General features: G+C 40.5%; 5 protein-coding genes across 9 annotated transcripts in view; 2 read left to right on the top strand and 3 right to left on the bottom strand.

The window, feature by feature from the left end:
- The window catches only part of LOC134224400 (antigen 5 like allergen Cul n 1-like), a 9,112-nt gene extending 4,209 nt beyond the window's left edge, over positions 1–4,903 (bottom strand). The window contains exon 1 of the mRNA XM_062703723.1: positions 4,747–4,903. Within this exon, the coding sequence (XP_062559707.1) occupies positions 4,747–4,765 (19 nt within the window). The 5' untranslated portion in view covers positions 4,766–4,903. The remainder of the gene's footprint in view (positions 1–4,746) is intronic.
- A 42,119-nt stretch (positions 4,904–47,022) lies between these two features.
- On the bottom strand, positions 47,023–48,277 carry LOC134227667 (antigen 5 like allergen Cul n 1-like). The gene is made up of 2 exons (XM_062709328.1): positions 47,971–48,277; positions 47,023–47,906 (listed from the first exon to the last, which is right to left on the bottom strand). The coding sequence occupies exons 1-2, from the start codon at positions 48,250–48,252 to the stop codon at positions 47,433–47,435; spliced, it is 756 nt and encodes a 251-aa protein (XP_062565312.1). The 5' UTR covers positions 48,253–48,277; the 3' UTR covers positions 47,023–47,432.
- Positions 48,278–64,676: 16,399 nt separating this feature from the next.
- Positions 64,677–65,614, top strand: LOC134219148 (venom allergen 5-like). The gene is made up of 2 exons (XM_062697843.1): positions 64,677–64,993; positions 65,057–65,614. Exons 1-2 carry the CDS (start codon positions 64,715–64,717, stop codon positions 65,528–65,530), a joined length of 753 nt encoding a protein of 250 aa, XP_062553827.1. The 5' UTR covers positions 64,677–64,714; the 3' UTR covers positions 65,531–65,614.
- Positions 65,615–83,358: 17,744 nt separating this feature from the next.
- Positions 83,359–84,063, top strand: LOC134219718 (uncharacterized). The gene is made up of 2 exons (XM_062698553.1): positions 83,359–83,660; positions 83,724–84,063. The coding sequence occupies exons 1-2, from the start codon at positions 83,455–83,457 to the stop codon at positions 83,977–83,979; spliced, it is 462 nt and encodes a 153-aa protein (XP_062554537.1). The 5' UTR covers positions 83,359–83,454; the 3' UTR covers positions 83,980–84,063.
- A 1,510-nt stretch (positions 84,064–85,573) lies between these two features.
- LOC134224399 (band 7 protein AGAP004871-like) lies at positions 85,574–276,189 on the bottom strand. 5 transcript variants are annotated; one of them, XM_062703718.1, is made up of 5 exons: positions 275,442–276,189; positions 223,875–223,907; positions 86,756–86,906; positions 86,325–86,690; positions 85,574–86,266 (listed from the first exon to the last, which is right to left on the bottom strand). In XM_062703718.1, exons 1-5 carry the CDS (start codon positions 275,689–275,691, stop codon positions 85,921–85,923), a joined length of 1,146 nt encoding a protein of 381 aa, XP_062559702.1. In that variant the 5' UTR covers positions 275,692–276,189; the 3' UTR covers positions 85,574–85,920. The 5 variants fall into 5 exon arrangements, with proteins under 5 accessions (XP_062559702.1, XP_062559704.1, XP_062559703.1 ...); XM_062703720.1 differs by lacking the exon at positions 223,875–223,907 and having other exon boundaries at positions 275,442–276,188; XM_062703719.1 differs by lacking the exons at positions 223,875–223,907; positions 275,442–276,189 and adding an exon at positions 202,802–203,231.
- Positions 276,190–288,358: the final 12,169 nt, after the last annotated feature.

The following is a 288,358-nucleotide window of genomic DNA, read 5'->3' as shown; positions in this document are numbered from 1 at the left end:
TGCCACACAGTACTTCATAACTTTGACACCTTCTTTTTCATGTGTTCTGAGTATCGTAAAATTTGGTAACTTGCAACAGTTTGACTTGATCCCTTTTAGATGCATTTTTTGAGGCTGTCCGTATTTTTTTAAATCTAGACATCAAGGCTATCAAACTTTAGAGTGAAATCAGTATTAAGTTTCATTTCAAATTTCCGACCATCATTCGTGTTTTTGCCTTTCTCGTATACAAAGTATTTTAATTTCCAATTAAATAAAATACTTATGTTGCTGCCAATGAATTATATGCAATGAATCTAGTACTGAACGTGTATACAAAAATTAAAATATTATTTCAAGCTACATGCTCAAACAGTTCTTAGTTAATTTGTTCATAAAAAATATGGATGAAAATCGTGCCTCGCCCTGACGAGTAGTACTCAAAGCAAAAAACTTCGACAATTCACAAGAATAAGTATTTTATGAACAAAACTGCATATGAAAAGTTGTATGAACAACCAAACTTCGAAAAATGTAAATGTTAGGTAGAATCAAATTAGTTTTGTTCTAGCCCATTTTTTAGTATTGATACTTTAGACAAATGATAGGGTAAATGGTGTATTTTGGACATCTGAATATATTTTGGACTTTTGGCTATATTTTGCGTGTTTTCTACTTACCTTTCGTTAATTAACTAGGAATCATGTGTCTGGTTTGCCTCGTTTATAATCACATTTTGAACCATATTTATGTAACAAAATAAATAAAATATAGCCAAAAGTCCAAAATATATTCTGATGTCCAAAATACCATCGTTACCCTAGTTATGTGACGGTGAGTTATTTTTTGGATATACACCCGTTTTTTTCTGCAGGACAGTTTGTATGTTTTTACCCTCCTAAAGATTTTTTGGTGACCAATGTACTGATACAAATGTCAACATTTCATCTTAATTTTAAGATACCCATTTGGATTTAAAGTTGCTGCCTCAATATGAGGACAGCCAAACAAAAATTTGGCGAAAAAAAGCAAATAAATGAAAAAAAAAATCTCAGGCCGTTTTTTTTTTCGTAAATTTGACAGATTTGCACAACTAAAATCGTTCATGAATACGAACAGCAAGTCGGAAAATCTGCGTGTTTTGTAGGTAAAATATTTTTAAATATCAGAGAACACCTTTCTTCTTTTATCAAAGCAAGTTCTTGTACAGGGACCAATTCCCCTACCCATCCCACATTTTTAAATTCGATTTGCGACAACATTCCAGAAAGTCGATTGTTTATTAGCCTAAGGTCCTAAGGCCCCTATCCACCGGGATGGGGTTGCCATGTTAGATATAGCTTCCGGGGAGTAGCATTTCTCATTCAGCCGCTGGATGCCAGAACAGACGCTGTTGGAACCGCACCTCCTTAGTGAACAGATGCTCAATCACTCGGGTCAGATTTGTTTAGAGTCCCACCACATCCTGAGAAGACCCAACAGGAGCACTCTCTCACAACGGTTACCCTTGCAGAATACAATACTTAAGCAACTGCACGCGGAATACCTAGGAATGCACAAAATGAAACCCGTCGCGAGAAGTTGTGCTTATAATCAAAATATTGATGCCGACAAGAGCTCCAGTAATGGCTATTCTATCGTCGTGGCTAATCAAGTTTAATGTCGGTATTTTCTAGTAATAGTTGATAAGGGTAGCTCACTATTAAACCCTCGGAGCGTTTACCTACGATGAAGCAGAAGTTGTAATACTTAAGGACGGATCCCCACCTACTTTTACGGGCATATCGCCACATCTATTAGGGGCCCCATATGCGCTACGACACGTTGTACAACATTGCCTCCTCCTCCAGGAAATTCGGTTTGGTTTTAGTAAATTTGGAGCGTCTGGGAACAAGTTATACGGCTGTTTGACATTCCAACCATGTAAGTTACCGCAGCTTATATGTGACCGAATTCGTAGCCATTATCTGTGACAAGCTAGAAATGATTGAGTTTGTGGGGAGGGTTGACAAACGATTTACGAAATCAACCAAAATGCAAATGTTACAAATATGCGATCATGGGCAGTATAGGGCACAGAAGAAACTTCCATAATCAGCAAAATATCTGCTTTTGGTTATGATGAACAAAACCTGGCGGCGTGACTGGTCTTTTCTGGATACATGGCGACGTAGCTACGTGGCTTCGATTCCTTACAATAACGTTCTCGCATCTTAAGTCATGGAGAAAAAATGTAGATAGGCGGAAGTCTGGGTTTCCGAAAACGTTTAATTTTTTTTTTCAGACTAAGGCTGGAGTCCCCGAGCACACATGTTACACATAGATCGCAGTAACTTTTATGTGACCAGAATCAGTCACAATTAAGTTGTTGCAACCATATTCGCTTGATTTGAGGGCGGCCTGTGTAGCACATAAGACTCTTCGCCATTCAGATCGGTCCATGGCTGCACGTCACCAACCACGCAGTCTGCGGAGGGTCCGAAATACGTCGTCCACCTGATCGATCCACCTTGCCCGCTGCGCACCTCGCCTTCTTGTCCCCGTCGGATCATTGTCGATAACCATTTTCACCGGATTAATGTCTGACATTCTGGCTACTTGCCCGGCCACCGCAGTCTTCCGATTTTCGCGGTGTGAACGATGGATAGTTCTCCCAACAGCTGATACAACTCGTGGCTAATTCGCCTCCTCCACGTACCATCCGCCATCTGCACCGCATCATAGATGGTACGCAGTACTTTCCTAACGAAAACTCCAAGTGCACGTTGGTCCTCGTCGGAGCATCGTCTAGGTCTCGTATCCATAGAGGTCTAATGAGCGTCCGAAAATGTGTGAATACCTATTTTGCTAGCCTGGGATATGTTCTTCAGAACGTCTTCGAGCATGCCGAACTACTTAGATATTTCGAAGGCGTTCAACAACCTGGACGTCCTTAATGCTAAAGAAACTTAGCGAGCGGGAACTCTCCAGGCTCATCCTCGCCTTCATTTGGAACTTCCGCCTTCAGAACCCTGATAGGCTGCAAAAAATCCAGACCCTTATTAAAAGAGTAGAAAGCGCCCCAATGGTTGGTCTCAGTGGTCGGTAATCCTTTCTGGTCGCCACTCAATACCACACTTTTTAATCACTTCACACTATCACTTAAAGTGTTCGTTTCATTATTCTTCACTGCCGGACATTCTCCTCCGGAACTGTATTGAAATCCTGATCTTGGCTCCGTAATGTTTCACGGCAAATGAGCTTCCCAAATAAACAAAAGGTCAAACAACATATCTCGCGCTTAGCTTCATAGGGGCGTAACTGTCTAGATCGATTTCTCTTCGTCGATGTTTTCTTTTTATTATTGTATCGAATTGCGCTAGTTTGTCGATGATTTAATGGTTTGGTGTGATAAAGGATGAATGTATCTTGTACCAGAATTAATAATCACGGTTGTAGCTTTCGAAACAATTGAGTTATTAACAAAATATAAAATCGATTAAGAGAAATCGATCAATACAGTTACGCCCCTATTACATCGAACTCCAAATGGAATTTGGCCTGATTTTCAATCGAACTCGTAATCTCTGGACAAGCAATCCTACGCCCTTGCCCGGCTGTAGAACATTACACAGAAACCAGATTACACAATTAAAAAGTCACACCTAGTTACCTAATGTCCACGGTACCTTCACTTCCGCTGTCCAAAGCCTTCGGGATCGGAAATTTAAAGACTTTTGTTATAAACTTGGAGTTCATTGAATTTTAAATATAATTCTGAGGGTCATCCGAGTCTCTCTATAGTTCCAGACTTTATTTCAATATTATTTATAGCTTATCAAATTTATTTAAGATCTAATATATTTTTATTTTTTCAAACCCAAGTTACAAAACTTCTAAATTAGATCCCCATAAAATTACGCGATACAATCGAAACTTCTAGTTCATGTTCATGGATGTAAAAATTAGAAAACAAAAGACTTCAAGCATCTGTCATAGTTTTCAGAGCAGTGTTGAAGAAGACGACAGTCGAACACTTGTGTAAGACGGAAGTTACATATTATCAATAATTATTCGTGCTTTCTCGGAAGTCTGCACATAAAATGAAACGAAAAAAATCGTTGTTGAAATTTTGAAAGCTTGAAACACATTTTCAATGTATTGGCATATTGGCACAATATCTGGAGCTAGTTATTATTATCATCAGTGGGAGCATTAAAATTACTACATTCAATGGCATAAAGCACTACTAGGTCTAATCATTTTAGAATTTCTTCACTGTTTATTCTTCTTTATTTGAATTAAACTTCGTGAAAGTAATGCAGCAGTCATTGAAAAAAGAAAGAAAGAAGATCATTTGTTTTCTATTGAAAATTTATTTTTGAAACGATCGTGCAGCCTTTTAGTTTAAATTGATTGTAGGAGAAATACTAAAATATATCAAACACGCGACATTTTTTTCAAGAAAAACATCTAATAAATATTTTATTTTGAACTAATTCAATACTATTGAAGGTAAACAAGGATCACAAATTTTATTCAAAATGTATTTGGTATCAAATTGTTAAGAAAATTATTTTGAGCTTTTTAGTGGAATGTCTTCACTTGTCATAAGACGAGTTTGTACAATCCCATTTAATTCCACCACTTAATTGTATCTTGACAGATACGTATTTCGACCTCAACAGTAAGGTCGTCTTCAGTGTCTCGTACTTGACTCGACTTCAGTCGAAAAAAAGAATCACTGTACTGCTTGAAGCTCAAAAAAAAAAAAAATAATTCGCTTACTTTTGGCCACTCCGAACATTTTGGCCGGTTGAACACCTCTCACACTGAACACACTTGTTTATCCGAAAACAAAACGAGATCCAAGAAGCACTGTCCCACTTCGGGACGCCCACACCGAACAAGTTACCTGCCCTACCAGTACGCATCTTATTTTATAGGGCGCAAAGTAGCCTCCTTCAAAGGAACTCCCGCTGATGGATGGTGCGATACGCTATCTTAATTTTTTTTCTCCCCATACAATATGAACAATTATACACTGCTCCGCCCAATGCAAATAGGCCCAGCGGATGTGCCTCATCGATGGTCAATTAGTACCACCCGCAACCCCTTTCCAACCATCCATCATCAGTTCAGTATTCAATATCACTCGATTAAAACATGTTCGTCGTCTATGTTCGACATGCTGTTCCGAGTGTGCGATTCTGAACTAGATGCGTGATCTGGAGCAGATTCTCCCACGCTGCGAAGCCCCACTTAAATCGCGGTGGGCCGGGTGTGGGGTGAGAAAATCGGTGCCCCTGCGGCGCTTGACGAGGTTTTGCGTGTGATCGTGAGTGTGATGATCGTTATGATTGCGCGCATCGAACAATTGTTTTTCGAGTGAAGATTGATTCAAAGATAACGCTCTGAATCCTCTAAATACTATATGTAGAATCGGTGTGAAAATTTGATTAGGTTCGCTTGAAACAGTGAAAATAGTGGAAATCAAACTGGTTAACTCCAGATCGTTTGTAGTTGCAGTGTTTTCGATTTGTTCGGGGTCTGGGTATACCAAATGGACTCGATGTCGATTATGGATTGATGATGATTTTATAAATCAGATTTTAATCTATGCTATTGTACATTGTTTATCTATAGTGGCTTATTGTAATTAGATCTGTTTGGCATTGATTTATATTTTGAATAATTAATTGACTATTGTACAATATAATTATAACCAATTAACAAAATTCTTACATAAATATTGTGGAATAATATTTGAACAAAAAAAAAATATCGAGAATATCTTATCAAATTTGAACATAAGTTCTCACTACAATATAGATAGCTATTTATGGTTTGAACTCAATATTGGTTATAAAACTGAGGTCCCTAGTGAACCTATGTACACGAACTAATCAACAATTCACATTATTTACTTGATCCTCTTCCTATGAAAGACCAATTGTGTCTCCTTCGCCCTCCGTATTACCTACACTCAAGCGATGGTAAAAACCAGGCACAAAAGATCATCGTCTTGTCTTAATCCCCTTAATAAAGCTTTTAAAAGGACAACGAAAGCGTTGATGAAATTTGAACTAGAGGAAATCTTGTACAGAAGAGTGTGACAATGTGTTGGCGTATTTTGTTTAAATAGGTACGGAACGATATACTGAACGGTGGAAGCTGGGGAATATGATACCGATCCCAAACGATAAGGATGCAAAAAAGATATTTTAGTTACTAGATAAAGATTGTCGCTGTCTTCGCTGTCCGGAACATCTTTTGCTGGCGAGGATAGGGGAGCTAAATGTCAAAGAAGGAAAATCCATACGATTTGACAGGTATGTACCACACATGTTTCGGACAGCAGAACAAAGGGAACCGAAGCGACAATCTTTATCTAGTAACTAAAATATCTTTTGGATGCAATGAATCTTTAAAATTTTCGTTACAGTATACTTTAACAAATTATATTATTGAAGAGATTATGATTATCCATAATGTAGGCAATTAACTTTGTCCAGCTGGTTTAACTTTGAAAGTAGGTAGGGACACGGCAGGTATTTCCGTCCATCGTCATAGGGGCTAAAACCAACGAAAGCAACGTACATTTGCTAGAACTCCACTATAGCAGAACGTTTCTCCTGGGCTTACGATTTGGTACGTATGAGTTGTACAAAAAAGCGTCTCTTTTATTGGTTTTCGAGACTATGACGAACAGACGAGAATATCTGCAGTGTCCCTACCAGTTAGGTGTACTGAATGTGGTATTCTTCCGTTTTGTTTCCAATTTCTATCTACCAAAAATATAGGCAATTTTTTCGGGAAAAATAAACATAACACATTATATGATAATCAGTAGTTCTATCTATGTCCAGGATAATGATGTCCGCAAATCCGAGGTGGATTGCGAAGGATTAATTGAATCCAGAAAATCTTCCCATGAGACTCGCTTTGCTTCCCCATATTATCGCTCTGCAGTCCCGATGCTTTTCTTTGTAGATTTGGAGGAGATTCGGCCGGCCAGGATGGGACGACGGGAGCCTCCCTAGTGCCCTGAGGGCTTTGCGACGTGCTTTGACTGCTCGACGGTCAGTCCACCAGCGAAGGGATCTGCGACCGGGTTTGTTGCTGGTTCTCGGAATTGACTGAGAGGCGGAAAGCAACATTGCCTCCGTGAATGCCGCTATGTCAGTTGGGGGATGCTTCTCCAGTTCGGCAGATTTGTCTCCCAGTCTCCCAGTTTGTTCCCAGTCTCCTTTCTCATACTTCCACTGAGAGCGACGGGTCACTTCGCCTGGGGGAAGGTTGGCACTGATTGGCACTGTTGCTTCCGTGTAGGTCGCTTCCTGCTGTCCACTTGAAAACGGGAACAAAGGATCGACTGACAGCGGTGAAGTCAATTATCGTGTGAGAGTGTCCGTTGAAGAAGGTTGGAGTCCCGTCGTTCGTTCTAGATCCGTTTCCCCGATGAAGCTATTCATTGTTGTCCCCCTAGCGTAGGTCCGTTCGCCTTCCCAGCAGAGATAGTGTGCGTTGAAGTCGCCAAGCACCATGTACCATGCTCCGCAGGGAAGGTATTAATTAATAACCGGAATGTTTATGGTGCCTTTTACACGGATGCCGACAATGGGCAAGTCAGAGTCGATTTCGAAGATATCGAAGGGGTCCATTTGGTGAACTCTGACGGAAGTTACGGCCAACTTTAGTTGTCCACTTATACATACTTCGCTCTTGATGTTCTGTCCATTGCTTCGACGGACGCCTTGTTGCTGTCTTGTAGCGCTATTACCCATGGCGAGCTGGCATGGGTCAGTAGCCCTAGGTTCGCCAAGTTGTTCCAAAAACCATTCAGATTCCATTGCAGGCAGAAATTTGTTGGTTTCGGCTGCGCTGTAGTAGGAAAAGCGGATGGGGTGGACAATGAGCGGTCAACTCTTTCCTGGATCGGAGTGCTACGGTTAGCCATGGTGGAACTTACGACCTAAGTCCGGGCTGCCCAAGCTCACTGGAACTGGTGCTGCTTGTCCTCTGGGATAGACCGGATGGAAAGAATGGTTCTGCGAATGGTGATAATCGACTGGAGTGGCACGAACAAGGCGACTTACTACTCGTGACCTATACCGTTGGTTGACCGATGGCAGGCAAAATATGATTTCTTGAAGAGGACGCGACTCCTATTCCTGGTATAGGATCTAGTACGTCTGTGAGGAAATGGTCGTAAACCATCGCGTTTACAAGCGCTGATGCCGGTAAAACGTAAGGTGGCGGCGTTCTTCCTTCAGGATTGCGACGATGTTGTAAACTTGTGTGTAATATTGACGATTCACGTCAAATATTGTATACTTTCAGGCTATATCCTGCGAGGATTTTTCTCTCTGTGTGATTTTAGTCCTACAGTTTTATAACATCAAATTGCAGATTATTTAGAAAACCTGAACGAGTGCGTCATTAAATCCCATTTCTAACAGTTAGTCTCAAAATTTTTAAAATGCACAATAACTCAAATGTGCAGCCCAAGCGGGTTGTACGCAAAGATGCACAGCAAATAATTTTGAAAATTCAACGACGTGTAAAATTGCAGGTCATCCCATCAAACGAATTAATATTTGATATTCAATTAAATTTAATTGAATTTTACAAGCAAGCACCGTTTAAATTCATTCCGATTTAAAAGAATAGTGAGATCGATTGAATGTTACGTTTATTTGCATGCTCCAAATATGTGCATGAAAATACATTCAAAATCACAACATATTTTTATCTGTGTGACGTAGGACTACGTAGCTATACGAAATGGATGGTATTTGCCATAATAATTTGTGCCTCTTTATTAACATTGAGCAAACTGCTCGGAGGTCAACTGAATCAAGAAGGCGAATAGTTGCTCCCAGTTGGATGGACTTTGAGTCTCTAACCATGGAATTAACATGACTCATCGGCCGCTGAAGCCTCTCGACTGGCTTTAAGTAGAGGATATCACAATCCTAGAAGACAACATCCCAAAAATGTCCGAAATAAAGAAGAAATAATGAAACCATGAAACCAAACGCAAACATATTTATTTGTAACGTTTAGTTTTGGCCCGCAATGGGAACGTACGTGGTGAAATGAGGAGAACTTCAAGAATTAATTACACATAGTTCTTTTCAGGGCTTGAACTATTTATCCAAGAAGAGGTATTGGCGTCTTCATCGATTTGGCTGTCATCGGCGAAAAGTGAAATTTTTGGCAAGATTATTTGGTTTTGTTTCTGTTAGTCATTGGAATTGAAATTAGTTTTTTTTTTCGAGCCACCATTTTATACAAAAGAAGGTCAATTCGAGATAAATTTTCTTCAAAGTGCAAAACATAATTGTTTTGCGACGGCAGAAAGCTACTTTTCGGTAGCAGAATCACAAGTGCTCGATGGAAGGGATCATGCAATAAATTTGTTTGAATGGATGGAATCACTCACAGCCACTAAGCTACCACGCCAAAAGCCGATGCCACCAAAACAAACCATTTTTGCAATCAGCCCTGAGAAGAACCAATTTTCTTTTGCATTGTCTTTCCAATTACTAACTGTATTCAAATGCTTTCCGGAATCTTGCGTTGAAATTGTCCGACAGCCACTCGATGATTTTTCGCTAAGCCTCCATCATTTGAACGACGTTCGCCGGTGGGTGGTTGCTGTAGATAGTTTCCATTGAGATGGCGTCTTCATCGATTTTATACAAAAGCCACCATTTTATACAAAAGAAGGTTGATCCGACTATCCAAAATAAACTTTCTCAAAGTGCAAAACTTTAATCGTAACTAGTGTGATAGCGCGTTGGAGGGAGATGATGCAATAAATTTGAATGGATGGAATCACTAACAGCAACCAAGCTACCACGCCAAACCGAATGCCGAATGCCGAATGCCACCGAAACAGTACATTTTTGCAATTACCTCTTTCTTTCCATAAAATGCTGGTCCTGAGAAGAACCAACTTTTTTTTCCCAATGCGCCTTTCCAATAACTACCCTAGCAGCACAATTCACGTTGATTTGGTTGAAATAACTCATATATGACCAAATTTAGTCGTATATGAGTATAATAGACTGATTTACAACATGAGTGTTGCTCGGGTAACTGTCTCCAAACGCATGTCAGCGCCTTGCGTTGAAACTGTCCGACCACCACTCGATGATTTTCCGCTAAGCCTCCCGAATTTGGAATAAATTTTCGGCATTGCCTTCATCCGCTGCACCGAATGTCGCTCTTTGTGGAATCCCGATCAAAATGGCTCGCGCGCGCCGGACAGCAGTTTTCTTGTATTCAATAAATTAAGCCCGTTAGCCCCGCCCCTTTGTGATCTGAATGGGTATAAATATAATGTGCACTCATAACGATTAATGAAGGGGCGGGGCTAATGGAATTACTTCATTAGAGTAGAGTGGGGCAAGAGTACGCACTTAGTTTTCAATCGATCATGTGGCCCTTATGAAGCAAGCTTCTGCATATCAAATCAATGTTGACGATTCGTATACTCTTCCTTTATGTTACCCAGTGGGAAAAATATTGAAATTATTGAAATTCGTTTTAGTAGAACCCTTATTGCAAGATACGTGAAAAGCGCACTCTTACCCCACCGCACAATGGGGAAATCCGATTTCAAAGGTGGAAAAAATTGATAACTTTCATCACGAACAACTTACAGAAGAGATCAAGAGCTTATTCGAAAGGGAATTTTGCAAAGAATTCAGTGAGTGATGTTTCATGGACGTGGAACGCTTCTGTATGTAGTTATTGAGCTCGTTTTGCCCTAATGCCCCATATATCGCGAGTTTCCAAACTATTTGTCATTTTATCATTAAGACATTGTTCTAAAATTGTGTTTATCTCTTCACTGTGGATCCATACAAGGGCACTAAATATATTTTGTTGGTAAAAGTTGGAAATTTAAGGGATTTTGGGGTCAAATAAGCATCAAAGTGCATTTTATGTGCAATTTTCATGTATTCTGTAAAAAATAGTAATATTTACAGATAAGTGTTGATATTATTGTCCCAAACTGTTGAACAGAAGTTGACAAATGTTTGCTGAACGAAAATTAATGAAATAAATCGTTTTACAAATGTTTTATTTGGTTATTTGTTGAGTAAAAAACGATTTTTAAAAACTTTTGAATAGCACCGATGCCAAACATTTCCAAACCATACCCGATAGCACTACTAGACAAAAATAGTCATATGTTATGAGTCTTGATGTGATCATAGATAGGAGGTGATGGAAGATACTCTTTTTTCTTACCTTTTTGCCTAAATTTCACTATAAAATAATATAGCTCAATGATTTCGAGCAAGGAAATGATGTAGTAATGTTAATTTAGTCGATATTTTCCAATGATATAATGAAAATAAAAAATAATCATATAATTCATTAAAAATATTGAATTATAGGGGATTTAGGGGTCATACAGCTCATTACGCGTAATTTTTTATTCAAAATGGGATAACATTTTTCACAGACGACGCACATAGATGATTAAGGGCTTATTCGAAAGGGAGTTATCCAAGAAATTCAGTTTGAGATGTTTTTTAGACGTGAAACATTTATGTATGTAGTTATTAGGCTCGTTTTGCCCCAATGTCCCATACATCACAGTTTATCATATTTTTCGTGCTTTTATCTCGCAAGTATTGTACTGAAGATGTGTTCTCCTCTTCATTATAGATTCATACATAGCACTATACATAATTTGTTGGAAAAAAAATTAAGGAGGGATTTGGGGTCAAATAATCATCAAACTGCATCTATGTGAATTTTTCATGTATTCTGTAAAAAATAATAATACCCAAGAAATCATTTGCACTATATTACATCAAATGATCATTTAGGGTTAATATACGTGGTTTAAAAACATGTAAGTATTGAAGTAGCTCTAAATATGGTCAATTTTGGCGAAATCTACAGCATCAATGTTACTCCATCATTTCTTAACCCAGAATCATTGAGCTATATTATTTTATAAGGGGAATTTGGGTGAAACGTCATTAGAAAAGAATATTTCCTATTTACTCCTATCTATTGTCACATCGACTAACATATTTACTCTTATCTAGTTGTGCAAACGGGTATGGTTTGGGAATGATTGGCACCGGCACTTTTCAGCAGCATTTAAAAAATCGTGTTTTACCCAATAAATCACAAAACAAAACACTTGCGACACTAACTTCATTAGTTATTGTTTCGCAAACATTTATTAATATCTGTAGAACATTTTGGGAGAATAATAATAATTTTATTATTTTTTACAGAATACATGAAAAGTTCACGTAAAGTGCAATTCAATATTTATTTGACCCCAAAATCCCTTAAATTTCCAACTTTTACCAACAAAATATGTATAGTGCTATATGGATCTATAATGAAGAGGAGAACACATCTTTAGTACAATACTTGAAGATAAAAGCACGAAAAATATGATAAACTGTGATGTATGCGACATTGGGGCAAAACGAGCTTAATAACAGAAGTGTCTCACGTCTATAAAACATTTCTCACTGAATTTCTTGGAAAAATACCTTTCGAATAAGCCCTTAATCTTCTATGTGTGTCGTCTGTGAAAAATGTTATCCTTTTTTGAATAAAAAATTACATTAAATGAACGGTATGACCCCTAAATCCCCTATAATTCAATATTTTTAATGAATTATATGATTATTTGTTATTTTCATTATATCATTGGAAAATATCGACTAAATTAACATTACTACATCATTTCCTTGCTCGATATCATTAGGCTATGTTATTTTATAGGGGAATTTGGGCAAAAAGGTAAGAAAAAAGAGTATCTCCCATCACCTCCTATCTATGATCACATCAAGACTCATAACATATGACTATTCTTGACTAGTAGTGCTATCGGGTATGGTTTGGAAATGTTTGGCATCGGTGCTATTCAAAAGTTTTTAAAAATCGTTTTTTACTCAACAAATAACCAAATAAAACATTTGTGAAACGATTTATTTCATTAATTTTCGTTCAGCAAACATTTGTCAATATCTGTTAAACACTTTGGGACAATAATATCAAAACTTATCTGTAAATATTACTATTTTTTACAGAATACATGAAAATTGCACATAAAATGCACTTTGATGCTTATTTGACCCCAAAATCCCTTAAATTTCCAACTTTTACCAACAAAATATATTTAGTGCCCTTCTATGGATCCACAGTGAAGAGATAAACACAATTTTAGAACAATGTCTTAAAGATAAAATGACAAATAGTTTGAAAACTCGCGATATATGGGGCATTAGGGCAAAACGAGCTCAATAACTACATACAGAAGCGTTCCACGTCCATGAAACAGCACTCACTGAATTCTTTGCAAAATTCCCTTTCGAATAAGCTCTTAATCTCTTCTGTAAGTTGTTCGTAGAGAAAGTTATCAATTTTTTCCACCTTTGAAATCGGATTTCCCCATTGTGCACCGGTGGGGTAAAAGTGCGCATCGGGTGGGGTAAGAGTACGCATTTATCCAATAATGTGCTTTGAGTATATATTAACACAAATAAGAGTTAATAACATTTAATTGATGTTTAATGAGAATATATTAGGGAATGTTTAAAGATTACGTAACTCTTAAAGGGGGAGGGGGTCCAAAAATGTGCACTTTCATACGAAAAACCATTGTTTTTTTATATATGCAAAAAACTACAGAGATAAAAATATATATCAGGTTTCGCGTGGCGTATACAAAGGCATTTTCCTTAAAGAAAGTCCACCAATCTCGTAACGTAAAATTTGGCTATTTCATCGACCCCCCCCTTATCTTATACTATTTGTATGAATCCTCTAAAAATTATATGGATCGTCACACATCTCACAATTTATGAATGTTTCTTTTGATTAAATGAAATTATCATTTAGATGAAATTGTGTTTTCGTGCTATGTTTAGGTGTACAACAAGTCCTAATACAATTTCATTATTTCGCTTCAGTGCTTTGTTCGCTAAGTCCTTTCTAACACCGAATTACTTCAACTTATCCTAAAAACTTGTGATAATTTCGAATTCTGTCCCTTTTTCTTAGTTTCATATGCGTACTCTTGCCCCACCGGTTCCTGCGTACTTTTACCCCACAGTCCCAAAAAATATTCAAGTAATGGTTTTGACTTCTTGGAAAACCAACCGGATTGGTGTTCTATACCATAAAGTACTCTATACAATAGGTTATCGAAATGGTATAATGTTCACCTGATTGAACGTATATATGGTTATGAAATACTAGTTGCGGAAACCCAATTATTTTTAGCAAAATGACCAAAAAGTTATCTAACTCCATATCTCCCTTGTTGTTTATTCAAATCGTTTACAATTACACATGATAATAGTTGGCCAGAATACCTGTCAAACTGATGCAGTGTTGCTAGTTTATCTTTTTTTATTACTTCAAAAAATCGAAAACGTACTCTTACCCCACGCGCACTCTTGCCCCACTCTACTCTAGATATAAGAAAGCTGCTTTTCGGCGTGCGCGAACCATTTTGATCGGGATGCCGCAGACACCGGACCGTTTGGAGAATGACAAATTCTAAGAATCCTATGAAATTTCACACAAGATTCTGAATTTTGTTATGAGATGTTGGTTATCTAAGATGCGTCTTGTTGCGAAGAATTACAACAGAAATTTGACTCAAGACGAAGCTTCTTCATATTACCAAACATTATCTCTTGGCATCTGTCTGTCCGAGCGACGTTCACCGATGGATGGTTGCTGTAGATAGTTTCCACTGAGGTGGCGTCTTCATTGATTTTATACAAAGCCACCATTTTATACAAAAGAAGGTTGATCCGACTATCCGAAATAAACTTTCTCCAAAGTGCAAAACTCAATCGTAAATAGCGAATTTGATAGCGCGTCGGAGGGAGATGATGCAGTAAATTTGACTGGAAGCTACCACGCCAAACCTGGTGTCACCGAAACAATCCATTTTCGCAATTAACTCTCTTTCCATAAAATGTTGGTCCTGAAAAGAATCAATTTTCTTTTCCCAATGCACCTTTCAACTAACTGACACCACAATTTGTAATAAATTTTCAGCTTCGGCACTGGTGGTGCGGTATCGCAACAGCGTTTTTTATAGTCAACCCTTTCTCTATATGAAATGCTGGTTCGTTGAGGTTGAATGATCTGCAGCAACACATCGAGTACCACCACCAATGCGATGGATTTCCGTTGACAGTGTTACCAGCGCCTCCGTGATTATGTGTCCACTCCGGTGCGATCGCTTTGATGCGTCCGCTCTGTGAGAAATCTTGTTCAAACTGAGGATTAGACCCAAACCCGCAAGTGATTGATTTTTGATGTTTGTGCTAGTGATGCATGTACGTTACCTATTTCCAAACTGTTTATCAATTATCGATAATAAAAAGATGAAAATTAGTATTTTCCTATACAGTCAAACCTCCATGAGCCGATGTTATATGACTCGATATCAACTCATGGAAGCAAATTATGCTATATTAAAAAATAATGTATGGTTAACAGTGATGGTCCCTTGAAACAGCTTTCCAAAGAAATTCTCTTTCACATCTCGATATTTCTATGAGTCGATGGTCCCTTCAATATCGACTCATGGAGGTTTGACTGTAAATACAAGAAGCGTTGACCCATCCTTGTTCGAATGGTTCAAAAAAATTGAAAATACATCGAGAAACGGCTGAGGTATTAAAGTTTAAAGTCTATCATATTTTCGTGACGGTCCCCGAATTTCGCAATCATAAAGTGTACCACAATATAGAAAAGACAGACGTAGTCCTACGTCAAAAAAAGGGTGGGTCATTTTTTAAAAAATGTGTATATTTTATTTTTATTTTGCGGAATATTGACATACAGTGTTTTACGAAATTGTAGTGCAGCTTTTTCCAATCAACTTTGCTATAAACATTTTTTATGTAGCTCTTAAACTCATTTGTTTAGAGCAATTTTACTTACTAGTATTATGGTGTCCCTCAAAAAACAAATCCGACACAATACACAAACAAACAAACTCAAAAAACAACATGTATCTTAGGTTGGGAACCGCTGTTCTAAGCAATAATGAAAAAAAAAACATCTCGGAGGGAATTCTGCAAAAATCTCCGAAGAAAATCAGGCAACAGTTTTGAGGAGGAATTTCCGTGAAAATATTAAAAATTCTTTCAGACATTACTCTGAAAAAAGCAATTTCTTTTAAAATTCCTTCGAAAGTTCATTCTTTGATTCTTCCATGATCTTATGTAAAATAAAAGTAAGGTTTGTATATAGGAGTTCTTCTTGGAATTCATTCAAAAATTTTATCCAGGACTTCTTCCCGTGATTCATTCTGACGTAAATGTCTTAGCAGTTTCACAGTTAGTTACTCTTACCATTCCCCCAAGTTTTGCGGCTGAGAGTCTCCAGTCTTCGTTAATTCCTCTAGGGATTCTTCCTCCTTCTTCACGGAAACTCAGCAGTTTCTCCTAAGTTTATGTCATGAGTTTTGGTTGGAATTCCAATAGGAATAATACAGGGAATGTCTAGAGAAATTTCTGGAGAACCCCATAAGCAACTCCTGGATAAATCTCATAAGGAACTCCTAGGGAAATCCAAAGAAGAACTCCTACAGGAATTCTACAAATGCTTCTGGAGGAAGTGGTGAATTATCCAAGAGAAACTCCTGGAAAAACCGCAGAAAAAATTCGTCAAAGACAGTCAAGTAAAACTTTTGCTTCAATTCCATGAAGAGTTACTACAGGAATAGCAGTAAAAACTACTCGGGAAAATTCAGGAAATAAATTCTGGGATTTAAAAAAACATGGGGATTCATGGCAAGGGGGAACATTGTACATAACGTTTGATAGAAAAAATATACACCTGAGATTTTTGGACACAATGCACAATATAAGCTAAGCTTTCCTTCGATGTATTAATATTCAAAATCGGTGGTTGCCAACCAGACGAAAAAATAGTTTTCAAAACGAAATCCAAGATGGCAGCCAAATTCAATAGGGCTGCTTCTATTTTTATTATTGAAAATTGAGGATACACTCTTCCTCTTTCCAACGATATGCTGATCTCTAAGATCGGTTGAGAAATGTTGGAGTTGTGACAGTGTTGGCGAGTCAAAAATTGACAAAAATCGAGGGGTCTATTAAAATGATTTCGTGTATAACTAACGAGGGATTCATCTTTCTGAAGAATTTAACTCGGATCCTTAATATACTCGCCAAAAGCTTTCGAATGAATATAAATTTAGGTATTTTTAAGAAACTCGTGCAAATAGTGGCCCGGTCTCAGCGAGAATTACTCATATATGTCATTTCTTCAGTAGTTTATATGATTTTCTCGTGACGAAGGATCATGGCTTAGAACACTTTACTTAGTATTCGTGAGATTCTTTACACACGCATGTCAGCGTGACTGAAAAGATAGGCCAAACGTTTGCAATTGCCAACACTGTTTTGCTTTGGTCGGATCGTTGTTTCCGTTTAATTAAAATGAGAAAGTTCACTTTACCAATATGAAACGCAACAAAACTGTGATTACAATAGCCGAAAAGCTACGTTATCATACAGGATTTGGATGAGTGGGATGCAAACCAGCGATATCATGGTGAAATACGTGCTTCAGACGAGCAAAGTATGTTAAGAGAAGGCTGCTCCAGCTCAAGGATTCTTAGGTAATTTTTTTTATATAATTATGTAACCTACTTATTTTAATACTAGTGTTTTTGTTTCTATTAGCTAAACGGAAACGTTTCAAAATGCCTCGATATCCTAAGGTAGACGAAGCCCTCTTCATATGGTTTCTGCAGAAACGCCAACATCATGTGCCGGTGAGTCAGGAAATGTTGCAAGCACAAGCAAAGATTTTTTTCAACAAAATTGAGGGTGAAGGAGATTTTGAGAGTCATGGATATACTGAAACATTTATCCAAAAACAAGGAATTCGTTTGCCAATATGGATGGAACATTAAAGCATTCCTTAATGCTGATTGGCAAATCTTAAAATCCGAGAGCGATAAAGCATGTTGAACAACTTCCTGTTTCCTGCAATTTCTGTTTAAGAAGTGGTTTTAGACGAATTTGTACCACTAATTACCAGATTTTTTGAAGCGTCAAATCTTCCTGTCACTGCCGTGTTGGTTCTAGACAATTTCTCTGCCCATTTTAATGGGGGACAATTGGGTTTTTTAGTTTTGAAAAACATGTTAATGTTTTTCATTCATTCGATAGAACACCTTCCTCTGAGCTACAACACATTTTTTTCACACTCATAAACTATAAATTTGATGTTTAAAGCCCATTTTAAAAGTTTCTGGAAATTTGACTGCTTGACAGTTGGCTCACAGGTTGACAGCTCGGTTCATAGTAAAATCAAGTTAGGGGTGTTCAATACGAGAAATTATTAGGTTTTTCGAAATTGATTATAAAAACAGTTCCCGTGCACCAAAACTCATGAAATTTTGGATTTAGGCTCAGTTTTTATAATAGATTTAGGATATATAATAAGAGATGTTGGGACGATCAGGCGAGTTTCATGAGAATGTTAAGAACATCAACATCAAGGACGCAATTTTCTGGGTGGCTCAGGCATGGGATTGTGTTTCAGGTGAATCAATTAGGAAGTCGTGGAACATGCTTTACGTGGCTCAAGAAATTTCCTGGAAAATTCTTGAACCACGGAATGAGGAAGACCAAGCCAACAATTTCAAGTACCTGAAGAACGACGATCTTTCGGAGGGCGTTCTCAACCCTGATAAAGATTGCAACTCATACAATGGTAATGATTCGACGTTGCCGACAATCGCGGAAGATGCAAGTTTCACTGATGAATCTGCCCACGAACTAGGTCTTAATGTCAAAGATGAAAGTGCATTGCCTTCTCATGAGACAGCCATAAACGGAGTTGAAGTGGTTTTGAGTTACGTAGAAGGAAATAGATGGTCTCTTGAAACGAAGTTTCGTTTGCGCCAAATGCGGATTGACATTTTTAAAAAGTTGCCAGTGATAAATTGTAATGATTATTTTTAACTTATCCGAACGTTCTATTGAATTACACGTACAAACTCTGAATATAACCAACGGTGTCTTTTTTTATTCAAATGAAAACCCCAAACATGCGACTGAAATTGCCATCAATGGAGCAATTTTGACAGATAGTTTTTCCAAAAGTGGTGTTGTGGTGAGCTGATAATCGATTTAAAAGACAGAAAATTAAAACAATTTAAAAAAGCTATATTTTACACCATTGAAATAGGTGTGTTCCTTGAATGTTTTGTTTCCATGAAACGTAATCATATCAGGGGCTGTCCACAAACCACGTAGACCGAAATTTCACCTTTTCAAACCCCCCCGTCCCCCCTAGTAGACTTTCGTAGACTTTTCTGAAACCCCTCCCCCTCCCCTTGAAGTCTACGTAGACTTTCCAAATTTTACAAAACATCATATGTGATTGGAAAAATATGGAAATCAACCACATTTCAAGTAATTCAGCTATTCAGATCCATTTCCATGTGAACATTACAATAAAACTCGAATTTCAAACAAAACTAAATCAAACTGAACAAAATCCAACAAAACAAAAATAATTTTGAAAGGAAATCAAATTTAATCCTCTGTCCATAGCTCCGGAAATCAAATTTCAAAGCCAAGTAATTTAATTTCTGTTGCATTCGATTTCTCCTAGAGGTGTGCGCCACCATCGCCGACACTTTTGCATCGGCGCGCCACTGCTTAAAATCTGTCACGCATCTGTCCTATAATTTTGAACGCTGGTTCAAATTTGTAAAAACCGAAGAATTTTCAGAATTTCGAGAAATTTAGAGTTGATATTCCGAGAATGTCAAATTTACATTCCAATAATTTTTGCGTGGAAATTTCGTAAAAGTTTCCCAATTGCTAACCTTGAAAGCTTCCAGGTAATACTCCAAATAGCTCTCCGTGATAATTCCGATGCTTTTCTTAAAAATTTCATGCAATATAACGCTGAATAATCGTCTGTTGAAATCCCAAGAATATTCTTCCAAATTTCAAAAGTTTCCCCATTAAAAAACCGAGTATTTCTCCGTCAAATTGTAGAATTATTTCCCGAAGTAATTTTAAGTTTAAACGGACATTCCGATATATTTCCTGTTGAAATTTAGAAATTGTTTTCCTACTCTATTTTTTAAATTCATCTCGCAATTTTTTTCTTGCAAAGAATTTTCTGAATAATATTCGGTGGAAATTATGGAGAATTTTTGCTAATTTCTCGTAAAAAATCGAATAAATTTTCATGAAAATTACAAAGCTTTTTTACAAAAACTGCAAACAATATTTGTTGTGAAAACTCAAACAGATTTTGGTGGGGAATTCAAATAATTTCTCGTGGAAGTTTTCAACAATTTATTTAGAAATTCCGGAGATTTTCCATCGATAATTCCAAAGAATTTGCATTAGAACTGCCGAAAAAATTTACGAAATATTATCCATGGGAATGTCGAAGAATTTCCGAAATTAAGAAAAAATTTCCGGGAACTTCCCAGAAAATCTCCAGTGGATATGTTAAAGGTTTTCTCACGGAAGACAAAGAGAACTTCTACAGTCAACTCAATGCCGTCGTAGATAGAATTCCGAAGGGTGATATCAAGATCTGTTTGGGCGACTTCAATGCGAAGATCGGATCCGACAACTCGAACCATGAGCGCATTATGGGACGCCATGGTCTCGGAGAAATGAGCGAAAACGGAGAGCTGTTCGCAGAATTTTGTGGTAATAACGACATGGTGATCGGGGGATCGCTCTTCCCTCATCGACCGGTTCACAAGGTCACGTGGGTCTCCCGTGACGGCTTTACAGAAAATCAAATCGACCACATCTGCATCAGCCGAAAATGGAAACGGAGCCTTCTTGATGTACGGAATAAACGTAGTGCCGATATCGCGTCTGATCATCACCTCCTCATCGGCGAAATACGCCTGCGCATTGCGCGGATTCGTCGGCAGGAGGAAAGAGTTGGACGACGATTCAACACACGCCGACTGGAAGATGCCACGGTGAAACGGTCCTTCGTTGAAGAACTGGAAACGCGTGCTGCAGATATTCCGGAAGGTGGCAGCGTGGAAGACCAATGGACCGCCATCAAGAATGCCTTCATCGCCACCAGCGAGAACAATCTGGGCGAACTACGCACCCAGAGAAAACAATGGATCACCGATGAGACCTGGAGGAAGATAGAGGAGCGAAGAGAAGCCAAAGCCGCGATAGAGCGATCGAAAACCAGAGGAGCCAAAGTCTTAGCCCGTCAACGATACACGGCTCTTGAGAAGGAAGTAAAACGCTCATGTCAACGGGACAAGCGAGCGTGGGCAGACTCTCTGGCCGACGAAGGAGAGAGAGCCGCCGCAACCGGGGACATTCGCCTCCTCTACGATATCTCACGACGCTTAAGCGGGGCGAAGATGAATGCAACGATGCCTGTGAAAGACGCGAATGATCAGTTATTGACCGACCCAACTGACCAGCTGAAATGCTGGTTCGAGCACTTCGAACAACTTTTTCAAGTGCCAACCAGGCCATCACCACCTCGGCATGATCTGCCTAGGATCCGACGTATAACACGTGTCAATACCGAAGCTCCATCACTGCTAGAGATTCAAACAGCCATCCAAAGCATGAAATCGAATAAAGCCCCAGGGGTCGACCGCATATCAGCCGAGATGCTCAAAGCTGACCCCATGACATCCGCTCAACTACTGCATCGTTTATTTCGTAATATCTGGGACACCGCAACTTTCCCGGTCGACTGGATGCAAGGTATCTTAGTGAAGGTGCCCAAAAAGGGTGACCTGACTGTATGCGATAACTGGCGAGGCATTATGTTGCTGTTTACCGTTCTCACAGTTCCGTGCAAAATTATCCTAGCCCGGATTCAGGAGAAGATCGATGCGACTGTCCGGATTCCGTGCCGGAAGATCCTGTGTGGACTATATTGTCACGCTCCGCATCACTGTGGAGCAGGTCAACGAATTCCAAGAGTCCCTTTACTTGGTATTCATTGACTACGAAAAAGCTTTCGACCGTCTCAATCACGAGAATATGTGGGGCGTCCTGAGACGCAAGGGGGTTCCTGAGAAAATCATCGGCCTCATCGAAGCACAGTACGAGGCCTTTTCGTGTAGAGTGCTGCACAATGGGGTCCTGCCCGACCCTATCCGGGTCGTAGCTGGTGTGAGGCAAGGATGTATTCTATCACCGTTACTGTTCCTTATCGTAATCGATGAGATTCTGGTAGATGCGATTGACCGTGAACCAAACCGCGGGCTGTTATGGCAGCCTATAACCATGGAGCACCTAAACGACTTCGAATTGGCGGATGACGTTGCACTACTCGCGCAACGGCGCTCTGATATGCAGAGTAAGCTCAACGACCTTGCCGATCGCTCCTCCTCGGCAGGTTTAGTCATCAACGTCAACAAAACCAAATCGTTGGATGTAAACACGGTGACTCCTTCCAGTTTCACAGTAGCCGGGCAACCAGTGGAGAATGTTGAAAGCTTCCAATATCTTGGTAGCCAAATGGCGTCAGACGGCGGTACCAAGATCGACATAGGCGCACGGATCAAGAAAGCAAGGGCTGCCTTTGCGAGTTTAAGAAATATCTGGAAAAACAGGCAGATAAGTGAACGCACCAAAATACGAATTTTCAACTCTAACGTGAAATCTGTGCTGTTATACGCTAGCGAAACATGGTGTGTATCAGTGAAGAACACTCAACGGCTGCAGGTGTTCATTAACAGATGCCTGCGGTATATAATTCGGGCCTGGTGGCCTCACAACTGGATCTCAAACAACGAGCTTCATCGTCGTTGTCACCAGAGGCCGATAACAACAGAAATTCAGGATCGGAAGTGGGGCTGGGTCGGCCACACTCTACGCAGGGCGGAAACGAAATCTGTAAGCAAGCATTAGACTGGAACCCAGCGGGACATCGCAGCAGAGGCAGACCCAGAGGCTCATGGCGGAGAAGCCTCAATAAAGAAATAAAAGAAGTCGACCGAAATCTAACCTGGCAACAGGTTAAAGCGATAGCCGGGCATCGCTCAGGATGGAGATCTTTCAAGTCGGCCCTTTGCACCACCGGAGGTGTACAGGATCCATAAGTAAGTAAGTTTTCTCACGGAAATTTCGGAGAATCCCCTTTACAAGTTCTAAAGAATATCTTTTGGGTATTCCAAAGACTTTTTCTTGGATGTTCCAAAATGTTTTTTTTTGTAAATTCAAAAAAAAATCCGTTGAAGTACGACATAATTTAATTTCCATTGTTTCCAAAGAAGTGTCTGCCGACAATAAGAAAAATCTAGTAGAATCTGCAATAAAATCCAAGTGAAGATTTTGAAATTTTTTCGAATGTTTTTATAGAATACTTTGGAGAATTTTCCTGCTCAATACAGAAGAATTTCCTGGTGAAATCCATGACTTTTACTTCGGTGAAATTCATTACAATTTTATGGAGAAAAAAAACGGAAAATCCTAAAAAAAATCAAACGAGTGAACTTCGCACAAAGCTGCTGTATAAATCGTTAAAAAAAAGTCTACGTAGACTTTTAGTAAACCCCCCGTCCCCCTTCGTAGACTATCGTAGACTTTTTCAAAACACCTCCCCCCCCCCTCAAGAGCCTATGTGGTTTATGGACAGCCCCTACGAATCATAGCTAGAGAAATTCATCAATTACGTCACGGAAAATAGAAGTCTACTACCTACCAACCAGTCTCCAACGATCACTTTTGGAAGGAACATACAAAATTATGTACTTACGATATATTGTCGGAGCTCAGCTAAACCGCACCAAGCGGCTTTTCGACTGACTTGTGATATTTTGTTCGTACAAGGATAACGGAAATAGATTCATAATAATTCGAGCATACATTTGCAGTAGGATATCCTCAATTATGAGATTGAGGAATATCCGATAAGATTTGCGACCAAATAAATCTAAACCGTCTAAGACGAATTAAGTACTGTCCATTTAATTCCACCAGTTAATTTTCGTTATCTTTGCAGATACGTATTTCGACCACAACTGTGTGGTCGTCTTCAGTGTCTTGTACTTGACTCGACTTTGTACAAGTACAAGTACAGAAGTACAATACACTGAAGACGACCACACAGTTGTGGTCGAAATACGTATCTGCAAAGCTAACGAAAATTAACTGGTGGAATTAAATGGACAGTACTTAATTCGTCTTAGACGGTTTAATACATTCCACTAAACGAGCTTAATATATTTTCCAAATAAATCTGATAAACGAAAGTTTGAGCAGAAAAATGGGTAATTTTTCGTTGGCGCTTGGTGTGATTTGGCTGAACCCCGACCAATAATGGATCCTTAAAAACCATTACCTTTTTCAAAAGTGACGTGATTTATGAATGGTGTATATTTTTCCAATACAACGTTTGATAAAAATTAGCTTATGATGAATTACATGTTATAAAAATTCAGGGTTGGGATGGTTCATTTCGACTGTATTTTTTAAAAAATGTGATCTTAGATGGCTAAACAAAAACAAAACAAAAGACGGCGTTTTTCTGCTTCGATAGTACGTACACTAACCGAACGCCGGTGTACGTACTATTGAGGTATGACTGCAGTCTGCAAAATCAAAGGAAACACGCCGTTTGACCTGATGTTCCAATTCCTGTTAACCCTTATGCGGCCGACGGGGTACCCGTGTTCCTTTTTCAAATTCAAGTGGTGATATTTCAATGAATTTTTATAGCTGAAAGCTGAAACTCGGTGACATCTAACAACTCCATAAAATGTAGCATCTGTGAGAAAATCACGTTGATACAGTGAGGAGGGACGTGGGGAGGGGCATCTGATTTTTTTTACCACGTGGATGGCCGACAGGGTACCCGTGTTCCCATAAATTGATATTTTCATAACTTTAACAATTTTCAACCGATTTAGATAATTTTGACAGTTTTGGAAACAGAAACTCATATACTTTTTGCTCATTGTCAAGGTTTACAGCTTTTGTCCATGGTTATACAAGAAATCTTTGAAGTAAGGCTTAAGAGTCTACACACGTAACCGAAGGACTATCAACCAGTTTCAAATATATTACATGCTCATTGCGCTTCTTAGAATAGTCGGTGTTCACAGTATATATTATGGGTCTCCAAAAACCCCTGGAGTAAGGCCTAAGTCATCCAAAAAATCCCTGGAATAAGATTTTATGGTCTGCTAACGTAACCAAAGGTCTATCGTGTAAATTCAAAAACGGTACATGCTCTTTATGGTGCTTAGCATATAATGCTTTCACAGTATATGTTCCGGGTCATCCAATGACCTTTTCTTAAAACATGTTTGCATTCCAAGTAGTTCTTGTTGCTGTCATTGATTCCAGGTAGTCTACGAAATCCATACAGTCAAGGTCTTCGGATCAATCTCCGTAATGGAGGCAGTTAACGAAGAATAAACAAGTTGCGTGACCTCTTCTTGGTATATGTTTGTATTCTAAGTGGTTCTTGTTGTAATAGTGGGCTTCAGGTAGTCTACGAACTCCATACAGTCAAGATCTGTGGATCAACCTCAGTAACGGAGGTAGTTATTGAAGAATAAACAAGTTGTGTGACCCCTTCTTGGTATTTGTTTGTATTCCAAGTAATTCTTGTTGTTGTCATTGGTTCCAGGTAGTCTACAAACTCCATAAATTCAAGGTCTGTGGATCAACCTCCGTAATAGAGGCAGTTAATGAAGAATAAACAAGTTGTGTGACCCCTTCTTGATATATATCTGTTTTTCATGTAGTTCTTGTTGTTGTCGTGAGATCCAGGTAGTCTACGAACTCCATACAGTCTAGGTATTCGGATCAATCTCCGTGATGGAGGCAGTTATCGGAGAATAAACAAGTTGCATGACCCCTTCTTGGTATATGTTTGTATTAGAACTACGGTTGTTGTCGTGGGCTCTAGGTAGTCTACGAACTTCATAGATTCAAGGTCGGTGGATCAACCTCCGTAATGGAGGCAGTTATTAAAGAATAAACATGTTTTGTGACCCCTCCTTGGCATATGTTTGTTGTGCATGTAGTTCTTGTTGTTGTCGTGAGTTCCAGGTAGTCTACAAACTCCATACAGTCAAGATCTTCGGATCAATCTCCGTAATGGAGGCAGTTATCAAAGAATAAACAAGTTGCGTGACCCCTTCTGGGTATATGTGTGTATTCCAAGTAGTTCTTGTTGTTGTCGAGGACTCCAGGTAGTCTACGAACTCCATAGAGTCAAGGTCTGGGGATCGACCTTGGTAACAGAGGCAGCGTTTGAAGAATAAACAAGTTGTGTGACCCCTACTTGATATATGTTTGTATTCCAAGTAGTTCTTGTTGTTGTCGTTGGCTCCAGGTAGTTTACGAACTCCATAGATTCAAGGTCGGTGGATCAATCTCCGTAATGGAGGCAGTTATTGAAGAATAAACAAGTTGTGTGACCCCTTCTTGGTATATGTTTGTATTTCACGTAGTTCTTGTTGTTGTCGTGAGTTCCAGGTAGCTACGAACTCCATACATTCAAGATCTTCGGATCTATCTCCGTAATGGAGGCAGTTAACGAAGAATAAACAAGTTGCGTGAGCCCTTCTTGGTATATGTGTGTATTCCAAGTAGTTCTTGTTGTTGTCGAGGACTCCAGGTAGTGTACGAACTCCATAGAGTCAAGGTATGGGGTTCGACCTTGGTAATGGAGGCAGTTATTGAAGAATAAACAAGTTGTATGTGTTTGTATTCTAAGTAGTTCTTGTTGTCATTGGTTCCAGGTAGTCTACGAACTCCATACAATCAAGGTCTTCGGATCAATCTCCGTGATGGAAGCAGTTATCGGAGAATAAACAAGTTGCATGACCCCTTCTTGGTGTATGTTTGTATTCCAAGTAGTTCTGGTTGTTGTCGTGGGCTCCAGGTAGTCTACGAACTCCATAGATTCAAGGTCTGTGGATCAACCTCCGTAATGGAGGCAGTTATTGAATAATAAACAAGTTGTGTGACCCCTTCTTGATATATGTTAGTATTCCATGTAGTTCTTGTTGTTGTCGTGAGTTCTAGGAAGTCTACGAACTCCATACAGTCAAGATCTTCGGATCAATCTCCGTAATGGAGGCAGTTATCGAAGAATAAACAAGTAGCGTGACCCTTTCTTGGTATATGTTTGTATTCCAAGTAGTTCTTGTTGTTGTCGTGGGCTCCAGGTAGTCTACGAACTTCATAGAGTCAAGGTGGATCAACCTCCGTAACGGATGCAGTTATTGAAGAACAACTGGGAGGGACGGAAGGTAGCGGTTTTCCTCCAATACCTTTTCCGAACTTAATTTATCACATGTTGTGCATATGCATAATCAGTTTCAAACATAGTAATTAATTTCCATTCCGGGTGGCTCAATACCCGGAACATAGGCAATTAACTTTGAATGTACTGAACTCGAAAGGTGATCTCTATTCGCTTATGTGGTCGGGTTGGTATCTGACGACCAACTGGCACAATTTCACACAACCCTACTTCATCGAGCGCCGTTGGTGATGAAGCAAGTGTGTAGGAGCCAGATAATACTAAATACTCATCCTACTTGGTTGGCATTGTACAAAACACATAGAGAGAGTTAGTTCTGAGAATGTATTGCGAGAGTTCGGCTACATGCCCGGTGCTGTGAATTTGGTTTCATCAGTACCCGCTAAGCTGCGGAAGACGACGGAGGTCCTTCGTAGCTTAGTAGGGAAAACACCTGTCTAGCGTACTGGTTTCGTGGGATCAAAGCCCACCGAAGGTCTGTAGATCAATCTCCGTAATGGAGGCAGTTTTCGAAGAATAAACAAGCTCTGTGACCCCATCTTGGTATATGTTTGTATTCCAAGTAGTTCTTGTTGTTGTCTTGAGCTCCAGATAGTCTATGAAATAGAGTCAAGGTCGGTGGATCAACCTCTTTAATGGAGGCAGTTATTTGAAAATAAACAAGTTGTAAGACCCCTTCTTGGTATATGTTTGTATTTTAAGTAGTTATTTTCATTGTCGTGGCTCCGTAATGAAGGCAAGGTAAAATACGTGAATGGAATCCGTATTTTTTTTGCCGAAGAGACTTACAAACTTATTAACAGGTACTCATAAATGATTCATACTAAGCTACAGGCAGTGAAAGTTATTTCATGAAAATCTTTATTGTTTGCGGCAAATTGGGTCGAAAACGTGATAAAATCGGGATAGGCAAAATCAGGGGTAGACAAAATCTGGGAGTGACAAAATCGGGTCAACCAAATCTGAGTGAATGTACGCATTCCTAGTACAGTAGCCGTTCGATAACTGCAAAATGTTTACTTTTCAGTTATCGAATGCCGTTCGATAACTGCAACGCACTCTAGACGTCAAACGGTTGTCAATCGACGTCAGATGCAATAAAAGTGCATCTAAATGTACAGCGCAATGCAGCTGTCATTGAGTCTGACATCGGTTTGAAGTTTAGCGGTCCGATAACTGTAAAACTGTTGCAACTATCGAATTGTAGTTAAAAAGCATTGCAGTTAAATGACTTGCAGTTATCGAACGTCTGCTGTAGTTTTTGTTTTTACCATGGTACTAGGTAGTCTATGAACTCCATATAGGAATGATCTGCAGATCAACCCACGAACGAAAGGCTATTGGTATATGTTTGCACTTCAAGTAGATCAAGTTGTTGTCATTAGCTCTGGTCAGTTATTGAAGAATAAACAAGATGTGAAACCTCATCTTGATATACTAGCATTCCAAGTAGTTATTGTTGTCTTGTTGTTGTTGATTCCAGGTAATATACAAACTTCATTCATATCACTAATATGAAGCTGTCTATTCTTTGGAAATGCAAAATGTAAATAAATTGGAACGATACAACTTCACGCCGAGAACGTGAGGGAAAAAACGGGCTAATATCGCAAAGATCATGTACCATATTAAAATTAGATTAAGGACACTCCTCACGGAATCCAAGTTTTAAAGTGCTCGCGTTTTCGGGGGCACACCAATCGATACGGAGGCGGCGCACAACTGTCATTTTTGTTTATTTAGCTTTGCTGCGTCGCAGTATGCGTGAAATAATAAAAATGACAGTTGTGCGTTGCTTCCGTATCGAGTGGTGTGCCCCCGAAAACGCGAGCACTTTGAAACTTGGATTCCGTAAGGAGTGACCTTAAAGACCCTCTAGATATTCGTGTAAGCCTAGAAGTCTTACTCCATATGGCATATGCCATGAACGCATTTTATTCATGGACCCCAAAGGCATGTACCGAATTTGAAACAGGCTGATATATCTCTGGTGTAGATCCTAATGCCTTACATCAGGGTTTTCTTGGATGACCATGAACATTTGAAACCCAACCTGAAATGGGTGCATTCTATTCTACGTACCATAAAAGGCATGTATAACTATTCAAATAGGCCGAAAGAACTCTGGTTATGCGTGAAGTTCTTGAGGATTGTTCAAGTGTTCTCTTGGATACCCATGAACATATGCAATGAAAGCGGTATATTCTATGTACCACAAAGGGCATATGCCACTTTTGAAACAATCCGAAAGGTATCTGGTTACGTATGAAGATCCTGAGGCCTATTCTAGCATTTTCTTGGAAGACCATAAACATATGCAATGGACGTATTCTATTCTATGTACCACAAAGGGCATGTACCACTTTTGAAACAAGCCAAAAGATCTCTGGGTACCCATGCATATTTAAAGGCCTATTCCAGGGTTTTCTTGGATGACCATAAACCTATGCCATGGACGCAATCTATTCTATGTACCACAAAGGGCATGTAACACTTTTGAAAAAATCTGAAAGATCTTTGGTTACGCGTGTAGATCTTAAGGCCTTTTCCAGGATTTTCTTGGATGACCATGAACATATGCAATGAAGGCGCCAGAGGACTTATCCGAGAGATTTCTTCGATAGCGCAGAACATATGTAGTGATCACATTTGATTTCAAGATGCGCAAAGAGCATGTACCACTTTTGAGACAAGTCCATTGACCCATGGTTACGAGTATAGACCTTAAGGCCTTATTCCAGAGATTTCTTGGATGACTCGGAACATATACTGTGAACGCATTCTATGCTAAGTACCACAAAGAGCATGTACCGTATTTGAATTCGCATAATAGGCCTTTGGTTACGCGAGTAGATCTTTAGGCTTTACTCCAGAGATTTCTCGGATGACTAAGACCTCATTTCAGGGATTTTTGCATTACCCGAAGCATATACTGTGAACACCTTCAATTCTAAGAAGCGCAAAGAGCTTGTAGCATATTTGAAACTGGTTGAATGGCCTTTGGTTACGCGTGTAGACTCTTAAGCCTTACTTTAAAGATTTATTGTATAACCATGGGCATAAGCTGTAAACCTTGACAATAGGCAAAAAGTATATAAGGGTTAAATGATACGACAAAAATATTACTATCGAGATCTAGCATCACAAATAAAAAATATTCAACCTAGCAACAGCGAATTGATTGCTGCCAGTTATGATTCCAGTAGATAAACCATTTACATACTACTCTACTAATGTTCCAGGAAACAAACAGCCTGCGCCAGTGATTAAATCGACATTTTCACATTTGAACAAATTACAATGTGGCATATTTGCATACAACAAGCACCTATGTATGTGCTGTAATTTGTGCGTGAAGCGATTCAGATTACAGAAAAATGAAAAAGGGATGCAGAAGTGCAGGAGAAAAGCAATATTAATTTGAATTAATCGCTATCATTGTTCTCGTTGTTTTAAATGAGTGATTCGGGGAACACATGGAGAACGAAAAAAGGCATAATGAATCCATCTAAAGCCTTTTTCTTGGTTCGCAACCTTATCCACATTGCACATTAAATGTGAAAGGTGTGTCTTAAGAATGAATAGTGGCTAGCTATCCTATATTTTAAATATTTGTGCGGTATGTCGATCTTGATCTGATAAGGGCATAAACGAGACATGTGAAATTCGGGTTTTAAATGACTATCTTACTTTTCAGTGTGACCTTATTACATGAGAAAGGCAAAAATGATATTTATTCAAGTTGCGGTCGATTGTATGTGATAGATTTAATTACCGCGTTCGGTGTGCTGATGGGTGATGCGTGTGAAGGAACACGGGCGGTTTTTTTGTACGAGTTCACTGATGCCAATATTGATGTGATGCTTGTAGCTCAATCAGGCCCTTAGGAGCGGGTGGCGTTTGGTTTCAATAGCAGAATAATTTAATTGATGCATATAATTCCAGTGAGTGCATTTTTTATTACTATGTCGATTATGACGGCTTCGGATTATTAAGTTAGGCTTATTGTAATGAGTGTAATTAAATACAGATGCGCTATGCGATTTCCACAAATAGCTAATAGGATTTAGCACGCTGAAATATTTTCAACTGTATTAGTTATATGCATGTGAAGTAGATCGTTTTTTACTATAATTGAAACTGTAATAAATTAAAAGTCATTTCGCTATAAAATAAGCGAATTAAGCATGATTCATTTTTCTTTACAGAGTTTGAATCTTATCCATAGTTTCAATTTTTGCTTAACAAATAATGCGAGGCGTGGTTGCACTGGGTTATTTTGAGGAAGTCAGGGATTCCAACGGACCCAACCGCGGTTGAAAGTGTTATAGCGTCTATCGGCCTACCAACTAATATTCAGCGCATTTCGTGTTTATCTTGCAAATGATGGAGGGAAAGAAAGCCTTTGGTGAGCGCAGGATTCGGTATGAAGAAAAAGCAAGAATAGGTGGGATCAGAAAAATCAGCAAGAGAGAGTAGATCGGGCTGCGGAATGCTATGCTGCTGGCAGACTCGGAAGCAGAGTGTACATTAGTCGGAGGTCCGCATTATAAAATCAAGTCAGCAGGGAACAGGTTCAGTCATAGCTTAGCTAGTGTACACCAGTGGTACAGGAAGTCAGTCTGCATCATCCGTGAATATTGTGTCTGACTTCCTGGTCACTAAGCACAATCGCACCTTTTCCCTACTGGCTTGACCTGACAATACGAACCTCCGATTGCAGCATAGCAGTCCGTAGCCTGAGCTCATCGCGAAGCCCCATTAATCAACTGTTCCCGAATCTCTTCAAGCAAAAATCGAACCTCATCGCCAATTCCATCACTTGAGCTGGCAGTCATCGGAACGTCGGTAGTCGCAAATTTATCTTATTTCCAACCGAAATGTAGGTCCATGGTCTGTCGGTGTTGAATGTGATAATATCAGCTGTATTCTTCGTGGAACGACCCTACTAATTTGTCACTTTACGGGGAACGCTGTCAAATTCTCGGATTTAAACTCTCGAACGATGACGTTCAATCGCGCAATTCGTGAGTTTCGCGCTATATTCGTTGCAAAAGTGCTGAAAGAAGAAATTGATGCCCCGACTATTCTCGCCGACATCAACATCTACGCTCCGGAGAGGACACTACGACGTCGAGATTTCCCTCATCTAACAAATAAACGAATTCTCTACAACAGTCCTCCGGTAGACCATTCGAGGGAATCAGAATATAATATAATGAATATATTGCGGAGATCGTGTGGTTAGCCGTGTTCACGCCTGAGCAAGAACAAAGCAATACCTGCTCAAGTGATCACTGATGACGCTGCTGCACATTGGCATTATTACGCATGGCAAGAAAAATTTGGAACCCTGGAAAACCCAAAGCGCCTCCAATGCTAGATTTTCGATGTTTTGTTTATATTCTTAATTATGACATTCTTTAGAAATATGCTTTACTGATATGCTTTGAAATTTTGTTTATCTCAGGGGTCAGAGAAGTACTGCGATTTGGGGTGGGATTTTACTGCGGGCTCTGGTAACCTTTTGCAAGGTGTTCTGTTTGTATCTGCCAACTAGTTTAACTAAAGCGATAGCGATTCGCTCAAAACCAGGCTTAGAACGCACTAGTCCAAATCATGGTATTTGGAGGGTCTCTTAACCGAGCCGACACGAAGACCTTCGGGTGAAATGGAAGGTCAGCCATCGACCATGACTTCAACGATCAATTTGAATTTGATCGATTGCGCGTTTCACAACTAGAGGCGCTAGCGTCGTAATCCTTCGAGTTTGACATTTCACTCCAGCGCCTGCTGGTGACAATGTCATATGAAACATTGTTTTGTGCAACATGCTGGCAAGATGGTGGTAGAGGAGTTGGGCGATGAGTTTTACTGAAAAATGTTCAAACTGTTACGTCTGTTTGTCTGAGGTGTAAGCGTTTTGAGACGTGTAACTGTATGAAAGCATTCTTCCAAATTTGCTATGAAGTTAAAATTTTGTAAAATATTGCATTGATTAGCTTCCCTAAGTAACTGAACCACTGATAATCAATATCAAACATCATTAAGGCTCTATAAACCGTAATCAATCCGGTAATGACGATGATTTTATTCGAATCCGCACTAATACTAATAAAGTTTTGAACTAAATTCAACATTTTGGGGCTTTTTACGGACTTACCCTCCATCATAATATATTCATGGCATTTCCATATTAATTTTCCACTTACCAAAACTAGCAATTACTGAGGAACTGCTGGAAAAACGCTGAAAACTGCGTTTTTCCTAGGCCGATATTCTTATGTTCATCGAACGCATACTAACGTTCGAACGTTCGAATCAAACACATACACACTCACTTGATTTTTCACTTGATTGTTTTCCCATTGTTTCCTTGATTTTATTACTCCTAAAACATATTCACTAACTGAGGTTCACATTTTTTCTTCAACCTTGACTACCAATTAATTCACTTCACGCCCAAAAACTGTCGAAAACTGCTTTCCAAAAATCGAAGTGAGAGACAAATTTGACGACCGTATTGTGAATGCAATAAAATGCGGAAGACTCAAATTCACTAGCGCAATAAGTGAAATGGTGAGTACAAAATCTACGCGATGCAACTTCATTCAATCCGAACAATACAACGTATACGCCAGCCAACACGCAAACAAAGGTGTGCATACAAAAGAAAATAATCATCTCTTCTCCGTTGCCAGATTTGTTTATTGGAAAAAGTCATTGCTGTTTGTCGGATTGAACAAATATACCAGAAATAAATATTTAAACATGTTATGTATGCTTCTGTTAAATTCCAAGTGGTGAATAAAAATTTTTAAACCGATAAATACCCATATATTTGATACACCGTGAACATGTGTTATGATATAGAATAAACGTTTCGTCAAGTCTGGCAACATTATGCATCAGCTGGCATATTTTTAACACCCCATTTCCACCCACCCCAGTTGTAAACAAAATTTATCTATCGCTGCTGCACTTTTCCGTACCAATTGCCTCACTATTACAAACAAGCGATACAGTCATTAATTTTCAAAACATTGTGATGGAGTCTTGAGCCTTAAAGAAATAAACTGCGGTAAAATTGATATTGATGTGAAGGTTTTTGTAATACATTGGTGTCTCAAGGGATCAATCGATTGCATTTTGGATAAGTTTACACCTAGGCAGAGAACTGATAATTTATCTATCCATGTTTATGGGCACGCCATTCAAGTGATTGGTTTGCATGACAGTTGATTTGTTTTAATAATTTGAGCTCAATTCAACGCACACTATGCATGATTTGTTCTATGCGGGGATTGCCCTCTGCGCGTTATTTCCGCAGAGCTATCCAAATTTTTCTTTTTCTCCGTAATACCATCAAACAACAGCAAGGGCGTATTCGAGTTTAACTTCAAGGAACTTTCTAGAAGATTAATTATCGAATGAGTTAGTGTTAATTTGTATATCATCCGAATAAATAGTGACAGTGTTCCAGTTTTCATTTACTGAAGGCAACCAGTTGTCCCTCCAGGAATAAACCTCATTGTAGTACAGTCCGTGAAGTAATACAGTGATCGTTCGCTAATTGGGGAACGACCACACCCCAACTAGCGAATGCCGTTCGCTAATTGGGGCATTTTCACAAGCGTCATTGTTGTTTACTTTTTGCATTGAACAGAGGAAAATTTTACGCGCCACAAAATATCGATCCCGCCAAACACGAATACAAAACGTCAACGCGTTTTTAACATCACATTCTGACGTTTAGCAGCTTTTTAATTGGGGTTCACCCCAATTAGCGAACCCCCAACTAAAAAGCGCCCCAAATAGAAAAAACCCAATTCGCGAACGTTCAGTGGAAGACCTACTCAAGACCTGAAGCTACCGTCTAGTACCCACCAGGAGCCTGGAGAAGGCTCTAACAGGCCAGAAATCCTGATTCATGTTATTGTCTGTTTTTTCTCTGCAGAAGCAAACTGTCAAAATCTGTACGGTTAATTTGCAGACTCCCTGTACACCTAGGATGATCAACGGAACGTGTACCAAACAGCCTTATGGGAACCCCTAAGCCATCCATCACAGACGAGCTTCTGCATTCATCAGATCCTGGTGTTGAAGGTACGAGCACAGAGAAACAGACGTCTCACTTAGAACAAAATACAATCAAAATCATCGTCACAGAAACATTGTCGCCCAATGCTAAAATAATTGTGTTTGGTCAAGCGGCAACCAGATGGCGGTAGTGCGCAAACGTCAAACACAAGCAAAATCGATGGAAGCGCCATCGGTGGCCGATTGACCACCTACAAAACTTTAAGGTGAAGGTGGGTTGAGTACCAAAACAAAGCTTTGAAAGTATTGGTACAATAAAAACTGTCATATACTGTAGTAGTATTGGTGTCGTATTTATAAAAAAAAACAAAGAATAGTAGTAGGGTGTAGGGTGGTTCAAAAAACGACCCAGCTCCACCACGCTCACTCGATTCCGTCCCATGCTCCGAGTGTCCTCCAAAAACCGATTTGAACAAAAACTGGTTGAACACTAGCCGGTTCAAGTTTGTATGAAAACTAGTATGAGAAACTAAACTTTTCATTACACTGGCTACAGCGCCTTCCCTCCAAACGCTGGCGAAAAGAGAATCCACATAGCTTAAAGCAACATTCCGGAGACTTCACTGAACGAGCACCGCACCGCAGGAAAGATCCTTAGATTATGTAACGTAAAAATAAGCCTAATTATCATGCTAAAGATTCGCAACTTCGATTAAAATCGACTCCCAACCATTGAAATCACCATTCAATGTCCACTGTCTATGGAATTAAAGCTCTTGAATATTTCATCCAGTCATATGGTCTCCCCCTCGCCAGCGCCCAATGACGGAGTGCCACAATCAAAATAATGTAAAATTCAACCTCGCCATATCAACTGTCATACAAACCCGAAACGACCTGTGCACGGTAAGCCTCTATTCAAACCAACCCAAACCATCGGATGACACCCAAATTATGAATCATAATCGACTGAGCGCGGCGGAGCAAAATCATTTTTTGAACCACCCTATGCATTAGTTTGCTGCTACCGCTGCCGGTGTTTACATTCGCTCCGTGGTCAGTTTTTAATCGTTTTTTCGGGCAAAAATAGCAGTTTATATTAGATTTTCGGTTCAAACTAGTGACTTATATCAAAAAGTGATGTTTAATTTGCATTCTATCAACATTTCGGGCTGCTCATGTGCGGAGAAGTGAGTAAAAACTTGATTTTTCTATGCCCTTTGAGAAGAAGTGAAGTGCAGTGATAAGCCCACCGAATCACGAACGACTATTAAATTGGCACGAAACTGCTGATTTACGATAAAATTCGAGCCGAAATTCAAAGGACTCTTTGAAGAAACATGTTAATTATCACGGGAAGTGAATAAATATGCTGTGGACAGGTTAGTAATTTGAATATTATACTTTCGTTCGATGCTGTTCGATGCATTCGAATGTTGGAGGGAGAGGAGTGCGGGAGGTGCGGGGTTGACCCGTGGAAGGTCCGGTGCCATATTGACTGCCATCGTGGAACTCCTCCAACTATGTCCTTAAATCAACCGTTAAAAAGGTGAACGATGCAACATGTGTTGAATGAGACGTCTGTTTATCTTTGGTACGAGGATGTGGTGTTTCAATAGCAGTACACTCGATTCTTTTTTTTACACGGGGGATGCGTTCCGTGTAAAAAAAGTTTTGAGTTCAAAATTTGAAAATCCGTGTAAAAAAAGTTTTATGATTTCTCGACGAATCATGCAAAATGGAGCAACTTTGCAAAATTTTTGTATGGGATTTTTTTTTACACGGCCGTGCAAAAAAAAATCAGTGTTAAAACAAAATCGGGTGTATCTAAGCGACTAGATTGCTGCTTGGACACTGCTTTTATTAGTACATCAGTTGAGCAACTTTGCGTCAGGATTACAGCACCCAATCGTACGATTAGTATCGGTGCAATTTATCTTCCTCCAAATAGTAAACATGACATTGTGTAGATCGATAATTACATCAATTATAAAAGCCGGGTGAACAAAACTGTTTAGTTATAAGATAGGTTAAATAAGGAGATAAGTACAGTCTGTACGCTGTAGTATCGAAGACGGTGATAAATAAATATATAAATTCGATCGGTGCAGTGTTTTCCGGATCAAACAATAACGACTTGGCACTCCTGTTTAGTGACTATAATTAAGCGGGACTGGTTTGGACTAATGATGAGAGTCCATCAATTGACTATTTGCGATCCCATATGCCGACACAATGCTGTGCTCTGCTGGACGGCTTCGATCTGCATCGTTTGGCGCAAATTAATGCGGTGTTGAACTGCAACTCTCAACTACTACTTACTACTACTTACTTTTGGTGAATGAAGTTTCACTTTCAAACAGCACAGTATCCGAGGCTCCCGATGATAGGACTCGATGCTGATCAACCGGCTTGACGATTGACGATCCTGTAGCGCTGAAAAGCGTTGAAAATGAAAGAAAAGCTTACTTAATAGTTAGATTCTTATACAATATTTGTATAAGAATCTAGCATTTTCACATATGCCAAGTTCTTTTACAGGTTTTGGTTGATTCTTATACAGAATTGTTTTTAAAATCTAACAACCGCCTGTAGGGTGTACTGCCTTAGTTTCTCAAGTGGAGGCGACACTCATTAACACTCCGAACGATTCAGTCGATTTGGAAATATTCCAACACTGGAATCCTGATGGTATCCAGCCGTGTATTTTAAAGTAATGTTCTGCTAAGTTAATCTTGTGGCTGTCAAAGATCTTCAACCACTCCCTGTGTCAAAGCACATTCCCTGAACGTTGTAAATGTTCTCTCATGTTCTCTGTGTACATAAAAGGTGACAAACAAGGCGAAGAAAACTACAGAGGCATCACATCTTTGTGTGTGTTCAGACGGTCGGATTTTAAACGAAACCGTTTTTGTGAATCAACCTTTAAAAGGGTGATCAAACTGAGGAAGTTTAATTTGATTTAAATTTACAGGATTCAAAAATATGAGCGTTTTTCTTGGCGTTTTTTTGTATAATTTCTACTCACAATTTTAGTTTGTTTTTTCTCTTTTGACTTCCGTCTCAATCGTCCTTTTTGACCTTTTCTATTAATTGATATAACTCTTCATTTCTTTTCTTTTGTCTATTTTTAGCGTGTTTCGTATTTTACCTGTCTGTCCTACTCGTTTATATGTCGTTCGGCTAATTGTCGTCTTACTCTTCCGTGGGCTGTCCGTAATAGTTCGAGCACCACTGTATTGTCGTCCGGCAGCTGTTTATAATGTTCAAATTTCACTATGTGTTTATTTGCATTTCGACCTATTTACAGTGTAAGTTATTGTGATCTGCTGACTAAACTCCATCTAATTCACTTCAGCCACTAATACTGTCTTTATTCATATTATATCTCCAACTCTACCCTCACAATAAATTCCTACGATTCGCTATCAATCAATCTTCAACGTATATGTTTCTCCCTCGCTTTTCAATTTCATCACTCACTCTCACCATCATATCAGCTGTGAACTGACATTTACCTAATCAGCCAAATGTTGGTTGTGACGCGGCTGCGAATAGGCAGGGTTGCCAGAACAGTGTGTTTGTGCAAAAATTTTAGAAATAATTATGAATGACGCACTGTTTGCTGCCTGTAAATCGATTACTGTTACGATGGCCCTACGCCGTCGGATGCTGGACGCCTGGTTCACCCTACCCCTTGAGTTGGGGCGGGTTTTGGGGGTTAACCACAGCCTCCACGTTGTGCACACGCGGTACGGGTATCCATGGGGGATTCAGACTGGGTTTAGACGGACGCACTTAAAACGGGTGCTATAACTCGCGGGTTCTTAATCGGCGGGCCTTTAAACGCACGTTGCCCACAATTGTTGTGTTATTCACGTGAGTTCTTTTGGGACAACCTCAGGCTCACTCGATCACACGCGGTCCGGAGGGCGGATAACTTTTACTTGTTCGTTCTTTAAAACCGGAGTAGCTACGATACGATACTAGAGCTTCACGGAAGTCCCAGACACGAACCGACACCCCAGAATAGTACTTTCGGGGAATTAGACGGTCGGTTTTGTATCACCGAAAACAACGTCTGATTTACTGATTTTTTCTCTCGCGGGAATCGAATTCTTCTATAGAAAGCCACGACACAAGAAAACGACCTCGATCATCACATCCGAGTAGGAAGCCGGACTCGTCTCCTCTTTCACTTCTCTTCTGGTGCCAGATATCACGTCAAGGGGCTTTAACCATTGCGAAATGTCGACGGCGTGTCGATGGGCAGATTTAATAATAATAAATCTATCTCCTATTACAAAATAGTTTTCTTCTAAATTTACTATGGAACATTGGAAATGTAACAGATTCTACACTACCCTTAAAGGTCTCGTTCCGTTTGTATCGTTGTGCCTACGTAATATGGAACTAGGAGCCCAAGTGGATGCAGTCCATACATATCTGAAAGCTGCTTTCGATCGGGTTGATCACGGTATACTGCCAGCATAACTGAAAAAGCTAGGCGTCTCTCCAAATCTGGTTCGGTTCGTATCTCAAAAATCGCAAACTTTGTGAAAACATTAGGTCGGCACAATCCTAATATTTCAAATACTGCTCGGGGGTAGGAATTTTGGGCCACTGTTGTTCTCAATTTTGTAGACCGACATTGGGTTCGTCTTTCCATCTGGATGCCGAGTGTTTTATGCCGACAATGTCACCTTACCGATTGTTTGCTGCTACAGCATTTCATCAACGATTTCAGCGAATAGAAAGCACTGCATTGCTCACTAGTTCGATCTATTGTCGAATTTGGCTCAGTTATTTGGAGTTTGAATATTAAGACTGGAAACCGTGCAAAAGAAATTTTTTTCGCCATGCCCTACGCCATCTTCCTATGAACAATGCTGTTAACCTGTTAAGGCGGTCTTATGAACAGTGATGCCAACTGCTGGGATTAGACACTCTGGAGCATACAGGATCAATAGCTTAGGCTGTTTTTGTAGCTGAAACTCTTATTGGGGAAAACTATTCTCCTGAAATCCTTGCTGTTCTTCAAATGTATGCACCGGAACGAACACTACGGACGAGAAATTTCCTGTACCTTCCACCACGTGTAGCAAATTATGTGCTGTACGATCCTGTTCGGTACGCTACAATGAGTCCTACAGCGCTTTCGACTTCAACTGTTTGTTACGTGTTATGGGTTGAGTTTCTGATAGAACTTGCGTGTTTATTGAGAACGGCACAGCTCTTCCACTCTGTTTCTTTCAGGCGGCATTTCTTCTCCTGAAAAAGACGGGTCTGCTGTCTCCGTTTCCGTGCACTGCATTCCACGTTCTACTGGGTCCCTGGCAGCAGCGCAACCGCCCGCTCGGCGTTCTTCTCCGCAGAATCTGTTTTGAACTCTTCCTTGAACCAATCGTTCCGTCGACTTCGTCCCACATACCCAACGTTGTTCTCCACTGCGTCGATAATGACTGCTTTATTTAATTGTATTCCAGCAGTCCTCGTAAGAGCTTACCCTCTTCCGGCAACGCTGCCTCGAGCTGCGCTTAGAATGGGTTCTTATTATTATCAGTGCTTTCGGAGTGTGGGCTATGGATTTTAATCATACTAAAGTTGAAGAACCGGCCTTTAACCCTCAACCTGCTCATTCTCTTATCGGTCAGCAACAACCCAATCACGCGCTTTTGTATATCGCTCACCACTATAAAAGCTGTTCCCAGCTCGTGTATGAAATCGAAGCACATCGGCGAGTATCATGGGGAACAAACGCTGGATCAGATTTGCATCCCAGGAGAGGTGCAAAGCACCAGACCACCCTCCCCTTAACAATCAGCATACGACCATAGTTTTGTTGGTTACGCGATCTTCCCTAAGGTTGCTCGTATCCCGGCCGAGTAGGGATAGGAGTTGCTGGGTAAGAGGCTAAGGACCGCGAGATGGGATCTATTTTATGCCTACGCGTTATACGCGTTACCCAGATTATATCCTTTGAAGTGCACACTTAATTCTAATTGCCGGGCTCGGTAAACCAATTACCGATTTCTCAACAGCTGAGCTCTCGGTAGCTACCTCGGTAATCGAATTCATTTACCGAGGCCTCGGTTCAGCATTAACGATAGTGAAGTGTCAAAAATTACCGAGAAGATTTGTAATAGTAACTGATCACTCGGTAAAAAAATACGGATGAATCTGTAAAAATATTACCGACTTGTGTAATCAAAAGAACCGATTCAAATGTAATTTTCCGCCTGTCTTTTTGATAATAATTAAACACATGCAATCTCAGCTCTAAATAATTTTTAGGGTTTATTTTGAAGTCAGATTGTATAGAATAAGTGATGAAATATGTTGTGGATTCTGTATTTCCAAGCAGCACTAGCGCTATGCCCTCACGCTCCGGAAAGCTGCCACGAAAATAGCGATGCCCAACGATGCCCCCGAGGCATGCCCAGCAATTGTCTGAAAATTTCATATAAATTTGTAAAATAGACTTTATTAGGAAAAAGTTTACTGGAAAATAGTAACCATATAGTATATACCTACAGTTATCGAACCAGATCCAAATAAATTGTCACAAATGTTACAGCGAGCGTTATAGGAAAACTTTTCGATTTGAAAATGGAAGAAGTACTATGATCTATGAACTAACAAATATGGCGTCACGTCAGATGGGCGGTAACTGAGCGATCGGTATTTATTTTACCGTACACCCAGTTTATCATATTACTATTACTGAGTGATCGGTATGATTTCATGTCAAGTGGCAAACATTTTCAGAGAACCGAATTGATCGGTAAATTATAATACCGATGTTCAGTTCTTTATTTAATTCTACTGAGACATCGTTAATAATTTTCACGGATGTCAGTAGATTATTCACAATCAACCGGTCTCTCGGTTTAAAATCGAATTTACCGAACAATATCAGTAAAAATTATTACCGAGGTGCAATTTCGCATTTAAGTGTGTGGTGGGGGATCATAGTCAGCATTGGCACGAGCTGACGTTTTCGTTTTCTGCTGCAGTGAAATGTTAAAACTTTTTTTTTCGAAACCAGACACCGGCCAGTCTCTCTACTGTTGGTGGATCTTCCACAAGGACACACAATTCTGGCATATATGAGAGCGGAACACGACCAGAAATTTGTGCACCGAGGTCGGTGAGGTCAGCAACTCCAGAGCCCATTAACTCATGAAACCTCATCGGCGTTGCGCCTGGGCAGCAAGAGGGATCTGAAAGCGTGCAGGAGTGCAGCAGGATGTTCGAGTCATTCTTGCAGGATGTTCGAGTTATTCATTCAGGTGACATGGATGCGATGTATCAAGCATATTACTCGATTGGAGACAACATGAAGAGTTGAAGAAAGCATCTCACTCGTCTCGGACATTCGCATTGAGGCTTGGTGAGAGAATTCCATTGTATATTTTTTTTTATTGTATACCAAATTTAATTGAAACTATATACTAAAACCATCAGGGCACCCAATTGAAGCGATTTGGATAGGAAGAGTGGAATCGCCAACTTCCTATTGTTAACATCTCGTGGATAAAGGGCGGGCTCTTCTTCCCATCTATTGGGTCAATCTGGGTAACGAGGGCTAGATTATGTTATTGTATGTACGAACTTTCTTCTGGAAGGAGATTCTCTATTCATCCCGTGGATTCGCATAAGTGTCTTTGCTTATGGAACCACCCCACCCATTTTTGGCCCTTCATACAGGAGTTTGATGAAATACATACAATAGTATAATCATGATCAAATCGTTTGTCAGATATGGCCAGTGCTATCGGCAGGTGCCTTGCTACAATAGATGGTAGTATCATCATCATCATCATCACGCGTTATGCTACGTACACACCAGTCAAGCGGTTTGACGAACATTGACTCCGCCGCCCAGAAAACGCTTCGGTTGCTGCTTTGTTTGAACGTGTGTGAAGTTGTTCGAACAACCATTTGACAGTTGGCGGCTCGGTTGGAAAAAATTAAAACGGTTTGATTTTGGTTTGAGTTGTCGGGGGTGGAGTCAAGGTTCGCCGAACGTGTTTGATCATTTGTAGTGAAGTTGTACAAATCCCCATATATTTTTTGATGGTTGGTGCTCAAGTTGGCGCTTCGGTCGTTCGTGTGTGATATTGTTGGTCGAATAAATTGATTGTTCGTGCCGCTGTTGGTTAAACATGATGGATGTTTGAATAAACGAGAGGTGGAGTCAATGTTGGTCAAACTGCTTGACCGTGTGTACGTTCCATTATACGCGTTACCCAGCATTTGCCGTGTCGAGAGGTGAGTTGATTCACACGTACGTCACCAACCCCCATTTTACGACAAAACTCAAAATTCAAAACCCCGTAGCTCAGCCGATTTCCAACGGTTTCGATTTCGACCGAATTGGCCACTCTCCGCATGCTTCCCGGGCATGGTTCCCTTGGGGAAATGGCCAATTTTCGTTCCATCTTGGAATCTGCCTTGCAGTACGTCAAACTTTATAATTTTGCAAAACAAGTACACTGGAGTCCATTTCGGAGATTCTCGATCGAATTGGCCACCTCCCGGGTATTTCCAGGTAGTGCTGTGGGCTGATTGAAATTTTACTGGCGGTGGCGTGATAGATCATTTTCAGCCAGCAGCGGCGGCGTGGATCGGCGTGAACCAGTTTCAAGCGCCAAAATTTCTTCAGATGTACCCCAGGAATTCCTCCGGAAGTTCCTCCAGGAATTCCTCCGGAAGTTCCTCCAGGAATTCCTCCGGAAGTTCCTCCAGGAATTCCTCCGGAAGTTCCTCCAGGAATTGCTCCGGAAGTTCCTCCAGGAATTGCTCCGGAAGTTCCTCCAGGAGTTCCTCCGGAAGTTCCTCCAGGAATTCCTCCGGAAGTTCCTCCAGGAATTCCTCCGGAAGTTCCTCCAGGAATTCCTCCATTCCTCCAGGAATTCCTCCGGAAGTTCCTCCAGGAATTCCTCCGGAAGTTCCTCCAGGAATTCCTCCGGAAGTTCCTCCAGGAATTCCTCCGGAAGTTCCTCCAGGCACTCCTCCGGCAGTCCCTCCCGGAATTCCTCACGAAGTTCCTCCAGGAATTCCTCCGGAAGTCCCTCCAGGAATTCCTCCGGAAGTTCCTCCAGGAATTCCTCCGGAAGTTCCTCCAGGAATTCCTCCGGAAGTTCCTCCAGGAATTCCTCCGGAAGTTCCTCCAGGAATTCCTCCGGAAGTTCCTCCAGGAATTCCTCCGGAAGGTCCTCCGGGAATTCCTCGGGAAGTTCCTCCAGGAATTCCTCCGGAAGTTCCTCCAGGAATTCCTCCGGAAGTTCCTCCAGGAATTGCTCCGGAAGTTCCTCCAGGAATTGCTCCGGAAAGTCCTCCAGGAACTGCTCCGGAAGTTCCTCCAGGAATTCCTCTGAAGCTCCTCCAGGAATTCCTCCGGAAGTTCCTCCAGGAATTCCTCCGGAAGTTCCTCCAGGAATTCCTCCGGAAGTTCCTCCAGGAATTCCTCCGGAAGTTCCTCCAGGAATTCCTCCGGAAGTTCCTCCAGGAATTCCTCCGGAAGTTCCTTCAGGAATTCCTCCGGAAGTTCCTTCAGGAATTCCTCCGGAAGTTCCTTCAGGAATTCCTCCGGAAGTTCCTTCAGGAATTACTCCAGAAGTTCCTCCAGGAATTCCTCCGGAAGTTCCTCCAGGAGTTCCTCCAAGAATTCCTCCGGAAGTTCCTCCAGGAATTACTCCGGAAGTTCCTCCAGGAATTACTCCGGAAGTTCCTCCAGGAATTACTCCGGAAGTTCCTCCAAGAATTAGCATAGCAAAGCATAGTTTCGGTGTACTTCGTAGATTGGACACTAGTGACAATCATGAAGTTTGACATGTCGCAAGATGGATTTCGAAACCGATCTGCAAGTGACCATTTTTTCCGGGAGGGAGGTAACCCCAGTACTCCCCGGAATATATCCGAAACCATGTTCATTGCACGAAAATTGGTTCTTAAAACTATAGGAATTTTGTGATCGATTCCAAAAGATTGCTTGGATATCCGTTGGAAATTGGCTGAGCTACGTGGTTTTGAATTTTGAGTTTTGTGGTAAAATGGGGGTTGGATACGTACGTGTTAACGTGACGTGCAATGAGCATGAGCATTATGACAGCACAATTCGTAGTTGCTACTCCGTGATTGACTAGAACTTGCGAAATTGTACAGAGAACACAATAAATGAGGCTTGGGATTAGCTACCCATTCTCAATGTACATGTTTCGGGTGCTCAAATATCTAAAGTCAATAACTGCGCCGGCCACGTCCTAACGATCATATAGGAAGGGAAGGATTGTTAGTCCGACTCTCGTTGCTACTTGAGACCGAGTATAGCTCTGCATCCCCACGATTGTCATGAGTAGGATATGGTTTTAGTTACAAAGGATAATTTATCTGGATTCCCTTCGGTAAGTGATGCGATCTATGTGATGGGAAATAACACTTACTCGCTGTCTCGCCACGAGAAAAATGTTAAACCATGCACGCCCGGTGGTATATGAAAACGGAGGAGAAACGTTTTGGACGACCGAACGGACGCGCAGTATTCTGTACTTACTTGCCCGATAGCTACTGCAAACAATTCAAGATCGCACTTGTTTCGACCGGAGCAAAGCGCTATACATGCGCATGAGCCACCGAATATGAAATAAATATTTTATTATTTTTCCGTCGACTGAAACACGCACTGCACTTACTTGCTCGATGGCTGCAAACTCGCTTACCGGAGTAATATGACTGGACAAGGAACAAACTTTCACTTTCTGTTTGTCATAAGACGAGTTTCGTACAATCCCATTTAATTCCACCACTTAATTGTACCTTGACAGATACATGTTTCGACCTCAACAGTAAGGTAATCTTCAGTGTCTCGTACTTGACTCGACTTACGAGACACTGAAGACGACCTTACTGTTGAGGTCGAATTACGAATCTGTCAAGGTACAACAAAACTCGTCTTATGACAAGTGAAGACATTCCACTAACAAGCTCAAAATAATTTTCTTAACAATTTCTCTTTCTGATTTATTTACTCACCCGCACAAAGCAAAACTAAATTTCAACGACCGGCCGATCCACTTACTGGAGAAACACCATGAGTTGATTAACGTGACGTGCAATGACGAAAAACGAAGCCGAGCTGCAGTTAGATAAGCGCCCCGGACCTTCGGACAATGTGCTCAGTACCGCCCATTGAATCGTCAATCGGATAGCCAGCATAGGTGACAGCGGGGCAGCGTGGTAAAACTACGATATGGAACAAAGATACATATTGATAGTAGCGCACAAAAAAGTGTATTCTGTACGATTTCGTTTGATGTACACCCGATTCTTTTTTACACGGAATTTTAAAAAGGCTATTTTCTCGAAATCGCACTGATTTTTTTACGCGGATTTATTTTTACATGGAACGCATCCCCCATATTAACAAAGACCCGATATTTTTTGCACGACTTTTTTACACAGTTTCTCAAAATAACACGGATTTGTTTCACACGACACGCACCCCTCGTGTAAGAAAATAATTGGGTGTATTCGCCTTACATTCCGTCCGAGTTAACATAAAAATATGAATTCCCGACCAACACAGGGTCAGATCTGCTAGGTTAATATAAATTGTAGCTTGAAACTGTTGCTAAAGTCATACAAAAGTTATCGAGACGTGCCCTCCCATCATCCTGCCCGAAACACGTACTATATACAAAAAACTGCTTTTGGTCAAAATTGTTTATTTATGTCTTCCATCACCATCATTTTTATTTAACCTTCCGCCATAATTCCGAAATTTTCAGTGTCAAAAAATTTCATTTTATGCCATTTGACTGATTTTTCAGTAGTAATTTACAATAGATGAACAATATATGAATAAAAACAAAACATTACTCAAAATTCAAAATCTGCAGAGTGAGGGCCAAAGTTTTTGCTTCGTGACATTCTGGGAAATGTTGCTCTTTTTTCGCACATTTTTTTCCTTTTTGGTAATATTTTGTTAGATAAGGCAACGCTTTGTTCAAGCGTTACAGATTCATCAATAACTATTGATTAAGAATGACTTCTGGAAAAATCTTGACAAATTAGTCAAATGACATGAAATAAGATTGTTTACCCCTGCGTTCCATCGTTCAAGCCACAACAACTGGCTCGTCCTTATTGCACATTCCATCGTATTGACTATCGCATCCACTGGTGCATTCCGAGCATGGCTTTCCGTGCTTGTAAACCGTGGTTCCGATCATGTTGGTGTACGAATAGTTACAGATGAGCAACACCCACAGGTTATCGGTTTGCTTGTACTGAACCATCGCGCACCCAACTCGGCTGGCGTTGGCCCTGACCAGCATCGTGAAGTGCAGCGCCTTGTATTTGCCCCACAGCTTCTTAATCAGCTTAGGACCGGCGAAATGGCGCTCGTCCCACCACTCTTTGACCAGCGTCTTGATCGTATCCTTCACATCGTACGTGTCACCACTCGTTGCCCAGGAAGCGATGTTTTGTCCGGAGTTCGGGTACTTCTTGGTGTTGTGGCACTGGTCATGCTCGAACTCGCATCGATTGGCGTTCAGCTCAGCCAGGTAAGCAAGATCATCGTCCCATGCCTGAATTGGATCGGAACGGCATTCGTCAGACAGCAAATAAACTTCAAATTAAGCAAATACTCACCATCGTGACCATGTTGGTAGCCGACGGTAGCCATTTGAGCTCCTTCTTGGCCACCTGGTTGCGGTAGTTGTTGTGCTCGTCCAAAATCAACTTTTTCAGCTCATCGGTCAGCTCGATTTTCTTGCCCTCGTTACAGTCCGGGGAAAGTTCATTTTTGGCATTGCAACCAATGTGCTGTACACCCGGATCACAAAGGGATGTGTCGCAGTAATCCTCTTGGGCGAGGGTCACTGCTTGGAGGGCAGCCAACAAAACGGAGTACGCGATCACTCGTCCGAACATCTTCGATCACTGAATATTGCAGCAAAACATTTGACCTCGTACCAGATCACCAGCATTTTATAGGCGGTTTCAATCGCTGATAAGTTACATATGGGTGGTGATTATGGCCTGATCCTTGATTAGAGCCATATCGTTCATCTTCAGGACCGGTGTAGCACTGAGGCGCCTGAAGGGTAATTGGGATAATGATCGCAACAAGCTCAATTATTGGGGGTAATTTTAGCGGGTGGATCAATTGAACTGTTATAAAGTTTGTACTCGAAACAGGCGTTGCTGTGAGCGATATTCAAAAGTACACAATACTGCACTCGATCGTTAAGAAGTGTATAATTATGTTCAAAACGAGTGCTTTTATGACCGATTGTTTTGTATATAATCTCTCATGATACAAGTTTCATGTTTTCAAAGCAATTGAACTTTTTCTTCCACATCATGAGCTAAGACTTATAAATATATCAAATACTTAACAAATTTGCGTTATTGATCTGCACAAATTCCCTCGAAACTGAAAAATATTACGACCGAATTATAATCAAAAAGGAGTAATGGGTTTCACCTTTATCTCGCAATAAGTGACATTAAAAGTGAACTTCTAAAAAATACATACAGAATATTTGTGTATACACAGTAAAAAATAAAAAGTAATATCACATCAGATTTGATGCACATCATCGCCGTCGTAAATATGATGTTATATTACATCTGAATGACGTAATAAAAAGTTGATGTACTTGATATTTCGCCTTCAAATAAAAACAATGTAATTCATTTTCGATGTAATATTTTCGATGTAGCTGAAAAAACGACGTAAAACCGGTCAGGATAAATCCCGCTTTCAGTAGCGGCGTTGGAGGAATTCGGATTTTCTTCTTTCATGCTTGAAAATGTATTTTCAGATGCAACATTTCAAATTTTATTTATTTAAGACGTATTTTATTGTATCCACAAATACTTATACAATATTGACCTGATTTAGTCACTCCCCGATTATGTTTATCCACGATTCCATCAAATCCCGATCAAGATGAATACATACAAACAGTTGTTTCAATGTGATGTAAGAAACTTGGTTTCGATTTAATCATGTTTTCGACCCGATATTGTCCTCCAGAAATTCTTCCAGCAATTCCTCCAGAAATTCTTCCAGCAACTCCCCCGGAAGTTCTTCCAGCAATTCCTCCGGAAGTTCTTCCAGCAATTTCTCCGGGAATTCCTCCAGCAATTCCTTCGGAAGTTCTTCCAGCAATTCCACCGGAAGTACTTTCAGCAAATCCTCCGAAAGTTCCTCCAGCAATTCCTCCAGATGCTCCTCCGGGAATTCCTCCGGAAGTTCCTTTAATAATTTCTCCGGAAGTTCCTTTAGTAATTCCTTCGGAAGTTCCTCTGGGAATTCCTCCGGAAGTTCCTCTGGGAATACCTCCGGAAGTTCCTCTGGGAATTCCACCGGATGTTCCTCTGGGAATTCCTCCTTAAGTTCCTCTGGGAATTCCTCCAGAAGTTCCTCTGAGAATTCCTACGGAAGTTCCTCTGGGAATTCCTCCGGAAATTCTTCTGGGAATTCTTCCAGAAGTTCCTCTGTGAATTCCTCCGGAAGTTCCTCTGGGAATTTCTCCGGAAGTTCCTCTGGGAATTCCTCTGGAAGTTCCTCTGGGCAGGGTTGCTGTGGCTCTTCTTCGCGAGTGGTTATCTTTGCCTCTTCGCGAGTCATCATTCGGCCACATTCGTTTTTCCAACGACTCGCTGCGAATGGTATTCGAATCGGCGAATGATTAGACCATCGAGTGAACAAAAACATCAAAAGGAATGAACTCAAATACTTGCCACTCGATGGTTGTTCGGATCTTCTTTCTGCTGTTCATTCGTGTGCCTCATAGAGACGGCGATTGTTATTCGCAAAGTCGAAGTCATAATGGACAACAGCATGCTTACGCATATGCACACCCGTACGATGGCTATATGCGCCTAAGCTGTTTAACGTTCGTTGTGATTTAAATGATGTTTGAATGCTTATGTTAAGTTTCAATAAACATATGAATAATTATAATGATAAGCATTGAATAATTATTGATTAATTCAGTTGACTTTAATTGTACTGTAATTGTTTCCCCATTTTACATTTTACAGATTGAATGAAGGTGTTAAAACGATTAATTTGTTTACAAGTCAAGCAATTTTCCAAATCTTAGCTCTCGTCGTTGTACTTTGATTTCGCTAGTAGGGTATCTGTTCCTATATCAATAACAATAAGGCAATGCGCATATGAAATGCATTTATTTTTCACCCAATAATCAAGAAACATGAGAATAATTATGCTCGGCTCACGTCATTTTTAATCGAAAACAATTTGGTAACTTCAAAAATGAAATTGTTATCATATTATAGAAGTATTTAGCTAAAAAACATCATCACCGCCATGTACCTATTACAATAACATTCAAAAATAGTTAATCCTATGCTTGTACCTATATCAATAATACTGTTTCCAACATAAAATACGCACACTATTACTCGTGTGTATACGTAACGATATGATTGCAGTGATGCCGAATTCTTCATGTTTTGTATTTGAGTTGAAATATAATTACAAAATTGCAGTTTTTGTTGTAATTTTTCAACTTATCAGTTTAATTTTATGTTTGTCATAGATTATCTTTTCGATATACCTTATTTTACAAACATAAGAGTTGAATTTCACAGTGATAGTTCATTCAAGCATTTTTGAAATAAAAATCTAGGTCGGCAACCCTTGAGAGTACTGCAAGCCATGTAAACAGTTTGGAATACGGACACGGATAATTTAGACGATGTTCGAAATAAACCTATATCAAACTATAGGAAATCGCGTTGGTTTTTCAAATATAATTATATTTAAAGTGAAAATGTGATGTGCTTTATGTGTTGTGAAGTGAATTTTGAAAGGATACGTTTGCTTTAGCTTCAAATTGAGTGGAAAACAACGACGCGAAAACAGATGAATCTGCTAGTAGCAATCGAGCAGTGCATCAAACCAACAGCTCAGAGGTAGGAAAATGAAAATAAATGTGTTTTATAATTTTGTTTTTAATAATTTGAGTCCTGTAAACTAATGCATTACTCAAACGGAATTTTAAATAATATTCCAAACATTAAAGAATGTGTTCCATCCATTATTGTGTACATACGATGTGAGAAAAAGTAATTAAACTGATTTTTTATTTGGTTTATCGACGGTTGGGATTAATATACGGGCTGTTATTAATATGGGAACAGATACCCTACCTTGTGTCAACAAATTCGAAGCCGAATCGGACAAATTGGGTAAAATGTCGCGTGAATTTGGTGGACGTAACATATGGTTAGAATTCTGTCAAACCGCATCAAGCGGTTATTTTAATGACTTGAGATATTTAGTTTATAAAACGGAAACCGAATTTTATTAATATCAATACGTACATGCGTACATTTGTTGTAGCATTCCTCATTTAGGGGTTAACGAATATCCGATGTGATTTGTGATGAATTGAATCTCGTGCATGAAAACTTGAGCAAAAAATTTGCTACTTTTGATGCGTATTAGCAGAATCCCGGCCATGTATAAGTAGTACAAACAATTTTTGGCGCAACGACCTATGGTCCGCTGATTTTTTCCCTGTTTGGTACATTTTCCACTGCGACCAATTGATAACCTACTGTGGCAGTCCCCGTTTTAATGTGTATGCTTTGCAATGTGTCATGTCACTATGAACTTGTGATTTCCATAGCTGATTGATTGTAGACATTATCCCAGTAACGTATAACATATTTTATGAAATGTATTGCCTAGTTTAGAGAAGTCATCCATACATCTGATGGTTGCATCAATCCTTTATCGATAAATTCCTTTTTTATTTGAAAAGTGCTTCACAGGTACAAAATAATTGTTCCGAATCTTCCATGTCCGTTTCACAAAAACGACAGGTATCATCTAAAACTTTACATGTTGTTTGAAATAATATTTGTTTGGGCAGTATCCTGTTAATAAACAGCAGAAGTTGTTAAATCTTTTTTAGATATGCTTAGATGATGTGATGTTAACATAATGTTAGATGAGTAACAGTTAACATAAACTTTTTAGATTATCCTACTGTTATTGTTTTTCTCAGATTTCATCAATCACATTTTTTCTAGTTTTTCAGTTCCATTTCAAGGGTACATTTTGAGGCCCACAAAATGTATCTCGTAAGGCACGAATAAAAAGTATGATAAAAGAAGTAAGAAAACAAGTAAATTAACTTGTCATAAGACTAGTTTATACTATGCTATCCCATTTAATTCCACCACTTGATCAAGTGGTGGAATTAAATGGGATGGTACAAACTCGTCTTATGATAAGTGAAGACATCCCACTAAAAAAAATCCAAATAATATTTTGGAAAAAACTTGGTGAATTTTGTGAGGAAGTTCCTCGAACTTTTCCCGTAAAATTCTAAAGATTCTCTCGTTAATGTCTTGAAAATATTAAAAACATGCAAAAAAAAACTTGAAAAAAATGGAATGGATTTAATAAAAAATAGGCGTAGCCGTCGGTCAAAATAGCTTTCGGCGTGACGCTGAAAACGCAGCCGCCGCCAACAATTTTCGTACCGGCGCACATCTCTATACAGGGGAACTGTTCCGTTTTCCGTCTCACTGAATATATATTCATCTCATCGCAAAACAGAGAAATACAGCACTAATCTTGTCGCTTTTTTTTTCGAACATGCGTGCTCACTGCTGAAAATCACAAAAATAAAAAAAATCAAAATCCTTTTCACTGCTTTGTTTTTGATGGGATGGAAACGGGAGCTATGAGATGAAGTGCCGAACCGTTCACCTATATAAATAATTCTAAATTTAAAAATTAATTTTTCCTCCAAGATCAAAAATTTTGTAGACGGTATCTTTGTAAATCTCATGAATAGCAATTCCTCGCTTCTTGACCGAAAACCTTGAGAAAGAACCCTCTAATGACTTATTCTGGTGCAGAATGTGAAATTTTCCCTTCTACAAGTTCCCCGGAAACAATCCGTAGGTCCAGAAAGTGGACAAAGTCGTCAATAATACATTTTATAATCATACCTCGCTTCCTGATAGTAAACCATGAAAATAGATCCATCGTATGACTAGTTTTGGCGCTAAATCCAAAAAAAAACCCTTCTACAGGTAATCTATAGGTCCCGGAAGCGGTCAGAGTCGTAGATGGTCAATTTTATATTCGTACCTCGCTTCCGGATCGAAAACCATGAGGAACGGGTCGTCAAATGACTAGCTAAGCCTGAAATGTCCCCTCCTACAAGTTTCCCGGGGACAATCCGTAGGTCCCGGAAGCGGTCAAAATGGTCAGTGGTCGATTTTATGTTCATTCCTCGCTTCCTGATAGAAAACCATGAAAAACGAACCAACGAAGGCCAGTTTTGGGGTTAAAACTGAAATGTCCCTTCTACAGGTTCCCCGGGGCACCCCAGCAACTTCAGGATCCGTCTGGTTGGTTTTTCATTCTTGACGTATCAGAGGACTTCTGGAATGTAATCATGATGGAAGATCGGTGAAAAAGCTTGATTCAAATGAAATTTGTGGCCTTGTCCCTTTTGAAACTCCCCATCGGCACTGATTCTAAACAAATGACCATATCTCACTTGATTCTAGTCCGATTTCGAATTTCAACATATGCTTCCAATCAGAAACAGTCCTACTTTATTTGTGGTTACTAATATTATTTTGTTTTTAACCACAACTTATCCTAATATCCACCACAAATTTACGGTTCTGAACCTACCTTAGAAAAACCCGGAAAATCTCCGGAATCCGATGGCGATGATCAGTTCCATGAACATATGGTGAAACTACATTAAATTTCTAGTTCAAACATCCCTGAATTATCAAAAATCGGATAATAATTGACATAGTTACAAAACATCTAATTATGCCTAAAATTTGCCTATCCCAGTTATTTGGACATCCCCTGTACTAATGCTGCCAACAATTGAATTCCAAATTTCAAATATTTTCTCATACACTATAGTGCCGTATGCGGTTGAATTCCTAATTGAATTAAATCCATCGTATATTTGCTTTTACCACCAAAACATTTTTTTAGAAGACGGCAGCATTCTAAATCTCACAGTGTGCGAGATATCTCACCCAAAAAGTAATTCATCATACACTAGTGCCACCCAACGGGTGAATTCCTAAATAAACTTGTTTCATGTTGACTTTACCAACGGAACCACTTTGTTGAAGATGGCAACTCTCTTATGACCACAAATTGCGCAATAGCTAACCCTACAAGTGATTCCTCATACTTTAGCGCAGCACAGCTGATAAATTCCACAACTGCTTTAATATTGAGTATTACCACTCGAACAACTTTGAATTAAGACGCTAACTTTCTAAATCTCACAGATTTCGAGATATCTCACCTAAAAAATAATTGCGCATATACTAGCGCCTCCAAGTGGATGAATACCAAACTAAACTTAATTCTATCATGAAGGTTCTTACCTTCCGAAAAACTTCGTTAGACATGCCAATTTTCCAAATCTTATAAATTTAGGGACCATAGATTCATGGTGGTAAAAAATTTCAACTATCACTCCGTATCATCGGATTCCCGGAGGCTGCCTTAGTAAATTGTTCCGTGGTCACCTAATTATGGCCAAAAAAGACCGAACATCATTTTGTTGGCTGCAAGGTAAGTGATTTGAGGAATACATGTTGGACTTTGATGTAGAATGGCATTAAAATCCACATGTATTATACAAATTTCAACACAGTGCGTGCTCGAGTGCTAATAGCTGTGGAAATGCTGAATCAATACTAAATTTATAAGCAGGCTAAGTTACAGTTAGATTGTAGAGCCATTAAAGAAAAAGAAGAAGGCTTGTTAGAATTTCGACACAATTTTACCTATCTGAACTGAGCTTATTTGTCTGTCTACAATTTGTATATTTAGTAAATTGATTGATTTGCGATTTGGGCGTAACGTAATCAACCATTGTTTTACGGGTTTCGTAGAATGCAAGCGTTTTTATCCAAAACTAATTCCCTTACCTTACAGAGTAAAGCTTATTCAGTTAGACACATACCGTAGTTTTCGCAGGAAATGATTGCTATAACAGGAATTCGCCAAACAAAATAAGTTACGCCCGAATCGCAAATCGGTCCCAACTTGTTTTATTATAGAAAAATTACCGAAATTAAGTATTAAAAATATCTCTCTAGCTTATTATTCAGCATGTATTCTATACAGCTATGAATTTCACAGCTAGACAATCTATCAACGTTGAAGCTTATATGCAGCTTGTCGTTGGTTGTACTGAACCATAATTTTATCGAGAACAGTCCTAGTTTTATGAACGTGTATTTATCGAAAAATGCGCTTTACTTTGCGCTTTACTTTTTAGCATCTTATTAAGGTAATTCCACATGTCTACATTGCCACATCATTTCACATGTGGCGCTTATATTCAAATACATTTGATTAATTGCAATTAAGATGGTGTAACGTAACGTGCCGCGCAAATCCTAAAATTCATGTTAACATTCTTGATCACAAAATTCGCATTAAACGCGACCCTGAATAATGTCGTTTGTCATGCCATGACATGTGGACGAGTTTCTGAAAAAACGCACCAAGCGCCAACGAAAATTGCCCATTTTCTGCCCAAGCTTCCGTTTAGCAGGTTTAATTAATTGCAAATTGTATCGAATATCCCTCAACTCCGTAACTGAGGATATTCTGCAACAAATATACGCATGGATTTGGATTAATATGAAATGATGTTCTTTTTTCCTGACAAAATCCCGACCATGTTACGTCATATAAATGTTTAATAAAAACGCTATGTCTTAATATATCGATTACATTCTGAAACCTACCTTTTACATACATATTGTAACTCTATCCGACAATACTAGCGTGAAATAAGCAAAATGTAAATATGAATTGTTAAGCTAGAAAATGTGTACATCATGTCTCAGTCTCAGATAGTCTTTGCCACCTATGCGATGCTTGCATTCGATGCGAGTAGAATTATGATTCTTCGCGAAGAGCAAGCCGCACGTCAAACAGCATACGCATCTTCGGGCGAACCAAAGTCAGTAGACAGTCGCAAAGGAAATCGAAAAAATGAAGAATGAACCACACCAACGTTCGTTTTCTGCATTCATTCGCCTGCTGAGGAATAGAACACAAGAAAGGCAAAATGAATTCTTCGCTACTCGCTGCTACTCGACCGAGTGGAATTCGTTTTACTTTTGCGATTTTTTCGCTCTTCAACAACACTGCCTCTGGGAATTCCTCCGGAAGTTCCTCTGGGAATTCCTCCGGAAGTTCCTCTGGGAATTCCTCCGGAAGTTCCTCTGGGAATTCCTCCGGAAGTTCCTCTGGGAATTCCTCCGGAAGTTCCTCTGGGAATTCCTCCGGAAGTTCCTCTGGGAATTCCTCCGGAAGTTCCTCTGGGAATTCCTCCGGAAGTTCCTCTGGGAATTCCTCCGGAAGTTCCTCTGGAAATTCCTCTGGAAGTTCCTCTGGGAATTCCTCCGGAAGTTCCTCTGGGAATTCCTCCGGAAGTTCCTCTGGGAATTCCTCCGGAAGTTCCTCTGGGAATTCCTCCGGAAGTTCCTCTGGGAATTCCTCCGGAAGTTCCTCTGGAAATTCCTCCGGAAGTTCCTCTGGAAATTCCTCCGGAAGTTCCTCTGGGAATTCCTCCGGAAGTTCCTCTGGGAATTCCTCCGGAAGTTCCTCTGGGAATTCCTCCGGAAGTTCCTCTGGGAATTCCTCCAGGAGTTCCTCTGGGAATTCTTCCAGCAGTTCCTCTGCGAATTCATCCAGAAGTTCCTCTTGGAATTCCTCCGGAAGTTCGCCTGAGAATTCCTCTGGAAGTTCCTCTGGGAATTCCTCCGGATGTTCCTCTGGGAATTCCTCCTTAAGTTCCTCTGGGAATTCCTCCAGAAGTTCCTCTGGGAATTCCTCCGGAAGTTCCTCTGGGAATTCCTCCGGAAGTTCCTCTGGGAATTCCTCCGGAAGTTCCTCTGGGAATTCCTCCAGAAGTTCCTCTGAGAATTCCTCCGGAAGTTCCTCTGGGAATTCTTCCGGAAGTTCCTCTGGGAATTCCTCCGAAAGTTCCTCTGGGAATTCCTCCGGAAATTCCCTCTGGGAATTCTTCCGGAAGTTCCTCTGGGAATTCCTCCGGAAGTTCCTCTGAGAATTCCTCCGGAAATTCCCTCTGGGAATTCTTCCGGAAGTTCCTCTGGGAATTCCTCCGGAAGTTCCTCTGGGAGTTCCTCCCGAAGTTCCCCTGAGAGTTCCTGCGGAAGTTCCTCTGGGAATTCTTTCGGAAGCTCCTCTGGGAATTCCTCCGGAAGTTCCTCTGAGAATTCCTCCGGAAATTCCTCTGGGAATTCCTCCGGAAGTTCCTCTGGGAATTCCTCCGGAAGTTCCTCTGAGAATTCCTCCGGAAATTCCCTCTGGGAATTCTTCCGGAAGTTCCTCTGGGAATTCCTCCGGAAGTTCCTCTGGGAATTCCTCCGTAAGTTCCTCTGGGAATTCCTCCGGAAGTTCCTCTGGGAATTCCTCCCGAAGTTTCTCTGGGAATTCCTCCCGAAGTTCCTCCGGAAGTTCCTTCAGGAATTCCACCGGAAGATCCTTCAGGAATTCCTCCAGAAGTTCCTTCATAAATTCCTCCAGAAGTTCCTCCAGGAATTCCTCCAGAAGTTGCTCCAGAAGTTCTTCAGGGAATTCCTCCAGGAACTCCTTCGAAAGTTTCACCAAGAATTCCTCCAGGAGTACCTTCAGAAGTACCTCCGGAAGTTTCTTCGGAAGTTACTTCGACAGTTCCTTCAGGAATTCCTCATGAAGTTCCTCCAAACATTCTTCCGGAAGTTCCTCCAGGAATTCCTCCGGAAGTTCCTCCAAAAGTTCCTCCTGTAGTTCCTCCAATAATTCCTCAGGAATTCCTTCGGAATTTCGTACAGGAATTTCTTTGGAAGTTTCTCAAGGAATTCCCTCGGGTGTTGCTCATGAAATTCTTCCGAAAGTTCTTTCAAAAATTCCTCCGAAAATTGTTCCAAGAATTCCTCACGGAGTTCTCTCTCTTCGGAAGTTCCTCCAGAAATTCCTATGGAAATTCCGCCGGAAGTTACTCCCTAAGTTCCTCCGGGAATTTTTCCGGAAGTTTTTTCTATGAATTCCTAGAGAAACTGTCGGAAAAGTTCCTGGAGGAATATTGGGAGGAGTTCCTAAAGGAATATCCGATGTAATGTTTGGAGGAATTCCTGGAGGAATATTCGGAAGTATTCCTGGAGGAATATTGCGAGAAATTTCTGGAGTAATATCCGGAGAGATTTCTAAAGGAATATACGGACAAATTCTTGAAAGAATATCTGGACGAATTCCTGCAGGAATATTCGGTGGAATTCCAGCAGGAATATTCGGAAGAATTCCTGCTGGAATATCCGGAGGAGTACGATTTTCTGAAGGAATACCCGAAGTAATGTTTGGAGGAATTCTTGGTGGAATATTCGGAAGAAATCCTGGACGAATTTCTAGAGGAATATCCGGAGAAATTCGTGAAGGAATATTTGGAAGAATTCCTGGAAGAATATCCGAAGGAATTCCTGAAGGTACATTCGGCAGAATTCCTGGAAAAAGAGTTCGTGGAGGAAAATCCGGACGACTTCCTGAAGGAATATCTAAAGTTCTGTCCAAATATTTTACTAGGAATTCGTCCAGACATTCCTCTTGATTTTTTTTCCGGATATTCCTCCAGGAATTCATCAGGATATTTCACCAGAAATTTTAATGGATATACCTCCAGGAATTCTTCCGAATATTTTTCCAGCAATTCTTCCGAATATATCTTTTAGACATTCCTTCGGATATTCCTCCAGTTATTCCTGCAGAAATGCGTTCAGGATTTCTTCTGGATATTCCTCCAGGAATTCCTCCAAACAATACTTCGGATATTCCTACAGGAAATCGTACGGATATTCCTCCAGGAACTCCTCCGGATATTCCTGCAGGAATTCTTCCGAATATTCCTCTAAGAATTCGTCCAGATATTCTTTCAGAATTGTCTGCGGATATTCCTCCAGGAATTCGTCCAGATATTCTTTCAAGAATTTGTCCAGATATTCCTCTAGGAATTTCACCAAATATTCCTCCAGGAACTCCACCGGATGTTACTCCAGAAACTCCTCTGAATATTTCCGAAGGTACTTCTGGAACAATTTTTTATAAAACTTTTGGAAGAGTTCCTGGAGGAACTACCGGAGGAATTCCTGGAGGAACTTCTGGATGAATTCCTGGAGGAACTTCCGGATGAATACCTGGAAGAACTTCCGGAGGAATTCCGGGAGGAACTGCTGGAGGGATTTTCGAAGGAACTGCTGAAGGAATTTCCGGAGGAACTTCCGGAGCATTTTCTAAAGGAAGTTCCGCAGCATTTTCTAAAGGAGTTTCCGGAGAAATTCACAAATGAACTTCTGGAAGAATTCCTGGAAGAACTTCAGCAGGAATTCTTTAATGTATTTCCGGAAGAATACCTGGAGAAACTTAAGGAGGAAATCCTGGAAGATCTTGAAAAGGAGTTCTAGACAAGGGTGTTATCGATCGTTTAGTAATTTGCGTTCGATATTTTAGTAGTTTTTCAATAACTCATTCCAGAGGCTGAATTTCAACAAGTGTTGTAAGGTGGACTTCTAAGGCGAAGATTTTTCTACAACTCTACCTAACAGGTGGATGTTCGAATTCCACTATTGCAGAAGTTGAGGCGCTAGTTGCAGTAACTTATACTAAAGGATAGAAACATTTCAACAATCATTTAATATGAGTTACTGCAACTAGCGCTTTAGCTCCGTTATTAGTGAAATTCAAGCGATGATAAACGTTACAGTTATAGATAAGTTATAGATAAACCTTTGCACTAGAAGTCCACCATACAACACACTTGAAATTTAGTCTCTGGAATGAGTTATTGAAAAACTACTAAATGATCGAACGCAAATTACTAAACGTTCGTGAAAATTCGGAAGAATTCCTATCTAGAGGATGGGAATATCCAGAGGAAAATCCTGCAATGATATCCAGAGATATTCTTGGAAATATTTAATATTTTGAAATTTTGAAATGTTAAAAATTTGAAATTTTTGAATTTTGAAATTTTGAATTTCGAAATTTTAAAAGTTTGAAATTTTGAAATTTTAAAATTATGAGATAGGGTAGAATACGGCATTGGCAGGGTGCGACAGATGTTGGCACCCTCAACAATATTTGCGTTTTCCAGCAAACATACACTATTTATGAACATAATTTTGATTCAATCACACAATTTCAAGTCTAAGCTTTCATTTGAATAAGTTGTTTGTATAATAGTAGCAAGATTTGATGAGTTAATCACCGAAATAAATTTGCACTTACGAAATCCTTGCCATTATTGCATCGCCAAAGAAAGCAACGCACGAAAAGCAAACTGTTACTTACTTTTTTGGATCGCCTGTTTCTCCTCTTTATTGCGTATGACACGACAATGTAAGTACGTAAACTACTTTTTACACTTTATCACCACTTGATTATCACCACAAAGAGCAAATTTATGCAATATTTGCTCTATGTTTCACTAAATAAAATCGGGACTGTTCGTTTTCTTTGACAGCAGCACACTTCGGAATAGAGCGAGAGAATGTGTTTGTGAGCATATCAAACACACGCTAAAAAGATACCACGCACAATTCTATGTGATTTGATTTTAGCAAAACTACGAACAAAATATCCGGCGTTGCATTTATTTTAAAAAAGTGTTAAAATACAAATGCTTCTATTCAGATTTTTACGCAGACCATGAATTATATCAAAAGTGATAGCAACACCGTAGTATTTTAACCCTTATGTGGCTGACAGGACCGTTTTCCTTTTGCATCTTCAATACTTTCCAAGTTCATAAAAAAAAATCATAACCATTCCCGTTCCTACATAGCCATATCTCTCCTACAGCCTACATCAACCATAAATAATTGCCTACTTTTAGGGTATTATCTATATTCAACTGTGAAACGTAGTGTAAGAATGGGGTGGCTCCAGCGGCTAGATAGGACAGTGCTGCCCATTATTCAACATAATATTATGAAGACTCGCGAGGTGGAATATATTGTTAATATACTATACTACCAGAACCGACGAGCTTCGTTTCACCTAAAATTGATTAATTATATATTTTTTACATTATTTAAAAGACGGTTAAGTATTCGAAATTAGCAAATTTTCGATTAAAGCAGAAATTTGTACTTTATTTGTATGGGAGTCCCCGTTCCAGAAGAGGAGGGGTCTAATACCATCATAAGAATCTTCATCGTTCCCAGAAACCTCTACATGCAAATGTTCAAGCCGTTCCCTAGTCTATAAGGTCAGACAGACAAAAATTCATTCTTATGTGTATAGATTTGGTTTCACGTAGTTTACGTCGAGCGGTCGTGTCTTATACACAACCTCCATGATTTTTTTAATGAAACAAACATATCATGTAGGGACCGCAAAGAGCAAGTTGTATATTTGAAACTGGTTGATAGACTTTTGCTTACGCGTGTAGACTCTAAGGCATTACAGAAGACAAAAAATGTAAATCTTGGCAGCGGACAAAAAGCATATAAGTTTCCTTCTCCAAAATGGCCAACTTTATTCAAATAGGTTGAAAATGGTAAAAGTTATGAAAATGTCAATATCTGGGTACACGGGTACCCTATCTGCCATTCACGTCTGTTTTTTGTTGGCCGCATAAGGGTTAAATTTGTTTTACAATGTGTTTAAATGCTTTTGCCTATCTGTCTACATGACATAAAATTGATGCCAAGGCTAAAAATTCATGTTTTGTTTTAATCCAGTTTTGATAAACAATAAAGTTTGTTCCAAAATTGAGTGACGCGAGATGAGCGTGCGGCCGATTAATATGAATGAATTTTACTACTGAAGGATATAAACAACCAGCATTTGGCACCAATACATTACCAGTTTTCTACTTCCATGGCTAGTTGCTAAAGGGAGCAAATTCATTGCTGATAATAGAAATTGCTATGCCAATAGAAGAAATGTTGACCTGTTACTTTATATTAAATTTACTGAGTTTGTGGTAAAAGCTGTTATATTAAGTGAACACCAATCATCGAAGAAAGAGCATACAAATGTATACCAGTACAGTTTAGCCTGTGTTTTAGTGTAATTATTCATTATTTTTATCATTCAATTTGGCGAATGTCTTAGACTGCCAAGAATAGGTATTTTCCCCTATTAAAATTTTGAAATTTAAAAATTTTGAAATCTTGAAATTTTGAAATTTTGACGTTTTGAAATTTTGAAATTTTGAAATTCTGGAGGAATTCCCGAAGGAGCTTCCGGAAGAAGAATTTCCGGAGGAACTCTCGGAGGAACTGGCGGAGGAATTTCCGGAGCAACTTCCGGAGCATTTCCTATAGCAACTTCCGGAGAAATAGCTGAATGAACTTCCGGAGGAATACCTGGAGGAACTTCAGGAGGAACTTCATGAGGCATTTCCGGATAAACCTGAGGAAATATTTTGAAGAGTTGAAATTTTTAAAATTTTGAAACTTTGAAATTCTCATTCGATTTTTATAGTTTTCTTTCAAAGTACTGAATTCGAAATGAATATATTTAGCGAACAGCCCTGCAATACATTTTGAATACAGCCCTGGATAAACAATTATTTACCTCGACCAAATAACAATCGATTCTGTTTGGCCCAATCTTTACCTGCTGAATCAAGATTCGCGATTGTCACTTCCCGGAAACGCCAGGACATGTAGGTACACTTTCTATAAGCAATCGGAGGTGGCACCATTTCCCCATTGTTTTGGTTCGCTAAAAAATCAACCAACAACCAGGAACGCTTTTCCTGGATTGTCCTTAGGGCGCTCAGGAGATTTCGTTCGTGGTACAATTCCTGCAATGAGATTGTAGGATTGTATAGGCACAAACCGATAGTGGAAGAAAATGATCGCCAATTGAAAACTTACCTCCGATTCAATCGAATTAAAATATTCCTGTTCCCGCTCCTCGATTTTCGTTGGAAAAACTGTATCTGCGACGGATGGTCACAACAGTTCACCATAATTATGATTATATTTAATTCTCGCACAGAGCACTATTTTTTCACTGAATTTTCATGGTAAAATATCAATAAACCGGGTATTTGAAATGTTTTCACCGAACAAGCAAAAATTCAACATGGCTGGCTGTCAGTTTGTTTCAGACTGGGCTTGAGCATAATTGCAGCATCGTTAAGTAATTTTACATCGTTTTTACGTAATATACCACATAAATAGGTAATATGATGATAAGAAAATTATTTTGAGCTTTTTAGTGGAATGTTTTCACCTGTCATAAGACGAGTTTAAACAATCCCATTGAATTCCACCACTTAATTGTATCCTGACAGATACGTATTTCGACCTCAACAGTAAGGCCGTCTTCAGTGTCTTGTACTTGACTCGACTTAGTTAAGTGGTGGAATTCAATGGGATTGTTTAAACTCGTCTTATGACAGGAGGTAATATGATGTTTCATATACAACCGGCACGATGTGCATCATTTTATGTGTAATAAAATAACGATTTACGAAGGTAACTTTACGTACTTTAATCGTAACAAGTAAAATATTTTGTCCGTCACATATTACGTTCACGTGAAAATACATCAAATTGACTTTTACATATACTTTTCAAGTACGTTTAACAAAGTTACGTTACGGCATATTAATATTTTTTTTGTGTATACATTATTTTAATGTAACACAACTTCCATGCACCTTTGGTGTAATTTATTATAATCATGGAATTCAAGATATTATTGAAATTGAAATTGCAAAAATGAGGATGCGTTTCGAAACTTGTCAAACATATAATTTTGGAACTATTTAATTAATTTAATTTAGTTCATGGATTAGAAGAGATAATCCATGCGAAAAACGATAGTATAGAATTTAAAATCACAAATTTTTGCACATTTACATTTCATCAAAAATTATAATTAACTATGCGCATAGATTTATTCACTTAAGATTTAATGAAGATGGTAAAAAAGTGAGAATAAACAAAAGTATACAATTGAATTGTTTGGATTGATTTATTCGTACCCCTAAAGGCACACATTAGTTTCAACAATTTCTTAGTCACATTGATCAACCAAAAAAAGCATCAACAATGGGCTATAACAGTAATCAAATCTCACGATTTAATGCTTCCCAACCATCGACCATATGGCACGTGCATTTATTTATGGTGGAACCCGTAATCATCCCCTGATTACTCCGAATGATAGAATCACTGCGAACTAATTCGAGCTCAATAAACCGTATGCATTATCGCAAGGATCTACTCAGTCCTAACCAAGCAATTTTCCTATAAATCACGAGTTCACCCAAAACGTTGCCACACAAGTCCCGAAATCCACCCTAAAAAGATGTCCGGTAAAGTTCTACTTGCTGCTTCGATCGTCCTGCTGGTTGCGGTCTGCAACGCTCAGGAGGATTATTGCGATTCTGCGTTGTGCGATCCGGGAGTGCAGAACATTGGGTGCAACGCCAAGAACGAGCTGTCCCCGGACTGTAACGAGGGCAAAAAGATCGACCTAACGGATGAGTTCAAAACGGTGATCCTGGAGGAGCACAACAACTATCGCAACCAGGTGGCTAAGGGACAACTCAACTGGTTACCTTCGGCATCGAATATGGTGACGATGGTGAGTAAAAACAATTAAATTTTTGCTGTTTAACTTATTGACGAATTTGTTACCGACAAATAGGACTGGGACGATGATTTGGCCTACCTGGCGGAGTTGAACGCCAATCGTTGCGAGTTTGAACATGACAAGTGCCACAACACCAAAAAGTACCCGAACTCCGGACAGAACATTGCTTCGTGGGGAACAACCGGCGATTCGTACGATGTGAAGGACACACTCAAAGTCATGGTCCAGGAGTGGTGGGATGAGCGTCACTTTGCCAACCCGAAGTTGATCAAGAAGCTGTGGGGCAAGTACAAGGCGCTGCACTTCACGATGCTGGTGAGGGCAAACGCTAGCCGAGTTGGATGCGGTATGGTTCAGTACAAGAAGGACGAATATCTGTGGGTTCAGCTGATTTGCAACTATTCGTACACCAACATGATCGGAACCTCCGTCTACAAGGATGGAAAGCCGTGCGCGGATTGCAAGTCGGGATGCGACAGCAAGTACGACGGCATGTGCAACAAGGATGAGGCAGTTGATGTGGCATAAGGCCATAAGTCAATGGTTCCATTATACAACTTTGATTTTGAAGAAAAATAAATGGTGATGGGCTTAAGACACATTGTTTTACTTTGTGAAACCAAATCAACAAACAGCTGCAGAATATATTTGAATCATTTGTTTGAGAAACTGCATAAGTCCATTTTACACTATTTCGAGAAAACAACAAAAAACTGTTTTTTAACAAACTTGCACCGAATCTTTCGATTTCTTCGATACAGATCAATAGTTTTTGGCAAAACTCAACGCCCTGGGGCACTTTCAGTGCAAAAAATGTAAGCAGTACTCCACAATTGCTCTTCAAAGTACGTGGACATACGTAGTTTCTCAAACAAACGAAATTTTTTCATATATTCCTGAACAAAAATTTTTTTCGTATTTTTTGCCAGAATATGTATTTTTGGACGAGGATTCAGAATATATAAAAATCTCATTTTGGCCAAAAATGTTACATATGCAGTTTCTCAAACAAACGGTTCATTTTATGTGGAGCCTTGAACCACAGACAAACAGAAGTAACAGTTAGAACCATTTCCTGAAAATTTCATCACCCAGTTACTTTATCACCATCTCGCGTTCAAGTTGCACGAAGTGCTGATTAGTTTGACGATGTCAGTAGAATGCGCTAGTGTGAGATGTCTAATCTTAAGGTTACACATTTAAATCGAGATTTCTGCCTCGGTAATATTTTTTACCGATTTTGCCCGGTAATCATGAATTTTAACCGAGAGATCGGTTAATTTTGAAGAATTTACTGATGCTTGTAATATATTATACCGACTTCTCAGCAATGTAATACAGTTTACAGGGTTTTTATAAATAAAATAACCGAGTTGCTCTGTTTAATAAAATCTGTTTATAAATGTCAAAAAAAAATACCGAGCAATCAGTAAAACGAATGTGCTTTGCTGAGCTGACGGTAATACTTTTACCGAGGTCAGGTCCCAGTAGACGCATGCATGACGCCATATTGTGTATTATTTTTTTTCGGATTTTAAATCGTAGTTTGTGCGCATATTTAGATGTCCAGCCAAAAAAAGTTTTTGCTGGTGGATAATCCGGTAAGTATCGAAGCGAGTTCGGTCGCTTTAATATATAAAATAAAATATAAAATATATTAAACCTTTACTTGAATTTTAGGAAGTTTGCTGCATCGTTGAAGTTGTTTCGTCCCCGTAACGAGGATAAAAGAAATCAATATGTTGCTGCTCATCGCCAACACGCAGTCTACGGAAGGTATCGAACTGATCTTCCACCTGCTCGATTCACATTACCCGATGCGCACCATTGTACCCATTGGATCAAGTATCGAATGCAATGAAAAGGAACGGTGATGGTAACGGTAGGGTTTTTGCAAGAAAGGCACATCTAATCATGCCGTTACAGTCGCCGTTCCGTTCTATACGAGGTTATATATAAGGGAACATCTAGAATCATTCCCACCGACTTAGTCGGTTTTGTTTAAAACACTGCGGAAATAACTTTTTTTTTAAATAAACATATTTCCGAACGAAAAAGCTTTTCTTTTATTTTTTTCTTATCCATGAAATACCAAAAATGCAAAGTTACATTTTGCTCGGTAATAGGGGTTCCATTTTTCCCGGGAATCAACTTCCCGGGAAACGGGAAATAAAATGTTAACTTCCCGGGATCCCGGGAAATAAAACAATTATGCGAAACTCAAAATCATTACTTGAAATAATAACTTAGGATAAAAATATATATATTCTCGACCTAAGGGGATTGATATTTACTATAAATTAGTTGTTGAAAAGTCTGTGAATTTTCTCTACTAAAGTTCGAAAGGCGTTACCTCTTTCTGCAAAACGTCATCACGAGCATCAAATGGCAAATTTTCAACATCTGCTTTCGTTCAAGAGTAAGATCTGCTGTTTACAGATGAGCTCCGCTTTGTGCTACATTTCCTCAATGTTTGTATTCTTCCTTGATATGGAGGAGAAGACGGCTTTGACAGGATATGTTCTGTTATTATCATAAGGTTCCTAGGGAAGATCCATTAATTACGTAACGCAAAAATTGGGCATTTTCAACCCCCCCCTCCCCCCTATGTCACACTTTTTGTATGAAACGTCTGAAAATTTTGTATGGATCGTCACACTTTGGCCAACCCCCCCTCCCCCCTCAAAGCGTTACGTAATTTGTGGACGCTCCCCTAACATCAACCATTATGGTACTCGTCCGTATATTATCTTAATTCAAACAATATTCTGGTCAAATTTGATTTATAATACGAACCTTGATAAGACACTTGTGCACATTTCGTCTTTGAATAAATGAAAATATTTTCAAAAATGAAATGTTCTTTTCGAAAGCAAAAAAATACTTTCGGACGAACGTTTTATGGTCTTACCTTACAAATCCTTACTATCAATATTAAATGATTCTTTCTGAAAAATATATAAAGCTCTTTTAGTGGAATGTATTCAACCGTCTAAGACGAATTAAGTACTGTCCATTTAATTCCACCAGTTAATTTTCGTTATCTTTGCAGATACGTATTTAGACCACAACTGTGTGGTCGAAATACGTATCTGCAAAGATAACGAAAATTAACTGGTGGAATTAAATGGAGAGTACTTAATTCGTCTTAGACGGTTTAATTCTTTCTGTCAAACTTTATTTGAAACCTATTTGAAACTAGTCGACCCGGCAGACGTTGTCCTGCATAGTAGGCGTATTGCGTGTTGTTAACTGCCTATGCGAAATTCTTATACAAATCTTTGCTTTAGTTTTTTACGATTTACTCAACTTTGCTTATGATTTTCACATTGGGAAATATCAAATATATTATATTAACAATATGGTTCACTTCTAGTTTTTTCATACAACGAAATGGCGAACAATTTGCCGGTGATAACAACATCATCTAGCGAGCAAAGAGGAATCTAAACATGTTTTTTTCTAGCTTGTGCTGGAAAACCCTCCTGCCATCTTCCGGTGAGTAGTCATACAGTTGTTCGATGACATTTTACAGTGTGGGGATGTCCATACATTTTTCAATAAATCGATTACCGGAATATCGACTTTGTTAAATGCAAACACTACTGTGAATATTTTGATAAAGCAGTGCAAAGCAGATAAACTACACCTTTGCTTCAATCGTTCAAACTGTGAAAGCTGTTCCGCAAACATTAAAATGATTGTTCCACTGTAAACATTTCTATCATTTTCTTCAGCAAGAAATTTATTTAATTCTTTCTGAATATTATCGATATTATTCCAATGCATCATTCTTCTTCCTCTTCGGTGTCCTAAATACCTACTGGAACTTAACACCTGCGTTGCAACTTATTATGAATTGAAAACTTTTTGCTGCCCACCATTGATTGAATGAATATGTATCTTGAGTGGAAAGCCATAAAGATGACACTCATCCGATTGCGTTTTGTTATGTTACGCTTATCATAATGGGTATGATTATTTGGTTACATTTAGACATGGAAAGTGAATTGAACAAGTCGCTTGGATTAAACGTGTCCAAACACCTTCGCTCAACTCACTTGAACGGACAGTAAGTTGAACATGTTCAACTCATGGCAAGTAAATTGCATTAAACTAAGCTGATCAATTCACTTGCCCTTTCAAAACGTAGCATTACGGTAAGATATTTCGGCTAAACTTAATTACGCCTATTTTATTGTGCTTTCTCGATTTCGCATCCAATATCAGATATTTTTTGGGATTTAACAGATTATTTTTCGATACTTTCGCAAGAAAAACTAGTTGAACGTACCCGACCTTGCTCGGGATTATACTATTGAAGGGACCATTGATATTGAAGGGACCATCGAGATATGGAGAGATATCGAGATATAGAACATCGAGATTTACAGAGTCAACTATATTTTGCATTCTTACTATCAATTGTTGAGTTCATTCAGCGCCGTACTCTAGATCATTTTTAGCGCGATCGTATTGGGTTTCCTTACAACTCGCATCAAAATTGTATTTTCACAATTTCTCAACTTTCTCCTCAAAATTTAGTGATATTTTATAACACAGCAGTCCTCAAGACGAATCGATTAATGAGAAACCCGTACAGATCGGTCAACCCGTTCGTGAGTTATATTGCCTCAAAGGAAATGCAAACTCATTTTTATATACAGAGATTGTACCACAAACGTAATTATGTTTGAATTGTATTTATATCAGACTCTCATATCGGGCAGTTTGTTCACAAAAGTACGTTTCTCTCTGTCAAATCATATTCACGACTTGATAACAATTTGGGAATTCTCAAAAATGGAATTATGCATGCGAGTTAATTTGATCTTTTTGATTTTTAAAATCAAGATAATTCAACGCGGTGTGTGACAAAAAAAAATCGCTAATACTTTCACTACGTGAAGATATAGCTCTTATGGGCCAAACACATGGGAAAACTGTCAAAACGCACGCAAACGTGTCCATTGTGTTTGACCCTTTAAGCTTTCATTTAGTGACTATTTGGAAAAAATCTACCGAGGGTCCCAAACAACTTTTTTTTCTCCCTTAAACGGAACCTTTTAGTTGTAAAACAGTCAATTATTTACCACGTTACTACTAAATGAGTTTCCTCGATTTTTTTCTTCCAATCATCATATAAAAAATTAAGGAGGAATCAATTATTACCAAGTTAAAGTCTAAATAACTTGTTCAAGCTCAAGCTCAAGCGTCAAAGAGCATAACGAAGCCAAACTAGATAAATGTATGAAATCCTCTGAAAATAGCTGAGAAACGCTTGGATGGAGATTATGCACTGGTTCGATATCTTTTTTATATATATACCCAATTCTTTCTCAACACTTGCCAAAATTGAAACTTGTTGTGCGAATGAATAAGTTTAACTGGTGTCATAAAATTATTCAAAACGATTGATCATGCTAAACAATAATCTACCATAGTAATATAAAAGCCTTCCTTAGCCATGCGGTGATATCCTAAGGAACATTACAAGTTTTATTCCGCTCTAGGGATGGTTTTCAAATATCAATTTAAAATAATTGTAACAGAAATATCCCTGATCTCCCTTGAATATATTGATATTTCTCCCTAATACATTTATAATGCAAATCAGCTACCAAAAAAGTGTTTTACAATGTTTTCATTGTCTAATCATGAATTATTGGAACGATTAATTGAGATGCGGTTTAAACTGAGTGAAAGCTGTTGAGTATTCCTTTTAGCTATGTAGGTTTTCTTTTAACCTGCGCTTGATGGGGAAACTTCATTAACAGTACAACGAAAAAATAATTTTCTCCATACTAATTTGCATGCAAATTTTAAACGGCTTGTACTAAATCAGTTTTAATCCAAATGAGCTCAAATTTTCAGGGGAAACTCAGAACATGGTAAAGAATCAGATGAGCACTGTGGATCAATATCAATTTTTTGAACCACCCTAATGCTCATCTCACAAGTAGGTAAAATATTTTGATCATATCATCCTTGAAAATGTGATAAAAATCGTTACGTTTTCAAAAATCCTTAAGTCTTGAATGTCGGAATTCCATCGTTTTTCGAGCTCAAACAATCATTTTGTAAACTCTTATGCATCTGTATATCTATAAATCATAAATCTATAAATCTCTACGAATTTTGTGAACTTACATTTAAAGTCAAAAAGTGTAACAAAACATAAGTAAATTGATCAGGGTCACTTCCTTGCTGTTAAAAAATACCAGTGAGTTTAACCATTGCCTAGCGGTAATGTTTGCTAGCCAAATGTTGAATTCAATAAATTCGGCTCCGTAAGTGTGTGCAAAGACTAATTAAGACGACACTGTCGAGCTCATCCGAGGGACCACTTCTAGTACTGCATACGGTCCCTCGGTACCCAAATTTGACAGCTATGATAAAACCCCACTTTTTATCTACCTTGATGAGTCCTGTGAAGTAGTAACCAATAGTAACCAAACAAGCTTCTGTACGGAATGTGAAAAACATGTTTGTTTTGGAATGTCGGAAAAAAAATTCCTGCAGTTTATCTTTACTAATTTGAGGTTATTTGATATATTATTATTGTTTGAAGGAAATAGTGAGAATATGCTCGTAGGATGATTGTTTGCACAGCATATTTATTTGTGCATCAAAAGACCAGACCACATTTCAGAAAAATTAGCTTTCCTTTTTATAGCGGTACAAAATTCATGGGCATCATAAACATTCTTTGTAATAAGAATCATTCTAGAGTGCTTTGAGAATAGGTCGTATGTGCAAAAGAGAGCCTCTCTTCGGTTACATTCTCTTTCGATTATTACAAAGCTATACACAAATTTATGTTGGATTTTTTGGCAGATATCTAAAGACAATAACTTTGTCTAGCGTGCTAAAGTGAAAATGTAGCAGAAAATGCTAAACTTGCCGAACTATTAGCGAAAGATAGCGTGAACAAAGAGAATCTCTCTTTTGCACATACGACCTATTCTCAAAGCAATCTAGCATTATCACTTATTCAAGCTAAGGCCACACTAGCCTCTGCAGAATCTAATACGTCTGTTAACGCACGATGCCAACCATGCAGTCTACAGAATCTTGCTCGTTGCGCATCTAGCATCAAGAACCACTAATAAATTAAACATTATTGTTCTGGTAATAATAATCATCTACAATTTTTTTTTTCATGTAGATCTACTTCCAAATCTCCTCTTCACGCTACATGTACAAGAATGGATTCAAATAACATTTACCCAATTTCTAAAAATCTAAAACTATTGAAATGCTCAAAAAATCATTATTAAAATTCGAGAAAAAAGATATGTTGTACTCTAATATTTCGTGGTCCAAGGTATTAGAGGTTTTCAATCAGAGTCGGTCATATTAGAAAACTCCTGTAGTACTATCCACTGATCCTATCCATGAGATTCTTTATAGATTCCATGAGGCTCTCTAAAATTTGCATTTTGATTTTGATTGACTGTCTGAACAGTCAAATATCTATCGCACGAATTCGTACATAATCAATCTTAATAAGAAAATTATTTTGAGCTTTTTAGTGGAATGTCTTCACTTGTCATAAGACGAGTTTATACAATCCCATTGAATTGCACCACTTAATTGTATCTTGACAGATACGTATTTCGGCCTCAACAGTAAGGCCGTCTTCAGACGAATTAAGAATTAAGTGGTGGTATTCAATGGGATTGTATAAACTCGTCTTATGACAAGCAATCTTAATAGATATTAGTAAAACACGAGGAGAAAGGATCAATTCTCGAAATCACCGAATAGAACAGAATAGGTTGGTTGCGTTTATTTCTGACAACCCGAATTGTCGTCACAGTGTGATGAATGGTACATCTGATCCCACATTTGATAAGCAGGAGTGACGAAATGAACAGCTGTTCTCTGCAACTCTCGTAGTCGTGTTGTTAGACATATTACGGACAGGCAGTGAAACTGGAGACGTTAATCTAATCTAGAATGAAGGTTTATGATTGTTTGATCATTTGGAAGCAGATTTAATTCAAACGAAAATGGATTTCTGAGTAATGGTAGGATTCGGAACTTCCATGAGAAATTCGTTCGTATTGGGTTACGAGGAGGGGTCATTCACAACGGGTATATACCGGTCAATTGCCTTTCGTTCAACACACACGCCATTTCCTCGAAACTCTTGAACACTTTCACGTGGTAATCCAAAACTTACAGTATACGGTATCGCTGCTAACTTTTAGATTGAATATAATCTGGAACAGAAGAATATTTTATTACATTTTTGAACATTGAAATGAACATTTCCCTCGACATTTCCATTTTTTCCAATGTTATGATTTACATAACAATTGAACAGTTGCCATAGCAACTTATTAAGGAGTACCAGTCGCAAAACTTAGTACATGATTCAAGGTGATTTCTAAATGAGGTTGTGTAGTTTTATGATCTAGTACTTCATGAGCACTGAAAAAACTGGCATTTGTATGGGACATGAACGTCTTAATTAGTCTTTGGTGTGTGTGTATAACGATCGTCATATGTTGGGTAGTTTAATTATAACGTGTATCGTGTATCGTGGCGCCACATGTGGGGTCGCCAGAATATCGTGAAAGTGAATCATATTGTTAATATATTATGCATCTCGAGATAAAATAGAATACTGCGGCTTCCTGCTATGGTTGCTTCTCAGGTAATCGCAACGGTCACTAAACACAACAGTGTCAATGAAAATCTCACCCACTGTATGCACTTGCCATCATAAACACTCTCCATGTACTCAGTGACTCCGGTTGCCTCTCACTAATACAATCGAACACTGTTGTCATTTCGCGAAAAGCACGTGGTTTTGTTTTGAGCGGGAAAATTCTGCCTATCTTTTAACACGGCGGCTATCTTGACGTTTATTTTAGCAGTCGAGCCTGCGAGAGTAAGACCGCCGCAGCATTCTAGGAAAAGATTAGCGCGACATTAGTACATTTGATAAAAGTGTTGCAGTCAAATGAGCAAACAGCAACATGGAAACAGAGAGCGAGTAGGTGCACCGGCATGGTCCCGCCGGATACAGTTCAACGAGCTATATCAAATTTATTATACATTTCCACAAAAATATGCCTACCACACTTCTGCTACAACATTTGATTTTCCATTTGCATTCGATTAAACATAATCGATTAAGTTTGCAAAAAAAACATCAAGCATCCCTATTTTTTTCATGATGACATTTTGAAGTGTGTGTAAAGGTTCCCCCAAACACACGCGATGCGACAGTCGCGACGCGATTCTAGCGCTTGGCGACAGCGATTCTGTCGCCATTGGTATGGAAGCGTAAATAGAGCATTGCCTGCAGCGACCCAACGATAGAATCGCGGCGACTAGTTGTCGCCGTCGCGGCGATGAAATCGCTTAGGTTTGGGGGAGCCTTAAAACGATCGTCATATTTTGGGTAGTTCGATTTACGTGTGTATCGATCCTTTCGGACGCGAGTTGGCGCCACGTTGAATTTGATAACGATCCGTCATTGCATTCAAAAGTTATAATGCAAATGGTCTTCAAGCCACACAAGGTTTGTACATTGCGATAATGTCCAACATAGTTAATACGCTGTAAGATAGGCAATTATTTTTTTGGTATCAAAATAAATCGAAATCAAATGATTCCATCGAGAAAGGCATCAACACCGCTAGTATTTATCTGTTTTTTTTATTCCACGGTTACGAACTTTATACGCTTTCTCCTCTTTCGGCTGACGGACCCACTTTGTCTGCGTTTGTTGCTTTTAATGCAATCACAGGCATGCTGCATCTGGTACCGAGATTCCGCGCATGCAAGAGCTGTTCAAGTGCTGTTGGATTATCGTTGCTCTCAAAAAGATTGTCTGAAAAAATATGCTGATACATAAACAATGTTATAAGTCTGACGAACAAAATAAAAAATAATAAAATTAAGCTTAGGTTCCAGAAAAGGAGAGAAAGTATATGGGCTAACTGTCAAATATTGCCGTTTCCGTCGCTGTTCCGCTGCATTGCGTAGGGGGCTTTACTTATCAGCATTTGCATAAAGGTTACTTTACACCTCGGGAAAAATTTCCGCCGTATTTTGGGCCCCGTACATTTTAAATGGGGCCGGGATTTTGGTTTCCCGTTTATGTTTTGGCCCAAATCCCGAAAACGTCGCATATGTAAAAATACATGGAGAAAAATTACCCGGACAAATTCCCGAGGTGCTACCTTAAGCTTTTGAAAGCCGCTGTCTTCCGCTAGTTCCCGAATAGTTCACTAGAAGTTGCAATTTGAGATCATATACTCTTTCAATAAAAGATGTAGCAATCTCTTTTAGAGACTTGATTGTTGAAGATTAAAAGTTGTATTGAAGAAACAATATTGAAACATTCTACAACTCACGAATTTCGGTTTGTTGTTATTTTTCATCAACAACTTTTCGAATTCGATCAGAGCATCGGTTAGGCCCAAAGGGATAAGGATTCGGATTGCTTCGAAGTTTACGAAGGACGAAGAAGGTGATGATGTGCTCGATTGCAATCCCTCCTGAATCAAGGCAAGCTGGTGCTTTATGAACGTGACATCCATCAGCAGCAGTGCCCTCACAGCGTCCGCTTGCTCATTGTAGATTTCAAGCGGAAGACTCAACACCACTGATTGGTTGTTGGGAGTTCCCTCCAGCACTTTCTTGTCGATCTCTGGAATAAAGCAGTGATCTGTCATTATACGGAATTTATCCTGCCACAAACTTCACCAAGCTAACTAACTTCTTCAGAATGAAAACTATAATTATTATACCAAACGCTGTTTATTGATGCATCGAACTTTTTTTTGTGCCGCGAAGCAAATTCGGGACTAATTTGCGATTTAGGCGTAGCTTATTTTGTAAACAAACATTGGAAAGCGAATTCCTGCTAAAACAAGCATTTCCCGGGAAAACCACGATATGTATCAAACAAAATAAGCTTTCCTCTATCAGGTAAGGGAATTAGTTAAAGCACTTGCATTCTTCGGAACCTATGAAACAATGTTTGTTTACAAAATAGGCTACGCCCAAATCGCAAATTGGTCTCGAATGAACAACAAAGTGAAATGGAAATTTGAAGTTGTCATTCTCTATTTTTCTTTATCGATTTTTTTGTTACACTGGTACAAAAATAACAATATATTTTGATAAATTTATTTTAATTAAATTGAAGCATTTTTAATCCAGCTTTTTACGCTACAGTGCCATAATTCTTTGAATTAACACTCTTGACACTTAACGATTGGATCTTAGCAAGCTTTGACCCGTTTGTATTTTATGAAAACATTAAAATGTCATAATTTTGCAATCCAAGAATTTGTCTGCAATATGGTTTAACATTCCTATCAGTTACTTAATACAGTCGACTTTCCACATCTCGATGTTTTATATCTCTATATCTCTCCCTATGTCGATGGTTTCCTCAGTACCTTCAATCTACATACATTTGGGCTTTCTACATCTCCAGTGGCGCCGGGATTGGGTGGGACAGGTAGGACATGTCGCATGTCCTACGCATGAATTTTCCTGGGTGTGACAGTCAAAGCATTGTCCTACCCATGATTTTGGTAAGAACATATGAAGTCATTGGATGGCAAGAAGTTATGTATTAGCAGAAGATGATTTTAAAGTTAATCAGAGTCCAAACAATAATCATAGATGTTTTTGGGATCCTAAAGCAATAGACTACTGATTGTTGTTTAGGACTTCAGGAGCTTTAGAATCCCTAAAGCGTTCAAAGATGTCTATGTTTTACACAAATGAAATTGAAGTTGTTGAAATCTGCAAATGCGATTATTTAAATATTTTAGAAGTTATGATAAAGCACGATTGAAAGGATTATTCAAAGCGCTCGGAAAAAATCTTCTTCTAACCTCAAAAAGTCTATTGAAATGAAGACCGCTATTGAAGGGTTCTGAGCTCAGAAAACAGATTCTTCGAGACGAGTCTGAAAAGTATCGTTAATCTATATACATAAAAATTAATTTCTGTCTGGCTGAAACTTATAGGCTCCGAAACTACTGAACTGATCGGCGTGAAAATTTCTATGTAGATGTTTTGGAGCCGGGAAATGATCTTAAGATGGTTCGAGATCCCTTCCCCCCTTTGGAAAGGAGGGCTTCCATACAAATGGAACACTAATTTCTACATAACTCGAGAACTAATCAGCGAATAAGTCAGTTTTAAGCGAAATGAAGTTCGCCGGGTCTGCTAGTAAAGAATAAAAAAAAGATTCTTTGACAATCATGCGAGTTTTTGGTAGTTTGCTTTGGATCGCTAAATCCTGGAGGTAAAATAGAATTCTAGCAGTTGGAAAAAATTGATTGAAACCACTGATTTTTTTTTTAATTTCTGTGACCGATGACTTCTTCTGGAAGCTTGTAAATACATTCGATAATCAATAATGGAAACGCAAGATTTCTCCTAGAATCGAGGAAATTTTACCAAATTATATGAATATTCAGGCCGCTAGAACTTTTCAAGTTCTGATTATTTTTAGAATTGCTTATATTGCAAGCATAACTTTTCCATTTCGAAATGGATTTCATATCAACATGGTACAGTTAAGGCAGTGGAGGACGGACGATGGAAGCCAACCAGCCCCCACGTTGAGGGAAGTCAAGGATGCCATTCAACGCCAAGACCAATAAAGCATCTGATAAAGATGGTATCGGTGCTGAGCTCATCAAGATGGGGTCGGAAAAGCTGGTCACTTGCCTGCACAAACTAATAGTCAGAATCTGGGAAACCGAACAGCTACCGGAGGAGTGGAAGGAAGGGGTTATATGCCCCATCTACAAGAAAGGCGACAAACTGGAGTGTGAGAACTTTCGAGCGATCACCATCCTTAATGCCGCCTACAAAGTGATATCCCAGATCATCTTCCGTCATCTGTCACCATTAGTGAACGAGTTCGTGGGAAGTTATCAAGCCGGCTTCGTTGACGGCCGCTCGACAACGGACCAGATCTTTACTGTACGGCAAATCCTTCAAAAATGCCGTGAATATCAGGTCCCAACGCACCATCTGTTCGTTGATTTCAAGGCGGCATACGACAGTATAGACCGCGTAGAGCTATGGAAAATTATGGACGAGAACAGCTTCTCTGCGAAGCTTACCAGACTGATCAAAGCAACGGTGGATGGTGTGCAAAACTGTGTGAAGATTTCGGGCGAACACTTCAGTTCGTTCGAATCGCGCCGGGGACTAAGACAAGGTGATGGACTTTCGTGCCTGTTATTCAACATTGCGCTAGAAGGAATCATGCGGAGAGCCGGGTGTAACAGCCGGGGTACGATTTTCAACAGATCCAGTCAATTTATTTGCTTCGCGGATGACATGGACATTGTCGGCCGAACATTTGCAAAGGTGGCAGAACTGTACACCCGCCTGAAACGTGAAGCAACAAAAGTTGGACTGGTGGTGAATGCGTCAAAGACAAAGTACATGCTTGTGGGTGGAACCGAGCGCGACAAGGCCTGCCTGGGAAGCAGTGTTACGATAGACGGGGATACCTTCGAGGTGGTCGAGGAATTCGTCTACCTCGGATCCTTGCTAACGGCTGATAACAATGTTAGGCTCCAAAAGAAACTGCGGTCATAAAAGATTCGCCACCGCACCAAATGTGTCATGTACAAGACGCTAATAAGACCGGTAGTCCTCTACGGACATGAAACATGGACAATGCTTGAGGAGGACTGGCAAGCACTCGGAGTATTCGAGAGACTGATGCTTGAGACCATTTTTGGCGGTGTACAATAAGACGGTGTGGCGACGAAGGATGAACCACGAGCTCACCCAGCTCTACGGCGAACCAAGTATCCAGAAGGTAGCTAAAGCCGGAAGGGTACGTTGCAAGAATGCCGGATGGCAACCCTGCAAAGATGGTGTTTGCTTACGATCCGGCAGGTACGAGACGGCGTGGAGCGCAGCGAGCGAGTTGGGCAGACCAGGTGCAAAACGACTTGGCGAGCGTGGGGCGTATTCGAGGATGGAGAGATGCGGCCTCGAACCGTGTATTGTGCGTCATATTGTTGATTCAGTGTTATCTGTTTGGATTTAGACTAAATAAAAGAATGAATGAATGGTACACTTATGCTTTCAGCGACAATATAGGTAACATTTTCATCGATTTCTCAATACCAGAACCGTTGCCCAAATCGGAGACATGATCGGTAATCTAGCGGCGATCGTTTCTGCCTATGAGCAGGAGATCATGGGTTCGATCACATGCTCGGCCTTTCCTATTCTGTATGCCTTAGTTCTTTCTGTGTTTCACGTTCTACCAAAACGATTCCTACCGTTACAGCTTTCACACTAACAGTTCCATAACCTCCCGTGGCACCGATGGGAGGGCGTAGAGTTCTCTGCTCCTTTCTTAAGTATAGGTGTCCCAACTAATCATTCTTTTCCCTCCAGCATTCACAAGAACGGGGCCAGGACAGATCTCGACTGTTGAAGAGTGCCTTGCTTCCAGTGATCAGTCCAAAATTATTATTTGTGTTAACGGATGTAAGTGACACAATAGTCTTGTAACGCCTGCGAATCGCTTAATGCTACTGTTTCCTAAATTGGCATTTCCTATGTGTCCTACCCACGACTCGGAACGTGGATGCGCGATAACCTCCCTATCTCGATATCTCTCTATCTCGATGGGTTCTGATCATATTTTGGTTAGAATTCACTCTCCTTATGTCGATATGGTTAAATTTGTAGGCTACTAGCACATCAACAATAACAAACACATCAACAACAGGAAACGACATTAAATGTTTTGAAAATTTTGTTTTGTTGTTGTTTTCCATAGCAACGAGCTTTTTTGAATCTAGTACCCATTCCAATTTTACTTTCATTCCTCGATCTCTCCCTATCTTGATGGTCCTTTCAATATCGAGATGTGGAAAGGCGACTGTATTTGATTTATTAAATTAATTTCTAAATTCTACTTTTAGGGATCCACACAACGACATTAGTCTTTGGTGGCATGCGCTTATTAGTGGAAATAGGTGGAAATACTCTAACCGCATTATTATGCACAATGACTAACAGATGGCACCGGTGTAGATATTGTAAGCAAGTTGACTCTAGTTGACCTAACTTGTATGCAATTGATTTGATACACGCTCATTCTTATCTACTTACTAGTAAATGAAACACTACTCACTGTCGCATAAATATGAGACATTTTGGAAATTGAGTAATATTGTTTTAAGCAATGAAATGATCATTAAATTGATATAAGCTTTTGATTTGCCCTTGGTTATCAATCAGAAATGCGGACCACGAAACTTCCTTTTCAGCAATTTGTGGTTGGCAAAACTAATATTAATTCGGTGATGTTTACTGAATTTTGTTCGAGTATATGTATTAGTTATTAAGCATTTTGTTTTTCTTGTGTACATGGCACAAAAATTTTGTTGACCTGAGAGCAGGGATGCCAGATTTGAAGACATGTCTTCAATTTGAAGACATTTGAAACTCTGTGAAGACATTCATTTCATGAAGACATTTTGAAGACTTTTCAAAATATTTGAAGACTTACCTTCTTATTTAAAGATATGTACTTGAAGACAATCAATAAGCCAGCGAATAGAAAATATAATTTGATGACTAACTTATAAATTTTGTGACTTCTATATGCAGATCATATAAATATTTCAAAAGTTATACATAATAGACTAATGTTTCATAAAATTTCAAACGTAAAAACACATTTACACTAGATGGTTGATAAGGTTGACATCTGCAACACATTTTAGTTATGTGCTGGTTGAAAAACTTCCGATGGCAGCATTCGTTTAAATTTTCGTTGGTAGCGGTGCCGTTTTCGACGCGTCTGCTAAAAAGATGTTTCGATCATTGTATCAGAACGCAATGACCGATCTAATTTATTTCAAATGGCAAAAAAGAATTTTACTATGAGTTGTTGGGCTAGAACCATTTTTTTTAAATTTATTTATAATTCATCTGATCTTTTCGGTATTCCCAGAATAACCGTCGAGAAAAAGAATAAATTTTGAAGAACTCGATGATTTTTCCGTGGATTTAAAAAAAAATTAATGAAAATTCGTTTTAAAAAATTAATTCGTGTAAAATAAGGAGAATTGGGTTTCAAAGCCCTACCTCGTTTATGATTGCAAACGATAGTCAGGAATACTTGAACCAAAGTTATAAAAATTCTGGTGAAAGTCTAAATCAGTAAAAATAATATTTTTTATTTAAGACATATTAAGGCAAATTTTGGGCTGTGCAACATTTCAGAACGAACGAACCATCAGCCCAAAACGTCAGGCCCATATTTCAACTGTCAAAGGTTGAGTCAAGTGCCCTGCGGTGTTTTGATAGTGCGTTTGAATCATATTATTCCGTACGTCAAACAAGACCGAAAATGTCGAGGAAGCATTTTTCAACTATTTTTAAATTTCAAATTAAACTATGTTCCTTTCGATTTTTGAGGCAAGTGGAAAACTGACGCGTTCAGGATGATTAACTTCGACGTTCTTTGAAAGAAATTGAATATCGATTCTTTATTTTGGGGCCCAAAAAATCGTGTAAAATAAAGAGAATTCCCCATTAATAGTCCGAGGAATTTCTCATAAAATTTCAAGAGAATTGAAATTGGAAATTCTTTTCAAATTATTTTGAAAATTTATAATAATGTCAGTATTGGCAATAAAGGAATTCCCCAAAAATTTAAACGAGAAATTCATCTTAATTTTCACAAAATTATTTCTAAGTTCTTGCAGGAAAATCATCTGAACTCCTACAAAGAATTCATCCACAATAAATTAGTCTAAATTGGTCTGTCTTTCTGTCTCTCAGTTCTGTCTGGAAGTTAAGGGATGTCTCTTCTTTTTACGAAAATTTTCACAGGAAATTATTTTCATTTTCTCAGAAAATTTTCTTTAGTTTCCATAGAAAATTCTTACGAATGTCGACAAGAAATTGAAATTGTTCTGGAGTTAAATGGATGTTTCTCAGAATAGCCATCGTAAATTATTTTTATTTGTTCAGGAGAACATTCTGAAAATAAAATTAAAGGAATTTCCTAAAAAAAACTGCCAGAATTTTTATTAAAGACTCAGTAGAAAGTTCAGGGTAAACTCGTTACAGTCCCTTGTTGAATTCTTCCTTGAATTCCTTTGATATTTTCCAAGAAATATTTTGGGCACTCTTCCAGTATTTTAACTGGGAATCCCTCTAAGAATTTCGCCAGTAAATACATGTCTGGTATTCTCTCTGAAATTTCCCATAAAATTCCTCCAGGAATTCGTGCAGCAATTTCTTTGGAGATTTTTCAGAAAATTTCTCCAGTTTCCTTTGGAAGTACCTCTAGCAGCTTCTCCATAAGTTCGTCCAGAAATTTCTCCGTTAGATCCTCCAAGAATTCCGTCGGAAATTCCTCCAGTCGCTCCCTCAGAAATTCCTCAGTTTGTTTCTTTCACGACTTCCTCCAGCAGATCTTCCAGGAATTGCTCACGAAGCTCCTGCAGGCATTCGTTCGAAAATTCCTCTAAGAATCCTTCCGGAAGTTTCTCCAGGAATTCCTCTTGATGATGCTCCGAGAATGTTGCCGAAAGATTCTCCAATAATACCTCTTGAACTATACTCTGGAGTTTCTCTGATATTTCCTCCAGTAATTCTTTCGGAAATTCCTGTGCAATATTCCTGAGCAATACCTCAGGAAGTTCCTCCAGAAAGTTATCCAGAAGTTTCTTCAGACATTTCTTCAGAAACCCTTTCAGTAATTGCTCAGGAAAATCCTTCCGGAAGTCCTCAGGAAAATCCTCCAGGAATTCTTAATCCTTCATTAATTCTTCCAGAAAATCCCTGTAATTATCCTGTAATTCCTCCGGAAGTTCCATTAGCATTTCAGCATCCGGAAGTTCTTTCAGAAATTTATCTGAAAGTTCCTTCAGAAAATGCTTTGGATGTTCCAATCCTATGGAAGTTTCTTCAGGTATTTCACGGTGAATTTTTCCGAATCCCTACAGGCAATTCTTCAAAAATAAATTCAGAAGAATTCCACAAGGAATTTCAGTTAGAAAAAACCGTTGGAATTATATTTAAAGACTCATTAGAAAATCCAAGGGAAAGTCATTTCCCTTACTCATGAAGATTTAAAAGAATATTCTCTTGAATTCTAACAATTTGAGTGTGTAAAAATAAACGATACATAAAACAAGGAGATGATTGAAATTACAAATCTATTGGATTTTGAAATTTTTTCACTGATATCATAATTTTGATATTGAAGACATTTGAAGACATTTTTACTCAACTGCGAAGACATTTGAAAATATCCCCTGGCATCCCTGCCTGCGAGAAAATCGAAAGAGAGAGAGATATGGATTTCAAATTTGTTTGTAAACAAATACTGTTGTGATAACACGCAATCAGATTCATCGTTTTTCCGATTGTGTTCCCTTGCAAGACCCCTCGATAGTATCAAAATGGGAACCGATGATGACAACTGGTCGATGCAGTGCTGTGAGCTGGATGATCTGATTCCCTCACCGGAAGATCTGGAAAGCGCTTACGTCGCGCTGGAAAACGGAACCTACCCACTGGAACTGATCTGGAAATGTCCCGGCCGGCGTCCACCTTCACCGGTTCAGAAAGACGAACCCAAAGTGGCAGAACCGGTGGAAAAGGATACGTGAGTCCCCGGCCGTTCTATTAATCATCGACAGTGTAATGAGATTTTATTTTTATTTTCTAGTCCAACCAAAAACAAAGAGTTCGACTTCATGGACGATGCGGCATTGCCTCAGATGCGAGTACGCGCCCAGAACACCGGTCCGAAGGGGTCGGCCAAGAAGAAGACGACAAATTTCGCGGGCGTTTTGGATCAGATGAAGAAACATGGACGTTTAGCGCCGCTGAAGGAAGGTGGAGCCGTGCCAGCGGCTGCAAGCACGGGCGGAACAGCTTCCACCGGAGGTGCCAGCGGTGGAGCGGGAAGTAATAGTAATTAGTATTATTTATAAGTTAACTGTCAAGCTTAAAGTAAACCGAAATTAAATCTTTCTTTTAAATTTAACAGGATTTTTTAAATATATTTTTGATTTGAATACATGTGTTTTTAAAACTTTCTTTGGTTTGATTCCAATGCGGAGATGAGCCATGAGAAATACTATCCAAATAGCTACGAAATTCAAGTTTCAGATTTCATACGAAACAATCAAAAGGAATGTGATAAATATATTGAATTTAAAGAAAATTCACTGCACGCAGTTATGAAAGTATGGCTGCCAAGGTGGCTGCACTATTATTTGAAAATGTAACAGTGTAACACTATTATTATTAAAATGTAAAATGTAGGGTACAATGCCCAATAGTGGACCCCCTAGTAGCGAAATTTTACTCTTCCTGACATAAGGAGTGGAAATTTTCAAAATATTAATTTTGCGTGATATCTAATATCAAACTCTGCATCTCTTCTTCACGATACATACATAAAACACTCAAATACTCGGCGTTATTCGTTGAAATTAACATTTCAAAGTCTGACTGAATTCGCCCTATAGTAGACCCGCCGCGGGTCCATAATAGGAAATTGCTTCCCTATAGTCGACACTTCATTAAACTTTTATGTTCCATTTCGGGACGTTCTTCTTTCTTATTATGGACCCCCAAAATATTCCTATAATGGACTTTTTTATAGAATTGAAAAAATCATCTAATTTTACTTTCCATAGCATTTCAAATTCATGTAATCAAATCATAGAACTGTGAGGTAGGTTCTCCCGAAGGAATTTCATAGCAAAATATTTACATTGTGCTGTAATAATGCAAAAATGACTGGAGGGTCCACTATTGGTTGGGGGTCCACTATTGGGCACTTTACCCTAATTGAACACAGAGGCCCTTCTTAGCCTAGCGGTAAGATGGCTATGAAGCAATGCTGAGGGTGGTTGGGTTCGATTCCCGGTGCCGGTCTAAACAATTTTCGTTTTGGAAATTGTCTCGACTTCCCTGGGCATAAAAGTATCATCGTGTTAGCCTCATGATATACGAATGCAAAAATGGTAACCTGGTTTAGAAACTTCGCGGTTAATAACTGTGGAAGTGCTGAATAAACAATAAGCAACGAAGCGGAATTGTCCCAGTGGGGGATACGCTAAAGAAGAAGAAGAAGAAAAATTGTACAAGGAATTGTCTCATTAAGGACACTCTCCCTAGAATCCATATTTGATAGAACTCGCGTTTTCAAGGGCACAACTCGATACGAAGTAACGGTCAACTGTCATTTTTATCATTTCACGCATGCTGCGACGCAGCAAAGCTGAAATAATAAAAATGACAATTGTGCGTTGCTTCCGTATTGAGTGTGCCCTTGAAATCGCGAGCAATTTAAATTTGGATTTCCTAAGGAGTGTCCTTAAATGGGTTATGTTTCTGAACCAAAAAAATAGAAGCATATAACAAATAGCCGTTGAATGTTTGATAAAATGTTGAATAAAATGTTGCCAATGCAAAATGGATCATCTTTCGACAAACAAAACTCTGTGATATTACCATTTGCCTTCGATGACGTCAGATGCAACCTGCTTTAAATGAAAATAGTCCTTTTCCAATTCCAATCGTATAAACTTGTATTTACAACACCTAGGGCTCAGATATTTGCTAATTCAGTTAGTATTACATTTGCAACCAATAGTGGCTCACTTTTACTTATTATGCTTACTAGTTAATTTGATTACTTCGAATAAAAATAGTCGCATAGATTTGGCACGTCCCGTTATTGATTTATATCGTACTTATTATTATAGAGGATTTTTATTTGCTTCATTATATGTATTTTTTAACAAGCGTTGGCTCAAACATTTCGCTCCGTATCAATTAGTTAATTCAACAATCTACCGCTCCTACAGCGAATCGAACTCCCACAACCTTTTAACCTCCTTTGGTAAATGCTAGTCAATCACTTCGTTCGGTCGTGGGCCTGCAGCCGTCGACGCCGCTGAAGCCGCCATTTTGCTCGTAATGCTCGACGTGATGTTCATCAACGGTCCAATCAGCTCGATCGGCAGTGGGAACACGATGGTTGAATTCTTCTCGCCTGCAATGCTGCTCAAGGTCTGCAGATAACGCAGCTGCAACGCCGCCGGACTCTCGCACATGATGTCGGAGGCTTCCTTCAGGGCGCGGGATGACTTCATTTCTCCCTCGGCGGCAATCACCTTGGCACGGGCTTCACGAGCGGCTTCCGCTTCCGCCGCCATCGAACGCTGCAGCGAATCCGGCAGGGAGACGTCCTTACTGTAATGAGATTTTGAATTAGATTGTGACCACTCTGTTGGTAAACAAGAGGACTTACATTTCAACACGTTCAACCTGTACACCCCACGGATCGGTGGCCTCGTCCAGAGTGACCTGCATCGAGTGCGAGATGGCTTCCCTCTCAGTCAACAGCTCCGAGAGATTGCGTGTGCCGAGAACGTTACGCAGCGTGGTGGCTGCAAGCAGCCGAGTGGAGTGGCTGTAGTTGGCAACTTGAACGACAGCATTCAGTGGGTCACGGATCCGGTAGTAGACGACGGCGTCGACAGATACGGTTACGGAGTCACGTGTCAGAACTTCTTGTGGAGGCACATCGAATGACACGGTACGCAAATCTACCTTGCAGTAGTTGTCGATGCATGGAAGAACAAAGAACACACCTGGGCCACGGGCGCCGCCGGATCTACAATTGAATTAGGACGTAAATATAACAATTGATTATCATATATTCATATGGTTCGTAAGTACCTTAGACGACCGAGTCGGAAGATGACTGCTCGTTCGTACTCCTGGACGACCTTGAAGCAGAGGAAAATGGATATCGGCAGTGTCAAGACCATCAAAATGGTCGAGCAGACCGTGGCCAGCACTTCTACACATCCTATCGAATCGGCTTCAGCTATAAGAGAAACCGAAAAAGATTTAAACAATTAGTGCTGCTAATAATAACCCGAAAGGCTTTGATAAGTTGTGCTGAGAGAATTAAGTAAGTTTAGTATAGCAATGAACCAATATAATATCATCAAAGAAAAAACGGATAGAAAACATGTATTTAGGCTTCTAACTATTTTCGATTACATGACTCTTTGTACTAATGTAATATAAATTGTACCAAGTTTAGAGAGTTCGTCAATCAACAGTATCCCCTTGTAGGATATAATAAATATATTCAAAGATCTACAAGGGCTGCTACAATACATACGAGCTGAGAACAGTGATGTTCGATATTTAGAAGAGCTTGATCGGGTGGTAACCAATCAATCAAATAATGTGCAGGTGATCGATCAAGGATCGGTTTTGCAAATCAGACTTGCGACTTGCTTCATGAAGGTGAATATTGTATGATCTATCATCAACAACGGAGCGTGGGCTATGGATGTTGATAAGATCCGTAGCCCACGCTCCGAAAGGTTGTTGATGATAGATCATAAAATGTGAAAGTCTCCTAAATAAAGACATAAGAAAAAAAATCATAAGATATTCACCTTTATGAAGCAAGTCGGCCCGAGTTTTAATCGTCGCAAGATGAATCAGACTGGACCGTATTTTAGCTGATTGGAACCGGTGAACGGTTTTACCGAGTACCGGTTCAAGGGTCAATTTTGGGAAATAATCAAATCCTATCATGCGGCATTTCTCGGAGCACTGGGTGGACACCTTTACGTAAACGCAGGTGAGCCTTTTAGCTCCGATGGGCGTAAACAGCTATCTCGACCAAGTGGGATGAGTGCCAAATGGCTGATTAACTATCGCAAAATAACGAAAGATTGACTGCAAGTTGATACAGTAATATCCCGATTTTATCACCCCCCTAGTGAATTTTGGGGTGATAAAACAGGGTATGTGACAAAATTGGAAAAAAATTATTTCCAATTTTTTTATTCATTCCACAACTATGAATCATTTTATGCCTTGGAAAGGCCAAATGCGGAAACGGTACCCGTTATTTCTTGTCGAAATTGCTTACAGAATATTTCCCAGGTACTCAGAAGCCGTTCGTAATAAACTACAGGCGGTAAAAGTTATTTCATGAAAATCAATGTTGTTTGTGGTATTATTTACGAAAATAAAAAGAATGGCAAAATTTTTTGAGGTGACAAAATCGGGTCGAAAACGTGATAAAATCGGGACGTGATAAAATCGGGTCAAAAACGTGATGAAATCGGGGGTAGACAAAATCGGGGAGTGACAAAATCGGGTCAGTACTGTATTTCAGAACCTAAGCGCAAATTGCTAGATTCAAAGCGTTTTATTTAAATACTTGAAGTAAAATCAATAGATATTAGGAAAAGATTAAAAACAAATTAAAAATTTGGAAATTTGAAAATTTAAAAATTTAAAAATTTAAAAATTTAAAAATTTAAAAATTTAAAAATTTAAAAATTTAAAAATTTAAAAATTTAAAAATTTAAAAATTTAAAAATTTAAAAATTTAAAAATTTAAAAATTTAAAAATTTAAAAATTTAAAATTTAAAAAATTTTAAAATTTAGAAATTGAAAAATTTAAAAATTTAAAAATTTAAAAATTTAAAAATTTAAAAATTTAAAAATTTAAAAATTTAAAAATTTAAAAATTTAAAAATTTAAAAATTTAAAAATTCTAAAGTTTAAAAATTTGAAAATTTAAAATTTAAAATTTTAAAAGTTAAAAAATTTAATAATTTAAAGCTTTAAAAATTTAAAAATTTCAAAATTTAAAAATTAAAAAATTTGAAAATTTAAAAATTTAAAAATTTAAAAATTTAAAAATTTAAAAATTTAAAAATTAAAAAATTAAAAAATTTAAAAATTCTTAAGTTTAAAAATTTGAAAATTAAAAATTTAAAAATTTTAAAGTTAAAAAATTTAAAAATTTAAAGCTTTAAAAATTTAAAAATTTAAAAATTTAAAAATTAAAAAATTTGAAAATTTAAAAATTTAAAAATTTAAAAATTAAAAAATTTAAAAATTAAAAAATTTAAAAATTAAAAAATTTAAAAATTAAAAAATTTAAAAATTTAAAAATTTAAAAATTTAAAAATTTAAAAATTTAAAAATTTAAAAATTTAAAAATTTAAAAATTTAAAAATTAAAAAAAAATTTAAAATAAAGAAAATAAAAAAAAAGAATTTCAAAATTCAAAAAATTAAAAACTTAGAATTTAAAATTTTAAAATTTTTAAAAGTTGAAGTTTTTTAAATTAAGAATTCAATAATTTACAAATTTAAAAATTTAAATTTCAAATGTTTAAATAATTAAAAAAATTATAATTGAAATATTCAAAAATTTGCCACTGGAAAGAAAAATTGGAGGAAATTTTAGAGGAACTCCTGGAGGAATTTCCGGAGCAACTCATTGAAAAATTTCAGGAAGAATTTCTGGAGGAATCTCCGATTAACTTTCCTTGAGAAATTCGTGGGAAAATTCCTTGAAAAAATAACGAAGGAACTCCTGGAGGTATTTTCTGAGGATCTCTTGTAGATACTCTTGGAGAAAGTTTTAGAAGAACTGCTGAAGGAGTTTCTAGATTAACTCCTGGAGTACTTTCCATACGAACTTTTGAAGGATTTTCTGTAAAAGCTCGTGAAGAAGTTTCTTAAGGAATCTATGATAGCATTATCAGATAAACACTAGGAGAAACTTCCTGAAGAACTCTCTAAGGAATTTCTGGGGGAAATCTTGGAGAAATTTCCGGGGGAAATCCTGGAGGAATTTCCGTAGGAACTCTGGAGGTACTTGAATATACTAGGTACCTTGAAGAATTTGTGAAGGAATTCCTGGAGAAATTTCTAAAGGAACTCCTGAAGGAAATTCCGTAGGAAATCTTGCAGGCATTTCCGGAGGAACTCTTGAAAGAACTCCTGGCGGATAATTTGAAGGAACTCCTAGAATAATTTGCAGAGAAATTCCTGGAGGAATTTCTGGATAAATTTTTGTAGGATCTTTTGAAGGAATTTCTGGAGCAACTCCTGAAGAACTTACTAGCAAACTAGAACGAGAATAGGACTATTCAAAGGATCTCCCAGAGGAATTTTTAGAAGAATTCCTGGTGGATTTCTGAGAGAATTCCTGGTGAATGCTTTGGGAGAATTTCTGAAAGTTTTTCTGTTAAAACTCCTGGAGGAGTTCCCGGAGAAACTCGAGAAGCAATATCGGAAGGAATTTCTGGTGGAACTCCTGGCGGGCTTTCCTTAGGAACTCCTGGCGACGTTTCCGTAGGAGTTCCTAGGAAATTTTCGATGGAACTACTGGAGAATTTTTTTGCGAAGGAACTCCTGAAGAAATTTCTAAAAGAACACCCTTAGAAAATCCCAAACTCTTGAAGGCATTTTTGGTTGAATAGTTGGAAGAATTTCTGAAGGAACTCCCAGAGGGTAGATCGAAAGAACTCCAGGAGGATTTATATAAAATATTTTGGAAGATCTTTTGGAGAATCTTCTGGAGGAACTCCTGAAAAATTTCCCAGCGGAACTTCTGGAGCAATTTCCGAAGAAACTCCTAGAGGAATTTCCAGTAGAATAGGATAATTCGAAGAAGGAATATTCAGAGCAATTCCTTGTAAAAGTTTTGGGTGAATTTATGAATATTTTTTTCGAGTAACTCTTGGCGGAGTTTCCGGAAAAGCTCGTGGAGCAATTTCAGGAGGAACTTTTGGTGGAACTCCTGGCGGGCTTTTCTTAGGAACACCTGGATACATTTCAGGAAGAATTTTCAAAGAAACTCCTGGAGGAATTTTCGGAGAAATCTTTGGAGAAATTTTCGAAGGAATTTTTGAAAGAACTCTTGGAGAAATTTCTGGATAAACTCATAGTAATTAAGAACTCCTGAAGGAATTTCTGAAGGAACTCATGAAGGAAATTTGGTAGGAACTATCGAAGGCTATTTCGGAAGAATTTTTGGATGAATTTCCAAAGAACTCCTAGATGATAAATCGAAATAACTCCTAAAGCAATTTTCAAATGGATTCCTGGAGAATTTTTTGGATGAATTTCTGGAGGAACTACTGGAGAACTTCTCAGAGCATCACCTGAAGGAATTTCAGGAAGGAGTTTTGGAGAAATTTCCTGGTTTAAAATCGTGGAGAAATTTCAGAAAGGATTTTAAGGAGGAATTTCCAAAGGAACTTTTAGTGGAATTTCTAGAGGAATTTCCGAGGAAAATCCTGGAGGAGTTACTGGTGGATCTTACGGAGGTATTTTCGAAGCAGTTTTTGAAGTAATTTCCGGAGGAATTCCTGAAGCAATTTCCGGAGTCATTTCCAGTGGAATTCCTGAAAGATTTTCCGAAGAAACTCTTGGAGTAATATTCGGAGGAACTTTCGATGGAACTTCTAGAGAAATTTTCGAAAGAATTTTCCAAGGAACTAGTGGAGGAATTTCTGAAAAAACTCTTTGAAAAATTTCTGAATGAACTCCTGAAGGAACTAGGAACCAGGAACCCTAAAAATTTCATTCCCATCATTGCATTTTGAAATCATGAAGTTTGAGGTGTCGCATGACATGTTTTGACTTCAAATTGTAAATGGCCACCTTTTCCGAGGACAACTGACCCCAACGGAATCTGGAATAATTCTGGAACCGTACTGTGGACAGCCTCGAAACTAGTATAAATCGAAAATTGGGATCCATCCGGATGGAATGCAACATGTTGCGAAAGAATGAATCGCCTGCTTTGAGCGTGCTTACAGCGGCACACTAGGAGTTAACATTCTGAAATCAGTATGGCGAAAGGCATCTAAGGTTCGATTTCTCAAAATTAAGCACTTTAATCGAAAAAATATTTGGTAGACGTAGTAGCGGCCACCATCCCTCATAACCGGTACCAAATAGTTTTTCATGAAAAGTTCCTAATTTTGAGAAAACCAGCGTTAGATGTCTTTCGCCATACAAATTTCTGGCGGTTAACTCTTTCTGGCTATTTTGCGCATATACTATAGCGCCTGGATGTGGCTGCGGCGAGTAGAAAATCAGCCACTGCCAATAATTCATTGGTCAAGAAATGCTGTTTTTACAGCAGTTTAGATTCTTGAAAGCCCTTAAAAACAGACGTTGGGAACGGAAAGGTTAAAAGAAGTCCCGGAGGATAATTCGAAGGAACTCCTGGAGGAATTATTTGAGGATCTTTTGAAGTAATTTCTGAAGGAACTCGTGAAGAATTTCCTGAGCTACTCCTTGAGGAATTTCCGGTAGAATGGGATAATTCGTAGGATCTTTTGGAGGAATTCCTGGTGAATGTTTTGGGGTAATTTTTGGGGTGAATGTTTTGAAGGAATTTTTGATGATGATGGAAGAGTTTTCGGAGAAACTCTTGGTGCAATTTCGGGAAGATTTTCTGGTGGAACTCCTGGCAAGCTTTTCTTAGGAACTCCTGGAGACATTTCCGGAGGAATTCCTGTAAGAATTTTTGAAGAAATTATTGGAAGAATATTCGGGTAAAGTTCTGGAGACATTTTTTAGGAGCTTCTGGGGAACTCCGGAGAGCTCCCAAAGGATCACCTGGAGAAATTTCGGGAAGAACTCTTAGAGAATAGAAAATATTATAATCGTATAAAATACGGCAGACAATATTCACCATAAAATAGTGAAAACAATATCCAACAGAGAACCAGATAGGGGGCGGCGACTTCGTGGAAGGCCACGAACACGCTGGCTGCACGCGATGGAATCGGACTGGGGGACCTTGAACGTTCAGGGAAACTGGAGGTACATCGCCCAAGACCGACGATTATGGAGCTCTACAATACGCCAGGCATAGATGTATCGACGCTGTAGCCAACCAGGTATCCAGGTAGGTAATTGTTTTATTTTTGGAGTTATACGAGAAACTGAGCAAATTAGACCAAAACTGGTACACCTACCCCATTTGTATTTGAATTTTTTCACATTTTCGTATATTTATCGTTCAAAAAGGTCTCTTATATTTTAGTCTTCTTGTCCTCAGATACATTCAATCTATTCAAGAAGTATTCTATGTACTTGAAACAGTGACCCATTTTCACCCCCATTTGACTTATTTGACTTGACGACGTTATATTTACTTAATTTCATATTTTCATGTCGGCGTAGTTTTATTTAGGGAAATTACGGCTTCGGCAGGTTTTGTTCTATTATTGTCAGGGGGTTTAATATAGCTCATTCATTTATTCAGTTTACATCTGAATCAACAATTTGACGCCACAATACACGGTTCGAGGCCGCATATCTCCATCCACGCCCCACGCTGGCCAAGTCGTTTTGCATCTGGTCTGCCCATCTCGCTCACTGATCTCCACGCCGTCTCGTACCTGCCGGATTGGAAGCGAACACCATCTTTGCAGGGTTGCTGTCCGGCATTCTTGCAACATGTCCTGCCCATCGTACCCTTCCGGCTTTAGCTACCTTCTGGATACTGGGTTCGCCGTAAAGCTGGGCGAGCTCGTGGTTCATTCTTCGCCGCCACATGCCGTCTTCTTGCACACCGCCAAAGATGGTCCTAAGCACTCGTCTCTCGAATACTCCGAGTGCTCGCAAGTCCTCCTCGAGCATTGTCCATGTTTCATGTACGTAGGGGACAGCCGGTCTAATTATGCTGAAATTTAGCCTAAACATCCTTTGCATATCAAATAATATTGTGGCCGAATTCCATTAAAATGTGATCAACAAAACCACCTTGACAATAATAGAACAAAACCTGTCAAAGCCGTTATTTCCCCTATTTATTTTTCAAATATATTTTCATATTATCACGTTCCTATTTTATCAACTAGGGGGAATGACGGCTTTGGCAGGTTTTGTTCTATTATTGTCAGGGGGGTTTTTTATGACTGATTATGCTCAAATTTGGCCTAAACATTCTTTGCATATCAAATAATATTGTGGCCAAATTTCATAAAATTCGGTCGACAAAAACCCCCCTGCCAATAATAGAACAAAACCTGCCAAAGTCGTCTTTTCCCCTATCTTATTTCCATATTTTTATACTTTTATATTTCATATTTTTATATTTCATACTTTTATATTTTTTTTATCTTGTTTTCATAATTTTCATTTCTCAAAAATGCTGCATGAGAATTTTCCACGCCATCAAATATTTTTACCACGCCGATGGCTATTGAAGGAATGGTAATAATAAGTAGGGTGATGGGTTTCATATATTTTGTTTAAAGATCTGGTAATACCAATTTATATTAAAACTGGCGAGCATTCCACGAGACTATTCGTAAAAAAAATATCCCCAGGTACGCTTCTGAAGAAAGTCACAGAGAGATTTCAAAAAAGCTTCTTTGAAATTTTTGGCCTCCACAGAATTTTGTGAAGAAATTTAGAGGAACTGCTTCAAAAACTTCCGAAAAAATCTTGCAGGAATCTCCGAAGGAGTTGTCTGAGAGACTTCCAAACTAACTCCCTGAGAAACTTCCGAATGAAATCCTGGAGAAACTTCCGGAAGAATTTCTGGAGAAATTTCCGGAGGAACTTCCGGAAGAACTTCTGGGAAACCTCCGGTTGAAATTCTAGAGGAATTTCCGGAGAAACTCCTGAAAGAATGTCCAGAGGAGTTTATTTATATTGAGGGGCCCTCCTTAGCCGTGCGGTAAGATGCGCGGCTACAAAGCAAGACCATGCTGAGGGTGGCTGGGTTCGATTCCCGGTGCCGGTCTAGGCAATTTTCGGATTGGAAATTGTCTCGACTTCCCTGGGCATAAAAGTATCATCGTGTTAGCCTCATGATATACAAATGCAAAAATGGTAACCTGGCTTAGAAACCTCGCAGTTAATAACTGTGGAAGTGCTTAATGAACACTAAGCTGCGAGGCGGCTCTGTCCCAGTGTGGGGATGTAATGCCAATAAGAAGAAGAAGAAGTTTATTTATATTAATATTTCCAAAGAACTCGAAATGAAAATGAAAAAGATACGATGGAAAAACAACTTTTAAGGGTGATATGGAAATGCTAATATCATCTTCCAAACTTGGACGTACATGTTCATGATAGCATTAGAGGCGAAAGTATAGAATTGATAGTTCCGTTAGGATACGGCAGGCATGAAGAATGTTTTTATAGAAGTCGATTTGAAAGCGAGCGGAGGGCAATATTTGTGATGGCACATATCACACGACCTTCCTTCTGCCAAGCTCCCGTATGAAGGGGAGGGAAGAATATCAGTGTGGAAACTGATATATCTGGCAGCCACTTCGGTTTTATCTGTCAGCAAATTCCCTTGTTGCTCATTGCACATGACGGGGGATGGCGCTGTCTTTCTCCGCACGCCATTGACAGACTCATAAAACCTCCGCATATCGTTCTGCTCCATTTTTTCCTGCGCCTCACTAATAACTTGTTCTTCGTACTCTTTTTTCTTCCTGCGGTTGGTTCGTTTTTCGGCTGCTCTTGCTTCCTTGTACCGATCTCTGTTCGTTCGGGTACCCGACACCAACATTCGGCTTCTGGCAACGTTCTTCTCGTCTGTCACTCTCTGACACTCCACATCGAACCAACCCGTCCTGGGTCGCCTCTATTCTCCCCTCCCCTCCCCCTTCATACGGGAGCTTGGCAGAAGGAAGGTCGTGTGATATGTGCCATCTCAAATATTGCCCTCCGCTCGCTTTCAAATCGACTTCTATAAAAACATTCTTCATGCCTGCCGTATCCTAACGGAACTATCAATTCTATACTTTCGCCTCTAATGCTATCATGAACATGTACGTCCAAGTTTGGAAGATGATATTAGCATTTCCATATCATTGTAAATCGTTTAACTTCACGTAGAAGTAACACACACGAAATCATTAATTTAGTTAACTTTTAAGGGGTTGCCAGCAAAAGACGTAAAATATCTCCAAACGTAATCTCGCTTTTAGCGGGGTTAATCAGGACCTGAATACCTCGAAAGAAGCGCTTTAATTTACTGATAAAATGTGTCTCAAAAACATCATTACGATAAATTGTATAATAAAGGAACTTTAAAAAAACGCGATAAAAATGCGATTTTAGCCACTGTGTACCGTAGATTTTCAATCGGCGCACAGGTCTAATTTTCATATATTTATATTTTCATATTTTCTTATTTTCTTAGCATGCAAATATAAAAGTGACAAAGTAATTTTTATATTTTTTTAATATTTTCATAGTTCCATGTTTTATATTTTTGCTTTTCTATTACAACAAAGTTGTACCGAAGGTCTTTCATTTCACTCGAAAAACGAACTTTTTGTAGATAATTTTTATATTCATATGTTTATGTTTTATACTTGTATTAATTTTTATTATAGACTAGCAGACCCAACGAACTTCGTTTCGCCTAAAATTGATTTATTCTCTGATTATTTTGAAGAAATTGATGTTCATTTGTATGAGAGCCCCCCTGGAGGAGGGGTCTCTAACTATCTTAAGAACCTTCCCCGGCCCAAAAATCTCTGCATACAAATTTTCATGCCGATCGGTTCAGTAGTTTCGGAGTCTATAAGGTTCAGATTTCTATCATATTTTTATTTTTTTCATACTTTCTATCATTTTTGTATATTTTCAAATATCTATTTTTCCATATTTTCATACAAATTTGTGTTTTAAATTTACTATATATTTTATATATATTAAATATATTTTTTTATTGACACACGCTCTATATTGTCGAACAGAGCTCCCTATCATTTACCCAACCCACTAACACAAATTTCCTTACTGAGACATCTATGAAGATAGTATGGGTTCCGTGCATCTTCACTAGTAGATGTTGAGCTAACATTCCTTCCCTACCTTGATTGTAAGGACGTGGACAGGTATACAACTGCTTCTGTATAGGAAAAGGCATTAATCCCAAATACCGACTTACGACTTTATACAGAAGATTGCTCAATTGAACATTTTATATGCTATGCTATGCTGTGAACAAATCCCATCATGCGGCATATCAAACTACATGATTTCAAAAGTTATGGCATTTTATGGCAGTTTTGTACTTCCTGGTCCATATTTGAGCCGACTGGAAACCGTTAATATGGTGATGGAAATAAGCAAATCCCATCATGCATTTTTTTTTGTTTCATACAATTCGTATGGAAGTTAAAAACCCAGATTAATCCACCTAGCAGTGATGATGCCTTTCTCGTGCATTATAAAATATATTGAAAAAATCACATTAGAAAGGTCAAAAAAGCTCTTTGGGGGAATAGATCACATTTTTTCTATCATTTTTAATATTTTTGCCTTGCCACCATTCAAAAAAAAATTGTTCTTTGAATTTTCAAGGGGGACCTTTGGGGAAAAACAATGTTTTTTCAATAATTCCGAAAAGCAATGATCGGGCCCATTTCCAATAGCAAACAATTCCCCGTCGAATGCAACTTGTTGCGAGTAAATCGGATAATTCTAAGTTCTAAAAAGTGTGCCTACAAAATTTGTACACATACACACACATACACAAAAAAACAGACGTCACCTCAGTTTGTCGAGCTGAGTCGATCGGTATATAACACTATGGGTCTCCGGGCCTTCTATCAAGTTTTTTTAGCAATCATATAGCCTTTCGGTACAACTTTGTTGTACGAGAAAGGATAAATGCATAAGTTACAAATATGCGATCGTGCGGTAGTACAATGATTAGCGATAGTAAATACAATGATTAGCGCAACGGCGCGTTTTGAAAAATACATATGGATTAAAATTCGATATGTTTCCAACTTTCCTGATTCCCACGTAGTGTTTTTTCACCAATGTAATATTAAAGTTCAATAATACTACATAGTTGTATGTCATACATTGATTTTGCATCCCTTTGTGTAATAATTGTACAAGTACATTTGTGAAAATGAAACCAACAATTCACATAAATATAAATGAAAAAAAAAGCCGCATAATATGGAAATAAGGAGGTGTATGAAAACGTTATGTTCAAATCACCCATATGCCCAAACTACACCATCATTCCACCCAAACCAACCAAACCACCCAAACCAAAAAGCAGTTATCCTTAATGACACGCCTCTTCTTTCCTTCCAAAGCATGAAACAAAATGGCAGCAAACGTAACGAGCGCACGAGAAAGCATGTACGTAGGTATGCGATTTTTATTTCCAACGACGAAACTTTTACAGCTGTGTTGAGGCGAGCGGCTGAAGTCATCGGCTTCGGGTCTCTAGCGCGTGTGTGTTCGTCCATTAGTTTTCGTGTTCCACATTTGAAGCTTTGGAAAACTTTGCTTGAGAGGTTAGCATCATCAATAAAGCACGAAAGAAGCAACACAAACATTCATGCTGTCAGTTATATACACGGTGCGAAATTTATTCACCGCATGCCGAAAAGCTACACCCTTAATTTGTTTTACTCAATATTGTGCGGTTACTTGCTAAGTTTTTTTAAACTTTATTAAGTGTTATTTTAATCTCCAGATTATGTTCAACACCGTACTTGCTAAATGGACACGGTCGGTTGAAGTAACTGTTCCTTAAATAGTTCGTTAAAGTAGTCGCTAGATTATTCGCTGTTGGTTTGAGCGAGACAGAGTATATGTCAAAAAAATTAACCAGCAATCTGCGGTGTATTGTTCGAAATGAACGTTTATCAGCAATGGACTTTCTGCTGTACTAGAGATGTGGCATAATTTATCAAAAGGACCTAAGTAACATGTTTTCATGAATTAATTTGAGTACTGCAATCAACAGAACAACATGAAAGCTATTGCGATTCTTTTCTAAAATTAGCATACTGGCTCACCAGTTACGCGCCGGGTCCCATGCGCCGAGTTGTGCGCCATGCAAAAAGTAAATAAACCAATGTCAAATAGATGTGAGCTTTCGGTAAGCTTTTCCACATTCGCTTGTAAGGTATGTAGCATATTGTCGTCCCTTTACGAAAAGATATTTTAAGTGAAATTGTTCGAGGTTTAGTAGTTTTTGCTTTTCTTTCGCCTGTGTTGCGTTCGGGATATTGTTTAAGTGGATATTAGTAGTGCAATTATGTTTAATTTGTGATGTAATATTCTACACTTAAATTGAGTAAAGTACCATAATATGACACAATACCTTAGCGGCGTACAACTAAGCGAGGCAGAGGTGAATGAGCAAAATGCTATAATATCTCGAGAATCACAATATTGATTGCAGTATTCAAATTAATTCACGAAAAAAAATGTTACTTACGTCCTTTTGAAAAGTTAAGCGGGAAATGTAATAAAATGCGTAAAGCCAAAATAGAACTTTTGGGAACTTGCAAGTGTTCTGATTGTTTAAGTTGACTTTTGTAAATTTATTGGTCAATATTTAAGAAGTGCAGTAAAAAGAAAAGTGCATACTTAGTTTATTCAAATTTGATTCAGATTATCTTTTGAAAAGGGTCAAACTTGATTTTACTGATTTTTCAAATGGATATAATCGAAAAACGACCCTTCCTACAAAAAAGTGTTGTATGGGTGACTATCGCAAAATCAGTCAAACTTTCTAATAAAACTTTTGAAAAACTCAAAATTGAACCCTACACTAAAAAAATCGATTTAAAAATTAAAAGTCGATTTGCAAAAAACGCCCTTTTCGATTTGGACGAAATTTTGTCTCAAGATAGGTGATTATGTTCCTACCAACCGTCCATACATCGCAAGCTGGGCACTTTGAAGGGAAAATTTTTCTAACAAAAACTTTTTCTTGACGGAATTGATTTTTTCAGTGTCTTTAAGGGGTGGATTTAACATATGTATACATAATATACTCATATTAAGTATTCATGTAAAGTCAGGCAGAGTACAATGTTTTGGTCGTAACTGGTCGCAACTAAAGAAGCTAATAATGGAATATAATATTTTTTTTGAAGATATAAACCCCTTCTTAATATTACTCTTAATTTAAAAACAAACTATATTTAGTGGCTAAATTAGACAATGTATCTTAAAAATAGATTTGCTTGGGGTTCTATAACGATGGCTTTCATTGGTTTAATTTCAGATGAAAATACACTGAAAATAATTTCGACAAGAAAAAGTTTTTGTTAGAAAAACTTTTTTTCCTTAAGAGTGCCCAGCTTGCGATGTATGGACGGTTGGTAGGGAACATAATCACCTATCTTGAGACAAAATTTCATTTAAATAAAAAGGGCGTTTTTTCGCAAATCGACTTTAAAATTTTTAAACTGATTTTTTTAGTGTAGGGCTCAATTTGGATTGTTTCCGATATTTTTATTAGAAAGTTTGACTGATTTTGCGATGGTCACCGATACAACACTGTTTTGTGGGATGCGTCGTTTTTCTATTATATCCATTTGAAAATATTAGCAAAAAAATTTCAGCTCTTTTCAAAGGATAGTCTAGATTAAATTTGGAAAACATTTTTGTTTTCATTTCGGATCATCTGGTGATTTTTCATTTCTCATTTTTCATTTTTTACTTCTTACTTTTCACTCCTCACTTCGCACTTCTCACGTCTCAGTTTTCACTTCTCACTGCTCACATCGGCCCATAGGGAAAGAAATGGCAGAAATGACGCTTAACTTTTAAAAAGAACATATGTCACCTTTTTTTCATGAATTAATTTGTGTACTGCAATCAAAAGCTATCATATTAGTCTGTTGATCGCAATATTAAAATTCATTCATGAAAATATGTTTCTTAGGTCATTTTGAAAAATAAACGAGAATTTTCAGTGTATACATGAAATCTTAAAATAGGTACTTTTAACTCATTAATGGGTTTCTATGTTTCTTTGTGAAGTTTTTTCTTCCGTGTAAGCTGTGTATTCTATGCTGTCAGTGTGCCAGTTTCGAATAAATTGTGTCTTGGGAGAACATAACCTAGAAAATCGATAGCTTATTTGTTACGAAATAATGATGTCTCATAACTCTTTGAATATTTACTATTTTTAAGAGAAGTGCCATCATTATGAAACTCAATAGTGAACAAGAAGAAAACATTCCCCATCGAATGCAACTTGTTGTAGCAAAATCGATTCAGGTTTAGTACTAGAAAAATTGGCTAATGTTTCAATGTGCACACACATACGCACACACACACACACGGACACACACATGGACAGACAGACATTTGCTCAGTTTGTCGAGCTGAATCGAATGGTATATAATACTATGGGTCTACAAGCGCTCTATAAAAAGTACGTTTTGGGAGTGAAATGAAAGCCTTTCTGGTACAACTTTGTTGTACGAGAAAGGCAAAAAATCAGAAGGGTTGTGTACAAGAGACTAAGCGACTGTGTTGAAGAAATTTATTCTTGGAACAGCTTTCGAAATGAGAATCTTGAGAGAAAGATTCACTTGACTGCTACTGATGCCATCTATGCGAAATAATTTTTGCAGTGTCTCTCTCAGACGCGCTCTTGTGAAGCTTTATGTCGTCACTAAGCTATTAATTAGTTGGTTCTAATATTTTTACTGGGTAGGACAAGAATTGAAATTTTCAATAGTTTATCGTAAATAATCAAAAGGATTGCGCGGCCGGTAATAAAATTAATCAGTTCAGTGCGTGATCTCTCATGTTTCGGACAGCAGAACGATCGCGCGGTCGGCCGAATTATTGTGTTCTGCATTGCGCGGCCGGTAATAAAATTAATCAGTTCAGTGCGTGATCTCTCTTGTTTCGAAGCGGGCTTGGTAGTCATATGGCTACTGCTTCTGCCTCATACGCAGGAGGTCGTAGTTTCAATCCCAGGTCCGTTCCATTCTCCTACTTTGTATCTTTCTCTTTATTTCTCATGTTCTATCAATCGCTAGAACTGGAAATGGACTTCCATACCGTTTCCATTACTATTCCTTTACCTTCAACTTGAGTATTCTAACAGTAATCTGCTAGAATTGGAAATGAACTATAGAGCTCGTTTTCTACATCCAATTAGAAATTCCATCAGCTACCTTCTCCTATCTATCACATTGGCAGCTCGTTAACCAAGACGGACCTCTGCCTCTCCAACCTAACCCAGAAATTCCAACGAATTCCGCATGAACTCAAGGCAAGTGCAGAGGTATATTCGGCTTGCAGTGGGCGAGTAATTGCATCATCATTTCCTCCCCCTTCCCTACATTGACTTGCATTCTGACGTGGCAGGCGCCAGTATGACCTAACAAATGAGATCACCAGTTCTTGTACATTGAAGATGTGTGCTAGTCCCAAGCAAACATCTGTTGGTTCCCTGTGCAAGAACAGCTGATCTGGTCATAATGGAGTAGCAACTACGAGCAGTCAAGCTCAAGCTCAAGCTCAAGTTTATCGTAAATAATCAAAAGTTTCAATAAAATTTACGGGCTTGGTGGCCATATGGCTACCACTTCTACATCATATGCAGGAGGTCGTTCTATTCCTTCTACTTTGTATCTATCCTTATATTTCTCATGTTCTAGCAATCGCTGGAACTGGACATGGGCTTTCATACCATTTCCATCTTCTATCCTATATTTACAGAATTCAAAATGAGCAAAAAAGCTCGTTTCGGCATCCAATTAGAATATACCACCCGACCAGTTAGTCATAACAAAATTTTATCAGAATTATATCAATATGTGTTACAAATTACAAACTTGCAATAATGTTGTTATAAATTCTCTGTCAAAGATAGAGGAAAGGTTTCATGATCGTCATAACATGATTATAACATAATGTGTTATGTTTATTTTTAACAAACAAAATTGCCTACTTTTTTGATAGATGAAAACTGAGAAAAAACGAAGGTACTGAAGGTAATAATGCAATCAACATATTTCATGTTAATCTGTTGATTGCAATACTCAAATTAAATCATGAAAAAAATGTTACTTAGGACCTTTTGAAAAGTTAAGCGAGCATTCAAAGTTGAACCAGCTGGACTAAGTTAATTGCCTACATTATGGATAATCATAATCTTTTCAATAACATTATTTGTTACAATATAAGCTATTTTCACCACTTTTTATGTAACACATTGAGTTATATTTTTGTTCAATTAATAACATATTTAGTAATATTTTTGTTAAAACTAGAAGAGATTTTGTTACATTTTTTGTTATTTTAACTACTACATGTTTTATAACAACCGCTGTTATAAAAAACTGCTGTAACAGAATAACAAGTTCTGATATAAATCTGTTACTATCTACTGGTCGGGCACACTTTCATTAATATCACACTGGCAAACCGTTGAGCAAGACGAACTTCTGCCATAGAACATAACCCCAAAAATTCCAATAAAATTCCACATGAACTAGTGCCGAGCGCAGAGGTATTCTTGGCTTGCAGTGGAAGTGGAAATTGACAAATTACTGGAGAGTTTCAGAGTCGATTGATGTATAAATCTCCATTGAAAGATAAAGGCTCTTTTAAGTTTCACTTGTCATAAGACGAGTTCGTACAATCCCATTTAATTCCACCACTTAATTGTGCCTTGATAGATACGTATTTCGACCTCAACAGTAAGGTCGTCCTCAGTGTCTCGTACTTGACTCGACTTGAGGTCGAAATACGTATCTGTCAAGGTACAATTAAGTGGTGGAATTAAATGGGATTGTACAAACTCGTCTTATGACAAGTGAAGACATTCCACTAAAAAGCTAAAAATAATTTTCTTAACAAGCTCTTTTAAGGTACAAAATCTTACATGATTTCGTGGCGGTCCCCAATTTCGGATTCTAATTTGACACCCAGTAACACTTCGGCTAAGACGTTGTCCAACGTTGACGAATGCAATTTTTTATACGCGTGTGAAAAAAGGTTTCACTGGTACCACTCGGATCGAACGTGCTTATTTTGACGCATGTGGACATATTTAGTGTGGTTGTCATTATGGTTTTATTTTTTTCAAAATTTGTATGACCCTAATTAATTGGATATTATTTGGCAACTCGACAGTACGAAAACCTTTGTTTTCATTAAATATAAAACAAATATTCAATAAAAAAAAATGTATGAACCCTCCGAGCCACAGTTGTCCGCTCATCCTCAAGTCCAAACACCTTGTTTTCCTTTGCTCCAGTTCACTTGTATTTGTCCGCTTTTCCATCACATATATCTGATTGAAATACCACTCAGGTATTTTCTCCAAAGACACACAGCAGTTAGCAGAACGACCCTGAGACCTACCAGCCACCGGTCAAGTTTCTGAGAGTATATCTCTACGATTGTACGACAATTCCCCGAAAACCAATTCCCCGAATGCAATTTTCCCGAATGCAATTTCCCCGAATAACAATTCTCCGAATGTAACATTTCCCCGAATGTAACATTTCCCCGAATGTAACATTTCCCCGAATGAAACAATTCCCCGAATGAAACAATTCCCCGAATGTTACATTTCCCCGAATACTTCTCTCTTCTTTTTGAGTGCGGCACAAAGCGATTGGAGGATTTCTGATCCGGAGGTTGCGAGTTCGATTCTCGGTTCGGCTTAGGATGCTTTCGGGTGAGAAGTATTTTCGGCTCTTTGAGCACAGTGTGTCCATTGCACTTGCCACACAAGACATTCATGCAACTGGCAGGCACGGGAAAGCTTTCAAAAACTGTGGAAATGCTAGTAGAACTAAGTTGAAAAACAGCCCAAGGCAAAGTAAAGAGATATTGCTTTCTTTAAATGTATTAGTATCCTTGGTATGATGAATTCATCTGCCCGGTTTAAGGCAAAAGGAAGAAACAATGTCTTCCTCAAATGAACACATTTGCCCGGTATAAGGCAAAGAAGATAGATAGTCCCTTCTTTAAATGAAATCGTTTGTCTGAAATAAAGTGAATCAATGAGACAGTGCCTTCTTTAAATGATCCCGTCTACCCGATGTAATGCTAATGGACTCGCTATAAACTCGTCTATCCAGTATAAAACGTCTCGAGAGAGGACGTCTATCCATAATAAGGCAAGAAGAGGAGATAATTCGTTCACTATAGGAGCGCGCTTGCCAGATATATTAAAGGATTGATTTGGAGCAATTATATGTTTCAAAACTGCTGCTAATTTTTAGAACAATCTAAAAAAAGCCTAATGCTATTCTGAGTAAATGAATTCGGCAAAATGTTTGTCGATAAAATTTTATACATTCAATACATATTGCTTTTATATTTTTTCCTTATTCTAGCTAAATTGGCATCAAAATTCATTCATATTTGCATTATTTCGAGCTAACGCATATTTCTGAAGAAGGGTCCACATCTACCATTGCTTTACTTCGTGGAAATGATTTTTTTTAAAGATGAATTACATCCATATTATCTTATTTCGGGCAGATACGTGTTATTAAATATAGAATAATAATAATAATAATAATCTGGGGAAACACTCCCTAAAGAAGCGACGCATTTACCATTGCATTAGTCCGAGCAAATTCATTATTTTTAAAGAAGGAATCACATTCACCATTGCCTCAGTCCGGGCAAACGCAATATTTTTCTTTAAAAGGATTCACATCGACCATTGCCTCAAACTTCTTAAGAAGGTATTTACAGGACAGGAGTTTAATTTCGAAAATAAAAATTTATTTACCAAAAACGCTTTCAATCGGAATTGCCGTTTGCGATTCTGCTTTAAAAAACACAGCCGTTGTTCGACTATTATAGATCAAAAAGCACCTTGGAAATCATTCTACCCTGATATTTTTATAATTTAAAAACACATCTTGGAGGATCAAGAATATCCAATACTACCAAAGGATATTGAGCGGATGAACGTAGCATAGTTACGGTTTACTTTGTAGATTGGACACTAGTGATACTCATGTTTTTCTTTTGATCCTTATTCAAATTGCTATCAGAAATCAAGGAAGGTGTGATCCTTGATTTCAATCTAGGATAAAAATCACGAAATCGAGGATTACTACTCCTGGTCACGCCCACGCCCATAATGTCCAATAAGACACACTTGAACGTATCGTTAAACGCTGCTTTTTTTCGGACGCATACAGTCGATTGCGAAGATGTGTTTGTAAGAGGTACTATGTTTTCGGGGAATTGTTCCATTCGGGGAAATGTTACATTCGGGGAATTGTTACATTCGGGGAAATTGCATTCGGGGAATTGTTACATTCGGGGAAATTACATTCGGGGAAATTGCATTCGTGGAATTGGTTTTCGGGGAATTGTCGTACAATCTATCTCTACTACAAATCATCAAATCGATTGTACGACAATTCCCCGAATAGCAATTCCCCGAATGCAATTTCTCCGAATAACAATACCCCGAAGGCTCCACCCCACTACCCCGAATGCCAGTAGCCCGAATGCCATTACCCCGAAGGCCACTACCCCGAATGGGACAGTACCCCGAAAGCCATCACCCCGAATGGGACACTATCCCGAAATCCATTACCCCGAAAGGCAATTACCCCGAAAACATTTAGAATCTATAGTATTCTATTATTATGTTTAACACCAACGTATATCGATGAATCGCAACAGTGTTTAACCAACCAGTTTGACCAACAGTTTTCATTTTTCTTCTAATTAGCTTTAATTGTCATTCATGTCATTATAGCCTGAAGTACTATTCTACGAAATGGAGTAAGAGATCCTTTTTCCAACAGAACGCGTTTTCCCTGTATAAGGTAAACAGAGGAGATGATGCCTTGTTTGAATGAACGAGTTTGCCCGGTATAAGGCAGACAGAGGAGATGATGCCTTCTTCAAATGGACGTGTTTGTCCGATATAAGGCACACAGAGGAAATTATGCTTTGTTTGAATGAACGCGTTTGCACGGTATAAGTTAGACATAGGAGATGATGCCTTCTTTAAATGGACGGTTTTGCCTGGTATAAGACAGACAGAGAAGATAAAACCTCCTTTTAATGAACGTGCTTAAACCTCGATAAGGCACACAGAGGAAATACTGTCTTTTTAAAAGTAACGTCTGATCGATAGAAGGCGAAACGAGATGATGTCTTCTTTAAGTTAACGCAACTTCCTGAAAACAAACAAGATTTCCCTTTCTCTCACTCTCATACATAAACCCCCTTACTCACTCACTTCCTCTGTCTCACTAATTATTACTCATTCACCAACTCTTATTCATTCACCTACTATTACTTACTTAACTACTCTTACTCACTAATCCACTTTTACTCACTCATTTACTCTCAATCATTTGCTCTCTCTTTCTCGCTCACTCTTACTCACTCACTCTTACTCGCTCGCTCACTAACTCTTACTCGATCACTCACTCTTACTCACTCACTTAATCACTCACTTACTCTTACTCACCCATTCACCCCCTCGTCGATTTTGAGATTTAGACCACGCTTCATCCAGAATCCTTTGCTTTTATTACAGCGACCAAGGAACAACTTCTACCTTGTTGCCCTAGTAGCCATGCTGACGTGGACCACAATTGCCTTCAACTCTCTGTATTGTGCATGAAAACGTGCTGCATAATCTCCCCCTGCCATTCAGGAATCTTGAAGAGTGCCATACGAAGTGGAACGGGATCTCACGGAGTAAGAATACTTAGTTCCATACTGCATTGAAACAATTTCAATTCCAATTATTGTTCATTCATATGAAATATGAATAAACTTTTGTTGAGTAACATTTTTTTCATTGAAATGAAGTATAAACTTGAAATAATTACTAATTCGGGGTACTGGCTCATTCGGGGTAGTGTCCCATTAGGGGTAATGGCATTCGGGGTAGTGACTCATTCGGGGTTGTGGCGTTCGGGGTAGTGGCCTTCGGGGTAATGGCATTATGGGTAATGGAATTATGGGTAGTGTCGTAGAGTCTACCCCGAATGTAACATTTCCCCGAATGTAACATTTCCCCGAACGTAACAATTCCCCGAATGTAACATTTCCCCGAATGCATCTCCCTTCTTTTGAGTGAGGCACAAGGCGATGGGTATTAAGTAAGCCATGCGAGCAAAGTCGTATGATTGCCGATCTGGAGGTTGCGAGTTCGATTCTCGGTGTGGCCTAAGATGCTTCAGGATGAGAAGCATTTTCGGCTTCTTGTGCACAGTGTATCCATTGTACTTGCTACACAAGACATTCATGCAACTGGCAGGTACCGGAAAGCTTGCGATAACTGTGGGAATGTCTTCTTGAAATGAACGCGTTTGTCCGGTATAAGATGACAGTAGGACATAATTCCTTCTTTAGATGATAGCATCGCCCTGTATTAGGGTAAAGGAAGTAATAACTTTTTCCTCAAATGAACACATTTGCCCGGTATAAGGCAAAGAGGATAGATAGTCCCTTCTTTAAATGATCGCGTCTGTCCGGTGTAATGAGAATGGAGGAGATAATGCCTTCTTTAAATTAAGGTCTCTCGAGACATAAATTCTGTCCGCAATATAGCAAAAAGAGGAGATAATTCGTTTACTAAGCAAGTACCACGCTTGCCAGGTACAATAAATGATTGATATGAAGCAATTATATGTTTCAAAACTGCTGTTATATTACACCAAACTTATCTAAGAAAATGCTTATTTGTTTAATATAACATTCTGAAAAACGGCATTCTTCCAAAGGTCATTCTGAAAAAGGTAGAATCCATCAAAAGTCACACCGCGAAAGTTACAGACCGCCTAATGCCATGTTGAGAAAATGAATTCGGCAAAATGTTTTTCGGTGAAATATAATACATTTAATACGTATTGCGTAATAAGGGATCTCATATATTTTTTTCCTTATTATGGCCAAATTCGCCTGCATCAAAATAAGAGATCAGATTAGTCCTTATTCTCATTCTCAATTCATTCATCTTTGCATTATTTCTAGCCTATTTAACGCCTGTTTTTGAAGGAACACATCTACCGTTTTCTTATTTTATAAAACTGCCTTCTTTTAAAGAATGCATCACATCCCCCATTATCCCCCATATTCAGGACAGATACAGGTTATAAAAGAACGAATAATAACATTCATTATCTGGTGAAACACCCACTGAAGAAGGGACACATTTACCGTTGCATTGTTCCGAGCAGATGCATTCTTTTTAAAGAAGGAATCACATTCACCAATGCCTTTTTCCGGGCAAGCGCATTATTTTTGTTTACAAAGATTCACATCCACCATTGCCTTATATATTTGAAGAAGGTATATGCAGGACAGAAGTATGATTCCGAAGATAGGAAAAATAGTTACCAAAAGGCTTTCAATCAGAATTGCAGTTTGATACTTATAGGAAAAAAACTACCTTAGAGAACACTGTACTCTGATGATTGTACGACAATTCCCCGAATAACAATTCCCCGAATGCAATTTCCCCGAATGAAATTTCCCCGAATAACATTTCCCCGAATGTAACAATTCCCCGAATGTAACAATTCCCCGAATGCAACATTTCCCCGAATGCAACATTTCCCCGAATTGTTTCCATAGTGCAGATAAAACTAAACTGAAAAAGAAATCTGCGTCCTTTTACGTAAAGTCCCATAATTGGCGTTTGACATAATTTTGAGCTGCAACAAAAGTGAGGATCGCGAGACAATTTGCTTAAAAATTGTAAAAAAATAAGATTGTTGGTCATTGGGCCGAAGACCATTATGCCGAACCGTCATTAGGCCGAATGAGGAGTAAGAAGTGAGAAATTAATAAAAAGTGAGATGTGAAAAGTGAGATGTGAGAAGTGAGAAGTGAGAAGTGAGTAGTGAGCAGTGAGTTGGGAGTAGTGAGTAATGGGAAGTGAGAAGTGAGACATGAGAAGTGAGAAGTGAAAAGTAAGAAATGAGAAGGAAGTACATAGTAAGAAGTGAAAAGTGTGGAGTAAGAAGTGAGAAGTGAAAAATATGATGCGAGAAGTGTGAGTGAGGAGCGAGAGAAGGCGAAATACGAAGTGAGATGTAGGAAGAGAGAATGGAATAATGAGGAAGGAGAATAGAGATAAAGGAAGAAAATTAATCCGTTTTCCGGTATAAGGCGAAGGAAAGGTATAAAGCTTTTTTTATTGATAATAGCTTCGCCCGGTTTTAGGGGAAGACGAGTTATAATGCCTTCTTAAAATGAACACATTTGCCCAATATAAGACAATGAGGGTAGATGGACCCTTCTTCAATTAAACACGTTTGCCTGAAGTAAAGCGAAAAAAGGAGATAATGCCTTTCTTAAATGATCACGTCTAGGCAGTATAAGGACAATGGAGGGGATATTGTCTTCTTTAAATGAACACGTCGATTAATTCGATTTTTTTTTTGGTCTATATAATTGATATTTATTGCTAGATGCGATCTCATATATCATATCTATTCCGGCCAATCTCGTCTACATCAAAAGAAGAGACTACGTTTATCATTACCTTATTGCAGGCAAATTCCTTCTTCTAAAAAGGTAATTTCATTCTATCATTCTATCATTCTATTCTTGGGAAACACCTACTTCCAAAGTAGAGATCAAAGTAATCCGTTGCGTTATTCCGAGTAGATGCATTATTTTTAAAGAAGGGATCACATTCACCATTGTCTTATTCCGGGCATACGCATTTTAATTTTTTGAGGATTCACATCCAAGATTACATCCCAGCAGCACACATGTTCCACGTGGTGACTGCAACTCACATGTAACCAGACTTGGTTACAATCAAGTTGCTGCAACCAGTTTTGCCTGACTTGTGCTGCTCGGGCAGTAACTTCTTAAGAAGGGATAGACCTTACGTATGACAGGAGTTTGATTTCACAAATTTTGACCATGATGTTTTCAATCGGAATTTCTGTTCGCGATTCTACTCCATCAAAGAAATTCAGCCTTTGTTCGACTATTTTAGAAAAATAAAATTAATAGGAAAACACTCTATTCTAATATCTTTATAACTTGACAATAAGGAAGATCAAGGGCATACAATACTATCGGAAGATTTGATCATGTTCGGTATTTCCAAAGAGACACTCTAGAATAAAATCTTTGAACGCTGCTCTGTTCGGACGCTTATAGTCGATGACAATTATGTGTTTGCAAAAAGTACTTTATTTTCGGGGATTTGTTACATTCGGGGAAATGTTACATTCGGGGAATTGTTACATTCGGGGAAATTGCATTCGGGGAATTGTTACATTCGGGGAAATTGCATTCGGGAAAATTGCATTCGGGGAATTGGTTTTCGGGGAATTGTCGTACAATCAACAACACATCTTGGAGGATCAAGAACTACAAATACTACCAAAGGCTATTCAGCTGATAATTTCCAATAAGACACTCTTGAATGTATTTTTAAACACTGCTTTTTCGGACGCATACAGTCGATTGCGAAGATGTGTTTGCGTTTGCAGGTATTTTATTTTCGGGGAATTGTTCCATTCGGGGAAATGTTACATTCGGGGAATTGTTACATTCGGGGAAATTGCATTCGGGGAATTGGTTTTCGGGGAATTGTCGTACAATCCATCAAATCATTGTTTTCCATGTTACAAACCAACCTCGAGTTCACTTCCCCAACGATATTTCTTCAATTGTCTTCATGAATTGTCTTCGATTTGTCCATGAAACAAGCTATATTCAAGGAATAGCAGATCATTTTCGAAAAATACCTATTCCTCATATTTTTGTAATAATTGCAATAATAGATATTTCACTGTTCTTGCATCAACGGAACCACTGGCTTCGGTGTTTTCAAAGAGCATATGACCACCTTCCGAAAACTTCAAGAACCGTGTTCGGTTTATGTTGCTGAGTTGGCAGCAATTAGCTTCGCTCTGGAGATAATTTTCGATAAGCACATATAGACCATGGTCTATTATGCATAATTTCATCTTCTCGGATAGTCTTAGTTCTATTGAAGCATGACACAACAGAATACACGTATGTTACCATTTTTGTCTTACATTCACAGGTATTTGCAAAAAAATCCCAAAAATAACCTTTTTTCAGGCCGCCGAGTGAACTATCCCTTTAAGGTAAGTCTAGACTTAGCAATAGAGTTGTTTTGACCAGAGAAAAATATCAATACTGGCTAATACCGAAATATCGGTTTACACAAAAGTGGTCAACACTTCACCGACCCTCACAAACCAGTCAAAAAGGCGTTTGATGCGGCAGAACCCTTAACAAATAAAATGTGCAATAGGTTTCACAATGATTTTAGAAAAAAGCCCAAGGTACATAACATACTAAACACGAATAATCGCTTAAGAAATTTGTTCAACAGGAACGAAAAAATATAAATTAGCTTGATAATCTTGTCATTTGTCACGTTCAACGTAGTGAACAAGAGGAGGATTAACTCGAATGATCTTTCTTAAAACAAATAAAAGTTTTACAGCTTCTTTTTCACAATCCTGCACCGAAATCGACCGTTCAAAAGCGAACTCTTTCTGTCACTTCATTCAAGTCCGCCATAAAATTGATGGAGCTTAAAATTGATCACCCGGCCCCATTGCATCTATTTCTGTAGGTGGTCGTGTCCGCCCCCATCCCACAAGCGATGAAAACAAAAGCATTTTTCAATTTCAAACTACATGTTGCTAACAACATTCTTCCGATCCTCAACCGATTGCGGTTGCCCTGCTTGACAACATGTTGGCCTCCGGCGGCATGAAATTTACGAACCTCGTAAATAGACCGCGGTGAGAAAACACATCAAAATCCGAGCGTTACGGTTATATTTGCGCCACCGCCGGGAGGGGAAAACAAATCAGGCGAACTGAAAAATGATGTGCCGTAAGCGTCCTCCTGAAAAGTTAACTTCCTGCGGTTTCTGAGCGGTTCATAAAGATCTGTTTTTGTTTCCGAACACGGGAACATGCATCGCAACTTAACTTTCAGAAAATTGCCGCCAGATGTTTTCAGTACCACCTTCATGGGTTCGCCGATCCTAGTTGGCTGGTTCTGCACTGAATTAATTTTCTCGCACTTTTTTCCACTTGGATGCTTATCATTACTCCCGTTCTCCCAATCACTGATTTTTGTTTATTTCTTCAAAATACTGAAGATGTTTCTACATCTGCACCAACACTACATTTGGGGAAAAAACAAATCACTGAGCTTTTCCACCAATTTAAACTCAATCACGCTTCACTTGTTTTTTCTCATCACGCAAACCGCTCAAATGTATTTATTTTCGTTTTCCCATGCTTTGCGCTGATTCTCCAATTTTCCGTTTTAATTGCTACCCACTAGACGGTCAGCAGCGGTGCGGTAGGTGGCACTGTACTCCGGATCGACCACCCAGTTCAAAAAAGATTTCACTTCACACTCACTTCAACTAACAACGGTCACCCAAACGGTTCCTATACTACAAATGTATTTGACTCTCTGGCACTGACTGGCCTACTGCAGGAGGTGGACCCGCGACTTCTGGGTTCTGTGAGCCAATAGCGATCACCACCCAACCACTTGCTTGACGTTCGGTACCGAGTTTGTGTGCTTAGCGAGCGGTAGAACAAGAGGATAAAAGTGGGCATTGCTTTCCCGTAGTTGCTGATGCTGCTGTTACCAGGCTACCAAATGTAATAGTTTCTCGTATCCAAGGGAGAGTACAGCGTTTTTTTCGATTTTTCTTTCCCCGATAGTGATTAGCTAGACATGGTGTGATGGGTTCATGCATAGATAAATTGCATGTAAAGATCTCTACGATTGGTTCCAAGGATTCATTACTATTAGGGCGGATCCAATGCAGGGACAGGCGAAAAACATCTCGTTTAGCGCGCTCAGAAATACGACCTATTTGGGCTTCTTTATGTGAGCTGGTAAGACGTAATTTTGACTATTTTTCATGGAAATCACAAGGAACTATTTTTCATGAAAAGCCTGAAGAATCTTCCACGGAAGTTGCGAAGATTTTTTTAATATTAAAATTCTGAAAAAACTTCACGTAGAACTTCAGGGGACTTTGTGATGGTTAATTTTGTAAAAATCGAACAACTTGATTCACCCTAGCTTCCATCACTGCACGACACTAACTAGACGAGCATCGTGTGTAACTGGCGCAAGTAAATCTCAGTCAAGTGTAGACAGCGGGGGTGAAATCCACTTTCCGCATTCACAAAATATAACTGAAATAAACAAACAAACTCATTGGAACGAAACTGACCGGCCGATTTGGAGTTCTGATGTTTGATGGCGCCAATGTTTTTCTGCTTCTTTGATGTGTCTATCGGAATAAATCCTGGCTCATGAATATTTTGATAGATGCTGACGAGGACGGGTGGCGATGGAGCCCCATACGGTTCGCATGCGAGTGCGGTGTTGATTCGTTGTAATGAGATATTTGCTCTACTCGGATGAGCAGTCAGTGGTGTCGAGAGAAGTATGCTGTTTTAGTTTCGCTCGGAGTGGAAGCGTAATGGGCAAACTGATGAACTGATTTGACTGATGGATGGTGTATGGGGAGATGATTATGAGGGCACATAATGAAGTGATTTGATTGACAGCTAAACTGAGGGTGGAGTTTTCGGCCCAGGTGAAACCACGATGCCACGGCACTTGTTGACATATTGACAGATCGTTTCAGCACTAGAGAAATGACTTCAATGCGGCAGTAGTTGGGATAATTTTAGAAATGCAATCAATTGATAAATTTATAATTTATACAGCAGAGAATTCTCATACATATTTTTTGGCTATAGGACTATAGAACGAGGATTATACTACGCGTGAGTATGTATTGCATAAAAAAATATGATCTCTATTGAATATGGGACCTTCAGTTTGATTTGTTTTAGCAAAGGACTAGGATTGCCAGTTTACGAATGACAAGTTTCAAGACAGGCCAAGTTGCAGTAGAAAGGATAGCAGGAACTTTGTTCAAGGGCTTGACGACTCCTCCTCAGGTTTTTGCGAGTTGTGGGGTTTGCCTTGGACATGATGGGGTTAGAAAGTGGGCTCTATTAAACGTCACTATTCAAAATATTGGAATTTGCATGTGATTAACAAGTGGTTGGACAATTCACATGAATTACACTGGATTCTGTTTTCACACGATTTACATTTTCTAAATGTGTAACGCATATTCATTGTCATGTGATGTCATTATAATGTTTACTTGGTCCGCTACTAACGCCATTAAAATATTTGCAGTCAGCATGCGGTTATGTTTTGTGATTAGAGAAAATTCTTCTCGGATCAATTTTCTCTTGCATAATTTGAGAGAAAACTTCACTTGAATGCTTCTTATTTCTAATTAAGTAATTCCATTAGCCATTAATCGTTATTGTCGTGACGAATAGGGATCGGCGCTTCCCGCTGCCCTTCGTCGGAATACTGTAGGCCTGCCGATAGTAGAGCTGTGCGCCGCGGCCGCCGACGATTTTTATGCGCCGCCGCCGCCACCGTTTTTGACCGGCGCGCCGCTGTAATTTTTTGACCGCGCCGCCGGTGAATTTTGAGCGAGCCGTTGAAATAATTTAAATTCTGTAGCCTGGGGGTAGTTTTGGGAATTTATCCTCCTCTCCAATTTGTTAGAAGAAAAATTCCGTTTACCCTTATACATTTGAAAAATTTCGGCTGCGCCGCTGAAAAGAACATTTACGCTCAACCGTCTTTTTATGTCACTTTGTTGTTAGGATGCAAAATGATTTTTTGTTAAGATTACTTGTTTTTCATTTAATTGATCTTCGAATTCTTTTAAATATGATACATGGCAATCCGCGGACCCAAATTAAATTGATTAATTAACTATGTTATCGCCAGGTTCGTTTCAGGTCTTCCAATATTTTCCTGGAGAGATCTCAACGCGTAAACTAATATCTTACGGTCTATATATCAATATTCCTAGTGATTTGTGAATCAAATTGGACATACATTCAACATGTGTTCCATTACAGGTAACCCAAGAATTCCGCGATCTTAAGGTCTATACGGGTAATGAAAGATCTATTAGCTCCTTCTTGAAATTTAACCTCTTGTTTGAGGGTTATCCAAATTGATTATTTGGATCACATAGAACATGAATCGTTTTTGGACATATCTAAGATCCAATAAGGCGTAAACTCAAGGAAATTCTCGGAAGACCTGCAATAAAATAATTTTTGAGCGGATATCCAATTTGGATCTATGGAATAAAAAGCGCACCAATTTTCAAGGTTTCCCCTAAGACGCTCAACACTAATTAAGCATCCATTGTGAAAAAGAGATAATAGCCTTTTGGGTACGCGAGCAGACCTTCCTGCCTAAGCTTCAGGGAATTCTTGGATGAACTGGGATGGAAAACTCTCATCAAATTCATTTCTATGGATCACAGTCAGCATAAACGAATACAAATAAAACTTGCAGCCTTCAAGGAGCTCAAAGCCTACATACTTCAGGCAATTCTTGTATGGACTGGGATGCATATTTTTCCTATATCGGTAGGGATGAGTCTTTTCTAATTATTATAAAAATTGAAAAACGATCCGTTGCGCTTAAAATTTTATTTGCTAAAGAGAAGCTTAGAAAATGAAAAGATTCTGGATCAATGTATTTTAAAGACGTGGGGCCCAAAGTCGGGCAGAAACATAATTCCTAGTTGCTTAATTGAACGCAATTTTAGAAAATATGATTGATTAACTGATGACATACATGATGTAATATGCCATCAATTGGTTCGATACGGTAAACAGCACAGCATTTCTGACAATAACAAAATCATCGTTGAGCCATTTCGTACATAAGAGAGCTAGAAATATTTTTGAGCAACTTTTTTACATAACTAGTAATATAACGCCCCTGGTGGTCATATGGCTACCACTTCTTCCTTATACGCAGAAGGTCGTGAGTTCAGTCCCAGGCCTGTTCCATTCCTCCTACTTTGCATCTTTTCATATATTTCTCATGTTCTAGCAATCTCTAGAACTGGAAATGGGTTTTCAAACCGTTTCCATCTTCTATCCCTATACCTACAACTTGATTAGTTCTAGTAGTTAACTGTTAGAATTCGAAATGAGTAAAAAAAGCTCGTTTCGATATCCAATTAAAATATACCAACTGGTCAACCACGGAGTAGCAACTACGAAATGCATGGGCATCATGCTCGTGCTTTTAACATAACTGGTAACCCTCCAGATACATTTTTAGCTAACCCTTCATAGGAACTTTCTTCTCCCGGAACTCTAGAAAGTTCATTTCTGGGATTCTGAAATTTCGGGAACTCCGCCACCAGCGATTCTTTCTGCAGAAGTTCTGGGGATTCAAGACTCCTCCAAGAAGTCGGGAGTCCCCACACTAAGAGTTTTGAGGAATTGCTCTGTTAAAAATTTTGGATTCTTTAATTCAGAGAAATTCTTTTCCCAGAAAATTTTCAAGATTCTTTCTTCAGCAATTCTGGGAAACTGGTATTTCAATAGTACAGGGTTTTACCTTCTGTAGGAGTTCTTGAGAATTCCTACCCATGAGTTTTGATCATTTATTGCTTCAGAAATAATGGGGAATTCTACTTCCAAGGATTTCGGGACTTTGGCCCCTGCAGACTGTTATTATGAAGGGGTACGGTCGTTTGGCTGAAACTTATTCGGCCGAAAGCCATTTGGCCGAATGCCATCAGGCCGAAAGGGTCATTAGGCCGAAAGGGTCGTTTGGCCGAATGGGTCATTTGGCCGAAAGGGTCGTTGAGCCGAAAGGGTCATTTGCCAAAGGGGTAATTTGGCCGAAAAGGTCATTTGGCCGAAAGGGTCATTTGGCCGAAAGGGTCATTTGAAAAGTGAGAAATTAGGAATAGGAAAAGTGACGTCTAACTTCTCACTCTTCATTTTTCTCTTCTCACAGTAAAAAGTGAGAAGCGCAAAAGGAGTGAGGACCCTTTTGGTCAAATGACCCTTTCGGCCAAGCGACCCTTTCGGGCTAATGACCCTTTCGGCCAAACGACCCTTTCGGCCAAATGACCCTTTCGGGCAAACGACCCTTTCGGCCAAGCAACCCTTTCGGCCAGATGGGTTTCAGCCTAATGGTTTGTTCGGCCTAGTGGCATTCGGCCAAATGGCTTTCGGCCGAATGGGTTTTGGCCAAACAACCCTTCTCCGTTATTTTTCCTTAATTTTGAACAATTTCTCTATGACTCCAGGAAGTTCCTGCTCCATGAATTCTGGGAAACTGATTTTCCAATCATTCTTGGTTCTTCCATCTCAGGTGGTCTGAGAACTTGCCCATTCAGGAGTTATGGGGAATGAATTCACCAAAACCAAAACCATCGCCTTCCTTCCAGCAACGCAGGTATTCTTTTCTCTCACTGGAAATCTCCCCCAGCTATTTTGGAGAAATTCTCCTCCAGGAATTCTAGGAACTAAAGAACTCTAAGGAACTCTAAGATTAGTATTTTTGGAGAATTCCTTTTTCAGAAGCTCTGGGATATTCCAATTCTAACGCATTGTTCCATCTCTTTGATTTTAATTCATCCCCATCTATTCTACAACGACTTTTTGCAGCACACTTTCGAGGCACAAATTAACACAAAAATTGAAGATTGATATGTCCTGTTTAATTGTATTGATGTGTTTCTTATGAATTCTGATTGCTGTATTATGAGCATATTTGTTTGTACATATAATAATTAGATTTGGGGACATTTTTATCCTTATAGTCTTTGAAACATAAGAAATAAATTATATATATAAATTATATTTCTCCCACAATAATTCCTTCTACAGAAATTCTCCTAAATACTCATTTAGGAATTTTGCCCCTCCAAAGGTTAGGGCAATTTCTCTCGCACGAATTTTGTAGAATCCCTCCCCCAGAAATTAAAATGAATTCCTCCTTAAGGAATTTGGAGGAATTTATCCTTCGATGATCCCGGCGAATTATTCACCTCATCCTAACTCTGGGGAATTCCTTCCTCTCGAATTATGAGGATATCTTCTCCTATGAATTATAGGAAATTTCTTCTCCTTGTATTCTGGGGAATTCTTTCGATAGGACTTCTAAAAAGTTTCTTCTTCAAGAATTCCTGTGAAATTGTGGAAGAGGGAGTGGTTTATACTCCCAGTTTTTAATTCACTCCAAGAATTCCATATCTATGAGTTTTAGAGATTCCCTTGTCCAGAAGTTCCAAGATATGAATAATACGTGTCCCAGAATTTCTGTATGGGGAACTCATGGAAAATTTCCATCATCAGTTCCTGTATATTTTTGTAGGATTTTCTGACCTTCAGGAATTTTGTCATCTGATCTTTTTTGTTTACATTACATCCTCCATTTGAAAATTTCTGTATTGCAGCTTGGTGTTCATCAAGCACTTCTACAGTTTCTAACTGCGAGGTTTCTAAGTAGATTCACTTTTTACTGTGTCTTAACACGAGGATGCGCATAGGTATAGGGAAGAACAAAAAAACTTACACTGTACCATGAAATGGATCTAGTCACCTTCTGTATGGCCTTGCTTTGTGGCCGCCAGGCTAATGAATTAAGGATTTTTGATAGTATTTTCACTAGGAATTAAGATTTATGAAGGGATTTCAAGAAGAATTTCTGGAGAGAAAGTAATGAAATTCCTAAAGATTTTTTTAAAGGAATCTCAGGTGCATTTTCTCATTATATTCCTGAAGGATTCTTTAACAGCGTACAATATAAATTATGCTTATTGCCATTAATGCACGAGACATGCAAATAATATTACAAAAAAACAATCGTTCTTCAACACCGAAGAAATTTTGAATCGCGCCGATCCGAGCCGCCGCCGCCGCCGCCGAAAGCAACCGCGGCGTGACGCCGGCTAAGCCGCCGCCGCCGATAGAAAATTGCGTTCACGCCGCCGCCGGTTCAAAGTGGATCGGCGCAGCCGATAGTCCGAATGGCAGAGGGCGGTCCCACCATCGGAGCATGGCTGCCTCCTCAGCCTCCTAGTTGGACTGCTACGGATGCTTTTTTTTAACGAAGGTAATGGAAATCTGCGACCACGTTCTGATTGATGGACGGCACTTCTCCGACATTATCGACGTCAGGACATATCGTGGCGCTAACATCGACTCTGACCACTATCTGGTGATGGTTAAACTGTGCCCAAAACTATCCGTCATCAACAATGTTCGGTACCGACGACCGCCGCGGTACGACCTAGAGCGACTGAAGCAACCTGATGTCGCCACTGCATACGCGCAGCATCTCGAGGCAGCGTTGCCGGAAAAGGGTGAGCTCGATGGGGACTGCTGGAATACAGTCAAAGCAGCCATTAACGACGCAGCGGAGAACAACGCCGGGTATATGGGTCGAAGTCGACGGAACGATTGGTTCGACGAAGAGTGCAGACAGATTCTGGAGGAGAAGGACGCAGCGCGGGCGGTCGCGCTGCAGCAAGGTACCCGGCAGAACGTGGAACGTTATAGACGGAAGCGAAGACAGCAGACCCGCCTTTTCAGGAGAAGAAACGCAGCCTGGAAGAAGCGGAGTGCGAGGAGATGGAACAGCTGTGCCGTTCTCAAGATACACGCAAGTTCTATCAGAAGCTCAACGCATCCCGCAAAGGCTTCGTGCCGCGAGCCGAAATGTGCCGGGATAAGGATGGGAGCATCTTGACGGACGAACGTGTGGTGATCGAAAGGTGGAAGCAGCACTACGAGGAACATCTGAATAGCGCTGAGAGTACAGGCAGTGAATGTCAAGGCAGCGGAGGAGATGACTACGTCAGTTCAGCGGACGATGGAAGCCAACCAGCCCCCACCTTGAGGGAAGTTAAGGATGCCATTCAACAGCTAAAGACCAATAAAGCAGCTGGTAAGGATGGTATCGGAGCTGAGCTCATCAAGATGGGCCCGGAAAAGCTGGCCACTTGCCTGCACAAACTGATAGTCAGAATCTGGGAAACCGAACAGCTACCGGAGGAGTGGAAGGAAGGGGTTATATGCCCCATCTACAAGAAAGGCGACAAACTGGAGTGTGAGAACTTTCGAACGATCACCATCCTTAATGCCGCCTACAAAGTGATATCCCAGATCATCTTCCGTCGTCTGTCACCATTAGTGAACGAGTTCGTGGGAAGTTATCAAGCCGGCTTCGTTGACGGCCACTCGACAACGGACAAGAGCTTTACTGTACGGCAAATCCTTAAGAATGCCGTGAATGCCAGGTCCCAACGCACCATCTGTTCGTTAATTCCAACGCGGCATACGACAGTATAGACCGCGTAGAGCTATGGAAAATTATGGACGAGAACAGCTTCCCTGGGAAGCTTACCAGACTGATCAAAGCAACGGTGGATGGTGTGCAAAACTGTGTGAAGATTTCGGGCGAACACTCCAGTTCGTTCGAATCGCGCCGGGGACTAAGACAAGGTGATGGACTTTCCCAGCTGTTTCAACTTTCCCTGGTGTAGAAAAACAGAAAATTCTTCTTCTTCTTCAATTCAAATTTTATTGTTTGAAATTGCTAATATCTCGTTAGTGTTTGGATTTTTTTAAAGCATGTGCAATTTTGGCATTATTCAGATAAACTTTATGTTTATTTTTCGCTTCTACACTGATTAACGTAATCATGGCATATTTTTAATATTTTATTTTACTCATATATAGAGAACCGTATTCTATGCTGAGGATAATATTTAGTTTAAACACGAAATGCACAACATATTTTATTATGAGGCTATCATAGATATTTTTATCTTCCTCCAGTCTTTATCAATGTAAATAAAAACGGCGTCAAGACTAAAATGAAATTTGGAAAAATCTGATCAATCTACCTAGCGTAAACATTGAATTCCTTGTAAATTATTGAAAAATAGTATTTTGCGCATAATTGTTGAGCCGATTTGACCAATTTACAATAACAAACAATGATCTCATATACTTTACATTTACATCGTAATGAATACCTCCATAATCAACGAAACAAAAGAACGAGGGAAAAATGCTATGAATATTTGCGCCTGAATATAAACGTGAGAAACATCATGTGTAAATCTGATACCCCAATCGGAACCATTTATACACCTACATGTCACAATATTTTCCAGCAGATAACAACTTCCCACCAGCACGTTTCAATTAAAGCGATAAATTGTGACACAAATGTTACCAGCATTATCCCGCGAAAATACAACTTCCTAAATTTCACTTACGCAGATCCACATAGCACTCGCAGCTTCCGGAGTCGGTGGTAAGACAATCGATGTTCATCGCCTATCCTCTGTCGCCCCAACCACCGCCGGCACATAATTCCCGCACTTCCTTTTATCGTTTCGCTCCGCCGCTTTTCTCCCCAACTGTGGCCAATAACAACTGTCACAGATGGGAGGAAAAACTAATAAAACAGCCCACTTGAGCACTTGGTCTGCACGGCATGCGACTTCCAACGACCGCGTCGTCGTCGTCGACGTTGGTCTTTGTTTTCGCCAGCTGCTGAATACCCTACCGAGCAAAGAGCAACTGAGAGCATGTGTGGTGATGATCGGCATGTCAAGCTCATCACTTCCATCGTCAACTCGCAGGGCAGCACAGTGTTTTCCGAGGCGTAAAACCGTGATTGAAATGTGTTTAACTCTAGATTGGGTTACAGAATTTATGTATGCTGAACCATTGGTTTATAAAATTGTGTAGAATGCAAACAAGAAATGCTGAAAGTAGCAACCAAATCGAAGGATGTACAATAAAGAAATCAGACGCCCCTTTTGAACAAAAAACAAAACAAACCAAGTTGATAAAATGCTTTCCTAAAAGTGTTACGCCAAAATAAAGAAAATTTGATATAATCAAACATAGATATTGGATTTGAGAACCAACCTCGAGAGAAATCTTGGAAAATATGTATAAATACACTTTTTGGACTTTAAGCCAGATTTAAGGAATGCTTACCGATTAAAAGGTTCCTTGCATATTCTTGCGAAAAGTCAAAAATCTTTGAATATTATTAGAACCATAATTCTTTGCTCTTCTTGATTAGAAAAGTCTATATGGGAAAAGGTTTAAAAGCCTTATACAAAAACTGTGACAAACTGCTTGGCAGAGACCATAAATAATTTTAAATATATAATTTAGCTAAGTCAATTTTGAATATGTTATTTATTGTCTGTATGTATTTTGAGTTCATTCAAACGTTGAAATGAAATCGATTTCAAAAAAATTTTATGCAACTATTTTAATTGGGTATAAATGTCTAATATGTTCCTGCGCAACGATTGGTTTCGATAATATTTCCTTTTTGTAGCAATGCAGGTATGCGTCTTGTCGTAAATTATTCTCTTTACAATTTCCCCCATTTTCTGAAATAGTGGATTTAATACACCGAGCATATGAAATTTTCACATTCGATCATATATTTACGCCTTAGAAAACACTGTTCACCGTTCGCTCTAAATTGACTTTAATGTCTTCTTCGAATGATGATACTGCTGCTGCTACTTTTTTTTTCGATCGGTGAACACAATATAATACGATTCACACCCAATCCGCGAGCGAGCGAAACGGTAAAACAAAAACGCACGTGTTAATGTTGTCACATGCCACCGCGGCCGGCCCACTTGTCACGCATCACGCCACGTCGCGACCGACGCACGCCGCGGCAGACACTTTGAGATCTCAATTTTTTTCGAAAGGAAAAACGGCAGCAAAGAAGCCGGTGTGAAAAATACGAACCAACCAGCACCACTTGTTCGCCGGAGGAGACTAACAATCCGATCGTTGCGGATGCCGGGGACGCTTCTGCGAACTGCTGCTGCTGCTGCATCAGCATGCCACTGCCAGCGTGGTAACTGGGAAGATAGGGGACTGAGGTCCGAGAAAGGGTGCTTGTTTATGCCTTGGCTCACTCAGTCCCAGCATGCCTCGCTGTTGTGGATTGTCTCAGCAGGCGGGTGAAAAATAGTTGGGCCTACTCGACGAATGAATCGATCGAGGACGTTTGTCTGTTTGGAATGTGAGATTTTGACATTTGCGGATTTCACTGTTGCTTGGAAACTGCATCGATCATTCTTTAATTAATTATGCATCATGCTCGTAGCATACTTTGCGTCAAGATGTAAACTATGCTGGCAAAATTATAAATCATTCGTGATTTTGGGTCGTACACAAATTATTTAAGGAATTTTTCTAAGGTTTTTAAACCACTCTCAAGTATCACCGCATGTAAGATGTTTTCATGCAAATTATATTTTATTTATACACACTTTGCAAAACCATGTAAATTTAAGTGTTGTTGAATGCACATAAAAAGGGCGATTCATTCGCCCAGTCAGTGATTGTTTCAATTCCTAACAATTCTTTATAAGAACTTAAGCTTCCATATTTTTTGTATAATAATCTCAGAAAATCGTATATGCCCAGTTCTTATACGGGTTTTGGTAGGTTCTTATACAGAATTGTTAGAAAATCTAACATTTGCTGGTTGTGTGTTGGACTTCACTTTACGACCGTATTTACGACCGACTCCTGACGGAATCCAAGTTTCAAAGTGCTCGCGTTTTCGGGGGCACACCACTCGATTGTGCGTTGCTTCAGTATCGAGTGGTGTGCCCCCGAAAATGCGAGCACTTTAAAACTTGGATTCCGCCAGGAGTGACCTTAATATTACATGACACTACAAATCATAATTTACATTCGATCACGTGAAAATTTTACTTTCTAAACTTTAGTCGCATGTTTCTACAACTTTGCCTAACTATTTGAATTACACTAGCTATGGAGCTAAAGCGATATAATTTGATATAAGAAATTATTTAAATTTGGTTAACATGTAGTATAAGTAACTGCAATCAGAGCGCTCATGGCGACGAAGCCTCAATGAAGAAATAAAAGAAGTCGACCGAAATCTAACCTGGCAACACGTTAAAGCGATAGCTGGACATCGCTCAGGATGGTGAATTTTTCACCAGAATCACTGGAGGTAAATCAAAGCGCTTTAGCTCCGTAACTAGAGATATTTTGTTTATTATCGTTGTAGAAAAAATGGCTCTCAAAATTCACTATACGACACATTTTGGGCAATGATTTTTTCACGCAGCAGTGAAAAACAAGTCAAAATACATTATTAGCACCGATGAGCCATCCCCACCAAAATGGTTGGGTTTTCAATGGAATCTGTCACGGTGTATGTCTTCCTGAAGCAGTTTATTATCGAAAAAGCTTGCGAAAAACGTCGCTGCTTGGATTCAATCTCTGTGCACTTTAGGGTTCCCCCAAACACACGCGATGCGACAGTCGCGACGCGATTTTATCGCTTGGCAACAGTGATTTTGTCGCCGTTGGTATGGAAGCGTAAATAGCACATTGCCTGCAGCGACCCAACGATAGAATCGCGGCGGCTAGTTGTCCTTTCGACCTTTTTGTCCATTCGATCGGTTGACAGAGAGCTAGCTATTTAGCTCATTTGGCCGATTAGGTCATCTGCCGAATAGGTCATTAGGCCGAATCGGTCATTGGCTGAAAATGTCTTTTGGCCGAATTGATCATTTAGCAGGAAGGGCCATATAGTCGAAACTTGGCTAAACGGGTCTTATGGTAAAAAATGTAGTTTGGTCGAAAAGTGTTCCAGCTGAAAGGTAAAAACTAAAAGGCGCAGCCCAATCGGGTTGCACGCAAAGGTGATGTAGGAATACGTAGCTTTACGAAATGGATGGTATTTTCCATAATAATTTGTGTCCCTTCATTAACATTGAGCAAACTGCTCGGATGTCAACTGAATCAAGAAGACGAATAGTTGCTCCCAGTTCGATGGACTTTGAGTCTCTAATCATGGAATTAACATGACTCATCGGCCGCATCGCCGCTGAAGCCACTCGACTGGTTTTCAGTGGAGGATATCACAATCCTAGAAGAGACCATCCTCAAAAATGTCCGAAATAAAGGAGAAATAAGCAGAATCATAAGTGGCATGAAACCAAACGCAAATATATTTATTTGCAAGGTATGGTTTTCGCCCGCGATGGGAACGTACGTGGCAAAGTGAGGAGTACTTCATGAATTAATTACACATAGTTCTTTTCAGGACTTAAACTATTTATCCAAGAAGAGGTATTGGCGTCTTCATCGATTTGGCTGTCATCGGCGGAAAGTAAAATTTTCTGGCAAGATTATTTGGTTTTGTTTCTGTTAGTCATTGGAATTGAAATCAGTGATATGGAAATGCTAATATCATCTTCCAAACTTAGACGTACATGTTCATGATAGAATTAGAGGCGAAAGTATAGAATTGATAGTTCCGTTAGGATACGGCAGGCATGAAGAATATTTTTATAGAAGTCGATTTGAAAGCGAGCGGAGGGCAATATTTCTGATGGCACATATCACACGACCTACCTTCTGCCAATTGAAATCATATTTTTTCCTAGCCACCATTTTATACAAAAGAAGGTCAATTAGAGATAAATTTTATTCAAAGTGGAAAACTCAATCGTAACTAGCGAATTTGATAGCGCGTCGGAGGAAGATGATGCAATAAATTTGAATGGATGGAATCACTAACAGCAACCAAGCTATCACGCCAAACCCGATGCCACCGAAACAGTCCATTTTTGGAATTAACTCTTTCTTTCCATAAAATGCTTGTCCTGAGAAGAACCAATTTTCTCCATCCAAACGCTTGCCAGCACCTTGCGTTGTCCGACCGCCACTCGATGATTTTTCGCTAAGCCTCCACCATTTGGAATAAATTTTCAGCATTGCCACTGCTACCCACGCCTTCGTGCTGCTGTGTCCGCTCCGCTGTATCAAATTTTGTCAAACCGTTCTTTACGGAATCCCGATCAGAATAGCTCGCGCGCGCCGGAAAGCAGCTTTCTTGAATTCAATAAACTAAGCTCGTTAGCCCCGCCCTTTTGTGGTCTGATTTGGGTGTAAATATAATGTGCACTAGGGTAGTCCAAATTTAAAGAATGCTTGAAAATTTCAACTCCCATGTCCATCAGCTTCTTTTTAATGGTTTTTGATTAAAAGTCCTGGCAAAATTTCAGGCAACTTTGAAGTGATTTAGGAGTGGGTGAACCGCCCTTATGTGCATTCATAACGATTAACAAAGGGGCGGGACTAATGGAATTACTTAAATACATATAAGTAAGCTGCTTTCGCGTGCGAGCCATTTTGATCGGGATTCCGCAGGCAACGGACCCGTTCGGAGAAAGTAATTTGCCTCTGCCTTGCAAGCGGGAGAAAAGGCAACAACAAAAATAAACAAAATATCAAAAAAATTGATTCCACGTCGAGCATCCGTGCGAGGCAGTTCGTATTCCGCGTACGTTCGATATATATTTCGAGTTTTTCCTAAAAAACAGATTTTTTACCGAAGCCTTTTAAATCGAAGTGCTAGTGTGAAAGTGGTGCTTACTTGTAGCAAATAAGTTACCACCAGCAAAGTGCATCATCGTAGTTTTGACGTAGGACTTACGTCTCTCGTTACTATACCGGGTGTCATTTCAAAATTTCTAAATCGGCCGCGTTACGCTGTGTTGAAAGATTTCAAACGTTAATAGCTTTTACCCTAGTGAACAGATTTCTGCAGTTAACCCCTCAATCGACAGCTTTCAAGTATGCCTTTCATATTAATGCTTGATAATATCCGAAAACTTGTTTCAATAGGCCTAAAACTGTTTTCAAAGCAAAACATTGAATTCACGAAATCCTATAAATATGGGTACCGCATCATTCTTGCATCATTCCATTACCACGTTCTGATTGGTGCAGACGTCAACGAATGAGCTCACGCTAGGTCTGCTAAGAAGGCATAAAATAGCGCAGCGCGAATTTTTCCTCTCAATCTGACCGAAACAGGCAAAGCAATAACAGCATCGCATCGTCGGAATTTTAGAACGGTTAGAACTGCAATTCTAAGCTCGCTTGCCCGGCTTATTGGCCTGTATCTAGCGAAAGGTCCCGTTATGAAATAGACGCCAGCAGCGAGCAACAAGCGTAAAAAAGAAGAAGCCCTTCTCGAACGCGTTGATGATGATGACCCTTTGGCTGACAAAGAAGCGGGATATAAGACACTAGCTGATTGGCCCACCAATTGGGAAGCAGAGAAGATTCAAAATAAGGTATAAAAGAAAAGTGCATTCGCTCGCAGAGCATTCAGTCTTTTTTATACCATCACTAGAAATTCGCGGTTATTTGAAAAAATCGTTTTCTTACTTTTTGCACTTAGCCGAAGCAAACAGCCTTTTTCAAGGCTCTAAGAGTTAAAAATAATGTTCTTCTTCAGTCGCTATCGCACGTATTAGAAGGCCCTTCAGTGGAAGGGCTTAGATACAGTCTACATCCCCTGCTGAGCCAACTTGTGGTTTATTTCAGGCAGTCCTTCAGTGGGAAGGTTGCCACTGTCGAGGCTAATATTTCGTGACCGGACAGATACTTCCTGATTTTTTTTGGATGATTCTTGTTCTAGGTAGATTTGATTTCTGTGTCGGTTTTGATGAGAAGATTTTGCCAAGGAATGGTATGCAACGCCGATTATTTATCCAAAATAGTTGATGTGAGAAATTTTGACATATGTATCTTAAAGGCATGGTCAAATCAAGTCCTACGTCCACTTAGCGGTTATGTCACAGACATTACACACTGTTCGTTTTTTGCAATATTCTTCGACATCCATCGTCACGTGGGCGCAGTCATCATCTCCCCACGCCGACAGTGCCACCACCATCATCAGTGATCGTGCGCCTCGACCAACACAGACGCTACCGTCCCGCCACCACCCGCCAAGCTGCAGTGTTGTTCTTGTTACGAACAGTAACATATACAGCGTGGTTGGCTTCAATCGCGCCTCGGGCGAGTGACCGTCCGTTCGGTGTGTGCTGCCACAACCACTAGCCGGTGACACAGTAGTGTGAAAGCTAAGTATATTATTTAGTCTCTTCTCTTTGATACCCCTTTTTCCCGTCTTTTTGATCAGTTGAACCAAGTCTGTTTTTTTTCTCTCACTATTTTCCCCTGTTTTTTCGCTCGTTATTTTTTTCTCTTCCCCTGTGATAAGTGTTTAATTGTGTGTGCCTCGCTGCTGCGAGACATTTTATATCCGCAATGCGCGAAGGCGACGATGGCGGGGGTACATCGTACTCCGTAAATAATAATGTTTTGTTGCATTCCGGTGTAGCGAGCCAAAACAAAATGGACATTAGCAACATCAATGTTTCCCCTACGAACCCTCGCCACAAGGCCTACCCTCCCGACTCTAGTGGGCCGTACGTTGTTTTATTTCGACCCAAAGACAATCGCTTGAATATTAGCCAGATCTGGAAAAGCGATGATTTTCGTCTGTCACGACCAATGACATGGTTGGGTCCAGTAAGCTTCGCGTCACGGTCAGTAATCGCAAACAGGCCAACAAGATTGCCACCTGTGAGCTTTTCACTCTCGAATATAAAGTGTATTTACTGTCAGCAGTGTGTGAGATCGCGGGGGAGGTGATGGAGGGAAATATGACGTGCGACGACTTGAAACAAGGTGTCGGTCTTTTCAAGAACGTTTCTTTGCCTCCTGCTGCGATACTGGATTGCAAACAAATGTATTCGGTGTCGCAGGAGGGAGAGAAGCGGATTAAGTCGCCGTCTGATTCTTTCTGCGTCACCTTCTCCGGGTCCGCACTGCCTGACTACGTAGTGATTGGCAAACTTCGTCCACCTGTTCGGCTGAATGTACCGAAGGTGATGAATTGTGTTAATTGCAAGCAGCTGGGCCACACCGCTCAGTACTGCTGCAATAAACCTCGCTGTGCATCATGTGGAGGGCGCGTGCAAGACGGCACCGAAACGTGTCTATTGCAACGAAGGCCCTCCAAATGCTCTTAAAGCTTGACCGACGTACATATAGCGGCGAATCCACCAGAAGCGGTCTCTTCAACAGCGTTCTCGGCGAAGTTACGCCGAAATGTTGAGAAAGGCTGCTTCTTCAGTTGTTTCTGACAGCATCTACTCTTCTCTTTCTTTGGACGATCAAGGCAGCTCTGACTCTGATGTTGGAAGTGGGGTTCCCTTTGTTTTCAATGGCTCAACGAGGAAGAGAATAAAACAGAGCCAGCGACCCTCGAAAAAGCTTAGAAAACAACCTCAAAGTGAGCCCCAAACCAACATGGTCAAATTCAAAGCGGGTGGAAATACTCAAAAACGTTCAACTTTTGTGGTTTCACATCGGGATGATCGAGAGTTTCCACCGCTTCCGGGAACATCTAAAATCCCAGATGCCCCAATTTTTGCGATTTCTCAGCCAGAAAGAGAGCTGGTGAGCGAGCAGAATAACCTCCGAGTGCTCCAATGTTCACACTTTCTGGCATCGTGGAGCTCATCCTCAACTTCTTTGATGCTTCCGACCCCGTGAAGAACATGGTTAAAACAGTTCTTCTTATTCTGACTCCTCTCCTGAAGCAGCTGGCTTCAAAAATGCCCCTCCTCAAGTCATTTTTATCCTTCGATGGCTAACTTCGTCGATAAGGCCAATATGATTTCTATTCTACAGTGGAACTGTCGAAGTATTCTTCCAAAATTAGATATTTTTAAATTTTTAGTTAACAATATACAGTGCGATGCTTTTGCTTTATGTGAAACATGCCTAGCACCAAACGTGAACCTTCATTTTCCTGATTTCAACATAATCCGCCGCGATCGGGCAAATCCATATGGAGGGGTGCTTTTAGGGATCAAAAAACAGCACTCCTTCTATAGAGTCGATCTTAGTCCGATGTCAGGCACCGAAGCTGTCGCATGTCAGGTGACTATTCGAGGAAAAGACCTCAGTATCGCCTCGATATATCTTCCTCCAAACACCGCGATATCTCGTAGAGATCTCTCGCACATCTGCTCGGTTATGCCCGAGCCACGGTTACTCTTGGGAGATTTTAACTCCCACGGAACAGGCTGGGGGGAACTGTACGACGACAACCGTTCATCAATGATATACGACCTCTGCGACGACTTCAATATGTCAATTTTGAATACAGGAGAAGTTACACGAGTGGCTCCTCCAGCAAGAGATAGCCGTCTAGATCTTTCCATTTGTTCGAGCTCATTATCGTTTTACTGTACTTGGAAGGTGGTCCAAGATCCCCATGGTAGTGATCATTTGCCGATCGAAGTCTCGATTTCCAATGGTCGTAATCAATCTGTTTCTATCGACCTCTCATATGACCTCACGAAGCACATCGATTGGGGAAAATATGCGGAGGCCATCATAGATGGCGTAATGTCGATAGAAGCACTTCCCTCGCGAGAAGAGTACGAGTTTTTATCCCAGTTGATCCTTGACAGCGCTTTTCAGGCACAACGACGCCCAGTGCCAGGAGATTCGGTTCGTAGGAAACCACACAGCCTGTGGTGGGATGTCGAGTGTACACAACTTTATCGCCAAAAATCCGCCGCGTTTAAAGAATTCCGAAAGCACGGTTCCATCGTTCTCCACAAACGGTACATCGCGCTCGAGATCCAGTTCAAGAAACTGGTCAAAGTAAAGAAACGCGGATATTGGCGCACTTTTGTTGAAGGTTTATCGCGCGAGACCTCGATGAAAACTCTGTGAACCGTCGGGAGAAGAATGCGCAACGCGTCGTACGTAAACGAAGATCGTGAAAGCTCGTCGCGGTGGATACTCGACTTCGCAAAGAAAGTTTGTCCGGATTCGGTACCGGTGAAGCAAGAGCTGATAGGGATGATATGGATCGCCCCTTTTCGATGATTGAATTCTCGCTTGCTCTCCTTTCATGTAACAATTCCGCTCCAGGCATGGATAGAATCAGGTTCAATTTGCTTAAAAACCTCCCAGACGTCGCGAAGAGGCGCTTATTGAACTTGTTCAACCAGTTACTGGAGTACAATATTGTTCCAGATGATTGGAGGCAAGTGAGGGTGATAGCCATCCAGAAGCCCGGAAAACCCGCGTCGGATTATAATTCGTATCGCCCCATCGCGATGCTGTCCTGTCTTCGGAAGTTGTTGGAGAAAATGATTCTTTTCCGGCTAGACAAATGGGTTGAATCGAATAGTTTTTTGTCAGATACACAATTTGGTTTCCGCAGGGGCAAGGGAACGAACGACTGTCTTGCGTTGCTATCTTCAGAAATTCAGCTTACTTTCGCTAAAAAAGAGCAAATGGGCTCAGTGTTTTTGGATATTAAGGGGGCTTTTGATTCAGTTTGCGTTGATGTCTTATCCGACAAACTCCACGAGTGTGGACTTTCACCAATTTTGAACAATTATTTGTACAATTTGTTGTCAGAGAAGCGTATAAGTTTTTCTCATGGTGACTCGGCAACTTCACGAATTAGCTACATGAGTCTCCCCCAGGGCTCATGTTTGAGCTCCCTACTTTACATTTTTTACGTCAGAGACATTGATGAATGTCTCATGCCGAATTGCTCGTTAAGACAACTTGCAGATGACTGCGTTGTATCCGTTTCGGGGCCAACCGCAGTTGATCTACAAGGACCGTTGCTAGATAGTCTGGACAATTTGTCCACATGGGCTACCAAACTGGGTATCGAATTCTCTCCGGAGAAAACTGAGATGGTTGTCTTTTCAAAAAAACATAAGCTGGCAAAGTTCCCGCTCAATCACTCATAGCATGTCTTCTAAATACCTCGGGGTCTGGTTCGACTCGAAATGCACCTTCGGGAAGCAAATTGTGTATCTGACACAAAAATGCCAGAAACGGATCAACTTCATGCGATCAATAACCAGAACATTGTGGGGAGCGCATCCCGAAGATCTGATGACGTTGTATCGAACCACCATTTTGTCGGTCCTCGAATACGGTAGTTTCTGCTTCCAGTCCGCGGCTAAAACACACATGTTGAAGCTTCAGCGGATTCAATACCGCTGTCTCCGTATCGCGTTAGGATGTATGAATTCGACTCATACGATGAGCTTGGAAGTACTTGCGGGAGTACTGCCACTTACAGATCGTTTCGCGGAATTATCGCTCCGGTTCCTCATCCGCTGTGAGGTTCTCAATCCATTGGTCATTGAAAACTTCGAGAAGCTGCTCGAACAAAACTCTCAATCTCGATCCATGAGTATTTACCACTGGTATATAACGCTGGAGGTAAGCCCATCTTCAGTTGACACCAATCGTGCTAACTTCTTAAACTCTTACAGTTCCTCTGTTACTTTTGATCTGTCCATGAAGCAGGAGGTTCATGGAATACCAGACTTTCTTCGAGCGGAGGTCATACCTCCATTATTTGCAAGCAAATACGGGCACGCTAGCGAGGAGAGAAGCTTTTTCACTGACGGGTCAAAAATGGATGACTCCACTGGTTTCGGTGTTTTCAACGTTTTTCATAGCGCCTACTTTAAGCTCAAAGAGCCTAGTTCCGTGTATACTGCTGAGCTAGCAGCTATACACTATTCACTCCAAACAAATCGCATCCATGCCTCCTGACCACTTTTTCATCTTCACCGACAGTCTAAGTTCATTGGAGGCTGTTCGGTCAATGAAACCAGTGAAGCACACAGCGTATCTCCTAAAGGGGATAAATAAAGCTTTGAGTGCTCTATCGAAACGGTCATTCACAATCACCATGGCTTGGGTCCCTTCTCATTGCTCGATCCCGGGAAATGAGAAAGCGGACTCTTTGGCTAAGGTGGGCGCTATGGAAGGTGATACAGTCAAACCTCCATGAGTCGATATTGAAGGGACCATCGACTCATGGAAATATCGAGATGAGGAATAGCAAATCTTTGGAACGCCGTTTGAAGGGACCATCACAGTAACCCAGAAAATATTTTTCATTGGAGGCTGTTCGGTCAATGAAACCAGTGAAGCACACAGCGTATCTCCTAAAGGGGATAAAGAAAGCTTTGAGTGCTCTATCGAAACGGTCATTCACAATCACCATGGCTTGGGTCCCTTCTCATTGCTCGATCCCGGGAAATGAGAAAGCGGACTCTTTGGCTAAGGTGGGCGCTATGGAAGGTGATACAGTCAAACCTCCATGAGTCGATATTGAAGGGACCATCGACTCATGGAAATATCGAGATGAGGAATAGCAAATCTTTGGAAAGCTGTTTGAAGGGACCATCACAGTAACCCAGAAAATATTTTTAATATGGCATAATTTGTTTCCATGAGTCGATATCGAGTCATAGAACATCGACTCATGGAGGTTTGACTGTATTTACGATCGGAAAATCACCTTCGATGAATTTTTCACATTAGTTCGTCAGGAAAACTTGAACAGCTGGCAACAGAAATGGACAAATGGGGAGTTGGATAGATGGCTGTATTCAATTCGCGCGCAGGTGTCGAAGCGTCCATGGTTCAAAAAATTTAAGAGACTTCATTCGAACCATGTGCCGTCTAATGTCCAATCACTACACTTTAAATGCACATCTTTTCAGAGTGGGGCTCTCGGAAGGTAATCTCTGTGTTTGCGGCGATGATTATCAGGACATCGATCATGTCGTGTGGGCATGCGAGGAGCATCGTGGCCCCAGATCTGCGCTAACTGAACATCTCCGGGTCTGAGGAAAACAACCAAAGCCTATTACGGAAGTGTTGTCGGGCCTTGATCTCGAGTACATGTCCCTGGTCCATCAATTTTTGAAAGTTGCAGATGTAAAACTGTGATCATTGTCTGCCCATTCCCTTGTCTGTCCTCCTTTGTTCTACATTTCAAAGTCTGTCGTTAATCCCTTCCGTATGACTTCCTCTCGTTCTTGTCTTCCAAAAAAAGTTTGTTTTTCCCGTTACAGATGTAAAACATCGCGAGGAATGCCAACTTTGTGAACATCAGCATCGTTATTACTTAAGTACCCCAAAATCCTTTCCTTTCCTACTGTATTATTGTATTCCCTAACCTCGACCAAACCGCGAGTCTTTCGGTTTCCCAAAACTAACACTATGTATAAGAATCAAGAAATGTATTGTTAAACTTGATTTCGGCTCCGTAACGCTTCACGGCAAATGAGCCTTCCAAATAAACGAAAGATTAAAAAAAATGGTTTTACGTTATACAAATCAAAACAAGAAGGCACGTTACATTTTTAGCAAAGAGTACTAGTTGGAAAACGCATAACAAGTGATTTTTATTGTTTTGCACTTTTTTCAACAGCAACATTAGAAGATTAATTTCGGGCTCCCTCGACGATTTACTTCGGAATCCCCCGAATATTTGCTTCGAAATCCTTCAACGATTTGCCTAAACATACATGGAAGATGCCCTTCGGAATCGCTGGAGAATTCGTTACGGAATCTCTGGAGGATTGATTTGGAGTCCCTTCACGATTTTCTTCGGGATCCCTTCGAGAGATTGTTTCGGAATCATTCGACGATTTGCTTCTACATCCCTGGAACATTGCCTACGAAATCCCTGAATATTCTCGTCGGAATTCCTGGAGGATTCTATTTGGAATCTGTGGAAGATTCTAATTGGAATCCTTGAAATATTTCCGTCGGATTCACTAGAACATTCCCGTTCAAATTCCTGGAAGTCGAAACTCCTAGATGGTGGAGGATGTTCATAAGATTAGTATTATATAGATAGTATACTTATGAAATTTGTTATAATTTCCTCTGGCTACCGGTGTGACATATTGTCCTTTCAGTGTGCGGGACAAACCGAGCGCTACTACACTTAGATGCAAAGCCGTACGCTATCAACTTGAGTCGTTGTAGCAATCATCGCCGGGTAAACAAACATACTTCGATACTATGGGCTACAGCAGTTCGGCACTTCATCCCATAGCTCCTATTTCCATCCCATCACAAACAAAGCAATGAAAGGGAATTTGGCTGGTTTTTATTTTTGTGATTTTTTTCACCAGTTAGCACGCGTGTTATCAAAAAGAAGCTACGAGATAGGCGCTGTATTTCTTTGTTTTGCGATGAGATGAATATATGTTCAGTGAGATGGAAAACGGAACAGTTCCCCTACTTGAGAAAAAAAGGATATGGATGAGTGTGATTGATCCGAAATTACCTTAGGTGGTTGGACCGTATTTATCACATTATCAATAAGAAAGCTTAATGAGGTGGGAAAATGTTCGAGAATTTTTAAAAAGAAGCTCAAACTAGAGAAAATAAACGAAGTGGCTATAGTCCTCCCTAGGCATTGGGCTAGTTAACCCAATGTGGAAAAATCCACGGAAACTTCAACAAACGCCTAATTTTAACGGAAAATTCTGAGGACTTCTTTAATTTTGAATCGGCGTGGAAAATTAAAACCCAACGGCGTGACGAATTTCAAACGGCGGCGCGCCGATGTAAAAATGCCGACGGCGGCGACGCACACCTCTATCTAGGGGGTTACCAGGTAGCAAATATAACCTTCTTCTAATTGGCATTACATCCCCACACTGGGACAGAGCCGCCTCGCTGCTTAGTGTTCATTAAGCACTTCCACAGTTATTAACTGCGAGGTTTCTAAGCCAGGTTACCATTTTTGCATTCGTATATCATAAGGCTAACATGATGATACTTTTATACCCAGGGAAGTCGAGACAATTTCCAATCCGAAAATTGCATTGATCGGCACCGGGAATCGAACCCAGCCACCCTCAGCATGGTCCTGCTTTGTAGCCGCGCGTCTTAACGCACGGCTAAGGAGGGTCCCAAATATAACCACTACATGGGAAATACTAAGTAGAGCTCTTGGTAATAAACCGAAAAACGTATAATTTGTTGGTAGCAATATATTTGCCACTGCCTTATAAATGGTTGAACCGCTCTTTGCGGAATGCTGATCAAAACGGATCGCGCGCCGGAAAGCAGCTTCTTGTATTCAATAAATTAAACCCATACATTTTAATGGCTGGAGTCACTAACAGAAACCAACCTTCAACGCCAAACGCCGATACCACCGAAACAGCTCATTTTCGCAATTGAACCTTTGGGCTTCGTGGCCGTCAATCGTCTAGACGCATGTGCTACGGAGTGTGGGTTCGATCCCCGCCCCAGTAAGGAGGAAACTTTCGTGATCAAGAAATTCTCCACTGGGTCCATGTGTCCTTGTCCGTTGTCTCATGCTAGGTGTTCCTGTCGAAGACGGTGTTCCTGTCTTTAAAATGCTGATCCTGAGAAGAACCAATTTTCTTTCCCCAATGCGCCTTTCCAACAACTAACTGATACCACCATTTGTAATAAATGTTCAGCATCGCCACTGGCGGCGCGGGTGCTATTTTTATAGTCCACCCTTTCTTCATATGAAATGCTGGTTCGTTGAGGTTTAATGATCTGCAGCAATACACCAAGGACCACCACCAAATGCGAGGGATTTCCGTTGAAAATATTACCAGCGCCTTCGTGATGATGCGTCCGCTCCGCTGCGATCGCTTTGATGCGTCCGCTCTGCGTGAAATCTTGTTCAAACTGAGGTTTAGATCCAAACCCCCAAGTGATTGATTTTTGAAGTCTGTGCAAGTGATGCATGTACGTGATTGGTTGGTTTACCTTTTTCTAAACTTTTTATCAATTTTCGATAATAAATAGTTAAAAATCAGTATTTTCAAATAAATACAAAGAAGCGTTGACTCATGCTTGATCGAATGGTAAACAAAATGGAAATCCATCGAGAAACGGCTGAGATATTAAAGTTTAAAGTCTATCATATTTTCGTCTTATCATATTCCCCGATTTTCGCAATCGTAAAGTGTACCCCAATATAGAAAAGACAGACGTAGTCCTACGTCAAAACTTTAAGTTAGCAAATCTAATTCAATCGCCTTCAACGACTCTGTTATTGTTTTGCCTTTCTTGTACAACAAAGTTTTACCGAAAGACTATCATTTCACTCTAAAATCGAACTTTTTATAGAAGCTTGGAGACCCATTATGTTTGTGGAGTTTGTTCCGTTAATATACAAGCGGGAGTCTCCAGGAAAACCTTTTACCTTCGATGGTGCAGCACATGTGACTGACATCCATGTGCAACGACTGCTTCGATTGTTGTTTATTCGATTATTGGTGTCAGGCCTACTTCGATGGTTTCAAAGCCATTGAATATTTACTTATGTATATAGTAAACGGCAAGTGCTATTTCACTGCCACACATTCCCCCCCTTCTCAGGACTTTTCGATTTTTTTATCACATTTGCCAAATATTATGAAAATAGCTTTATTCAAAGATTAATTTTCTTATCAGTTGCTTCCCAATAAACATTGGAAGCTGATAGGGCGCTTACTCAACAAAAAAATTGTCTTCTTCTGCTTAAAACTAGCTTTTTTTAGCTTAAGTCGTTTGTTGGGTTGCTGAATTTGACTATTATGAGATCAATCATTTTTATTATTAATTATTGAATAGAATCATGGAGCAGGAATGAGCTAAATACATGCTAAACTGTTTTCTACGGCCTGTGTTCCGATGCCTTTTTTCAAATCAAATATTCGTTTTTTTTTGCATCTACATTCTCAGCTCTACCTATTTATTACAATTTCCTCCAAGACTGTTCTCCACCTAAAGTTTGGAAGGGAATATTGGTTACTTACGATTTCGAGTGCTAGATATCACATTAGTACGCAAAATCATTTTAATTTAGACGCTTTGCTACACTCCATGTCGTTTTATATTGTAAATATTGCAATTATATTATCAGATAGATCACTGCTTTTCACATGTTTTCCACTGAGTAGTTTTTTTCTGCGAGCACCACTCGCGCTTATTACAAAAATAGCAACACTGAGTTGCACTGAGCACTTTATGTGAGCACCACTCGCGCTCATTACAAAAATAACAACACTGAGTTGCACTGAGCACTTTATGCGAGCACCACTCGCGCTCATTTAAAAAATTAGCAACACTTAGTTGCACTGAGCACTTTATGCGAGCACCACTCTCGCTCATTTCAAAAATAGCAACACTGAGCACTTTATGCGAGCACCACTCGCGCTCATTTCAAAAATAGCAACACTGAGCACTTTATGCGAGCACCACTCGCGCTCATTTAAAAAAATAGCAACACTTAGTTGCACTGAGCACTTTATGCGAGCACCACTCGCGCTCATTTGAAAAATAGCAACACTGAGCACTTTATGCGAGCACCACTCGCGCTCATTTAAAAAATAGCAACACTTAGTTGCACTGAGCACTTTATGCGAGCACCACTCGCGCTCATTTAAAAAATAGCAACACTGAGCACTTTATGCGAGCACCACTCGCGCTCATTTAAAAAATTAGCAACACTTAGTTGCACTGAGCACTTTATGCGAGCACCACTCGCGCTCATTTAAAAAATTAGCAACACTTAGTTGCACTGAGCACTTTATGCGAGCACCACTCGCGCTCATTTCAAAAATAGCAACACTAAGTTGCACTGAGCACTTTATGCGAGCACCACTCGCGCTTATTTAAAAAAACAGCAACACTGAGCACTTTATGCGAGCACCACTCGCGCTCATTTAAAAAATAGCAACACTTAGTTGCACTGAGCACTTTATGCGAGCACCACTCGCGCTCATTTAAAAAATTAGCAACACTTAGTTGCACTGAGCACTTTATGCGAGCACCACTCGCGCTCATTACAAAAATAACAACACTGAGTTGCACTGAGCACTTTATGCGAGCACCACTCGCGCTCATTTAAAAAATTAGCAACACTTAGTTGCACTGAGCACTTTATGCGAGCACCACTCGCGCTCATTTCAAAAATAGCAACACTGAGCACTTTATGCGAGCACCACTCGCGCTCATTTCAAAAATAGCAACACTGAGCACTTTATGCGAGCACCACTCGCGCTCATTTAAAATTTAGCAACACTTAGTTGCACTGAGCACTTTATGCGAGCACCACTCGCGCTCATTTGAAAAATAGCAACACTTAGTTGCACTGAGCACTTTATGCGAGCACCACTCGCGCTCATTATAAAAATAGCAACACTTAGTTGCACTGAGCACTTTATGCGAGCACCACTCGCGCTCATTTGAAAAATAGCAACACTGAGCACTTTATGCGAGCACCACTCGCGCTCATTTAAAAAATAGCAACACTTAGTTGCACTGAGCACTTTATGCGAGCACCACTCGCGCTCATTTCAAAAATAGCAACACTTAGTTGCACTGAGCACTTTATGCGAGCACCACTCGCGCTCATTTCAAAAATAGCAACACTAAGTTGCACTGAGCACTTTATGCGAGCACCACTCGCGCTTATTTAAAAAAACAGCAACACTGAGCACTTTATGCGAGCACCACTCGCGCTCATTTAAAAAATAGCAACACTTAGTTGCACTGAGCACTTTATGCGAGCACCACTCGCGCTCATTTCAAAAATAGCAACACTGAGCACTTTATGCGAGCACCACTCGCGCTCATTTGAAAAATAGCAACACTTAGTTGCACTGAGCACTTTATGCGAGCACCACTCGCGCTCAATTCAAAAATAGCAACACTGAGCACTTTATGCGAGCACCACTCGCGCTCATTTGAAAAATAGCAACACTGAGCACTTTATGCGAGCACCACTCGCGCTCATTTCAAAAATAGCAACACTAAGTTGCGCTGAGCACTTTTTGCGAGCACCACTCGCGCTCATATCAAAAATAGCAACACTGAGCATTTTATGCGAGCACTACTCGCGCTCATTTAAAAAAAACAGCAACACTGAGCACTTTATGCGAGCACCACTCGCGCTCATTTAAAAAATAGCAACACTAAGTTGCACTGAGCACTTTATGCGAGCACCACTCGCGCTCATTTGAAAAATAGCAACACTTAGTTGCACAATAAGAGATACAATAAAGTAGTGCAATTAAATGGAATAGTACAAACTCGTCTTATGACAAGAAAATATACAGTATCTATTTTCATTGGTATTCCACCGATATCATGGTTTTGGAAAAGTTTTGATCCAGCGGTCGTGATGTCGAACCGAAACATAAGTCTGAAAATATCACTAAGTGAATAAGAGTCTGTTTTGTTTTGTCTGTTAAATTAATCAAACCAAAAAGCAAAGCATGGCAGGCGTATGAACATTGCAGGCGCCCTCCGCACGTCAATGCAAGCAGAGAACACAATTGCTAAACTGAAGGGCAATTGTAAAGCTCTCACGTATATATTTTCACAAATATGGACTCACCATTTATGTATTCAAATTTTCAAAAGATACCTTCCGTCTCCCCTGATAATGATAGTTTTTTTTTTTTTGAGCACTTTACTTCACTTTTTTTATCACCCGCGTAGTACAAAACGAAGAATGCTACACGCTACACGATACAATTTGTCCTTGGGCACTCCCGCTTGCTTAGGACCAGATTCTAAATAAATGCTTTATTAATGACTTTAATCTGGCAGGATCGCCAAATGTGGAGTTTGTTCCGTTAATATACAAGCGGGAGTCTCCAGGAAAACCTTTTACCTTCGATGGTGCAGCACATGTGACTGACATCCATGTGCAACGACTGCTTCGATTGTTGTTTATTCGATTATTGGTGTCAGGCCTACTTCGATGGTTTCAAAGCCATTGAATATTTACTTATATAGTAAACGGCAAGTGCTATTTCACTGCCACACAATGTTATATACCAATCGACTCAGCTCGTCGAACTGAACAAATGTCTGTCTGTCCCTGTGTATGTGTGTGTGCACACGGAAACCGAAAAACATTAGCCACTTTTTCATATAGTAATTCTTAATCGATTTTCTCGCAACAAGTTGCGTTCGACAGGGGACAAAGCCTTGTTGATCACTATTGAATTTGATAACGATAGACCATTGCGTTCAAAAGTTATTAAGAAAATGGAATCGAACGATATAAGCGCCATATAAGGATGGTGTCTTGGCTAAATGCGAGAAAGGCAGTATCACCACTAGGTAAATTATGTTGGGTTTTTTTAATTGTTATCCAACACTTCCCACACAGACAAACAGACATAACACATTGAACATTCACTCATAAATTATATCGTCGTTGAAACACTAACGAAATCTTTTGATTACAGTTAGTTGTGCAACTCATGAACCAGATGACGGTAGTGAGCAAACGTCAAACTCGAGCAAATCCGATGCGCGCCACCAGTGATCGATTGGCTAACTAATAATTATTTAAATCGACCAGTAAATCAGTGAACGATGGAAATTTGACGAGTGTTATGTCTGTTTGTCTGTGCTTCCCATCTATCTCTTACGCATTGAACGTTTATCTACTACACAATCTTCGTCTCGCTGCTGGAGTGATGGTGAGTTCCATTGAGCTCGTTGGGACGTGGGCGCGAAACAGTCCTCCCGAGTAACGTCCAGGACAGCGAGCTTCACTGCTGGGCGTTCGTAGATATTGAACGGTGTTCGCATTTGATTATGCTTCAGGTTAATTCCTATTACCCGACCCTTCGGCCACGAGCTCCGTAAAAGATCTGGATCGACCATTACCACGGCATCTCCAACTTTGATTGGTTTCGTTGGGTAGTGCCACTTGGTGCGACGGCTGATCAACGGCAAATGTTCTCGTAGCCACCGTTTCCAAAACATGTTAGCCTAAATCTGCGTTATTACTTAGCGTAACGGTTCCATCGTCGTAGGACTCTTAGGCTTTCATGTCACCGGAAGACCCAAGCAGAAAGTGATTGGGTGTTAGTGCTTCGTTCTCACCAATTTCGATGGGGCTTGCGTAGGTGACGAGACGGAGTTGATTTTGCTTTCCACAGCTGTCAAGCTGTTGCGCATGTTTCCTAGAATCTGTTGTACAGATCGGACTAACCTTACCCAGCTTTCACCCATATGCGGACTACTCGGAAGCAGAAAAATCCATTTAGTGTTCGATGTCGTGAACTCTTGCATAAGCCTATTTCTGTCGATGGATCGCAGAGCTTCGTTTAGTTCACGGACGGCACCAACATTTATTTTTCTCCTATCACTGTATATGTAGGTCCAAAGGGGTTCCACGTCTGGCTATAAAGTTTTGCAAAGCCATGATGCAAGAACTGGTGTTCAACGATTGAGCTATTGCGATGTGTACCATTCGAGATGTGATTAGCATACACCATCTATTCTAGGGCCACCGGCCTACAATGACTTGCATGAGGTAGGCCATAACAGGCAAGTGCGGTTCAGCTCTGTTGTTGTTACAGTACTGGCATTGTTGACGAACTTCGTAGCATATTCTTCGCAACTGCGAAATCCAGTATTTCTGACGCAGTTTATTAACAACTTTTGAGTTGGTGATAGCGCTCATGGAAAAACAAAACAATGAGCGTCGTAACCGGGTGCTTGTTTTTCCTTGCAAATAAAAGTCACAGCTCAATTTGTTTTATCTTAATTTTGATAACACATTTGTGTAATTTTCCAACAAATTGCTCACAAATAAACCAAACTTTGTTTTTAATTATATTCATGACAGACTTGTGTTTCTAAGATAATAATTTTCCATATGAAAATTATGAAAGTCCTGTCACATTAGCAGACCTCTAACCATTTAGTAGACCCTTTCTGCCTAAAAAATGATTACGTGTTCATACAAGCCAAAGGCCATCGTTATTTATTCGATCGCCCATCTTAACATGCGCCATCGAAGAAAGTCACGAATCAGAAATAGTTCACGCACATCAGAGTGGGATGTCTATTTATGCTTGGAAAATTATTCCAACGACTGTCGATCCTCCACCCTCCGACCCGTCTTCATGGCGCACCCTTCCGACGGAGGTCGTACCATACCCGTGCGGTCAAACGTTGATTTATCTAAATATACCTCTTTACACGGTTTACGACTTGCATCGCAGAGGGCCACCAGCCAGCAACGCCATTGACGGGTGTTTATGTGGCAAATGGACTGAATTTGAAATATTGGCTGTAAATAAATCGACGCCGATAGTTACCAGCAGGCCTACACGGCTTTGGGATGGGAAATATTGATTGCGGTGGTGGGTTGGTAAAGATCGGAATGCATATTTACCTGAAAGGAGAAGGAAAAATAATTTCGTTAGAAAAAATCGAACAAATTTAATGGTTACTAACTGGAATGTCTAAATGAGGGGATGAGAAGCAAAGAGGTGTAAGTGACAATATTTTGATTTCGAGTTAAGATTTATTCTCAATTTTATGTAGAACTAAAACCTAAACAGTAACAACAAAATATCAAATTTAGTAATGTTTGCAGTTTTGTTTCACGGTATACATTCTGATTAGCAACATATTGGGTCACCAGACGCAGTTCGTTTCACTCACATGTTCTATTGTTTATTCATTTTAAGCAGTTTTCAAGGCTCATCTCGACTGCTTAAACTTATGTTTTTCACTCTCCTGTTTCCTACCCTTTCATTTCTTGAAAGTTATAAAATGATCTGACGAATTTTCAAAAGACACACCTTATTGATGATATTATTATAAATATCAAAATAATATCCATCGAAATCATAAACAAGCTATTTTGTGGCAATATTTAGGAAATTTAATATCTGCTCAATATCAATCATATCATTCAACCATAATCTCATAATTCTTGTTTTGATCCAAGTTTCCGCATTCGTCTCCCATAAAAAAAAACTTCCCTCACTCTCCAACAAAATCCAACGAAAGTTTTTTCCCACCCTCCACCGGGAGGAACCAGTGCCAAATTTGTTCGCAGCCACCGCATCCCCCCACTGGCACCGACTGACCCACTTCGTTTGACTGAGTCAGCGAGCGATCAGCCGCTCTTCCATGATGGTTGTTTGGTAGCTGAGCTGCACTGCTCTTCATTTTGGCCAAACAGTCGAAGTTTGTTTACTTGCTAATTACCCGCCCTGACAGGGGAATAAACGAGGCGCGGTAAAATATTTGAACAACTGCATTTACGCTCGGCCGAATCCCGTCGGTCAGTCAGTTGGTCGTTGGCTGCGGAAAAATGTTTACCCACGAAAATCGAATTGCACTCAGCTGCTGCTCTTGAGAAGGTGGGTTGGAGGCACTCTTAGATGGCTCCTGATAAAGAGCGATTCAATCGCTAAAATTGAGTTTTTTTTGTGACACGCATTTTTTCTAATGCTTTAAATTATGTAAGTATGTAAAAAAGCATTTTTATCGTTTTATTCTCTACCTAATCAATAAACATTATCTGATAATAAATGACATAATATTGATTAATGACATTGTTATGATACATTTCCAATTTGTATACGCAAACCCATAGATTCGAAATAAAAATAGCAATTCTGTCCAATTGCTGACCATGCTTTCACATTGTCGGACGTTAGAAAATAGGGATCGTAAAAAAAATCTCGTTTCTAATTTTAGCAATCAAAGAGAAGATATTTTTTTGGAAAGCCGACGTTAATAGCTCACCCATTCATCCCCACATTTCGTCCAATTGAGTGAGAAAAATGTACTGTTCCACTGCGATATGAGAGATGTTCTGGCGGTTCTGACACGAGATATTACTGCCGTGTATGTTGGGGCCACAGCAGCTCATTTGGTTGATTTATAAATATGATGTTTAATTAATGGTTTCGAGGTGGAGAACAAGTGAGAGTGCAAATTTGTAGTGCTTTGGCAGCACACGGAGTATATCGCTCAGGGCGAACGATACGATTTGCCTTGCCGCAGACAGCCAGTGGCACGCAGATGCAAATCGGGAACGTCTTTTCCGGGTACGGGTTGTCTGGTGGGTTGGAATGTTGGAAGGTCGACTGGCGAATTCATTTGTCATCCGATGTCGTGTGACAATTCGGCACGGGAGTTGGAATTAGAAAGAAAGCCCGGATTAATCCACTGAATGTGGGGTCGGTGCTTGCTTGGGAGAAACCGCAAATTTTTGATATTCATTTGCAATTTTGACATTATAAATTACTTTTTTTTCGGCATGTGGGCGATTTCATGACTTATTTAAACAATCAAATTCTGGTTAAAGCCACCTAAATTGAAAACAATCAACTTCAAAAAAACTCCCGACAACTAAAATTCTGCACAATATTCTGGAATTTTAAACTGTACCTGATTTAGCTCGGACGTTTTCACCGGTGGCAGTCTATTCCAAATTTTGACAGTTAATAGACCAAATCTCGCTTAACTTTTCAAAAGAACCTAAGTAACATTTTTTTCATGAATTAATTTGAATACTGCAATCAATAGCTTTCAAGTTGTTCTGTTGATTGCGCTATTCAAATTAATTCATGAAAAAAATGTTACTCAGGTCCCTTTGAAAAGTTAAGCGAGAAATCTAAATTTCCCATTTTCACCGGGCCGGTCCAATTCCGAAGAGAATCCTTCAGAGAGTCCAATGAGAATCCATTAGCAGGAATCCTGTCAGATTTCGTCAGGAATCCTTCGGGGATTCCGATGGGAATCTGATAGGAATCCTTTAAGGATTCCGACGGGAATCTATTAGAGACTCAGACGGGAATCTATTAGGGATTCCGACGGGAATCTTTTGGAGTTACCGACGAGAACCGTCAAGGGATTCCGACGGGAATCTAACTGGAATTCTCTAGAGATTTCATCAGGAATGCTTAATTGGCTCCGACTTGAATCCTTTCGGGATTCCAACGGAAATTCTTTGAGAATTTCGACGGATATCTCTTCGAGATTAAAACCGGATTTTTTAGGGATTCCAACAGGAATTCTTTAAACATTCCGACGAAAATCTTTTAGGGATTCCGACGGGAATCTTTTAGGGATTCCGATTGTAACCCTCTAAGGACTCCGACGGGAATCCTTTTGGGGATTCCAACGAGAAAAGTTTAGGAATGCGAATCTTTTAGGTATTCCGACAGGAATTGACGGGAATCTGACGGGAATCCTTTATCGATTTCGACGGGAATCTCTAAGGAACCCTATAGGAAACTCGACAGGAAACCTTTAAGCATTCTGACGGGATTTTTTTTAGGGATTCCGACTACATGAGGGCCCTCCTTAGCCGTGCGGTAAGACGCGCGGCTACAAAGCAAGACCATGCTGAGGGTGGCTGGGTTCGATTCCCGGTGCCGGCACTTTTCGCAATTTTCGAATTGGAAATTGTCTTGACTTCCCTGGGCATAAAAGTATCATCATGCTAGCCTCATGATATACGAATGCAAAAATGGTAACCTGGCTTCGAAACCTCGCAGTTAATAATCTATTAACACACGCTGAAGGCATTTTACTCAAACCTCACATTTCCCTTCTTCTCTCATTAAAAACGCAAAAAAAAATCTTCTGGCATAGGATGCAATGCTTGTTTTTCTCCTGGATTATTTAAATGAGACGAAGGTGAACATCGGTTCCAATTGAGCAACCGGTTAACTCCATTGAAAACTACACACCATGTTTATTTGGTCCAAAGGTTTATATGGCGTGTGTCTGTCTGCCAGAAACGACGATCCCCGCAAAAGCGCTACCATTAGTTGATCAGCCCACCTCGCTCGCTGCGCTCCACGTCATCTCGTACCTGCCGGATCTGAACCAAAAACTATTGTTGCAATGTTGCCGTCCGCCATTCTTGCAACATGCCCTGCCCATCGTACCCTTCCGGCGTTAGCTACCTTCTGGATGATGGATTCACCATAGAGCTGGGCGAGCTCGTGGATCATTCTTCGCCCCCAACCACCGTCTTTTTCCACACCGCCAAAGATGGTCCTAAGCACCCGTCTCTCGAATTCTCCGAGTGTTACAAGTCGTCCTCGAGCATTGTCCATGTTTCATGTCCGTAGCGTCCATGAGCGTTTTGTACATGACAGATTTAGTGCGGTGGTAAATCTTTTTTGACCGCGGTTTTTTCTGAAGCCCGTAGTGGGCTCAACTTTCACAGATGAGGGTTTGGTTCAATTGGCATAAATCCATTTAGCAAAACGCCATTTGGCATAAGATCATATGGCATAAAGGCCATTTGGCATAATGAACATTTGGCTTAATTTTGAACTGCTACAGAAAATGAGTCATTTGGCATGACGGCATAATTTGGAACTGTGTTAGAAAGTGTTATTTTATGTATTTTTTCACACAGATAAAGTAGAACGAGGATATATTCTAATAAACTTAATCTGATGGCATAATCATTTGGTCGAATTGGTCATTTGACCGAGTTATTTATTTCACCGAATTGGACATTTGGCCGAATTGATCATTTGGCCCAATTGGTCATTTGGCCCAATTGGTCATTTGGCCGAATTGGACATTCGACCGCATTGGTCATTCGGCCAAATTGGACATTCGACCGACTTGGTCATTTTGCCGAATATAACATTGGCCTAATAAGTTATTTAACGTATCACTCCTCTCTTCTCGATCAACGTTTCTCACTTCTCACTGCGAAAAATGAGAAATGAGAAGTTAGAAATGATGAGAAATAAGACTCACTGACGTCTCACTTCTCACTTTTCATTCCTCAATTCTCACTTATCACTTCTCACTTTGAAAGTGAGTATTGCGAAATAAGAAGTAAGTGAGAAATGCGAAGTAAGTAGTGAGACGTCTTTCTTCTCACTTCGCACTACTAGTAGTGAGAAAAGACGAGTGCAAAGTAAGACGTGTCGCTTCCCACTAATCATTTCTCACTTCTCACTGTGAAAAGTGAGAAGTGTGAAGTGAGTAATAAGACGTCCCACATCTGACTTCACACTACTAACATTTCACATTAGAAAGTGAGAAATAAATGAGTAGTAATTCGTTATTCGCAGTGAGAAATCAGGAGCTACAAGTGAGCCTCACTTCTCACTCTTCATTTCTCACTTCTCACTTCGCACTCCTCTTTTTCCACATTAAGAAGAAAATAGTTTTGAATGAAGATAGAGAAGTGAGACGTCTTATTTCTCACTTCTCACTCCACGCATTTCATTTCTGGCTTCTCAATTCGCACTTCTACTTCTCACCTCTTACTGTGATATAGGGAGAAAAGAAGTAAGAAGTGAGCCATCACACTTTGTGGTGAAAAAACGGGTTTGAGAAAATTAAAATTCGCATTAATAAAATTATTTATAAAAAAAAACCTTTCACTTACTTCGTATTTCACACTTATTATGTGAAATGACAAATTCTTATTTTCCATTTCTTACTTCACACTACTCAATTGACCAACTCACACTTGCTCGCACATTCACTATTGTTCGACCATATGTCCCGTTTCGCTAATGATATTTACAATCGGATGACCCATTCGGCCAAACGACATTTATTTTCTTATTTTTTTAGGTCTTTTATGTGAATTTTGAGCGCGCGAATAAACATGTTTCGTATTGGGCGGGTGTATACGGGTGTTTACTTCTGTTCTGTGTAGTCAAAGAGTAAATCAATTTGTGCACGATTTTTAAAAGACTCTACGCGTTTTAATGCTTCCAGTGAGCATTTCTCTCTTTGAAGAAAGCACCACACTAGACAATGGACCAGCATGCATCGGCTATGCCGACCTTTTTTTATCACGAGAAGTTCTGCAATTGAGGTAGGAATCGAAAGCACCACACTAAACAATGGACCAGCATGCATCGGCTATGCCGACCTTTTTCTTATCACGAGAAGTTCTGCAATTGAGGTAGGAATCGAACCTATCGCAGCACAATGCGATTGAATGCCTGTCGAAACTAGCCACGCGGGCACGGAGCCCACATTTGACCGTGTTTCGTATTGTAATGCAAAACCTCCGCGAGATGTGGGTGCTCGATTTTTTGCGGTCGGAAAGTATTGAACATGTTTCGTATTAGAAACATAATTTTCGATAGATTCTAGAACTAACAAATCCTTCTTCCTTTTTATCCTGGTCACGTCCTTGCCTATGCTGAGGAGGGGGAAGGATGCAGAGAACTCTACGACCTCTCATAGGTGGCACGGAGGGTTTTTGGAATTGCTATTGCGAAAGGTTTAACTGTAGGAATCGTTTTGGTAGAACGTGATACACAGATAGCACTAAGACAGAAATACAAAGTAGGAAATAGGCGAGCTTGGGATTGAACCTACTCCTGTTGGTGTATAAGGCATAAGCGGTAGCCACTAGACCACCGAGCACGTTGGATGTTATGCTTAAATGGCCACAAAGAGCAGACTGAGACAAGAAGAAAGCAGAATTAACGTATTTATTTATTTGTTCAGTTAAATGTCTTCTCCGGTCATACATCTTATCAATCTAACTAGTTTTTGACCTAATAACCGTTTCGGCAAAACGAATAATTCGGTTAGATGAGTATCGGGCAATTTGTTATTTGGCCAAGCGTCATTCGGTCCAATGGCTTCTTCTTGATCGAACCTTCTCCGTTAACGCCTTCTTAGGATCCACTTCTGAGAAATTTTTCGCTACCCATATATTTGGAATAATCAAAACTGTATTTGCATCAAACAAAGAATACTTTACTTTGAAACTAAGAATGCATTTCCAAAATATTTCCGCTCTACATATTCTGCAACATTGAAGATGAGCCTTATATTAAAAATATTCTCAGATGCTCCTGTGAGTACTAAAAAATGGTCAAATGGTCAAGGGTCAAAATTCTAGGAATCGATCGAGATGACAAAATAACTTGAAAGGGTGAAAATCTTCGAGAAAAAAGTCCAAGCACATTGCAAGGCTTCAATAATACTGAAATTCAAAAGTCAAAGCTTCTCAAAACTGGATTTGTATAAAAAATGATTATTTAATTGATTTCGTATAATGTTTCGTAAGATGTACATCCGAAACTGAAAATTATTTATTATGAAAAAATTTCTATTAAAAAGAATGCAGTTAGAAGAAACTTTCGTCATTTAACGTTAGCCTTAGCCTCACAAGTTCTCAAAGATTGATTTTTGGGATTGTCGCTCTCCCATTGTCTTACTGATAAAAAAACATGTTCAATATTTTGTGATAAGTAACAAAACTACCAATTTCTATAAAATTCTGTGTCCCAATATATCAGTATTTTATGGAATGGCTGTGAATGTGAATTTAATATATACTTACTGTGAGGGTTCTACATCTAATATCCACACAAGCACGACAAACGTATTTTATGCTTAGGAAGTTTGAAAAAATGCGTAACAACATAAGCATTCAAACAAAAGACGGTGATTTAAACTGAATCAACTCCACTATAATTTTGCCTTGCAGTGACGCAACTAACTGCGTGGACAGACAACACCCCATTGGGCGAAGGATGAAGAGCAAACAAATGGGATCAGCATGAACACTGCAGAGCAAATGACTCTTCAAAGCAATAAACAGCATCGCGATTGTAACCTTCTCAAAATATTGTCGAACTAGTCGAAAACATCCTAATCTGCCCCATTCACATGCCAATCTCCACGTCCAAGGGCCGCCATTCATATCGCAGCTTTATGGCCTTCCGTTTCCCTAAATCTCCCAATCCGGTGACAATCTCGAACTTGAGTGCGCCCCGCGGATTGAGATTGAGAGATTAGTGGACCGCCGATGACAGACCGGCAGACAGATAGACGGACGGCGCTCTGGACGGGCGGCGAAAAAAATCCAATTGCTCCCATTTCTTCGGAACTCACACCCGAGGCAGAAATGTAATCGGAGCCAAAAACACTTCCATTAGGATTAACCGTTTCTGGGCTGTGAGCACCGATGCGATGGTGAGTATGTTTGGCTGGCGAGGGCGCACAGACTCACATTCCGGAGCTAATTAGGAATTCTAGCACATGATTTCCGTTTCGGGTGGATGACTTTACGATATTTTCATCGTTTGCTCGGTAGGGGAAAATGGGGGCGCAATTGATTTCGAATACAAATTGGTCTCCGAAAATTGTAAATTAAATACTTAAGGATTTCAAATATAAAAAGTCCTTACGCAACCTAAAATGGAATTCGAGTTGAGCACTCCACAACCACAATGTTGGAATATGCCCACCTTCTCCTACAATCTGGATTACTCCGGGTGATTCAGTAAAACGAACGAACGCAGATCCATGGTGAGAATAAGCGGGAAAACAATGTGATTGTGTTTCAGGGAAAGCGAATTATGAAGAAATTCTTATCTGTTGGGTAATTATTCCGAGAAGCGTTTGGATATGCCTTTGAAGAAAAAAAACAATGGTAAGGAGTTTATCTGAGGTACGGGAATGAGTGGATTGAATATATTTCAATTGCAGAGAAATTGTTGTTTATCTGAGAATTATTAAGTTGTATGTTTTAGTAGAATTCGTTTATTCCAAGAGAACCGAGTTCAAGAATGCATTCTTATTCAGAAAACCAATTCACAAGTCACGTAGGGTAACGAAACCAATAGTGGAGGCATTAGTTATTCTCCAAAAGAAAATATTTAAAAGCATCGATAATCAAGATAAGCTTTAATACTTAATACACTAGATAAACAAATATATTTGATAAAACCCCCCAAACTTGAAGTTGAATTGGGTATTCCACAAGGAAGTGTACTTGGTCCACTATTGTTTATCATATACATTAACGACATTAAGCAGAACATTACAGTAGGCAATGTGAAGATGTTTGCTGATGACACAGTAATTTTTATTATTGCGGATCATTTCAGTGAGGCGTATCATCATATGAGAATCGAACTAGATAAAATAAGTGAATGGCTTCAATCGAAGAAACTTAAGTTAAATGTAGATAAAACAAAATATATGATCATAACCAATAGAAATAAAGAAGGAAACACTGATTCATTGAACATAGAAGGGGAGGAAATAGAAAGGGTGGACAACTTGAAATATTTAGGCGTGATTGTAGATGATCGACTGTTGTTTAATGAGCACGTAGACTATACTATAAAGAAAGCGGCCAGAAAATTAGGAACGATATGCAGGCTGAATGGATTCTTGGACGTTGAAACAAAAATTATGCTATATAAAGCAATTGTAGCATCACACTTTGAATACTGTCCATCTGTACTGTTTCTGGCAAACAGAAGACAAAAACGTACAATGAAAAGGATACAAAACAAAGCAATGATATTGATATTGGGAGTCGAACGGACAACTTCTTCAGCCGCCATGCGGGAATGTCTTTGCTGGATGACAGTTGAACAAAGAATTATCATGAAGACACCAGAGTTTATTTTCAAAATGAAAAACGGATTACTGCCAGCGTATTTAACAGTAAATATTCAATATGGGACGGATGTACACGATCATTACACAAGAAGAGCAATGGATTTACGACTGCAAAATTTCAAAAAAGCTGGAACTCAAAACTGCGTATTTTTGAAGGATTCAAATTTTTTAACCCACTGAAATTAAACATGCAAACAACCTAAGACTATTCAAAAGACTATGTGCAAGATGTGTTTTAAATGGATTGATCTAACTCTAGCTTTTGACCTGTAGATTGACGTTATGATGGACATACGCGGGAGCGAGAACGATGTAAGACAAATAAATGATGGAATTATAAGACATTAAAAAAATATCATTATATGATAACTCGTCTATTAAGCCTCCCAACTTCAAACAAAGCGTATGGGGTGGAGGTGGGACATATTATGGCCCCAATGGGACCATCATAAAAAAAAAAACTCCGTTGCATTTGATTTTGACCTACTCCAGCATTACATGAATCAGCTGTAACCATATTTTAGCATAATTCGCCACAAGGGTTCGTTCACCTATCATGTAATGCTAAATTTATTGGTCTTGGATCCCCACCCTCCCCCTCGTAACACTTTTTGTAAGAAAGATTTTATTATTTTTTATGAGTTGTAACACTTGTAACGCTTGACAAAGCAATGCGGCAAAGCAAGATCATGCTGAGGGTGGCCGAGTTCGGTTCCCGGTGCCGGTGTGAGCAATTTTCGGTTTGGAAATTATCTCGGCTTCCCTGGGCATAAAAGTATCATCATCGTGTTAGCCTCATGATATACGTTGACGCGGCATGCACGAAGCAAAAACAAAAAAAACGCTACGTGGACATCCGCCCTCCATGAGGTGACGAACGGCAGCCCAAAAATTGTCTATAAAAACAGATGAAATTATCCTTATACAATTGAAAAATGCTCCTTAAAAAAACTGATAATTTTTCCTTAAATTATTGAACAAATTACCTTGAAATATATAAAATGCTCCGTAAACATTTAAAAAGTGTACCGTAGAAACGAAAAAAATGTACCGTAAACAATTGAAAATGCTCCTTAGAAAAACAAAGATTTGCTATATAACTAATGATAATTGCGCAGTATATTGATATAAGAATTATTGTGAAATAGTTGAAAAAGTACCATGGAATTGGCTGTCATAAAGTAGAATCTTATGCACCATTGTATAGCCCCTGGAGTATGAAGCTGATTGTTTTGCTTGGTAACCCTATTCAACAGAAAAATGCTCTGAAAACTAAGGAAAATGCTCCCTAAAAGAAGAAATACTCTTTAAACCAATAAAAAATGCTCCTTAACCTGAGAAAATGCTCCTTAAACTAAAAACAGTGCTCCGTAAAAAAATGAAATGCTCCATAAACTTATACAAAATGTAATCTTAGCCTACAAGCAATTCAAAGCATTGTTAAAGAAATTGTGCACCAGACTGCTCACAGACAAACAGACGTCCCATACAACTGCACATCGCATAAACATGCTTGACGATACGAATTGCATTAAATTCACATTACATATCACATTGCATTGCAGGGAATCAATTTTTCTTGGATGCGCATACGAAACAAGCGACAAAAGAGAACCAACGACAAAGCTTTGTTTTTATCGGAGATAATAATGACAAAGATCCGAAATTTTTTGTCAGCAACAAAAAAGAAGACAATTTTGTTGCTAACTTTTCAACCCGTTATTTTGCATTATCTCTACAGAAAATCTCGGTTTTAAACTATCATAGTTTCTGCTTTTATGGAAATATTCGACAATCTAACTGTGATTACAAAATTAGCATCGTATTCTCGGAAATATCAGAGCATGCAAGCCAAATGATTCTTGTCATATTGTGTTTGGGTTCTGACAAAGGCTTGTTGCAAGGTGCGTTTGTCAGTAACAAACTCTGTTGACGACAAATGGTATATTGTTAGGCGTTACTCGAATATTGATTCCCTGGGCGTGATTCAAAATTATGATTTCGTCGAACAATACCTTTATTGAATATTATTTGCATGATTCATGCATTAAAGGCAATATGTTTTATAATTGATATAGTACGCTGTTCCTTGAACTAATCCTTCAAACATACAATGAGGAAATTCATCTTTCTCATCCAGTGGTTTCTACAGGATTATTTTAATTTATTTAATCTTCATCTAAACAGATAACACTGAATCAACAATTTGACGCCACAATACACGCTTCGAGGCCGCATCTCCATCCTCGAATACGCCCCACACTCGCCAAGTAGTTTTGCACCTGGTCTGCCCATCTCGCTCGCTGCGCTCCACGCCTTCTCCTACCTGCCGGATCGGAAGCGAACACCATCTTTGCGGGATTGCTGTCCGGCATTCTTGCAACATGTCCTGTCCATCGTACCCTTCCGGCTTTAGCTACCTTCTGGATACTGGGGTGGCATTGTGCATCTCGATTCGAACGTAATTCTATCGAGTCGAACATGTTTGGCATTACGGGTTTCGATTCGATCTCGAAAACGACTCATCGTTCGAGTATGCTCGAGGAGGTACAAGAATAACGAGATGTTTTGGCATTATGGATGCTCGATAGCACACTGAAAAACGACTCAAGTCGAATAAAAAACACTCGTCACCTTTTTAGCTTTCGAATGTTGTTCGAGAGTCGTTTCTTGCTGAAAGTTTTTAATTATAATTTGTTATTATTTCTCTACGAGAAGAGAATAAATGTTTTATTATTGTTTCTTGAGAAAAACAGTGTCTTAAGTATACCTACTTTTACAGTTCCCTGACAATATGCAATCTCTAATTATCCCGAAATCCGCGTAAAAACGACTTCAACGAAAATAGGGTTTTCGCAGTTTTCACGTATTTCTTGACGATTTCGATAAACCGCGTGAAAAATCCATGAGGAAAATCTGCGTAAAAACGTGTTTATTCTACAACTAGCAGACCCGACGAACTACGTTTCGCCTAAAATTGAATTATGATCAGAGACAGTTATGCAAAAAGTTGTGTTCCATTTGTGTGGGAGCCCCTCCTTCTAGAGCGGGGAGAGGTCTCGAACCATCTTAAGAACCTTCCTCGAGCCCTCAAAACCCCACCATACAAATTTTCACGCCGATCGGTTCAGTAGTTTCCGAGTCTATAAAGTTCAGACAGACAGAAATTCATTTTTATGTATATAGATAGAAGATAGAAGATCTACGTATAAATAAATGAGTTAAATAAAAAAAACGCGCATGAGATGACTCAAGTGCATTTAACTAATACACATAGAAACATTAAAGTAATTTATTATCGAATCCTTCTTTAGCTTTAAACTATTTAGCTCAAAATTTGATCTGTGGCATAAATTCGAATAAACATAAAACTTATAATTTGTGTCGTAACAATATCTCAATTTACAAAACGTGTCGTATCGGCATAATGTTTTAATCGGTTGCAACTGCTCAATAAATAATATTGCTTTTTAAAGTCATCGAGCACAATTTGCTTGTTTATAAATTAACTACTGTCAATTCATGCCATGAAGGATGCCTATCCAACAGACAACATACTACACGCAGATGAAATTACTCTTATTCTCTCTGTTTACTCACATTCGCCATGCGCTGAAGGTTGTCTCTCCTGCAGGCGGCATACTAAACACGGAGACAGCTATCTCTTATTCTCTCTGTTTACATTCCGTTTGACAGAACATACTCGATTGAACTAGTACAACACCATTCGAAATCTTGTACTGCGACTGAATGAAGTCGAACGAAATACATAATGCCGCATTTTTTTCGAAACGAATCGAAAAACTTACGAATCGAGTGATTCGATTCGAGATGCGCAATGTCACCCCTGGGTTCGCCGTAAAGCTGGGCGAGCTCGTGGTTCATTCTTCGCCGCTACACACCGTCTTCTTGCACACCGCCAAAGATGGTCCTGAGCACCCGTCTCTCGAATACTCCGAGTGCTTGCAAGTCCTCCTCGAGCATTGTCCATGTTTCATGTTCGTAGAGGACAACCGGTTTTATTAGCGTCTTGTACATGACACATTTGGTGCGATGGCGAATCTTTGGTAATTATTGGTTTCTACAGGAATTTCTTTAACAGTTCGACCGGTAGGGTTTGTAATTCCTAGTGAAAAAATCCTGAATTACCTTAGCTTGGCGACCACAAAACAAGACCATGCAGAAGGTGACCGGATCCATTTCATGATACGGTGAATGGTGGCCAAAATTTCCTGAAATCCTTGGAGGAAGAATTCCGCAAAATGTCTGAAGAAATAAATTATCAGAACTCTCCTTCTTCTTATTAGCATTACATCCCTCACTGGTACATTGCGGCACCACCGCGCTGCTTTGTGCTTATTCAGCACTTTCACAGTTATTAACTGCGAGGTTTCTGAGCCAAGTTACCATTTTTGCATTCGTATAACATGAGGCTAACACTATGATACTTTTATGCCCAGGGAAATCGAGACAATTTCCAAACCAAAAATTGCATAGACCGATACCGGGAATCGAACCCAGCCACTCTCAGCATGGCCACGCAATTTTCCAATCATGTCTTTCAAGTATATATTGACAAAAATAAGAGTATTCAATTGATGTTTATTGAAAGTATATCATAAAATGTTTAAGGATTACGTAACTCTGAAAGGGGGGAGGTCCTAGAAATATGAACACTCATACGAAAAAACATTGTTTTTCATAAAAATATATAAAGCTCTTTTAGTGGAATGTATTCAACCGTCTAAGACGAATTAAGTACTCTCCATTTAATTTTCGATATCTTTTCATTTCGGATTTCATCATCGGATTGTTTTTCATTATATACATCAAAAAACTGCAGAGATAAAAATACACCAGGTTTCGAGTGGCTTGAACAAAGGAATTTTCTGTAAGGAAAGATCACTAATTACGTAACGGAAAATTTTACCATTTCATCAACCCCCTCCCCCCATCTTACACTTTTTGTATGAATGCTGTAAAAATTTTATGAATCGACATACATCTAGCGACCCTCCCAGCTCAGCGTTGCGTGAGTTATGGATATTTCTATTGATAAAAGGATTATCATTTAGATGAAATTGTGTTTTCGGACTATGTGAGTTGTAAAACAATACCAAATACAATTTTATTTTTTTGCTTCAGTGCTTTGTTTGCTAATCAAATTACTTATCTTTAAAAGGATAACTTGTGGTTATTTTCGATTTCTGTCCCTTTCTTCTTTGTTGTGGACCTTTACGCTTTGGAAGTAGTCTTATTTCGGTCGGAGATACGGGTTTGACAACAGAACTTAAAGGTTCACATGCGTACTCTTGCCCCACCCGTTCCTGCGTACTTTTACCCCACAGCCCCAAAATTTATTCAGTTTGTGGTTATGACCTCTTGGAAAACCAACCGAATCAATGTTCTGCACCATAAAGTACTCTATACAATAGGTTATCGAAATGGTATAATGTTCACCTGATTGAACGTATATTTGGTAATGGAATACTAGTTGCGAAAACACAATTATTTTTAGCAAAATGGCCAGAAAATTAACTATCTTCATATCTCCCTTGTTGTTTATTCAAACCGTTTACAATTACACATGAAAATAGTTGGTCAGAATACCTATCAAACTGATGCAGTGCTGCTAGTTTATCTTTTTTTTATAACTTCAAAAAATTGAAAATGTACTCTAACCCCACGCGCACTCTTGCCCCACTCTACTCTAAGCTTCCCCGAAATTTCTAAAGAAGGCATTTGGCAGAACTTCTGGGAAGTGATTTTCTTAGAATTAAAGAATCCAAAACTGTTAACGGAGCAATTCCTCAAAATTCTTAGTGTAGGAATTCTCCCGAATTCTTGGAGGAGTCTTGAATCCCCAAAATGTCTACAGAAGAAATAGCTGCTGACGAGGCTCCTAAAATTTCAGATACCAGGAGGATTTCCTGGTTTGATAACAGTTATGTAAAAAGGTGTTCACTCATATTTTTAGCTCTTTTATGTGTGAAATGGCTCAATGATGGTTTTGTCATTGCCAGATAATTTATGCTGATCACCATATCGGACCATCTGTTGGCACATTATATCATGTCTGTCATCAGTTATTTATATACGATAGCATATTTGCAAAATAATGGCGTAGCGAAAAAAAAAAGTTGTTTCGATTAGCCAAATGGGCCGATTGGTCGAATAGTTTTTTTTTGCCGAAAAAATCAATTGGCCGAATAGATCATTTGGTAGAACAGCACTTTTGGCCGAATAGGTCATTTGGTCGAATGAATCATTTGGAAAGTGAGAAATGAGGTGTGAAAAGTTATACGACTCCTTTCTTACTATTTATTTCCAAATTCTCACTGGGAAAAGTTAGTAGTGCAAAGTGGGTAGTGAGACGTCTCGCTACTCACTTCGTGCTTCTCGCTTTTTATAGTGAGAATTGTGAAATGAGGAGCGAGAAGTGAGATGTCTCACTTCTCAACTCTCACTGTAAAAAGAAAGAAGCGCGAAGTAAGTAGTGAGACGTCTCGTTACTTACATCTCCCTTTCCATTCCTCATTTCTCACTTCTTACTGTAGAAAATAAGAAGCGCTAAGAGAATAAATAGTGAAAAGTGAGTCGTCTTACTCCTTACTCCTTACTTCTCACTTTCCAACTGACCTTTTCGGCCAAATTACGCGTTCGGTCAAATTAACTATTTAGCCTAATGTTCGGTCAAATTTTCTGTTCAGCCAAATTTCCTATTCGGCAAAATGTCGTATTCGGCCAAATGACCTATTCGGCCAGATGGCCTTTTCTGCCAAATGACCTATTCGTCCAAATTTCCTATGCGGTCAAATGTCTTTTTTGAGCAAATGTGTAATCGCAGCAAGAGTTAACTCAAAATAAGGCAAAGGCAAATGAGTTTCCCTTTTGGGGAGCAGGTGTTTGTCCGTAATAAGGATGAATGTGATCTCTTATTTTGATGTAGGCGAATTTGACCAGAACATGGAAAATATATATGAGATCCCTTCTAAACCATCCAGGACGATTGTACGACAATTTCCCGAAAATCAATTCCCCGAATGTAACATTTCCCCGAATGGAACAATTCCCAAGTTTGGAATGAAGAATGAATTCCCAAGTTTGGAATGGAACAAGTGTTTTATATTGGACATTACTAGCGCAATATCCTTTGATGAAGATGGGCGTGGCCAGGAGTAGTAATCCTCATGCTTTCGTGATTTTTATCCTAGATTGGAACCAAGGATCACACCCTCCTTGATTTCTGATAACAATCTGAATAAGGATTTCAAAAGAAAAACATGAGTATCACTAGTGTCCAATCCACGAAGTACACCGTACTGTGCTACGCTTATCAGTTCAATGTCCTTTAGTAGTATTAGATATTCTTGATCCTCCAAGCTGTGTTTACAAATTATAAAGATATCAATTTATTTTTTATTTATCATCAGACTAAGGCCGGAGTGGCCTGTGCTGCACATAAAAGACTTCTCCATTCAGCTCGGTTCATTGCTGCACTTCGCCAACCACGCAGTCTGCGGAGGGTCCGCAAGTCATCCTCCACCTGATCGATCCACCTTGCCCGCTGTGCACCTCGCCTTCTTGTGCCCGTCGGATCGTTGTCGAGAACCATTTTCACCGGATTACTGTCCGACATTCTGGCTACGTGCCCGGCCCACCGCAGTCTTCCAATTTTCGCGGTGTGAACGATGGATGGTTCTCCCAACAGCTGATGCAACTCGTGGTTCATTCGCCTCCTCCACGTACCGATATAAAGATATCAAAGTACAATGATTTCCAAAATGCTTTTTGATCAGTTTGTTCAGTTTTGATCAGTTTTGAACAGTTGCTTGAGTATGTATCTTGTGCGGTGTCCTACACCGTGACGAAAATCGAACACGCAATGTCCAGATTGGCTATCATCCCGATCAGAAATGCATAACAAAATTATAACTCAATTCTATCAATTGTTATTATTTAAAACAACGTGTGTTATAATTAGATAATTCGATAAAAATGTGTCTTCGGCTAGTTTTATTTCATATCAAAATTATAACAACATTAGTTATTAATTTTTTTTCACAAAATAATTGCCTACATTTTTTGTGGACATTGGAAAAACCGGAAATTGGCGTGATAGCGTACCAGATTTCTGACCGTGATGTAGGCAATTACCTTGAAAGTAGATTTTTGTACTGAAAAATTATATCCACCTTTGTTATAATGTTGATATGAAGGTATCAACTTCTGTTTTAATTATGTTACGGCTAGAGGTATTTTTGATATAATTTTTGTTATTTTAACAACTAACCAGCAAAATTTATAACACATTTTGTTACAATATTTTTCTGAATTAAATAACTCCCCTTGTTATAATTTTGTTATGCGTTCTTGATCGGGCTACGCCTTTTCTCGTATTTTATAATTAGCATATTCAAATAGAAGAGGGAGGCATTCTGGGAAATGTTTCAATCGGGAGATTGTTACATTCGGGGAATTGTTATTGGGGGAATTGTCGTACAATCTCTTCAACTTAATTTTACTTCCGGTAGAATTTACATTAGGGATGTTGCAAGAATCAATTACAGTCGACTCTCCACATCTCGATGTTCTGTATCTCGATATATCTCCCTATGTCGATGGTTTCCTCAGTCCCTTCAATCTACATACATTTGGGCTTTCTACATCTCGATAACCTCCCTATCTCGATATCTCTCTATCTCGATGGGTTCTGATCATATTTCGTTCAGGATTCACTCTCCTTATGTCGATATGGTCAGATTTCTGGGCTGCTAGACCATTTTTGGACAATAACAAACACATCAACAACAGGAAACGACATTTGTTTTGTTGTCGTTTTTCATAGCAACGAGCTTTTTTGGATCTAGTACCCATTACAATTTTCCTTCCATTCCTCGATCTCTCCCTATCTCGATGGTCCCTTCAATATCGAGATGTGGAGAGGCGACTGTACTTCGATAACATATGAGTAGGCCTAATGCGAACTATAACTGCATTACCGTATCGAACGACAACGGCCAACGATGCATACACTTTGCAGCCTCCCGCGGTATGGTAGTCCGAAGCACTTTCTTCCCCCGCAAGAATATCCACAAGGCCACATGGAAATCACCTAATCAAGTAACGGAAAACCAAATCGACCACGTTCTAATCGACGGTAAATTCTTCTCCGACATCACGAACGTACGCACTTACCGCAGTGCGAATATTGAATCCGACCACTACCTCGTTGCAGTAGGTCTGCGCTCAAAACTCTCGACGGTATACAACACGCGTCGGAGTCATCCGTCGCGGCTAAAAATTGGGCGGCTACAAGACGGTAGACTAGCCCAAGACTACGCGCAGCAGCTGGAAGTGGCACTCCTAACGGAAGAGCAGCTAGGCGCAGCATCTCTTGAAGATGGCTGGAGAGATATTCGATCCGCCATTGGAAGCACCGCAACCGCTGCACTAGGCACGGTGACTCCGGATCAGAGAAACGACTGGTATGACGGCGAATGTGAGCAGTTAGTTGAGGAGAAGAATGCAGCATGGGCGAAATTGCTGCAACACCGCACGAGGGCGAACGAGGCACGATACAAACGGGCGCGGAACAGACAAAACTCGATTTTCCGGAGGAAAAAGCGCCAGCAGGAAGATCGAGACCGTGAAGAGACGGAGGAACTATACCGCGCTAATAACGCACGAAAGTTCTATAAGAAGTTGAACCGTTCACGTAAGGGCCACGTGCCACAGCCCGATATGTGTAAGGACATAAGAGGGAACCTTCTTACGTGAGGTGATCCAAAGGTGGCGGCAGCACTACGAAGAGCACCTGAATGGCGATGTGGCAGACAACGGTGGTGGTATGGTTATGAACCTAGGAGCACGCGCGCAGGACATGCGACTTCCGGCTCCGAATCTCCAGGAAATCCAGGAGGAGATCGGCCGGCTGAAAAACAACAAAGCCCCTGGAGTTGACCAACTACCAGGAGAGCTGTTTAAACACGGTGGTGTTTAACGGTGCACCGGGTGATTACCAAAGTTTGGGAGGATGAGGTTCTGCCGCAGGAGTGGATGGAAGGTGTCGTGTGTCCCATCTACAAAAAAGGCGATAAGCTGGATTGTAGCAACTACCGCGCAATCACATTGCTGAACGCCGCCTACAAGGTACTCTCCCAAATTTTATGCCGTCGACTAACACCAATTGCAAGAGAGTTCGTGGGGCAGTACCAGGCGGGATTTATGGGTGAACGCTCTACCATAGACCAGGTGTTCGCCATACGTCAGGTATTGCAGAAATGCCGCGAAAACAACGTGCCCACACATCATCTATTTATCGACTTCAAAGCCGCATATGATACAATCGATCGGGACCAGCTATGGCAGCTAATGCACGAAAACGTATTTCCGGATAAACTGATACGGTTGATCAAGGCGACGATGGATCGGGTAATGTGCGTAGTTCGAGTTTCAGGGGCATTCTCGAGTCCCTTCGAAACCCGCAGAGGGTTGCGGCAAGGTGATGGTCTTTCGTGTCTGCTATTCAACATCGCTTTGGAGGGAGTAATACGAAGGGCAGGGATTGACACGAGTAGGAGTGGTACGATTTTCACGAAGTCCATCCAGCTATTTTGTTCCGCCGACGACATTGATTACATGGCACGTTGCTTTGAGAAGATGTAGGAAGCCTACATCAGACTGAAAAGCGAAGCTAAACGGATTGGACTAGTCATCAACACGTCGAAGACGAAGTACATGATAGGAAGAGGCTCAAGAGAGGCCAATGTAAGCCACCCACCACGAGTTTCTATCGGTGGTGACGAAATCGAGGTGGTTGAAGAATTCGTGTACTTGGGCTCACTGGTGACCGCCGATAACGATACCAGCAGAGAAATTCGGAGACGCATCATGGCAGGAAATCGTACGTACTTTGGACTCCGCAAAACGCTCCGATCGAATAGAGTTCGCCGCCGTACCAAACTGACTATCTACAAAACGCTTATAAGACCGGTAGTTCTCTACGGACACGAGACCTGGACGATGCTCGTGGAGGACCAACGCGCACTGGGAGTTTTTGAAAGGAAAGTGTTGCGTACCATCTATGGTGGGGTAAAGATGGCGGACGGTACATGGAGGCGAATGAACCACGAGTTGCATCAGCTGTTGGGAGAACCATCCATCGTTCACACCGCGAAAATCAGAAGACTGCGGTGGGCCGGGCACGTAGCCAGAATGTCAGACAGTAATCCGGTGAAAATGGTTCTCGACAACGATCCGACGGGAACAAGAAGGCGAGGTGCACAGCGGGCAAGGTGGATCGATCAGGTGGAGGACGACTTGCGGACCCTCCGCAGACTGCGTGGCTGGCAAAGTGCAGCCATGGACCGAGCTGAATGGAGAAGTCTTTTATGTGCAGCACAGGCCACTCCGGCCTTAGTCTGATAATAAATAATAATCTGCATTACAAACCCTGCAAACATGACCCACTCGAAAACATCCTAGGACGACACCGGACATCGAACTCCCATCTCCGGATTGGAAAAAATGCCATGAATACCTGGACCCAACGCACTATCTGCTCATTCATTTCAAGGCGGCATACAACAGTTTTGAACGCGTAGAGCTATGGAAAATTATGGACGAGAACAGCTTCCATGGGAAGCTTACGAGACTGATCAAAGCAATCAATCTAACTAGGGGAACGGTTCGCCACTTCATCTCATAGCTCCTATTTCCATCCCATCGAAAACAAAGCAATGGATAGGAATTGTGTTTGTTTATTATTTTTGTGATTTTTTTCAGCAGTGAGCACGCATGTTGACAAAAAGAAGCGACGAATTTGGTGCCGTATTTCTTTGTTTAGCGATGAGATGGATATATGTACAGTGAGATGGAGATCGGAACAGTTCCCCTATGTGAATATTTCGGGCAAACACTCCAGTTCGTTCGGATCGCGCCGGGGCCTAAGACGAGGTGATGGACTTTCGAGCCTGTTGTTCAACATTGCACTCTAGGAGGAGTCATGCGGAGAGCCGGGTGTAACAGCCGGGGTACGGTTTTCAACAGATCCAGTCAAAGACGAATTAAGTACTGTCCATTTATCGTTTCGATAAGGGATTACATTACGAATTTAGATCTAAGGTAGCAGAACATGTGTATAAGGAAAATCACCCAATTACGGCATCAAATATTAAAATCTTAAGAAATGTCTCTTCCCCATGGAAACTCGATGTAGCTGAGAGTTTGGAAATCCACCGACAGGTACAAACAGCGCTGTTGAATAAGGATCAGGGAAATGGCAGCTCTTGGCTCTTCAAGTTTCTACCTAAACAATAAAGTAATTTACTGTATAGGTAAATAAAGTAGGCATATAAGATTAGATTAGGTACCTAGCGTAGTATAAATAGTGTAAGTTGCGATTGTTTTCTTCAAGTCGAGTCAAGTACAAGACACTGAAGACGACCACACAGTTGTGGTCGAAATACGTATCTGCAAAGATAACGAAAATTAACTAGTGGAATTAAATGGACAGTACTTAATTCGTCTTAGACGGTTTAATACATTCCACTAAAAGAGCTTAATATATTTTTCTGAGATCCAGTCAATTTAATTGTTTCGCGGCTGAAATGGACATTGTCAGTCGAACACCTCCGTAGGTGGCACAACTGTACACCCGCCAGAAATGTGAAGCAACAAAAGTTGGATTGGTGGTTAATGCGTCGAAGACAAAATACATGTTTGTGGGTGGAACCGAGCGCAACAGGGCCCGCCTTGGAAGCAGCTTTACGATAAACGGGAATACCTCCGAGGTGGTCAATAAATTCGTCTGAAATACGAAGGGGCATCATCTGTGGTAGTCGGGTCTACTACGGGTTTCAGAAGAAAATGCGGTCAAAAAAGATTCACCACCGCACCAAATGTATCATGTACAAAACGCTCATGGGACCGGTAGTCCTCTGCGAACATGAAACTTGGACCATACTTAAAGTGGACTTGCAATCACTCAGAATCAGCACGAGCTCGCCCATTTACGGCGAACCCAGCATACAGACGGTAGCTAAAGCCGGATGGGCAGAGCATGTTTCAAAAATGCCGGACAGCAACCCTGCAAAGATTGTGTTCGCTTCCGATCCGTCAGGTGGAGCGCAGCGAGCGAGGTGGGCTAACCAGACCTTGAACCGTTTGTAGTGGCGTCAAGTTGTTGATTCAGTGTTATCTGTTTAGATGTAAGCTGAATGAATGAATCCTCGGATTGGCAATTCTATGCCCATTAGAGTGGGGCGCAGTTGTATGGAAAAACACAAACTTCGTCCGATCAAGTGAGATCAAGGTTTTTCTGAATCGTTTTGGGACCCCAATCAACTGTGAAAAATATGGGCTCGATTGGTTGCAACTTCGCATGCCGCATCGCGTTTTAAATTTACATGGACATGAGTATGGGAAAACGCACTTTTTTACATTTTTGCTCTTAGCGGCTTCAATTTATCATCAATCACGTAACTCAATACGTAAGCATATAGTCTGGAAGATGCCGAAAGACTTTGCCGAAGAAGGTACGTAGCTGGAAGGTCTACAAAAAACGATTCGAAAATTGATTGTTCAAACCATATGCAAGAAATCAATGTTTCTGCCAGCACTACCGGACAACCTATGGTTATCGAAGGGCAAAACCCATCTTCCTTCTTGTCGGATTTCTTTCTTTGTAAAATAATTATGGATAGCTCCCATTAGCTCTAAAGCCCTATAAGATCAAATATTTTGAAATAATACTCAGTTAAATTATTGGTCTACGTAGTACGGCAGTGCTGGCAGATTAAACGATTTTTTGCATATGGTTTGAACACTTAATGTTCGAAGCGTTATAACTTTTTTCGTGGACGTTTCAGCAACGTGCCTTCTTTAGCATAGTTTTTTCGACATCGTTTGTGTTATACTTTAACGCAATGTGCCACTTGGTTTACGATGAACTGAATCGTCTAGTAGTAGAAATGCAAAAATATACGTTCTCCCATACTAATTTCCATACAAACTTCAAACGCGATGCGGAAAGCGAGGAAGCAATCAAGCGATCTCAAATTCTGCACAGTTGTTCAGGACCCAGAATGGCTTCGAAAAAACATTGATTTGAAAAAATGACCATGACGCCCGACTCTAATGCCCTTTCCATCAAACATCCTAGGAACAACAATCCGCTCAACTGCGGAGCAAGCAAACCAAAATTGTTAAACAATTTTCAAAACATGAATTGAAATCAACTTCCTTGCTCCTTTCTCAATGCGCTTTATTTCCGCAGAGCTTTCCAAATTTTTCTTTTTTTCAGACATTTGTTTCTAAAATAGGAATATTCTTCGATTTATTCACTGTTTAGAACGGCAAGAAATACATCTAGGGGAAGAGGCCCCAAAACGCCCCCCCGATGCAAAACGCCTTTTGTGGTTTCCGTCATATTTACCATCATTAAGATGGCCGTAACAAAACTAGATCTAAAATTATGTAGGTTAGGCGAAAAAAGTTTCAAAATAGTGTATGGGAAGGTCGGAAAAACCGAAAATTTCCACATTTTGAAGAAACATCTAACATTTTGGCGAGGCAAAACGCCCTAGTGGCGCTAACCTACAATGTACTTGCGTCACCAGAATGCTGATTCGCCGACGCATGGTACTTTGTTCCCTAGTAGTTGCCAGATAAAAGGCGTTTTGCCTCATGAGTTTTCCGGCAACAGAATACCACCACTTTTTTTAAATGTGAATATTATCAATATGATTGAGATTTTTGACAATTTTTGAATGGCATCAACTAGCTATCTTGTTTAACTGTTGCATAATGTAAAAATACCCATGAATAGCGTTACAAATAAGACAATAAATCAGTGTTTGCTTAGCTAGGGCATTTTGCCCCTCCCTTCCCCTAAAGTGCGCTTGCTGTTGAGAACCCGTTTGCAGAAACGCATTTTATGCAGCCCAGGTTTGTAGGAGTGTGTGGCGGGACCATCATTATCAGCTTTGCTATTAGTACAAACATGTTTCCTTTCCGAACTTTAACCTTACTTGATTTGGATCTCCATCAAAGCTCGATCCAAACGTTGACAATGATTTAAAATTTTAATCATTTCCATGTGACTTGAAGCCAAAAATCCTGATAATTAGTAAACAATCTAATCGAAATCTCTAGAATTTCTATTTTACTTTCTGCAGAATACTCGTTTTTTTGTACATTTCACTTAAATAAACAAAAACTTGGAGATAGGAATTTTAACTGCAATCATTTGCGTGATTATAACGTAGCCGTCACTAACGCATTTCATTAACTTGTTTGATCGTTAATTAAGGTTTTTTGAAAATCGACAGAATAAAGGATGGGTCCAATTCCCAGGACAGGCTTAAAAACCAAGGTTTCCATCCTGTTGTGTGTGCTCACACAAGATTTAACTATGCAGCTAGTGGTAATAGAACTAAAAGAAGCAGTTGTGATGGTGATGTAAGTATTGTTAGTGAGCAGTTTGATTTGGAACAAGGTAATCAATTTCACCTCATAGATTGATTTGTTTCCGAATTACCGCACCTATACATATTCAAAAACAAAATCGAGATACGAGAAATGGGCAGCGGATGCATTGCAATTACTGTACACATCGGTACAAGATAACTGGTTTATCACCCATATACGCGTTCAAAATAGAAAAATTGATTGCCAACGTCTGGTAAGCAGTAAACAACTCGGCATAGACTGCACTAACTTATCTCCGCTCGCTACACCAATTGATGCACCAATATAATGAAATAATTGAGGATTTATATTTATTTATACCGAAAAAGTAAGCGTTACTGCAATTATGACAAATTTATTTTCGTTTACAAGCTCAATTGATTCTAAATAATCTTGAAGAAATAAAGCACATATAGGGGAACGGTTCGGCACTTCATTCCATAGCTCCTATTTCCATCCCATCGAAAACAAAGCAATAAAAATGAATTTGGTTCCTTTCTTTTTTTTTGTGATTTTTTTCACCAGTGAGCACGCGTGTTAGCAATGAGAAGCGACGAGATTGGTGCTGTATTTCTTTGTTTTGCGATGAGATGAATATATGTTCAGTGAGATAGAAAACGGAACAGTTCTCCTACTTACTTTTTCATTCCTTAACCTATTGGTAATTATACGCGACTACAAAGCAAGACCATACTGAAGATGAGTGGGTTCGAAGTATCACTGTGGCGATGCGAGTCGGCAATGTCCAAGTGGAGGGCGTTTGCTTCGCAAATCAATAATACTGCTAATGATTATCAACATTCTATTTCGATGTTTCGTAAGAACATTCAGTCTGCGCAAAAAAAAATCAAATTTAAATTGCAATTTAGCTTTATTCAGCAACAAGTTCACAAAGTTCATCCTTTCGTAATTTACATTAATACATCTATAGATGATTAATCTCATCGTAGATTGATACAATCTAAAGTGCAGTTATTATAAACCAATTGCTACTTACTGCTAAGTCGAACGGCTGGGCCAGTCTCGATCATCACCGTTCGGCTCGTTTGAGGCTGAGCAGAGTTGGCATGCGCCGTCATGCTCGAAATTTTTCACTTTTTGTTGCACAAACAAATATTATTCAGCTCACCGGACAAACCGACTCGACTATTCGTCACCCACTATTGCTGCGTTACGAGCCGAACGCCTGTGTTCCCAAGGGCACTCTAGTGATAACTGAACGGCGCAATATACAATACCGGTTTGCTGGAAATACAAACATTTGTGGCATGCAATTATTACTCACTTATCAGCGCGATGGGTATGATGTCACGTCATTCATTGCATTTTATTATACGGTGAGCCCCCTTGGACGTAATTCTTATCAACGCTCAGAACACTCATCATATCTCAGAACAATCAAATTCAGCCAAAAGTTCATCGCTTCCACATGAACTATTTACAAATTAAACTTATGTATTTCTTAAAAAGATTTTACCTTCATGTAAAGCGGAATCGACACCTAATCCGGTAGTCTCAAAAAGAAAAAGCTTTGTCAATTCGACCAAAGGAAACTGGTACCACTGATGGTAAACCAATTATAGTTATAATTTATAGTTCACACGACATAGCTTGGAGAATTTAATTTCGATTCCAGTTTAAAAAACATCTGTCAGCTTTTCCTCGTTCTAGTGGAGACACGTGGTGAATATAATAATAAATAACTGTCGTGTAAACAATTCCATTGAACTATAATTTAACCAACTGTGAACATTTTCGTATCTACAACCGTCTGCTCAGTAATTTCGGTATCTCTCCATCTCACCAATATGATATTCAAATTAGTTTTACTACATCAGCTCCGATTAATTATGAGGTATAATCGAAAGGCGTTTTGGGGTTTCCCTACAAGAACAGCAATACAAAATTATATCATTCTTGTATAAAAACTTCTGCAAGATTTTTCTACATCGAATGCAAGCTTTTTTATATAATGTATTATACAAAATTGTTAGATTCCAATAGAATGGTATTTATATCTTCCGAAATTGTAGATGCCAAAATATTATACAGTTTCTGTACGGTTCTAATGCAGAACTATATTGAAATCTGCCATCCGCAAGTTGGATGTATTTATTATTTTCCACTAGTCGGGTTTCGCTACTTCAACATACAATACACAAAGCCTTCCATTTAATCTATGGTCAACAAACCGCAGACATTCTTCAATGAGAGATGCAGGAAGTGACTCAGTTTTGCTGCAAACTAGTGACTTGCTCTCGTGTTTTGAGTGTACCTGGTGACTTGTAATCTTTAAGGAAAATCAATCAAATATTTAAAGAAAAACATTGTTTATAAGAACAAAGCATTTTTATGACTTTCTATTTTCGAATGCTGGTTAATTCATTGTTTTCTGACATTTAAGAACCTAAAATTACCAACCAGTTAAAAATTCTGAAAATTACACGCTATGGAAATATTTGAACGCATGTTTTTGTGTTCAATAGCCTCTAATATTACACCCAACTTTTTCTTCCACGCAATTTCGAATACAAGCTCCATAGTAACGACGACCTGTAATTTTAAAAAGTGATGGAAAAAATAATCGAATCGAACGGAGCCTTTTTGTTACATCATATATGATGTAACATTTTTATACTGTGTACAGTCGATCATATTTGTCTTATTTTTTGAACAGCTTGATGAAACGATGCTTATTAGAGTATATTGATTTGAATTGTATCAAACAGGCGTCAAAAATTTTGTTCCCAGAATTTCTGTTGACGTTACATATCCGTTCCAATCGTTTTTTTTTTTTTAAATTAATGGTCAAGTAATAATTATATGACTTCAAGTATTGCTGAACTTATCTCCAAATTAATAAAAAGATCTGGATGTCTCTATTTGACACCCTTAGTGATATATTTAAGAGTTTTGATCTGTTATCATAATACATTTTTATTGCAATTAGGTTGAAATAAAACCTTCCGAGAAAATCGATGGGACACGAATAATGCCAGTCAGACCGAAGAAAAAACGTGACTCGAAGTCATCGATGACAATCGAGAAAACAATTTTATACCCAAATCCATCCGGATGGCTTCAGGTAGAAAGCATTTTTGCGTTCCACTTTTTTTCCCACGACCAGCAGAAATCGACGAGGGCAAAATCTGCCAAGTCACAGTTGTCCTGATTTCAGCAATTCCGTGAGACAAAAATCACGATAATTTCACGCTCCAATTTGGTCCCGTCCGTAAATAGACGGCAAGACAAATAAATCCAACCATGTGAGCGAAACCTCATCGCCCTTTCTTTTACATCATTATGAAATGATTGATGCCAGAGCTCATTCGAAGGGAACATTGTCTTTCCCATTCAGTTCCATCGCAAACTGTGTGGAGATCATCGGAATCGCGTCCGTGTCTTAAAATACTCCCCGCTGCCATTTTCGTAGCTATTCAGCGAAGGTACTTCCCCACCCATGTAGGGAAGCAAAAATGCCGATATAGCTCATCAGTTCAAGTGTTTAAAGCCAAACAACGTACACTGAGCCGCCACAATCTCTTTATAAATAAGCCCCCGTTCCGCAGGAATTCCTCTCACGCCTCAATCACTTGACACTCTCGGAAGATTTTCCCGATTCATTTTTGTTTACCACCACCGGCGGCGGTGTCACCGTCTTCCTCCGGGTTACTGTGCTCTCGTTAGGTTTAAATAGATTAGAACAGATGGGAAGCTACGTGTCTCACATAGAGGCATTTGGGAAGAACACCGCAAACCGACGACGGCAGTGCACTATGGGCCGTTCTCGAGCGCGGATGTGGTTCAAAAATAGATCGAACTTGTGCGCATTAATTCTGGCCCGATGATCTTCAAGTTCTCTAAGCATCGCAATAAGGAATGAAACAACAACATCCAGAAATTATTTCTAACACCGAAATCACAAGCAATCACCTCAACTACCACCAAATTTAAACAGAATTTTCAAAAATTGTCGTCTATTTTCCGAAACGGCCCAGGCAGCAATCTGGCGAAGGCGCTCAGAGCAAAGCCAAACGACGTGCGACCATAAAGGCCAAACGTCGTCTGGACGGAGCAGATCGGGGTGCAGAGGAGTTCGAAGGGCGTCGACCCGAGAAGATGACTTCTCGGCCAAAAAAGGCAAAAGGCACCAACCAGGTGTAAGTCACCGGGCCGCAAGAGGGTACAGCCAGCTTGTGCCATCGGCACAAGGGACCGAAAATTCCTGGCAGCTGGTCAGTAGGGCAAAGCGGAAGTCGAACGCATCGCAACCCGCAAAGAAAGCTAAGGACAGAGGCGAGGCCTTGTTGGTGAAAACTGATAAGGAAAAGTACTTTGAAGTCTTTAAATCGATGCAGGCGGCCAAAAAGCTTTCGGCGCTGGGTCAGGACGTGCGAAGCGTCAGACGCACCAAGACCAGTGAAATGATCTTGGTTCTGAAACGCGGAGCGCAGGCTAGTGGGGCTGACTACAGGAAGCTGGCTCAAGAGGTCTTGAATGACGACGCCGAGGTGAGTGCGGTACAGAGGTCTAGAAGACCTCTGTACGCCTATAGGGGGGTCCCTTTAGCACGCTGGTAGCCTACCTTTGGTGGAAGCCAAAAAGGAAATGGAGCGCGGGAAGTTTAAGATCGGCTGGTCAGTATGCCCAGTAAGCAAACTCCAGCCGCATTCAATGGACAGGTGCAATCGGTGCTAAGAGTTGGGACACAAGTCCTACAAATGTAAGAGCCCAGACCGTACCCTAGCAGCACACATATTTCACATAGGTTACTGCGACCTATTCAGTCACAATCAAGTTGCTGTAACCCATTGCGTCTGACTTGTGCTGCTCGGGTAGCAACCTGTATCGTCGTTGTGGTGAGGAAAGGCACAATTCGTAGGAATGTGATAAGGCACCAAAATGCCTCAATTGCGCCAGCAAAACGCAAGCCTGTAACCACTTTATGGGTGGATCTTCGTTCTCCATCGGAGATAAAAATAAGAATAAGCCGTGCAAGTAACACAGCTGAATTTTTTACCACTGTGCAACTGCCCAGCAGCTGTTGTGGCAGTCGGTCATGGAGTCGAGGACCGGTGTCGGCCTCCTGTCCGACCCGTACAACGTCCGTATCGATAACGGCAATTGGATGGGGGACGAGTCTAGGATGGCAGCTATTTGCACTACGGGACGGTACCCGATCCAAGAGTTAGTACACTCCTCTGCTGAGGGTGTCGCGATAGCCAAGATCAATGGTGTGTTCTATTGTAGCTCCTATGCCACACCAAGAACCATAAGAACAGGTCAACCAGATGATCGATAGGCTATCGTCTGACCTAGTGGGTCGTAAGCCGGTCGTCATAGCAGGAGTTTTTAACACTTGGGCAGTGGAGTGGGGCAGCCGCTGCACCAATCGAAGGGGTTAAGCGTTACTAGAGGCGCTAGCGAAGCTCGACGCAGTGCTAGTCAATGATGGCTTCGCTAGCACGTTCAGAAGGAACGGGGTCGCGTCATGGATTGACATAATTTTTGTCAGTCTTGGTCTGGCACCAGACTTGGACTGGAGGGTGGACGAGGGTTACCCATAGTGATCAATGATCATCTAGCAGTTTGCTTAAAGATCAACAATGGCGTGTAACATCCGAGGTCCGGGGATCCCTGTTAGGATCTGCGTTGGTAGCTGTCCTATCACGCGCGTGCGACCATACCATGCCGAGAAATGGCTAGACAGCCCTGCTGTCTCAAGGCTAGACGAAGGATGCAATGTACCCACACCGAGGATGAAAGAGCGAACCGCCGTGAAGTGTTTCGAGCTACGAAACCGGCCTTTAACAAGACCATCAAGAGCATTAAGAGAGCGTGTTTCGACAACCTATGCGAAGGAGCCAACGCGAATTCGTGGGGTGACGCCTACAGGATAGTGATGGCCAAGGCCAAAGGGAGCTCTTCACCCCCCGAACGGTCTCCGGATAGGTTGGCGAGGATTATCGAGGTAATCTTCCCGTCCCGAGCCACAAGTCCCTTTTGCACCGCAAGGCAATATGGGTGCGGCCGAAATGGTGGCTCCGATGACGAACGAAGAGTTACTCGCGGTGACCAAATCCCTGGTAACGAACAAAGCTCCAGGGCCTGATAGAGTTCCGAACAGCTCTCTCAAGGCTGCAATCATAGCGAACCCGAACATGTTCAGGCTAGCTATGCAAAGATGCCTAGATGAGTGTAGATTCCTCGAAAGATGGAAAAGACAGAAACTGGTGTTGTTGCCGAAGGCCGGGAAGCCGCCGGGCGACCCATCAGCGCATAGACCAATCTGTCTTATAGACACGACGGGCAAGTTGCTAGAGAGGATCATTCTCAACAGGCTGACCCCGTACTCAGAGGGTACGAAGCCTGTCAAGCAGTTCGGTTTTTTCAAGGGTAAGTCCACGTTGGACGCTATTAACTCGGTGGTAAAGACCACCGAGATAGCGATCCAACAGAAAAGGCGAGGTATTCGATACTGTGCGTTAGTGACACTTGATGTGCAAGCTGGGATGCCATCGCGCTCTCGTTACACCGGCTTAACCTGCCGGTGGGCCTGTACCGGATTTTGGAAAGCCATTTCCAGAACCATGTACTATTATACGAGACCGATGCCGGTCGGAGAAGCGTGCCTTCTCTTCTAAACGTACCGCAAGGTTCAATACTGGGCCCGGTATTATGGAACCTTATGTATGACGGGGTTCTGAAGCTAAAGTTCCCTCCTGGTGTTAAGATCGTCGGCTTTGCCTTCGCCGTAATCTTGGGGGTCTACGGGGAGTCTATTTCCGAGGTAGAACTGACCGCAGCACACGCGATCAGCACGGTGGAGGATTGGATGAACGCTAGAGGCCTGTGTTGCGATTTCGAATTTTTGTTGTTCTGTAAAGTTGTTCCGCAGTGTTCCGCAGGTCCAAATTTGGCATAATTTGAAATTTGGCATAGTTTGATGATGAGAAAAGGTCCAAATTTGGTATAGTGTGACCAAGATGCATGCTCTGCAAACCGGAGGATGGATGGATTCCAATGTCCTGCATACAAACAGGCAATCCCGGCGGGCCGGGATTAATGGAGATCATCCAGTTAAATCTCACTCATTGCGACACCGCACAGCAACTGTTGTGGCAGTCAACAAGAGAAGCAATTAGTGACGTGGCAATTATCGTTGAGCCATATCGGATCCCTTCTGATTCCATATGATGGACTAATTCTCTTTCCAAAAAGTGACACATAGCTCGAGATATCTTCGAGTGTAGCTGCTATGCACCCCCAAGGAGGACTAAGGAGCAGTAAAACCGGCTGCTGGACGCACTCACAGATATGCAGATCGGCCGAAAACCGGTAATCATCGGAAACGAATTCCCGAGCTGCACAAGTTAGACAAAAATGGTTGCAGGAATTTGATTGTGACCAAATCTGGTCACATATGAGTTGCAGTAACCTATGTGAAATATGTGTGCTAATCGGGTTCAACGCTTGGGCAGTTGAATGGAGAAGCAGACGGACCAATGCCAGAGGTTACAGTTTGCTGAAGGCGCTGAAAAATCTCCAAGTTGAAACCTAATATGGGCTATGAAGGAACCGTCAGCACATTTCGCAGAGACGGCAGGGAGTCCATCATCGGCGTCATGCTCTGCAATCCGTAGCTTGTGAGAAACATGAACTAGCAAGTTTGTTAGGACTACCCGTAGCGATCACCAGGCAATCCGGTATAGTGTCAAAACACTAATGCTGTCGGTACATAGACTGCTACAGTTGCTACCGTTGAAAAATGCACGTACGGTGTCAATGTTGAAGTTGTCAAGTCAAGCCTTGCAATTTGAGGATATCGCAGAGGTCGATACGCTTACTTGAAAGATCTGCCAGTAACAAGTTATGCTGAGAGGAACCTCGAATCATAATTGGGTTAGAAACCCTGGAATTATTTGCTTCAATAGGATCTCGCATGGATAAACCTGAACAACCTATCGCCGTCAGATCAAAACTTGACTGGATCATACATGGTCCTGGAAATGCATCACCTGCTGTTGTAGCAAGGAGCTACGTGAACGTGCATTCTGTTGAACCACCAAGTAATGATGAGCATTATGAAATGTATCGATCGCAATATTTACTTGAAAAAAAAAACGGTGCTCCTGGTATCCCGGTACCAGAGTCAGCCGAAGACCGACGAGCCCGTGAGATCCTGCAAGCAACAACAGCTCGAATAGGTGAAAGATTCGAAACAGGATTTCTGTAGCGTGAAGAAGAGAGACGATTCCCAGACAGATACCCAATGGCGAATCGACGAATGAAAGCTTTAGAGAAAAGGCTTGAAAAGAATCCCGAACTCAAACAAAACGTTCATCGGCAAATCGTGGAATACAGAAGCAGAACTATTTAGTAGGGAGAAACATGAAATCTGGTACCTTCCTCTGAACGTGGTGCTCAATCCTCGGAAACCAGACAAAATACGACTAGTGTGGGGCGCGGCAGCTACGGTGAATAGGATTTCTCTTAACACCAAATTGTTGAAAGGGCCAGACATGCTGAAATCGCTGCCGTCTGTAATCAACCAGTTTCGCCAACACGAACACGAATGCCGCTGGGTTTTCAGAAGAGTTTTCACAAGCTACGTCTACAATTGTGAATAAGCATTATGTAGATGATTATTACGACAGCGTCGATTCCGTCGACGAAACGATAGCTCTGGCGAGCCAGGGGTGGCATTGCGCATCTCGATTCGAACGAAATTCTATCGAGTCGAACATGTTTGGCATTACGGCCTTCGATTCGATCTCGAAAACGACTCATCGTTCGAGTATGCTCGAGGAGGTACAAGAATAACGAGATGTTTTAGCATTATGGAAACTCGATAGCACACTGGAAAGCGACTCTAGTCGAAAGAAAAATACTCGTCACCTTTATAGCTTTCGAATGTCGTTCGAGGGTCATTTCTTGCTGAAGGTTTTCATATATTTGTTATCATTTCTCTACGGGAAGAGAATGAATGTTTCATTATTGTATCTTGAAGAAAAGAATGTCATTAGTATACCTACTTTTATAGTTTCCAGACAATATGCAATCTCTAATTATCCCGAAATCCGCGTGAAAACGACTTCTACCTAAATTAGTTTTTTGCAGTTTTCACGTTTTTTTAACGATTTCGATAAACCGCATGAAAAATCTATGGGTAAAATCAGTGTAATGTATTCCTAAATCTACGTAAAAATAGTTGAGTTAAATAAAAAACGCACAAGAGATAACCCAAGTGCATTTAACTAAAACACATGGAAACATCAAATCCTTCTTTAGCTTAACTTATAATTTGTGTCGTAACAATATCTCAATTTACAAAACATATAGTATCGGCATAATGTTTTAATCGGTTGCAACTGCTCAATAAATCATATTCCTTTTTATAGCCATTGAGGACAATTTGCTTGTTTATAAATTAACTGCCAATTCATGTCCTGAAGGAAGCCTTCCCAACAGGCAACATGCTACACGCAGATGAACTTATCTCTTATTCTCTCTGTTTACTCACATTCGCCATGCGCTGAAGGTTGTCTCTCCAGCGGGCGGCATACTAAACACGGAGACAGCTATCTGTTATTCTTTCTGTTTACATTTCGTTTGACATTGAGCTAGTACAGCACCATTCGAAATCTTGTACTGCGACTGAATGAAGTCGAACAAAATACATAATGCCGCATTTTTTTCGAAACGAATGCAAAAACGTACGAATCGAGTGATTCGATTCGAGATGTGCAATGCCACTCCAGGTGAGACTCATTCACTGCCGTGGAAGATTTTACATTAGAAACTGGGTTTCCAATTCCATGCGGTTCCTGGAGGCGATAGATGAAAAGAAATTTGACCTTGCTGTTCACTTCAGAATACGCATATCGAGAGGGTCCTAGGCATGGTGTGGGATCCAAAAGAGGATGTTTTCCTATTTTCAACCACTGTACGAGAAGTGTACCAACCAGTATTGCAAGGGGTTAGAAAACCAACCAAAAGGAATGTACTGAGTTGCGTCATGGTGATGTTCGATCCTCAAGGGTTGCTGACTCCATTTACTGTATTTGGGGGCATTCTGATCCAAGATTTGTTGAGGACAGGCTCCGACTAGAACGAAGTAATCGATGATGAATCATTCCAGAAATGGATTCGCTGGACGAAGGTTCCGATGATAGGAGCGATTAGGATTTTCCGAAATTATTTCGGAGCCAGGGTATCTTCTACAGTACGAAACATCCATTGTTTGTTTATAAAGCAGCAGTTTTTCTGGACCAACTCTACAACTGTACTTCCTTGGATTAGGTCCAACCAGCGCAAGTGTAAAGATTTCGTAGGCTTTCGTATTGGCGAAATTCTTACCCGAACAAATTTGTCCGAGTGGCGTTGGGTTCCAACGAAAATGAACGTTGCCGATCAACTAACTAAGTGGACGAAAGATCCTGAAATAAGTCCTACCAGTAGCTGGTTCACCGGACCGGAGTTTTTACACCTGGGCGCAGATGACTGGCCGAAACAAAAATCATCTCATCCAGATTCATAAATAGAGATGAAAGCGCACCTACTACGGTTCATCACAAATTTCAGAAGGAAGCTGACAGGGGCACCATTGGAAACGCTGAAACCTACCAAGAAGCAAGCACAAAGCATCATTTCAAACAACTATGGGAATGCGAGAACGCCACTACAGCAAGAGGAGCCCGAGAAAGCGAAAATTATTCTGATACGGATGGCACAATTGGACATTGTCGGTGACGAACTGAAGATTCTGATGAAGAATTCAAATCTTCCTGCTGGAGAATGGATGGAAGTTGAAAAGTCTAGCTTTCTTTACTCCTTTAATCGATGAAAATGGTCTGCTGCGCATGGTAGGACGAGCGGGACATGCCGAGTTACTATAATGCCGAAGGACCATGCTGTTACCTGGAAAATTGTTCAATACTACCACGAGCTGTTTGGCCATGGCTATAGGGAGACAGTGAAGAACGAATTGAGACAACGTTTCGTGATACCGCAGGTGGGCAGCTTCGTAGCGTATGTAGCCAAAGAATGTCTTCGGTGCAGAGTACTTAAAAGCCGTCCACGTTACCCTCGAATGGCAGCCCTACCGGTACAGAGAGTCACTCCTTACCTGCGTCCATTCTGCTTCGTGGGAATTGACTATTTTATACATTCACAGTATCATCTGGGCGCCGAAGTGAGAAAAGATGGATCGTATTATTTACGTGTCTGATTTTTAGAGCAGTAAACATCGAAGTAGCTAATAACACAGTCGTGCATGATGGCAATTATCCGTTTTGTTTCATGTCGAGGTCCGCCTTTAGAAGTATTCTCCGACAATGGGACAAATTTTGAGGGAGCAAGTGAAGAGCTGATTAACCGAGTACGTAATATCAACGAAGATTGCGCAGGAGAACTGTCGTCAGCACAATTGAAGTGGAATTTCAATCCTCAAGCAACTCCCCACATGGGAGGAGTCTGGGAAAGACTTGTGCGTTCCACGAAAGATGTTTTAAAGACCATATACGATGGAAGGTGACTGACGGATGAAATTCTGGTAACTGCCATTGCTGAAGCAGGCGATATCATCAACAGCCGACCATTGACTTTTGTCGCAAACGAGTCGGTTCACTCCGAAGCCATTAGTCATAACCATTTTCTTCGTGGAGTTACACCGAATGAGCCTAGGTTTAACATGTTTTCTGTAAATTCAGCGGAAGCTTTGAGGGATTCGTATAAGCGATCACAGGAGATATCCGATGAGATGTGGAAGAGTACGTTCCATCCATAAACCAGCGCACTAAGTGGTTTGGTGAAGCGGCCAATTTGAAGAAAGGTGACTTGGTTTACATTGTTGAAGGCGATAAGCGGAAAAGTTGGGTGCGCGGAATTGAATAGATAGTTTCTAGAGATGGCAGAGGTCGACAAGCCTGGGTGCGCATCAACCGTGGTATGCTAAAGCGGGCGACAGCGAAGCTTGCAGTGCTTGAGATCAATGAGGTTGACGCTGGGCCAGACGTAAGCATCGGACCAGAATCACGGGTCGGGGAATGTTGCGGAGAAATCCCTCAATCTGGCAACGCGTCTGCTGTCTGGAAATTATAAGCACGGGCAGATCGATATCGTTATCAACGTAGCGGGCATTGAAGAGGAATGCAGTGATGAGGCCAAAACAGAACACAACAAAAAAACAGAAGGGTAGTGTACAGGACACGACCCACGGTGTAAAAAAATGGATTATTATCGAAGTTTCATGTACCTCTGATTTTTTTTCACAGAAAGTTAGGCAAGGTCATTAGAAATGAGATACGGGGTGTTTTAAAATATTTCATCGGCGATTTTTTGAAAAAAAGTGTTTTTTATTGTTTTCTTCTCGAATATACCGTACAAAAAGTCAATTAATAACCCATCATTGGATCAATCATTGTCAAAATTGGAAATGTACACATTTGTAGAATTTTTGAGTAAAAATCTATCTTAAAATAGATCTAAATATTTGAAAAATATCAATTTCTGTAATTCAAGCCTTCCTAAACTATATTTTTATTATTTATTTATTTTTTTATATATATTTTATTTTTTCGTTATTTTCATTTTTTTTAGCAATTATCATTTTTTTTCAAGCCCAAATATGGTTCTTTATTGAATGTTGTAATCACATTTCTTTCATCCGACATTCGACCAGCCTATTGTCAGTCTGCCATATTCTAAAGGGTTAATATTTTCCTCTAGATACAGTGTCACATCATTTGTGGGGTACATACCATGCAAAATAACCTTAACGAATATTGTTCGCAGTACATTTTGCTTGAAAACCCCAAAACCTTACTGGCCTGCTTCTTATAATTACCACGCTTCATGTCCGAAATATGCTATTGGATGGAGTTATATAGAGCAAACTCCATTTCCTGTTGCATGTTACGGAATCTATATTGCTGCTACAAGCACAACTGTCTCACATTTGATTGATTCTATATTTGTGTGGGTCATTCATACTTTTATGAGCAGTAATCTTGTAAGCTGTAAAAAAAACCCTTTTTGCACCCAAATAATAATTATGTCCAAAAAAAGACATGTGGCTAATACTCTTGAATTACATGCTAAATCCATCATCAAAGAAGAAAACATTCTGAATCTCATAAAATACGGCGCACTCCAGTGGGTAGGTCATCTGATAAAAATGCCAGAAGATAGAATTACAAAACCAATATTCATCAGAGAATAATTTAGATGCCAGAGATAGATAATTGTTTCGGCAAAGATTTCAAAACATAAAAAATAACTCTAAATATATTGTGGGAACGCTTGAACTTTAAAAATGTTTTTCAATTTGTTATACCCGTGTCAAGATTCTCCATATAGATACGAGAAAGGCAAAAAGGCTTCAAATGTGTATATAATCAATTTTGAGGGGTAAATTACAATGATTGATCCAATGTTGGGTTATTAATTGACTTTCTGTACGGTATATTAGAGAAACAATAAAAATAATATTTTTCAAAAAAAAAATATTTTAAAACACTCCGGACCTCATTTCTAATGACCTTGCCTAACTTTCTGTGAAAAAAATCAGAGGTACATGAAACTTCGATAATAATCCATTTTTTTACACCGTGCGACCTCAAGGTAGACGTTGGACAACGTAAGAATATTATTAAATTTTATGCGATCAGACGCGTGCATTTCTTGCGAAATGAGTGTTCGTGAGCTGGAAAATCGCAAGGAGCTAGAAACAGTTTTGGAGAAAAACAAGCGGAAGCAGAGGCGTAAGCGCTGGTAGAGGAAATCAAAGTACGTCTACCTACACACTTAGAATATTTTACAGTATACGGTAATTTTTTACCGAACTTTCAACAGCTGAACGTACGGTAATCAGTTCGGTAAACTAAAAAATTACAGAACGTTCGGTAGTTTAATTTTGTGATGATCTGTCAAAAACTACCGTACCGTTCGGTAATTCGAAAATCAAAAATACCGAACGTTTCGGTGATTTTTCCCGTTTTAATCGAAAATATTAGTGTTTAATGCTTTCAGTAGTAATCAAATCAAACACAAGAATACACACATAGTTTTTAACATGATTTTTCTTTCTTTATTTTTTTAAACATCACAAGAATCAGGCATAACCGAGGGAAATGTGACACTTTTTTTTTCAAACTGAAAAATCCGGAAACCTTGGCTTTCTCCCCCGAAAAAATGGCATTTCTTGGGTCTGTTGTATCGTTTCATTGCAAGATGTGTCTTTTTTCAGCTTGTGAAAACTTGTGCCAATCCTCCATCATCGATATTTATTTAGATGAATATAGACGTATCAAAAAGTACTGCTTTGGAGAAAAGTAAAAGACGCAGAAGGCTGAAAGTGTGAATGCGTTAGTAAATGACTTTATTGTCCAAGAACGAAACATACCTGTTATTATTTCGCAATTCACCATATTAATGCTGTCCAATGAGAGCTTGAAGTAGCTCGAAGTTTCTCCCTGTCCTGCTCATGCCCATTTGTTGACAAAAAAGAACAAGCAGGACAGGGACAACTTCGAGCTACTTCGAGCTGCTCATTGGACAGCACTATTATCATCAGTTTTGAAGCAACACAATTTCAAACAAAAATGGCATTGACAGTTTATCGCTTTACCGTAGTTTTGTAATACATAACTTGTTTTGCAGTTTGTTCGGTAATTATTTTACAATGTACGGCGATAATTCGATTTTACAGAACAAACTGTAAGTTCAACTACCGAACTCTGTCAAATTATTTTGGAATTACAATTTGTTCGGTAAAATTTTACTGATATTCGGTAAAATTATTCTTGTTAACCGAACTGACTGTAATTTTTTTGGTTTACCGTAGTTTTTCGTCAAAAAAATTACCGAACAGGGAAATCTATTTTAAGTGTGTATACAGATCGGTTTTCTCACAGGGCAACAGCATTAGAGTTACTTGGTGCCGCTGAGAAAATGAAGCGGATTAACTGTCTAATAAACCAAAAGGCCCTTTTCAGGGCCACAATAATCGCTGGAAGAGCGTATTTACAGATTTGAACTTCATTCATTGTTCGAATTTATTGCACCATTTCGTTCGCAGCATTTGGACTATCTGTTGCATATTCCGCTGGCGTTTGTGGCAGCAGCGCGGTGAGGTACATTTCTGCATGCGAGAAATTTTCCCTGGAATGCCGATGACGCCGACGATAGTCTGATTGCCGTTGAGCCGCTACAGATGCAGCAAACACCGCCTTCACTGCCATCTTTCTGTACGCTCTCCGTGGATCCTCAAATCGAAATGACGCGCGGACGCAAAACACGGGTCTATTTATACCCAGAGAAAATGAAACGGTGGTCAAAAGGTCCGTGATTTATATCATTCTGATGTCCGTGTTTGAACGGGATTGGTTGATTCTGATATTTTTACTGGGTACAAGAGTTGAAATTTCTAATAGCTTATCGTGAGTAATCAAAAGTTTCAATGAAATTGACAAATTGCTGAAGAGTTTCCAAGATTGATATATAAATCTCAAAAAATCCATCGAAAGATAAAGGCTCTATTATCGTTAAAAATCTTACATGATTTCGTGACGGTTTCCAATTTTAGATTCTGATTTGACCCAGTACTTTCGACTAAGACGTTGTCCAACGTCAAAACAGAAATAGTGGAAATTATTATCAAATGTGGAAGATGCTCTAACGGTGTGATTCCTAATATTAACTTGAAATTGGTTTAATATTTATAAAAACTATCTATTTGGCTAAAATATTCTTCTTCTTCTTCTTATTGGCATTACATCCCCACACTGGGAGAGAGCCACCTCGCAGCTTAGTGTTCATTAGGCACTTCCACAGTTATTAACTGCGAGGTTTCTAAGCCAGGTTACTATTTTTGCATTCGTATATCACGACCTGCACCGGGAAACGAACCCAGCCACCCTCAGTATGGTCTTGCTTTGTAGCCGAGCATTTTACCGCACTAAGGAGGGCCCCTTAAAATCAATTATATCCAAATTAATGCTGGTAGGAGTAATGACGGCTTTGGCAGGTTTTGTTCTATTATTGGCAGGAGGTTTTATGACAGATTATGCTCAAATTCGGCCCAAACATTCTTTGCATATAAAAGAATATTGTGGCCAAATTTCATAAAATTCGGTCGACAAAAACCCCCCTCCCAATAATAGAACAAAACCTGCCAAAGCCGTCTTTTCCCCTAGGTTGAAATAATAAATCAAACTATATCCTCTTATAATTACCTTAACACTAAATAATTAGATACGACTCGGGCGTTGTTGAGGATATACAGAACTTATTCACAGAGATATTCCCAGTAAGTTGTTTTACTCTATAAAAGCTAATTAAAATTCTCTTAAATGTATACCGATTTTTTGCTATGTACAAGTACAATTATTAACTGATTGATTTTAATAGGCAATTATAATACAATTTAAAAAATACGGATTTATTTGCAAGAAGGACAAGCTACGCTACAACGTTTTTGACGTCAAATACCCGGATGAGCAGCTAAAATATCCCAAACCAAAATCCCAACCCTGTCCATCCTGAAATTACGCAATCTAACCTTGAGTCGCCACGAGTATCTTGGTCAATGTCCCTTTCCCCTTACTAACTGTTAATAATAATGATATGGTTTGTAAATATCATAAAGAGTCTCGACTCCGTTAAGTGTTATACACGCCTGAGCCTGTCAAATAAATGCAATAGATAAAAAAAAGCAATCCGTAGATCTTGTCATAAGACGAGTTTGTACAATCCCATTTAATTTTACCACTCAATTGTACCTTGACAGATACGTATTTCAACCTCAACAGTAAGGTCCTCTTCAGTGTCTCGTACTTAACCCGACTTCCATTAAAAAGCTCAAAATAATTTCCTTAATCCGTGAATAGCAAATAGTATAGTGAAAACAATAAAGTAATATCAATTTCGCTTACCGTAAGTAATTACGAACATTTACCCACAGTGCCACGGCTCGGAAGTTGGCCTGTTCTCACCGGTATATTACTATATTATTGTACTTCGACCTGGACGGTGCCGTTCCTCTAGTCGGGACGAACAAACATATTGTTCTCAGACCACGGCACTGACTGTGGCGCACCTTGCCTCGCTTGTGTTGAAACCACTTCCATCAATTTCCACTTCCGTGCCACTAGGTCAGAAGTCAAATGCCTATTCCCACCGGGTTCCTTTCCGAGTAGAAATCGTTGCTCATCGAACCAACAATTTAGTGGGAACGTGTTCGCATTAGCGGTGGAGCATATCGCGCAATCGACAACGCGGGTGTGATGTGATTTCCCGGCTTGCGTAGCTCATTTCACAAAACAAGCACGTGTGGAATAAATTAGTGAGGCTTTCGAGGCATGCTCTCCCAACTCGGCAACCCCTCATCATCGGGAGGAAAAACGGTAGGCTGGCGCTGCGAGGGCCCACTTGAGATAAGACTCTGCTGCTCCATCGCCGCAAATAAGTCTTCTCGCAGGAAAAGCGCTGCTCTGCCACTCAGTACTCGGTTGCGGCACTTGGGTGGGGCGGGATGGCGAACCCATTGACTGCCACTTGGCAATAGAGAGTAAATATGAGGGAGAAGTGGCAAAGGAATTAGCGCTCGAAAATTGATGTAAATGGGACCGCCGTGCGGTTTACGATGTGGCAAAGTGGGCGTTTTACGAGCGAAAGGTTCTGCATTTTGCTCAATTGTTAACATTTGGTGGTGTTAATTGTTCTGCAATTTTGTTGAGTTATGTAAACAGTAGCTGCTGTTTGGGCATCATCGTACGATGGAAATAAAGTGGCTTTTGATTGAGGGAGTGCTGCCCATTACTGCGTGACCAGGAGGACAATGTTTATTTAAATTTTCGGCAACAAAGGACAGCAGGCAAATTCCGGGCTTTATTACAAGGGCCTGAGGGGTTTTACGGCACAGATAATGGGCCATGCCTTTTAAGGACGGGATGAAATTGTTGCTTTGTGCCGCTGGTGATAATCGTGATATGATATTGACGGTGATTTAACTGTCAATGAAGCTATTCCAGGGCGTTGATTGAGCAGTAAAGCTTTTGATGATCTTGAAGAGAAGACATAATCGCGACGGAAGACAGTTCAGGGAATAATGTAAATTAAAATGATAGACCCCATGGTAGTTGAAATTCATTACGACCGCTTCAGAGATTATTTATTTTTAAATAAGAATCTCATTTTTATGTGGTGCAATCTTGGGAGCAATACGCAAATAACGCACATGAGCAAATACAAAAGGGGTATTCACTAAACGGCGTAGGTTGCTGCGTATCTGTTTATAGAAATGTTTCATGGGCGATTTGAAATATGTCCCTTATGATTGTGCGTGAAACATTTCTATAATCAGATACGCAGCAACCTACGCCGTTTAGTGAATACCCCTAAAATGAATAAGGAAACCTCTTCGTTGGTGAAACAAAACATCATTCCACAAAGCATTACTCGCTTTGATCGGTCATGCGGGAAGAAGTTGTGGCATTTATGCAATGCAATTATGAGAGAAAATTTCCATGCGAGACCTTTACCATACATCATTGTATAAAAACCGCGAATGTTCCATTATCATGAAGTAGAGCAGTGGAGGTGTATGCAAATATTAGACTGGCACCATGCATTCCTTAAATGGTTATTTAACCCAAAGCCTTAACCAGCTGTAGATATTTAAATAACTACAAAAGAAATTTTACATGAAAAATTGGGAAATGGATGGAGGGGGTAGAAGAAAGCAATAAATAAATACGAAATTTTCCTAAATAATGCAAAATCCATAAATAAATAAATCATTAGCAATATACAATTACAAAATATTTCACAAAATAAATATTATTTTTTTTCACAATAAAATTAAAAACTTTCCACAAAAAAAAAAATTAATAAAGAGCTATAAAATATGAAAATTTCCATGAAGAAATATAAAAAATCAATAAAGCTGAGCACTTTTCCTACGGATAACCCCTTCTTTAAAAGCGTTTATTGTTCAAGAAAAATTTATTTTATTGCTTTGCTGGATTTTTTTTTCAATTTTCTAATTTTTTCTAATTTTATTTATTATTTTGTAGAAAGTTTTAAATTTTTAATGAAAAAAGATATATTCATTTTGTGGAAAATTTTGTGATTGTTTATTACCAATATTATTTTATTTATATATATTGTGTATTTTTTTCAATGGAACATTTTGATTTCTTCATGGAAATTTTTTCTCAAAAATGCCTAATTTTTTGTTCATTCGAAAGGTTTCGGCGTGTTTATAGAGGGTTCGACTTGAATTTCTCAGAAAGATGGACCTCTCATCAGTTATACAAGGAAATCACTTCTATGGACCCCTCGTTTTTGGTTAATTCTTGACTCACCAAAACTTATGACAGTTTCAAACACAGGGAACATTTTTCGGTAGCTTTTGTAGAAAAAATTGGCGTGCATCCTTCAATTAGACACAAAACATCAAAAATTATGAAGATGTATTGGATTTTATTTTGGACCAATTGTTCTCATTTTGTCATTTATCATAAACTTCTTTCTTCTTCTTTTCAAATTTAGCATCTAGAATGCGTTGAAGTTTTTTGAACGGGATGTTATTGTATTCACCGACATGTAAACATGTTGCAGTTCTCGAACGGCTAGAGTATAGGAAAATTCGTTAAAATTTAAGTATCCCGTCGTCGGGGGTGACAATGGGTCAAATGGGGGTGAGAATGGGTGACTGTTTCAACTACTTAAAATGATTGTAGAATGGATTCAATGTATCTAAGGGCAGAAAAACTAAAATATAAGAGACCTTTTTGAACGATTTTGCTATCCGACCTCCAGGCTGCCGGTGAAAGCGATGACCCATTGTCACCCCCAAGACTTATTGTCACCCCCGATGGTGGTCCTCAAATCTACGAAGATCTAACTACCTACAAAACGGAAATACCCATAAGACCTTCAATCAAGTGGAGAATGTTTCGCTTGTTAAAGAGATTCCATGACTGAAGCATGAATCGAACCTAAGCCTCAAACAAAATACACAACACGAGGTTTAGATTGTAAAACATTGCTTCTTCCCCCAAAGACCATCAAAGACATCAGTTGATAAATACTTGCAGTTTTTGCGTGATCTCTGTTGATACAAACCAAGTCTCACTGGCGTATAACAACACTGCTTTCACATTATAGTTGAATATTCGAAATTTATTGCGTTGACTAATCTGATTGGATCTTCATATATTACCTAAACTCACAAAAGTAGCCCTTGCTTGATCCGTGTGGAACATGTGTGCTGCAAGGAAGGCTGCCAGAGCAGCCCACGTTTTAGTACACGATCAATCGCATCCGCTATGATCTTGTCGATTACGATGAGGAACAATCCTTGCCTCACACTAGCGACTATCGGGATGGGGTTAGACAAAACTCCGTTATGCAGGACTCTGCATAGTAAAGACTTCAGACTGCGCTTCGATGAGGTCGACGATTTTATTCGGAACGCTTTGCGTCGTGACTATATGGTCCACACATGATCTTCTGGGGCGGACACGTGCCTGCCGCGGTTGGAACTTCGTGTCTACTTTTTCCCATATCACAGCGGTTCTCAACCTTTTTCTTGAGAGGTACCCCTTCGAACTGTTGCATTATTTGAGGTACCCCCTCTCGAAAGTAGGCTTCCATTCCTTTTGAAAAAATAATTCCGAGGCCTTTGAAGGGTAGCTCCTTTCCGCTTTTGAATCCCTTTAAAGTAGGTTTCCGCGCCTCTTGATTAAAGACTTCTGAACCTTTTGTAGATAGGCTTCCGAGCCTCTTGAAGGCGGTTTTCGAGTCACTTAAAAGAAGGCTTCCTTTGCATTTTGAAAGTACGCTTCTGAGCCTTTTGATAGTATTCTTCCAAGCCTCTTGAAAGAAGAATTCCGAGCTTCTTGAAGTGAGGCTTCCGAGCATCTTGAAAGGAGGCTTCCAAACCACTTGAAAGTAGACTTCCAAGCCTCTTGAAAGCAGGTTTCTGAGCCTCTTGAAAGGAGGCTTTCGAGCCTCTTGAAAGGAGGCTTTCGAGCCTCTTGAAAGAAGGCTTCCGAGCCTCTTGAAAGAAGGCTTCCGAGCCTCTTGAAAGAAGGCTTCCGTGCCTCTTGAAAGAAGGCTTCCGAGCCCTTTGAAAGAAGGCTTCCGAACCTCTTGAAAGAAGGCTTCCGAGCCTCTTGAAAGGAGGCTTCCGAGCCTCTTGAAAGGAGGCTTCCGAGCCTCTTGAAAGGAGGCTTCCGAGCCTTTTAAAAGGAGGCTTACGGGCTTCTTGAAAGAAGGCAATCTAACCATTTCAAAGGAGGCTACCGAACCTCTTGAAAAGAGGCTTCCGAACCTCTCGAAAGGAGCCTTCTGAGCCTCTTGAAAGGAGGCATCTGAGCCTCTTGAAAAGCGGCTTCTGAGCCTCTTGAACGGAGGCTTCCGAGCCTCTTGAAAGGAGGCTTCCCAGCCTCTTTAAAGAAGGCTTTCGAGCCTCTTGAAAGAAGGCTTCCAAGTCTCTTGAAAGGAGGCTTCCAAGACTTTTGGAAGGATGATTTTAGGTCTCTTGAAAGCGACTTCCGAAGAGGCTTCCGAGCCTTTTGAAAGCAGCCTTCCGAGCCTCTTGGAAAGAGGCTTCGGGGCCTCTTGGAAGGAGGCTTTTGAGTTTCTTGAAAGGAGGCTTCTGAGCTTCTTGGAAGAAGGCAGCCTAACCACTTGAAAGGAGGCTTCTGAAGTACCCAGGAGGCTTACGAGCCTCTTGAAAGGAGGCCTTCGAGCTGCTTGGAAAAAGATTTCCGAATCATTTTGTTCATTCGACGTTTTGTTCGTTTGATCTTTTGTTCCGCAGCCCTTCATACATTGTGCTGATTGTGGAAGGCAGGATTAAATTGGGATTTATTGATCGCATTGCATATTATGTACAACATAAATTTTTGAAATAAAAAAACAGAATTACATCCGCCATTACGCATTTTTGTCCGAGGTACCCCCTAGGGCCAGTGAAAGTACCCCCAGGGGTACATGTACCCCAGGTTGAGAACCGCTGCCATATCAGATTCAGGTTAACTTTAACCAAATTTTTGATCAAGATCTCTGTAATTAGTAGGTGATGATCAGCCACGATACCATCACTGCGTTCCTTCCGGACATCAAAAAGGCTCTGTCACTATTTTCGGCTGACGCAGATGTGGTCGTTTTGATTTTAATTTTGTCCAGCATTGTATTGTAGGTTGGCAGGAGAAAAATCCCTAATGCATAAAGTGTTCCGGAGTATCGAGTACAGTGGAGTATGATACCCCATCTGCTGCATCCCATCTAGTATCAAGTAAAGTGTCTCGGATTAGTCCATAAAATATCTGGTCACTTTATATTTGGCAGTTTTCAAAAAGTCCATAATAGTCACAGAGGCCGTAAACTTATTACGTACAAGGGTACAACCATTTGAAGCCACGAATCAACTTTCAGAATCATCACTTGCTGGCGTACCAGAAAATATTTGGAATATATTTTGTTTTAATATTTTCAAAATAACGAATGTTTTCCTTTCTTCATTTCTCCTATCTTAGAAATATCATAATGACAGTGTTCTTTCCCATCATTATTGCCGGTGCCAGCGACATCAGATGTAAGGCCAGTTTTTAAAGGAGAGCCCAAGTTGCTTCCTACAGGTCATAACGCAGCAGCAGCTAGAAGTAGCTCGAAGTTTCTCCCGTCTTGCTCGTTCTTTTTTGTCAACAAATGGACATGAGCGGGATGGGAATAATTTCGAGCTACTTCAAGCTGTTCATTGGACAGCACTTACAACTTTCCTCAAGTCTTTTCCAGTAGTCGTTCCCCTAATTGGAATCAAAGCTGCCAATTCCTATGTGATTTGAAGACGATCTACAATTCCCCTTGAGAAGATAGCTACCTGTGCCATGTTTTTCACATCAGTATTTTCATCGCTTGCGGGAATAGATAATCTGAGGCAGGCTTTTTTTTTCACATGACGTAGTTTTCAAATCTTAGCTTATTCACTCCCAACGATTCAATAACCATTACCTAATCATGCAAATGGCACGGTTTGTACGAGATGTCCCCGTTCTATGGCTTAGGCTAAGAATTGATTCTCACAAGTATTTAAACAATGCTGCACAATAAGCCTGGCCGCTTTTATGTATGAACTACATTTACGATGCGCCTTAAATATGAATATTGACAAGCAAGATATAGTCGAATCGAATCTATCACTTTGCAGGATTCTTTCACGAACTGGCTGTGTATGTGAAGACTAGGCTAGACTAGGCTAGACATAACGTAGTTTTCAAATATTCTGCGAGAACTTGCTACTAATGCTATTGAAGGAGGCTTTTTCTCAGGGCAGACGATGTCAAGAACAGCCGATATGCATTCCGTAACAAGTTCTCCGTCCTTGAAATGGTTTCAACTGTTTTGACAAAAAATCACCAACAGCAAAACTAATATGTGCTACATTTTCAGACTTGGTGTTTGCACGAGTGAAGAGTGCTTCCATAATTCACTCTTCCGCAAATTATTTGAATCAATATTGTAAATTTATACTAATTGAGCACCTTACCTTTGCAGCTTTCCCAATATAAATATCCATTTCGTACTTGTAAAGTCGTTAAAATTCCATCAAAATCAAATCAAACATAATATTTTCTCAACACAGAAACAGTTTTTGAACCAATAAAGCAAACCTGCTGTCTCCTTGTCAAGGTGAATAAAATTTCTCTTGCCAATCTTCAATGAAAAAGCGATGGTTATACCAACCTTCCGTTTCTTGGAGTCACTCAGTGCTTTAAATCCTAAGTTTCTCAATTCTCATAAGTTTTTAAAAAACTTCCATATATTTTTTGAGAATAGAAAATCAAATTTCTCAAACACATACACCTAACATTGGCCCTTTCATTTCTAGAATTTTAAAAAGAATTGCAAATTTCACTTCATATCCATATTTTAAATATATTTTCTTAACCTGAGATAACCTGAGATTGAGTGAGCATTACGAGCCCCGGTAATGTATATAATTTTTAGACCAACATTTGAAAATAATGATAAAATAAAATGTTCAAATAATCGTGGATGAACAACACTCTCAAGCGATCATATATCCGAATTATCAAAAAATAAAAACTCTCTAGAAAGTAAGAATCGTTCGATAATTGTATCTCGATTCGAAGCATTGCATCCGAAGCAAGCATCCTGAGAAGTTATCAAATGATTATTCCAATAATTATTGTATGAGAATGATTCAGCACAACCCTGGCTCTATCAGCTCCAAGCATCGCCGACGCAAACTGGAACAGAGACTAAGACTAAGTACCCGCCACTAAGTCAGTCTAAACTCCCTGGTGGCTCATTACAGAAAAGCTCATCGTGAAAGCTGGACCAGCGAAGAAGATTCCGAGCCCCTCTGCACTGGCATCAATAGAGGTAAGCGAGAAGCTGCTGTCAAACTTTCAAGAGAAAATGCGCCTGTAAGTTAGCAGAAACGAACTGCACCAGCCAGAAGCCCAGTATAAGTAGCATTAATTTGGGCTCCACCCCAGTACCCCGAATGACTCTATGACACTACCCATAATTCCATTACCCATAATGCCATTACCCCGAAGGCCACTACCCCGAAGGCCATTACCCCGAATGAGTCACTACCCCGAATACCATTACCCCGAATGGGACACTACCCCGAATGAGCCAGTACCCCGAATAAGTTCTCATTTCAAGTTTATACTTCATTTCGGTGAAAAAATGTTGCTTAATAAGTTTATTTAGAATTCATACGAATTAACCTTCACCTGGAACTGTTTCAACGCAGTATAGTACTAAGTTTCCAATTTTTCGCGAGCGGTAATGGCCGCCAACTTGCATGTGTTTCAAATTTGACGATTGAGAAGGCCAACTGCACACAATGCGGTTAACAGCGGTCCACGTCAGCAAGGCTACAAAGGCAACAAAGTTGAAGTTGCTTCTTCGTCGCTATAGTAAAAGCACCGTGATCCAATTCTTAGATTCTACAATTGAATGAGAGAATGAGTATTAGTCTGATTGAGTGGGTAAGAGAGAATGAGCGAGTAGGAGTGAGTAATTGAGTAAGAGTGAGTTAGCCATAAGTAATATTGAGTGAATGAGTAATATTGAGTGAATGAGTAAAAGTGAGTAAGAGTGGGTGGTGAGCGGTGAGCGAGTAATAGTGAGTGAGCGAATGAGTAAGAATGAGTGAGCGAGTCAGAGTGACTGAGTGGAGCGAGTGAGTAATAGAGAGCGAGTGAGTAACTGAGTAACCGAGTGAAAGGGTAAGACTAAGTGATTGAGTAAGAGTGAGTGAGAGAGTGAGTTAGATTGAGTGAGTGAGTAAGAGTGAGTGAACGAATGAGTAAGAGTGAGTGAATGAGTAAGAGTAATTAAATGAGTAAGAGTGAGTGAGTAATAGAGAGTGAGTGAGTAAAAGTAACTCAGCGCATGGGAAAGAGTGAGTGATTGAGTAAGAGCAAGTGAGTGAGCAAAAGTAAGTGAGTGATTAAGAGTGAGTTAGTGAGAGTGAATGAGTGAGTAAGAGTGAGTGAGTAAGAGTGAGTGAGTGAGGAAGAGTGAGTAAGCGAATGAGTAATAGTGAGTGAGTGAGTAAGAGTAAGTGAGTGAGTTAGAGTGAGTGAGTAATAGAGAAAGAGAGTGAGTGAGTCAGAGCGAGTGAGTGAGTAAGAATGAGTAACAGTCAGTAAGATTGAGTAAGAGTGAGTAAAACTGTGTGAGTGAGTGAGTAACAGAGTTTTTTCTTCCTAAACAATGGAGGGGAATCTGCTCAACAGACATCCTGGGTTGACCAGGAAGTGCTGGGTTAGGGGCCACCTCCAATGAGGGAGGCAGGACTGCATCCTGATCAGCTAAACCGTTTCCATTGCCGCCAAGCCCATCGTCCCTTCGGTACAACCAGAAAATAATGCTTCAAAGGGGGCCAGTGCATGATGCACCCTCGAGGTTAGCTGCGTGTCCTTGCAGCATCGAAAATCGTGACTCGCTTTTTAGAAGAACACCATGGTATCGTGCCAGCGCATTGCCGGATTTCCAGGTGGCCTTACCACGCCCTATATCCTCGGAAGGTGGGAAGGGTCGACTTCGCGCCTGCTTCCCTCTGCACGACTGGTATCAAGAATGATGATGCCGCGTGCACCCTAAATTGACCTTTCTGCGATAGGGCCTATTCGCCAGCACACAGAGGGACTTGCCGACGCGAGGCCTACGCCTGCCCCAGCCTTGACGAGGACCCCTTTCCGTCCTCGGGCTCGGAACCCGCCCGGTTGACCGACGCCGCGAAAGCGACGATACCATGTTGTTCTTCGCGCGGCCACTTGTTCAATAAAAGGATCGAGTTCGACCACAGAGCATGACCACCGGTATGACCCATGAAGCCGACTCCGATCCCTTGGACCACCTCTTATTTGTGCCTGAACTAGCCATCCTTGAGTCCACGCGCCACCTTCTGTGTAGCTCCGAGACGATTTGGGCGATAGCCGATAAAACGGCGTTCCAGCCAACTTCGTCTTTACACATCCTCCGAACTAGGATGTCCGGGGTAGTGTCCAGACCACATGTGGCAAGCATGTGGTCACGCATTGCGCGAAAACGTGAGCACACGAACAACACGTGTTCCGCCGTTTCCTCTAAACCTGCGCACACCAAACACTCGGGCGAAGCCGAGCAAGCCAGCTGCGTTACCAGCACTTTGATTTTGCAGCACGCTTAAACGCCGGGCACATCGAACCCCCCATGGGGTGCTTGCTGTTCACAGCTTTGCTGGAACAAATCAAACAATTGGGAGGGTTCGTGCAGCATTGTGCCTTATGTCCCTCCAATCCGCAGCGTCGGCAGAGATTGCTTCTGTCAGGGCCTTTGCAGTCCCATTGCTTGTGCCCCGGTTCCAGGCACTTGAAGCAAATTTCGGGTTGCTCGTATATGCGCACAGGGCATACCGACCATCCCACCTTGACGCTCCCTAACTTGACTACCTTGGAGGCGTCCGCTGCAGATAGCCGAACCAATGCTACCTGCGTCCCTGCCGGACCTTTCCGTAGCCGAACGGCTGCGGTGGGCGTCTCCACTTCACACTGTCGCCGCAGTGCCGTGACGAGCTCTTCGACTTCGGTGATCTCGTCCAGGTCTTTAACCCTTAGATTCACCTCCGTCGTGAGTGCCCTCACCTTTACCGTCTCGCCTAGGACCTCCTCCGCCAACTTCTTGTAGGCGGCGCCCTTTTGCGAGACGCCCCGCTTCAGCTCGAGTATCATCTCGCCCATCCGGGTACGTCTTATTCGACGTACGTCGGCGCCGAGTTCACCGAGCTTGACGTCACTCCTCATCGCCTTCAAAACATCCGAGTACTTAGCCTCGTCCGCCGTGATGACTAGGGCATCGCCCCTGGAGCGATTGGCGCCTACCCTAGACTTCTTGCTACCCTCATTCGCCTGGGCCTTCTTTTCGGCCCTTGACTTCTTCGGTTTCCTCTTGTTCTTGACCAGGGTCCAGGAGGCGTCATTCCCCTCTATTTCCCTGGTCTGGTGCGGCTGAGAACTTTCAGCCTGCCGTAACCCCTTACCACCGTCTTGCCTGAGTGGACGGACCTTTCCAGGTCCTTCCTCCCCCGGTTTTGGAGGTACCTGACCGGGGTTCAGCTTCCCAGCCCCACTACCCTTGTTCGGGGTAGTAACCCTCCGCGTTTTGGAGCGGTCCCTCAGGAGCTCATCCCCTGGAGACTGTCTCCTGTTTTTGTGTCTGCTCCGTTGGAGCAGTCACCCCTGACGTACCCGCAAATACTTGAGCCTCAGTCTGGGTAGACTTTGGCACCACCGTCTTAGCTGGCACGCCTTCGGTCGATTCGACCTTGCCCGAGTCCGCGAATCCTTGGGCCTCAGGCTGGGTAGACCTCGACTCCACCGATTTCACGGGTTTACACTTGGCCGTCCCGACCGCCCTCTCCAGCTTGGCGTCCAGCATCGACTTTCGAAGTTTCTGCAAGCTCCTCTTGAGGTCCTTACTGATATTATGCTTCGATGACGCAAAGTCGATGATGGCGTCCAGCTGTTCCGTCGCCACCTCGAAGGCCGAAAGCCCATCGCGTTTGCGGTTCATCGCCTCCACAAGCCATGGGCCGTCAATAACCCCTACCGGCGTTTTTATAGCCGAGAGGAAGGTTGAGTGACCCACGCTGGCGCTGCGCACTGAGCTGCCGACTATTGCCTCTGGCCTCCTAGGTGGAGACCTGAACAACCCACCTCTTGCGAAGGGGTTGTCGCCTACACTACTACCACTAATTGAAGAATTGACTTGGTTTTCCATTTTGGTCCCACGAGTTGCTCGGGAAAAGAGGTCCACCACGCCAGAGCCCAGCATAACGCGGTAAGGGACAATTACTGTGGAGGGTGCCCAGGTACCCCACAGGCTCCGTTAAAGGCCTAGCTTATTATTTCACCCCCTGGCCATGCATCCTCGGCACGGGTCGCTTGACGCCTTGGGATTAGGGGTTAGGGACGATGGTCCCGGTCTAACTCGCAGTGGCCATGAGGAGGGGTCGTCAAGCCCTTGGACAAAGTCCCTGCTGCCCCGGTGAGTAACAGAGTGAATGAATGAGTAAGAGCGAGTGAGTGAGTAAGTAAGAATGAGCTTGTGAGTAAAAGTGAGTGAGTGAGTGAGTGAGTGAGTAAGAATGAGTGCATGAGTAAAAGTGAGTGAGTGAGTAAAAGTGAGTGAGTGAGTGAGCGAGTAAGAGTAAGTAAGTGGTAAAAATAAGCGAATGAGTAAGAGTGAGAGAGTAAGCAAGAGAGAATGAGTGAGCAAGATTGAGTGAGTGAATAAGAGAAAGTTAGTAATTTATCGTTCTCTGCATATATCTGTTAAGAATAAATTAGAAATTTTAATTTTAAAACAAAGCACAACATCCTTTCATGAGCGCTTTTCGTGCAAAATTGATCAAAGAACCCACGATTCTTTCATTTGGTCGCCAGATATAGAAAAAAGCGCTCTCTGTCTTATGACAATCACGATCTTTTGCAGTACCGAGTGAGTGAGTGAGTAATATATTGTGAGTAGGTGAGAGAGAGAGCTCTGTTTGTCTTTGGAAAGAAGCGTTGATTTGTAGAAGGCATCCTCTCTTCCGTTCGTCTCATACAATGCAAACGCATAAAGAAAGCATTATCTCCTCTGTGTACTGTGTAACTGGCAAACGTGTTCATTTAAAAAGTCATAATCTCCTCTGTATATCTTGTACAGGGAAAAAGGATTAATTTAAAAAAGGTATTATCTCCTCTGATCGCCTTATACCGGGCCAGCGCATAAAGAAGGAATTATATCCTCTGTGTGCCTGGTGCAGAGCAAACGTGTTCATTTATAGAAGGCATCATCTCCTCTGTTCGCCTTATACCGGGCAAACGCATTCATTCAAAGAAAGCATCATCTCCTCTGTTCGTCTTATGCCATTGTCTCCTCTGCAAACACGCCATATTGAAAGAGACATCACCACCCCTTACTATATTTCGTAGAATAGTAGTTTTCCTGGAATGACAATTTAAAATAATTAGATGAAAAATCAACATTGTTGGTTAAACAGTTGGTTAAATCTTTAATGCGTAATAAAGTAACTCTAAGTAACTATTTTTCATTCTTTGCAAAGATTGTCGTTTTGGATGCATCGATATCTGTGAGTGTGAAAAATGATACTGGAAATCTACAGATTCGAAATGTTTTAGGGGTACTGTCCTTTCGGGGTAATGGATTTCGGGGTAGTGTCCCATTCGGGGTAATGGTTTTCGGGGTACTGTCCCATTCGGGGTAGTGGCCTTCGGGGTAATGGGATTCGGGGTACTGGCATTCGGGGTACTGGGGTGGAGCCACCCCGAATGGCATTATCCCGAAGGCCACTACCCCGAATGGGACAGTACCCCGAAAATCATAACCCCGAATGGGACACTACCCCGAAAGGCAATTACCCCGAAAACATTTAGAATCTGTAGTATTCTATTATTATGTTTGACACCAACAGATATCGATGAATCGCAACAGTTTTTAACCAACCAGTTTAACCAACGGTTTAGATTTTCATTTAAACAAGTTCATTTAAACAAGGCATTATTTCCGCGGTTTGCCTTATACCGGGCAAACGCGTCCATTTAAAGAAGGCATCAGAAATAATTTCCTCTTTGTTCCTTTATACCGGGCAAACCTGTCCATTTAAAGAAGGCATTATCTCCTCTGTCTGCCTTATACCGGGCAAACGCGTATATTTAAAGAAGGCATCATCTCCTTATTTCCTTAAATAGACGGGTTTGCCCGGTATAAGACATACAGAGGAGAGGATGCCTTCTTTAAATGGACGTGTTTGCTGGTATAGGGCTCACAGAGGAGATGATGCCTTCTTTAAATGGACGTGCTTATACCTCGATAAGGCACACAGAGGATATACTGCCTTTTTAAAAGGAACGTCTGCTCGATATAAGGGGAAACGAGATGATGCCTTCTTTAAGTCAACGCAACTTCCTGAAGACGAACAAGATCTCCCTCTCTCTCACTCTCATACACAAACTCTCACTCACTCACTTCCTCTGTCTCACTAATTATTACTCATTCACTCACTCTCATTCATTCACCCACTTTTACTAACTTAACCACTCTTACTCACTCATCCACTTTTACTCATTCATTTACTTTCAATCATTCGCTCTCTCTTTCTCGCTCACTCTTACTCGCTCACTCTTATTCGCTCACTCACACACTCACTCTTACTCACTCACTATATCACTCACTCACTCTTACTCACCCATTCACCCCCTCGTCGATTTTGAGATTTAGACCACGCTTCATCCAGAATCCGTTGCTTTTACTACAGCGACCAATAAACAACTTCTACCTTGTTGCCCTAGTAGCCTACTGACGTGGACCGCAATTACCTCCAACTCTCTGCATTGTGCATGAAAACGTGCTGCATAATCTCCCCCTGCCATTCAGGAATCTTGAAGAGTGCCATACGAAGTGGAACGGGATCTTACAGAGTAAGAATACTTAGTTCCATACTGCATTAAAACAGTTTCAGTTCCAATTATTGTTCATTCATATGAAATTTGAATAAACTTTTATCGAGTAACATTTTTTTCATGGAAATGAAGTATAAACTCGAAATAATGACTATTTCGGGGTACTGGCTCATTCAGGGTAGTGTCCCATTAGGGGTAATGGCATTCGGGGTAGTGACTCATTCGGGGTTGTGGCGTTCGGGGCAATGGCCTTCGGAGTAATGGCATTATGGGCAATGGAATTATGAGTAGTGTCGTAGAGTCATTAATTTGACGTCTATGGTGGCTAGAGTGATCCTTGCGACCAAAGCCGTAGAATTCGGAGATGGCGAGAATGATTCTCGATTCGAACTAGGATGTTTTCTAGAGGACACCCTGGGCATAGTGTATCCATTGTATGTGCCACACTAAATTAAACAATTAATAACGAAGGAAATGTTTTTACACGGAGTCAGTTTTTACACGGAGGATATGGGTCGCGTAAATTAAAACAACGTTAAAACCGCGTAAATCCCAAAATATGTCTGAATAAAGAACAAAAATCACAAAATCTCATAAAAAGCGATGTGTGTAAAAAACGCGTAAAAAACGACATCAGTATACATCGGGTATAAAGCGTTGACTCTTCCTTGATTTAATGGTCCAAGAAAATTGAAAACCCATCAAGAGACGGCTGAGATATTAACGATCCAAGTCTATCATATTTTCGTGACGTTTTTCGATTTTTTGCAATCGTAAAGTTACCCCAATATCTACGTCAAAAGAGATAACAGCCCTTCGATTGCGCGGTAGACATCAAGACCTATACTCCAGAAATTTCCTGGATGACTTGGAACGGAATTTGGTTTAATATATCAAATAAGGCGTGAACCATTTTTAAAAAGAGATAACAGCTATTTCTTTACGTTTGGAATGGAACAATTGTTGAAGGCAAATGATGAATATACAAAGCATCTACTTTGTTCTTTGAGTTTCTAAGAGTGCCTACTTATAGGCTTCCTTTTGGATGTCAATAATTTTTCGAATTCTTTTTATGTCACGTGCCGTAAAAATAAGGTCGTAAAACGAAGTGACGTATAAAAAACTTCCGTAAACAGAGGGTTGAGTGTATGTTTTTACCTCCGTATTTTTTTTTGGTATATAAAAAACACAATGTTTTTTGTGGCTTTTCAGTCTGGATATTTTTAGAACGACCGTTTAACAAGTTTTGTTTAGAAAAAATCATGAATGTGGTTCTACTTGCCGAAACGTTGGGACAGATCTCAAACGGTTGTTCTAAAAATATCCAGACTGAAAAGCCGAAACCTCACAAACAGAGTAACAAAAGCAGTCGAACTCTCAATCTATCACGTCAGATAAAAAAAAATCCGTTTTTTTCCGGTATTAAGACGTTAAAGCCTCTAACGCAATTGAACGGAACGGCGACGATAACGGCATACTGTCGCTGTTCCGTTCCATTGCATTCAGGGTCTAATGGGAAAATCTTCTGAATTTCGCCGGAAGAAACCGATGAGCTTTTCCAGAAAATTGTCAAAAAAATTTTTTTTTTTAAAACATCCGTTCGGTAATTATTTTCGAATTTTCCACTTCCAGACTACTTCAAAGTTTCTAAAATTCTTGGATTTTCGGCAAATTATTTGCTGATTTTAAGCAATTTTGACAGAAATCTCGGTGAAAACAATTTTTGCTGGGGCTCGGTTGTGAGAATCCTAATAAAAGTTGAAGAAGTTGCTGATATCCCGGTGAAAAAAAAGTTTGCAGCTATGATTTTACGGGAAATTGTTGCAAATTTTTACAGGATAATGTTCGGAATATCCACGGAAGATTCACGGAAAACACTCTGGAGGAATACCTACTTGAAATTCTTCGGAATTTCCAAAATTCTTCAGAGCTCCCGCGGCAAATTGTACAAATTGTGGATTCCAGTAAAAAAATCTTCGGATTTCAACGAAAAATTGTTCGGAATTTCCTAATAAAATTCATTACAAAGTGCAACAATTGCAAAGTTTTTTTATTTAATGGAAAATTCTTCGAGAATTTTTTTTTCATAACCGTGATTTTTTTTAAATTTTCACGGAAAAAAATTTAATTTGACCAGTTTGCTCTAACAGATCGTTTGGCCGAATCATCATTTGGCAGAAGATGTCAAGGCTTCTGCCAAACGACCATTGCGATCAAATGATCTTTTTGGTCAAAGCACCATTTCGGCAAATGGTATTTTCGGTCTAATGTCCCATTTAGTCAAACGACTTTTTCGGCCAAATGACCAGTTCGGTCGTTTGTCCATTTCGGCCATATGTCTATTCCGGCTAAATGACATAATGTTTCCCTGGGCAAGCGAAAACACGGGAAAAGTGGGTACTATGGCTGGCGATGAATCAGTGAACATGTTTAATGGTAACAATATTCTAGAAAGCAGAAATATCAACGAACCCACCGGACACAAAAATATTTTGTATTAAAACCATTTGAGGCGCCATGCTAATGCTGTTGGTTGATCAATGATCATGACTTTAAACTACCGAGAAAAGCTAATACTTTTATTTAAATTTAATGAATTTCTAACAAAATGGCCGTTTTTCAATATTTATGTGGGCTGTGAATATTTCGAACAAATAAATAACAGAGGCATAGAATGATGTATCCATCGCTAACGTTCTGAAATACCTTACTACTAAGCTGCGGAGGGCAACGGAGGTTCTTCTTAGCTTAGTAGGGAAAGCACCTGTCTAGCGTACTGGTTTCGTGGGGTCAAACCCCACCGGAGGAAGTGGTTACCCTCCAATATATTTTGCGAACTAAATCTTTCACATGTTATGCAATTGCACAAATCGAGTTTCAGACATAGTAATGAATTACCTTGTTTTATAAGTATTGGATAACAATTTGCACAATTATTGCTGTTTTTGACTACTTGGCGTTAACAAAGGTTAACAAAGATAAATTTGTTCAACCATAGCATAGTAGACCAAGGTTTGAGACATATACCCTGCCTTACTAAGAACCTCGAGAGTAGCTTTCTGTATCCAAAAGTTCATTAACACTACTTTTTGGTAAGAGTATTTCGATTACAGCGGTATCCACCATAGTCACATCCAGTTATTTTTGAATCGTTAAAATGCAGTAGAGAAGAACCTTGGAAGCAAAGGCGTAGGATTGCCAATTCAGAGATGGTCGATTCTCGGTCAAGTGCAGAATGTTTTCAGGTAGATAATATTATTTACTTCCTGGGCTTCGTGCTTGCCCACACAAGATAACTATACATGCGCTGGTGGGCATAGAAAACCTTTCAATTAGTCACATTAGGAAATGCTAATTAAGTTGAAAAGCTGACTAAGTTCCAGTTGGAATGTAGATCCATAGAAAAAGAAGAAGTTAAAATTCATATTGAAACGTTAGTAACCGTCCTGATGACAACACATGCGAAAGTAAACATTTCTAGATCACTATCACTCTTTCCCTCGTTCTGAAACATATGTGTCGTAATCCGAAACCAAATAAGCATACAACGTCACTCAGCTGATCTTCAGTATTCATCGGAGTAAACCTCCCACCTTTATTGTCTCGGCTCGATTCCATTTTAACTCCTCCCACTCGAAACTGACATCACAAATAAATCAATCATCGTCCCGTTACCGACTCATAAAACGCTCGGTTTAAAATTCCGCAGAAAGATATGTGAAACCAAATTTTTGGCGGAAAACTTTCAAACGATTTTTCGACCCCTGGCCCCCATATGGTCGCCACGTTGCCATCAATCATCGACAAAGCCAGCCAGCATAGTCCGGCTAGACACAGAAAGGCATAAGTAAAGAACCCGATTGGCTAAGCTTTCTTCTACGTACGTTTTTCGTTCCATTTGGACGGGTCGTACATCTTGGATGGGACTGCTGCCGTTAGTGGGATCGTTCGGTGCTGCTGTTCCTCCCGCTTGGTGTTGTTGTCGGTAGTCGAGTAGTCGTTCGGCTGCTGATGCTTCGACGGCTGCTCTGCCCAGGTCAAATCGGTTTGTCTCCTCATATCATCGAGTCTATTATTGGTGACCCAAAGTGCCGGGGACCGCAGCGGCGACAACGGCGGAATCGGTGCCGCAAGCAACGACGAAGAAGGCGGCCAATCGGTCATAAATTCAACACAATCTCGCACTCGGCCTCCGTGGTGATTATTTGTCGTCTGGTTGGTTTCAATCGGCCAAATGCCTATTGGACAGCGAGAGGTGTTGGGAAATTCAACGATCGAAACGACGCGCGAAACAAAAACAATGCGTAACTAACCCGCGATAAATTCCTCCGTACTTCTTCCGCCCGGTGTCGAGAATTTCCAACGCGATACTGAACGTGGGGACGATTTTTTTGTTGTCTCTGGGTCTCTTTTGGTTGTCGTCAGTTGGCGTCGTCGCTGTCGCCTTCAGCATCCTTCGCCCCATGTGTGTCTTCCCCGGGGTTGGAGTTGGGTTGGAGTACGACGACGATGCCATGCTTCGAGTCGGAAAATTCGTTACAAGCGGCGTGAACCGAAGAACGAACCTCGACGACCGACGGAGAAACAAAGCCGGCTCTCGACAGGTCCCATGCTCCTCGGTTCAGCTGGTGGATGTGTGGATGGATGGACGGAGGGGACACACGGCCAGGCGAAAGATGTGTTATTGTTATGGGTAGCTTTGGCTGCTATCAGATGTTGAATGCCGACGGATGAATTGTCCGTGAAAAATGGGAAAGCCATCGAACATTTGAAAGCGATAAAACTAACCATCTGTCATCAATTGAATGTTGATCCCAACAGATGATGTATAATGCGTGGGATAACGTGGATATGCGGAGAGCATTTGAACCTTTTGTTTGAGAAACTTCGTAAGTCCTTTTGACAACATTCCGAAGAAAACATAAAAAGGCTGGTATCTCGCATTTAAGCAAATCTTTTCTTCCTATTCTTTTCATACAGATCAATAGCCATCTACGGATGAACTTGTAGCTCCAATTGAGTGGAAGTGTCCTTTTAAATTGTAAATGCATTAAGTCGAAATTCTTATTCACGTTTTATTTGTACACTATCCTGACATATTTGTAACACTTTTTTGCTAAAAAAATGTTGGAGGATATGGGTGTATGCCTGGCGAATTTAGCGATTTCCGCGTACTCGATCAAATTCTTCGAACGTAATCTTCATTGCTCTCTCCTCATCTTTAGAGAGTAGCAAAATGTTCTGTCATAAAATTCCATCACAAGCAGTGTTCGACAATACACAACTACGTAATCGGCAATGAATCGCTAAACCGTACTTTCGAGATCTTGGACTTGTTCTCGATGCCGAACTGACATTCATATTCGTCAACTTGGGGTTGTGTCTAAAATAACTAAAGAATGTCATGATCCATATACATACGTTGAAGTCGTTATACTTTGCGTTGGTCCGTCCTATCCTGGAAACAGCCTCGATGGTATGGGACCAATTCAATCAATGATAAGGAAGCATCCATAAATTACGTAACGCTTAGAGGGGGGAGGTTCCTGAAGTGTGACATTCCATACAAAATTTTTAAATTATTCATACAAAAAGTGTGACATAGGGTGGAGTGGAGGGGGGTTTGAAAATGCTCATTTTTTTAGTTACTTAAAGGGTCAATAGTACCTTATTTTGTATGCCGTGACGTTACGCATGACTCCATCTCGCAAGGTCTATAAACAATCCATCACTACAGGTTCGTTCTCACTTCCTTCAACATTTCTGAATCCATGACCTAAACGGCTTTTTGTTGCCAAACACATTCACAATACATGTTTGAGAATTGACAAGTGACAGTGGCAATTTCGTTATTAGCCGAATGACTGTCCCTCCTCTAAAAATGTTATTATATTCGCTAACACTGCTGTGAGATGCTGTGTGGCCCGATTAGACTGTCTAATAAAGAATGAAGGCAAAATCGATTATGACCAACGATCAATGCACACTGGCAGTGGATTACCCAATTTGAAATAGGGGTACTGTTGCGTTTTTTGTTAACATAAGTGCCTACTTTTATAAAAAATCACAAAAATAAGAAACAAATCAAATATCTTTTCATTGCTGAGGGATGAACATCCCAAATTCAATGTGCGATCCCAAAATGCAAATTCAAAGTTCCTATTTAATGGAAAGAGTTGTAATCCCAATCCAAAGCTGGAATGTCTTTAGAATTCAGTGCCAAAATAAACTATCAAAAAAAATTCAATTCAATTAGGACGAGATTTTTGGAATACAATTTCATTCCACCTTGTTCAAGGGCACCACTTTTAATAAAGAAGCAACAAGCAGCTGTCATTGTTTTATTTCACGCTTGCTGCGACGCAGGAAAGCTAAAATAAAAATATGACAGTTATTCGTTGCTTCTTTGTTGTGATTCTTACCTCTGAAAATGCGAGGTGATTTTTTTTTGGATTCTGGACAGTTTCCCCTTAAGGTCACTCCTGACGGAATCCAAGATTAAAAGTGCTAGCGTTTTCGGGGGCACACCACTCGATTCAGAGGCGGCGCTCAACTGTCATTTTTGTTAATTTAGATTTGCTGCGTCGCAGCATGCGTGAAACAATAAAAATGACAGTTGAGTGTTGCTTCCGTATCGAGTGATGTGCCCCCGAAATCGCGAGCACTTTTAATCTTGGACTCCGTCAGGAGTGACCTTAATGGCCCTGCATTGCCACTGGAGCTTGGCCTACTATACACGTTAGTTCTATAGGATTTCCACACACAGTAACTAATTTGAAGCTTTTACAAGCACATGTGGCAAGCACAATGAATACACTATCTACAAGAAGTAAATGTTTCCCATCCTAGACCGGATCGAAAAACAAAGTCGTTATTTTTGGGTTGGCAATCCCACACATTTGCTTACAACACCAACTGGAGACTATTCATGAATCCCATTTCCAATATATAAGTCAAATATTCAGTTCTGTCCCATTATCAGAATCTGTTGTGTATGCATATGCAGTTTTCTCAAATAATATTCTAATCCAATACCATTTTTGCCATAAAATCTCTAGTTAATAACCAAAACTATTTTCATTTAAATATTTGAAACCAAACCAAATTCAATTTTCAAATATATTAATCATATTACATCAACCATTAGCAAAATCAAATGTTTCATTCAAACCACCAATCCAAGTTCAATTTTTCGAATCAAAATCCATTCAAATATATCATATCAACTTGCAGATATATTACTTTTTTTTTTTTGCAAATTCAAATATATCTAGCATTGCAGGCTCAAACCAATAGAATTCGCTTAGGCAGACCAAAACCAGGGGTGACATTGCGCATCTCGAATCGAATCACTCGATTCGTAAGTTTTTCGATTCGTTTCGAAAAAATTGCGGCATTATGTATTTCGTTCGACTTCATTCAGTCGCAGTACAAGATTTCGAATGGTGTTGTACTAGTTCAATCGAGTATGTTCTGGCAAACGGAATGTAAACAGAGAGAATAAGAGATAGCTGTCTCCGTGCTTAGTATGCCGCCTGCAGGAGAGACAACCTTCAGCGCATGGCGAATGTGAGTAAACAGAGAGAATAAGAGTAATTTCATCTGCGTGTAGTATGTTGCCTGTTAGAAAGGCATCCCTCATGGCATGAATTGACAGTTAATTTATAAACAAGCAAATTGTGCCCGATGACTTTAAAAAGCAATATAATTTATTGAGCAGTTGCAACCGATTAAAACATTATGCCGATACGACATGTTTTGTAAATTGAGATATCGTTACGACACAAAATATAAGCTATATGTTTAGCCGAATTTATGCCACAGATAATTTAAAGCTAAAGAAGGATTCGATAATAAATTACTTTGATGTTTCTATGTTTTTCTTTTTTTTTTTTTTTTTATTCAGACTAAGGCCTAAGTGGCCTGTGCGGTATATAAGAGTCTTCTTCATTCGGCTCGGTCCATGGCTACATCAAGTCATCTTCCACCTGATCGATCCACCTTGCCCGCTGCGCACCTCGCCTTCTTGTGCCCGTCGGATCGTTGTCGAGAACCATTTTCACCGGGTTACTGTCCGACATTCTGGCAACGTGCCCGGCCCATCGCAGTCGTCCGATTTTCGCGGTGTGAACGATGGATGGTTCTCCCAACAGCTGATGCAATTCGTGGTTCATTCGCCTCCTCCACGTACCGTCCGCCATCTGCACCCCACCATAGATGGTACGCAGCACTTTCCTTTCGAAAACTCCAAGTGCGCGTTGGTCCTCCACGAGCATCGTCCAGGTCTCGTGTCCGTAGAGGACTACCGGTCTAATAAGCGTTTTGTAGATTGTCAGTTGGGTACGGCGGCGAACTCTATTCGATCGGAGCGTCTTGCGGAGTCCAAAGTACGTACGATTTCCAGCCACTATGCGTCTCCGAATTTCTCTGCTGGTGTCATTTTCGGCAGTCACCAGTGAGCCCAAGTACACAAATTCTTCTACCACCTCGATTTCGTCACCACCGATGCAAACTCGCGGTGGGTGGCTCACATTGTCTTCTCTTGAACCTCTTCCTATCATGTACTTCGTCTTCGACGTGTTGATGACTAGTCCGATCCGCTTAGCTTCCCTCTTCAGTCTGATGTAGGCTTCCTCCATCTTCTCAAAGTTACGTGCCATAATATCTATGTCGTCGGCGAAACCAAATATCTGGACGGACTTATTGAAAATTGTACCACTCGTGTTAATCCCTACTCTTCGTATTACCCCTTCCAAAGCGATGTTGAATAGCAAACACGAAAGACCATCACCTTGCCGTAACCCTCTGCGGGTTTCGAAGGGACTCGAGAATGCCCCTGAAACTCGAACTACGCACATCACCCGATCCATCGTCGCTTTGATCAACCGTGTCAGTTTATCCGGAAAACCGTGTTCGTGCATTAGCTGCCATAGCTGGTCCCGATCGATTGTATCATATGCGGCTTTGAAGTCGATGAATAGATGATGTGTGGGCACGTTGTATTCGCGGCATTTCTGCAGTACTTAGCGAATGGCGAACACCTGGTCCGTGGTGGAGCGTTCGCCCATAAAACCCGCCTGGTACTGCCCCACGAACTCCCTTGCAGTTGGTGCTTGTCGACGGCATAAAATTTGGGAGAGTACCTTGTAGGCGGCGTTCAGCAATGTGATTGCGCGGTAGTTGCTACAATCCAGCTTATCGCCCTTTTTGTAGATGGGACACACGACACCTTCCATCCACTCCTGCGGCAAAACTTCCTCCTCCCAAATCTGGGTAATGACCCAGTGCAGCGCTCTAGCCAGTGCCTCACCACCGTGTTTAAATAGCTCTCCTGGTAGTTGGTCAACTCCAGGGGCTTTGTTGTTCTTCAGCCGGCCAATCTCCTCCTGGATTTCCTGGAGATCCGGAGCCGGTAGAATTAAGTCCTGCGCGCGTTCTCCCAGGTCCATCACCATACCGCCATCTTCGTCTGCCACATCGCCATTCAGGTGTAGTGCTGCCGCCACCTTTGGATCACCTCACGCTCGTTCGTAAGAAGGTTCCCGTTTATGTCCTTACACATATCAGGCTGTGGCACGTGGCCCTTACGTGAACGGTTCAGCTTCTCATAGAACTTTCGTGTGTTATTAGTGCGGTACAGTTGCTCCGTCTCTTCACGGTCTCGATCTTCCTGCTGACGCTTTTTCCTCCGGAAAATCGAGTTTTGTCTGTTCCGCGCCTGTTTATATCGTGCCTCGTTCGCCCTCGTGCGGTGTTGCAGCAATCTCGCCCATGCTGCATTCTTCTCTTCCACTAACTGCTCACATTCGCCGTCATACCAGTCGTTTCTCTGATCCGGGGGCACCGTTCCAAGTGCAGCGGTTGCGGTGCTACCAATGGCGGATCGAATATCTCTCCAGCCATCTTCAAGAGACGCTGCGCCTAGCTGCTCTTCCGTTGGGAGTGCCACTTCCAGCTGCTGCGCGTATTCTTGGGCTAGTCTACCATCTTGTAGCCGCCCAATGTTAAGCTGCGGCGTCCGACTTCGACGCGTGTTGTACACCGTCGAGAGTTTTGAGCGCAGGCATACTGCAACGAGGTAGAGGTCGGATTCAATATTCGCACTGCGGTAAGTGCGGACGTTCGTGATGTCGGAGAAGAATTTACCGTCGATTAGAACGTGGTCGATTTGGTTTTCCGTTTCTTGGTTAGGTGATCTCCATGTGGCCTTGTGGATATTTTGCGGGGAAAGAAGGTGCTTCGGACTACCATTCCGCGGGAGGCTGCGAAGTTTATGCATCGTTGGCCGTTGTCTTTCGATACGGTGTGCAGACTATCCGGTCCGATGACCGGTCTATACATTTCCTCCCTTCCTACCTGTGCGTTCATGTCACCGATGACGATTTTAATGTCCCGCAGTGGGCATCCATCGTATGTCTGCTCCAGCTGTGCGTAGAACGCTTCTTTCTCGTCGTCGGGTCTCCCTTCGTGTGGGCAGTGCACGTTGATGATGCTATAGTTGAAGAAACGGCCTTTAATCCTCAGCTTGCACATCCTTGCGTTGATTGGCTGCCACCCAATCACGCGTTGGCGCATCTTACCCAGCACTATGAAGCCGGTTCCCAGCTCGTTGGTGGTGCCACAGCTTTGGTAGAAGGTAGCCGCTCGATGCCCGCTTTTCCACACTTTCTGTCCTGTCCAGCAAATCTCCTGAAGCGCCACGACGTCGAAGTTGCGGGGATGTAATTCATCGTAGATCATCCTGTCGCAACCTGCGAAACCTAGCGACTTGCAGTTCCATGTTCCAAGCTTCCAATCGTGATCCTGTATTCGTCGCCTAGGTCTTTGCCGATTATATCGAGTCGCATTATCTCTTATATTGTTCGTAATGATTGGTTTTCTAGGCGGCTTATTGGGCCAGCGCAAACCTCCTGTCTCGTCGGAGGGCCGTCGTGTCAGGGCTGTTTAGCGTCCCACCTAACACCAGGAGTTGGGCTTGTGCGCTTTGAGCGGCACACGGTCGCTTTGGTGGGGCCTACTTGCGGATACATGCAGCTTTTTATAGAGGTTTAACAGGGCCCACTGTCAAACCCCACCACATCCTAGGCAAGCACCACAACTCGCAGATGGCCTGGGGAGGGATCGTCAAGCCCTTGGACATAGTCCCTGCTGCCCCCATGTTTCTATGTGTTTTAATTAAATGCACTTGAGTCATATCATGCGCGTTTTTTTTAATTAGCTCATTTATTTTTACGTAGATTTTGGAATAAACACGTTTTTACGCAGATTTTCCTCATGGATTTTTCACGCGGTTTATCGAAATCGTCAAGAAATACGTGAAAACTTCGAAAAATCGATTTTAGTTGAAGTCGTTTTGACGCAGATTTCGGGATAATTAGAGATTGCATATTGCCAGGGAACTGTAAAAGTAGGTATACTTATGACATTGTTTTCCTCAAGAAACAATAATAAAACATTTATAACAAATAATAACAAATTATAATTAAAAACTTTCAGAAAGAAATTACTCTCGAACAACATTCGAAAGCTAAAAAGGTGACGAGTGTTTTTCATTCGACTTGAGTCGTTTTTCAGTGTGCTATCGAGCATCCATAATGCCCAAACATCTCGTTATTCTTGTACCTCCTCGATCATACTCGAACGCTGAGTCGTTTTCGAGATCGAATCGAAACCCGTAATGCCAAACATGTTCGACTCGATAGAATTACGTTCGAATCGAGATGCACAATGCCACCCCAGTACAATTTTATGGCCTTCGAATTGGAATGCCGAAACCATTACGATGGCTCTCCAAATATACTCTATATCTATAGCTGAATTGCTGCACAGAGAACCATGGGAATGGAACATGGGATTTGTATGCATGTATCCATTCTCAATGTACACGTTTCAGAAGCTCACGTATTTTAAGTCAATAACGGCGCCGGCCACATCCTTATGGTTATATAGGAAAGGAAAGATTATTAGTTCGACTCTCGTTGCTGCTAGAGACGGAGAACACCTCTGCATCTCCACGATTGTCATGGGATGTGATACTGTATTAGTTATACAAGATATTTTCATCTGGATTCACTTTGTTAAGTGATGCAATCTATGGAAGGGAATTATATGAAACGCAAATAATAACGCGCATTAATTGTACAGAGCAAAACAAAATATCTCGGATCGAGCGACCGTTTTGCTTGCTCATCGAAATACGATCAATCGCGTAGTCAGCACAGAACTAAATACTCGGATATCTCGAAAGTTATGCGTCCGATTTTCTATCCGACCGCACATAATAAAAGTAATAGACGTCTTCTCCGTAACGCGTTAAATTACGAACTAATTTCTCCACTTTTCGACCGTTCCATGCGAATCACGTTCAATCCCACACTCCGCATTTGTCTCGACCAGAGCCAAGAGCAACACAAACGCGCGATCCACCGAAAACCATCGAATAAAATACGCCAAAGCTGCAACAATTCCAGCGCACTTTCAACATTTTATGTCAAAACCGATGAAAAAAAAAACAAATCATTCAATCCGACGCCTTTGACATTACAAGTTAAAAACCGATCAGAAAACGAATCTTTTACGTCGGCACTTCTCCAGAGCGCCTTCGATATATAAACCGATGAGAATAACAAGTCATTCAATTCGGCGCTTTTCCAGAGCACCTTCGACATCACCAGCCGAGACCGATGAAAAACAAATAATGTATTCCGGCACTTTTCCAGAGCGTCATCAACATCGTAATTCGGGACCGATGAGGACAAATTACTTAAACCGGAGCTCTTTCAGAGCATCTTCGACAGCACAAACCGAAACCGATGAAAAATGTCCTAATCACTCCCAACTTTCTAACTTACTACAGGATACATATAGAACAATTCTCGCGCGTAACTGTATTGATCGATTTCTCTTAATCGATTTTATATTTTGTTAACACAATTGTTTCAAAAGCTACAACTGTGATTCTTCATTCTGGCGCAAGATACAATCATCCTTTATCACACCAAACCATTGAATTATCGACAAACTATGTCAATTCAAAACAATAATAAAAAGAATACATCGACGAAGAGAAATCGATCAATACAGTTACGCCCCTATGAAACTAAGCGCGAGAATTATTTCCAAACCTGGCAGGAGCGCTAAAAATGTGGCCCGATTCCGCTATCTTATGAAGCCCGGTCACCCGAAGAAGAAAGAGACAAAGTCATGGCCTGCTATGTAATCGATGATGACCAACGATCAATACACACTAGAAAAGAACTAGGAAATTGAGAAGGATGACCTTAGGAGACCTTTCCGTAAAATTGCGAAAGAAACGACGTCAGATTAGGCGCCCGGTAGTGGCTCGCAACTCGTTTGATGAAACCGTGAACCTTTCGCCGTAGTCATAAGTCAAGCCCGTTGAAGGATCCGTTTGCTTCCGGCATCAAGTAAAGTCCACTACCCGTACAACGATCTGCAGCGAACTCGCACGCCTGCCACCATGGTTGGCGTCTCCTGTGGACTGGCACGTGGCCAACATTAGTTGAAGCCCTCGATGGTGGCTCGCTGCCCGACCGACGACCACTGTGACCACTGATCAAGCCCTCAGTGGAAGTACGCTACGCGACCGGCGTTGATTACAACCCGTTTGAAGGATCATCCAAAGCGCCACCATGGTAAATAATACCAGAATAGCTTTGGAAATTCTTTCATGAATTTCTTCGAAATATATTCTAAGAATTCGGTCAGTACTGGTAAAACGTCCTATCGTTGTAATATGCCCTAATGTTGTGGTAGTGTTAAAATAATAGAGGTGATAAACAGCAGTGGAAGTGATGTGAACGCTTAATGTGAACGAAGGTAAAATCAGTACGTTTTGACAGCTGTGTACCCAACATGATTGGGAACGAGAACAAAAGGAACCGCAGCGATAATCTTCTTCTATGGTTTATAACCTCTCTTGTTAAATTAGTATATTCTGGATATAATAGCATAGAAAACAATTGTGGATCCGCTAAAACTCACCTTTTGTTTGACGAAACTCCATACAAAACAATAAAAAATCAAAACTATTCTAAAAAAGACGCGGCTTTTGAGCCTGCTATAGCGGTAGTGCTAAGGTCTTATTGTTGTGGTATCGCTCTCCGTAAGAAATACAGGCAATACCACAAAAATATGACTGACCTTCAGAAATTATCGCAACGATAAGCAACTGCATTCTTTTATTGTAATAAAAACAAATCAACATAAATTAAGCACTATTGACGTAATATTAACGAAACAACCGTTAAAGAGCACCCTATTCGAATACTAAGAGAAGAGATTCTTGCTGGAAATTCTAGAACAGCGGTTCTCAACCTTTTTCTTGAGAGGTACCCCTTAGAACTTTTGCATTAATTGAGGTACCCCCTCTCGAAAGTAGGCTACCAATCCCCTTGAAAAAATAATTCCGAGGCCTTGGAAGGCAAGCTCCTTTCAGCTTTTTAATTTTTTTAAAGTAGGTTTCCGCGCCTCTTGATTAAAGGCTTCCGAACCTCTTGTAGATAGGCTTCCGAGCCGGTATTCGAGTCACTTAAAAGGAGGCTTCCTTTGCATCTTAAAAGGACGCTTCTGAGCCTCTTGATAGTATGCTGCTAAACCTCTTGAAAGAAGAATTCCGAGCTCCTTGAAGTGAGGCTTTCGAGCATCTTGAAAGGAGGCTTTCGAACCACTTGAAAGTAGACTTCCGAGCCTCTTGAAAGCAGGCTTCCGAGCCTCTTAAAAGGAGGCTTACGAGCTTCTTGAAAGGAGGCTTCCGAGCCTCTCGACAGGAACACTCCAAGCCTCTCGAAAGGAGCCTTCCGAGCCTCTTGAAAGGAGGCTTCTGAGCCTTTTGAAATGCGGCTTTTAAGCCTCTTAAAATGCGGCTTCTAAGCCTCTTGAAAGGAGGCTTGAGGCCTCTTGAAAGGAGGCTTCTGAGCCTCTTGAAAAGAGGTTTCTGAGCCTCTTGAAAAGAGGTTTCTGAGCCTCTTGAAAGGAGGCTTCTGAGCCTCTTGAAAGGAGGCTTCTGAGCCCCTTAAAAGAAGGCTTATGAGCCTCTTGAAAGCAGGCTTCCGAGCCTCTAGGAAAAAGGCTTCCGAGCCTCTAGGAAGAAGGCTTCCGAGCCTCTTGAAAGAAGGATTCCGAGCCTCTTGAAAAAAGGTTTCAGAGCCTCTTCAAAGGATCTTGAAAGGATGCTTCCGAGCCTTTTTAAAGGAGGCTTACGAGCTTCTTGAAAGGAGGCAACCTAACCACTTGAAAGGAGGCTTTCGAACCTCTTGAAGAGAGGCTTCCGAACCTCTCGGAAAGAGGCTTCCGAGCCTCTCGAAAAAAAGCCTTCCGAGCCTCTTGGAAAAAGGCTTCAGAGCCTCTTGAAAGGCAGCTTTTGAGCCTCTGGAAAGAAGGCTTCTGAGCCTCTAGAACGGAGGATTCCGAGCCTCTTGAAAGGATCTTGAAGGAGGTTTTTGAGCCTCCAGAAAAAAAGTCTTTTGAGCTTCTTGAAAGGAGGCTTCCGAGCCTCTTGAGAGAATGCTTCCCAGCCTCTTTAAAGAAGGTTTCCGAGCCTCTTGAAGGAGGCTTCCGATACTCTTGGAAGGACGATTTTGAGCCTCTTGAAAGCGGCTTTTGAGCCTTTTGAAAGGAGCCTTCCGAGCCTCTTGAAAGGAGTCTTCCGAGCCTCTTGGAAAGAGGTTTAGGGGCCTCTTGGAAGGAGGCCTTTGAGCCTTTTGAAAGGAGGCTTTTGAGCTTCTTGAAAGAAGGCAACCTAACCACTTGCAGGAGGCTTCTGAAGTGCCCAGGAGGCTTCCGAGCCTTCTGAAAGGAGGCTTACGAGCTGCGAAGGCCCCCTTGAGCTGCTTGGAAGAGGGCTTCCGAGAAGTGTGCTTCTAATCCTCTTGCAACGAAGCAAACGAGCTTTAGTGAAAAAAAATCATTTTGTTCATTCGACGTTTTGTTCGTTTGATCTTGTGTTCCGCTGCTCTTCATACATTGTTCTGATTGTGGAAGGCAGGAAGGCAGGTTTTATTGATCACATTGCATATTATATACAATATAGATTTTTGAAATAAAAAATACATAATTATCAATACTTTATCAATGAGATTTGATTGGAAATGTAATACGTCCGCCATTACGCAATTTTGTCCGAGGTACCCCCTAGGGCCAGCGAAGGTACTCCCAGGGGTACATGTACCCCAGGTTGAGAACCGCTGTTCTAGAAGAAGTACTGGAGAAATTTACTAGGGAATGGTGTTTCCAATGTTATCCGAAGGAATCTATCTATCTATCTATCTTCTATCTTCTATCTTCTATCTTCTATCTTCTATCTATATCTATCTATATCTATCTATCTATATCTATCTATATCTTATATATAAAAATGAAATGGTCTGTGTTCGTATCCGCATAACTCGAAAACGGCTGGATGGATTTTTTTCATTTCTTCAGCAGAAACATTCGTTATAGTTTCCGACGGGTTTATATGATATTTCCTAATGCGAAAATTACGAGTAAAGTTGAGCAAATCGTAAAAAACTAAAATTAGGAATCGTAAGGAAATTTTGCATGGGCAGCTAAAAACGCGCATATTCGCCTACTATGCAGGACAACGTCTGCCGGGTCGACTAGTCTTATATATAAAAATGAAATGGTCTGTGTTCGTATCCGCATAACTCGAAAACGACTGGATGATTTTTTTCATTTCTTCATCAGAAACATTCGTTATAGTTTCCGACGGGTTTATATGATATTTGATAATGCGAAAATTACAAGTAAAGTTGAGCAAATCGTGAAAAACTAAAATTAAGAATCGTATGGAAATTTCGCATGGGCAGTTCACAACGCCCATTTTCGCCTACTATGCAGGACAACTATGCCGGGTCAACTAGTATATATATAAAAGTCAATGTTTGTATGTATGTTCCAGCATAACTTCTGAACCCATTGACCGATTTCAACCAAATTTGGAACACACATTCATTATTTTAAGGAGACGACGATAGGGGGGTTAGGGATGCTCTTTGGAAAAGGGGGAGGGTGTGGGGGGAGGGGTATTGCTAAGTTATTGATCAACTCAGTGTACCTTTTGAACCCCTTGGCCGATTTCAACCAAATTTGGAACACACACTCTTTATCTTAAGGAGATGACGATAAGGGGGTTAGGTATGCTCTTTGGAAAAGGGGGAGGGTGTGGGGGGAGGGGTATTGCTTAATTATCGATCTACGCAGTTTAAATTCTGAACACCTTGGTCGAATTCGACCAAATTTGGAACACAAATTCCTTATCTTGAGAAGGGGATGATAGGGGGTTAGGCATGCTCTTTGGAAAAGAGGGAGGGTGTGGGGGAGGCGTATTGCTTAGTTACCGAACAACTCAGTGTAAATTCTGAACCCCTTGACTGATTTCCAACAAATTCGGAACACAAATTTTTTGTCATAAGGAGACGACGATAGGAGATTAGGGATGCTCTTTACAAAAGAGGGAGGGTATGGGGGAGGGGTATTATTTAGCAATCGATCAACTCAATGTAAATCCTGAGCCTCATGACCGATTTGAACCAAATTTGTATCAAATATTGTCTGTCCTAAGGAAGCGATTTTAGTGGATGTGGTTAAGTAATTTTAAAAGGGGGGGGGGTGTGGGTGAGAGGGTATTGGTTAGTTATCGATCAATTCAGCATGACTTCTGAACCCATTTATCGATGTCCACCAAACACATAATATCTGTCTAAGGAAGACTATATCTGTCTTTGTTGCGAAACGATTTGATGCTTGCAAGAAATGTTATTAAAGGAATATTGAATCTTGGGAAATTCAATTTAACACGTAAAAGAATAACATCAATATCAATAATGAGCATTTTTGTTTTCTGCATAACTTTGCTTCCAAACGACCAATCGCTTCGCAACAACAACTGCCTTCCAGCTTAAGAAGTATTCTATGTAGCCAATGCGTTGATTATATAAAAATAGTTCATGGGCCACCTCACGGAACGGTATTTCACATAAGGGTCGGTTTTCACAGTAATTTCCATACAAACTTTAAATTACATGTGCACAGTCAAATTACATCCAAATTACTTCAAAATTTAGGAGGATTATTAAAATGGCGAATGCAATCGTTTAAGCATCGGGGGGCAAAAAAGTCAAAATTTGAATCACTCTAATGCCCCGTGAAAAGCAATGATTAATGTGTTTCTTTCTGAATGGTGGATGTGATTGCTTCTTTAAAAGTAGGCATTTGCCCGGAATAAGGCAATGGTGGGTGTGATACCTTCTTTAAAAATATGCGTTGCCCGGAATATGGCATCGATGAATGTGTTTCCTTCTTTAGAATATACGTTTGCCTGGAATAAGACATTTCAAACCCACGATCCTTTCTTCAAAATCAGTCAATGTTTCCAAAAGCCTTATTTTAATCAACTGATAAAATATCAATAAGTAAACACAATTACCCTGTTGACCAATTGGTTTTATCATTTTCGGATTGTAAAAGAAAACTGCGAACCAAACTGGCAATTCCGAGCAAGGCCGGGTACATAAAGCTAGTACCTGATATAATTTTCGAATTGTAAAGTTTTGGAAAAAAATACCAAAGAATTCCAAGAAACCTTTCCAACATTGCATTTTGTTTTATAGAAAAAATGCAATCTAAAATTTTAAAAGACAGAATCGTCGTCTTCGGCCAGCTCTGCTGAAATCAATAGAAAGTTGAAAGGTCATAAACACCCTTTGCACTCTTTATGTCCGCCCCGAACTGCTGGTTCAGTCGCTACACGAGAAAATTCACCAAACACCCGGACCTAGACATGACTGCCCAGAATCAATTTGGATTGACAGTACAGAATTTTGTACCATTTTGACCATCTTCAAGCGGCAGACCAGGAAGAGCATTTACCCAACCCAATAATGGTTATGCAGGAACTGGTTGAGAAACTGCCGGGGCCTATGAGAATGGACTGGGCCACTTTCAAGGGCCAACCACGGAGGACTACGGTATCAACCTTTGGCAAATTCATGGCTAAGCTCGTTAGCGCCGCTAGTGAGGTCAGCTTTAAGCTCCCAAGACTCTTAAGAGAAATACACGCGGAGAAACAGCAGCGACCAAGAGAAAAAGCTAAAATCCAAGCCCACTCTACTGAAGCAACTTCACCCCATAAACCAGTTACCGGAGATGCACTCAAACCAGCAAAGGTGTGTGTAGTTTGTGAAAGCGAGGGCAACAGAGAGGCTGACTGCTCCAAGTTCAAAAACCTTGACTTGAATGAGCGGTGGAAATATGTGCAGAACCGGAGTCTTTGTCGAATATGCCTGAATAACCATGGTAAATGGCCTTCGAATTTTCAAAATTATTTGCTGTGTACCTGTGTTTGCACGAAGGTTCACAAATGACTATGCTAGTGGATAAGATTGCGAAGGAACTTGGTGTTACCGGCCCAAGAAAACCGGTTACCCTACAGTGGACAGGCAACGTGAAATGCAATGAACAAAGATCGGAAACAGGGAACTTAGAAATAGCTGGCAAACACAGTAGAGTGCACTACGAATCACGCAATGCGCGTTCTTCTTCCGGTGCAGCGTTTGAATTACAAGCAGATGACATCACGCTTTCCACGTGAAGAAGATAGAAGATTACGATCTAGTACGATCGAAGCTCTTGATCGGAATGGACAATCTTCGTCTCGAGGTTCCGCTGTGGTTGCTTGAGGGAGGATCGTTTGATCCTATATCAGTTAAGTGCCGATTAGGTTGGGCAGTCTATGGAGCATCAAAAAAAACGCTGCCGAGAGTGAGTGTTAACTTCCACACGTATTAACAGCTTCGAGATTATTTCACGCAGGAAGAAAACGGAACTACTAATCCAGGAAGGACGATTGAGTCAGACGAGGACCAAAGAGCGAGGCAATTACTGGTGGATACAACGAGGCGTACAGAAACTGGTTTCGAATCTGGTCTCCTATGGAAAGTTGTTGATCCGGAGCTCCCGAATACGTATCCAATGGCCATTCGTCGAATTAAAGTATTGGAGAAGAAGCTGATAGGAAATATTGCGTTGATGCAGCGACTTCACGAGCAATTATGCGACTACGAGCGGAAGATCTATATACGCAAAGTCAGCCAGTCAGAAGCGACCTCCATCGATCCGCGGAGGACTTGGTTTTTACCAAGATCCTTACAACGACAGAAGCCCGCGAATGGAGATGGGTTCCCCCCGGTTTAAATACGGCAGATCTCACCACTAAGTGAAAGAATGGACCAGATTTCTCGCCGGACACTCCTTGGTTCGACGGACCGTCGTTTCTTCACCAGCCGCAGGACTACTGTCCTCAGCAAGCGCAATCAATAACCACCATCGAAGAACTATTTAAAAGCTATCTAAAACCATTCTACGGTTGCATCGTTAATCGACCCTTCACGGTTTAGCCAATGGTTTCGTCTGCAATGAACGATGGAGCTCGTACTCCGATTCATCAATAACCTACGATGTAAACGAAGCGGGTTTTCACTACGACTAGACGTTCTCCGCCAAGACGAACTGAAGCGTGCTGAAGAAGAACTCTGGAAGGTAGTACAGGGTGATGCCTTTCCAGAAGAAATTGCCGTCCTTTCGGAAACTTAAGGTTCTCCTGATGCGCGTCACAGGCGCGTAAGTAAATCCAGTCCAATCTACAACAATTGGCCTTTCCTAGACGAACGTGGAGTATTACGCCTTCGCGACAGAATTGGTGCTGCTACTTTCGCACCAGCCGAAGCTAAGTACCCTGCGATTCTTCCGAGGGAACATTTAATCACTATCCTGATTACAAACTGGTACCATCGTTTCGCCACGCCATCCAATAAACCGTCGTCAACGAGATGAGACAACGCTTCGAAACCAATAAGTTGCGCGCCTTGGTCGAAAAGGTCCCAAAAAACTGCATGGTATGCCGAAATCAGAAAACAGCTCTAAATCCTCCCGCCATGGCACCGCTTCCAGTGGCTCGTTTACAACCATTCGTTCGACCATTCAGTTTCGTTGGGGTGGACTACTTCGGACCAATTCTGGTCAAAGTAGGGAGGAGCCAGGTAGAGCGATGGGTGGCCCTCTTCACCTGCCTCACGGTTCGCGCTGTGCACTTGGAGGTGATGTACAGCCTATCCTCTGAATCCTGCACCATGGCAGTACGACGACGCTAACAAGGAACTGCAGAGAGAAGAGATCGCAAGACGAAATAACACTCTTGCCAGCACGTTCACCACCGGAAAGAATCGATGGTATTTTATACCGCCGCCCATAGGGGGGGGGGGGGTGCTTGAGAGACAAGTCCATGTTTAGAGGTACCAAAAATTATAAGTAACAAGAAACAAAAGTAGTACGAATGATACTAATAGCTCATTTTCAGTTTTTAGCTTACTATTATCCAATCAACGGTTTTCTTAAAAAAGTTTGCAAGACTTTCCCTCCACAACAAGCCTGCTTTTACTACTAAACAGCTATGTATTGGTATGGAAGTGGATAACAATAGAAAACAATTTTTAGCTTTTTTCACACGATCCCGGCAGAACTGACGATCATAAGTTATTACTACCAACCAAGACACAACTGACTTGAACAAAAGTTGGGAAGCAACTGAAGAGTTTCCTTTTGGAAGAATGTCCTAAGGAAATTCTGAAGAACTTCTTGTCGAACGATCAGCATATAATATGAAACAAACCTCATATACTAAGTATTTTATTTAAAGTTTACTTATTTGCACAATTTTATTTATTTGTCAATTTTTTCCAGGATGTAAATTTTGTTAATTTTTTTTCTTACGAAACGCAAGCTTCATTTTGAATTACCAACAAAATTATCAGGCAAGACATTCATCAAACATTTACCACAAAAAACTACGCCTCATCAATTACCGAGTGAGTCGAAAACAACCACGACTGGTGTACCGGATTACACCAAATAAGGATTAGGTCAATTTGATAATTAAGTCTCACATACACTTTTTCCCATCTTGATCATAATTCCGGTGAAAAAGTGCAAAAATAATGGGCCTGATTGCAATTTCACGGAACATTTCCACTTCTCCCTGGTATCGAAGTTCCATCGGTGCGATGGCTGGCTTTCGGCAGCCAGCATTTTCCCCCATCGCATCGGCTACGCTCTGGGCTGGCTGGAAGTTTAACGCGGCGAGGCCACATGGGCCGTAATATCCCACGGGAGAGGGAATGGAACCAGAAAAGCCAAGCACCAGCATTGTGGCAGCGCGCGGTTGAGCAGGGAAGCAAAGGAAGACCTCCCGAAAGACCAAGCCGATTCAACTTCACCAACCGACCAACCAACACACCAGATGCCAGATAAAGGAGGCAGCGAGCTTTGCGAAAATCAAGAGGAACGAGCGCGTTTAAAAGCCGTTTGTAGATTTCTCCTGATCCGGACCGGTGGTAGGGTAGAGTAAAATAGCAGCACCGTCTTGGAACCGAATCAATTATGGAACTTTATTAGGTGAAGAGTCGCATTTGTGTAATCCGATGGCAATCCTAATTCGATTAAGTAAATTAACGATGATTCGCAGAGCCACCCTATTCACAATCCGAGATTCCTATGTTTGTAAGAGGAGATTTTCATGCGAACAGCTTGGACGACTTATTTATGCTGGAGCACACAACATCGTTCACCAAGTGGCGCGCTTTGTCGTTTGGGCTTCGGTTTCCAAGCTGGCAAAGCTCTGACTACGGTAAGGAAAATATCGTTTTGCTTGTCTCACGAGATTGGCATCGCACAGAGGCGGCACGGCTTCCGGTACGCGCGTTCAATGGTTTTTTTTTCAAGACTGCCCGAGACGCGGAGGCCAAAATACGTTGGCTTGGGCCGTCTAAGGAATGTATTCTCAGACTGAAAAAAAAATCAAAGGAAATCCTCATAATCGGGTACTAAGCACTCGAACGGAAGGAAATAATTCAATGATTATTCAGATTCTTCATACCGAACATTTACTGCAGGATCAGTGTTCAATGATAACCCTTGTCAGTTGTATTGTATATCCTTTTATTCGATAAATTTCCTCTAATTACTTCATGCTTTTGAATTTATTTCTCTCTCGAATCAATGAGAAAAGCAAATGACCGATTACTGTAAAATTATGGTGTGATATTAGAAACTACTTTGGTGCCGGTTGTCCTCATCAATTATTTCTGCTCGGGAAACGACTGAAGAACTGATGACACTTGGTGGTGGCATACAAACACGAAGATCTTAGAAGCGGAACTCGAAATTAACGCACCGCCTTTTAAAGCTGATGGTAGATTCCACTTACCATATACCTAATAAGATATGTTACTAGGGTGAGGCTGTAGCGCAAATTCTTCTGTATGTTCAACATTAAAAATCCATGGCACGTTCATGGCTCAAACGTATTTGAGTCACTTGAAAACCGTATGTTTCTCGATCAATCGATTGTATTTTTTTATTTGCTCAACATTTTGACATTTTGGTAAGCAAGTTGGAATTGACACCTGCCCATAATTTTAATTAATTTTAATTTAAGACATTTTTGCCATTTATTGGGATCGTGATCGGAAACGACATAGCTTTCGTAGATAAAGATAAGAAAAGCATGTCAATTTTCAGGGGTTGTATAAAGTCTGAGAAAATTAATACCATTTTGCGAAATAAAAATAAAACTGAGAAAAATGTAAGCGATCAAACTCAGTCGTCGATTTTTGCCCATTTTTTTCTTTTTAATTGTTAGATTTAATTTAAATTGAAGTCGACGCAATGCTATAAGAAAACATTGATTTTATGTTTGAATCCCTTTTATTAACTTCCGTTAGCAGAACAAGTCGCCGCCCGGCTGATGGCCCACCATTAATGGATGGCTTTTCACTCCCTGTTTTGTATTTCATCTTTAAAAATTGAACATAATCAATAAATCTTTTGTGCAAAATTTCAACTGCGTATTTTTCACACAACCGACAATAAAATTTCCCGCCCTAATCACGATCTTCAAAAATGTGAGATAAAATACATATTCGAAGCATAGAAGTAAATTGAAAAAAGAATTTGTGTTTTCTGGAAGGGATGCACTCTAACGCTCATTCATATGTAGGTCCTCATCCTTGCTAGGCTTGCAATGTCCCTGTGTGCGATATCTTGGAATGTTGAATGGGCAATAAAATACAAAATATGTTGGCTGGCTGGCTGCTGTAAGCCAAAGCCAAACCCCAACTTCTCGCTTTTATAGGTGACTGCTGCTACTGCCGCCGCTATCATCCCTAGCATTGCGCGCGAGAGATGCCAGCGAAGGAAGCACAATCTCCTCCGGATGAGGCTTACGTCGCACCGGTCGTCGTCGTCCAAGCTTTGGAAGATTGTGTCCCCAAATATAAGAAGATTAGGATGCAGACCTTTTTAGGTGAAACTATTTTGCTGCTGTTCGGAGTTTGATATCGAACCAACCACGGAACGAGGGATGGGACAGTCAGGAATTTCGGCCATGGAACAAATGAGCCTGCCGGAGGATATTAAATTTGTAGTAAAGTTATTCGGAAGATGTTTACATAATTGCACTAAGTAAGGATTAAACGTAAAAAATAAACAGAAAATAAGCGCTCAACGCATTGAATGAAAAGTTGTAGATTTGGTAAGTAATTAAATCTGAATTGAATTTAATTAAGGGATTTTCAGCCCCCAGCTAGCTCAGTTCCTAAAGGACAAGCTGAATGCTGCACAGGCACATCTATAGTGCCCATGCTAGTAATGTATAATTTCCAGTAAAATTTGATTAAAATGTGTTTCAGTATTAAAAGTATTAATCATACTGAAACGAATCAAACGAAACAAAATCAAAATGAGAATATGCATCTATTGGCCGGAATTAAATTGAGAGAATAAAATCAGAATAATAAGCGTATCGAAGCTATTTTAGCAAATCATTTTCATATAAAACAAACACTTCTAAGCTTCAATGGTTAAGCAAAACAGTGCACTTACCATCGTTCCAGCAGCCCCATATCCGGGTCGAGTCTGTTGGTAAAAGGTAAAATAGATAACATTCATCACACATTAATGGAATTTGAAATAGTAGGATTACAATAATGCATACATGATGAATATGATTTATGGAAAAGTAGATATGACCTTAGACTCGTTTCACTTAGATGGAAAATTTAGTGCTTTTTTTAAATCTTCGCAGAATATTTGAAAATCGTTCTCTGGCAGATAATGACCTATTACATAATTGAGTCCTAAAGACCTATCTGATCGAACTAAATCGAACTTAGTTGAATTCTGTTAATAGTCCGTAAAAAAGATATAATTGTGTTTGAGACATTTTAGGAAATATTTCAAGCTGAGAAACGTCCTTTTCTGAAAGGGCAACCTTTCAGAACGAATGAACCATCAGCCCAAAACGTCTAGTCAATATATTAATAGCAAAAAGTTTAGGAGCCTGTGGAGTGGAATACACTGCTAAGGCGTTTGGAATCATATATCAGCTAATTTTATAAGTCGAACTTCCGAAACGACTCTACCGACTCTACCCATAATTCCATTACCCCGAAGGCCACAAGCCCGAACGCCACAACCTCGAATGAGTCACTACCCGGAATGCTATTACCCCTAATGGGACACTACCCCGAATAAGCCAGTACCCCGAATTAGTCATTAATACAATTACACAATAACTGGAACCGGGATTGAGTAATATAGCATGTATGAGTGAGAAAAAGTGAGTGAGTGAGTGAGTAAACAAAGGTGAGTGAGTGAGTAAGAGTGAGTGAGTAAATAAGAGTAAGTGACTGAGTAAAAGTTAGTGAGTGAGTGAGTGTGTGAGTAAGAGGGAGTGAGTTAGTAAGTAAGTAAAAGTGAGTACAAGAGTAAAATTGAGTGAATAAGTAAGATAGAATGAGCGATTAAGAGTGAGTGAGTGGTATGAATGAGCGAGTGAGAAGCTTCTAGGAGTGAGCCAGTGGGCAAGAGTGAGTTACAAGGAGTATTTTTTTTTCTTCCTAAACAATGGAGGGGGAATCTGCTCAACAGACATCCTGGGTTGACCAGGAAGTGCGGGGTTAGGGATCACCGAGGGAGGCAGGACTACATCCCCGACCCGCTAAACCGTTTCCATTGCCGCCAAGCCCATAGTCCCTTCGGTACAACCAGAAAGTAATGCTTCAAAGGGGAGCCAATGCACAACGCACCCTCGAGGTTAGCTGCGTGTCCTTGCAGCACCGAACATCGTAACTCGCTTTTTTAGAAGAACATCATGGTATCGTGCCAGCGCGTTGCCGACTTTCAAGGTGGCCTTACCACACCCTATGTCCTCGGAAGGTGGGAAGGATCGACTTCACGCCTGCTTCCCTTTGCACGACTGGTATCAAGAATGGTGATGCCGCGTGCACCCCACCCGAGTAGCACACTTGTCACATACCAGTTACTGTGACTCATATGCGACCAAATCCAGTCACATTGGAGTTACTGCAACTTAATCGATCTGAACTGTGCTACTAGGGCAAATTGACCTTTGTGCGATAGGGCCTATTCGCCAGCACACAGAGGGACTTGCTGACGCGAGGCCTACGCCTGCCCCAGCCTTGACGAGGACCCCTTTCCGTCCTCGGGCTCGGAACCCGCCCGGTTGACCGACGCCGCGAAAGCGACGATACCATGGGCATACCGACCATCCCACTTTGACGCTCCCTAACTTGACTACCTTGGAGGCGTCCGCTGCAGATAGCCGAACCAATGCTACCTGCGTCCCTGCCGGACCTTTCCGTAGCCGAACGGCTGCGGTGGGCGCCTCCACTTCACACTGTCGCCGCAGTGCCGTGACGAGCTCTTCGACTTCGGTGATCTCGTCCAGGTCTTTAACCCTTAGATTCACCTCCGTCGTGAGTGCCCTCACTTTGACCGTCTCGCCTAGGACTTCCTCCGCCAATTTCTTGTAGGCGGCGCCCTTTTGCGAGACGCCCCGCTTCAGCTCGAGGATCATCTCGCCCATCCGGGTACGTCTTATTCGACATACGTCGGCGCCGAGTTCACCGAGCTTGACGTCACTCCTCATCGCCTTCAAAACATCCGAGTACTTAGCCTCGTCCGCCGTGAGTTACAGGGAGTTACAAGGAGTAAGCCAGTGAGCAAGAGTGAATGAGAAGGAGTAAGCCTGTGAGCAAGAGTGAGTGAGAAGGAGTAAGCCAGTGAGCAAGAGGGAGTGAGAAGGAGTACACAATTATGACAGCTCCACCCCTTTACCCCGAACGCCATTATCCCGAAGACCACTACCGCCACTCTTCTAATTAACTTTAACAGTCATTCCTGTCAATATGACCTGGAAAAGTCCTATTCTACGAAATGGAGTAAGAGCGCATTTTTCCAATGGAACGCGTTTTCCCGGTATATTGCTCACTGGCTTACTCCTTCTCACTCACTCTAGCTCACTGGCTTACTCCTTCTCACTCACTCTAGCTCACTGGCTTACTCCTTTTCACTCGCTCTTGCTCACTGGTTCATTCCTAGAAGCTTCTCACTCGCTCATTCATACCACTCACTCACTCCTAATTGATCATTCTAACTTACTTATTCACTCAATTTTACTCATGCACTCACTTTTACTCACTTACTAACTCACTCCCTCTTACTCACACACTCACTCTTATTCACTCACTAACTTTTACTCAGTCACTTACTCTTATTTACTCACTCACTCACCTTTGTTTACTCACTCACTCACTCACTTTTACTCACTCATACATGCACTATTACTCATGCACTCACTCTTGCTCACTAACTTCTACTCGCTCACACTTACTTTTACTTGCTTTGTTGCTTTTACTACAGCGACCAAGGAACAACTTCAACCTAGTTGCTCTTGTAGCCATGCTGACGTGGACCGCAATTGCCTCTCACTCTCAGCATTGTGCATGAGAACCTACCCTACTGGACTATTGAACGGTGTCATATGAAGTGGAACGGGATCTTACGGAGTGAGAATACTTAGTTCTATTTTGCATTGAAACAGTCCCGGTTCCAATTATTGTTTAATTGTATCAATGACTAATTCGGGGTTGTAGCGTTCGGGGTAGTTGGTAATTCGAGGTAATTGAATTATGAGTAATGGAATTATGGCTAGTGTCGTAGAGTCGGAATAACAGTTAAAGTTAATTAGAAAAAAATCAAAGCTGTTGGTTAAACAGAATCTGTTATGCATTTATCTAAGTATCTCTTTTTTTATTCTTTGCAAAGATTGTTATTTTGCGATTCATCAATACTGTTGGTGTTAAACATAATAATAGAATACTACAGATTCGTAATATTTTCGGGGTAATTGCCTTTCGGGGTAATGGATTTCGGGCTAGGTGAAACTGGGGTAATATGCACCCCCGGGGCAAAACGACCTTTTGACGTTTTAAAGGACATTTTCGGCAGATTTTCAGGAGTGCTTACAGCAGCGCATGTAGTTCGAAACTCGAACTACGAATCAAGCAGTAAACATTCTTGAAAGTGAGCCTTAAACACGACAAAAAAGCCATAAGATTGTTTTGCCCCGGGGGTGCATTTTACCCCAGTTTACCCTAGTGTCCCCTTCGGGGTAATGGCGTTCAGGGTACTAGCATTCGGGGTAATGGGTGGAGCCTACGAAACTATTCATTTAAAAAATATAAATTAAAAAACTTTTTAGTTGAAAAAAACTGGCGCGTCCAAGAATTAGATACATAACTATTAGATTGATATTTGAGCTATAAATCCAGTAGAAGCATAAGTACTAGACCACTAGTGGCGCTGTAGTCATTTAAAATATTTTGCCAAATTATGCTCCAACAAGCGTCAATTGGCCATAATGTATGCATCATGTTGTAGTGCATTTTTGGTTTCATCGCCAACATCGGTTTGACACTTGTAGTACCGGTACTTTGGCTGCCAGGTCAAAGTAACCTAGATATTAGTCAAGCGAAAAGGAATGACAATAGGGCACTGCACGGACTGCTTTGTCTCTTTCTCGCTGCAAACAAATTAGAAAACAACAAGGCCAGTAAACGTCAAAATTTATAAAGAACGAAAGAGAAAGACATCTTTCCGTGCAGTGCACTATAGCAATCTTATACTTTAGGATCAAAGGGGCGTATTGGTCGATTTCTCTTCATCGATGTTTTCTTTTTATCAATGCAACGAATTTCAACAGTATACCTTAGATTAAATGATTTTGGGTGATAAAGGATAGTTGCAATTTGCACCAGAAACACCAATCAGGGTTGAAACTTTTGATTCTGTTGAATTATTAACGATAGAGGAAATCGGTTTAGAGAAATCGATCAATACAGTTCCCGAGCAGACGAAAATAGCTCACTAATATCAGATCTTGATTAGATAGCAAAATGAGATATAAATAGATATGATTGATATAAGAGATAAAAGATCAGATGACAATATTCATATTTTGCACCAAAATATCATGAGGAAATCAAGTTATGTGCAATTGGCTCGTTCTTATCCATAGCAAATCTTGATATGTATAGGGGAGACTGGGTAGACTTGATCCCCTTTTCTGATTTCCGATGTATCACAGCCAAAAATAAATAAACATACGCGATTTCCACACAGACTCTCTAAGAAATATAGTATTTAACTTTACTGATGTATGATAGTCCTTAAATTATTGTTGTTATGGATACACAATAATTTTTTTAGAGTGTTGTCAAAAATCTACTTTTAAAATATTCGGGGGAAATTGATCCCTCTCCAAAAACTTGCTTTGATAAAATTAGAAAGGTGCCCTCAGATTTTTTAAATATTTTTCCTTCAAAATACGAGTCATTTTCGAATTGCATGATTTTTGTTTGAACGATTTGAACGATTTTTGTTATTGAATTCGACAGCACATGCAATTTTTAAATTTGGGAAGACTTGATCCCCTTTCTATGATATCTACGCAATAAATAATTTTTCCTGCCAAAACTTCATCAAATCTGTCAAATCTACAAAAAATTAGAAGCCTGAGAACAGATTTATATTTTTTTGAATTTTTTCGCCAAATTTTTGTATGGGTGACTAATGGGGGATCAAATGTCCCCATATTGAGGCAATAACTTCAAATCCAAATATCCTAAAATTTTGATGGAATGTTGACATTTTCATCAGTACAAAGCATTAAGCACATTTATGGCTTTGTGCTGTGAAAAAACGAAAGCATTTGGTCATTGTTATGAAAAGTTATTCAAATTTTTCGTGGCCAATAAAAAAATCTTTAGGACGGTCAAAACATACAAACCGCCCTGCAGAATAAATAAGGTTGTCAATCCAAAAAATAACTCACCACATAAAGGTCATTTGTCTAGAGGATCTATACTAAAAATACGCTAGAACAAAACTACTTTAGTTCTCGATAAAACAGGGGGTGATCAAGTCTCCCCGGGGATCAAGTCTACCCACCTTCCCCTAGAGGTGTGCGCCGTCCCGAAAATCGACGGCGTCTGTCACAATTTTGGTCGGCGGCGGCGTTCTCGGCGTCACGCCGAAAGCTAAGGAGGGCCCCACTGGGTGTTATACATGTTATGTTATGTCCGTTGTCTCATGCTAGGTATTCAAGCGTTCAATCTGTACGACCTCTGGTCGAAGACGGTATTTCTGTCTTACGATAAACGGTTCGAAATATCAACGAAAAAAAGATTGGAGTTTTGTAGCAATTTCTTTGGATTTCTATAGATGATTGTTTCTATTGTCCATAAGAAATTCTTCGGAAGCTCAATGGAAATATATAAAAAAGTGGAAGGGTTGTGTGGCCGTAAATCATTTGGCGGAAAGCCATTCGGCCGATTAATACGTTAAGTCGAAAATTATCAATGGAACGAAACAATTATGGAACAGAAAATATGAGAGAAAACGAAAAAATGTCATTTTGCCAAAGCTACATACGACCAAATTGGTAATTTGACCGAAAAAGCACTATTCCCTATCACGTCGTTTGGTTGAAATGGTCGTTTGGCCGAGTAGGATATAAGGCCGGCAATGTCGTTTGACCGCCATTTGACAGAAAATGTCATTTGGTCCAAAAGCCCTTTCTACCAAAACGGGTCCAAAAGAACACCGAGATCATTGAGAATTTAAGATTTGCCTTAAAAAGTAGTTTTAGAGCAAACATTTGCAGCAGTTTATATTTGAAGTGACTGACTTTTTTCACGGTGACTATCGTATGGCTTGTGCTTCCTTACATTTTAGGTAAATTTTTTTATAACATGTCGGCAGGCTGTCTATTGAATAAAGTGCCGTAATAATTGAAAATGAAAAAGTGGTGTGATGGCACACCTCTCTAAAGCCGCAATGGCATTATATTCAATTTCAACTAGCTGCATCGTGAACTCTCCAGTAAACAAACACGATTACGGAGGAGTTTTGGCAAAAAATAGTTTCTATTTTTAGTATTCGCGACTGTGCCGGGAATACCATCCGCAACTTTATTTATTTCTTATTGAAAAAATGTTCAACGTTGTTGGTTTTGAAGCATTGTCTAAGGGGCATGCCTCTTTTGGCTATGTCGTTAGTGTTAGTGATGTTAGTGAAACGCGAGATAAAACTTAGTCAAATGTTTAACTAGATTGAAAAAATGACCCTAGACAAATCAGTTTGCTAACTGAGCAGAAGGTGATACATAAATTATCTGTTCCAACAGAATAAAACGGAATTTCATTATATGTTTTTGCTTCAATACGCTTCTATTTTTATATAAACGGCAATAAATTTTGCTCATGTTTTTCAGACAGTGCACCACGATGCAATAATGGAATAAATTTGTGTGAATAATAGTTGAAAAACTAAATAAAAACGTAGCTCACATAAAAGAAAGTAATGAAAGGTAACCGACATGTAAAATAAACCTAAATTAACAAAAAATGTCTGGCTGTGCATTCATATTCAACTTCAAATTGAGTTTGCTGATTGACATTGGCTTTTCGATTACTATCAACAGCCGTGAATATCTCCTTATTTACAATTTCAATCCCGCTTCGTCTCTAATTTCCTTACGTTAAAAAAATGGTGACGCGGGCGCTTGATCGTAAATTCAAATGAACAATCGCTCACTTTGAGCGATTGATTGTTTATCCTCTCGAAGGATGTACAATAGAACAAGCTATGTAAATGCGAATACTGTTGTATAGAAGTTGCATAGATCACATCGCTTTCCATAATGAATCCCGATCTACGTGACTGATTACCCCACCCAACTAACACAAATTCCTTCCCGTGCTAATTGTGGAGATGCAGAGGTTTTCTTGGTCTCTAGTAGCAACAATAACCACACATTAACATTCCCTCGCTTTCCCAACTGACTGTAAGGACTTGGCCGGCGCCGTTATTGATCAACATTTGCGAGCTGCTTAAACGTGCACTTCGAAAAAAGATGGTAAATCCCACCTACTAAGTATTCATTGGATTGAAATGCAATTTGCACCAGTTCTGATAAAAAACGGAGTAGCAACCATTGATATGTACAGTAGGTCTAAGCTATAAGCCTTTCTACCAAACGAGAATTTCGACCTTTTCGACCAAATGACGTTTTTGACGTTAATAAATAAAACTGTCGGCCAGATAGGTTTTGCCCTAATGATTTGTTCGGGCAAATGACATATTCGGCCAAACATCTTTGGGCCTTCTGGATTTCGGGCAAATGGCACTACCTGTCGTTTAACCAAAAGTCATTCGACAAAAAGCCATTTATTCGAATGGCACATGATTAAATAACCAAATTCCATTTCGTCGAATTAAAGGTTTGTCTTAAATGGTATTAGGACGAAAATGGTTCGACCAGAAATGGGATTTGGCTGACAACGACAAACAGCCGAAAGGCACAATCGGCTGAACTCGAAATTTGATCGAAAAGTTGTTTGCCTCGACAGTTCATTTGGACGAAATGGTCGTTTGGCTGAAAAAGTAATTTGATCGCATAGATCACTTGACCGAAAATACCGTTTTATAGAAATGGTTGTTTGGCAGAAAGAACCATTTGGCCCGAGATTGTCCTTCCTGCATAACAACCGTTTAGGTCAATCGGCATTTCTTGTGAAATGACCTATTCGGCTCAACGGTTTTTTTTTTGGCAAAATGATAAATTCAGCCGAACAACATTTTCGGCCGAATGCCCGTTTGGCGAAATTACTCTTTCTGCCATACGACCTTTTCGGCCAATTGAGCTATTCGACCAACTGTTTTTTTAGCCAAAGGAACTGATCGACCATATGACATTTTCGGCAAAATAATTTTAGACTAGATGGGCTTCAGCCAAATGGTTTGTTTGGCCAAACGACATATTAGGCCAAACCTAGGATAGGATGTGCCAAGTAGTCAGTAAAAATCGTACCGATTTGCTGTCACAATCATACCGGTTGCTGATTGGTTGAAAATGACAATCGATTACTTCGAATGGTGGCGGCGCGTTTTTCGTAGGGCAGCATGTTGTTAGTTTGGCCGTGTTGCTGGTTTGTAAAGTTGATATTAAGCAAAATACATACATGTTTGAGTTCCACTTTATTGGTTAAAAATTAATTAATATTGAACTGCAAACGACGTATAAATTATTCTCAAGGGTTGTAAAGGTTTAAAACTGTTGATTTTTAGCATTATCATTCACCTTTCCGTCATTTTCGATCTCAAAGTCATATTTTCATTAGCGAAAACTTCTCTCTGTTAGTCTTTCGCTTCTTTTACATAAATAATGGATGGAACGGAAAGAAAAACAACAAGTTTTGATACATGATATTTGGGAGATTTCGTTCCAAATTACTTTGGCTGCACTGGCGACCACCTCGTCAGAGCAACCGACTAAAAAACAACAAGGCAGTCTCAATTGAGTTGTCACATCCTATCCTAGGGCCAAACAACTTTCAGCTTTACCAACAAACAATTTTAAATATATAAGCTGTAGAGGAGTATTTTGCTCATATAAGCGCTTTAGTCACCTCTAATGTTTGCTGGGTTGTGGCCTTCGACAAATGGCATTTTGCCAAACGACTCTTTTCCGTTCAAAAGTTCTATTCCAATAACACATTTTATTGGATTTCAACTAGAAATCCTTCGAAATTTACACTCGAAGTTATTCTTGGTTGTCATGGAGATATTTTCAAAAATTGAAAGGGAGATTGCATTGAATTTTTAGGAAAATCATTCTAACGTGATGTTCAAGGGATCAATCGGAAAAATCTATGGAAATTTAACTGAATCTTTGGAATTTCCAAGAACAATTCTGCGGACTTCTTCGAATTTGAATCGGCGTAAAGAATTATAGACCACCTTCTTCTTCTTCTTCTTATTGGCATCACATCCCCACACTGGGACAGAGCCGCCTCGCAGCTTAATGTTCATTAAGCACTTCCACAGTTATTAACTGCGAGGTTTCTAAGCCAAGTTACAATTTTTGCATTCGTATATCATGAGGCTAACACGATGATACTTTTATGCCCAGAGCAGTCGACACAATTTCTAATCCGAATATTGCCTAGACAAGCACCGGGAATCGAACCCACCCACCCTCGCATGGTCACCCTCGCTTTGTAGTCGCGCGTCTTACCGCACGGCTAAGGAGGGCCCCTATAGACCACCAGTGTATCAAATTTTTAACAGCGGCGCGCCGAGGCATTGATGCCGGCGGCGGCGCACCAGAAACTGTCAGCTGCGGTGTAAATGGTGTATTCTATTATCTATTATATCAAACAAGTCCATATCTATTGGTGTAAATAAGGGGGGAGGCAGGGAGGGGCCTGGCCCCCTCCAGACCTACTTGTGCCCCCTTCCAGAAAATTTTGAAGAATAATTCCAACTTAGTCTATTTATATTTCTTTTACATATTTCCTAATTTTGATTATGAATCCTATAAAAAATATTTTTTGTGCATTGAATTATATCAGCATCAAAATTGTTGTTGCAAAATCTTTAGTCCAAGTAGAGTAACCAAATTGATTTGAACCCCTGGCAACATGTTCTCGATTTTTGAGCTGAAATCAGTGCCGCTGCTAATTCCGTAGCTTGATTCAAAAAATAAATTTGTTCTCCATTTGTTTGACGAGTATCCTGGTCGCAGAAACCGATAATTTAAAGAAATTTTAATGGGATCAGTTTGTTCAAGAAAGTAAGCGCTACAATGCGTTATTCTTCGAAACGTGCGTGTTCGTGTTCGTTAAAAATTAATTTGGAGTATCCAAAATGTGTATATTTGGAGAGCTTCTGAGAAAGTTGCAATTTTGGGACATTAATCAAATGATGCTCATTTCAAATTACTATTCAATAAATAAGATTACCAGCTATGGCAGCTAATGCACGAAAACGGGTTTCCGGACGGCGACGATGGATCGGGTGATGTGCGTAGTTCGAGTTTCAGGGGCATTCTCGAGTCCCTTCGAAACGCGTAGAGGGTTACGGCAAGGTGATGGTCTCTCGTGTCTGCTATTCAACATCGCTTTGGAGGGAGTAATACGAAGGGCAGGGATTGACACGAGTGGTACGATTTTCACGAAGTCCGTCCAGTTATTTGGTTTCGCCGACGACATTGATATCATGGCACGTAACTTTGAGAGGATGGAGGAAGCCTACATCAGACTGAAAAGCGAAGCTAAACAGATTGGACTAGTCATCAACACGTCGAAGACGAAGTACATGATAGGAAGAGGCTCAAGAGAGGTCAATGTAAGCCACCCACCACGAGTTTCTATCGGTGGTGACGAAATCAAGGTGGTTGAAGAATTCATGTACTTGGGCTCGAGTTCAATGGGGAAAAGAAAAAATCGTACGTACTTTGGACTCCGTAATAGAGTTCGCCGCCGTACTCCGATCGAATAGAGTTCGCCGCCGTACCAAACTAACTATCTACAAAACGCTTATAAGACCGGTAGTTCTCTACGGACACGAGACCTGGACGATGCTCGTGGAGGACCAACGCGCACTGGGAGTTTTTGAAAGGAAAGTGCTGCGTACTATCTATGGTGGGGTGCAGATGACGGACAGAACGTGAAGGAGGCGAATGAACCACGAGTTGCATCAGCTGTTGGGAGAAACATCCATCGTTCACACCGCGAAAATTGGAAGACTGCGGTGGGCCGGGCACGTAGCCAGAATGTCGGACAGTAATCCGGTGAAAATGGTTCTCGACAACGATCCGACGGGAACAAGAAGGCGAGGTGCACAGCGGGCAAGGTGGATCGATCAGGTGGAGGACGATTTGCGGACCCTCCGCAGACTGCGTGGTTGGCGAAGTGCAGCCATGGACCGAGCTGAATGGAGAAGACTTTTATGTGCAGCACAGGCCACTCCGGCCTTAGTCTGATAACAAATAAATAAATCAATAAATAAGACTTCCATCCACGGTATAGTGTAATTTCCGTTTGTTTCATACTTGCCCTTACATAAATACAATCAGTTATTCCTATTCGTAACCATTTTCTCTAAAAGTCCAATACCAACATTAACGCTAAATATGTCGTTTTCGATTTTCATAGCTTGTCACGCTTAAACTTTCACCTTATTTGTATACATCTAAAGTTCTTTTGATTATGCCAAGTTCATAAACGTAATTGTTTAAAGATATAAACATTCATGTTCTGTACCACCCGCTCAAAAAAAAATCGTTTTAGAACTACATCAAAATGAGCATATGTACACAAATCCGGGCAATGAAATTTCGAACAATCATTCTTTCGACAAAATTTGGAGCTGATCGCAAGGTATGCCGCAAAACAGTTCCTTTGAAGCTTTTTGTTCTCGCTACAGCAAGCCATAGAAAGGTATAACATTTTTAAGCTAAAGAATCTTTGTTACAAAAACGGAAAAGTCTACAAAGCATTCGAATTCGGTGAAAGTATATTCAGAAAACCACAATGAAGCCACTTCCTAACGTGAGCAACTACAGAAAAACCATGTTATTCTAGAATTTGTTTATATTTTTGATGACTCATTAAAAACACATTAGGATTCCAAATTATTGTTCATCGGTACTATTAAGTATTTCAAAACATTTTCGAATGTTATTCTCAGGATTCCCATACATTTTGGAAATGCATGAATACTTATATTGATTATGACGAAATTTCATGGAATTTATTCCACATCTAAAGAGTTTCAAAAAATGTCAAGCTGAATTCGAAAACTTTAAGCATTAAGTAATCATGGAAATGCTTGACTTTTTATGCTTTTTAGAAATACACTCATATAGAATTTCATTTATAGATAATGCGAAAAGGATTCTTCAATCTTAGATTACACACTTATCTACATTTAGTGATATGAAGAAGACAAATTGACACAGCATTTTGAAGCAATCACAGCATCATTGGAAATCAGATGTATTTTCCGAGAATTTTGTAATGTTAGTTGTAAAACGAATGAGTGATAAACTTAGTCAAAAAAAGCAATGGGTTATGTTTTTAACATAACCGCGAGTAGACGTAGGACTTGTATAAACGTAACGTATTTACATATAACTTTTAACTTTTGGATCTATGGAGTTTGATTATAGTTATAGGTATGCTGTGTAGAATTATGAATTTGTTTATTCAAAACTTCTGGAAATAAAACTAATAATTAAATACATAATAAGAATTGCTTTGTTTTCGGGCATTTATAGATTTCTTATTGATAATAGTATTTAAAGTTTAAAAATTCTATTAATAAAATTTTCAGATTTGGGCAAAATGTGCTATTTTAGGGGAACTGTCCCGTTTTCTAAACAAAAAAACAGCACCAATGTCGTTATTTCTTTCTGCTAAAATGCGTGCTTACTGCTGAACAAAATCACAACAATAAGAAACTCAAGGAGCAGTAACCCTACTAGTTGTACTAGTAGTCGTTTAGTACCAATCACAACTCAACATATGGTTAGTCATATGCCATGACTCGGACTCATCCCGGTGTCAAAATGGATTAAGAAACCAATCAATTTCCGTGGATGAGCCATCCAAATCTCTCTGGGCTAATTTTATTCTTCTTCATCTACCACCGCTGCTATCGCTGGCTCAGCCATAATCGGCCCCTTGCCGTGAATTCCGAGCGATGGGATGTGCGACAGGCACTGCTTCTTTTATACGCAAAGAAAATCTTGCGATGGACCTGAAGGCTCGTGACACATCGTTGGCATTATAGCTGTGCCACCCCTATGCTCCGGTTTTGACAGCTGGGCAGACCAGAAAGAAGAAGAAGAAGAAGAAGAAGAAGGCTAGTAACTCACAGAATTCTGATGTCCGTGTGATTTTTTTATGGTTCGACAAGAATTAAAATTTCTCAATAACTTATCGTTAATAATCTTAAGTTTCAATGAAATTGTCAAATTGTTGGAAAGTATCCGAGTATATATATAAATCTTCAAAATCCATCGAAAGATAAAGGCGCTAGTAACGTTTGAAATCTTCCCTTTCAGCGTAACGCTCTCGATTTCCAAAAATCTAAATGACACTTAGTATAGTAAAGATAGACGTAAGTCCTACGTCAAAACTTCTATTGCAACCCATGCGAACAGTGCTTTAAATTGCCTTAGAAAAATCTGGGTACTGCGGATAGAGCCGCTTTTTTGCTCTCAAGCGAGTAGAGGGATGTTTTGAAATCAATTCCATCAGCAAAATTATTTTGCAGTTGCTTGACTGAAATGGCGCACAAATGCCCGAGACTCTACATGACTTTACGATGGTTTCCATACATTCCTGCTCCAATCAGCTGCTGTTGTGAAAATTAGTAACGAGTGCTTTTTAATTGCATTCCTACTAATTTTCCACTCGAAATATAATGTGAAAATATTTGTTACAAAGAATAAAAAACTCAATCTAAGTTTATTTTTATTTTTTCCCAAATAATAATAATACTTCTCAATATAGGATCTGAAACGAACATAACCACAATCTTCAATGTTTGGCTCCGGCACAATAGAAAAGTTTGGCTTCAGTTTGACAACCAAATCGATTATATTCGCACCACCCAGAGAAAAATACATCCCACCCTAGACCGAGACTTTAGTTACGCCTATGTCCATATCATGTTGTGGTATTCTGTTCATGGCTTTTACCCGGGTTAGGGGCGTGAATTGTAAATATTGCGATCAACATGTTTAGTTCAAGGCGGTATCTTATGTGTCAGATGGCCTTGTTTTTCATCACAGTAGCCCAATTTTCACACTTGAGACCTTGAGACTAATCAAACCAAAACAATAAATTTTACTCTCAACATGATGAACACCACGAACATGTTGAACATCATGAGATTCATTATGTTAAATAGCAAATAGCCCTTGCGTACTATATGCAGGTTCGCCAAATTGTTCTGGAGTTGAGATCAGTTGAGATCAAAATCAAACCAAAATAAGCTCAGCATGCCCATGCAAGGCCCTAGAGCCATTGCGTATTATAGGGTAACCGTACCCTTAGTGGAGGTAGCACCAATAGTGGAGGTAGTGGGGTTTTAATGAGATTTATCATATTTATACACTTCGTATTTCATAACCATCGTATTTCAGTTGATGCGTCGTGCTTTAAATATCCTTTTAAATGCAACTTACCTTAAGATTTCGCTTGAAAAACTATTGAAAACAATGATTTTCCTTAACAAAATTGACTCCCTTGCACCTATACTGGTGCAACTGTACTAATAGTGGCGAGTCTCATAAGAAACCAATGGATAGCACCACTATAGGAACCAAAATTATTTTTTACCGCCACTAAAGGAACGGTGTACCCATAGTGGTGCAAGTAATATTTGGTAATTGTTGATGTTAAATGACATCTATCTCATTTTTGTTAGCAAATTTATTAGTATATCTATTGACTAAGATAATAAAGCAATAAATTTCCCATAATTATCAATTTTTAAAAAATATTTTCTTTTGTGGATCTACTAATGCTTCCACTATTGGTACCGTTACACTATGCAATTCATAATTTCCGTCATAAAAAAATCTGATAGAACGATTTTTTCTACAATCTTTGTGACAGCTTTCGTACTCAATCCGATCTTGCGATGAAAAATGAACATTCCTGGAAGCATAAAAAACTAGTAAACTACAGGAAATGGATAAGACAACCGTAGGGAATTGTGAGAATCGCTTTGAAGACTCCCGGGAACAGTACTGAAATTTCTCATTTTCAATGAGAGATGTTACGCGATGTTTACATATCTGCCCCTTTCAATATCTTTAGAAACGCAAAGGATGAATGGCATGCTACAAAAATCTCAACAAATACTTGTTCCGTGACAGGGCATATGGCGGCAGTAAATGGAAGTTTGAAGTATTTTAACCTTGTAACATTTTCCCCTAAGACGCTTAATATTAATTATTTCATGATTTCTCAAAGTTCAATAATTTTAAAATTTAAGTTCAAAATACTTACTGATGATAATATCGCATCAAATTTTATTAAAAATTCAATTATTTTTTCCTTTTTTATTCATGATTTTAGTCAAAAATAGGGCAAGATGCATGGCCCCACCCGAGATTGTTCAGTACAACAGCTCACATTTAAGTTGAATAAAGTCAACAATGCAGAAGAATCATTTTACACAAAATTGGGTTATTGGGACAAAGTACGGTTTTAAGCGAAAATAACCAACTTTTGAGTAGCGCCCCACAATTTGAATATTTAATGTCAGCATTTAAAGTATTATTGCCTTGTCCAGAATTATTTGAAAAATTTCATAATTCTCAGTTTTGTATTGGAACGAGAAATTTATTCTTAGTGCATAGTATTTCACTGTATGGTAATTTAAAACACTTTGAATAATAGTTTCTTTCTCTTTTAAGTCATTAAAACAATAAATAGATGTATATTTACTTTGCACAGCTGAAATAATAAAATAAAAGCTAATTGTTAATTAAATTACAGCACCATTCATACTTGTAAAAGAAACTACAAGTCAACGCTAATAATTTGTACTTGTATTTTCTTTATGCAACAGTTACAACAAGTTACAGGCTACTCTACTAATATTATTAGTAGAATTTCGATTATGCTACAGGCCCCAGATGAATCATTGCACAAATGTACCATGCGTCTCCATATTCTATTTGTATTTCTCGGGTACTTATTCAAAAGGACGTATGTGATTTTGTAAACAAAGATTCAAACGTTGATTTGTCCAATCTGATAGCACTCCTACGCAAACCATCACCACAGACAGGTAGGACAAGCCTTCGGCTACCTGTAGGTGGTGTTGGTTTGCGTGGGATTGCCATCAGATTGGACAAATCGATGTTTTAATCTTTGTTTACAAAATCACATACGTCCTTTTGAATAAGTACCCGAGATTTATTGAATAAAACGTTAAACTTTAGTAACTTTTAGGGAGATACAAAAACAAGGTTTTACTTTTGGACAATACTACTTAATACCATGTGTTTTAAATATCTAATTATCTCTGATACTACTTGCCTTTAGGAAGTGCTTAAAAAGACCTAATGTTGGTACTTGTTCGATGCTTAGTGCAAGCCATTCCAGGTCAACGTTCCGGATATTACAACACTTTTTCTTGCTGATGTAGTGTATCTTGGGAAGATGAAACATCGGGACCTTTCTGCAGTTCGACTTGTAACGATTGTACGAGAATAATGCCCTCTGTTATGGCTTCGCATTGTCCAAAACTCGTCTTCAATGTATATATCGGCGAATGGAAAAGGTTCGTTATTTATCTCTTAAAAAAGTATTTTTTAACTTGTACAATATTTTGTTGATACAAAATCGTTCAGCTATAAAATAATCTGTTTAAGATTTTTTCGCCACTGTCTCAATTATCAAACCGTTGATAAAATCTATAGATTCGAGCCAAGAATGTCGTCAAACACACATGCCGCAATAGTGCAACACAGCACCAAGAACAATACATATTTGTATTCAAAATAAATAATTGGTAAGTACCCACATAACAGCTTTAAATTGCGTACTCACTAGAAATGCGATCGTGAAAGTTTTAAAGTATAACCACAAATCCATTTATCTGAGGCATCTTATCTACAATTGAAATGTTGGAATCAGTTTGCATTAGAAACACCACAACCTCGACAATAAAGCACTGGTGATTTGTCTGTGCTCGCAGCAGTGGAATTCTTATTCCTATAACGCCCGTCGAAAGATAAACGACACTTTTAGGTTTCAATTGAAAGCCAAATTGTTGTGCTCGGATTCTAACCCGATCGCACATCGCTCGCCGAGATACCGAGCGAGACAGTAAGCCGATGGCAAACGCACATTGTGGCTCGTCGTCGCGATTGTTGAGCCGTTAATCACGTCCCCGAATGGCGGTATTTATGACTTTTAGTGCCATATTTCTCACACCATCAGCTGGGTCCATACCGTGTGCCATTAAAATTGAAATGGGTGGCGGTATCCGTTGTTTGTTTTTCGTCAATTGTTTGAAATTTCTGAGGGTTACGAGCGCGCAGGGAAAATTGATGAACTTTTCAGAATGACGCAACAACGTCCGACTCGCACTCGCAAGCGGAACCAACAGCGAAGATGCTGCACCTAATTGATGAAGAACAGAATCCATCTAATTTGTGGGTGGTGTTTTTTTTGGAAGTGAGCACTGCTTAATCTAAGCAGTAATGCACTTCCGTCCTTATCACCAAATGCAATCTCCCAGCTGAGTCCTGAAAGTAATTTCCCGGTTATTACGCGACACATCCTTCTTGGCTTGGCATACCGTACCACCATATGGCGAGCCTAAACGATTCCAGTTGCAACGCAGCAGTGTGCTTCTCATCCATTATTTAAGATCCCGCATCAAACCCGTGGCGGCCTAATGAGTGTTTGGTTTGTCGCACGAGCTGAATCTTCCGAGCAATGTAACCGTGCCGAAGAGCAGAAAACGGCAGATGGCACACAGCTGATGGAAGAAGGAGGCACGACCCAGTGTAAGACAATGTCCTCGGAGAATATCGCTCGACACTTTCGTATCTTAGCACCTATGTGGCTGAAGGGTGCCAATGATGTGGAAAGGGATAAAACTTTTGAATATCGCTCTAACAGTTTGTAAAATTTTTTTTACAAATTTTGAAAAATTCATTCCAGGAATTTGGGAAAATTCCTTCCAGGAATTTGGGAAAATTCCTTCCAGGAATTTAGAAAATTTGTTTTTTGGAAGCGAGCAAAATTTCGTTCCAGGAATTTGGAAAAATTCCTCCAGGAATTCGGGAAAATTCTTTCCAGGAATTTGGGAAAATTCTTTCCAGAAATTTGGAAAAATTCCTTCAGGAATTTGGAAAAATTCCTCTCGGAATTTGGGAAAATTCTTTCCAGAAATTTGGAAAAATTCCTTCCAGGAATTTGTAAAAAAATCTTTCAAGGAATTTGGAAAAATTCCTTCGAGGAATTTGGAAAAATTCCTTCGAGGAATTTGGAAAAATTCCTTCGAGGAATTTGGAAAAATTCCTTCGAGGAATTTGGAAAAATTCCTTCCAGGAGTTTGGAAAAATTCATTCCAGGAATTTGGAAAAATTCCTTCCAGGAATTTGGAAAAATTCCTTCCAGGAATTTGGAAAAATTCCTTCCAAGAATTTGGTAAAATTCCTTCCAGGAATTTGGAAAAATTCCTTCCAGGAATTTGGAAAAATTCCTTCCAGGAATTTGGAAAAGTTCCTCCAGGAATTTGAGAAAAACTTTTCCAGGAATTTGGGAAAATTCTTTCCAGAAATTTGGAAAAATTGCTTCCAGGCATTTGGAAAAAATCCTTTCAGGAATTTGAAAACATTCCTTTCCGGAATTTGAAAAAAAATCCTTCCAAGAATTTGAAAAAATTCCTTTCCCGAATTTGAGAAAAATCCTTCCAGGAATTTGGAAAAAGTTCTTGCAGGAATTTGGAAAAATTCCTTCCGGGAATTTGGAAAAATTCTTTCCAGGAATTTGAAAAAAATCCTTTCAGGAATTTGGAAATATTCTTTCCAGGAATCTGGAAAAATTCCTTCCAGGAATTTGGAAAAATTCCTTCCAGGAATTTGCAAAAAACCCTTCCATAAATTTTATAAAAATTCCTTCCAGGAATTTGGGAAAATTTCTTCCAAGAATTTGGGAAAATTCCTTCCAGGAATTTGGGAAAATTCCTTCCAGGAATTTGGGAAAAATCCTTCCAGGAATTTCGAAAAAAAAACCTTCCAGGAATTTGGAAAAAATCCGTCCAGGAATTTGGAAAAATTTCTTCCAGGAATTTGGGAAAATGCATTCCAGGATGCTGGGAAAATTTCTTCCAGGAATTTGGAAAACATATTTTTATGAATTCGGAAAAATTCCTTCCAGGAATTTGGGAAAATTCCTTCCAGGAATTTGGGAAAATTCCTTCCAGGAATTTGGGAAAATTCCTTCCAGGAATTTGGGAAAATTCCTTCCAGGAATTTGGGAAAATTCCTTCCAGGAATTTGGAAAAATTCCTTCCAGGAATTTGGGAAAATTCCTTCCAGGAATTTGGGAAAATTCCTTCCAGGAATTTGGGAAAATTCCTTCCAGGAATTTGGGAAAATTCCTTCCAGGAATTTGGGAAAATTCCTTCCAGGAATTTGGGAAAATTCCTTCCAGGAATTTGGGAAAATTCCTTCCAGGAATTTGGGAAAATTCCTTCCAGGAATTTGGGAAAATTCCTTCCAGGAATTTGGGAAAATTCCTTCCAGGAATTTGGGAAAATTCCTTCCAGGAATTTGGGAAAATTCCTTCCAGGAATTTGGGAAAATTCTTTCCAGGAATTTAGGAAAATTCCTTCCAGGAATTTGGGAAAATTCCTTCCAGGAATTTGGGAAAATTCCTTCCAGGAATTTGGGAAAATTCCTTCCAGGAATTTGGGAAAATTCCTTCCAGGAATTTGGGAAAATTCCTTCCAGGAATTTGAGAAAATTCCTTCCAGGAATTTAGGAAAATTCCTTACAGGAATTTGGGAAAATTCCTTCCAGGAATTCGGGAATATTCCTTCCAAAAAAGTGGGAGAACTCCTTCCAGGAATTTGGGGAAATTCTTTCCAGGAATTTGGGAAAATTCCTTCCAGGAATTTGCAAAAATTCCTTCCAGGAATTTGGGAAAATTCCTTTCCAGGAATTTGGGAAAAATCTTTCCAGGAATTTGGAAAAAAAAACCTTCCAGGAATTTGGAAAACATCCTTCCAGGAATTCGGAAAAATTTCTTCCAGGAATTTGGGAAAATGCATTCCAGGATGCTGGGAAAATTTCTTCCAGGAATTTGGAAAAAATATTTTCATGAATTCGGAAAAATTCCTTCCAGGAATTTGGAAAAATTCCTTCCAGGAATTTGGGAAAATTCCTTCCAGAACTTTGGGAAAATTCCTTCCAGGAATTTGGGAAAATTCCTTCCAGGAATTTGGGAAAATTCCTTCCAGGAAGTTGGGAGAATTCCTTCCAGGAATTTGGGAAAATTCCTTCCAGGAATTTGGGAAAATTCCTTCCAGGAATTTGGGAAAATTCCTTCCAGGAATTTGGGAAAATTCCTTCCAGGAATTTGGGAAAATTCCTTCCAGGAATTTGGGAAAATTCCTTCCAGGAATTTGGGAAAATTCCTTCCAGGAATTTGGGAAAATTCCTTCCAGGAATTTGGAAAAAAAAACCTTCCAGGAATTTGGAAAACATCCTTCCAGGAATTCGGAAAAATTTCTTCCAGGAATTTGGGAAAATGCATTCCAGGATGCTGGGAAAATTTCTTCCAGGAATTTGGAAAAAATATTTTCATGAATTCGGAAAAATTCCTTCCAGGAATTTGGGAAAATTCTTTCCAGGAATTTGTAAAAAACTCTTCCAGAAATTTGGGAAAATTCCTTCCAGAAATTTGGGAAAACTCCTTCCAGAAATTTGGGAAAATTCCTTCCAGGAATTTGGGAAAACTCCTTCGGAATTTGGGAGAATTCCTTCCAGGAATTTGGGAAAATTCCTTCCAGGAATTTGGGAAAATTCCTTCCAGGAATTTGGGAAAATTCCTTCCAGGAATTTGGGAAAATTCCTTCCAGGAATTTGGGAAAATTCCTTCCAGGAATTTGGGAAAATTCCTTCCAGGAATTTGGGAAAATTCCTTCCAGGAATTTGGGAAAATTCCTTCCAGGAATTTGGGAAAATTCCTTCCAGGAATTTGGGAAAATTCCTTCCAGGAATTTGGGAAAATTCCTTCCAGGAATTGAGGCAGAGTCCTTCCAGGAATTTGGGAAAATTCCTTCCGGGAATTTGGGAAAATTCCTTCCAGGAATTTGGGAAAATTCCTTCCAGGAATTTGGGAAAATTTCTTCCAGGAATTTGGGAAAATTCCTTCCAGGAATTTTGGAAAATTCCTTCCAGGAATTTGGGAAAATTCCTTCCAGGAATTTGGGAAAATTCCTTCCAGGAATTTGGGAAAATTCCTTCCAGGAATTTGGGAAAATTCCTTCCAGGAATTTGGGAAAATTCCTTCCAGGAATTTGGGAAAATTCCTTCCAGGAATTTGAGAAAATTCCTTCCAGGAATTTGGGAAAATTCCTTCCAGGAATTTGGGAAAATTCCTTCCAGGAATTTGGGAAAATTCCTTCCAGGAATTTGGGAAAATTCCTTCCAGGAATTTGGGAAAATTCCTTCCAGGAATTTGGGAAAATTCCTTCCAGGAATTTGGGAAAATTCCTTCCAGGAATTTGGGAAAATTCCTTCCAGGAATTTGGGAAAATTCCTTCCAGGAATTTGGGAAAACTCCTTCCAGGAATTTGGGAAAATTCCTTCCAGGAATTTGGGAAAATTCCTTCCAGGAATTTGGGAAAATTCCTTCCAGGAATTTGGGAAAATTCCTTCCAGGAATTTGGGAAAATTCCTTCCAGGAATTTGGGAAAATTCCTTCCAGGAATTTGGGAAAATTCCTTCCAGGAATTTGGGAAAATTCCTTCCAGGAATTTGGGAAAATTCCTTCCAGGAATTTGGGAAAATTCCTTCCAGGAATTTGGGAAAATTCCTTCCAGGAATTTGGGAAAATTAATTCCAGGAATTTGGGAAAATTCCTTCCAGGAATTTGGGAAAATTCCTTCCAGGAATTTGGGAAAATTCCTTCCAGGAATTTGGGAAAATTCCTTCCAGGAATTTGGGAAAATTCCTTCCAGGAATTTGGAAAAATTCCTTCCAGGAATTTGGAAAAATTCCTTCCAGGAATTTGGAAAAATTCCTTCCAGGAATTTGGGAAAATTCCTTCCAGGAATTTGGGAAAATTCCTTCCAGGAATTTGGGAAAATTCCTTCCAGGAATTTGGGAAAATTCCTTCCAGGAATTTGGGAAAAGTCCTTCCAGAATTTGGGAAAATTCGTTCCAGGAATTTGAGGAAATTCCTTCCAGGATTTTGGGAAAATTCCTTCCAGGAATTTGGGAAAATTCCTTCCAGGAATTTGAGAAAATTCCTTCCAGGAATTTGGGAAAATTCCTTCCAGGAATTTGGGAAAATTCCTTCCAGGAATTTGGGAAAATTCCTTCCAGGAATTTGGGAAAATTCCTTCCAGGAATTTGGGAAAATTCCTTCCAGGAATTTGGGAAAATTCCTTCCAGGAATTTGGGAAAATTCCTTCCAGGAATTTGGGAAAATTCCTTCCAGGAATTTGGGAAAATTCCTTCCAGGAATTTGGGAAAATTCCTAACAGGAATTTGGGAAAATTCCTAACAGGAATTTGGGAAAATTCCTTCCAGGAATTTGGGAAAGTTCCTTCCAGGAATTTGGGAAAATTCCTTCCGGGAATTTGGTAAATTACCCTCCGGGAATTTGGTAAATTACCCTCCGGGAATTTGGTAAATTACCCTCCGGGAATTTGGTAAATTACCCTCCGGGAATTTGGTAAATTACCCTCCGGGAATTTGGTAAATTACCCTCCGGGAATTTGGTAAATTCCTTCCAGGAATTGGGAAAATGCCTTTAAGAAATTTGATAAAATTCATTTCAGGAATTTGGGAAAATTCCTTCCAGGAATTTGGGAAAATTCCTTCCAGGAATTTGGGAAAATTCCTTCCAGGAATTTGGGAAAATTCCTTCCAGGAATTTGGGAAAATTCCTTCCAGGAATTTGGGAAAATTCCTTCCAGGAATTTGGGAAAATTCCTTCCAGGAATTTGGGAAAATTCCTTCCAGGAATTTGGGAAAATTCCTTCCAGGAATTTGGGAAAATTCCTTCCAGGAATTTGGGAAAATTCCTTCCAGGAATTTGGGAAAATTCCTTCCAGGAATTTGGGAAAATTCCTTCCAGGAATTTGGGAAAATTCCTTCCAGGAATTTGGGAAAATTCCTTCCAGGAATTTGGGAAAATTCCTTCCACGAATTTGGGAAAATTTCATCCAGAAATTTAGGAAAATATCTTCCAGGAAATTGGAGAAATTCCTTCCAGGAGTTTTGGAAAATTTCAACCAGGATTTTGGGAAAATTCCTTTCAGTAATTTGGGAAAATTCCCTCCAGGAATTTGGGAAAATTCCCTCCAGGAATTTGGGAAAATTCCCTCCAGGAATTTGGGAAAATTCCCTCCAGGAATTTGGGAAAATTCCCTCCAGGAATTTGGGAAAATTCCCTCCAGGAATTTGGGAAAATTCCCTCCAGGAATTTGGGAAAATTCCCTCCAGGAATTTGGGAAAATTCCCTCCAGGAATTTGGGAAAATTTCTTGCAGAAATTTACGAAAATTCCTTCCAGAAATTTAGGAAAATTCCTTCCAGAAATTTAGGAAAATTTCTTCCAGGAATTTGGAGAAAATTCCTTCCAGGAATTTGGGAAAATTCCTTCCAGGAATTTGGGAAAATTCCTTCCAGGAATTTGGGAAAATTCCTTCCAGGAATTTGGGAAAATTCCTTCCAGGAATTTGGGAAAATTCCTTCCAGGAATTTGGGAAAATTCCTTCCAGGAATTTGGGAAAATTCCTTCCAGGAATTTGGGAAAATTCCTTCCAGGAATTTGGGAAAATTCCTTCCAGGAATTTGGGAAAATTCCTTCCAGGAATTTGGGAAAATTCCTTCCAGGAATTTGGGAAAATTCCTTCCAGGAATTTGGGAAAATTCCTTCCAGGAATATGGGAAAATTCCTTCCAGGAATTTGGAAAATTCCTTCCAGGAATTTGGAAAATTCCTTCCAGGAATTTGGGAAAATTTCTACCAGGAATTTGGGAAAATTCGCTCCAGGAATTTGGGAAAATTTGTTCCAGGAATTTGGGAAAATTCCTTCCAGGAATTTGGAAAAAAACTCTTCCAGGAATTTGCAAAATTCCTTTCAGGAATTTGGGAAAATTCCTTTCAGGAATTTGGGAAAATTCCTTCCAGGAATTTGGGAAAATTCCTTCCAGGAATTTGGGAAAATTCCTTCCAGGAATTTGGGAAAATTCCTTCCAGGAATTGGGGAAAATTCCTTCCAGGAATTTGGGAAAATTCCTTCCAGGAATTTGGGAAAATTCCTTCCAGGAATTTCAGAAAATTCCTTCCAGGAATTTCAGAAAATTCCTTCCAGGAATTTCAGAAAATTCCTTCCAGGAATTTGGGAAGATTTCTTCCAGGAATTTGGGAAAATTCCTTCCAGGAATTTGGGAAATTTTCTTCCAGGAATTCGGGAAATTTCCCTCCAGGAATTTGAGAAGTTTCCTTCCAGGACTTCGGGAAATTTCCCTCCAGGAATTTGAGAAGTTTCCTTCCAGGAATTTGGGAAATTTCCTTCCATGAATTTGGGAAAATTCCTTCCAGGAATTTGGGAAAAATCTTCCAGGAATTTAGGAAAATTCCTTACAGGAATTTGGGAAAATTCTTTTCAGGAATTCGGGATACTTTCTTCCAGGAATTTGGGAAACTTTCTTCCAGGAATTTGGGAAAATTCCTTCCAGGATTTTGGGAAGATTCCTTCCAGGAATTTGGGAAGATTCCTTCCAGGAATTCGGGAAAATTCCTTCCAGGAATTTGGGAAATTTCCTTCCAGGAATTCGGGTAATTTCCCTCCAGGAATTTGAGAAGTTTCCTTCCAGGAATTCGGGAAATTTTCCTCCAGGAATTTGAGAAGTTTCCTTTCAGGAATTTGGGAAATTTCCTTCCATGAATTTGGGAAATTTCCTTCCAGGAATTTGGGAAAATTACCTCCAGGAATTTGAGAAAATTCCTTCCAGGAATTTGAGAAAATTCCTTCCAGGAAAAAATTTGGGAAAATTCCCTCCAGGAATTTGGGAAAATTCCCTCCAGGAATTTGGGAAAATTCCTTCCAGGAATTTGGGAAAATTCCTTCCAGGAATTTGGGAAAATTTCTTCCAGGAATTTGGGAAAATTCCTTCCAGGAATTTGGGAAAATTCCTTCCAGGAATTTGGGAAAATTCCTTCCAGGAATTTGGGAAAATTCCTTCCAGGAATTTGGGAAAATTCCTTCCAGAACGTTGGGAAAATTCCTTCCAGGAATTTGGGAAAATTCCTTCCAGGAATTTGGGAAAATTCCTTCCAGGAATTTGGGAAAATTCCTTCCAGGAATTTGGGCAAATTCCTTCCAGGAATTTGGGCAAATTCCATCCAGGAATTTGGGCAAATTCCTTCCAGGAATTTGGGAAAATTCCTTCAAGGAATTTGGGAAAATTCCTTTCAGGAATTTGGGAAAATTCCTTTCAGGAATTTGGGAAAATTCCTTTCAGGAATTTGGGAAAATTCCTTTCAGGAATTTGGGAAAATTCCTTTCAGGAATTTGGGAAAATTCCTTCCAGGAATTTGGGAAAATTCCTTCCAGGAATTTGGGAAAATGCTTTCCAGAAATTTGGGAATAAAATCCTTTCAGGAATATTGAGGCATTTCTTCTAGGAATTTGGAAAAATTTGTTCCAAAAAATCAAGAAAAATCCTTCCAAACATTTGAGATAATTCCTTATATGAATTTGAATAAGCTCCTTCCAGAAATTTGTAAAAAAAATCTTTCCAGGAATTTTTTAAAATTTTGAAAACATTTTTGCAGGAAATTGAGAAAATTCCTTCTAGGAATTTGCCAAATATCCTTCCAGCAATGTTGAAGAGTTTCTTCAATGAATTTTGAAAAAAAATCCTTCTATGAATTTGAAAAAACTCTTTTTAGGAATTTGGGTAAATTCCTCTCAAGATTTTGAGAAATTTGGACAATTCCTTCCAGTTTTTACTAATAACAGTTCGAGTTTTACTACTACTGCTTCTGTTACTCTTTCCTCAGTAATATGAATCATCTCTCACGCCAGGCTTGGCCGACTCGATCAACACGCCAGATAGATCTGGTCATACATAATTTCCCTGTTACGCTTCTGAGCGCAGATATAACAACAAATCGTGATGTTGGCATGAGCGAAGAAATGAACTGCACTGTCTCAGCAATGTCATTACATCAACCCCTTTTTCAAGAAAATCCCCCGGCAGCACTACAATTTAGCAGCACTTCGGGCATCCTTTCTAGTGTAATGGAGTAGATGTTACATTTAGTACAGATCTTAGTGGCATAAACGGGACATCAGCATCTTTATTCATAAGTCTGGCTACAGTAGCTGGCTGATGAATCTGTTCCATCCCCATCCCAGTCAGGGTCGTCTCGGTCGGTACTTCGGGGTGCCGAGGCACTATCAGCACAAAACACTTGTAAATGAAACGCTCTTACCCACTCGCCCGTGATTGAGTCTCGTTGAGCCATTATGGAGCAGCATGTGATAGTGTCGGAAAGTTTTCCCCGCTTGTTCTTCAGTTGAAACTTGCAAAAGTTATCTCTCCATTTCGCCTGACGACTGACACACTGTTGCAAAAAGAGTGCGCGCCGTCAAAAAGCGAATCAGCCATCAGACCGTATCTTTTGTTGCAATCGGCAAAAATTGAAGGCCGCGTGCCAACTCTTGGGGGCAATGCTGGCGACGATACAAAATCGCTTTCAAAAAACGAGAACTAGACAGCGACAGCAGCAGCGCGAAGCGAGCGAAAATATAAAATCTATTGAGAAAATTGGATTCTGTCACACGAACAATGCCGGCTGGAAAAGCGCGCGGGAAAACCAACCATTGCCAACCGAGCGGGGAAGGGAGCACATTGTCGACAGGAAGAGAATTAATTGGATAAGTTGGAAAGTTTTACTTAGTTTCGGTTTACATGCTGGTAATTGTTGATAGATAGTTGAAAGCGTTCCAGCTGTGAGTGGTTCAGTTGCAGAGCACAATGATTACATCACTGCCCTCAGTGTTTCGACACAATCATGCTGCTTTCTACTGTCCTGGTTTTGTGCTGGTTCGCCAATAGAAACATTAAGTTTGTTTAGCGATCAAGCAATGGGGTAAGAACTGCTTTGGTGGACAAAGAAATTATTTCACAAAAGAAACTGTATTTACAATATTTTGTTCTTGTGTTACATTTTAAAGAGTTGCAATAAAGTTAGGTTATGTATCTGCCAACAACCAAAACTAAAATATTTTGAAATATATTTCAGAAGAGTGACAGTAAAAATAGCTTCCTAATAGAGTGAAATACTGAATAGCTAAAGAACTAAGCACACCGCAAAATCAATTTATTCGCGATGAATTTATTTATTTGAGTTCTCGCTTGAATAAATTTGAAAATTTCCTCTATTCTAAAGAAGTAAAATGTTTGCACTGTCAAAACGTGAAGGGAAAGCACGAGAGCTTTATAGATGCTCGAAGCACTGTTTTTAAACACAAATATGTTTATCCTGTAGGGGCTGTATTCTTATTACGTTAGCAGGGATGGGTGAGACGGATGTCAATTCCTTACGAGTCGTTTAGAAAAAAAATGTGTTTGCAAAAAATCTTACCTGTGAAAAAAAACTGAAAAGCAAGAAAAATGCCTTACGTCATTGATATATTTGAAATTTGCTTCTTCCATTTATAGACTACCTACACTGCCGCTAACCGCAAGTCGAGCACATCTGTATATGGCGTCCATATCCATATGGCGTCCATATCAATATGTGCTCGACTTGCGGTTAGCGGCAGTACAGCGTCATACAGTACAATTTTAATCTTGATTCTTATAAATAATGTTAGTTTTGGGGAACCGAAAAACTCGCGGTTTGGTCGAGGTTAGGGAATACAATAACACAAAGGGAAAGAAAAGGGATTTAAGGTATTTACTAATTATGATACTAATGGTTACATGGTTTAGATGCTTAACGATGTTTCATCTGTAACAGTACAAACAAACATTTTCTTGGAAGACAACAAGAGGTAGAAATACGAGAGGGAATAACGACAGACATTGATGAGCAACAAGAAGATGACATTCGTGATGGGGTACGACAATGGGACAATGGTTACGGCCTAACATCTGCTACTTTCAAGAATTGGTGGACAAGGGACATGTATTCGAGGTCAAGACCCGCCAACACTTCCCTAATAGGTTTTAGTTGTTTTCCTCGGACCCGGTGAAGTTTATTTAGCGTAGATCTGGGGCCACGATGCTCATCGCACGCCCACAGGACATGGTCAATGTCTTGATAATCTGCGCCGCAAACACAAAACTGCCTTCTGAGAGCCCCACTCTGAAAAGATGTGCATTTAAAGTGTAGTGATTGGACATTAGACGACACATGGTTCGAATGAAGTCTCGTCCCATATTCAATTTTTTGAACCATGGACGTTTCGACACCTGCGGGCGAATTGAATACAGCCATCTACCCAACTCTCCATTTGTCCATTTCTGTTGCCAGCTGTTCAAGGTTTCCTGACGAACTAATGTGAAAAATTCATTGAAGGTGATTTGTCGATCGTAAATATCACCTTCCATAGCGCCCACCTTAGCCAATGAGTCCGCTTTCTCATTTCCCGGAATCGAGCAATGAGAAGGGACCCAAGCCATGGTGATTGTGTAAGACCGTTTTGATAAAGCACTCAAAGCTTTCCGTATCCCGTTCAGAAGATACGCTGAGTGCTTAACCGGTTTCATTGACCGAACAGCCTCCAGTGAACTTAGACTGTCGGTGAAGATGAAAAAGTGGTCAGAAGGTAGGGACGCGATTTGCTCAAGTGAATAATGTATAGCTGCTAGTTTAGCAGTATACACGGAACAAGGCTCTGTGAGCTTTAAAAAGGCGCTATGAAAACCGTTAAAAACACCGAAGCCAGTGGAGTCATTCATTTTTTACCCATCTGTGAAAAAGCTTCTCTTCTGGCTGGCGTGCCAGTATTTGCTTGCAAATAATGGAGGTAATACCTCCGCACGAAGAGAGTCTGGTATTCCATGAACCTCCTGCTTCATGGACAGATCAAATGATACAAAGGAACTGTAGGAGTCTAAGGAGTTAGCACGATTGGTGTCAACCGAAGATGGGCTTACCTCCAGCGTCATATACCAGTGGTAAATACTCATGAAACGAGATTGAGGGTTTTGTTCAAGCAGCTTTTCGAAGTTGTTAATGACCAATGGATTGAGAACCTCACAACGGAGGAGGAACCGGAGCGATAATTCCGCGAAACGATCTGTCAGAGGAAGAACTCCCGCAAGTACTTCCAGACTCATCGTATGAGTCGAATTCATACAACCCAACGCGATACGGAGACAGCGGTACTGAATCCGTTGGAGCTTCAGCATGTCTCTTTCGCCGCCGACTGGAAGCACAAGCTACCGTCTTCGAGAACCGACAGCATTGTTGTTCGATCCAAAGTGTTGAGACTTTCTGGGTGCGCTCCCCCCCATGCTCCGGTTATTGTTCGCATGAAGTTGATTCTTTTCTGGCATTTTTGTGTCAGATACACAATGTGCTTCCCGAAGGTGCATTTCGAGTCGAACCAGACCCCGAGGTATTTAGAAGACATGCTATGAGTGATTGTCTTACCCATCAGTTGAAGCGAGAACTTAGCCGGCTTATGTTTTTTGAAAAGACAACCATCTCAGTTTTCTCCGGGGAGAATTCGATACCCAGCTTTAAAGCCCAAGTAGACAAATTGTCCAAAGTATCTTGCAATGGTCCTTGCAGATCAACCGCTGTTGGCCCCGAAACGGATACAACACAATCATCTGCAAGCTGTCTCAACGAGCAATTTGGCATGAGACATTCATCAATGTCTCTGACGTAAAAATTGTAAAGAAGGGGGCTCAAACATGAGCCCTGGGGGATACCCATGTAGCTAATTCGTGAAGTTGCCAAGTCACCATGAGAAAAACTCATACGCTTCTCTGACAACAAATTGTACACATAGTTGTTTAAAATTGGAGAAAGTCCACAGGCGTGAAGCTTATCGGATAAGACATCGACGCAAACTGAATCAAAAGCCCCCTTAATGTCCAAAAATACTGAGCCCATTTGCTGTTTTTAGCGAAAGTTAACTGAATTTCTGAAGAAAGCAACGCAAGACAGTCGTTCGTCCCCTTTCCCCTACGAAAACCAAATTGTGTATCTGACAACAAACCATTAGATTCAACCCATTTGTCCAGCCGGAAGAGGATCATCTTCTCCAACACCTTCCGAAGGCATGATAGCATCGCGATTGGGCGATACGAATTATAATCCGACGCGGGTTTTCCGGGCTTCTGGATGGCTATCACCCTCACTTCTCTCCAATCATCCGGAACAATGTTGCACTCCAGTAACTGATTGAACAAATTCAATAGGCGCTTCTTCGCGGCGTCTGGGAGGTTTTTGAGCAAATTGAACCTGATTCTATCCATCCCCGGAGCCGAATTGTTGCATGAATGGAGAGCGAGCGAGAATTCGATCATCAAAAAGGGGTGATCCATATCATCCCTGTCAGCAAAAGTATCACGTGATACTTGCTCCACTGGTACCGAATCCGGACAAACTTTCTTTGCAAAGTCAAGTATCCACCGCGGCGAGCTTTCACGATCTTCGTTAACGGACGACGCGTTTCGCATTCTCCTTCCGACGGTCCAAAGAGATTTCATTGAAGTCTCGCGCGACAAGCCTTCAACGAAAGTGCGCCAATATTCGCGTTTCTTCACCTTGACCAGCTTCTTGAACTGGACTTCGAGCGCGTACCGTTTGTGAAGAACGATCGATCCGTGTTTCCGAAATTCCTTAAACGCGTTGGATTTTTCGCGATAGAGCTGTGTGCACGCGATGTCCCACCACGGACTATGTGGTTTCCTACGAACCGAAGCTCCTGGCACCGGCCGGCGTTGTGCATGGAGAGCGCTGTCAATAACCAACTGAGATAGAAACTGGTACTCTTCCCGCGGTGGAAGTGTTTCTATCGACTGTATGCCATTGATGATGGCCTCTCCATATTTCCCCAATCGATGTGCGTCGTGAGGTCATATGAGAGGTCGATAGAAGCGGATTGATTATGTCCATTGGAAATTAAAACTTCGATCGGCAAATGATCACTACCATGGGGATCTTGGACCACCTTCCAAGTACAGTCCAACGATAATGAGCTCGAACAAATGGAAAGATCTAGACGGCTATCTCTTGCTGGAGGAGCCACTCGTGTAACTTCTCCTGTATTCAAAATTGACATATTGAAATCGTCGCAGAGGTCGTGTATCATTGATGAACACTTGTCGTCGTACAGTTCCCCCCAGCCTGTTCCGTGGGAGTTAAAATCTCCCAAGAGCAACCGTGGCTCGGGCATAACCGAGCAGATGTGCGAGAGATCTCTACGAGATATCGCGGTGTTTGGAGGAAGATATATCGAGGCGATACTGAGGTCTTTTCCTCGAATAGTCACCTGACATGCGACAGCTTCGGTGCCTGACATCGGAGCAAAATCGACCTTATAGAAGGAGTGCTGTTTTTTGATCCCTAAAAGCACCCCTCCATATGGATTTGCCCGATCGCGGCGAATGATGTTAAAATCGGGAAAATGAAGGTTTACATCTGATGTTAGCCATGTTTCACATAAAGCAAAAACATCGCATTGTAATTTGTTAACTAAAAATTTGAAAATATCTAATTTTGGAAGAATACTTCGACAGTTCCACTGTAGAATCGTAATCATATGAGCCTTATCGACGAAATTAGTCATCGAAGGATACGAATGACTCGAGGAGGGGCATTTTTGAAGCCAGCTGCTTCAGGAGAGGAGTCAGAATAGGAAGAACAGTTTTGACCATGTTCTTCACGGAGTCGGAAGCATCGAAGAAGTTGAGGATGAGTTCCACGACACCAGAAAGCGTGAACATAGGAGTGTCCGGAGGTTGTTCCGTTCGTTCTCTATGCTCTCTTTCTGGCTGAAAATTCGAAATACTTGGGATGTCTGGGTTTTTAGATGTTCCCGGAAGCGGAGGAATTTCTCGTTCATCCCGATGTGAAACCACAAAAGTCGAACGTTTCTGAGTATTTCCAGCCGCTTGCGAATTGACCATGGTGGATTGGGGAACACTTTGAGCCTGTTTTCTAGGCTTTTTCGAGGGACGCTGGCTCTGTTTTACTCTTTTCCTCGTTGAGCCTTTGAAAACAAAGGGGACCCCATTTCCAACTTCCGAGTCAGAGCTTTCTTGATCGTCCAAAGGAAGAGATGAGTAGATGGTGTCAGAAACAACCGGTGAAGCGGCTTTCTTCAGCATCTCGGCGTAGCTTCGTCGAGAACGCTGTTGAAGAGACCGTTTCTGGTGAATTCGCCGCTGTATGTACGTCGGACAGGCTTCGAGGGCATGTGGAGGGGCTTCGTTGCAATAAACACATTTCGGCGCCGTCTTGCAAGCGCCCTCCACATGCTTCTCTCCGCACGATGCACAGCGAGGTTTATTGCAACAATACTGGGCTGTATGGCCCAGCTGCTTGCAATTAACACAATTCATCACCTTCGGTACATACAGCCGAACAGGTAGACGAAGTTTTCCAATCACCACATAATCAGGCAGTGCGGACCCGGAGAAGGTCACACAGAAGGAGTCTGAAGGCGAATAAACTCGTTTCTCCCCCTCCTGCGACACTGAATGCATTTGTTTGAGTCCAGTATTTCAACAGAAGGCAGAGAACCATTTTTGAAACGGCCGGAACCTTGTTTCAAATCATCGCATGTCATGCTCCTCTCCGTGATCACTTCCGCGATTTCACACACTGCTGATGGGAGATAAACCTTGTACTCAAGAGTGAAGAGCTCAGAGCAGGCAATCTCGTTGGCCTGTTTGCGATCAGAACAAGTAACGCGCATCTTACTGGCCCCACCATGTCAATGGTCGTGACAGACGAAAATCGCTTTTCCAGATCTTTGCTGATCTGACTGATATTCAATCGTTTGCTCTTGGGTCGAAAAAACAACGAATGGCCCATTAGAGTCAGGAGGGTAGGTCTTGTGGCGGGGGGTCGCAGTGGAAACAGATTTGCTAGTATCCATTCTGTTTTGGTGTGGTATACCAGAATGCAACAATGAATTAGACATGGTATGCGAAACCTCCCCACCATCATCGCCTTCGTGCATTGCGGACACAAAATGTGCCGCAGCAACGAGGCACACACTATTCTAAAAATAAACACTTATCACTGAGAGAGAGAAAAACAACTAACACTAAGATAATGATGGGAAAGATAAGGGAGACTGATGAAAAACTTATAATTTAACTAAACGAAAAGATTGAGAGAATGATAAATTAATAGGGAGAGCGTAAATATGCACTATACTTCCTTACTACTACGTCGTCAGCCGCTAACAGTAACGTTAGACGTGTGTGTTTGACTACACACCGATCTCACATAGCTACAGCCCTGCGAACTGACGCGGGGCCGGCAGGATGGCAGCGATTGATGTGATGAATGGCACTCGGTCGGATGACGCTGTCGTTTAATCCGTTGAACTTGACGATCCTATGGCACGCAACGACTCAAAAATGCAATAGCGAAAATCCAACGATGATGGCCTGCGAATAAGCACCTCTTCCAAGCCTAGCACTTTTCGGAAAAAAAAACCACAAGAGAAAAAACCGGAACGTACGCGACTATTCGACTGTCTCGCACGGTTGCTCGACGTGGAATGAATATATAAATTATATAATTATGTATAAACTATATAAATAATAAATTATATAAATTATGGTAGACTTCACGTATGCTTAATGGCGTCAGTCGTCTGGGCGCATTTGCATGCTGTGAAGCGTATGTTCGATTCCCGTCTAGTGAGGAGTAAACTTTTTGCAAAGCGGAAAATTCTCCACTGGTCTACTAAGTGTTGGTTAAATGTCCTGGCCGTTGCTTAATGCTATAGCTATAGCTAAAGCCATTGGCGTAAATAAGGGGGGGCTAGGAAGGGCTTAGCCCTCCCTAGAAAAAAAATAGCCCCCCCTAGGGTTTGATAAGTTAGTTAGCAGGGATATCAGTTTTCAACATATAGCATAATGAATTACCGAAAAAGTTTGAAGACTAAAGAGACTAAAGACTCTCATATTCACTCTATCATACTTAATGAAATGAGTGGAAAAAAAATTAGCTTGTTTCTGAATTCTGAGAAAGATTCCTATCAGCATCCGAGAAGGATTCTCACTCCAATCTCTAAAGAATTCTTTTCGGATTCATCGAAATATTCCAATCGTAATCCAGAAGAATTCCTACTGGATTATTTCCAGTATCAGTAAGCAATCCCCTTGGGAATCTTTGGAAAATACCCTTTAAAATCCATGTAGGATTTGCTTTAGAATCTCTCGTTGATTTACTCCGGAATATCTCCAGATTCGTTTTAAGATTGGTTTAGGAATTCCTTGACAAATCAGAATCCTTCGGCGATTTGCTTCGTAATCCTTTGAAGATATAATTCGGAGTCTCTCGACTTTTTGCAAATGATCTGCGTTGGGATCTCTAGACGATAAGAAATCCGGCTGACGATTAGCTTCGGAATCCCGAGAAGAATTTCTTCAGAATCATTCGACGTTTCGTTTCGAAATACATCGACGGTTTGCTTCAGAACTTCTTATAGATTTTGTTCAGAGTCCCTTAACGAATTTTTTTTGGAACCATTCGAGGATTGGCTTCGAAATCCTTTGATGATTTGCATCGGAATCCCTCAACGATTTGCTTCAACATCCTTGGAGGATTCCCTTCGGGATCGCTGGAGGATTCTTTTCGAAATAACTGAAGGATTAATTCGGAGTCGCTCGACGATTTGCTTCGAAGTCCTTCGACGGATTGCTTCGGAATCCTTCGACGATATGCGTCTTCATCCCTGGAACATTGCTCATGAAATACCTGGAACCATCATATTGGAATTCCTTGAGGGTTTTCGACGAAATCCCTGGAATATTCCCCTTCAAATTCCTGAATTCCGTTGGAATTCCTGAAACATTCCCTCCGAAATCTCTGGTGGATTCCCTTCATGATCCCTGGAGGCTCCCATCGGTATTCTCGTCGAAATATCTAGAGATTCCCGTCGGAGTCCCTGGAACATTCCAGTCAGGATCACTAAAGGATTCTCATCATAATTCTTGGAAGATTCTCGGCGGAATCCATGGACAGTTGCACTATTTCTTTTTTCATTTGAGATAGATAGAATATTTATGAAGTATGCAAATATATCCACTGCCTGACGCTAGTCGAGCGCAATTAAACATAGACTGTGAGTTGTTGCTCACACGTGCACACGTGCACGTGCTTGAGAAAAGAGAATAATATGAATGAGTGATAACCGCTGATAACTTGATGAGATGTTAAAATGTTCGAGAATTTTCAAAAAGAGGGTCAATTTCGAGAAAAAATATGAAGGGGCTATAGCCCCCCCTAGGCATCGGAGGTAGTTACGCCAATGGCTAAAGCTGACGTTATTCAGTATGTGCGACCTATAGAGCGTTTCCCGATGAAAACAAAATTATATACCAACTTTAATCGCGTAATCTATTTACCCCATTATCGTTATATTATCGAGTTAACTTACGTTAAATTATCAAACTCCGATAATAATTGAGTTAATACATCTTGAACCCAGCAAACGATTACATTGAACACAATTAACTTTATCGGCGATAACGATAAATTAACGATTAATATCAAGATTAGGAAGCGATCTGTTCAAGATTAGAAAGAGCTACAGCTCTTGGCAAAAGTATGTAACTGCTTATGACGTCCACACGTCTGCACAGTGGACATCCACATGTCCCTAATTAGCTCAGTGGGTATCAATTAAACTCAGGGTCGGCCAATTAATCAGTTGGGGTCAAATCGAAACTTTTCCAAGCCAAACAGAAGTAGAGAATAGAAGACAACAAATAGGGACTCAGATCCATGAATAACGATAAGAAGCAATAAATTTCATTTTATATTTTTATTGAACATACATGAAAGGAAAGAGAATAGGCCGATGTGGCCGGTAACTAGTATTGAGACCATGTCTTCATGCTTGAAACATACCTGACCGCTGCTAGGTTGGGTGGGTCGAATGGAGGCGGCTAGCCATAACCTGGGTTTTCCGTTGATTGTCAAGTTCACGCAGCAGCGCTTCCCAGAGGGCTATGGCCCGCGCGACTACTAACGATTGCAAGGGCTCCTCGCTGTACAGCCGGACGAGAGGTGGTGGATTCGGAACCGGAGGCGGCCCCGGGATGGCACTTTTGCTTCACTGGGCCGGGGAATCCGGCGGGCGTCTTCACAAAATGGTAAATGTGGTCTGCGGCTGACCACTAATGAAAGTTGGCGTCTCACGTGGCGCAGCCGGACGAGAGGTGGTGGATTCGGAACCAGAGGCGGCCCCGGGATGGCACTTTTGCTTCACTGGGCCGGGGAATCCGGCGGGCGTCTTCACAAAATGGTGGATGTGGTCTGCGGCTGACCACTAACGAAAGTTGGCGTCTCACGTGGCGCAGCCGGACGAGAGGTGGTGGATTCGGAACCGGAGGTGGCCCCGGGATGGCACTTTGGCTTCACTGGGCCGGGGAATCCGGCGGGCGTCTTCAAAAACTGGTGGATGCGTGCTGCGGCTGACCACTAACGAAAGTTGGCGTCTCACGTGGCACAGCCGGACATAGGTGGTGGATTCGGAACCGGAGGCGGCCCCGGGATGGCACTTTGGCTTCACTAGGCCGGGGAATCCGGCGGGCGTCTTCACAAACTGGTGGATGCGTGCTGCGGCTGACCACTAACGAAAGTTGGCGTCTCACGTGGCGCAGCCGGACGAGAGGTGGTGGATTCGGAACCGGAGGCGGCCCCGGGATGGCACTTTTGCTTCACTGGGCCGGGGAATCCGGCGGGCGTCTTCACAAAATGGTGGATGTGGTCTGCGGCTGACCACTAACGAAAGTTGGCGTCTCACGTGGCGCAGCCGGACGAGAGGTGGTGGATTCGGAACCGGAGGCGGCCCCGGGATGGCACTATTTCCTCGTCTTCACCGACAAGAAATTGTCTTTTCACACTCTTTTCTACTTTTTCTTTTGATGCGGATCCACTAAGCCACGGCTTTAGGAGGTTTACGTTCCCTGGGTTCGTCTTACTCCTAGCGTGGTCGCACATCAACTGCCGTCTTCTGTTCGAGTCTCTGCACACCACACTCCGGATCGGGTTCCACTCTCTCCCGAGAGAACATTCTCTTTGCCAATTCATCCGGATCTCGAGTTGCTGGCTTCCCCTTGCAAATGTTGGCGACCATGTCGATGCAGAGATGCCAGCCGATAGGGACGATTCAAATATGACGTCCACTACTTTTTGAGATTTCTAGACCCCCCCTCTCCCCTCTGTCACGCTTTTTTGTATACCTAGTATATGCAGTGTCACAAAATCTTAGACCACCTCCCCCCCTAAAACCTGTGACATCATTGTTGAACGACCCCATATCATGTTAGTGGGTAATAGGGTTAATGTCAATGCAATAGGAAATGAAATTTAATCATTTAAGTGGTCGCTTATTTAATGTCAACACCGCTGCCTCTATTTAAGCTGGCTTGTTACTGATTCAGTCGGTAACAAGTATCAATTAATAATCTGCCATGGGTTGTAGGATACTCTAGTATTGTGTTTTCTTTGTGATTGGGTTCGCATATCTCCAATAGGTTATGGGTCCAGTACGATTCTACTGCGCATCTTCCATCTTTCGTCACTAGGGTATTGAATGCAATCCCAGCAACTGTCTAAACCCAATGGATATTCAAAACAATGCAAACAGCCAAGCCGACTTCAACCGCCAGCGAACCCTTCTTCTCGGACTCGGCGATCATATATTCCGAAAGGGTACTCTACCTTCCGAGAAAAATGTGAATATTATTTGCTTCTTGAAGTCGTTTTTTTACGAAAGAATCGATTCAAATTAGAATTGAATTGAGTTCCAATTAGAAATCTGTATTATTTGGCCTTTCTAAAATATGAACTTTACTCCTGAACATTGAATAAAATCGTTTTTAAATAAAAAAATAAGTGTTCTAAGGAAACATCGAAAAATCCCGGGATCCCGGGATTTCCCGGGATATACGAACAAGTTCATCCCGAATCCCGGGACAACGAAAATGGCCGGGAAATGGAAACCCTACGCCCACCCACGCAATTCAGCCTCGCTAATGGAGGCAGTGAATTTTCTTCTCCTGTTTAATGGCGCTGGATTGCATTAGTGGGCACAAATTAGCCCACCAGCGACAAATGAAGCATTTGATTGCAAAAGCAGTTTCGCCCTTTTGAAATATTGGTGTCGAAAAGAGCTTGCGGGCAGTCGCGCATAGAGGTAAATTATTTTATTCGTTGAAATCAATAAAATTCCTTCGTTTTTGCCTTTCTCGTATACTAAGTATACGGTAAAGGCTATATGATCGCTCCAAAAACAAACTTTTTATAGAAGGCCCGGAGACCCATAGTGTTATATACCAATCGACTCAGTTCGACGAATTGAGGTGATGTCTGTGTGTGTGTGTGTGTATGTGTGTGTGTGTGTGTGCGCACAAAACGACGCAAAAAATGTCACTCATTTTTCAGGCACTTATCCTCAACCGATTTGCTCGCAACAAATTGCATTCGACGCAGAATCCTTTCCCATTGTTTCCTATTGGAAATTGGCCAGGTCGGACTATGGGATCGGAAGTTATGGCCAAAATACAAATTTATACGTAAAAATCGCGTAAAAATGTCACTCATTTTTCAGGCACTTATCCTCAACCGATTTGCTCGCAACAAATTGCATTCGACGCAGAATCCTGTCCCATTGTTTCCTATTGGAAATTGGCCAGGTCGGACTATGGGATCGGAAGTTATGGCCAAAATACAAATTTATTCGTAAAAATCGCGTAAAAATGTCACTCATTTTCAGGCACTTATCCTCAACTGATTTGCTCGCAACAAGTTGCATTCGACGCAGAATCCTGTCCCATTGTTTCCTATTGGAAATTGGCCAGGTCGGACTATGGGATCGGAAGTTATGGCCAAAATACAAATTTATACGTAAAAATCGCGTAAAAATGTCACTCATTTTCAGGCACTTATCCTCAACTGATTTGCTCGCAACAAATTGCATTCGACGCAGAATCCTTTCCCATTGTTTCCTATTTGAAATTGGCCAGATCGGACTATGGAATCGAAAGTTATGGCCAAAATACAAATTCATACGAAAAAATCGCGTGAGAAATGTCACTCATTTTTCGGGCAATTATACTCAACCGATTTGCTCGCAACAAATTGCATTCGACGTAGAATCCTATCCCATTATTTCCTATTGGAAATTGGCCAGGTCGGACAATGGGATCGAAAGTTATGGCCAAAATACAAATTTAAACGTAAAAGTCGCGTAAAAAATGTCACTCATTTTCAGGCACTTATCCTCAACCGATTTGCTCGCAACAAATTGCATTTGTCGTAGAATCCTGTCCCATTGTTTCCTATTGGAAATTGGCCAGGTCGGACTATGGGATCGGAAGTTATGGCCAAAATACAAATTTATACGTAAAAATCGCGTAAAAATGTCACTCATTTTTCAGGCACTTATCCTCAACCGATTTGCTCGCAACAAATTGCATTCGACGCAGAATCCTGTCCCATTGTTTCCTATTGGAAATTGGCCAGGTCGGACTATGGGATCGGAAGTTATGGCCAAAATACAAATTTATACGTAAAAATCGCGTAAAAATGTCACTCATTTTTCAGGCACTTATCCTTAACCGATTTGCTCGCAACAAATTGCATTCGACGCAGAATCCTGTCCCATTGTTTCCTATTGGAAATTGGCCAGGTCGGACTATGGAATCGGAAGTTATGGCCAAAATACAAATTTATACGTAAAAATCGCGTAAAAAATGTCACTCATTTTTCAGGCACTTATCCTCAACCGATTTGCTCGCAACAAATTGCATTCGACGCAGAATCCTTTCCCATTGTTTCCTATTGGAAATTGGCCAGGTCGGACTATGGGATCGGGAGTTATGGCCAAAATACAAATTTATACGTAAAAATCGCGTAAAAAATGTCACTCATTTTTCAGGCACTTATTCTCAACCGATTTGCTCGCAACAAATTGCATTCGACGCAAGATCCTGTCCCATTGTTTCCTATTGAAAATTGACCTGGTCGGACTATGGGATCGGAAGTTATGGCCAAACTACCTTTTTGCCTTTCTCGTATACTAAGTATACGGTAAAGGCTATATGATCGCTCCAAAAACAAACTTTTTATAGAAGGCCCGGAGACCCATAGTGTTATATACCAATCGACTCAGTTCGACGAATTGAGGTGATGTCTGTGTGTGTGTGTGTGTGTATGTGTGTGTGTGTGTGTGCGCACAAAACGACGCAAAAAATGTCACTCATTTTTCAGGCACTTATCCTCAACCGATTTGCTCGCAACAAATTGCATTCGACGCAGAATCCTTTCCCATTGTTTCCTATTGGAAATTGGCCAGGTCGGACTATGGGATCGGAAGTTATGGCCAAAATACAAATTTATACGTAAAAATCGCGTAAAAAATGTCACTCATTTTTCAGGCACTTATCCTCAACTGATTTGCTCGCAACAAATTGCATTCGACGCAGAATCCTTTCCCATTATTTCCTATTGGAAATTGGCCAGGTCGGACTATGGGATCGGAAGTTATGGCCAAAATACAAATTTATACGTAAAAATCGCGTAAAAAATGTTTCCTGGCCAATTTCCAATAGGAAACACTTATCCTCAACCGATTTGCTCGCAACAAATTGCATTCGACGCAGAATCCTTCCCCATTGTTTTCTCTTGGGAATCGGTCAGGTCGGACTATGGGATCGGAAGTTATGGCCAAAATACAAATTTATACGTAAAAATCGCGTAAAAATGTCACTCATTTTTCAGGCACTTATCCTCAACCGATTTGCTCGCAACAAATTGCATTCGACGCAGAATTATGTCCCATTGTTTCCTATTGGAAATTGGCCAGGTCGGACTATGGGATCGGAAGTTATGGCCAAAATACAAATTTATTCGTAAAAATCGCGTAAAAAATGTTTCCTGGCCAATTTCCAATAGGAAACACTTATCCTCAACCGATTTGCTCGCAACAAATTGCATTCGACGCAGAATCCTTTCCCATTGTTTCCTATTGGAAATTGGCCAGGTCGGACTATGGGATCGGAAGTTATGGCCAAAATACAAATTTATACGTAAAAATCGCGTAAAAAATGTCACTCATTTTTCAGGCACTTATCCTCAACTGATTTGCTCGCAACAAATTGCATTCGACGCAGAATCCTTTCCCATTGTTTCCTATTGGAAATTGGCCAGGTCGGACTATGGAATCGGAAGTTATGGCCAAAATACAAACTTATACGTAAAAATCGCGTAAAAAATGTCACTCATTTTTCAGGCACTTATCCTCAACTGATTTGCTCGCAACAAATTGCATTCGACGCAGGATCCTGTCCCATTGCTTCCTATTGGAAATTGGCCAGGTCAGACTATGGGATCGGAAGTTATGGCCAAACTACCTTTTTGCCTTTCTCGTATACTAAGTATACGGTAAAGGCTATATGATCGCTCCAAAAACAAACTTTTTATAGAAGGCCCGGAGACCCATAGTGTTATATACCAATCGACTCAGTTCGACGAATTGAGGTGATGTCTGTGTGTGTGTGTGTGTGTATGTGTGTGTGTGTGTGTGCGCACAAAACGACGCAAAAAATGTCACTCATTTTTCAGGCACTTATCCTCAACCGATTTGCTCGCAACAAATTGCATTCGACGCAGAATCCTTTCCCATTGTTTCCTATTGGAAATTGGCCAGGTCGGACTATGGGATCGGAAGTTATGGCCAAAATACAAATTTATACGTAAAAATCGCGTAAAAAATGTCACTCATTTTTCAGGCACTTATCCTCAACCGATTTGCTCGCAACAAATTGCATTCAACGCAGAATCCTGTCCCATTGTTTCCTATTGGAAATTGGCCAGCTTGGACTATGGGTTCAGAAGTTATGGCCAAAATACAAATTTATTCGTAAAAATCGCGTAAAAAATGTCACTCATTTTTCAGGCACTTATCCTCAACCGATTTGCTCGCAACAAATTGCATTCGACGCAGAATCCTTTCCCATTGTTTCCTATTGGAAATTGGCCAGGTCGGACTATGGGATAGGAAGTTATGGCTAAAATACAAATTTATACGTAAAATACGCGTAAAAAATGTTACTTATTTCTCAGGCACTTATCCTCAACCGATTTGCTCGCAACAAATTGCATTCGACGCAGAATCCTTTCCCATTGTTTCCTATTGGAAATTGGCCAGGTCGGACTATGGGATCGGGAGTTATGGCCAAAATACAAATTTATACGTAAAAATCGCGTAAAAAATGTCACTCATTTTTCAGGCACTTTTCCTCAACCGATTTGCTCGCAACAAATTGCATTCGACGCAAGATCCTGTCCCATTGTTTCCTATTGAAAATTGACCTGGTCGGACTATGGGATCGGAAGTTATGGCCAAACTACCTTTTTTTAATAGAAAAATCACAAAAAAAAATGTCACCTATTTTTCGGACACCTAACCTTGATCGATTTACATGCAACAAGTTGCATTCGACGCAGATTCCAATGCAAACGTTTACGAAAAAATCGCTTAAAAAATGTCACTCATTTTTAGGCATTTATCTTCAAATTATTTGCTCGCAACAAGTTGCATTCGACGCATAATCCTGTCCCAATGTGTCCTATTGATCATTGGCCAGATCGAAATATGGGATCGGAAGTTATGGCTGAAACACCATTTTTGCCTTTTGCCTAAAAAGTATACGAAAAGGCTATATGTTCGCTCCAAAACCAAACTTTTACAGAAGGCCTTGAGTTCTATAGTGTTATCGACTAAGCTCGACGAACTGAGATGATGTCTCTGTGTGTGTGCGCCCACCAAAAGTGCGAAAAGTGTAGCTCACTTTTTCGGTACTTATCCTCCGAACCGATTTACTTACAACAAGTTCCATTCCACACGGAAACCTGCCGTATTGTTTTCTATTGAAAATTTGGAAGATCGGAAGATCGGATGGGCACAGAAATTATGGCCAAAATACTTTGTGTTATAAAAAAGCGCGTGAAAAGGCTAGCTCACTTTTAATGCACTTACCCGATTTACTCACAACAAATTGCATTAGACGCGGAATCCTGTTCTATTATTTTCTATTGAAAATTGGCCAGATTGGACTGTTATCTTAGAAATTGGCCACCATTGTTGCCTTTCTTGTGAAAAAAGTTGTGCCGAAAGGCTACAATTTCGCTCCGAAAACGAACTGTCGGATGCTTCCACACTGCTACACTTCCCTCCCTCTTCATACGAGAATTTGGCAGAAGGACGGTCATGATATTTATATCATAACAAATATTGCCCTCCGCTCGCTTGATGGGAATGACATTTTCGTTTTCTTTTTGTGTAGCCGGAGCTTCAGTTTAACAAACATCCAAAAGTAATATCCTTAAAATATAACTGGGTAAAATAAAACAGAGGTATGTACGTCAAAAAGATTGGAAAAGGATAAAAATTGTCGAAATTCTTATTAGCATATTGTAGATCAAGTCGAAAACCGAACCGATGTTTCGCGACAATCGCATTTTCTGGCATTTCCGGATGTTGCAACTGCATCGCGAGTGGTGCGCATCTATGCCATAGTCGTGCAGCACTCGCGATGCAGTTGCGACATCCGAAATAATCCGATTTTCATAGAACGGACAAAGATTTTTTTTTCTTTTTTACTCCTAGCTACTAGCTCATCTATTTTCAATCACACACATTTTACGAAGGTCGAGAAAGGCACCATCACCGCTAGGTGGATTAATCTGGGTTTTTTATTTTTGTGACACATAAACAGTTTTAAAGATAGCATTACTTTTATATATACCAGACCCGCTTTTTACGCTTTTGGGTTTCATAGATATGTCGGTAACCTCAAATTCCATCAAATTTTTCTCTGATTTTTTGTAGATTTTTCGGAGCAATAAACGTAAAATTGTATTAACTCCAAGGGCCAAAAACAAATTGCGTAAGAAACGCTCTAGTGCAAACCGTATACACCCGATTCTTTTTTTACACGGGAGATGCGTTCCGTGTAAAAAAAGTTTTTAGTTCAAAATTTATAAATCCATGTAAAAAAAGTTTTATGATTTCTCGACGAATCATGCAAAATGGAGCAACTTTGCAAAAATTGTGCATGGGATTTTTTTTACACGGCCGTGTAAAAACAGAACCGGGCGTAATAATTTTTTTTTTTTGTCTTTATTAAGGAGACTTTCAGCCCTAGGCGGGTGTAATAATTATATGACTGTATGTAAGTTAATGAGGGTGCAGATTACGCACGTGAATAAGTAAGCGAACATGATAAATAAATAAAAGAAGATAAAATCGCATGAGAGAATGAATGACTACTTTAGTGAGTGAGTGAGTAAATAAATAAGTGAGCAAATGAGTTAATAAGTAAGTAATTGAAAGAGTAAGTGAGTGAGTTTATCAGATGGTGAGAAAAAGTGAATGAACGAGTGAGTGAGGAAGTGAGATAATGAGTGGGGAGAGAACGAGTGATTGAGTGATTTAGTAAAAGCACCGGTTAATCAATAAGTGAGCAAGTAAGCGTGTGATGCAGTGAGTGGGCAAATAAATAAGTAATTAAGTGAATAAATAAGTAGGTGAATAAATGGGTAGTGAGTAACAAATCTAGAGAACAAATGAATGATGATTAGAATAAACATGAAAAATACAACGAACAAAAGAAAGTGAGAAAGTGCGTATGAGAGTATGCGAGATAATGGGTAGGTAGGTAAATAAGTGATTTAGTGACCGAGTAAGCAAATGTAATTATATTAGTGACAAAGTATGTGTGTAAGTTAGCGACTGAGTGAATGAGTGAGAATGTGATTAGGGGCCCTCCTTAGCCGTGTGATCAGACGGGCGGCTACAAAGCAAGACCATGCTGAGGGTGGCTGTGTTCGATTTCCGGTGCTGGTCTAGGCAATTTTCGGATTGGAAATTGTCTCGACTTCCCTGGGCATAAAAGTATCATCGTGTTAGCTGTACCCTGGGCATAAAAGTATCATCGTGTATGATGTACGAATGCAAAAATGGTAGCCTGGCTTAGAAACCTCGCAACTAACAACTGTGGAAGGTGCTTAACCTTCCGGGACTCGCATCGTTGTAAAAAATACAACATATTGAGTAAAAATGAGATATCTTTTTAGTCAGTTGACCAATTTGCACCAAAACACCATTTATTCCTCAATAAGGCCGATACAAATATTAAATTTATTGTATGTCAACCCCCCCCCCCCCCTTCAATTTTCCAAAAATATCGAGAGGGCAAAAAAAAAACATTTTTTTGGCGTTTTGATTTTTTTTTTATTTTGAACATGTGCATCACTGTTTTTATCCTGGGACGAAATATGTCAGACCATACATTTGTCACCAAGAGTATTTCAAATGAAAATAACAGCATATACTATATTAATCGGTATAAATATTCTATAACCTATCATGTCACGCATATTAAGGGGACTCTTGCTTACAGATTCCGTCTAAGCTCCCTTGAAATATGTGGCCTACCCATTTCCACCAATGTTCTCGAACATCTACATATTGTTATCGGTATTTGATGGCTTTTATGTTGCTCGGCACACGAAATCCAGCTGAATGGTCGTCCGAATTGTAAATTTTAAACATCATCTGCGATATATTTGCCTCTATACTCAACACGTTTCAAGATCGAGTGGTACACCGATTGGGTTTCCAAATATTTCAATAACTCGCAATGTTATCCCCAGCTCATGGTTCCATATCGATCCCAATTTCGCTATCTGCTGATATCAGACTTTCAAGATATTTAAATCATCCGATCGTCCGGCTACTGCACAGTTTGGGGGGCTGTTCCCGTTGACACTAAACCACCTGGTCCTGCTGACTTCGATGGTGAGTCGCCGCAAAAAAGGCCTTTGAACCCACTCAGCATAAACGAGCGTCATAGTTTTTGGAGAACACTGGCTGGAGACTTGAAGACGTTGTTCGAAGTTAGCGAACCAACACTTCAGCTGTCCAAGTCAAAAAGCAATAACCTTCGGTTGCTGCAGCCATCCTTTCTTCATCGGTCACGGTCAGGAAGTCCACCCATGCCCGCCTGTTCTGTCTGCAGTAGCGCCCAACTTCCACAGGAATACATACCGTTGACGGACGTTACGTTATTTCTATGATTCTTCACTTTCCTCATCGTTTGCTTCTCTACGCTCCTCAATTTTCCGTCTGGTTACATCTGTTACTCAAGTTTTTCTAGCCGATTTCGATAAAAGCATTCTTCACTGCCCACTTATCTTCTACTGCCACATTCCAGAACATCCACTATCCGAGTTAAGTCCTAAGATCTTCAACGAACGACTTCTTCACAGCTAGATTTTCTGGACGGTCTATTTTGATTTGTCGCCCGAGCCTCTCCTGACATCGCTGAATCCGAGCAATGCGTTGTCGCCAATTAGAAGATGATAGTTAAAAGCGATGTCAGCGCTGCGTTTATTACGGACTCAAAAAGGTATCGTCTCCGTTTTCAGATGATCCATTTACAGAGACCGACGATGGTAGGAAACCCGCAACAACCGGCGATATTCATTTCCTCTTCGATACTTCACGACGCCTGAATGGAGCAAGGACAAAACCGTGGATGATAGATAAAGGCGCGACTTGTCGGTCACTCATCGATCCAGCTGATCAACTGAAACGTTGGCTCGACAACCAGCTGAAACGTTGGCTCGACAACTTACAACAACTTCTTCAACCTCTCCTAATTCAGATATATAGAAAGGTTGACAATAATCTCCGACGGCAGCAGGCAGAATTCCGCCTCGGACGATCATGTGAGAACTATTCTGTCACGCTTTGCATCATGCTGGAGCAGGTCATTTAATTTCAAGAGTCCTTCCATTTGGTACTGATTGATCACGGAATCGTGAGTGAGTACAAGAGTGAGACAAGGGTGCATGTATTATACCTCTGTTGCTATTTCCCATCCTAGTCGACCAAATCATGGACCTCTCTAGCAGTCTACCCCCATGGAGTAATCGAACAAGAACATACTACTGCTCTACTAACAAGATACTGCTCTACTAACGCCACATCGCTCTTCCAAGTAGAATGTAAACTGAATGACCTGGTCGTATGCTCCCACTCAACAAACTCCAACTCCACGGTAGCCGTGCAATCAGTGGAAAAGGTCGAAACCAAAGCCAGCCAACGTCGGACGGCGGCTCAAGATCAACATAGAACATGGAAATCCAATCTGTCCAGGAAATGCACCAAACCTCGAATACTCAACTCTAACATGAAATCTGTGATGTTATACACCAGTGAGACTTGGTGGCAGAAATCACATAGATTGGCAAGTTTTCATCACCCGATGTCTATGTTTTACAGCTCAGGCCTGGTGGGTTCACAACTGGATCCCGAATGCTGAGCCCCATCGACGATCCAATATCAACGGCAACTCCACAGTGTGAATGGGCGTAGACAACGTAAGAGCAGAGACGAAATCTGAAAGCAAGCGCTGGAATTCGGCAGAATATCGCAGCAGAGGCAGACCCAGGATCGCCTGGCAGCAAAAACCTAACAGAGAAATAAACAAAATCGATGGGAATCAGACTTGGGCTCAAGCCAAGGATGGAGGTCCTTAACGTTGTCCCTATGTACCCTAAAAGGTGCTCAGAACACAAGAGTGGGTGGTTGAGAATTGGGTCCAACTTAATGAATGCCACATGTATATGGGTGCAGCTGGAAGTGGCACTCCCAACAGAAGAGCAGCTAGGCGCAGCATCTTCTGAAGATGGCTGGAGAGATATTCGATCCGCCATTGGAAGCACCGCAACCGCTGCACTAGGCACGGTGGCCCGGATCAGAGAAACGACTGGTATGACGGCGAATGTGAGCAGTTAGTTGAGGAGAAGAATGCAGCATGGGCGAGATTGCTGCAACACCGCACGAGGGCGAATGAGCCACGATACAAACGGGCGCGGAACAGACAAAACTCGATTTTTCGGAGGAAAAAGCGCCAGCAGGAACATCGAGACCGCGGAGAGACGGAGGAACTGTACCGCGCTAATAACGCACGAAAGTTCATGAGAAGTTAAACCGTTTACGTAAGGGCCACGTGCCACAGCCCGATATGTGTAAGGACATAAACGGGAACCTTCTTACAAACGAGCGTGAGGTGATCCAACGGTGGCGGCAGCACTACGAAGAGCACTTGAATGGCGATATGGCAGATAACGGTGGCGGTATGGTAATGAACCTAGGAGCACGCGCGAAGGACATGCGACATCCGGATCCGAATCTCCAGGAAATCCAGGAGGACTGGACGGCTGAAAAACAACAAAGCCCTAGGAGTTGACCAACTACCAGGAGAGCTGTTCAAACACGATGGGAAGGCACTGACTAGAGCGCTGCACTGGGTGATTACCAAGGTTTGGGAGGATGAGGCTCTTCCACAGGAGTGGAGGGAAGGTGTCGTGTGTCCCATCTACGAAAAGGGCGATAAGCTGGATTGTAGCAACTACTGCGCAATTACATTGCTGAACGCCGCCTACAAGGTACTCTCCAAAATGTTATGCCGCCGACTAACACCAATTGCAAGGGAGTTCGTGGGGCAGTATCAGGCGGGTACAAACCAGTTGTTCGCCGTACGTCAGGTATTGCAGAAATGCTGCGAATACAACGTGTCCACACATCATCTATTAATCGACTTCAAAGCCGCATATGATTGGGACCAGCTATGGCAGCTAATGCACGAAAACGGATTTCCGGATAAATTGATACGGTTGATCAAGGCGACGATGGATCGGGTGATGTGCGTAGTTCGGGTTTCAGGGGCATTCTCGAGTCCGTTCGAAACGCGTGGAGGGTTACGGCAAGGTGATGGTCTTTCGTGTCTGCTATTCAACATCGCTTTGGAGGGAGTAATACGAAGGGGAGGGTTTGACACGAGTGGTACGATTTTCACGAAGTCCATCCAGCTATTTGGTTTCGCCGACGACATTGATATCATGGCACGTTGCTTTGAGAAGAAGTAGGAAGCCTACATCAGACTGAAAAGCGAAGCTAAACGGATTGGACTAGTCATCAACACGTCGAAGGCGAAGTACATGATAGGAAGAAGCTTAAGAGAGGTCAATGTAAGCCACCCAGCACGAGTTTCTATCAGTGGTGACGAAATCGAGGTGTTTGAAGAATTCGTGTACTTGGGCTCACTGGTGACCGCCGATAACGATACCAGCAGAGAAATTCGGAGGCGCATAGTGGCTGGAAATCGTACGTACTTTGGATTCCGTAAGACGCTCCGATCGAATAGAGTTCGCCGCCGTACCAAACTGACTATCTACAAAACGCTTATTAGACCGGTAGTTCTCTACGGACACGATACCTGGACGATGCTCGTGGAGGACCAACACACACTGGGAGTTTTTGAAAGGAAAGTGTTGCGTTTCATCTTTTGTGGGGTGCAGATGGCCGAAGGTACGTGGAGGAGGCGAATGAACCACGAGTTGCATCAGCTGTTGGGAGAACCATCCATCGTCCACACCGCGAAAATCAGAAGACTGCGGTGGGCCGGGCACGTAGCCAGAATGTCGGACAGTAATCCGGTGAAAATGGTTCTCGACAACGATCCGACGGGAATAAGAAGGCGAGGTGCACAGCGGGCAAGGTGGATCGATCAGGTGGAGGACGATTTGCGGACCCTCCGCAGACTGCGTGGTTGGCGAAGTGCAGCCATGGACCGAGCTGAATGAAGAAGACTTTTATGTGCAGCACAGGCCACTCCGGCCTTAGTCTGGTAATAAATAAATAATTATCTAGTTATAGCTTAACTTCGTTTTATACCGGCCAAATGCGCACATTCAAAGAAAACATTGCCTTATTTTATTACATTATACTACAATCCAAAAGAATTTGAACTTCAGGATTGCAAATCACTAGCACCATGTAATTAAGTAGAATTCAATATATTTTTCAAAGTTTATTTCTAACTGCATTCCGCCAAATGGCATTTCGCGTATGGACTTTCGGTGGAAAAGTACATTCAGCGAAATGTCTTTCCAAGAAATGATACACTCCGCAAGACGTTGTTCCGCGAAATGGTATATACCATTGTACCAATCTCAAGGAATCCCTCGGAAAACTCTCCGAAATTTCCTCGAGATATCCTCCAGAAATTTACGGGTAATTTTACTGAATTTTTACAGATTTTTTATTCCTCACTATTGCAGGGAAATGTTACGAACTTTTTTGAAATTCTTCTAAAATTTCTTTGAGAAATTCGTTTGTATTTCCTCGCTATGATCATTTGTATTTTACAGGAAACGTTTTGGATTTTTATTTATTTTTTATAGCATTTTTTTTAGATTAGGGTCTAGCAGTCTTTTGTATATGCTAATATTTTATATAGAACTTCAAAACAATAAAAGAAATAAATTAAATCTATATCGTAAAACCCGACTCGAATACAACTTTTTACGGTAACAGCAATTCTAAAGATCCTCTCCTGACGAAATTTTCCTCAAAAAAGTGCCAAAACACGAAATCTGTATTCAGCTAATTTATTATTTTCAAATCCAGAACATCTGATACTTTACCTACATCGTTTGCTTGGCACATCATAACACATTCTGGTACGAATTCACTCTAATGGTAAGTATCTTGAAATTGAAAAACAAATGTTTCACGTAAAAAAATACAGCAAAATCAATTTGTTTGAAAAATCATTCAGGAAAACAAGTCAACGTTTCAAGTTCACAACTAAAATCCAGCTCCATTCATTTGTTGAAATGTAAACCCAGTACAGCAGAGCTTCCCAAAATTTTGGGTATGCGACCCACCTAGCAAAATTCTATATGTCTCGCGACCCACCTATGAAAATTTTTCACCAAGTAGTATTAAGCATTAATTGAATCAGACCGTCGTCTGTTTCGGCAATTTTTACAAAAATATACACGTTACCTTCATGTACAAATGCAAAAAATGACAAACATGATATTTTTTGTCAAAATGTTTTTATTTTACTTCATTAAGGGGATAGCTTTTAGGCATGAAACTTCTCTGAAATAACGTGGTGATGAATATTTAAAACAAATGCGGTTTGAAATTGAAATTATATTCATGAAAAAATGATCGAAACGTTCGGCATTCGAGCTGCAATTAATATTTGTTCTACGCGACCCACCAACAATCCGCTCGCGACCCCCCTGGGGGTCGGGACCCACAGTTTGGGAAACCATGCAGTACAGTATAAATCCTAATGTTATACATATCTCATTGTTAATGAATCGACAAAGCGCTTAGTCAATATCATCCAACTAAATACTTACCAGTTTTCACACGGAGGTTGTCCGGTATGGGGATTGCCAACGTGGTAGGGTTGAACATGCCATAACGTTGCTGATGATGCTGCTGTTGTTGCGGCGGTGGAGTTGTTGAGGGCGGGTGTGTCTGCGTTGAGAGCCCCGCCCCCAATGGGATCTGCGGCAACAGCACAGGTGGCGGGATCGGGCCCAAGTGCTGATGGTACTGCTGTACCTCTGATAATGGGTCATCCTGCTGGCCGGCGACACTGATCATGTTATCTGTTCAATGTTTACGTGACTCGAACGGGAACGCGCGGAGACCGTAAATCAATCCGATAATAAACAACTCGACCGTACTCGGGGACCAGCGGGAGGTACGGCCCGGATAAACACAACCCGGCACGCTACAATACGATCGCGATCGCGTACGGACCATCCGAGATCAATGGATGAACTATTTCTGGACTGGCGCGCACCGAACGCCAGATCACTGCCTTGTCCAGATCGGCTCCGAGCTCTACTGTCCGGCCAAATGGGGCAAATGTTTTGACAACTCCTCCAGCATCCAGCTCGAGTGGAAGGGGTTTGCTGCAAGGCAGCGATCGGTTTTTGAAATTTCACCCAAAATATAAGTCCATTTGTTTATGGCAAATCCTGCAGACGGCGATCGTGCGAAACTGCGACGGAGGGATCCGTCGTCGAGAGAAAGCGAGAGAGAGCGAGTATTCGTTGAATGACGGGGCTTTGGCAGAAACCGAGAACCGTTTTGAGCACGCGTCCGGTGGCAACTAAACGCGCCAGCAAGCAGCAGAAGAGCCGTCCGTAGAGTTGATCTCCGTCCAGACAGAAGGGAGAACGAGAGCCGGGCAAGTAGTTTTTGGCCAGCAAGCGCAAATATAAACATCCGAGAAATGTGTGCGATTATCCTCTGGCTCTGGTCGGTGGTCGGTTCGAATCATACAAACAGTGCGACGAGCATAACGCGAGAATATTATTTTCCAACCCGAGCTGCCGTGTCCTATTGGGAGCATAGGTCTATGGGGAAAATCGAGGCTCCACTGTTAGACCGATTAATCCGATTTGCTTCACTAGATCTCGGGCGGAAGTTACGCCACTTTCAAACAGACGATGGCTGAGTGTGCGAAATTTCGCTGAATCCAACACTTCGAAGCATTAGTTCGATATGATTGCGATGTTGACTTCTCTGAATGGAATCACCTTTATGGAAGGAAGCATGGTGCGGAGACGCGAGGACACGTAAATCTGGTTCAAACAACAACCCATCACTACTCAGCTCTGCCGGGAGAGATGTTTACGCGTTCCCGAAAATCTTCAATCAGATCGCATGTGGTCAACCTGGTCGGGCTGCCCGCCGCTCATTGCATTTGCCGCGCGTTTGAGTGTCTTATTCCCAGCTCGTTTACAGACAAATGGGTGAAAATGCGTGTTGTGTTGTGGTGGCCCACCGGCCATTATCCCATTTCCACTGATTCTCTCTTGTTCTTGGAGGTTGGTTTTTGATGTGGATTAGCCGCAGCTGTTTGGCCGAGTCGGATTGGATTAGTTCAAAAAGGAGGCACGTGCTTGCGAGGGAGTCAGTGTTTTTCTTTTTTCTTTTCGGATTCACTCGGTGCGATCTACGATGGTATGTTGTTCGGTGGAGAAAATGAGTTTGAATGCGTTTTTGCACGGATCGAACTAGACTCGACTCCGGTTGCTTACATTAACGAGTAATTTCCACTAATCATGTGTTAATGCGGATTCGTCGAAGATTAACAACCTATATTTGAACTGGAGTGAGTCAGCACAATGAAATGAAGCACCATGCGGTAAGGTTGTACGAAAGTTTATTCCTTGTGTGTTGAACGTTTGGTTATACAATTCGAGTTATTTGGTGCCTTAGAGTGTATAATATAATTTGTGATGTTTATATCTTTTCTTTTCATGTTTCATTACAAATAAGGATCTGAAAAGAGAAACTAAAAAAATAATAAAATTACTTTTGTTTGGGTCATGTACCATCATTCGGGGTGTCATCATGTGCCGGGGTAAGGTTGGGCCAAAAACGAAAAATGTTTCCACTTTGAATATCTCAGAAATTGTTACGAATCTTGATGTAAACTTTACACCGTTCGAAAGAATATTAAAATTCACGACTAACAAATCGCAAAACAAGTTCCAAAAGCTCCAAATTGTCCTGGAGTTTAAATCAAATGGTGAAATGAATCAACCAAGGCTTCCATGGTGCTCCCAGCCACGGTATCATCCCAATCATGCCCTCCGAGTATTTGACTTTTACTTGCGTTTCAAGTCCAGGTATATGAGATGTTTGAAGATCTCCAAATTGTTCTGGAGTTAGAATCGAATGGTCTACCAAATCTACTGAGGCTTGTACGATGTCCTCAGCTGCGGTATCATCCCACTCATGCCCTCCGAGTATTTGTCTTTCACTTGCGTCTCAAGTCCATGTATATGAGATGGTTTAAGATCTACAAATTGTCCTGGAGTTTGAATCAGATGGTCTACAGAATCAAACAAGGCTTCCATGATGTCCCCAGCTCAATTTCATCTTCTGAGTGTTGGTCTTTTACTAACGTCTCAAATACAGGCATATTCGATATTGTAAGATCTCCAAATTGTCCTGGAGTTTATATCAAATGGTCTATCGAATCAACCAAAGCCTTTATGATGTCCTCAGCCGTGGTATCAACTCAGTAATGTTCTCTGAGTATTTGTCTTTCACTTGCGTCTCAAAACAAGACATATGAGGTGTTGTAAGATCTCCAAATTGTCCTGGAGTTTGAATCAAATTTTGTAATGAATCAACCAAGGCTTCCATGGTGCCCCCAGCCGCGGTATCATCCCAATCATGCCCTCCGAGTATTTGTCATTCACTTGCGTCTCAAGTCCAGGTATATAAGATGTAGTAAGATCTCCAAATTGTCCTGGAGTTTGAATCAAATGGTCTACAGAATCAACCAAAGCCTTCACGATGTCCTAAGCCGTGGTATCAACTCAATTATGTTCTCTGGGTATTTGTCTTTTGCTTGCGTCTCAAAACAAGACATATGAGGTGTTGTAAGATCTCCAAATTGTCCTGGAGTTTGAATCAAATGGTGTAAGGATTCAACCAAGGCTTCCACGGTGCCCCCAGCCACGATATCAAACCAATTATGTCCTCCGATTATTTGTCTTTCACTTACGTCTCAAATACAGGTATATGATACGTTTTAAGATCTCCAAATTGCTCTGGAGTTTGAATCAAATGATCTATCGAATCAACCAAAGATTTCATGATGTCCTAAGCCGTGGTAGCAAACTCCAATATTTTTCTTTCACTTGCATCTCAAAACAAGACATATGAGGTGTTGTAAGATCTCCAAATTGTCCTGGAGTTTGAATCGAATGGTCTAATGAATCAACCAAGGCTACCATGATTCCCCCAACCGCGGTGTCAACCCAATTTTGTCTTCTGAGTATTAGTCTTTCACTTGAATCACAAATTTTAGCATGTAAGATGTTGTAAGATCTTCAAATTGTTCTGGAGTTTGAATCAAATGGTCTACCAAATCAACCAAGGCTTTCATGATTTCTTCACTCGCGGTATCAACTCAATTATATTCCCCGAGTGTTTGTCTTTCGCTCGTCTTAAATCATCTTACTACATCTCATATGTCTGGATTTGAGACGCAAGTGAAAGAAAATTACTCGGAGGACATAATTGGGTTGATACCGCAGCTATGGACATCATGGAAGCCTCGGTGGATTCGGGAGACCATTTGATTCAAACTGCAGGACGATTTGGAGATCTTACTACATCTCATATGTCTGGATTTGAAACCCAAGTGTAAGACAAACGATCGGAGGACATAATTGGGTCGACACCGCGGCAGAGGACATCATGGAAGCCTCGGTTGATTCGTCAAACCATTTGATTCAAACTCCAGGACGATTTGGAGATCTTACTACATCTCATATGTCTGGATTTGAGACCCAAATGAAAGACAAATACTCGGAGGACATAATTGGGTTAACACCGCGGCTGGGGACATCATGAAAGCCTCGGTTGATTCGGCAGACCATTTGATTCAAACTCCAGGACGATTTGGAGATCTTACTACATCTTATATGCCTGGATTTGAGACGCAAGTGAAAGAAAATTACTCGGAGGACATAATTGGGTTGATACCGCAGCTATGGACATCATGGAAGCCTCGGTGGATTCGTCAGACCATTTGATTCAAACTCCAGGACGATTTGGAGATCTTACTACATCTCATATGTCTGGATTTGAAACCCATGTGAAAGACAAACGATCGGAGGACATAATTGGGTTGATACCGCAGCTATGGACATCATGGAAACCTCGGTGGATTCGGCAGACCATTTGATTCCAATTCCAGGACGATTTGGAGATCTTACCACATCTCATATGTCTAGATTTCAGACGCAAGTAAAAGAAAATTACTCGGAGGACATAATTTGGTTGATACCGCAGCTATGGACATCACGGAAGCTTTTGTGGATTCGGCAGACCATTTGATTTAAACTCCAGGACGATTTGGAGATCTTGCTACATCTCATATGTCTGGATTTGAAACCCAAGTGAAAGACAAACGATCGGAGGACATAATTGGATCGACGCCGCGGCAGAGGACATCATGGAAGCCTCGGTTGATTCGTCAAACCATTTGATTCAAACTCCAGGACGATTTGGAGATCTTACTACATCTCATATGTCTGGATTTGAGACCCAAGTGAAAGACAAATACTCGGAGGACATAATTGGGTTGACACCGCGGCTGGGGACATCATGAAAGCCTCGGTTGATTCGGCAGACCATTTGATTCAAACTCCAGGACGATTTGGAGATCTTACTCCATCTCATATGTCTGGATTTGAGACGCAAGTGAAAGAAAATTACTCGGAGGACATAATTGGATTGATACCGCAGCTATGGACATCACGGAAGCCTTTGTGGATCCGGCAGACCATTTGATTCAAACTCCAGGACGATTTGGAGATCTTACTACATCTCATATGTCTGGATTTGAGACCCAAGTGAAGTAAAATACTTGGAGGACATAAGGACATTAGGGTGGGACAAAATTTTGTTTTCACTTCCTGCATGGTTTTTGCACGCCTCTTGGGTCCTATAATGCTTGTGCGAAATTTCAGATCAATCGGTGAAACTATATTTTAGCGCCGGCTATTTTAATTTTCCATAGGATTTACTATGGGGAAATGTACCTTTACAAAGAAAAAATCCCCAAGGTGTCCCATTATTCTCTAACGATAAATCGATCCAACTACATCATAGGAAATTTTATCAGCAAACTTTCATTGGAAGATCGCAAAGTGATCCGACGCTCGTGAAAAATGTTATTTACATAAAACTAATTGCTGTATGAACGCAAGGCTCATTGCACTTTTTGTTCCAGCATCACTGCCGTCTGCTGCTTGCTGTTGTTTGTACGATGCACCACTTTGCGTGGAGGATTTGCTTAGCATGAATGAAAAGCGGGTTACCAGGGATATGTTTATTGACCTTGCTGTTTGAGCCTTCGTCCTTCTAGGTAGAAGAAATTCAACCAAATTTCAATGAAGGTGTGATTAACAAAAAGAGGCATGTAACGCACACTTTCCACACACAATGCAACGAAGCGACTATAGATGCGAGGTATAGGTTGGGGCCTCTCATTCTCGACGTCAATAGTTCGAAGCTGGTCTGAGCTGGATTTTTTGTTTCGATACTGGTATTCTTTAGGAAATTCTTTATATTTCCAAATTCTAACTTTCGAGAAGCTTTCTGGTATTTGTAAAAGATTTAAATAAGATACTTAGATAAAAATATGTTGTGATTTTTAATGTATTTTCATGCACATATTTGGAGCATACAAATAAACGCAATATTCAATCGATCTTATTGTTCTTTTAAAGCGAATTTAATTCAAACTGTGCCTGCTTGTAAAACTCAGTCAAATTGAATTGAACATAAAATGTTAATTCGTTTGATGGAATTAGCTGCAATTTTACAAGTCGTTGTATTTTCAAAACTATTTGCTATGACTTGTGATACTGATTTCAGAAAAGAATAATTTAATAAACTTGCTCTGCTGCGTTGATACTTGATTGACATGCCGATAATTCAAATCGAAAACTACTGGGTTAGAGACACTTTCTGCAAAGTTGTGTATTTTCAAAATTGAGAAATAGTTTTGGAGATTCGTAGATTTGTTTTGCCTCGAGTTAGAAATCTATTTAATACAGATTATAGAAAAAATCTAGATTGTATGAGAGATGATTTTCACATCCAAATTTACATCACATCCCATTTTAAATCAACGTCATATCATGGATATTCAACTAAATTCAATAGTGATCAACAAGGCTTTGTCCTCTGTCGAATAAAACTTGTTGCGAGAAAATCGGTTAAGGATTACTATACAAAAAGTTGTCTAATGTTTTCTTTAGCATTTGTGCACCCACATACACACACACATACATACACACGGACAGACAGACATGTGCTCAGTTCGTCGAGCTGAGTCGATTGGTATATAACACTATGGGTCTCAGAGGCTTCTATAAAAAGTGCGTTTTCGGAGTGAAATGATAGCCTTTCGGTACAACTTTGTTGTACGAGAAAGGCAAAAATTAAATTAAAACGATCTTATAGAAATAGATAATATATATTCCCATAGAAAATAACTTGAAAGCACTTAAAATGAATCTATTTGAAATGTTGTTTTGAAATGGCCCTTTTGTCTCAAGTATATAAATAAACAAGTGATTTTTTCTTAAGTTTTGGTTTAAAGCATATTTATTAATCTATTTTATGTCACATTCGTTCAAATGAACTCAACATATTTGTGTACAACATCAACGGTGATATTGAGAACAACTTTTACAGTAGTTTATTATTTTAAAATATAACTACTAACTATCAAAATCATTACTGTTTAGATGTAAACCAAATAAATAAATCATCACTTCATAATTTAAAAAAATACACGGCTGACAGAATAGTTTGTATGAAAGTCAAAGGAATACCCTCTGAAAAAAAAAGAAAATTAGTTATAATTCAAGTCTTTCATTCGAATTATTGGCATATCAATCAAATATCAAAGAAGCAAAGTAACTTCATTGAATTATTCTTTTCTGAAATCAGTATCACAAGAATCATATCTCAGTATTTTAGAAATACCAGAAAGCTTCTCGGAAGTTAGAATCTGGAAATATAAAGAATTTCCTAAAGAATACCAGTATCGAAACAAAAAATCCAGCTCAGACCAGCTTCGAACTATTGACGTCGAGAATGATAGGCCCCAACCTATACCTCGCATCTATAGTCGCTTCGTTGCATTGTGTGTGGAAAGTGTGCGTTACATGCCTCTTTTTGTTAATCACACCTTCATTGAAATTTGGTTGAATTTCTTCTACCTAGAAGGACGAAGACTCAAACAGCAAGGTCAATAAACATATCCCCAGTATTCATGCTAAGCAAATCTTCCACGCAAAGTGGTACCTCGTGCAAACAACAGCAAGCAGCAGACGGCAGTGATGCTGGAACAAAAAGTGCAATGAGTTGCGTTCATACAGCAATTAGTTTTATGTAAATAACATTTTTCACGAGCGTCGGATCGCTTTGCGGTCTTCCAATGAAAGTTTGCTGATAAAATTTCCTATGATGTAGTTGGATCGATTAATCGTTAGAGAATAATGGGACACCTTTGGGGATTTTTTCTTTGTAAAGGTAAATTTCTCCATAGTAAATCCTATGGAAAATTAAAATCGCCGGCGCTAAAATATAGTTTCACCGATTGATCTGAAATTTGGTACATGCATTGTAAGACTCAAAAGGCTTCTGAAAAATATGAGGGAACGAAAATTTATTTTTTTCATATATCCATGTCCCAGGCTAATGGACATCATGGAAGCCTTGGTTGATTCTTCAGACCATTTGATTCAAACTCCAGGAGGATTTGGAGATCTTACTACATCTCATATGTCTGGATTTGAGACCCACAAATACTCGGAGGACATAATTGGGTTGATACTGCGGCTGGGGACATCATGAAAGCCTTGGTTGATTCGGCAGACCATTTAACTCAAACTCAAGGGCAATTTGGAGATCTTAGAACAACTTATATGCCTACATTTGAGACGCAAATGAAAGACAAATACTCGGAGGACATATTTGGAATGAATCCGCGGCTGAGGAGTCTAGGGAATTCTTGGATGACCAGGAAAGGAACGGCTGCTTAAGGCATATTGAGTTTGGTTTAGTAGATCATATAGAGCATGAACCATTTAATAAAAGAGATAACAGCCCTTCGGTATCGCGGGTAGACCTCAAGACCTATATTCCAGGGAATTCTTGTATGACTAATACCCATTGTATGACCTGGACTAAGAACCTCACAATGGGTGAGGAATCAGAGCGATAACTTTGCGAAATGATCTGTCAGAGGCTTTCAGACTCATTGTATAAGTCGAATTCATAGAAACTAACGCCATACGGAGACAGCGGTACTGAATCCGTTGAAGTTTCAGCATGTGTGTTTTAGCCGCGGACTGGAAGCAGAAACTACCGTATTCGAGAACCGACAGAATGGTTGTTCGGTACAACGTGATAAGATATTCGAGGTGCGCTCCCCAACATGTTGCGCTTGCAGATCAATTGCGGTTGGCCCCGAAACGGATAGAACGGAATCATCTGCAAGCTGTCTTAACATTTCTAGTGCATTGGGGCCCATTTCGACCCAAGCACACCCAAAACAACGCTGTAACTTTGTAACGCAATGAGAGAAAAATCTGAAAAATTCTGGCTTTCGGAAACTAAAATTCCCTGAGAAAATCAGCTTCCAGCGACATCTAGGAGAGGCGCCACAAAAAAAGTGACACATTGTGCATTGGGGTCCATTTGGACCCATATTTCATCACGATCACAAACACTCAAATTTCAACCGATTTTCGATCTTTAGGCACCAAACGAAAGCTGTAGGTTCCTAGAATAAGCCCATGGTGTGATTCATCCAAATAGTCTAGTCCCCGTGGAACCTGTACTAAAGAGGTACTGTTTGAGATTCTCAATTTAGTACCAAATTTTCGTGTTTCGTGTTATGTAACATAAAATTGCTTGTAACCATTCATTCTGGCAAATTGTGGGTGCAATCAATAGTTCAAGCCTTCTGTGACCCCCAAATGTCCCAGAAACGGTCCTTCGGGAGACTCGGTTCATTCGTAAAAGTGGTCAATTACAAAAGTTGATCTCAGAGCATCACGATTTTTTCATAACCACCTATCCTGGCGAATTGTGTTTGCAATCAATAATAAAAGTCTTCGATACTGTACGGTAATGGTACTCCGGAAGATCTGGAACATCCGTGAAAGTGGCCAATTCCAAAAAGAATTCACGGAGGAGAAGAACTTCCTTGAAAATAACTGGAGGAATTCCCGGAAGAACTTTCAGAGGAGTTCGTTGCAGCTCCCCGAGGATTGATTTTTGATGAACTTCTGGAGGAATTTTCAGAATTCTCAGAAGAACTTCTAGAGGAATGCCTTTAGGAACTTTCCGAGGGATTACTTGATGAACTTCTGAAGTGATTACCGGAGGAACTTGTGGACGAACTTCCGGAAGAAGTTCTTGAAGAACTGTCAGCGGAGCTTTTGGAGAAGTTTCGGAGGAATTCAAGGAGCAACGCCTCCACGCCGCCGTCGCTGGGTAATGATAATATATTACGCCGACTGTTGGAATTGGTCTCTTTTACGGATGTTCCGGATTTTACGAAGGAATTTTTATTATTGATAAGAAAATTATTTTGAGCTATCAGTGGCATGTCTTTACTTGTCATCAGACGAGTTTGTACAATTCCATTCCACTCTTTTGTACCTTTGACAGATACGTATTTCGACCTTAACAGTTGTAACGATTATGTACATAAAAAGTTAATTTGGTGCATTTCAATTTCGGGTCAAATTTTGTCCCTTTTGACACACTGTGAATTGTGCATAGAAATTTAATACACACGCGCGATCAAGCTATATCACACATAGGGAAGCAAATGATTCGTACCTAGCCCAACTATAAAAGGAACTGCGCTACACGAAACTGGGGTCAGTTTTGATCAGACGATGGGCCAAAGTCGACTATGAATAAACATCCCAGGACAAACAGCAAGCCTTGGCTTGGAGGATCAGCCGTCGCCTCCGGGATGGCAGCAAGCATCTTGCCGTTGGATGATGCGACAGGCAGTCGACGCAGGCCGTAGTTAGTATGCCTACTCATCGCTGGTGCCGTGTGGACTCGTCATCGAGTGAACAAGGCAGACCAGACATGCAGTTCGACATTTTTCCTTCAAAAAACGCGCAATTTCCGAATTGCTGTCCGAATTGCTGTGCGAATTCGACAGCACATGCAATTTTAAAATTTGGGGAGCCTTGATCCCCTTTCTATGATATCTACGCAATAAATAATTTTTCCTGACAACCCTTCATCAAATCTGTCAAATCTACAAAAAATTAGAAGCCTGAGAACAGATTTATATATTTTTGAAATTTTTCGCCAAATTTTTGTATGGGTGACTAATGGGGGATCAAATGTCCCCATATTGAGGCAATAACTTCAAATCCAAATATCCTAAAACTTTGATGGAATGTTGACATTTTCATTAGCACAGATCATTAAGCATATTTATGGCTTTGTGCTGTGAAAGAACGAAATCCTTTGGTCATTGTTATGAAAAATTGTTCAAATTTTGCGTGGCCAATAAAAAAATCTTTAGGAAGGTCAAAACATACAAACCGCCCTGCAGAACAAATAAGGTTGTCAATCCAAAAAATAACTCACCACATAAAGGTCATTTGTCTAGAGGATCTATACTAAAAACTACGCTAGAACAAAACTACTTTAGTTCTCGATAAAACAGGGGGTCTCCCCGGGGATCAAGTCTACCCACCTCCCCCTTCTCTGCAGCGCGGAGCGGTCGGTTCTTGGAGGTGTGATGAAGTTTCGATTACGACAAGCAACCAGAGTACTGCTGCCCTTCGGGGTGAAGAAATGTGCACATGAAGAAAGAATTAGTGGAAAGTTGAAGTGAAATATCCGCTTAATAAATTTTGATGTTTTTTCGCGATGTTTTGTTAAAGTTAAATTTGCTGTTCGTGTTTTTTTTTTGTTTATTGTTTTGTAAGTAACGTGAACCGAACAACTTCGCGAGAACGGTATTCGGACCACGACGTGGCCGACTAGCTAGCGGGCAACGAAATGTAATTTGGCAATCCTCTTTTAGGATTGGCGCTTGAACCAGATTTTTAAGGCGTTTTTGTTCGGGTTCATTTTATGTTGTTGTTTGTTTTAAATCCACCGAATAAAACCGTTACACAGTAAGGCCGTCTTCAGTGTCTCGTACTTGACTCGACTTTTATTATTGTCATTGCATATCACGGAAGATTTTCGCCATTGATTGCATACATAATTCACCCATATGAATGAAAGCGAAAATTAGCAAAGCTGTGGGATGAACTTTTGGAATCGACCAGTGACCAGTGAAAACTGATATTCCTGATCTCCCGGGGGACGGTTTTGTGGACATTCAGACGTCACAGAAAATTCCCACTATTGATTGCACAATTACATCCCCGCTATGGATGGTTTCGAAATAAAATGTGGAGCTCTGGGATAAACTTCTGGAATTAATAGTTTAAGTGGATTTCCCAAATTTCCCGGAGAACCGATTTGTCGACTTTTGCTGTCAATTACAGACCGATAACAATGTTTTCTAAAAAAATCGAATGTGATAAACAGTTTCTAAAATTTGCTTTGAGATGAACTTTTGGAATTGGCCACATTTACGGATGTTTCAGATTTCCTGGAGGGCCCTTTGTGGTCATCTCAGAAGACTTAGATAATTTATTGCGTACACAATTTGCCCGTATGGAAGGTAACGAATAAAATAGCAATGCTCTGCAATGACTTTTTGGTATCGGCCACTTTGGGGAGCATTTGCGGGTCGCAGAAGATTTGCACAATTGATTGCACAGGCAATTAGGTTATGAAGAAATTGCGAAGCTCTGATACGTATTTTTGAAATTGGCGACTTTTACGTATGCTCCGGATCTTTCGGATAACCGTTTCGGGAGCTTTGTGGTATCACGGAAGACTTTCACTACTGATTGCATCCATTATTCGTCCGAATGAATGATTACGAAATAATGCGAATCTCTGGGATGAACTTGTGGAAATGACAATTTTTATGAATGTTCCGAATCTTCCGAAGCATCGTTTTGGGAGCATTTGATCTCAGAGCACTTTCACTATTGATTACATACACAATTCGCCATGAATGGTTTCGAAAAACTCGGAAACTCGGTTCGTGGAACTGCAAATCTCTAAACTTCATCGGGAGCACACGCATACTCGCCGATGTGCTCAAGGACCGTGGATTCGGCATCGTAGCGCTGCAGGAGGTTTGTTGGAAGGGATCAATGGTACGAACGTTTAGAGGTAATCATACCATCTACCAGAGCTGCGGCAACACACACGAGCTGGGAACAGCTTTCATAGTGATGGGCGATATGCAAAGGCGCGTGATCGGCCGATCAATGAAAGAATGTGCAGGTTGAGGATCAAAGGCCGGTTCTTCAACTTCAGCATAATCAACGACCATAGCCCACGCTCCGGAAGCACTGATGATGATAAGGACGCATTCTACGCGCAGCTGGAACGTGAGTACGACAGCTGCCCAAGCTACGACGTCAAAATCATCATAGGAGATTTGAATGCTCGGGTTGGCCAAGAGGAGTTTAGACCGACTATTGGAAAGTTCAGCGCTCATCGGCTGACGAACGAAAACGGCCTACGACTAGTTGATTTCGCCGCCTCCCCCCGCCAACACAGCCTCCCGTATCGGTACACCTGGAGATCACCACTGCAGACA

This window comes from Armigeres subalbatus, chromosome 3, assembly GCF_024139115.2.
Source record: "Armigeres subalbatus isolate Guangzhou_Male chromosome 3, GZ_Asu_2, whole genome shotgun sequence".
Classification (NCBI taxonomy): Eukaryota; Metazoa; Arthropoda; class Insecta; order Diptera; family Culicidae; genus Armigeres; species Armigeres subalbatus.
This window is presented reverse-complemented; position numbering and strand designations above follow the sequence as displayed.

Coding starts and splice junctions, on each gene's coding strand:
- LOC134219718 (XM_062698553.1), top strand. CDS start 83,455: ATGGGAACCGATGATGACAACTGGTCGATGCAGTGCTGTGAGCTGGAT. Junction 83,661..83,723: donor GAACCGGTGGAAAAGGATAC/GTGAGTCCCCGG, acceptor TTTATTTTCTAG/TCCAACCAAAAACAAAGAGT.
- LOC134219148 (XM_062697843.1), top strand. CDS start 64,715: ATGTCCGGTAAAGTTCTACTTGCTGCTTCGATCGTCCTGCTGGTTGCG. Junction 64,994..65,056: donor CATCGAATATGGTGACGATG/GTGAGTAAAAAC, acceptor ACCGACAAATAG/GACTGGGACGATGATTTGGC.
- LOC134224399 (XM_062703718.1), bottom strand. CDS start 275,691: ATGATCAGTGTCGCCGGCCAGCAGGATGACCCATTATCAGAGGTACAG. Junction 223,908..275,441: donor CAACCTCCGTGTGAAAACTG/GTAAGTATTTAG, acceptor TTTTACCAACAG/ACTCGACCCGGATATGGGGC. Junction 86,907..223,874: donor ATGGGGCTGCTGGAACGATG/GTAAGTGCACTG, acceptor TTTCTCTTATAG/CTGAAGCCGATTCGATAGGA.
- LOC134227667 (XM_062709328.1), bottom strand. CDS start 48,252: ATGTTCGGACGAGTGATCGCGTACTCCGTTTTGTTGGCTGCCCTCCAA. Junction 47,907..47,970: donor CTACCAACATGGTCACGATG/GTGAGTATTTGC, acceptor GATCCAATTCAG/GCATGGGACGATGATCTTGC.